Source organism: Scyliorhinus canicula, chromosome 15 (genome assembly GCF_902713615.1).
Source record: "Scyliorhinus canicula chromosome 15, sScyCan1.1, whole genome shotgun sequence".
Lineage (NCBI taxonomy): Eukaryota > Metazoa > Chordata > Chondrichthyes > Carcharhiniformes > Scyliorhinidae > Scyliorhinus > Scyliorhinus canicula.
This window is the reverse complement of record NC_052160.1, coordinates 117,873,659-118,117,451: the sequence shown is the minus strand read 5'-3', so window position 1 is coordinate 118,117,451 and position 243,793 is coordinate 117,873,659. Positions and strand designations below refer to the sequence as shown.

The window sequence follows — 243,793 nt, the reverse complement described above, 5'->3', positions numbered from 1 at the left end:
CTCCCCTGCTCTATCCCTGTAACCTCATACCCACATCATCTGCACGTCTTTGGACTGAGAAGAAATGGGAGCACCAGGAATAACCCCATGCAGACACAGGGAGAATGTGCAAACTCCACACAGTCACCCAAGGTCAGACTTGAACCTGGGTCCCTGGCGCTGTGAAGCATCAGTGCTAATAGCATTCTTTTTACACTAAAGTCAAAATTATCATCTTATTGCTTAGATTTAATTTTGTATTTTCATAAATGTATTTGTTAACAAGATAGGATTTAGTGGGATCTCTCAACAACTAGTTTGAATTGAAGAGAGTGAACTGTCATCCAAGAATAATTTATGTGTTCATCCCTCAACATAAGGCAATCATTACACACCGACAAGTGTTCAACTTGGAAGAGTGGGCTTAGCTGTGATGCCCAAGTTGATTCACATGGAGGTGGGGAAATCTGCAATTAAAATGATAGTATGACTGTAAGAGGGAGGTGTCATGTAAACTGAAATGATTAAAAACATGTAGTTAACTTAGGTCCGCGTATCTATGGGTCTAATACGATATAGATGCATTACAAGCTACATTTGGCTTGCCTACCTCTCCCTGCCGATCCTTACCTTTTCTTCCAGCCAGAAGTTTATAGCAGTCACTTCAATAACTAGTTGGTATAGAGTTGACAAAATGAGCAGATGGCAAGATGAACAGATGCCATCCTGTCTCCTTTCCCCATGAGTGAAATCTCTCATTATCATTAAAACCCGCTATATTTAACTTTGCTTGAGAAATAACTAAGTTCATGTGAACTAGACAATAAAGTTCTAATGTATGACAGTGCTTGGAATTAGGCACTCACTGGTGGAACCCCAAAAGGAACAGTAATTCTAGCTGAATTTATTAGTGACTGAAAATAAGGTGCAATTTGTTTGTAGCCAACTTTCTTTTGCATTACCCATATTAGTGAAAATAAACCATGAATATGTTTTTCCTTCAGACTTCACAATGTGAATGATAATTTTATAATTCACCTGCTAATAGATCAACATGACTCTCGCTCAACGTGCCAATCCTAGTTTATTGTAGATTGAATTTGCAGATGTTATAAGAACATAAGAACTAGGAGCCATCTGGCCCTTCGAGTCTGCTCCGCCATTCAATGAGATCATGACTGATCTTTTGTGGACTCGGCTCAACTTTCCTCAAGGAAACTTGAAGCAGCCTCAACTGCTTCACTGGGCAGGGAATTCCATAGATTCACAACCCTTTGGGGAAAGAGGTACCTCCTAAGATCAGTCCTAAATCTACTTCCCCTTATTTTAAGGCTATGCCCCCTAGTTCTGCTGATAAAGATTAGTTTAAGAATAGAAACAACTGCTATATTTTAGCCTGTTTGGATGGCGTTTTTGTGAAGGGCAACGGAAGGAGTCCACACTGAGCTGATTATCACAGAATTTACAGTGCAGAAGGAGGCCATTCGGCCCATTGAGTCTGCACCGGCTCCTGGAAAGAGGACCCTACCCAAGGTCAACACCTCCACCCTATCCCCATAACCCAGTAACCACACCCAACACTAAGGGCAATTTTGGACACTAAGGGCAATTTATCATGGCCAATCCACCTAACCTGCTCATCTTTGGACTGTGGGAGGAAACCGGAGCACCCGGAGGAAACCGGAGCACCCGGAGGAAACCCACGCACATACGGGGAGGATGTGCAGACTCCGCACAGTGACCCAAGCCGGAATCGAATCCGGGACCATGGAGCTGTGAAGCAATTGCGCTATCCACAATGCTATCATGCTGCCTGAGTTGTAGAAAGAAACAAAACTTACTTTATTTATCATGTCAACTATTGCTGGGTCTTCTCTAGCCGACTGTATTTATGCAAAGGCACATGAACTTTGTTAAGGGAACCCCGCCTGCCTATCGGGGGAGCTCGTATTCTTCAAGCTCCGCAAGGTAGCGGATCATCCCTACCCCGGACACCCCTACGGGTCGTAACAGACGCATTTGGTAAATTTAGTTCAGAGGTTAGTGTTTCACTTCAGGGACTCCGTCGATCCTGATATAAGCAGGAAGGGCATCTCTAAGTGGTTATGATCTATACCTTTAAATTACTTTGAATATTTTTATTCTTTACAATTTCAAATATGTTAAATTCTCCAGCATTAGGCTAAACTGGCAAGATGGCAACAATGATTTGACAAAGCAGTAAATCATGTGTCCTCCTATAAAACCTGGGCTGGGATTCTCCCCTCCCCGGCGGGGCGGGGGGTCCTGGCGTTGCGGAGTGGCGCACCTTTGGGGGCTAGGCCCGCGCCGGAGTGGTTGGCGCCACGCCGACTGGCGCCAAAGGCCTTTGACGCCCGCTGGCCGGAGTCGGGGCTGGCTGAACGGCCTTCGCCTGTTCGCGCATGTGCCGGTGCGTTAGCTGCCACTGACGTCACCACCGGCGCTTGTGCGGTACTGGGTTCTCTTCCGCCTCCGCGGTGGCCGTGGCGGAAGAAAAAGAGTGCCCCCCACGGCACTGGCCCGCCTGCCGATCGGTGGGCCCCGATCGCGAGCCTGGCCACCGTAGTGGCACCCCCCGGAGTCCGATCTCCCCGCACCCGCCCCAGGACCCTGGGGGCCCGCTCACACCGCCAATCCCGCCGCCACCAGAGGTGGTTGAAACCACGGCAGCGGGAGAGGCCTCTCCGTGGCGGGACTTTGGCCCATCGCAGGCCGGAGAATTTCGCCCCTGTAATGACTCAGGCCAGGCCTTTGAGATTGGCCACTTGGAATAAGAATTACTGGACCAATCAGAAAATCTCTTCTTTGTATATAACAGAGTGTGTCAGATCCTCTGCACTCCCAGTGTAGACGGCGAGCTGAATGCACATGGTCGTACTGCTGTTGGTTTTGTTAATAAAAGGTATTCTGGTGAAGGGACTTCTGCCTCAGTGGACTTATTCTAACCATTCTAAAATATTTCTAACATTTGGGAGGGGGCGGGTTAGTGCCTGATCCCATGCACAACATAACATGAAAATCATTATTTCAGTACTTTTTCCCTCAGCACATCAACATGATAAGTCCTAGTGCTCTTGAGATTAATTGGTCTTTAGTGCCCGAGTAATCTTAGAGTTTAAAAAATAAAGTTGTTTCAAAATAAACCATTTGCTATAAAAGAAATAATTTCAGTTTTCAGTTATTTTGTTCTTGACTTTAGTTTGTCTATTTAAAAAATATACTGAGCTATTTAAGCAGGAAAATTGCCAAGTGAATCATTTTGCTACGCTTTTGCGACACCTACCCAGAAAAAGTAAATACTTTTCTCCAAAATTTAAAACTTTCAAATAAAAATCTGAATATTTTGCAGGAAACGAAAAATGAAAATAAGGAAACATAGGCCGGGCTTTTGTGTTCTCTTTTGTGTCGGGCAAGTTTGGCGGCGACAGCGGAAATCATTGTGAGAAGACCAATGTCATGTTTCATTGGGACGTAAGAGCAGGAAGCGATCATCCCCTCCCCCTCCCCCCCCACCCCATCAGCAGTGGGTTGTGTTTCCCGCTAATTAACATTGGGAATCTCATTGGAATATATTATCATATCATTATTAGGCCAGAATCATGGGCAGGGTTCTCCAATCCACCGCTGGGTCGGAGAATCGCCGGAGCGAATCCCGCCCCCGCCAGATTCCCCAGCGCGGGGTTTTGGCGGGGATGGGAATCGCGTCGCCCGGTCAGGGGCCGTTGGCAGCGCCCCCCCCCCCCAGCGATTCTCTGGCCTGCAATGGGCCAAGTGGCCACCCGTTTTCAGCGGGTCCCACCGCCGTAAATCACAACAGGTCCTTACCGGTGGCACCCGGCTCCACGGGTGGTCTGCAGAGACCTCGGGGGGGGGGGGGGGGGGGGGGAGATCTGGCCCCGGGGGTTGCCCCCACGGTGGCCTGGCCAACGATCAGGGCCCACCGATCCACGGGCGGGCCTGCGCCGAGGGGGCACTCTTTCCCTCCATACCGGCCGCCGTCAACCTCCGCCATGGCCGGTGCGGAGAACCCCCCTGCTCATGCGCTGGGATGATGCCAGCACACGCTGGCGCTCCAGCTCATGCAGCTCACGCCATTCCTCGGTGCCGGAGTGGCCCGCCCCGCCGGTTCGCGGAGATTCCCGCCCCATATCCCTACTTCAAAAAATGCATCCACGGTGGTGTGCTGTCAGAATGGTGCAATGCACAACTGGTCTGAGAATGTGTACACCTGGTGATCTGTCCTCCGAGAGGATCACGGAGATAAGTGCAGTGCTTGGTGGGGATGTTATGTCAGCGTGATGCCAGTTGGAGTCACCTGGGTGAAGAATATTTCCTGATGTGCTCATTATTTGGCGGGGCAGCCTCTAAATATGGTGCCCGGATCAAAGAAGCGTTGAGTTAATGGCAGGGCAGGCGAATTAGAGGCAGTACGCCAGCGATATGGCATGGAACTCTTGCCTGCCTTCTTCTTTTTGCAAAGTGCCACGCTATAATAATAATGTTAGTGTCACAAGTAGGCTTACATTAACACTGCAATGACGTTACTGTGAAAATTCCCCAGTCGCCACACTCCGGCACCTGTTCGGGTACACTGAGGAAGAATTCAGAATGTCCAACTCACCGAACAAGCACGTCTTTCGGAACTTGTGGGAGGAAACTGGAGCACCCGGACGAAACCCAGTCAGACACAGGGAGAACTTGCAGACTCTGCACAGACAGTGGCCTAAGGTGGGAATCGAACCCGGGTCCCTGGCGCTGTTAAGTATGCTACCGTGACGTTGGTAATATGGTATAAAAAGCTGTCATTGGTGTGGGCGACTTCAACGCCACTTATCCCACCTGATGTCGGAGAAAATTCTATCCATAATAATTGACAATGGATCGTCACAAAAACAGGTGAAGTCTTGACACGATTTAATTTAAAAAATGTAGCATATGACTAGATTAGACAGATTTGTGATTTCATGAGTTGTCTTTCTAAACAGATCTTGGGGCTGGATTCTCTGCAGCACGCCGCTGGTAACAGAGTTCCCGATGCGGCAAAGAATCCAGTGTCATCTCCAGTCCCATGATGATGGCTGTATTCAGGTTTGAGCCCAGCACCAGCAGGATGACCCATTTGCACCAAGTAACCGTCTGGACCCTGGATTCTCCAAGCCTGCGTGATTCTCCGGTCCTCTGGGCCAGGATTCACGTGGACGAGAATTGGTGCAGGTATTTGCCACCATGGCCCTGCGTGCTGGACATCATGGTGGACCAAGGGGGTAACTCTTCAAAGGTGTTGCTCCCAACATCCATTGGAGGGCCCTCATCCCCACAAAATGCAAATCCTGCCCACCCACCAGACCCACCCAACATGAGATCCCATAAGAGAGCCCCCCCATGACAGACTCCCACCCGAGGCCCCCCCATAAGAGAGCCCTCACCAGGGAAACATGCGTTACAGAGACCCCCACCAGAGACTCCACATGAGGGCCCCCCACCAGAGACTCCCATTAGAGATCCCCACCCGAGAACCCTCATTACAGAGAACACGTCCTGACAACTAGAGAGCAGTTCAGAGAGAGTGAAGAAAAATCACTGCTTTAATCTCACCTGTGCCCTACACCTACTGCCTCAGGCAGAGAAAGCAGCAGCTGTAAATTGCTAGAAAGGGAAAATCACATCTCGAGGGCACCCATATGGCTGGTGTCACTCTTCAAATCCATGGGTCATGGTGGGCTGTCAGTGGGGTGCGCAATGATGGTCTGTGCCTGGACATCCTGGTCCCAGACTGGGGGCACACTCTGATACCATGGCTCTTCCCCTGGTCACCCCCTGCTATTCCCCCCACCCCGCCGGCCGTGGCAGGCACCCACCCCCCCATTCAGCCCTGCCCGCGGCAGGCCCGGACGCCCAGTGCAGGAAGAGGATACATGGGACTGGAGTCTCCGCCGTCGGGATGTTCCATTTTGCTGGCAGCCTGGGGGCTTCCTGAAGGCGTGGGGCTGCCCCACAATGGGAAACCCCATTGACCAGCCAGTGAAACGGAGGATCCTGCCAGCATGCTGAGCGAGATATCTGATTTGGCAAGACGGGGAATCCAGCCCAAGAACTCTGTTTTGCCAGAGTAAGTCACCCTTCTCATCTCTCTCAACTCACACACTCACAGACCCATCACAATCCACAGGGATCTCACTCACTCCCAGCTCAAGGTATACCACCACTCGTTCTCCCACACATGTCATCATCTCCCCTGAAGGCTGTGTCCTCATCACCTCTCTGGTCCCACTCACCATCCACATATGCCAGGCATTCTTATCATCTGCCCTGGCATGGATCTAGGTGTTCTAAGTTAAAGAGATCATTGCAGTTGCTAGATATAAAGTGGGACAGCAGAATGCAGAGGCAAATGGAACATTTATTGCCATTTTATTACAATCCGGGAACTGAGAGTTAAAGCAATGATGAACAGTGTGTACAGCAGTCAAAACATAAAAATCCGAATGGGGTTGGTGTAAATCTTGGACTAGATTGGAGCTTAGTTTAAAAGAGTCATTTGGGAAACCCGGACTGGATTTCGGAATGTGAAACACAAAGAAAAAGAATTATCATGAGAGAATATTTTAAAGTATGTTTTGGGGGAGTGGAGCTTAGAAACTCTCACGGGACAATCAATTTGGAGAATTTAGAGGAGAAAACTACAGACACAAACCTGGGCTCAGAGTAGAGTGTGCATTTGACCACAGCCAATCTGTGTGTTTAAAAGGGATTGTGTTAATTAGTCAATTGTAGTTTAAAATGTACTTTGTAATTTATGTTAGTCTTAAAATATGTGTATTTGTTAAGTTAAGGTGGGAGTAAGTTACAGTATAACAATCCAACTTTCCACGTTTAACATGTTTTTTCTTGTTAAAACTAATCAGCAGTAATGTTCCTTCACATTTTCTATAAAAAATATGATCTTTTGAACCATATTATATTCTGGGATCTTCCCATCCAGTTATAGCACCAATTGGGATTATAACACCCTCCAATCATTTATACTGATCCATGACTATCCCACCAACATCCTGACATGATCTGACTAACCACAGACTCAACTACCATCCTGATCTGACCGATCAACTCAACCCAACCAACACCCTTATCAAACCTCTGACCCAACTACCCTTAAAATCTGATCCAACTCCACTACCCCCACCGAACACACCCCTCAACCATAGCCCAACTCGACCTGACTACCCACCCAACACAACCCCTCCGATTGGTTCACCTCCTGACCACCTGACTATTCCTCACACTCGACTACCACACTAATCAGCAATCACCTCACCCACCCTATTAATGTATCCCCTCTGCCCATTTAACTACATCATTCACCTACCCATTCACTCATTTGCCATGCACTAACATTCAAATGGGACCTTTAAACTTACCATACGACCGCTATTCCAGCCTTCCCCTGACCCCTGCTCCAGAATTCCCAGAGAAAGGCTGTGCTATGAAAGCACATATATTTCTGTGAAAGCCGGGTTTGGAAGGCATGTGCAGCAGCGTCGTTTTGGGGAAATTTCTGATTGTCGCTACTGCTTGGAGGTCCAGGCCAATATGTTTCATATACTGGCATGTTATCTTTGATATTCACTGGTTGCACCCTGGCTGAACAATATACAAGCAGTTGAAAACAAGTCCTTAATTAACTGACAAATGTATGTCCTAAATTAATCTCAATTAGGAATTTGAAGGTGATCATACAATGTGGAATCTACTTCAGTTCCAATGCATTTTCTTTTCAAATTAATTGATGTTAATTGCTTCAATTAAAAACAGCTCTTGTGTGAAGTTAAATTACAGCCTCAGAAGATATTTGCTGTATTTGTGATGGGTAGCGATTTAAAAATTTGTAGCTGCATATTAACAAGGACATTTAACACGTTTTATTTCAGTTGTACAACAGTATTTACATTCAACAATTATGTGACATCTTAAATAAATCTTTTTACATTTATAACAGTTTATACATCTTACACTTCTAAAAGGTCTTAACATAATACTGAAACCTTTTTTTAAAGAAATGTACAGGCAAAGCAGAAGAATAATAAAGGCACTTAATATCTTCACAGTAGCATTAAGATTAACACTGTTTACAGTTTGTGCTCAACATTACTGACTATTTTTAAAATTAAAGAAACTCCTCTTGCCTGCAATGTGACCAACATGTCAAAATTGACAGGATCTTTGCCTCTTATGTGGTTCCATGGGAATATTACACACTTTTTAAAAAAAGTGTACATTTCCACTTGAGTTATGTGGAAATTTCAGAAGACAATTCAGCAAAACACAAAGAAAATGCTGACTATCAATGGCAGACACAACTTAAAAATGTTAGCTCCATTTCCCACAGGAATTGCAGTCTCGGGAGCTGTAAAGTATTTTGACAAAGTGAAGACTTTAGCAGTACGTTTTATAACATGTCATCTCAAGTCATTTTTTCTGTACAATCAAAACAATTGCATTTTTCTTACACCATGGGCAGCAGTAATTATCAAAATTCCACTGAATCGACTTGGAATCCTACAGGGCATAAATTCAGGTTTTCTCAATGCGCCAAGCAATTCCCAATTCCCTCCAAAGAAAAAATAATTTTGTGAAACTTTGGACCAAGTTCCTACAAACTGTTTTGGCAATAAAAACTATAGGCATTTTGAGCCTGCAAAATAAATTATCAAGGGAAGTACACAAAAATGTCCAAATTACAATGGCTACATTTACAACATTAGTTAGCCAAAGATAAAAGCAAATTACTGAAGATGTTGAAATCTGAAACAAAAACAGAAAATGCTGGACAATCTCTGCAGGTCTGACAGCATCTGTGCAGAGAGAAGGGAGCGAACGTTGAGTCTGGATGACTTTGACAAAGAGTCATCCAGACTCAAATCGTTAGCTCCTTTCTCTCTCCACATTAGTTAGCCAAATACTGGCATGTCATTATGTATTTGTCTAACCTTACCCTCCGCTCCAAATATTACTGAGTTGTCATAGGCTTGATGTCAATTCAAATAGTGCAATGCAACACGATATTAAAGAGATACTAGTTTAAAGAGTACCAGAAGAATTCAAGGAGGAATGGAACTGATACCAAAACGAATGACAAGGCAGCGAGAGATTTATTTATGGGCACTTTTTACATCTACTGTTGGCCCCAATTTTAATATTTATTTGCTAAATATAAACACTGCTGTATTGCAGCAAAGTATTACTTTTTCCATTTTCCAAATACCATTGTGACACCGAAAAGTACTATACTATATTTTTATTTACAGGCAATTCAAAACCCATGGAATTCGAAACCCAATTAACTTGAAACCCAATGAATTCAAAACCTAACTAATTCCAAATCTAACTAATTCCAAACCTAACTAATACCAAACCTAACTAATTCCAAACCTAACTAATTCAACACCTACTAGTTCGACACCTAACTAGTTCAAAACCAACCGACTTCTAAGATTTAAGCAAATGACACACAATTATACAATTAGATACATTTAAATGACCAATCCTTTTCAAATGGCTCAGTATTGCATTCTAAATATTATTACAGTGGTGTGTTGTTTAAAGAGAATTACAGATACTTAAAATTGTAAACATCAAAACACTTATACAATAAACCAAAGTTGCTGTCACCAGATATTTCCATTGCTCCCTAAAACATTTAGTAAGATGCTTTTTGCCTTGAGCTTTAGAGTTGGGGCTAGAAAATTGTCTTTATTTATATACACATATATATTAAAAAGAGGACCATTCAAAAACATTTTCTCTTAAATTAAAATGTTTGTTTTGATTGTGTATGCTTAAGATTAGTTCATTATATTACAAAAGCCACAGAAGGGTTTTCGCTGAACTTTAACTATTGCATGGAAAAAAAATTCCCCTGAAATTTACAAGGCAAAATTAGATGTTGTATCTAAAAAATAAACTGATTTTGCTATATTTGCAAAAGACACACGGATCCATAGGATACAAAGAAAAAAGTGAAATGACGATTTTGTTTATCCACAGCTTATTGAAGGAAACCTTAATTTTCACCTTAAAAAGGATAGTAAATTGCAAATCATGCCTTTATTCTGCCTCTAGCACAAAATACTGCTCAAGGAAACTGCTCAGACAAACAATTATAGACCACTGTAATACTCATCAGATACAGCATTTCCAACAAGCAGTAAAGAGAGTTAAGAAGCTAAGATGTTTTCCTAGAACTATTTGAGGTAGGAAGAGTGAGGATTCCTGTGAATTTTTACCTTTGATTTGCAAAGAGCAATGGTGAACTTTAAGCCGCTTTAAGAGGACCTCGAAGGATAAACCAATGCTGACTCTATCACAGAATAACTGCTTTGGAGGAACTCTGCACCTTTTAGATTCAGAGAATCAAAGACTGGGTACGCAAATTTAACTTTGTGTTTGTGAATGGGTTTTGCACAGGTTAGAATCAAGCACCAAAGATGCTGCTTGCAAGCTTAACTCCACTTGGTCAGTACAATCATGTGTAGTTGGATGGGAAGAAATACAAATGGATACCGAAGATGTGAGATGTAGCTGTTTAAAAAGAATGGAAGTCATTATACTTGGGCAAAGATGGCAGTGTAGTGGGAATGCCACTGGGGTAGTAATCCAGATGCCCTGGCTAGTGCGCTGGTGACGTTGGTTCAAATCCCACCATGGCAGCTTCAATTAAATCTGGAATTGAAAGCTAGTCTCAGTAATGGCGACCATGGAGCTACCACTGATTGTTGTAAAAACTCATCTAATTCACTGATGTCTTTTAAGGGTGGAAATCTGCCATTCTTCCATGTGATTCCACACCCACAACAATGTGGCTGACTCTTAACTGCCTCTGAAATGACTTAGCAACCCATTCAGTTCAAGGGCAATTAAGCATGGGTAACAAATGTTGGCTCTGCATCCACATGTCATTAAAAAAAAAACCTGCAATCATTGCTGGGAATATTCAATTTATGTTATTCAGATCAGTGAGGTTACCACAAATCTCAAGGTTGTAAGTCAATGTATCTGGAAGGCATTATCAAGCTTATGAGGTGTGGGCATTAACTTTCTATTGGCATTCTCTCAAGGTAAACCTTTATGCAAAGTACTTTAACACTTCAAAATCTCAGTGGTCCTATTGGTGATAAAAAGAAAATGTTACTTAGTGTACCGCTGCACTTTTAGTTCAATCCCAGAACCTCAATTCCAACATCATTGTTCAACCTTCCGAAGGCATTGGTGATTGAAGGCATTCAATGTGTTCAGGCGCATTGTGTTCTGGTCCAGATTTCACATGTAGCTAACAGATATATCAAGCACCAAGCACTGGCGAAATCTAGTTTACATCTTATGGCAATGAATATGACATCTGAGGGTTATTTTCCATATCCATTCCACTCAGTTGATGTGATGCTGGTCAATGCTAAGTAATCCTTTGTGACAGGATATGTAGATGGTGCATCCAAGACAAATTAAGAACTCAAATCTACCTTTCAGGTTTCTGAGAATGTTATTTGGTGACAAAAGCCACATTTTGTGGAAGGTTTTTTGAGCTGCAATGTCCTGTTTGCTTATCAATAATTTCGATAAGCAAAGTTATTCTGAAGCTCTGCCTTTCCAGGATACACAAATCAATTGCGTGTATTGATTTTATACATATTTCGAGTCAATACGTATGCCTGCATGGAATCACAGTGATGAGCTGCAATGTCTAATTAACACCAGCACAAGATGACAGCATTAACATGCAACCCTTGAACGGTTGTCTTCCTCTTATAACTGGTAGTCAAAACTGGTGAAGTCAAGGGCTAAGCTTTTCATGTTCTTCACATGTGCAGAATTTTTTTGATCCAAACTCAATACAACTATTACCCTTTGATGGAAGTTATTTTCTTCCATTTATACTGTTATGCTAAATTTAAGATGAATGGAATTGGAGGGATAGTTCAAGGGTAACATTGTGGGCAATAGTAACAATTTGCAGTACAATAAAAGCAGAAGAATGTTTCAAGAAATAATACCTGAATAAAAATTGACTCCACTCTTGAACCTACATTTGCTTTTGTCTGACTCACAAAGCTAGAGTGCAGTTCAATATTACAAGGACATCACAGTCAGTGGGATTGAGAATTACATTTGGAATAAGATACTTGCAGGATTATTGCTTGCAGTCTTGTCTTGCTGTGTCAGTTCACAATGGGGAGAAAAACAGCTTTTCTTCTTCAGCTCAGGAAGCCTTGATAGCATGGCTGTCATTTCATTCCAAACCATTATTATTATTCTTTAAATACAGTTTGTTTAATTCAATACAGTTAGATGCTGTCAGACAATTCCTGGCTAATATATCTAATGTCCAACATGTGTCCATTTGCTAATCCTTTTGAGTTCCAAGTTTTTACTGTGCAGTCACTGAAAGAAATAAGTTAAAGACACATTAAGACAATGCATTTTGACCAAGAATCTAGTTTTGACTTTGTGATGAGGTATTGCGACCCCATGAAAATATATTGTTAGAAAATAATTTAATGCATTTTGATTTTCTACTCATTGCCTTAAAACACAAAAACAGGCTGGACAGCCATGGAAATGTGAAATGGTTACAGTGCAGGAGGCCATTCGGCCTGCCGTGTCTGTACTGGTTCTCTGCAAGAGAAAATCAACTAGTCCCACTCCCTCGCTCTTTCCACGCAATCCTGCAATTTCTTTCTCCTCAGGTGCTTACCCAATTTGCTTTTGAAAGCCATGCTTGGAGGCAACCTCTACCACTCCCTCGGGCACTATATTCCAGGTACTCAATTAAAAAAGCATTTCCTCTCATCGTCTTTGGTTCTCTGGCAATCTCTTTAAATTTGGTGTCCTCTGGTTTTTAACTCTTCTGCCAATGTGAACACCCTCTCCCTCACCATTTGATTCCTTGTGGTTTTGAGCATCTCTATCCAATCACCTCTCAACATTCCCTATCTTCTCTTCTGTGGGCAGAACAACATCAGCCTTTCCAAACTATAATCCTTGTAAATCTTTTCTGGATTCCCTCCAAAGCGTTCACAACCTTCCTGAAATGTACTGCCCAGAATTGGAAATCATTTTCCAGTTGAGGCCAAGCCAGTGTTTTAGAAAGGTTTTTCATAATCTCCTTGCCTTTATACACTTTGCCTTTCTTAATGAAACCCAGGATCTCACAAGCCTATTTGACCAATTTGTCAAAATGCCCTGCTACCTTTAACTATTTGTGCAAATCTACCCCCGGGGACTAGATTTATTGCTGAAGGTGGGTTCCCCATAGCTCAGCATAAATATCAAGGGCAAGCCCACCTCAGGTTGACTGGCTCGCCCTGCCATTTTTTGTTAGACAGGGCTTCAATTGTTTTGAGACCTCTTGCCCTTTCCTGGAGGAAATCCCACCTGATTGAGATAGCGGCCAATCAGAAGCTAACATCTCTGTTGTACTGGCAATGCCAGGCAGCAGCAACTACTGCCGGCACTACACTGCAGGCATCGAGGAGTTGTTCAGCAATGAATCCGAACCTACAGGTAAGTCCCTGGTCTTACCGGAACCAGGGTGGCAAGCCCTGTGAAGGGGGTCGGTGAGTATGTTGGACAGGATGGGGAGGAAGGTCAATGCGAGGCAGGAAACTGAAGGAGAGGGGCCTCCAATTGTCACTGGAAGCTTGGGAAGCAGTATCCCTGTTCCACCCTTTGACTGGTCACAAATCTGCTGGGCAACATGTTCCCGCCACCTGTCAAATCAAAGTGGTGGAAAACTGAGGTGCTAAAATGGGTATTAATCACAACGTAAGTGCCTCAATTGTGTTCATAAAATTGTGATTGGGTGACAGGCAGGAAGATGATGGGCACATCACTAATTGCACCCTATTTGTGGGTTCACGTTCCAGTTTTCCTGCCACTGGTCTCTTTGTTCCTGTACCTCTTTTCTGTTTGCACCCATTATTTTATATTGTCTCTCTTTGTTTTTCCCACTTCACAATTCTTTGCATCTAATTTTATCTACCAGGTTTCCGCCCATTCCACCAGCCAGTCTACATTCTCTTTAAATTTAGCACTATCCTCCTGATGGTTCACAATACTTCCATGTTTTGTGCCATCTGCAAATTTTGAAATTGGGCATTGTATACACAAGTCATTAACATATATGAAGAAAACAAGTGGTCTTAGTCTGGGCTGCTATGAAATTCCGCTGTATAGGTTCTTCCAGTCTGCAAAAGAAGGCATTCAGCAGTTGCTCTCTGCTTCCTGTCAATTAACTTAGTTATCCTTGTCATCACTGGATTTCAATTTTATTTGCCTGCTACGTGGCACTGTATCAAACACATTTTGGAGGTTTATGTACAACACATCAACTGCATTCCCCTCATATACCTACTCTTGCCTCATCAAACAACTCAAATTTATTTAATGAAATGCGATTTTCCTTTCACAAATCCCTGCTAGCTTGCCTTAATTATTCGCCACGTTCATATTGTCTCAGATTTAAATCTTCAAAAACTTTTCCATCACCAAGGTCAGACTGATTGGCCTGAAGTTGCTGGGTTTATCTTAAGATCTTTTTTTGACATTTACAATGATCCAGCTCTCCGGTAACCCTCTCCCTTACCACCTTCCAATCTCCCCAACCCCATACTTAAGGAGGATTGGAAGATTACACCAAGTGCCTCTGCATTTTCCACCCTTACCTCAGCAGCTGAGGCATTGTCCCAAACGGTCCTGGTGAATTATTAACTTTAAGTAAAGGCTTTCTGATTTGTCGTCCATCCAGTATCTCAACTACCTACTCTTTTACCAAGACTTTTGCAGCATCTCCTTCCTTAGCAAATACAAAGTACTCATTGAGTACCTCACCCGTTCCCTCTGCCTCCATGCATTGATCCCCAATAGGGTCTAATCCTCCTCTTAATTGCATTTTACCTTTCATAGCTAACATAAGACTTTTAGATTCCCTTTTATGCTGGCTGCCAGTCTCTTCTCGTATTTTCTTTTTGCCTCTCATCTCCTTTTTCATTTCCCTCTGAACTTTCTTTATTCAGCCTGAATTATCAACCTGACATCTGTCACATACACCCCTTTTTCTGCTTGCTCTTACTCTCCTTCCCTTTTGTTGTCCAAAGAGCTCTGGCTGCCCTACCTTCCCCCCTTTTAGGAATGAAGTTTGACTGTAACTGAACCACCTCCTCTTTATATGCAGTGTTCATTTATAACACCATAAACATTCATTTATAGTTTTGACTGCCAATCTTTATTGATTCCAATTTATCTGGGACAGATTCTTTCTCAGTGCACTGAAATTGGCCTTCCTCCAATTAATTATTCTTGCACAGAATTTCTCCTTGTCCTTTTCCATAGCCGAAACATTTTCTGGTTTCCCTGACTGAGATTTGCCATCGATAAGGCACTTTCAGGTGAGGAGGTAGAGTCTTTAAGACACTGCACCTTTCTATGACTATCTCAATCCCATTCTGGTCTGCCACCAAGAGTTTATAGTATGGAACATGGATAGTCAATCATATCATTCACTTAAATGTATAATACTCTACTCTGTCCCTGCAACCCTTGGCTCTCTTGTCAATTTAAAAAAAAAATCTGTCTAACTCAGCCTTGAGTATATTCAATGACCCAACTTCCACTGCTCACAGGGACTCTATGAGGCACGGAAGCTATTAGTCTGGTTTAACAATTCATATCTACTTGCCAGTTTTAGTTTAGGAGAATGAGGGTGACCATATTGAAACATGCAAGATTTGGAGGTGGCTTGATAAGGCAAATGCTGAGAGGATGTTTCCTCATGTGGGGAACTAGGGCTACAATTTCAAAATAAGGAGCCTCCCATTGAAGACAGAATTCCTTCTCTCAGAGGACTGTTAATGTTTGGAATTCTCATCCCCTGTGAGCAGTGGAAGTTGGGTCATTGAATATACTCAAGGCTGAGTTAGGCAGATTTTTTTTTTTAATTGACAAGAGAGCCAAGGGTTGCAGGGACAGTTGGAAAAGTGGAGCTAAGGTCACAATCAATAGGCCACGATCTTATTGACTGGTGGAGGTGACACAAGGAGCTGAATGGCCCTACTACTGCTCCTATTTCTTAAGGTCTCACATTTATCCCTTTCTAGCACAAAACGCATTTGTATCCTGCCTTTTTATGCTCCACCACAAAAACCTGCAATTAGGTTTATTTAACTGAATTTAATTACATGTTAACAGCAAATTCTCATTTTGTCATAAAGATTTTGATTGAAATGTTGCTCCCCTCTCCATGGCTGTGAAGCATTTTTAACAGTCATTTACATTACTTCCAGACATTACAAAACAAGTACAGTGAAAGCCATGGATAACAATCAGTGCCAATCTATGTTTGTTCAACAGGAAGCACAAATTAGACATGTTTCTCTTCTCCTATCCTCTACTCAGTTCTCATCAGCCATTTTTAAAATTAAGTGCAGCTGAAAAGCATCAAGTCATCCAAAGGTCACTGGCAGAATCAACTATTAGGCTGCGAATGCTTGATTTATTTCAAAAGGATTTTTTTTAATGACACTGACAAAAGAAACATTTTGCGTAGGTAACTATCATCCTCGTATATTTATGGTAAATTAAAATAGAAATGTATTTGAATCCCAATAAACTGTTGTATATGCCATATTCTCCGCCCACTGGAGTCACAGAAGCTTAGACCTCTTGCCACCTCCTAATAATATAATTATACCCTTCACATAATTAGGTATCTGCTGTCAACAGTTTATAAAAGGACTAATTGTACACTGTAGTTCTAGGCAACTTATACCTTCACAGATTCTGTTCGGCCATTCAAAGCTCAAGAATTGCGTTGATTCACAGATGAAACAATCAGCATGAAGATGCATGGATGAAAAAAAAATGAAGACAAAACGAAAAGGGAATGCAAGGACAAATGCTTAAAATAAGTGTGCAGATTTTTCTTGGGTGTTAATATTATTCCCACACCTCAATGATTATAGAAGGGGTTTCATAGAAAAAGGGTAACTAAGCTGCACTTAACAGGTTCCTATTCGAAGGTGACATGATAAATGACTCAAAATAAATTTCATTTAGTGATTTATATTTCACACATTTCTGTGAAAAGGAGGTTTGAAAATTGGACACATTTTCCAGTGTGGGCAGCAGAGGTCGAAGAATGATTTTGCCTCGAGCCTATGACTGGGATTTTCCAGAGGGCAGGTAAAATTTAGCCCCATGTTTCAGCCCATTGAGTGGAAGTTCAGTGTTGCACTGGCAGAACTGGACTAATGCATAATTTACTCCTTAACATGATACTTCGCATTTATCATCATAAAAGGTTAAAAATGCTTGGAAAAGGGAGTAAATGCTTGAATCTAAGAAAAAAACTTGGCAATTTTAGCGAATGTGAAGAAATGGGTGACCAGAATAAACTAAAATTTTTCGTAATCAAAATGCATATCAGCTTTTTTAAAAAATAAAACCTTCTGGACCTAATTTTCAAGGTAGTGAAATCGATAGCTTTCACTTTTATTCAGAGAGGTTTATAAGACAAATCACCATACCAATGAGCAGCAAAGAAGAATCAAGTACGGAGCAGAGCAGAAATCAGGAGATTAAGGTATACTACTGGCACGGCTCTTAATGGCAAGGACACGTCGAGGCAAACAAGGAGTAAGGCCTGCTACATAATTCCACAGCTTCACCCGGCAATCGCTATAGCAGAAAGGAAAGAGAAAAAGAGAGATAAAGGGATATAACACAAGCTTGGAAGATGTGAAAGAGATAAAAAGGCCCAAAGATCAGTTGACGCCCCAGCATAGGACCTGCAAATGAAAGTTTCTCCTTTTTATCATCCAGTTAGTGAATGTTCATTAAGAGGCATATAGCCATGTCATGAAATTAGACTATCCTTCCCTACGCTCTCTAGCAAAAGCAGCAAACACACTCTGAGTTTAGATTAAGACACAATGATAGAAATGCAAAGCTTTTTTCAATAATCAAGAAAACCCCTGTAGGAGTGTGTAACCATTAAGCCAAACAGCTGTGCCCGCAATGTAGACTTTCAATTTTCTTGCCCTTAGCTCATTTACAAAAGTGTGACAGCAGTTATTCCTGGACAAGTCCAACTACAGATGGTGACGGTAAATATATTAAAATCACAAAACATTAATTTTTGAAGACTGTAAGTTACATATAATCCAGCAGCAGATATTCAGATTTGCCTCTGTTTATTAGAATTACATAGCAAATACAGGAAAAGGGCTGGGAGAAAAACTTAAATGAGGAAGCAAACCATTTTTCCATTGTGAGAAAGGGTGATGGCACTATTGTTCACAACTGGGGGAGAAGAATACATCGTTACTGTGGCATCATTACACGGAAACAATTCCACGTGATTGTGACTTGTATCATTGCATCCCAATATTAACACAATTTTAATGAAAATGTCCATCTGTGGGGAAGAATATTGACACATTATATATAGTATCTGTTTCTGGACTAGCTACGAACAATCTCCCATGTCCCTTTGGTTAGTGTTAGCCGTTTAGTCAGGTTCAAAATTCATTTATTTAGTCATGTTCGAAATTCAATTATTACAATATTAATATTTAAAATATTAGATATTAAATATTTCAAATCCCAGCATCTAACCTTCTCTCCAAACACATTATTTAAGATTTCTTTCCTTCAGTTTCACAGTTTATATTTTCTGAAAAAGTAATGGTGCAATCCCTTTTTATTTATTTAAAGGTTTAGTCTTAAATTCACCAATTTCTTTTTTAAACAAGCAATTTGAATAATCCATTTTTTAGTTTTCAGCCTTGATTAAAACTATTTTTGTTTCCACATCTGCACTTTGATGTCGTGAATTAAAAATTAAAATACACTTATACTGGAGTACAGTGGGCAAGATTTTGCATCCTATGTTCGCCAAAAATATAAGTGGCGTGCCAGTACAGAATCTCGGTGGAGTTAGGAAACAAGGGATTCTCTGTTTGTGGCACTATGTCCCCACGCCATTGTCAGAACTGTGGGCATTCACGCCAAAAAAATCTAGCTAGCAGGGACCTGGCGTAAATCTAGCAGCTTTTGCTGCAGGTACGGGCCCTTACACTTCCGGGTCGGAGGCCGCGCATGCTCCATGGCGGACTCAGATCGCGGAGCTGGACACTAAAAATAGAGCCCCCGATCAGCCGCGCGCCTGACCCCGCCTGCCCGCCCGAACATCTCCCGGCCAAGTATAAGGACCCCCCCCCCTCCGAACGGCTCGTCCCGACGAGGGCGGCCACGGGCTGAGTGCACAACTGCCACGCTAGTATCCCCACTGGCAGAACCATGTTCTTTTTTGTTATAAATTCAGAGTACCCAATCATTTTATCCAATTAAGGGGCAATTTAGCGTGGCCAACCCACCTAGCTTGCACATTTTTGGGTTGTGGGGGCGGAACCATCGCAAACACGGGGAGAATGTGCAAACTCCACACGGACAGTGACCCAGAGCCGGGATCAAACCTGGGACCTCGGCGGCGTGAGGCCACAGTGCTAACCCACTGTGTTGCCTCGGCAGGACCATGTTAGATCCACGCCGTTGGGACTTCGGGCGGTCGGGGGCAGAGAATGGTAGTGCGGACCTCCATCAATGTCCTCAGGTCGGTGTTTTGTGTCGCGGCATACTTTTCGGGGTTCTGAGAATCGGGGAACTGGCGTCGGTCCCGATTTTGTGCACCAAAATGGTCGGGGTGCGGAGAATCCAGCCAAAGATTCTTGCCAGCGAAATCTTGGGCGGAATTCTCCGCTCCCCACGCCGGGTGGGAGAATCGCGGGAGGGCTGGGCGACTCACGACACGCACCCCTGGCGCCCCCTGTGATTCTCCCACGCCCCCCCGCTCAGAAGAATCGGCAGTCGCCGTTTGTCACGGCGAGCGGCGATTCTCCGGCCAGGATGGGCCGAGCGGCCTGCCGTTCCCGACCGGTGCACGACGGCGGCAAACACACTAGGTCGCTGCTGTTGTGAACATGGCCGCCAAAGTGCCGTTTGAAGCTTGTGGGGGGCGTAGAGGGGAGCGAGCACCACAGCCGTGCTTGGGAGGGGACTGGCCCGCGATCGGTGCCCGCCGATCGTCGGGCCGGCGTCTCAAAGCGACGCACTCTTTCCCCTCCGCCGCCCCGCAAGATCAAGCCGCCACATCTTGTGGGGCAGCGGAGGGGAAGACGGCAACCGCGCATCTGCGGGTTGGAGCCGTCAGCCGTCGTGACGTCAGCCGCGCATGCGCGGGTTGGAGCCGGTCAAACTGCGCATGCGTGGCTGATGTCACATAAGTGCCGCCGTCGCGTGATTCTCGGCGCGCTGCCTTGACGAAGCGTCAAGGCCCGGCGGCCGAGAGTTACGGAGCGCCGCTCCTACCCCCCCGGGTGGGGGTGAATAAGGTGAGAGGAGCGGCCTCCGAAGCCGTCGTGAAACTCGGCCGAGTTCACGACGGCCTTCCCGAATTATCGCGGGAGCGGAGAATTCTGCCCCTTGTTTCCTGATGTCCACAAAGGGCGGAAACCTCATTTAAATGGATTTAAATATATTTTTATATTATTAATGGGCCTTCCCACCACAAGATCCAGCCTGTGGCAGAGGACAATGCCAGGGACGGGTCCTCTGTGAGTCCCATTTGGGGAGGGAGGGCTTCCTATTATGTGTCGTGAAGGACAGCCCCAGATCACTGTCCATGTGGAGTTTACACATTCTCCAGTGTCTGCGTGGAGCTCACCCCCACAGCCTAAAGATGTGCAGGGTAGGTGAACTGACCAAGCTAAATTGCCCCTTAATTGGAAAAAATAATTGGGTACTCTAAATTATTTTTTTTTAAATGTGTGGTGAGGGGGGTGGGGGTGCAAGGGCTGATGCCATTGAAAGCGGGGAAAAGGGCCGATGGGGGTGGGGGGGTGGATAAAGTGCCGAGGCAAAATCTAAGGCTACTGAGCAGGGGCAGGAGAGGGTGACCTGCCCATGAACAGGGAGAATACTGTAGCCACCTGGGTGGCCACGTCCCGATTCAAAATGGACACTCGCAAGGAGTGCAGGGAAAAACGGACAACAACAGAGAACACAAGCAAGTGCAAGGTTTCCTGTGTATTAAGATTTGCAGAACCCAGACAGAACTGAAACCAATAGCCATTAACATATTAATGAGCTATCTCCAGGGACAAAAAGAAACATTGAAACAATCGAGACCAAGACAGACTCCCCGGCGCCAGTGGGAGTTAAAACAAAGGCAGGCCAATGGCCACAAAGGGCCCGCCCAATGATCTGGGAACAGATAGGAAAGATTGGGACATGGTCCAATTAATTGGGACCAAGTCCGGGGTCCGCCCAGAAGGGCGCAAAACCCCATGGGACTATAAGATAGCGTTCCCAAGTTCAGTTCGCTCTCTTGGCCTTGGCTCTCAGGGAGGAGCGACCTGCCTAACAGCTGCATCAACCAAGTAAGTCTAAGGTCAACGCACGCTACGAGATACATGCTCCTAGCTACTATTCCGTACCAGTTCGAAGCCAGCAGTATCAGAACCGGACAACGGCCATTGTTCCTCTGACCTGGTGGGCCACTCGAAGCTAAGTAGCAGTTGTAGTTTAGCAAGTAGAGTTTATGCATGAGTAATAATTGACTGTGTGTGTAAATAAATGTGTATTGATTTCAAACTTACTAACTGGTGTATTGAGTTATTGATCAGTACTTGGCTTTGAGCCCTATGGTGGTATCAGAAAGATACCTGGCGACTCTTGAGCAAAGGTAATTAAAACAGAGCAAATTAAGGGAAAGCATAACAAGCAACAATACTGCCATGGCGGGTGGTGAGTGTGGAGATTCCCTGATATCTTTGTGGTCAGTGGAGAGGGGGGGTCCTTCATATCCATCGGGGAAGGGGAGGTCAAGTTAGACTTCAGTGTTGGTCGCGGTAGATTTTAAAGATGGTGCCCTCATCTCTATGGAGCAGACTTTGCCGGATCTATCAGACCCTGCCAGGTTGACTCTGGAAACTACGCACCCCAAAATTTATTTTTGCTCAGTGGCTGAAGATCAGGCCTCAAAACTCAACTGTGCATCTGGAGAGGTACACGCTGGTTTTCAGTCAGAAGGTGACTTTACAGTCACAGTGTATTGAATCCATCTTTTGGGAGATATTTTTAAGACATAAATTGTTACATTATTTTCTTCCTTATTAATGGAGTTTTGTATGGTATAATGCCTCAACATTTTAAATGACACTTCAAAGAATGGGGAATTCTTGACTCAAGCTGAAAGATTCAGGCATCCTAAAACAGTCATTTAACACTTACACTGCAAAGCAGAATAAAAGAACATTTTAACCCGTGTATCAGTGACCAGAACTAAGATCCTGTCCGCTTTCCAAAACTCTGCAGTGCTTTACCCCTCATTAAACAACCATGTGCTTTCTTGGCAGAGTCACTGGTTTGATTGATTCCTGCAAACCCGCACGAGTGCTCATGGCATACCTTGAAGCTGTGAATATCCGGCTAGTGTTTGTGCAGATGGCATTAATGGGGCTATCGTGGCCTCTGATCTCTCCCAATGGCGTAAAGTTGTCTATGTTCCAAACTTTAAGCATTCCTCCTCGGCAACCACTCAGTAATAGATCGCGACCGGGTACAAACGCCAGCGCACAAACCCAATCCTTGTGAGCATTGGGAATTTGCTGAGTAAAATTAAAATACACATATTAAGTACATGTATGAAAATGTAAGAAAACATGATTCACCTAAATTAACATATTTCGCAAATGCTGGTGATAACGAAGCACGATATATCTTCAAGTAGATGTTTGTTGTATAATTTTATAATTCTTAAAATAACTACTGGTGAAGAGTAAATTTGAAGAGAAAATATCTTCATTGAAACAGAAGGATGGACATTTCTATTTGTTATCCAAGCCCAACTTAAATTCCAGTGACAACTTTGATAATGGGGGAATGCTTTGCATCAAACATGCCTGATAGATGTCCCACCAATTACCTTTGAATGTCTGCCCATACATAGATGCGCATATTAAAAATATATTTGTGCCATAATATGTACATACGCACTCAAATTTATGAAATGGGTACTTTGTTGTAGAATTGGCAAGTTCAAAACTGGATCACCCTGATTTATAATTTTAGTGAAGTGCAGATACAATTAATAACAGCAGCCAAGATGAAAATAAAAATCGCTTATTGTCACGAGTAGGCTTCAATGAAGTTACTGTGAAAAGCCCCTAGTTGCCACATTCCGGCGCCTGTCCGGGGAGGCTGGTACGGGAATCGAACCGTGCTGCTGGCCTGCTTTAAAAGCCAGCGATTTAGCTCAGTGAGCTAAACCAGCCCCAGATGAGTGCGTCCAAAAACTGTTACAAATAAAGTAATAATAGGAATGTTTCTCCTGGATATGATAGCAAGCGATTAGATGTTTTCTATCTATTACATAAGAAGGAACAAGGAAAAGACAAATTTTAAAACTAAGTTTCAGCCTTTTGCTTCAAATGGAGAGGCGAGAGATTCGCTTGGGTACCTGTATTTGCTCCTGCCGTTCCAGGTCCCATTTTTTAATTCCGTTGTCTCTGGATCCACTAAATAGGATATCTGCATGGATTGCCAGAGACTCAATTCCGTCATAGTGTGGAGGCTCAAAATTATGAGTGGGCCCAACATTTCCGAGAGTACTTGCAGCAATTTCAAACTTCTATAGGGCAAATACATAGTTGTCAAAATTTGATCAATGAATATAAATTCAAACATTTTCAGAATGCAATTCAAAGGAACAGAAATTCAGGTTAAGCTCTGAAGGAACGCTGGGCTAGACTTCCACGGAATTGGGGAGACTCTGTGAAGGGGTGAAATTGGCAGCCGGGATCCAATTCTGGGATTCCGGATTCCATTCCCGGGGTTTCCGATTTTCAGGACTGCCTTTGACGGTTGTGGGTCGGTTCAGGTCTCAAGTCCACATACCTCACTCCCTGACCTGGCTGGCTCCATTGTGGGTCTTCTGCAATTTTCATGGAGTCAGTCGATCTTTCCAAAGAGTCGTGTTGAATGGGCTCATCAAAGGTGCTATGAACCATAGTCTGCATAAAGGAGCTTTTGATAGGTTTGTTCAAAAGGTCCTCTTCATGCCCCCCAGATCAAGGTATGCCCCTACCCACTGAAAAACAGGGTTCAATTGACAGGAGAGATCAGAGCACCACGGTTGTCAACGAAGCAATGTTTTACCTGGGGCTCAGTACTCGCTGATGTGGTTTAGCTGAGAGCCCATACATACAATAGAGCATTAAAACACCTGAATCTCAAGGAAAACACTGCTTGGCTCTTTGATCTCTTTTGACAATGTTACACAATGTTTATTTGTATAAGATAAAGAGGTTTCAAGTGCTTGCAGTTTCAAATATTGATGCTTGAAAGGATGCGGATGATAAATAAATAATTTTTATTAATGTCACAAGTAGGCTTACATTAACACTGCAATGAAGTTACTGTGAAAATCCCCGAGTCACCACATTCCGGTGCCTGTTCGGGTATACTGAGGGGGAATTTAGAATGCCCACTTCACCTAACAAGCATGTGCTTCGGGACTTGTGGGAGGAAACCAGAGCACCCGGAGGAAACCCACGGAGACATGGGGAGAATGTTCACACTCTGCACAGTGAACCAAGCCGGGAATTGAACCCGGGTCCCAGGCGCTGTGAAGCAGCAGTGCAAACCACTGTGCTACTGTGCGGCCCTTAAAAGGGCTGCCTTGTCTGAGGATTGAACTCAGGACCTTTAGATTATGAGTCTGACATACTGCCGACTGTGTCAAGAAGACTTCTTGGTGATTATTGACACCTTTATTGGCCCATAGTAAAATGGAATTATTAGCAAAGTGGAAAATTATTAAAGATTGTTTTTACACATCCTCGTGTTACCAATGTTTATTGGCTCTACATAATGTATAATGGGTAAATGAGAATGTTTCCTGAAACAGCCAGTAATCGTTTGATGTCATCACAGCTGGATCATCACAATAATTGTTGTAACAAATTTGTGCTTCAGTAGGTAATAAATCTGCTCCAGGATGAATTTCTACAATAAGGTTAAGCTCAATATCAATTAAAAAAGATACTGCCAGTTTCAATCTGAGCTGCTATTGTCTCGGCCGGAACATCACTAATTTTATTAACTTGATAAATAATCTATATTATAATTGACTGTAAATATGGTGCCAAAATATACTTAAAATACAGTTGATTTTTCATTACACCAGAAACTTAATGATGCAAATGACAAAAACCAAAAGGGTAAATTGTGACTCTCCATTTTAGACTTATAATAATCTTTATTGGTGTCACAAGTAGGCTTGCATTAACACTGCAATGAAGTTACTGTGAAAATCCCCCAGTCGCCACACTCTGGCGCCTGTTCGAGTACACAGAGGGAGAATTCAGAATGTCCAATTCACCTAACAAGCACGTCTTTTGGGACTTGTGGGAAGAAACTGGAGACTCGGAGGAAACCCACGCAGATACAGGGAGAAGATGCAGGCTCCACACAGTCAGTGACCCAAGCAGGAATTGAACCTGGGACCCTGGCGCTGTGCTAACCACTATGCTACCGTGCTGCCCTCTTTAGACTTTAGTCTAAACATAATGAAGAGTTGCTACTGGGAGTGTATGATGTGGCAGTTTATAATGCTGTGTTTAGATCACAAAGAACATTACCTTCACATAGTGATCTTTGGATCCAGTGATGACCAGGTCATGTTTTGTTGCCATTCTCTCCACTGTGAGGCACATCACTGGACCAATATGGCCTGTGAGTTTCCCCACAGGTTGAATTCTACAAGCAGACAAAGAAAATAAATGAATACTTGTGAGGGGCAAACAAGTGCGTGAGACAACTAGAATTTTGCATACTGAAGAAACCAGCGTTACCACTGCAAGGCAAAATTGTAAGAAAAAGTAACATTACTCCTTCACCCCAACCCCAAGTTTTGTCATCCATTGAAATAACTGATTTTTTAAGAATTAATTATCAGTTGTGAATTCACTATCAAGGCTGATATTTATTGACCATCGCTGTTATCCTTGAAGGTGCTGCCTTTTTGAACTTCTGCAGTCCATGTGGTAAAGGTGCTCCAATAATGCCATTAGGCAGGAGGTACTAATAGTTTGAACCAGCCATTATGAAGGAAGTGCATCCAATTCAGAATGGTATACACTTGGACAAGATCTTGGGAGACCATGGCAGTTCCATGCGCCTTGTGCAAATTGCTGTTATGCATTCTGTAGAATGCTGCACATTGCAGGCTGGTGGTGGGGGAGTTTGGTGTCGAGACTTGTGTATAAATTGCAGATTAAGTAGACTGCTCTGTTCTGGAAGTTGTTAAGATTCTGAGTATTGTTGCAGCTGTCTTCATCAGGTAAAGAGCAATCTGACTTTTGCCTTGTATATGCTTGAGAAGCTTTGGGAATCAGCAGGTGATTAATTTTTGAAGAACATCGCCTATTTCAAAGGTAATCATCTTTAATATTATTCTTAAATATATCAGGAAAAACAGTGATGACATGAAAACATCGAGGAAATCCGATAAATCGGAATGTTTTCTGCTAGTTGCATATTTTTAAAATACTATTGGAAAATGTAGGTAGCTTAAAGGCCAGGGATAGTTTGGTTGTGTTAATGAAATTGCGCTTTTGGTATGTAGATGAGCCTAGCAACACTGCAAACAGATGTTTACCCAAGGAAAGCTGGTAACAATAGGGAACAGAACATAAAGGTTTTGAATGAGGAGAAAAAATGAAATGAAATGAAATGAAAATCGCTTATTGTCACGAGTAGGCTTCAAATGAAGTTACTGCGAAAAGCCCCTAGTCGCCACATTCCGGCGCCTGTTCGAGGAGGCTGTTACGGGAATCGAAACGTGCTACTGGCCTGCTTGGTCTGCTTTCAAAGCCAGCGATTTAGCCCAGTGCTAAACAGCCCCTCCAGTGCTAAACAGCAAGGTGTGAACTTTGCGTTTACATTCAAAGGTGCTCACAACATGACTTCAGTTCAGATAAAGAAAGATCAAAAGGGAAAAACTGTATATCAGAAGCATTAAACTGATGCAAGAGTAGCTGTTTGAGACCTCAGGCAATAGCAGGAATGGCTGTTTTAACTCCCAGCAAGTCATGTCTGAGAAGAAAGCTTGCGGAGTGTGGTAACCATTACTGGATTAAAAAATGATTTAAATAACCTATAAGATGCTGTGGAGATTTAAGGAGGGTTAGCTCTGAAGGTGGTGAAAGGGTGTTTGAGACTTGGTAGAGGTGGCGTTAATGTTTATAGCCATTGTTTTAGTTGTACTTCTAGTTGACTTTATTGTTGTTTATTTCATTGTTAAGAAATATTTTTTTTTTAAATCATCAGAAAACGTCCAGAACATCATTTGCTGGTTTTCAAATCTTATCTCACATTATCAAACTGCAAAATGTAATTGAGGGCAGCTATTTCAGGTTTCCCTTTTGGGGTTTCAAATAACCTGACGTTTATCAGCCATGTTCAGAACTAATAAAAAGAATAATCAATTCATGATGAAGAATCAAAAAATATGTTACACATTGTATTTAAAAGCCTCCTATCTCATCAAATAAAGGGAGGTTAAAATTACTTGTACACAACGTAAAAAGAATACAACGAAACATGACCAAAAAAGGTGTCTTACTTCTTAAGATCCCAAATGCGAACAGAGTTGCCGGTAGCAGCATAGAGGAGTGTGCCAACAGGATTCAGTGCAATCTGATTGATCTGGTGCTCACCTTGTGCAATACTCAAAGTGCGATTGGCTGTGCTGGCACAAGCATCACCTGAAATCACCTGACCAGAGGAACTGATCATAGAAAAAAAGAGATTTGTCTTCAAATAGGTGCATGTTAACATCCTGAAATCTATTAATTATATTCATTCAGCTTCAACGACGCCATGGTGACTCGCTACATTCTGTAATATCACTTCAAGAGTGATGTCCCTTTAAGAAGCTCAACATGCAGATAAGCCAGGTGTCTGGATGTCATCCTGCGACCAAGAGCCGCCGTCTCTCTCCCTGCACTGTAGTATCCTAGATAGCAGGATTTGCCGAGATTTTGCTCGATTATTTGTACTGATCTTGTGGTAAACAAACCCCACCAGAGATCCTCAACTAAACAGAATCCGTGTACGTCATCACTACAGCTACTTACAAGCTGACCGTCCAATATCACCCTCCCCCTCAAAATATATGTGAGCTACTGTTGCAAGAGGAAGACATGGCAATAAATTGATATCAAATCTGAAATCAACCAGATGGCAGGAGTATTTCAGCCGTTCACGATGCCGGCATCGTCCGGTCCCGCCGATAGCATCCCCCTGCCATGCGTTTCCTGGCGAAGAACGGAGAACGGTGCATTCAGAATATGCCGCCGCAGGGCAGTGGCGGGCCACCTCCATCGCTATGAAATACGCGGCGGTTTGCATGGAAAATCCCGCCTGGTGTGTTCTTGCTCTCTCCACTCGCAACCAGCAACTGAGTTAAAAATAATTGGTAATTTTCACTTAAATGATCCAGTAAAATTATATGTAGCCCCGTCCTTTCCTTGGATTGTCATCTTCCCGTGGTGGAGAGGCTTGAACATTCCATTGATCCCGTTGCCAGGGCCACCCCAGTCGGTTAAGGTCAGGGGGGAACAGCCAGACAAAGCACAATCAAATACAAATCCTCACGGCGGATCAGGCAGAAGATACTTGTATTGTATCAATGGCTGCGATGGCGGATGAAGGCTGCAGCAGCAGGGAGATCCCCAGTCATCGAGGTTCCCTTGCTAATGGAACTGGACCTACCCTCTGTCAAGTACCGTGTGTCTGCTGATGTGCAACAGCATACCGACATTAAAGGATGTCCCACGCTAGATGTCTATCTGGAGGAAACCCGCACCCCACCCAACACAGACAAGCCCTGCGGCAATCAGAGAGAGGTGACAGGGACAGGACCATGAGATCTGGAAGTCCCTAGCTCTTGACTGGCACGGAAGTAGTGGAGTTTGAATCAGTCTTCTCGCTCTTGGAATAGGAATAGGAGGGTGTTTCGACAGCTTTCTTTACGACTGAACAACCCTCTTCACGATCCACTCTGTTCACCCCTCATGGGGAAAGGGCTAAACAAGGTGCCCTAAAAATAGTCTGTTCCATCCCAATCTGGCTGGAAAATCGCATCCAGCAGACTCATCTACCTGTGGTCACAAAATCAAAGTTAAACTGAATTTCGGAACCTGGAGTGTACAAACACTCATGGATAATGAGCAAGTCAATCGACTGAAATGAAAAACTGCCCTTGTTGCTCATCAGCTCAGGCACTTCAACAGCTGAGAGAAGATGGTAGTGGTTACACCGACCATGGTAGATGGTAGTGATTACACCTTCTTCTCAAGAGGAAAATCCGAGGATCAGCCCAGGACACATGGAATTGGATTTACCATCAACACCAAGTTCGTCAACTGATTCTCATGACCCTCAATCTACAACTTACCAAGAACCAGCAGACAACGGTTGTGAGTGCCTAGGCCACGAACCCTTGATGCCAATGATGAGTCCAAAGAAGGCTACTACTCCACCCTGAACACCATACTCTCCAATATTCCCAAGGAAGATAAGATCATCCTCCTTAGGGATTTCAACACCAGGGTTGGAAAGGACTCCCAAATCTGAAAATGAACCAATGGAAAAGTGTTTGGGAATTGCATCAATGGATTCTCCTGCTTGCCAAATGTGCAGAACACCAGCTTGTCATCATTATCATACTGTTCTGCCAAAAAGACAAGCTCAAGACTTCCTGGAGCTATCAATGATCAAAGCACTGGCACATGATTGACTTTGTCATTGTCCGATCTTGAGACCAAAAGGATGCCCAGTGCAGATGACTGCTGGCCAGACCACTGGCTCATCCACTCCTCTATGTTCATCAAACTGCACCAGAAACAGCAGAAGATGAAGAAAAAGTTGAGAAAAAAGATCCACATTGAGCGGCTTAAAGAGCCAAGCATGCTAGTGAACTTCCAACAAGGTCTTCTCCAAAATCTCCAAAGTGTCCGTTCTACTGCAGTGGAGGAAAACTGGAAAGAGCTGAAGTCAGCAATCATCCGAAGCTGTGAAGAAACCATAGTCTGCAAGACCAGAAAACACCATGACTGGTTCACCAAGAATGGCCACATCACCCAAGACCACATCGACAAGAAGAGGAAAGCTCTCCGCCCCTTGGAAAAGGCAAAGAGGAGATCTCATCAATTAGCCATGGCAGGGGTTACAAAGAAGAATGAGGGAAATATAGAACGAGGGAAATAAAGAACCAATGGTGGACTGAGAAAGCTAAAGAGCGGAAACCCCTCGCTGATCAGGGGCTTCTTCAGTGCCACCAAAGAACTGTATGGACTCAATACCCTGGGCCGCAAACCAGTGCAGGATAAGACAGAACCCTCTTCTTTTTTTAAAAAATAATTTTTATTCAAATTTCCATAATATATCAATAACAAAAAAAATATCAGGAAAAGAACAAACCCCCCCCCCCCCCCCCACCACCCATGTATACAAAAAAGAAAAATAAATTAACGCCCGTCATTAACAAAGAACAAATATACACGTCCCTTCAACCCAAAACAAAGAAAACATCCCCCCTCCCCCGCCGCTGCCTCCCCCTCCCCCCAAGACAGAACCCTCTTGAGAGACAAAGAAAACATTGACCTTTGATGAAGAGAAAACTTCAAAGAACTCCTAAACCATGATATAATCAGAGATGAGGACCTGCTTGAGGAAATTCCCCACCTTCCCATAAAAGATGATCTTGGACTCCCACCAAGCATGGACAAAGTCGAAACCGCCATCAAACACATGAAGAATAGAAAAGCCGCAGGAGTGGACGGAATCCCAGCAGAAATTTTCAAACTTGAAGAGATTAATTACCTGTCATCTCCATCAGCTGTTGTTGAAAATCTCAGACAGAGAAGAAAATCCTGCTGACCTCGGGGTCATTGCCACTATTTTCAAGAAAGGAGACAAAGTGGACTGTAGGAACTACCGAGGAATCTCCCTACTCTCTACCACTCAGAAGATCATCACCCAAATCCTTGCCAGTCACCTTCTCCCAGGCTCTGAAGAAATCCTTCCAGGATGCCATTGTGGCTTGCAACCAAACTGTGGAACACTGCTTGGCAACTTCAAGGAGGAATGCTAGGAGCATCATCAACCGCTCTTCATGGCTTCATTGATCTGACCAAGGCTTTTGACTCAGTCAAAGTGCTTTGGAAGACCCTGTCAAAGGCCGACTGACCAGAGAAGTACATTAACATCCTCTGACTCCTCCAGATAAGGTGTCTGTGGCGATCCTCACCAACCGGAAATTAGACAGAAACCTTTGAGGACAAGACTGGAGGCAACCAGGGATGTGTCATTACCCCCAATCTTTTCTCCATCCTCATCGCCACCATCCTTTACCTTGTAAAGAGCAAGCTTCCCAGTGAAGTGAACATCGACAACAGGAAAACTTTTTATTCTCAACGAGTTGAAATCCAAGAAGAAAACAACACTGTCATCGCTCATGGAACTTCAGCATGCAGATGACTTTGCCATCTCCACTCTCTCAGAAGAGAATCTCTAAGCCATGCTTGACACCTTCGCGGAAGCGTATCAAAGAATCGGTCTCAGCTTCAATCTCATGAGGACTCAAGTCTTTTACAAACCTACTCCACGGCAAGATCCGATCTCTCCCTCCAAGATTAATGGAGAAACCTGACCAAACGTAGGACATTTCCCATTCCTCGGGATCCACCTCTCCTCGAAAGCTGACATTGATGCAGAGATTCATATCCAAGCCATGCGTACCCCATTTGTTGTTTGAAAATCTTTTTATTTGCTTTTCTCATATTTATAAACAGTTGTTGCTGATAAACATTACATTTCTCTTGCCCACGCTAATTTACTTTATTTTACAGAGAGGTTTGCATTGTCCTTCATTTGATTAACTGTATGTACATTTTGCTGCCCTCTGGATCTGTCTATGATATCCCCCCTTCCTCCTCCTCCTACCCCCCACCCAACCATTGGTTTCAGTGCCCTTCCTCTTCTCCTGTGGTTTGGTTTACTCCTCGTTGCTGGCCTCAAACAGGTTTTGGAACAGGCCGACGAACTGCCCCCCAGTATCAGCCAGCCAGTCTGTAGCTTTGGGTGGTGCTGCCGATCGCCAGCCAAGCAGGATTCTCTGGCGTGCGATTAGAGGAGCGAAAGCAAGGGCATAGCCGCCTTCACCATGTGTAACTCTGGCTGCTCCGATGCCCCGAAGATTGTCACTATTGGGCATGGCTTCACCCTCACCCCCACAACCTTGGACATTGCCTCGGAGAAGGCTATCCAGAACCCAGCAAACTTGAGGCAAGCCCTAAACATGTGGGTGTAGTTGGCCTGGCCCCTCCGGCACCTCTCACATTTGTCCTCCACCTCGGGGAAGAACCTGCTCATTCGGGTTCTGGTCAGGTGCGCTCTGTGCACCACTTTGAGCTGCTTAGGCTTAACCTTACGCAGGATGAGGTGGAGCTCACTCTGCTCAGTGCTTTGCTCCAGAGTCCCCATCTTATCTCTGTCCCCAGTTCATCCTCCCATTTTTGTCTGGTCCCGTCCAGTGGTGTTCGGGCTCTATCCAGTAGCTGTCCGTATATTTTCCCACATAGCCTCCCTTCTCGCTGCTTGTGCCTATCAGTAGTAGTAGTGTGCTTTCTGGGGCCCCGGGGTACCCTACTGATGGAGGAAGTGCTTTATTTGGAGGTGTCTCAATTCCTGTCCTTTTGCTAGTTTCCACTTCCTCGTCTGTTCGTCCATTGTCGCCAGTCTGCACCCTACGCAGAAGTCCCCGATCGCCAGTGTGCCCCTGTCCCGCCTCCATATTTTGAAGGTGGCATCTAGCATGGCTGGGGAGAACCCTGATTGCCGCAGATGGGGGCCATCGGGGATATTTTGGTTATCCCGAAGTGCTGTCTCAACTGGGTCCACGTTTTCAGCGTGGCCGCCACCACTGGCCTCGTTGTGTACTTTGTTGAGGAGGATGGGAGTGCTGCTGTGGCCAGGGCCCAGAGGGTTGTTCCTTTACAAGATGCCTCCTCCATTTGTACCCAATCTGCGTCGGGTTCTTGTACCCATCCCCCCACTTTTTCTGCCGTTGCTGCCCAGTGGTAGTATTGTAGGTTCGGTAGAGGCAGGCCCTCTCGGACTTTCTCTCTTTGCAGCGTCGGTTTGGGAATTCTCAGGTTCTTACACCCCACAAAAACGGCATGATTAGCCTGTCTATGTTTTGGAAAAAGGCCTTGGGGATGAAAATCGGGATGGATCTAAACAGGAAGATGAACCTTGGCAGTACGTTCATCTTGATTGTCTGCACTCTTCCCGCCAGGGAGAGTGGGAGTAAGCCCCAACTTTGAAGTCTCTTCTTACTTCCTCCACCAGGCTGGTCAGATTCCACTTGTAGATCTGTGTCCAGTCTCTGGCTATTTGGATCTCCAGGTAACGGAATCTATTCTGGGCCGTTTTGAACGGGAGCCCCTTCAGCTCTGTCCCTCTCACTTTTGGGTTCACTGGGAATGTCTCACTTTTGCCCAGGTTAAGTTTGTAGCCCGAGAAGGTTCCAAACTCTTTCAGTATTTGCAGTATTGCCTTCAGGGGCTGGTTTAGCACACTGGGCTAAATCGCTGGCTTTTAAAGCAGACCAAGGCAGGCCAGCAGCACGGTTCAATTCCCGCACCAGCCTGCCCGAACAGGCACCGGAATGTGGCGACTTGGGGCTTTTCACAGTAACTTCATTGAAGCATCTTGAGACAATAAGCATTTTTCGTTCAGGGGCTGTTTAGCACAGGGCTAAATCGCTGGCTTGGAAAGCAGACCTAGCAGGCCAGCAGCACGGTTCGATTCCCGTAACAGCATCCCCGAACAGGTGCCGGAATGTGGCTTTTCATAGTAACTTCATTTGAAGCAGAGGGTTAGATAGGGTGGACAGTGAGAGTCTTTTTCCTCGGATGGTGATGACCAACACGAGGGGACATAGCTTTAAATTGAGGGGTGATAGATATAGGACAGATGTCAGAGGCAGTTTCTTTACTCAGAGAGTAGTAGGGGTGTGGAACGCCCTGCCTGCAACAGTAGTAGACTCACCAACTTTAAAGGGCATTTACGTGGTCACTGGATAGACATATGGATGAAAATGGAATAGTGTAGGTCAGATAGGCTTCAGATGGTTTCACAGGTCGGCGCAACATCGAGGGCCGAAGGGCCCGTACTGCGCTGTAGTGTTCTATGTTCTATGTAAGCCTACTCGTGACAATAAGCGATTTTCATTTCATTTTCATTTAATTTCAGTCCCTCCTGTGGCTTCGAGACATAGAGGAGCAGGTCATCTGCACAGAGTGAGACTCTGTTCTCTCTGTCTCCTCTCCGGATTCCGTTCCAGCTTTTTGCATCCCGCAGGGCGATCGCCAGGGGTTCGATCGCTAGCGCGAACAAAGAGTGGGGACAGGGGGCAGCCCTGTCTTGTTCTTCTATGAAGGTGGAAGTATTCAGAGCTGGTGGTGTTAGTTCGGACACTCGTTTTGGGAGCATTGTACTGGAGCCTCACTCAGGCAGTGAATCCCGCTCCCAGCCCAAACAGTTCCAGTACCGCGAGGAGGTAGCTCCATTCGACTCTGTCAAAGGCCTTTTCTGTGTCCAGGGAGACGACCACCTCTGGTGTTCTCTCCCCGGGGGGGGCTTCATTATCACATTCAGCAGCCGCCTGATTTTCGCTGTGAGCTGCCTACTCTTGACAAAGCCCGTTTGGTCCTCTGCGACTACCTCTGGTACGCAGCCCTCCAGTATTTTGGCCAGAACCTTTGCCAGTATTTTTGCATCCACATTCAGCAGTGAAATGGGTCTGTATGATCCACATTCCGTCAGGTCTTTATCTTTTTTGGGGAGTACCCCCTTCGTGTGTCTAAAGACGAGAGTCTTTGATGACCGCAATATCCATGCCGACATCGAGATCCTTGTGTACAAGGCGGCCATCCTCTCGACTCTTCTATATGGCTCAGAAACTAGGCATGGACGCCAACTCAAGGCCCTGGAGAGGTACCATCAATGTTGTCCGAGATGGATTCTCTGCATCAGCTGGAAGGACAGGTGTACTAACATTATTGTGCATGAAGGAGCCAAGAGCACCAGCATCGAGGCCATGATCATCCGAAACTAAATCCATTGGGCCGGCCACGTGCTTAGGATATCAGAGTCCTAACTGCCAAAGCAAATCTTCTTTGCCCAGCTCAAGGAAGGCTTCCGAACAAGAGGACAGAGGATGTGCTTCAAAGACACCCTGAAGGCTGACCTCAAGAAAGGCAACATCGATGTCAACGCCTGGGAGATCTTTGCTTACAGGAGACCTACTTGGAGGAACCTCCTGATTGAAGGCAAGTCATGTGCCTCTCTGCCAATTGGCTGAGGCTAGTCATGTGACTACCCGCCGATTGGCTGAGAGGTTGGTAGCTCCACCTACGAAGCGGGGTATAAGAACCCGTACCAGCTAGCAGTCAGCCTTTCTCTGTACGTGTACTGCCGGGCACACATCTAATGTATTAAAGCCTGTTGTTTGGAACTACTTCACGACCCGAGCCCAGTTGATGGTGCATCAACATCAAACTCACAAGACTGCATTTTCCTGGTTTTTCATTCCTTCGCTTCTTAAATAATGGAGTGAGATATGCAATTTTCTAATCCAAAGGCACAGTTACTGAATCTGGAGAGCACTGTGGATACCGCACACTCCAGACTGAATTGCATTTCTCACAAGAATTCTGGGTTTTTTAATGTTTAAAAATTTATCCAATCATGTTGTATTCTAGATTCCTGTGGGATTGGGTTTTTTTTTATTCAGAGGACTTTTGTGTAAATTTTGCCAAAAGCATACCGCAAATCCAAATCAACATTATTGTTTACTGCATTGACATCTTCTAAATTCAGCAAATACATTATGAAAGGTCTTCCACTTCCATACTCAAATTTTCTGTTTCCCATTATGTTAATTCCCATTTATGTTAATTGGGACTGCAATGATCTGCTTCAAGTTTGAGCAGTTTTTACATAGTGTCACAATGTGTGCTTGCATCCAGCCTTTTGGAATCCTCAATCAGGCTCAGTTGGCTGGACGGCTAGTTTGTGATGCAGAGCGAGGCCAACAGCGTGGGTTCAATTCCCGGGCCGGCTGAGGCTATTCATGAAGGCCCCACCTTCTCAAGCTTGCCCCTCACCTGAGGTGTGGTGACCCCCTGGTTAAATCACCAACAGTCAGCTCTTCCCCTCAAAGGGGAAAATAGCCTTTGGTCATCTGGGACTGTAGCGACTTTAAATGCCCAATAATTCCTACATTATTCCTCAATATTAATGGCCATTTCTCTACAACAGTCTACTTCACCATCCCAAGAAATAAGGGGCGCGATTCTCCGCAAATGCGGAGAGTCGTAAAGGCTGCCGTGAAACTGGCCGTGTTTCACGGCAGCCTCCGCGCCCCCTCCCGGGACCCGATTCTCCCCCCCCCCGGGCGGGGCTAGCAGCGCGGCCCCGCGAAGCACGGCATCACGGGCTTAGCGACCGTCGCCAAGCCCGCGCGCCAAGCGTCATGGCGGCTGACGCGCACGATGACGTCAGCCACTCATGTGCGGATTGGACGGCTCCAACCCGCGCATGCGCGGATGACATCATCACGCATATGTGTCAAACCCATGCATGCGCGGGCTGTCATGCCCCTCAGCCGCCCCGCGGACTGATCCTGCGAGGCGGCGGAGGAACAAAGAGTGCGCGGGTATCGGACCCGCTGCCCGCGATCGGTGGGCACCGATCGCGGGCCCATGCCACCCTTGGCACGGCCGTGGGGCGGCCGTGCCAATCGGTGCCATGGTTGTCCGGAACGGCACTTTGCGGCCGTTTTCACGAACGGTGAGAGCAGGTGTGTTTGTGTTCGTGAAAATGGCCGTAAAGGCCTGGGAACTCGGCTCATTGGCCAGGAGAGAATCGCTGTTCGCCGTAAAAAACGGCGAGCAGCGATTCGTGTCATGGGGTGGCCGTGGGGGGGGGAATAGCGGGAGGTCTGGAAAAATGTCGGGACGGCCCTCCCGCTATTCTCCGACCCGTCGTGGGCAGCGGAGAATCGCGCCCAAGGCCTATTGGACTTGTTAATCATGAGTTACCTTTAACATATGAGGCATCCCTGGCACATTTTAAAATCCTTTAAGATATGGAATGTTATAGTTGAATAGATTAATATTATGCTTGTTACTGAAATGTTCTTGAAAATATAGTTACGTTTTCAACATTTTTTGTCTTTTATAACTTCAGCATAATTTCTATACTTTAAACTTCTAACCAGTCATATTTATCCCATTTTGTGTTTTCATTTTACAAATCTAATATCCTTTTCCTATATTCACCTTGGAGTTCTCTCACTTCTTTTACCGTGTTAGCTTTCTATATTTCAGCAAGATATTCTAATCAAAGATTATATGTGATAGGAATATCTGTCAGCTGCTGACCTCAAGGAACTATCATTTGCAAAGAGAAATTAGCCAGATTTAAATGGGGTAAAGCTAGACAGTACTCCATTGTTCCAAAATCTTCAGCTTTTCAAGAACTTTCACTGAGAAGAATACAAAGTGGGGCACAGTTTATGATCAAGCAGATTACAAACATTCTGTGGAAGGACCAGATGGGCATTAAACTTCTCTTGTTCCATGTTTCTTACTTTTTTGTTAATAAAACTAAAATTCAAGTAGAATCAGTGATGCTGTTTAACATATATGTGATGGATGGTGTGTTCCATTAGACAATAATGCGAGTTTCTTACGTCAATGTCCTGATGCATTTGGGGCTCTCTCGGATGTCCCAAACTTTGATGTAGGACGTGGAGACAGTAAACACAAGGCTGGAGTAGCTGCAGTACTTGACAGAGACAACATTATTGGGATGTCCTTTCAGAGTACTGATTTCCTGTCCAGTGGCCAAATTCCAAACTTTACAAGTGCGATCTGAATGAATGACAAATTATAAAATTAAATAAGAAACAGAAAATTCATGAATCCAAAATTAAAAATTAAATTTTTATAGATACTCAAGGAAATATAAAAAACCCTATAATTTGACCTTGGATGTTAAGCTAGAATTGCATTATTAAACAGTCTCTCAATTATCAAGGAGAAACATACACCGACATTATCACACGAAAGTCTTCTTGAAAAAGAAAAAGAAACTACTTGCACATTTATCTTGGTCCCATACTGTCTTTTACGCTTTCAAAAATTGCGAGATAGAGGCAGCCTAGCAACAACAATTTTCTAGATTGCCTCCTCCTCAGTGACATATACAGCTTTGTACACAATCCAACAGGTCACCTATGGCATCACAAGGTTTGCACAACATAACCATCCTAGGTTGACTCAAGCCAATATTTAAAGCATATAGCTTTTCCATTTATATTAGATGTTGTTTTCTATATTTCTTGGTTATCACAGGAGTCTCCACTTGCTCCATTTTTTCTTTTTTTTCTCCCCAAACCTCAGAATTATCCTCATCTAAACGGTTGAGAATACCTATAATTTCACTGCCTTAACTTTCATATTTATTCGCCTGACATGTCGGCGCAACTTGACGTCCAACAGCGTGATAACGAAGAGGCTAACATTCGCAATTCCTCGCACAGGTGGTCTCAATCTCAACCAAATATTCCAGGAGATGGTGAAATGAGATGGAAAAGAGAATTAATCTGCATCACTCCCCACCTCTTTCAACCACCTGGTTACATTGTGGTATTGGCACAGCTCTGTGCACGTGACATATGATATGAGAGAGAAGCAAGTGACAAACCTGGAGAAGAAGTGTTTTTTTAACCTTCTTGCAGATATTGTATCTACGTCAACTGAAACAGATCTGCAGCTCTTCCTCAACTAGACATTGCTGGAACTGGAGATCATTTTTCCAATTAAATAATGCTGCACCGTTTGCAATTATGTGAGAAATACATTACTTATAATAATGCTAATGATTGCATCACAAATAGCAGATCATAAAAGGTTTGTATAATCAAATGAAGCATGGTTCCTTTCAATGTCAATATTTCTATAATCAATTTTCAGGCACTGACTGCGATTTGCAATCAAAAGACACCTGAAATAAACAACTTATTTTGAGCAGAAACAATTCTCATCACATGAATCTGATACGGTAATCTGCTGGTTCAATGTAATATGCAATCAAATGCAGGAAAAAAAAATCATGTGTCAGATCTGGAAATTGAAAGCAACTTGACAAGCATAATAAAATGTAATGGCAAAATGCCCCCAAAATCAGATTAAGTGGATTGAATATGCTTGAGAAATAATGGGAATCAAGTCTCTTAACAGTCAAGGAGTCAGATACTCCTTTTTGCTACAAGTCAGTGCCCACAGATTACATTAAATTTGCTTACTTATATCAAAGCAAAATAAAGTAATCACATTTTTAAACATTCACCTAAACATTTTAAAGGCAACAGACCTCTTGGGGGGCAAACCGAGACCTCTCATTTTGATAGTGTATTATTTTCTCAAATATAAGGGCAAAATTCACCGAGACTATGTGGAAGTTGGACATGGAACACCTTACCCCACTTCCAACAGGATGAGATGCTCCCAAGTCAGGGATGACACAGTTAAATGGAGAATAAAGTTCATTTAACTGTGTCCAAGAGCATTCATTCATCTCAGTCTCAGAATAGCACCTACTCGTGAGCGAGAAAGATGTTTTTATTTTCTTGGGCAAGGTTTTTCACTCAGTGCCCGCGTTTTTCGGTCAGTCTGCTTTTAGACTGGCCGGACCAATCTTACAGTAAACCCTTCCAGACAGGAACAAAGTTCACCACGTTGGTTGGGAAAGAACGCAGATGTGATCTCAGATGCAGAAGGTCAGCTTCAGCACCCATGTGTCAGGCCAGCCTCCACATCCGCATCCCCCCCCCCAACACCCCCTCCCCTCCCTGAGTTCTTACCTTTTGAGCCTGTGAATAGCAGGTCATTGGTTGCATCTAGACACAGCACGGGTTTCGAGTGCCCTTCAGCAACAGAAATGCATTGGAGTGGGGCAGTCCTGCTGCCCTTGGCACCACCAACTGGATTAATCACACCCCTGATAAAAGAACAGATGATCGATTAACAAACTCCTCTGAAAATAAGTGCCGTTCTCGAGATAGTTTATGAAAAGAAAAAAAAAAACCACATGGAGTGATTTCGATGAAAATATTATACTACGTTTCAAAATCAAGAAAATAAAATGTGATGTTGGTCAACCACTCAAACACCAACATTCCAGATCTGAACTACTGCACATTCAATATTTGTTTAATAAATCTTATTCAAATGTGATTTGAGATTTTACAACATTTAGAAGCACACAACATAAAATATGAACTATTTACAGAAAGTAAATGATGATTTTTTCTAGATTTGGTATATTTCCACCAGTTCTGTGACTATTGAATACGCATTCATACTAAGTAAAATTCGGCAATAAAAAATGCTGCACTTTTACAAATGTAAACACATTTGCTGCTGAACAGAGTGCTGTTAGTTCAGAGGGAGATAGAGCTTGCGAGTAGTGAAATTGAGACAGCTGATGTGATGCTTGCAATTTGTGGTATCCCTGATGTTATTCCTAAAATCTTCAACAATTGGGACTTCAAACTTTGAAATGGCTTTCTGGCCAAATACAGTCCCCGACGCCACCCACCCCAACCCCCAGCACCACCACACAGTAGCCACCAGCTTCATGGAGTCTCCTTTCTGCGGGCTTGGGCTCCATCAGAGAAGGGAGTTCTGTCTCTAGGGAGAGGGATGCACCTGCAGCCCAAAAGGGTTTCCTTCACAGTCCTTATGTATCAATAATTTTAACATATGCTTCAGAGGCACTTCCATTTTGAAGTGCCTTCGAGGTCCTTTATAGGACTGTGAGCATGGAGACAGATAATTAGGAGGAATATGGGGAAAATAGATCCCCCAGTCTGACTTCTGGCATGTGTAGGCTCAGGATCCCGATTTGGTCCCAGTGTTGAGATCTTGAAGCTGGCAGGAAAATCCTTCCCAAAGTAGCTATAGTGTGCACTACCCGCAGGTTGAAGTACAAGAAGTCACCAAAGCTTCTTCAATAGCACCTCCCAAAGGCACAATCTCTCTGAAGGACAGTTGGTGCAGATGCATTGGAGCTCCCAAACTTACAGTCAGCTCCAATACACATACCATTCAGACTTGGAGATATATCACTGGACAGCTGGTACCCTCTCCAGTCCTTTACAATGTGAGTAGCTAGTGTGACATTGACTATCTCAATATCTCTGTTCCCTCTCAACACACCCTCACTGATGTACCTCTGAATTCATGGTATTCCAGTCTCTCAGTTTTAACCCTGACCTAAACTTGCCACCATTGGTGATGCAGTTGTTGTTTGGCACACCGACCCAGAGGGAGAACACCAGCCTCCTCCTAGCTCCCGCTGGACCGTGAAACCACCACTGAGCATCCAGACATTGGGAGCAATGTAGCGAGCTTAAGAAAGGGGAAACCCAGACGGAAAGCTATAGGAGAGTCTAAGTGGATTAAAGTATAGGCTGGGGCAGATAAGGAAAGTAAAGGATGGAGTTGGGAGCCTGCTTGGAGACTCAGCATGGGTGAATAAGGCGTTTAAGGAGTTTTACAGTAGGCTGCATTGGTCGGAACCCCACCGGGGCCACAGGGGATGAAGCATTTCCTCGAGGGGCTGAATTTCCTGAAGGTAGACGGGGAGCTGGTAGAAGGGCTGGGGGCCCCGATCGGGATCGAAGAGATAGTGGAGGGTCTGAAGGCCATGCAGTCAGGTAAAGCCCCGGGGCCGGACCGGTACCCAGCAGAGTTCTACAAAAGGTTTTTTGGGATATTGGGGCCGTTTTTGATGAGGACATTCAATGAGGCAAGGGAGAGAGGGGTGCTTCCCCCAACGATGTCACAGGTCACAATCTCGCTGATTCCGAAGCTGAATAAGGATCCAGAGCTGTGTGGGTCCTACAGGCCGTAATCCCTATTGAATGTGGAATCCAAACTGCTGGCCAAAATTCTGTCCGCTAGGATTGAAGATTGTGTTCCGGACGTGATTGAGGAGGACCAGACGGGGTTCGTTAAGGCAATTGGGGTCCAATGTGAGAAAGTTGCTAAATGCGATCATGATGCCCACAGAAAGTAGGGAGGTGGAGGTAGTGGTTGCAATGGACGCAGGGAAGGCTTTTGATAGAGTAGAATGGGAATATTTGTGGGAGGTGCTGGGACAGTTCGGATTTGGACGGGGCTTTATTGACTGGGTCAGGTTGCTGTATCAGGCTCCTGTGGCGAACGTACGGACAAATAGGATGACATCGGACTATTTTAGGCTACACCGGGGGGGGGGGCGAGGCAGGGGTGCCCACTCTCCCCACTGTTGTTCGCGCTATCTATAGAGCCGCTGGCAATTGCGCTGAGAGCCTCAAGGGGCTGGAAGGGTTGGTCCGGGGGGGAGTGGAACACAGAGTCTCACTTTATGCAGACTACCTACTCCTGTATGTGTTGGACCCAGTGGGGTGGGGAGGGGGTGGGGGGGGATGGAAGACATCATGAGGATTCTGCGGAAATTTGGCCGGTTTTCGGGGTACAAGCTAAATATGGGGAAAAGCGAGATGTTCGCGATCCAGGCAAGGGGACAGGAGAGGCAAATGGGGGAACTGCCGTTTAGAGTGGTAAGGGGAAGTTTTAGGTTTCTAGGCCTCCAAGTAGCGTGGGAATGGGAACAGTTACACAAAGTTAATCTGGCCCGTTTGGTGGACCAAATGAAGGACGATTTTAGGAGTTGGGACACATTTCCGTTGTTACTAGCTGGGAGGGTCCAGACAGTGATGATGATGGTCCTTCCGAGATTCCTATTTTTGTTCCAGTGTCTCCCCATCTTTATTCCGCGCTCCTTCTTTAAACTGGTTAACAAAGTTATCACGGGCTTTGTATGGGCGGGCAAGACCCCACGAGTGAAAAAGGTGATGCTTGAGCGGAGATGGGGAAAGGGCGGGCTGGTGCTGCCAAACTTCAGTAACTATTATAGGGTAGGGTCAGCATGGGAGCGTATGGAGGCGGCTTCATGTAAGGGCACCAGTTTGAGGGCGCTGATAACGGCGCCTCTGCCGTTCCCGCCGGCACGGTACTCCACCAGCCCCGAGTGTCTGGAGGAAGCATGTGGGAGTGGAGGGAGCATCGGTCTGATCCCCAATTTGTAATAACCACCGGTTTGCCCTGGGAAAGATGGACGGGGGATTTTGGAGATGGCAGAGGGCAGGAATTGCGAGGATGGGGGATATGTTTATAGAAGGGAGCTTTCCATGCTTGAGGAAGCTGGAGGACAAATTTGGATTGGCAAGGGGAAACAAATTTAGGTACCTGTAGGTGCGGGACTTCCTATGTAGACAGGTCTCAACCCTCCCGCTCCTACCACCAAAGGGAATTCAGGATAGGGTAATTTCCAGAGTGAGGGTGGGAGAAGGGAAGGTCTCCGACATCTATAAGGAGCTCATGGGGACAGAGGACACACAGACCGAGGAGCTGAAGTGCTAATGGGAAGAGGAGGTAGGAGGAGAGATAAAGGATGGTCTCTGGGCGGATGAGTTGAGTAGAATCAATGCGTCCACAACATGTGCCAGGCTCAGCCTGATACAGTTTAAGGTCGTTCACCGGGCTCACATGACAGTGGCCTAGATGAGCAGGTTCTTCGGTGTAGAAGACAGGTGTGCAAGGTGTGCAGGGGGGCCAGGGACCATGTCCATATGTTCTGGGCATGCCCAGAGCTCAGGAGATTCTGGAAGGGGTTTGCAGACGTCATGTCCATGGTGTTAAAAGCAAGGGAGGCACCGAGTCCGGAGGTGGTGATTTTCGGGGTGTTGGAAGATCCGGGAATCCAGGAGGAGAAAGAGGCAGACTTTCTGGCTTTTGCTTCCCTGGTAGCCCAGAGACAGATGCTATTAGTTTGGAGGGACTCAAAGCTTAGTTTGGAGGAGACCTGACTTACTGACATGGATAGCTTTCTCTGTCTGGAAAAACTCAAGTTCGCATTGAGAGGGTCACTGTTAGGGTTCGGCTGGAGGTGGCAACCGTTTGTTGACTTCTTTGCAGAAAAATAATTGTCAGCAGAAGGGGGGAGGGGGGTTAGTTTAGTTTAGAGTAGGGGGTTAATGAAGATGGGACCTGCAAAGGAGGTAGCAGGCTTTTAAAAAAAATGTTTGCACTATGTTTATAGACTCATGTATATTGTTTATTTTGACGTTGTTGTAAAACCAAAATATACCTCAATAAAATGTTTATTAAAAAAGAAAGTATAAGCCGGGGCCACTCATGTTCTGGAAGTGGGAGGGCACCTGAGAAAACGTGCAATCGCTGCCGGCGACATGCTGTTTCCTGGTCAAGAAGGCCTACGGGACAGGAGAGATAATGATGGTCAGTAGCTGCGACATCAAACTGACTCTGTATTTTACTGTCTCATCCTTTGCAGGATTCCGAACATATTGGGGTGTAGCCAGTGGAGTTGGGCTATCTTACCAATCAATGTGCTGGAGGAGCACAGACTCGAGCAGCAATGTCTGCTGCTCCGAGGGAAGACCATGGGGCCGTGGGCAGGGGCCAGAGGCTGCACCAACCATGCAGGGGACATGAAGGTGTCGTTTGTGGAGCGGTCCAACACCATCTGCCTTACGAAGGAGACAGTGTGGCCCTTGTGCCATGTCCTTGCGGAATTGGCGCTGGTTTAGCTCACTGGGCTAAATCGCTGGCTTTTAAAGCAGACCAAGCAGGCCAGCAGCACGGTTCGATTCCCGTACCAGCCTCCCCGGACAGGCGCCGGAATGTGGCGACTAGGGGCTTTTCACAGTAACTTAATTGAAGCCTACTCATGACAATAAGCGATTTTCATTTTGCATTTCATTTCATGTGGCTGCAGAGGATACCCACTCTTGTAGCTATCAAGTCCATGTCAGCTGTCAGCTTCTATGCAACAGGGTCCTTCCAAGGTTCCATGAGGGAGCTCTGTGACATTCCATAGGCATCCATCCATAAATGCATCCGTGAGATCATGCATGCACTGTATGCAATACCTCTGGACTACATTCACTTTGATCTGGACCAGGCCGAGCAGGATGAGAGGGCTATGGGGCTTGGGCACATAGCTGTTCTGCCACAGGTGCATGGGGTGATAGACTGCACCAATGTCACTCTCGCTCCCCGTGGTGCCAGGGGATTCCCTTCATCAAGGAGAAAGGGTTCCACTCCCTCAATGTCCAGCTGGTGTATGGTGAACAAGTACATTCATGCTCGTGTGTGTCCGTTTTCCAGGAAATGTGCATGACAGCTGCATCCTCAGCCAGTCACAAGTCCTTGTACTCTTCGAAGAATACCCCAGGCTACAGGGGTGACTCCTTGGGGACAAGGGATATCCCTTCATGTCGTGGCTCACAACACCAGTGCCACCAGACTATTGCAGAGGCCAGGTACAATGAGGCCTGTTGAAGATGTGATTCTGCTGCCTTGACTGGTCTGGTGGGGCCCTACAATACTGCCCCCAGAGGGTCTCCCGCATTGTGTCTAGGCATTCCACAAACTGGCTCTTCAGAAGGTCAAGAAGCTTCTTGAGGATGACCCGAGGAGTGGCACATATGTCTGAATGAGGAGGACATGCCTGACGACAATGAGGGTGGGCCCACTGAGGAGCCTGAGAATGGAGGCCAGGTGGAGCTAGGGTGCAGATTGGGAGGAAGGTTAGCTATGACCTCATGGCCTCCCTCTTCATGGAGAAAGATGAGCTGGCTGCCCGAAATTGTGAACCCCCCCCCCCCAACCCAGGATGTCATTACCCCTATATGGCCAGAGAGTGAAGGTGACGGATATCGTTCATCAGGGTGTTGGGGTTGTGGAGTCGTTGAGTGCCTGCTGCCTTGTCAATGCAGGAGGGCGATAATGACTCGCAGTGGGGAATGGTCTGTAATGTTCCTCAGCTGCTGCTTATGTCTGACTCCTGTCTGTCTGCTGCCATCATGCTGACTCCATAGCTCATGTTTGAGTGAGGTGCAGCCCTACTTTTCTTAGTTCCTTTGCTCTAGAGGAGGATTAGGGTGATGGTCTATCGTTACTAAATCATGCCTCAGTCCTATCACTATGACTGAAACTTTTTGTTCTGAGAGGGCCTAACCATGGCTGGCACGGAGGTCCACTGAGAACAGTTGCGTCCTGATGGAGAGAAGCACAATGTTCCTGGGAGATAGGTTAAACATTCTGAGGTATCAAAGTGGTGAAGAACAATATTATTCAATGTAATGAGATATCAAAATGTGACAAGTGACAATGTCCCCAATTACTGCTGCCGAACTTTACCTGTGCACATGCTGTGCCCTTACACTTCCTTAATCTTGCAAACCTCGGTGTGTTCCTAGGATGCACATCAGAGGTGGAGGCAGGGCCGGCTCAAGGCACCGGCAACTCGGGCAGTCGCCCGGGGCGCCATGTGCTTGGGGGCGCCAGACTCGGGTCCCGCGCATGCGCAGTTGGGCCGGTGCTAACCAGCGCATGCGCGGTGGCCGCCCTCCCCCAGGGCCGCCCTCCCCCTGGGCTGGCCCCCCCTCTGTCCGCCCCCCAGCTCGGTCCGCTCCCCCCGCCCCCCCTCGGTCCGCCCCCCGCCCCCCCTCGGGTCCGCCCCCCCCTCGGGTCCGCCCCCCCTTGGCCTTGCCCCCCAGGGCGCCGAAGTTCAGCTTGCCCGGGGCGCCAGCAACCCTAGGGCCGGCGCTGGGTGGAGGCGGCCTGCTGCCTTCCACGCCCTGTTGCCGGAGATGCCCTTGGCGGATATCCTCCGGAGGCCGAGTCCTAGAGGGTTTATGCCGCCAGTCAGTGACACTATTCTGTCCGCTGTGCTTGAATAACGCCGGTCTCGGGAAGGGGGTATTCAGATTGGCTGTGCATCTCCCCAGGGCCCCTGGATGGAAGGCCCAGGACTGTGCTCCAGCAGATCCTTCTCCCTTTGGGTGCTCACAGGCCCCTCGGTTACTCCAGCTATACAAAGCCATAGTTCGACGAAACCTGGAGTAGCGTATGCCTTTCTGGGCACCACACCCGAGGAAGGATATACCGACTTTAGAGGGAATGCTGAACAGACTTGCCAGAATGATACCGGAGATCCCAAAACTTAAATGACAGGGAGAGGTTACGCTGGCGAGAGCTGTATTCCTTGGAATTTAGAAAGTTAGTGGTAATTTGATTGAAGCTTTCACAATGTTAAGGTCAACAGATGGGAAGATAGAAACTATTTTTCTGGTTTGCGCATCTAGGACTACGGGGCATAGTCTAAAGATTAGAGCTAAGCTTTACAGGAATGAAGTAAGTAAATACGTCTTCATGCAAAGGGTGTTAGATGTTTGGAACTGTTGAAAACGGTAATTGATGCCAGATCAATTGCCAATTTTAAAACAGATTTGCAGATTTCTGTTCAGCAAGGGTACGAAGAGATCTAGGGCGAAGGCAAGTATATAACAATAGGTTTCAGATCAGCCATAATGCCACTAAATGGCGGGACGGGTTCGAAGGGCAAAATAGTCGACTCCTGTTGCTATGGGCTCCAATGATTTCCTTGCCTCAACTTCTCTATCTGGAATGCTGTGCCATATGATGGTCAATCTTTGTGTGAAGAAGCTTTCTGTCCAATATTAACTTTTATTGGCCTGACCAACTCCCAAGATTTAATTTAGAAGTACTATTATAGAATCACAGAATTCCTGCAGTGCAAAAGAAGGCCATTCGGCCCATCGAGTCTGCACCAACCCTCTGAAAGTGCACCCTACCAAGGCCTACTCCCCCATCCTATCCCCATATCCCCACCTTACCTAAACACCTTTGGACACTCGGGGACAATTTAGCATGGCCAATCCATCTAACCTGCACTTTTTTGGACTGTGCGAGGAAACCGAAGCACCCGGAGGAAACCCACGGAGACACAGGGAGAAAGTGCAAACCTCACACCGGCAGTCACCCAAAGCTGGAATTGAACCCGGGTCTCTGGCGCTGTGCAGCAGCAGTGCTAATCACTGTGCTACTGTGCCGCCCTACTCCTTCAACAATCTTATAAACCTCTACAAGAACACTTCTAGTAAGCCTCCATTCTAGATCAAAAAGCCCAAGTGACTCCAGTAATCTAAACGCAGGATCAGCCACACAACTCTAGTGCTTGAAAATCTGTCTTGTTTCAGTATGATGTGAAGATGCCAGTGTTGGACTGGGGCGAGCACAGTAAGAAGTCTTACAACATCAGGTTAAAATCCAACAGGTTTGTTTCGAATCACTAGCTTTCGGAGCCAATGAAGAGGTAGATTCCAGAAACATATATATGGACAAAGTCAAAGATGCAAGACAATGCTCTGAATGCAAGCATTTGCAGGTAATTAAGTCTTTACAGATCCAGAAAGAGGGTAATCCTAGGTTAAAGAGGTGTGAATGGTCTCAAGCCAGGACAGTTGGTAGGATTTTGCAAGCCCAGGCCAGATGGTGGGGGGTGAATCTAATGTAACATGAATCCAAGGTCCGGGTTCAGGCCATACTCGTGTGTGCGGAACTTGGCTATACGTTTCTGTTCGACGATTCTGCGCTGTTGCGCGTCCTGAAGGCCGGCTTGGAGAATGTTTACCCGGAGATCAGAGGCTGAATGCCATTGACTGCTGAAGTGTTCCCTGACTGGAAGAAAACATTCCTGCCTGGCGATTGTCGCGCAATATCTGTTCATCCGTTGTCGCAGTGTCTGCATTGTCTCGCCAATGTACCACGCTTCGGGACATCCTTTCTTGAAGCGTATGAGATAGACAACGTTGGTCGAGTTGCACGAGTATGTACCGTGTACCTGGTGGGTGGCGTTCTCACGTGTAATGGTGGTACCCATGTCGATGATCTGGCGTGTCCTGCAGAGATTGCCATGTCAGGGGTGTCATGGTCGCTGTTCTGAAGGCTGGGTAGTTTGCTGCAAACAATGGTTTGTTTGAGGTTGCACGGTTGTTTGAAGCAAGTAGTGGGGTTGTGGGGATGACCTTGGCAAGATGTTCGTCTTCATCGATGACGTGTTGAAGGCTGCGAAAAAGATGTCGTAGTTTCTCCGCTCCGGGGAAATACTGGGCGATGAAGGGTACTCTGTCGGTTGTGTACCATGTTTGTCTTCTGAGGAGGTCAGTGCAGTTTTTTGCTGTGGCGCGTTGGAACTGTCGATCGATGAGTCGAGCGCCATATTCCATTCTTACAAGAGCATCGGTCAGCGTCAGTCGATGTCTGTTACGCTCCTCCTCGTCTGAGCAGATCCAGTGTATACGGTGGGCTTGTCCATAGAGGATGACTTCTTTAATGTGCTTAGGGTGGAAGCTGGAGAATTGTGAGGTTATCTGTGGGCTTGCGGTAAAGCAAAGTGCTGAGGTGATCGTCCTTGATGGAGGTGAGTGTGTCAAAGAATGCAACCGATTTGGGAGAGTAGTCCATGGCGAGTCTGGTGGTGGGATGGAACTTGATGTTATCCTGTAGTCGTTTCAGTGATTCTTCACCGTGGGTCCAAAGGAAAGAAATGTCATAGATATATCTGGTGTATAACATCAGTTGAAAGTCCTGTGCAGTGAGGTCGTCTTGTTCAAACTTGTGCATAAAGACGTTGGCATATTGAGGTGCGAATTTGGTCCCCACGGCTGTTCCATGTGTCTGGATGAAGAACTTGTTGCCGAAGGTAAAGACTATGTGATCCAGAATGAAGCGGATGAGTTGCAGAATTGCGTCTGGCGATTGGCAATTGTCGGTGTTGAGTACTGAGACTGTTGCAGCAATGCCGTCGTCATGGGGGATGCTGGTGTAGAGTGCCAAGACGTCCATTGTGACGAGGAATGTTCCTGGTTCAACTGGTTCATGGGTGCTGAGTTTCTGTAAGAAGTCCGTTGTGTCGCGACAGCAGCTGGGCGTTCCTTGTACGATGGGTTTCAAGATGCCCTCGATGTAGCCAGAGAGGTTCTCACATAGGGTCCCATTGCCTGATACGATAGGCTGGCCTGCTGTGTTGGCCTTGCGTATTTTCGGGAGGCAGTAGAGATCACCAACGCTGGGAGTACGTGGGATGAGAGCACGTAGGGTGCTCTGAAGGTCTGGATCCAAGGTCTTGATCAGTCTGTTGATTTGGCGGGTGTGTTCCTTGGTCGTATCTGCGGGTAACTGTCTGTAGTGTTCCTGGTTGTTGAGTTGTCGGTACACCCCTTTGCAGTAGTCCGTTCTGTGGCCCCTCCTTTTTCTGCTAGTTTGATGACGATGTTGCGGTTGGTCTTGAGAGCGCGAATGGTGTTGCGTTGTGCTTGGGAGACGTTCGGAGCTTGTCTTGTGAATGCGACTGATGAATCTGGCATTGGCGCGACTCCCGACGGCTTGAGCATACATGTCGAGTCTAGGGCAGCGGCCTTCCGGAGGGGTTCAATTCGACTCTTTCCTCTTCGGTTGCCGCACCGCAGATCGCTCAGTCTGTTGTTCCGGTTCATTGGCTGTCTCATTGGGTTCGCTATCGACCTCTTGTGGTCTGGGGAAGAACTCCCGGAGCCTCATTCGCCTGATGAATTCCTCCATGTCTGCCGTGAGACTGATGGGCTCCATTTTGGTGGTGGTGCAGAAATTGAGCCCTCTGCTGAGGACTTCGATTTTGTCTGGTTGAAGGGTGTTCCAGGGTGCTCTTGTTTCAGTGTGATCACAACTAAATGCAGTATTCAAGGTGTGGTCTGATTAACCACTGTGAAATTTAATGACTACCTCCTCTGTTTATATTCTGTTGTTTTGTTCAACAGTCTATTAATTACTTTTGTGTATTGGTTGGAAATATTTCCTCATGTGGAGATATACATTTTTACTCCATTTGCTTCTTATTTTCTGAGCTACCTCTTCAGATCTGGAAAGTCTCCTTGTTTATCAACAAATGAAAATCTGACCACTCTGAGTTTGTGGATCCAGGTAATTGACATTTAAAGTGAAAACAGTAGTGGTACTAATAGTGAGTCCAGAGTCACTTTACTCATTAATTCTTGAGTACTTGTTATTTCCTATCCTTCAACTGGATTCTGAGCTATTCCCAGGCTTTACACTAAATCTCTACAAATGTTGACCTCAATGAATGGTCTTTTTTGTGAAACTTTGTCAAAAGACTTTTAGAAGGTAAGGTGCAATCAATGGGCTTTCTACAATTCACTTTGCTGTCAATTCCTTGAACTCGTCAAGGAGGTTGGCCAGGTAGGGTCTTCTCCTTCTGACGCCATGTTAACTGCTAGTTACCAAAAAAGGTTATTGTACAAGTTTATTCCTGAGAATTTATTTTCACATGAAATGGAGTAAAGACTGATTGCTGTCGTTGCCTGTGTGTTATGCTACCTGTTTTTCATATGGGGACCACCTTGCCTGGTTCCAATAAGTATACTGGGACATCAGCAGTTCCAATAATGAACAAAGCATGACCAAAGCACTTGCATCGGACTTCAGTTAGAACTCACTTTTTGGAAGGGATAAAAAAATTGAACTCCAGGACTGTACTTAAATTGATAGCTCACTAGTGTCCACTGATTACCTCATAATGATGATCGATGCATGGTGTCACATTCTTACACAGAAAATGGGTCATCTCACTGGAGAGCTCATCAGCCACATTTTGGAAGATGGGGGAAATGGGGATTGAACATGTGCACTGAATTCAGTACACAGGATGAAGAGTTTAATTGCTTCACTTCCAAGGAAATACCATCATTTAACTAGATATTGATCCATAAAAGGAAAGCTCCTGATGATAGGATGCATGCGATCCACTATGTAAGTGGCCAAAAAGATGTCAATCTCAAAAGAGTACCTCTTGTGGCCCAAATGTGAGGCATTTTAGCATAATAACTGTGAGCTAGGTTTTCATTTAAGCGATCTGTGCTTAACACCAGTAAATCTAAAATACTGCTGTTAGTCATGACAAACAAAACAGCTCATTAGAATTTTTTTAATGGTTAATTTCAATTATTGTCATGTGTGAATTGATATGATGTCTGATGGTAAGGATGAGTTGTAAATGTGTTTATATGGAAGCTGCAGCTGTAACATTCAATATCACTAAACAGAGCAGTGTTGTAGACAAGAGCTATTTGGGAAAATATATTTTGAACAATTATAACATTGGTCTTTAAATCCTTACCTTCATTCTGAATTTGAAAACATTGATACTAACCCTGTGAGTGAATCCATAGAACCAAAACTTTATTATATCATGATGTGAAGATGCCGGCATTGGACTGGGGTGGACACAGTAAGAACTCTTACAACACCAGGTTAATGTCCAACAGGTTTGTTTCGAATCACTGGCTTTCAGAGCACAGCTCCTTCATCATTTATTATATCACACAGTTATTTAACCTCTTTGACCTGGATCCAATCATTCCATTCGTTCATGTTAGTCATTCCAATGAAAAATTACCAACACCCAATGATCCAACATAACAAACATGGACAGATAACTTCTATTTTGACTGTCTCAAAACCAAATTAAAGGTGCATGCATATCAGCCCAACCAAAAAATACATAAACCAAAAACCAGACAGAGAAATAAAACCATCCTTACATTAGAATGCTCCATCCAAAATATGCAATAATGTAGTCAACAACCAACCAACTAATGTGCCAAATAGTGTTGCGTTTTTGGTACAAGATGCAGTGCTGACCAGATGTAACACAAATAGTAACATGCAAACAGCAAAGCAATCAGCTGTGTGGCCCAGTCAGACCAGAAGCAAGAGGCCTGTGCAATGCAAGAGGTGACAAAAGAAACTTGTACCTGGGAACCTCCGAGAGAGAGGAGTCACTGTCATCAGACCTATGAACAAAACAGCAGCAGGATTATGGGGAAGAAAGATGGAAGAGCTCCAGTGTGTTGGGGTAGAGTAATTGATGGGAACAGGGCAGAGCAACAGTAGGTGTGCCAAGTCAAGCAATACTGAATGCCACAAAACATTGAAACTTACAATAGGAAAAAGGTTAATAATATTTTTGCTTTTGCCAAACCTGTTCATTACAGTCTTCTGAACAAGCTAGATTCGAAGAGATGATTACAGTCTGAAAATTGTGGACTGAAATTGTACAATGCCATTTTAATCAGAAACTATTTATTAGGTAAAAGAGACTCTATAAAGCATTGATTTAAGGGTGCAAGCGTGATGCCCTCTCTATGTTGGAGCTGTTTTCCTACTCAACACGTCTCAATCCAAAAATATAGTTAAGTAAGCAAATCTGAATTTCATCACTCCAATAGGTTCAGCCAATGTTTCATTCTCATTCAAAATAAAATCAATATTGCATTCAATAAATCACTTTGGGAATGCTCAGCTGTGTGGTAGTACAAAACACATAACCTCATGTCATAATGGTCTTTATTCTTGTCACAAGTAGGCTTACATTAACACTGCAATCAAGTTACTGTGAAAATCCCTTGGTCGCCACATTCTGGCGCCTGTTTGGGTACACTGAGGGAGATTTCAGGATGTCCAATTCACCTAGCAAGCACGTCTTTCAGAATTTGCGGAAGGAAACAGGAGAATCCGGAGAAAACCCATCCAGACATGGGGAGAACATGTAGACTCCACACAGAGAGTGACCCAAGCCGGGAATCGAACCCTATCCAAAAGTAAATCTTACTTATTGTTACCATAAAAAGTATAGTGTGTTTTCCTTTCTCAAGAAGTGAGTGATGAACAAGGAAAAACACAACAGAAGTGTGATGGGAATCCCTCAAGCCAATAACCCAAGTCGAAAGTATGCTCTAATTGAACACTTCCATTTAATGGTCTGAATTCCCAACCACCTTTATTTCCACCTAGTGGCTCAGATAAGGACTGCAAATAATTAACTCCCGAGTGTCATTTAGGAGTAGGTTTTCAAATTTCCGAGTCTGTGAACTGGGGCGCCAAGATTCCCTCAAACAGATTGGCTTAAATATTAATGGCGGAATTCACCCGAACGATTTCTAACTGTGGGCTCTGGTGGGAAACGAGGTATGGTTCCCACTGGGTGGATTGGTACGATCCAGATCGTAGTCCAACCACACTTACAGCAGTTTTTTGGAGGCAGGGGTGATATGCGCCGTGAGACCTGAAGAAGGCAGAAAGGCTGGATCATCAGAGATCAGGGTGCCAATTTTAAACGGCGCCCTGATCTCAGAGTAACACGACAGCATCCCACCCACAATCCCTGGTCAGGCCCCTCCCCAAATCACTGGCAAGATCCCCCCCTAATCACTGGTAAGGAACCCCCACGTGACACCGCATAATGGATTCGCTAAAGCCTCCTCTCCTTTCAGGTCCTACCCTTCCTCAGCTCACTCCCTCCCCCAGAACCTCAGGACCTGCCCCATGGCACTGCCAGGGTACCAGAGGGCAGCACTCAGACAGAGAACCTGGTCTTTCTAGGAAGGCATTCAGAACAGAGGAAACACAGCAGAAAAAAAACTTTGTTTAGAAAAAACACGAGGGGGTGGATTCTCCCATCTGCGACGCCAAAATCGTGTTCGGCAACGGGCGGAGAATCCCTGATGACCACAAAATCGGGGTGGTGGTGGTGGGGGGGGGGGGGGGGGGGCTTTTGGATTCGTGAACCTGATCATAGTACCAGCAGGGACGCTGAAGATCTCAAACTGAGATCTTGCTGGCGCAAATCCCGCCGCTCGCATGGTTAAGCAGCCATTATGGGTTTTGTGCCTGTGACCAACTGCTAAATGATGGCCAGTATGTTTAGCAATTTCTCCTGGTGGAATGCAAGCCTTAAAAAGTGATCACACTAATACTCACCGAATATTATCACTAAAGTAGGGGCTTCCAAGCATCTTTTTTATTCACAAAGAAGTTACCTGTTGAGTTCTGGTTGGTTCATATTCAGAGCCAATTATACATTAGGTCCCTGTACTGCTAATTCTTGCTCTTTTAATTCCGCATTGGACTCATAAAACATAGAATACCGACAGTGCAGAAGGAGGCCATTTGGTCCATTGAGTCTGCACCGACCCTCCAAAAGTGCACCCTACCGAGCCCACTCCCCCGCCCTATCCCTGTAATCCTGGAACCCCACCAAATCTGCTTATTTTTGGACTGTGGGAGGAAACCAGAGAACCCAGAGGAAACCCACAGACACACAGGGAAAATATGCAAACTTCAAATAGACAGTATTCCAAGGCTTGATCGAACCTGGGTTCCTGGCCCTGTGAGGCAAATGTGCTAACCACTGCGCCATCCAATGTTTTGTGGCCCTCTTTACTCTCCCAATGTGATATAAGATCCACATTTTGGAATAGCAATGATGAGACACTAGCTCACAGATCTCAACCATTACAAATCCAAAATAAAGAACCTCAAATGCACAAGTTCCTAAAGAAGAAAGTTACTACCCCCCAGCTTCACTGCTGCAAAGCTTGCAGCTCTAACATACTCATAGTGTATTTCTGTACAAAGTTGTACTTTTTTATCATCTTCAGAAGGAGGGGGGAAAGGGAAAGAACATGTAATTCTTGCAAATCTGGGAGAGTTAAAATTTCCTGGCTAAATGAGATGCAGTGCATGCCTACTACTGTATTATGTTAATGAACATTTACCTGAGGAACATTGACTCTCGGAGTGATCATTGGTCAACATATGTGGGGGAGTAGGTTAGCTCAGTTGGCTAGACAGCTAGAGTGTAGAATGACGCCAACGTCAGGGTTAATCCCTGTCCCAGCTGAGGTAGTTCAAGGACACCTGTTTCCTCGCCTTCGCCCATGCTTGTAGAGTGATTCCCCCCAGGCTATATAAAACTAACTGTGTCCCTCTGATGGAGAAAGATACCAGTGGTCCTTTGTGGCCTATGGTTAAGTACTGGGAAGAAAGCATGCATTAAAATAATGTATTGCTTGAGATATTGAGATTTCTAAGGAATCCAGCTGTATACCCTTACTGCACAGAGATACATGTCGAATCTTCTCTTCCAAACCACAGCCTGACTGCTCTACCTACAATTCTCAGGGTTTTTTAATTTTCATGGGGGAAAAGTGTGCATGGGCTGCACAATAAGAGCGCAACTAAAAATAGCAATGTCAAGAAACTGGTTATGTTCTAAAATTATATGATGCAATGTTAAACTCCAAAATATTTTCCAAAAATCATCAAATAGAACTGCAAGTAAACCAGTGTCAGGGTGCTTTATATTATGAACATATAGCAGAAGTAGCACTGTCTTCGCAGAGTAGCTCAATAAATATGTTTGTAACTAGATGTGTTGCAGTCTGTATGTACAGGACAGCCTTTACATTAACTTGGGTCAAATTGGTAGATTTGAATGAAAATACTAGAAACAAGACTTTGGCTGAGTAAAATCTTCTGCAATTTTATTCAACATACTAAAATAACAAAAGTATTTTAAGTTCCTCACCAGCTTTTATTTACTTCCTCTAAATATTCTCACTTAAGCCTTTTGTTTTAATATTAAAAGCATGTTCAGGAGGTATGTAATCCATCCTGGACTGTAAGCGGGTTACAGTCATGCAATGAAGAATAAAGTACCAAATGCAAGGCATAGTAATAGAATGTTACTTGGCATACCTACACATAGTATGGCGACTCAGACATGTGTACACACAGCCAACAATGTGAAAAAGACAAACTGTGTGACATAGACCAACAAAGTTAATGTTATTGGAACAGGGAAATATACAGAAAATGTGAACAAGAAACACAGGAGGGACTTGTCCATTCCATTTACCAACTGGAATGTTCATAGAAAGTTCATGAGTTCTGAGAGACAGGCAAACACATAGCATTGACAGCCCTCCTTACAACATGCTTCCTGGAGAGCCTTCTGAAACTGCACAAAGCACAATATGCATCCCAGAGTTATATTTTAAGTTATAGAGATTAATAACTTTCAAATAAATCTCATTTCGATCAAACCGTTTCTAGGACAGGGCCGGAAAAAGCGGCAAGCCATTCAAAGATCCACTGACTTTGATGGGGAAACATTACTGGAGGCAGCCATGACAATTCTGCCCGTGGTAATCTTTGAACGTATTCAAAGAGCCTCTACAGTCTCCAATGTGTGGAGGATGGAAAGATCCATCATTCCGAGTTGGATATGGAACATCTGATTAGACAGCCATAGTTTAATAGGTTTAAACAAAGGGGCAGGAGGTTGGCAACAGACTGAAATAAATCATCAAATAGTGCACCAGGGCACTGTGTTTACAAGGTTCACATGCATTACAGACCCCACGATGCAGAAAATCTATGTTTAAAACAGGCAATTACTTACCGTCTATCTTGCAAAAGGTGATAACCATGATCTACTTTCATTAATGCCAATTTCAAAGCTGCCAGTTATAGTATTTTATTGTGCTCAGCTAATTTAGGGCAGCAATAGCTGTGTTTACTCATGTCCTCGCCTTGTTGAATATATTCACAGAGCCTCCACAGCCTTGACTGAAGCACATTCTTTTTGAAAGATTTTTATTTTCATTCAACTAAAATTCTGACCATCATAACTTACACTACGTTGGTCATAAAATTCAGGAATGTTCAAGGTGTCACAAACAACTGTGTAGGTACAAAACAGTGCTGCTCATGGAACCATAGAATTCCTACAGTGCAGGAGGAAGCCATTTGGCCCATTGAGTCTGCACTGACCATCTGAAAGAGCACCTCACCCAGGCCCAATCCCTTGCCCTATTCCCACAAACCCCATAACCCCACCTAACCTGCACATCCTTGGACACTAAGGGGTAATTTAGCGCAGCAAATCTACCTAACATGCCCATCTTGCAAAGGCTGCACAACATGCATGAAATTACATTTGTTAAATTCGATCAGTTGGCTATTCTTTTGAAAAGTTTTCCAGAAGAAATATTTTAATCGCTTCAGTGGTTAATCATACTGAACAGGGGCGGGATTCTCCCCTACCCGGCGTGACGGAGGGTCCCGGCGTAGGGGAGTGGCGCCAACCACTCAGGGGTAGGGCCTCCCCAAAGGTGGGAATTCTCCCCACCTTTGGGGGCCAGCCCCGCGCCGGAGCGGTTGGCACCTGAAGACTGGCGCAAAAAAACGGCGCACCCGGCAGCGGGGCTGGCTGAAAGGCTTTCGCCGGTCGGCGCATGCGCCGGCGGTGACGTCAGTGGCCAGCTGCCGCTGACGTCACCACCGGCGCATGCGCGATGTGGGTTTCTCTTCCGCTTCCGCCATGGCGGACGTCGTGGCGGCCGCGGAAGAGAAATAGTGCACCCAGGGCACTGGTCCGGAGTCTGAGCGGGGGGCCCCGATCGCGGGCCTGGCCACCGTGGGGGGCACCCGCCGGGGCCCGATTGCCCCCTGCCCCCCCCAGGACCCCAGGGGCCCGCTCGTGCCGCTGATCCCGCCGTTACAGAGGTGGTTCAAACCTCGGCGGCGGGAGAGGCCTCCCAGCGGCGGGACTTCGGCCCATGCGGGCCGGAGAATCATAGCAGGGGCCTCGCCGATCGGAGTGGCGGGATTCCGCCGCCGCCACTTCCCGGGTGGCAGAGAATCTCTGCCACGGTGGGGGCCGGATTTTCGGCGGCCCCAGGCGATTCTCCGACCCTGCTGGGGGCCGGAGAATTTCGCCCCTGGTCTTTTTTAAGCTGGTTGTATAAGGATACAGAATTATTAATTATTGTATTAAATTTTGCCACTGTTTTGGGTAAATGATAATTTAAGTAAAGGAAGGGCTGTAATACAAATGTTGCCTCTGTTGTAAAGTATCAATGGGTGTGATTTTCCAGCCCTTCCTGTTAGCGGGATCTTCCGGTCCCTCCGATGGTGGACTGATTAATTCAGACAGGTAGACATTGCCAAGGACCATATTGCACGAGTAGAACTCTGATGATCATTTTTAGCTTATGGCCACTGACCGATTGATCACAGATTGGTGAATTGTTGTACCTGGTGGACATTAGCCCACACAGATTAGCTGGTTGAATTAATGTTTGCTTCTTTTTAAATGTATTGAACATTTGCCTAATTTAGATTGAAGAATCACTGAATGAGTGATTCCAAGGAAAAAAAACGTTGTGTCTGTGTTTCTATCAAACCAATTAAAAATTCTATTCCCCAACCCTTATCCAGTGCCAAAGACTAAAAACTCCAATTATCAAATGGGGAACGCAATTAATTTCCCTTTATCTCTTGAAGGCTGTTTTTCTGAAGTTATGTGGCAGAAACAATGTGCATAATAATCCATAGGGTGCACGGTAGTGTATAGGAAAGACAGTTGCTGAGATGCTGAACAGATTGTTTTGGGTTAACATGGTGCAATAGAGAGACAGCTTTTTACTACCTTATCATTAGAACATTGGAGATTATTAATCAAGGTCAGCGCTGGAATGAAGCCACTGTCATAATGTAAACATTATAAAGTTCTGGTTTCTCTTCAAAAATAATTAGAAACTCCATCTAACTTTAAAGAGAAAAGAAATTGCCACAGAAATGTAATTGAATAAGACAGTTCCTTGTGAAAATAATCGAATCCCCAAAAAGGAAATGACTTGGGAATGGAAGTGTTGCATTTTCAGAAAGTAGTTACTTCACTTTTGCAGTCTACAATGAAAATGTGTTAACAAGTAGGTTTACAAAGAATTTTTTTTCAATTCTAATATAAATGGAATACCAACAAGTATTTGCCCATTACAGAATGCGCTATTTTACTCTGAAGAGAAACTATCTCATGTTTATTATATGATTTTGATAAAACCAATGACTGTTTCTACTATATCCCCTATATGATCAAATCAATCCCTGCCTGGTACAAATGAATGGATAATTGAGGAACTTCTGGATTAACTGGGTAGCATTTTTGAAAATGTATAATCATCCTGAAAGTAAATAAACATAGTATTTTTTTCATATTAAACACAAGAGAATTTCACAAGAGGTTAGTATCGAGTCAAAAAGGGATGTCTAAAGTTTCAGAAATGACTGGGAGTCAACATATTTGAGCAAATTTTCATAATTGCACCAGTGTATTTATCAAAAAGAAGACAGGATAAATTCCTTCTGTTGTTCACTTACTTGTCATGTGCAGGAAAAGTCTGAAGTTGGGTACTGGTGAGTCGGGAGAACACGTTTCTGTCATTACGAGCTCGGGTAGGGGGAGAGGAAGGAGGAGTTATATTAATTTCAGAAGACCTCCAATCAGTCCTGTAAGGAGCAATAGATTTAGTCAAAGCTGAGCAATTGTTCAGCATGCAGCTAATACAATCTATTAAATATCAAGCCTACTTATTCCTTCTTCCAATTTATTTGTGGAGGCAGCAGTATTGTCAATGGACTAGTAATCCAGAGACCCAGGGTAATGCTCTGGGGTCCCAGGTTCAAATCCTACTATGGCAGGTGGTGAAATCTGAAAATAAAAGTCTGATGGTGGCCATGAACCAATGTAGATTGATGTAAGGACCCTACTGGTTCATTCATGTCTTTTAGGGAAGGAAATCCTTACCCGGGCTGGCCTACTTGTGACTCCGGACCCACAGCAATGAGGTTGGCTCATAAATTCCCTGTGAAATGGCCTAGTGAGTCACACAATTCAAGGACTTTTGGGAATGAGCAATAAATGCTGGCCAAGCCAGCGGCGCCCATATTCCATGAATGAATTTTTAACAAATTAACTTTTAGCCTTTTTCCCCCAGTAATGAAGATGAGGGAATACTTTGGACAACTTGAAAGGCAAATACAATAGGCTCAGAAGGAGAGACTAATCTACCTGAGCTGTATTCTGCACAAATTAGAAATCTGGTCGGAAACACATGAGCCTAGGATTTCCGATCATTAGACAGAACAGAAGGGTGACATTACAATCTGAAGTGAAAGTTCCATGGTATCGAGAGAGCCGTGAGTGTACCTAAAAATTTGGTCATTTTATATTTATTATACATTAAAATGTATCCAAAATGGCAGCTGAGCACTATGCTCGGTTATTAATTTTCTTTGGGTTTTCCATTGAAACTGGTTGAGAGATGTGATACACCATCTAATGGCTCAGAAGAGAACTACTGGAAATTGGTAACAACTGGCAGATTTGAATGCAATTCTATTCAACAACTAATTCAGGAAAATATGTGACAATGTGTTTACAAAACAACTGGAGCATTGATTCATTGCCTGACACTGCAACTGTCAAGCAAATGTTACCCAGAAGACTGTGTATGCAGCTGACCTGTCTCAAAGTGAATGAGGAATCCCTTGAACGTGTAATCTCACTTTGCTTTGAAATCAGTTTGGGGTTTGGAGTCTGATTCATCTTCCAATACCTGGAATTTCCTCAGGTTTTATCTTGAACTCCTGCCATAACTGGCAGAAACCTTTCAGAAATATAATGAATGGCTGTTTGTGTTGATTCTGTAGGGTTTTTGCCCGTTTTCTGCCAAAGTTATGATGGAGAATTGGGAAAACTAAATCTGTAGTGTGATTACATCATTAAATGGCAGTTTAACAATATTCAATTATGATAGACAAACAGACTCTCAGTTACTCATCGATTATATTAGAATACTCTATGAAAATGAGTAACTTAGCATTTTGCTACATGGGGCTGGCACAGTGGCTAGCACTGCTGCCTCACAGCCTCAGGGACCCGGGTTCAATTCCGGCCTTGGGTGACTGTTTGTCCTCCAGGTGCTCCGGTTTCCTCCCACAGTCCAAAGATGTGAAGGTTAGGTGGATTGGCCATGCTAAATTGTCCTTTAGTGTCCACAAGGTTAGGTCGGGTTACTGGGTTTACAGGGATAGGTTGGAGGCATGGGCTTAAGTCGGGTGCTCTTTCCAAGGGCCAGTGCAGACTCAATGGGCCGAATGGCCTCCTTCTGCACTGTAAATTCTAAGAAATAGAACAAAAGATATCTAAGGAATAGAAATAATGAATAGTAAATGAGTGAAATCTTGTCATCTAGATTTACAGTGATCAAAAATTCCATCCCTGTCAACATTTTTAGGAGAGATGCCAGGTTTCAGGATCTACTGACACTAATTGCGATATTTTTGGCACAGTTACTGATTGAGGAATAAGCACATGACTGGGCCCTTGGAAGTCATAATGCACAGTGTCATCTGATTCTCTAACCATCCAGCGTGTTGGTGTTCAAGGATGTTATCCAAAACATGGAGAAAAATGGAATTTCCTGACATGAGGTGGAGTCCAGTCAGAAGTAGACTATCCAACATGAAAGCTCGAAACATAACGACTGATAGCAACTGAATCCTGTGCTGGCAACTACTTTAAATATTTAGTGAATTGTTGAGATGTGAATTTTTGCCTGGTCGAGGCCTCCGAGTTTTAACTCTACGCCCAAATTCAGGAATAATGTAGTGATCATGATAATAATGTAGTCATCATGATCATAAAGATAAGGATCAGGATAAAACTTAGCTTCAAAGCACAGGAATTTCTATGTATTTACTTACTGGTGCCACATTTCATAACTGCATCTTTCTATTCCCTTACACCGTGAACTAATTTCACTCCATGTGTTGACACGCACACATCATGGCAAGTCTGATACTATATTTGTGTTTGGCGAACAAACGTATCAGAAATTAAAGTGGCTATATTTTACTTACGTATGTGTTAGGTGAACTTTTCATTGAAACATCTTAATTAAAGTAAATGTGCCTGTATTACAAATAGCAGTACTGCAGCATATGTCTGCATGGGTATGCTGTATATTAACCTGGATTTGTCAGTTGAGATCTGTACTTTCTCGTAGGACTTTCTCCTTGAGAGTGGTGAAGTGTCTTGCAGCTTCTTAACAGATTGCCTGGGACTATGGAGAAGAGAAAGATTATTAATGCGTTACTAATGGTTTTTTTGCAGATATCTATCTTCATATTATTTCAAAATTTCTCACCCACATGTGAAGTTGTTACATATAGTTTTTGGGTGAAGCAGGGAATAATTTGACCCAGGGCATGGAAGTGGATTTCAGCTCTTTTCGAAGACGTTTTAATGCTGGCAAGCTCAGATTAAGCATCAGTTTTTTCTTTATACAGTACAATGACAGCAGTTCTGGCATCTACAAGACGTACTGCATCAACTTGTCAAGGCATTTTGGCAGCACCTTCCAGACAGAAAACTTCTGGGAGAACATGGCAAGTCTGTACATAGGAAGCACCACCACCACCACTACCTGCAAACCCCTGTCCAAATCGCTCACCATCTTGACTTGGAACTATTTTGCCACCCATTCCTTTACTGTCTCTGGGTTCCCGCCCCCTTCCCCGGAATAGTACTCTGGGTGTACCTACACCACTTGGACTGCAGCCATTCAAGAAGCCGACTCTTCACCACCTCCTCAAGGACAATTAGGGATAGGCATATATGCTGTACTTGCCAGTGATGCCCAATAAACATGCAACATACGATAATTCCTTCAACTATCAAATAAAATACACGCAGTTTCAACAAGTCACATGAGAATTGTGGACAGACATATCTCTGCTACCAAGGGCCTTTTTTCGGAAAGTGGACACGATCTTTTCTGACTTTGTATGGACGGGGAAGGTGCTGAGGGTGGGGAGAACCCTGCTACAGAGGCAAACTTGCTTCATTATTATTGGGCGGCGAATGTGGACAAGGTGCAGCGGTGGCGGGAAGGGGTAGAGTGGGTTAGGATGGAGAAATATTGTAAGGATCTAGTTTGAGGGCTATGGTGACGGCAACGTGGCCAATGACTCCGAGTAGGTATCCAAGGAGCCTGGTGGAGCAGTCCACAGTGAAGAAATGGAATCAGTTGAGGAGTCAGTTGAGGGTGGAAGGGATGTCGGTGCTAACGCCGCTGTGCGAGAATCATGAGTTTACGCCGGGGGTGGGTGGATAGTGTGTACAGGAGGTGGAGGGAAGTGGGGCTGGTCAAGTTGAGGGATCTGTATTTGGAGGAAGAGTTTGCCAGTTTGGAGGAGCTAAGGGAGAGGGCAGAGCTGCCGAGGGGAAGTGAGTTCAAGTATCTGCAGGTTAGGGACTTTGCGCGCAAGGTCTGGAGGGGGTTCTCTAGGTTGCCGGGATACACCCTGCTGGAGCGACTGCTGCTCTCGGATATGGAAGGGGAGGGAAGAATTGGGGATATATACAAGTGGCTGGGGGAGCAGGAAGGCAATCGGGTGGTGAAGATCAAGGAGAAATGGGAAGCGGAGTTGGGAGGGGAGATCAATTGGGAAGCATGGAGTGAGGCACTGCATCGGGTAAACGGGACCTCATTTGCAAGGATAAGCCTGATACAGTTTAAGGTGGTGCACAGAGTGCATATGACTCAGGCGAGAATGAGTGGGTTCTTTCAGGGGGTAGCAGATGTGTGTGAGAGGTGTGGGCAGGGACCAGCGAATCACGCGCACATGTTTTGGGGTTGTGAAACACTGGGAAGATTCTGGGCGGGAGTATTCACAATCTTAGCCAGGATCGTGGAGGAGGTGGGCCCAGACCCTTTGGTGCCGATATTTGGGGTTTCAGAGAAGCCGGAGGTCATTTGAGGAGGAAGGCCAATGTCTTGGCCTTCACCTCTCTGATTGCATGGCGGCGAATTTTGCTGGGGTGGCGGTCGGCATTGCCACTGGGGGTAGCGGCTTGGTTGGGTGACCTGTACGACTTCCTTCGATTAGAGAAGATAAAGTATGAGTTCAGAGGCTCTTCGGGGGGTTTAAGGAAAGGTGTGGGATGTTTGTGACCGTGTTTGAGGGGCTGTTTGTCGCAGGGAAGGGGGTGTGTGAAAAAGAGGAAAAATCTGTACAGACTGTGTAGTTGATTGTAGGGAAGCATGTTTCCCGGGGTGTTTGTTCGCTGTAACCTGTTTTGATACATGTTTGTAATAAAATATATATTTTTTAAAAGACATATATATCTCTGCTGATCTGCACTGTCGTCACAGAGTCCCGCGTGAACAATCTACTTTATAGTCGACTGAGGAAATAACACCGCCCTCTGCAAAATATACAACTGAGTCTCTCACGTGCAACACAAAACACATGTTGCCATCGCGCAGGGTCCTCTTCAGTTCAAGCCTCCCATTCTTTCTTAGGTTTCTTTACAGGACACATCGTTCTGCTCAAGAAGGCTGCATTTTGTTCGCATTCTGAACAAATTAATGGCAGCTGCTCATCAGAATGTGGCTGAGAGTTGATCCGGATTCTACCTCGGAGTTTCAATCATTGTGCAAGAACTGGATGCACAGCTCCGCTGTGTCACTCTGTAGCCAGCAGACAGCATCAGAAGCACAGCACATTTGAATTTAATTGATATTTTTGAATAGATGGGACAAGTTGTAAATGCATTTACAAGGTAATTTTAGTAGACTTGACACTGAAGCGGGTCAGAAAACTGCATATACTGGAATGTGCCAGACTCAGATCAGATATACAATGTGGGTGATTTCTAGGCCATGTTAGCAGTTCACAGGAAATCCAGAGAGAATTGGAAAATGTGATTCTGTCTGGGGAGACTGCGCTTCCTGACTTTCCATGCCCCTTGCTGGTGACATCCTGTGTCACACCACAAAGGGCAAGAACCACACTTTAATGGTTTTGTATCCATTTGAATATAATTAGCTAGTTCCCCCACCATATGATTACCCCCTCACTGAATATTCATACCGTGCCTACATGATGTTACATCAGCAGGTTTACAACAGATATTGAAAAACGAGATTCAGTCCAGAGGGACCCCCCCCCCACCCCTCCCCCCCACCCCCCCCCCCTACCCCCCCTCCCTCCCACCCTCCAGGGGTGCAAAGTATAGCCCATGGGGGAAGAGAGACATGCCCTCGGCACAGGTTGGCACTGCCTGCAAAGGAGGGTGGGGATTAGAGGGGGTCACCCGAAGCCTGGGAAGAGGGGAAGGGAGCCCCACTGCTTAGGTTGTGGTGGGATGGGGGGAGGGGGGGGGGGCAGTCCCTAATGTTTAGCTGGGTTGAGGGGGGGGGGGGGGGGGGGGAACCAGTTTGTGCCCTTTAAAGATGGTGCCTCAATCTTTGTGGAGTCGGCCTTGCTGGCTCTATCAGGCCCCATCCTGCCAGTGATGGCGCAAACCACGGCGACTCATTTGTTTACTCAAGCAGCTCAAATTCTGGAGTGAAAACTGGTGGTGTAGCTGGAGAACTACCCACAGGTTTTAACTGAGTCTGACATTTTGAAAACATATGCTAAGATTCCGTCCACTGTCAATTATATTGTTGTTACAGTGGTTAATAGCAACAGTCTATGACTGAAGTCGCAAGACTTGGGAGTTAATAACTTTAAAAAGAAACGGTTTGTGTAATGGTATTCTGGTGCTCTACACTTGGAAAAGGGGGGGGGATCTTGTGGTAATCTCGAAATAGGTTGCAAAATTATTTTAGCATCGCAGTTGCATAATTTTTTGAAAAAGGCTTTGCTCAGCTAAATTTAGAAGTTTGTATGCGAACAACTGAGCCTCTTTGGCTTATTTCCATTTTCCATAAAACAGTTGGCAAGTTGAAGTTTTCCAAACTCACCAGTTTACAAGCTGTATCTGTAAGACATTTGTTATTTTGAAATAAAACAAGGCACACAATTGTCCACTGCAAGAATAGTAGTACATTGACTTACAAAGTGTTTCCAGATCTAGGTTGGAAAGTAATGGATTCTTTGTCCTTCGGAACTCGTAAGAGGACATCAACTGGCTTGATGCCATTCTCTTTTACATCAGCTGATCTTAATAAACTTGGAGTGGCTAGGTCCACGGCAGAGCCATATCCTTCCCAGTACTGAAGCTCTGTCTTTTGCTCAGTCTATGAATTAAAAATCAATATCATAATGTCACATCAAGTGTCAAAACTTAATATGTTACTTTTATAATAAACAATGTGGTGGTGGCAACAGTACAGATCTAATACTAGGACCAGGTTCTGTCCCAACCTCAACTAAGCAGAAACCAGAGCACAACATCCGAGAAAAACTTTGCAATCATTTATATAATCCTTTTATAACTTGAAGAGTTTTAAAAAAATATTAAGAGTGAGATAACTAACCTTTCTTGTGATTAATTAGCATCAAGGTTATAGTTTTGTGTGAAAATTGAAATTTTATTGGAGTCGTCAGTTCAAGTAAGAGCAGATATGACATGCATATGCTTTTTAAAACAATAAACCATCATCACAGTCAGAATACTCTAATTAGCAAGAAAATATAGGAGATCTCTTCATTTTAGGTCTATAATCACCACTGACTGAATTGACGACTAAAATGTTACAAATTAAAATCGTGATGCATGGACAATCGACTGCAAAAGGGCGAACTAAACAATAATGTTGGTGCGGTACATTTCAATTATGATCAATGTTAGGGTATACTAAACACATTAGGCTGCAGCACCGAGAAACATCCCACTATCCATTATTTTGGCCTTGGGAGTTTCTCCCCAGCTGAGGCCTCACCTAGAGGGATTTCCAGCTGGTGAGCTTCAAGGACTCCTTGCAGGTCAGGGTCCCATTTTGCGCAGCAGCCCGATTTCTCTCCCCCCCCCCCCCCTCCCCCTCGCCTTTTCAGGCTCCACCTCTTCTTTAACCCCCCACGCAACCTTGGAGCGGTCCCCAGGAGCCCCTCCTCATCCTTCCTCTAATTGGCAAGGTCCCCCCCCAGGACTGACGTCTAGCACTGCCAACCTGGCAACTGTGCACCTTGGCACTGCCAGTCTGGCACCCTGTATCAGGGTGCCTCCCTGTCCTGTATCAGACCACCTGGGGTCTCCAATGGTCTGGAATGGTCCATGTTTGTGTGGACCAGTACTAAACTGCGAGTTCTCCCAGGTGCGGTCAGTGAGTCCTGGGTGCTGGGTAAATCTGGAATCATCGCCTAGCGAGGGCGAGATACAGATTGTTCCAGGCGGAGTGAGTCGGGTGACTTGCGGTCGGCCCCGCGCGGAGCCTGATTTGGGGTTCTTGTGTGATTCACCTGTTGCGCCCACAGCGGGCGCAATGGGGTTGCTGAATTGCGCCTAATATCTGCAGGCATTAAAAATAAACTGAGGGTATATCAGTTGGTACAATAAGTGTATAAATGTAGCACGTCGTAATGTTAAAATAATAGTCATACCTTTATTCTAAAATCTCCCTGGCTTAGGGAACGCTTTGAGTAAGAACTGGATGTTAAACTGAAGAGAGAAAACATAAATGTTGTTGCAATAAACTTTTAAATGTACAGATTGAACATCTCAGGAAAAGGGCAGGTAAATGGTGTATAGACCTTAAAAACATAATCTATTATTTTCAATTTCAACAATCATACATTAACAATTAGCACATAAATATTTAATACATTAAAAATATAGTGTATGTAGTTTAAAAATATAACTGAATTTTCCCAATGATGGATAGTTCGTAGTGAATTCTACTTCACCCAGTGTAATCTTAAAAATACCTGGCCAGAGTCACAGCAATCATTTCAAAAGGCAAGTTCTTTTTATTTTCAATAGAAGTACAGTGAAAATATACAACAGGCTTCCATTGTGTAGTTGACAGATTAGTGCCATTAGTCCATTGGAGGAAAGTCCAATTTCCAACTTGACATGTCCCAAGACAGCAGCATTAGCAATCAAGGAGAAACATCAGGATGGGTTTGCGGTGGGCTAGGTCCCTGTTGGAGCCCTAATAATAACTTCTTACAATTAGCACTCAGCAGAGGAGAAATATGAAGCTGTTAGGAATAATTTATGGACCCATCAATAACAATAGTCTGCTTAATATTGAAATGCCTTCAGATCTACCAGCAGCATCCTCCAGGCGCGATTCTTTAGCCGCGTTGCGCTCGAGCGAGAGCACAACGCAGCTGGAGAATCCTGGGAGAGGCTTCCAGGGACCTCTCGACAGGCTCCATGCCTCTCGGGATTCACCGAAGTCCCGCGGGACATCGGAGTCGGAACTCTGCACAAAATGGGCAGGATCAAGTGATGCTCGCAGAAGTAGGTCTTAAACCTAATTATGACCTACTTGCCCGGGGTCCACACATCTCCGCCGATTCTCCAGCTTCTCTAGGGAGGTTGTAGCCTGGCACCGTATCAGTGCTGGTCCACACAAACGTGGACCAGGCGGAATGGCACCCGGGGGGGGGCATCGGAGACCCCTAGGTGGTCAGAGGGCTACTTGGCCGTCCCCCTGGAGCATGAACATCTTGGCACTGTCCAACTGTCACCTTGCCACTGCCACCCTGGTACTTCCAAGATGACCGGATGACACTGCCAAGCTAGCAGGAGCACTGCCTGAGTGCCAGGGTAGCAGTGCAAGGGTCGGGGGTCGAGGGGCGAGGAGGGCAATGCCCATGAAATGAGGCTGCGGGGGTTAAAAGGGTGGGAGAGTGCAGGGCAGGTAAATAGGGGTCTCCGTGTTTGGGGATGGGTGACGGGTGGGGTCCTGGAAGGGAAGACGTGCTTTCAGGGGGCTTGGGAGTGGCTGAAGAGGGGGGGACCTCCAGGGACCCCATAGCAGGTTGTCCTCACTTGGGGGTGTGGATTAGTGTTCATGTGTGTGGGGGGTGACATTGACCATGGGTGGGGTGTGTGGGGGACCTACAGGCTCATTTAGAGATTGGGACACCCTTTGAAATAGGCAGCTCAATGTCTTGAGTTCAGCACCCCAGTGGTCAAAACAAATTCGAAGTGTGTGCTAAACCGGTGAGAAAGTCCCCAGGGCTCAAAAAACTGATTAAGTGTCATTGAATAACGGTGGGGAACTTGCCGACGACTCCCTGAAAAACTTGCCGCAGAAATGTTTTGGGAGAATCGCACCCTCCAATACTGGTTGAAAACTATGTGAACTATTTTGCAAGCAAAAGGTGTCTCAAGATTTTGATAATATAAGCATGGAACTTAACGGAGGCAAGCATGCTGATTCAAATCCTTTATTATTTTACACAGATCAATTTTTAAAATTGTTTTCCTGTAGGAAGTACATCTCAGGTGCCAGCTGAATGGCCTCCTTCTGCACAGTAAATTCTAAATTCTAAATAATTTATACACTAAATAAAATATTGCTGAATTTCTGAATGAAGCATTTTAAGCCTTTTTTCCTTTTCCTCCTCACCATGTTGGAAATATGGTTCCATGGGCATATGGTCATTTACACCACATTCAAATGGCCATTCTTCGTTTGTGAGGTCTGGTGGAGTGTGTCAGCAGACTTGTTTAATGACAGTATCCAATCTTGTCCCCAACCTAAATACATGCACAACCATGCACACACCCATCAAATTAAAATTAGCTAGTTAGCAATAAGAGCTGGAACCTTGGATCATTTCCACACTCCATCCATCCCATAAGTGTTGAGGATAATTGCAATACCCATGCTGTTGCCATGGCTGAGTTGTAACCTGGGATCTTCCTGACCTGTAGCTAATTGCTGTCTTAATTACTGGGAGAGCTGAATATACTTTCTTAAGCTCGCTATTTGTAATGATAGTTCCAATACAATATTACCCATTGATTCTTGTTTGGTGCAGGCGATCGTGGATAGCAACATAATATTGTGAAGGTGCTTCAGATAAGTAATTTACCCATGAATAATAAAGTTTGCTGTGCGCACTTCTTGAAAGCTTACCTGCTATCTAGCCCTGAGCTGCACTCAGATATTTCCTCATCACTGCTGAGCTCTCCATTTTCTGAAAGTCACAAAGGTTAGATTATTAAGAAAAGCTGATTGTTCAATTTGACATACTTCAAAGTCTCTCGTTCAGACTCTGTACCATAATTCTCCCGTGTGCACAAGTATCGTTAGTTCTGTGATCTTTGTTGCTTAGTGCTTATGAACCAAAGCAGAACACTGCAGAACCTCAGGCTGTTTGCCTACTGAGAATTGAAATCAAGAAGGTTTTATGTTCAAAATGTGGAGAAAAGTATTTTCTTTTGAAATCTTTGGAGAACTATGACAACCCTCTGATTTAGATCCTATTAATTTGTAATTACATGTAAATGTTATTGGAATTTGCTGAGCACTCCTGCACACATTGCCGCTTACATGATTTGTACTGTCCAAAATGATCAATTCTCTGATCAACTGATTTCAAATTAATGCCACGTTTAAAATAAAATATTTTGTTTACCATGTTAACAGTGCACCATTCAGTCGTTACTGTTACTGCAGAAAATTTGAAACACCTTTTTTCAATTCAATCATGGATGCGAGTGTGGCTGGCAAGGCCAGCAATTGCTGCCCGTCCCTAATCGTTCTCGACTTGGTGGTGGTGAACCACCTTTTTGAAATGCTGTAGTGCAAGGGTGGGATTTTCCAGTTCCGCCCACCTTCAGACCAGAAATTCCCAACCGAGCTCAACGGACCTTCCAATGGTCCATCAAATTTTCCCTCCCTGCCCCGACAATCGCTGCCGCAGGTGGAACCAAAAGACGCAGACCCGCTGGATTGTAGGTGTACCAAACTGTTGTTAGGGAGGGAACTTTCAGACTTTTGACCAAATTATACCAAATTAACTTATATTTCCAAGTCAGGATAGTGTGAGACTTGGAGAGGAATTCACAGCATGGAAAGGTCCCATGCACCTGCTGACTATGTCCTGCTGGAATTGTAGAGATTGTGTGTTTGGAACGTGCAGTCAAATCAACCTTGGCAATTTGCTGCAGTGCTTCTTGTAAAAGGTACATGCTGTAGCCACTGTGTGCTGGTGGTGGAAGGAGTGATTGTTTAATATGGCAAATGAGGTGCTGATCAAGTGGGCTGCTTTGCCTTAGATGATCTTGAGTTTCTTCAGTGCTGTAAGAGCTGAGCTTTGCTGGGCAAGAGTATTCCATCACACTCCTGACTTGTGTCTTGGGGCCATTGGGGCTTTGAGGAGTCAGGTGCTAAGTCATTCGCTGCAGAATTCCCAGCCTCTGAGCTGCCCTTGTAGCCATTATTTATATGCATTGGTTCAGTTAAAATGATGGTCATTAATAACCCCCAGGATGATGACGGCAGGTATTCATCATTGGTAGCACAGTTGAACATCAAATGAGTGATGGCTAAATTCTATTTTGTTGGAGATGGTCATTGCTTGGCACTGACACAAAATTATTTGCCACCTATTAGCCCAAGTCTGAATTTTGTCCATGTTTTGCTGCATATGGAAATGGACAGCTTCAATAGCAGAGAAGTTTTAAATGGAACATATTGCAATCATCAGTGAATATCCCCATTTCTGACCTCATGTTGAAGGGATGGTCATCGATGAAGCAGCTGAAAACACCCTGTTGATCTTGTACAGCAATGTACTGGGAGATGATTGGTCTTCAACAACCACAAACTATCTTCCTTTGTGCTTGGTGATACCCCTGATTCCGGCCTTCAGTTTTGCTAGGGGTCCTTGAAGCTACACATGGTCAAATGTTGCCTAGATGTCAAAGACAGTCACTCTCACTACAGCTCTGGAATTCAGTTCATTTGTCCATACTTGGACCAAGGCGGTAATGAGGTTTGGAGTGGTAGCCCGGACAGAAGCCAAACTCAAGATTGGTGAGCAGTTTATTGCTGAATAAGTGCTGCTTGATATCACTGTTAAAGACACCTTCCATCACTTTGCTGATGATTGAGAGTAGACTGATGGGACGGTAATGGGCTAGATTGGATATATCCTGCATTTTGTGGACAGGATATACTGGAGTGATTTTCAACACTCTTGAGCTGATGCCAGTGTTATAGATTTACTGAAAAGCTTGGCACAACTAATTCTGGAGCACTTTCTTCAGTAGCACAGCCGGAATGCTGTCGGGGCCCATGGACTTTACTGCGTCCAATGCCATCAGCCATCAGCTGGCAAGTGAAATGGATTAAATTGGCTCAAGATGACATCTACAATGCTGGGTACCTCAAAAGGAAGCCATAATGGATTATGAATTCGGCATTTCTGGCTGAATATGGTTGAAAATACTTCAGCCTCTTCCAATTCAAACAGCTGTGATTAAAAATTAAATTAAGTGCGGAAGCATGGACAAAAGATGCCAAACCGTTAATCATGGGTTACTTCTGAATATTTCATTCTAAAACATACAAACCCCAAGAGATATTGTGATCAGCAGAGAGCTCATTACCTTGTGAGACACTTTGAAGGAATGTCTGTAGTTCAGGAATAGACTCAGCTTTTTCCCTTAACATGTTAATCAGCTGAGTTGGGACAGAATCTGTCACATCTATTTGCTTTAATCGACCTTCCAACAGCTTGATCTGGGCCTCTTTTTGAGCCACCTGCATGCCCTGTAGTTGAGAACAATGAAAGAGTACAAGTCAATATAAAAAATGCTGAACGTCTTTCAATAACCTGAATCTATCCCAGATCATTACTGTCAGGCTCTGCGGGAGTCATTAGGATGACTCCCTGCTCTGGCTTCCGGTGGCGGCGATGACGTAGGAAGCCGCACATTTGGGAGCTCCCGATTCAAACGGACGTTTCGGCTCTTTTTAGAGCCCAAAACGGAATTTTTTCGACGTCTGCCGGGGCGAGAAGATGTGGTGATCAACTTTCTCCACATTTCATGACTCGACCTCGGAGTGGAAAGCGGGAAAAAACGGCAGCAGCTCCCCAGAAAAAACGGGGGAAGGATTCCAAGATGGTGGCCGGCGGAGTACCAGAGGAGTGGAGGCTGTGGGCGCAGGAGAGCAGCGCTGTTTTGCAGATTTTAAGGCTGAGATGCTGAGCTCTCTGCAGGAAACAAATAAAAAGCTTTCGGAGATTCAGACGACCCAGGGTGCTGCCATCCAGGCGTTGCAGGCGCAGGCCGCTGAACGAGCGGAGGAGGCCGTGGTCCTCGTGAGTAAGGTGGAAGGGCACGAGGCACTCCATAAGAAGTGGCAAGACCGCTTCGAGGAGCTCGATCACCGCATGAGGCGGAAGAATCTGAGGATCTTGGGCCTTCCGGAGGGGCTGGAGGGGTCGGATCTGACAACCTACGTGGCCACGATGCTGAACTCACTAGTGGGAGCAGGATCTTTCCATCTGCCCCTGGAGCTGGAGGGAGCCCACAGAGTACTGGCCAGGAGGCCTAAGGAAAATGAACCCCAGCGTGCGGTGCTGGTGAGGTTCCACCGGTTCAGTGATCGGGAGTGTGTGCTGCGCTGGGCCAAGAGGGTGAAGAGCAGCAATTGGGAGAATGGGGTAGTACGGATCTACCAGGATTGGAGTGCGGAGGTGGCTAAGCGGCGGACCGGATTTAATCGGACGAAGGAGGTGCTCTATAAGAAAATAAAGTTTGGAATGTTGCAGCCTGCGTGCTTGCAGGTAACTTATTTGGAGCGGCATTATTATTTTGATTCCCCGGAGGACGCATGGGCCTTCGTGCGGACGGAGAAGCTGGACTCGAACTAGGGGTTGGGGGTTGCGGGGTCGGTTGTAATGCTTTATTGCTGGTTTCTGCTGTTGCTGTGTTTTTTCTGTACTTTTGTAATTTTGATATGGTTATTTATTGGGGTGTTATTCTGTTTTTTGTTGGGGGGCATTGTTTGAGTTTTGTATTTTGCCAGGGGGGGTTGGGGGGTTTGTTGTATTCTGTATAGGGTTGGGGGTATGGAATGGGACTGGTATTTGGGAGCTGCGTCAGAAGGGTGTGGTGGGGCAGTGCAAAAGCGCGGGCTTTCCTCTGGTTTCCCGCGTTGCGGGGCTGGGGGGTGGGATGATGATGGGGGGAGGGGGGGGCGTATCTGGTTCCTCCCCGCGCTGGAGCGGTGCCTTGAGGAGTGACAGGATGGGGGATGATCCCACTCTGGGAGGGGTCGGGCTTTTGGCGGGAGTTTCCGGGGTCAGCAGAAGTTAGCTGACCCACGGAAGAATAATGGAGGATGGTTCGCGGCTAGGAGGGTTCCTAGCCTTGGGGGGGGGGGGAGGAGGAGGAAGGGGAATACCGGGTTGCTGCTGGCAGGGTCAGAAAGGAGCTGGTGTGGGCCGGGGGGACAGAGGTGAGGTGTTGTCACCGTGGGGACTGGGTCGGGCGGGGGGTGCTGGCCTGGGGCAGGCAGTCGACGGGCTATGGCTAGTCGACGGGGGAGGGGGGCGGGACGCCCTCTGATCCGGTTGGTCACCTGGAATGCGAGAGGACTGAATGGGCCGGTGAAGCGGTCTAGGGTACTTGCTCATCTGAGGGGGCTAAAGGCAGATGTGGCAATGCTTCAGGAGACCCACCTGAAGGTGGCGGACCAGGTCCGTCTGAGGAAGGGGTGTGTGGGGCAGGTTTTCCACTCCGGGTTGGATGTGAAGAACCGGGGAGTGGCAATTCTGGTGGGGAAAAATGTGTCGTTTGAGGCATCTGAGGTGGTGGTGGATAAGGGGGGTAGGTTTGTTATGGTAAGGGGCAGGCTACAGGGAGAGAAGGTGGTACTTGCTAGTGTGTATGCCCCAAATTGGGATGATGCGGGCTTTATGAGGCGTATGCTGGGACGTGTCCCGGATCTAGAGGCGGGAGGTCTGATTATTGGGGGGGGGGGGGGGACTTCAATACGGTGTTGGATCCTTCACTGGATCGGTCCAGTTCAAGGACGGGTAGGAGGCCGGCGGCGGCCAAGTTACTGAGGTGGTTTATGGACCAGATGGGAGGGGTGGACCCATGGAGGTTTGTGAGGCAGAGGGCACGGGAGTACTCTTTCTTCTCCCATGTACATAGGGTTTATTCTCGGATAGACTTCTTCGTGGTGAGTAGGGGACTGATTCCGAGAGTGGAGGAGGCCGAATATTCGGCCATTGCAATCTCCGACCACGCTCCGCATTGGATGGAGTTGGAGATGGGAGAGGTGTGGGACCAGCGCCCATTGTGGCGGTTGGATGTGGGGTTGCTGGCAGAGGAGGAGATGTGCAGGAGGGTCCGGGCAAGTATTGAGGGGTACCTCGAGGTGAATGATACAGGGGAGGTCCGGGTGGGGATGGTCTGGAAAGCCTTGAAGGCAGTGATTCGTGGGGAGCTGATATCTGATATCCATCCGGGCACACAGGGAGAGGAGCGAGAGGAGTGAGAGGGATAGACTGGTGGGGAAGATGCTGGAGGTAGATAGGAGGTACGCGGAGGCACCAGAGGAGGGATTGTTGGGGGAGAGGCGAAGCCTACAGGCTAAATTCGATTTGCTGACCACTAGAAAGGCGGAGACACAGTGGAGGAAGGCACAAGGGGCAGTGTACGAACATGGTGAAAAGGCGAGTAGGATGCTGGCTCATCAGCTCCGCAAGCGGGATGCGGCTAAGGAAATTGATGGTGTTGAGGGATTCAGGGAGGTGATGGGGTTTGGTGCGGGGTGGGGAGGAACATAGGGTGTCGTTGTATGCCGATGACCTGCTACTGTATGTGGCAGACCCGGTGGGAGGGATGCCGGGGGTGATGGAGCTGCTAGCTGAGTTGGGACCTTTTCAGGCTATAAACTAAATCTAGGCAAGAGTGAGGTGTTTGTGGTGCACCCTGGGGACCAGGAGGAGGGAATTGGTAGGCTCCCGCTTAGGAGGGCAGGGGAGAGTTTTAGGTACCTGGGGGTGCAGGTGGCCAGGGACTGGGGGACTCTTCACAAGCATAATTTCACCAGGCTTGTGGATCAGATGGAGGAGGAGTTCAAGAGGTGGGACATGCTGCCATTGTCGTTGGCGGTGACGGTGCAGTCCTTCAAAATGACGGTGCTTCCGAGGTTCTTGTTCCTCTTTCAGTGCCTGCCCATCTTCATCCCCAGGGCCTTCTTTAGGAGGGTGACTAGCAGTATTTTGAGCTTCGTGTGGGCACATGGGACTCCGGGAGTGAAGAGGGTTTTCCTGGAGCGAGGGAGGGATAGAGGCGGGCTGGCGCTGCCCAACCTTTTGGGGCACTATTGGGCGGCCAATGTGTCAATGGTGCGTAAATGGGTGATGGAGGGGGGCGGCGTGGAAAAGAATGGAGATGGCGTCTTGTAGAGGTACGAGCCTGGGTGCCCTGGTAACGGTGCCGCTGCCGCTCTCTCCTAAGAGGTATACCACGAGCCCGGTGGTGGCGGCAACCCTAAGAATCTGGGGACGGTGGAGACGGCATAGGGGGAAACAAGGGGCTTGATGGAGGCTCCATTAGGTGGAAATCATCGGTTCATCCCAGGGAACAGGGATGGGGGATTTAGGGGATGGCAAAGGGTGGGCATCAGTAAATTGAGGGACCTGTTTATTGGCGGGAGGTTTGCGGGCCTGGGGGAACTGGAAGATAAATTTGGGCTCCCCCAAGGGAACATGTTCAGATACTTGCAGGTAAATGCGTTTGCTAGGCGACAGGTGGAGGAATTTCCTTTGCTGCCCTCGCGGGGGGTGATGGACAGAGTGCTTTCGGGGGTGTGGGTCGGAGAAGGGAAGGCGTCTGACATTTATAAGGTAATGCAGGAGGTGGAGGAGCCATCAGTGGAGGAGCTGAAGGCTAAATGGGAGGGGGAACTAGGGGAGCAGATAGAGGATGGGACTTGGGCGGATGCCTTGGAGAGAGTCAACTCTTCCTCTTCCTGTGCGAGGCTTAGTCTCATCCAATTTAAGGTGCTGCATCGGGCCTGTATGTCTATGACTCGGATGAGTAGGTTCTTTGGGGGTGAGGACAGGTGCACCATGTGTTTGGGGAGTCCAGCGAATCATGCCCATATGTTCTGGGCATGCCCGCACTGGAAGAATTCTGGAAGGGGGTGGCGGGGACGGGGACGGTGTCGAGGGTGGTTGGATCCAGGGTCAAACCAGGTTGGGGACTCGCGATTTTTGGAGTTGTGGCGGAGCCGGGAGTGCAGGAGGCGAAAGAGGCCGGTGTTCTGGCCTTTGCGTCCTTAGTAGCCCGGCGGAGGATAGATAGATAGATAGATAGATAGATAGATAGATAGATAGATAGATAGATAGATAGATAGATAGATAGATAGATAGATAGATAGATAGAACAGTACAGCACAGAACAGGCCCTTCGGCCCTCGATGTTGTGCCGGGCAATGATCACCCTACTCAAACCCACGTATCCACCCTATACCCATAACCCAACAACCCGCCCCTTAACCTTACTTTTTAGGACACCACGGGCAATTTAGCATGGCCAATCCACCTAACCCGCACATCTTTGGACCATGGGAGGAAACCGGAGCACCCGGAGGAAACCCACGCACACACGGGGAGGACGTGCAGACTCCGCACAGACAGTGACTCAGCCGGGAATCGAACCTGGGACCCTGTAGCTGTGAAGCATTTATACTAACCACCATGCTACCGTCCTGCCCCATCTTGATGCAGTGGAAAGATGCGAGGCCCCCAAGTGTGGAGACCTGGATCAGTGACATGGCGGGACTTATAAAACTGGAGAGGGTTAAATTTGCCCTGAGAGGATCAGTACAAGGGTTCCATAAACGGTGGCAGCCTTTTCTGGACTTTCTGGCTCAAAGATAGGTATCTTGGTCAATAGCAGCAGCAGCACCTGGGGGGGGGGGGGGGGGGGGGGGGGGTTCTTTACTGTTTCTATTTTTTTTTCTCTATGGTTATTTAACTTAATATTGTGTTAACTTAAGTTGTTGTTAATATGTTTTGTTGTTCATTAAGGATGGCCGAATGTTTATGACTGTTGTTATTGTTGGTATTTTATTGCGGTTTGTTGTTATATAAATACAAAATTTTTCAATAAAAATTATTTTTTAAAAAAGGATGACTCCCTGCTCTGACAGTACTTTACCAGTCCATATCTGCAACAATGCCGAGAACATTAGCGTTTTCTTTCATTAGAGTTGCTAAACATCTGTATCGATGAAAATTCCAATTTGAATTTTAGCCAGATTTCAGGGATTTCCATTATGTAATTTTATAGTGCTTTTTTACTTTCTTATGTTATTAATTAATATAAATCAAAATATATTTGAAGATTGAGTTGCCCAGCAAATTAGCATGCAATGTCACCCAGCAACCCATGATGTCCTTAATCAAGCTGATTCGCCAATAGGTTCCCACCATGAAGCAACAATCATAGTTGGGAAATCATGGGAGCGGTGCCCTTAATTTTCTACTTCTCACCGAAGAGTTGGGACATCAGGCATTGTAAATCCATAAATTCCTACCCAGTCCTCCCGGTAGAGCATTGCTCCATACTAGAAGTGCCTGATCAGGCTATCTGCCAATATAGAAACTGCTTGCAAAATAAAGTCATTCTTCCGGTCTTCAAATCGTATAAATGTTATTAATAATTCACTAAATGTAATGTTGAAATTCTACCTTGGGGAATGAATACTTCAGAAAGAGCCCATAAAAATCCAGAAGCCAAGTGATTTTTGTGCACAGTCCTATCCTTTTTTTTAGAAATGTGCTGTAATCCTTTCATCCATGAGAAGGGAGTGCATTTTCGGCACCTCTTATCTGATCTATATGTATCAGTGGGGTGATGGGTTGGTGATGGGTGTGGTGGTGGGAGGCAGGGTTAGATTAGTCCTTACTCGGATTGAGGATAGCCACCAGCTAGAGCTAATTGTATCGGGTTTTCATTTTGCATTTTTTTCGTTGTTGCTTTGGATTTTGAGAATCTGTGCTCGTCTCTTTCAATGATCCGCGCAGACCATGGGCGGGATTCTCCGACCCTCTGCGCCGGAATCTCCGACCCTCTGCGTCGGAATCGCGCCCTGCGCGGGGGCGGAGAATTGCCGTTCACACCGGAAAACCGGTGTGACGACGCCTCCGCAATTCTCCGCGGGTTAGGCGGCGCCAGTCGGGGGCCGTTGAAAGCGGCAGGACCACGTTGAAAGCGGTCCCCACGGCGATTCTCCGCGCTCGACGGGCCGAGTGCCGCGGGGCCGAGTCCCGCCGGCGTGGTTCACATGTGGTCCCACCCGGCAGGACCTCGACGTTCTGGCTGCGGGGGCCATTCTGTTGGGGGGAGGACAGGGGGATCACACTCCCGGGGGGGGGGCTCCACAGTGTCCAGGCCCGCGATCGGGGGCTACCGATCGGCGGCCGGGCTCTTTCAGGGGGTGGGGGCTCTGTTCCTCTGCGCCGGGCCCATGCAGGGTACCGCCATGTGCACGGGGGCCGGTGCGAAGACGGCTGCCACGCACATGTGCAGCCACTCGGGTGTTACTGCAGGGCCTCATCAATAGCCGGAGCTGCGGGATGCATGGTGGGGCCCTGCTAGCCCCCTTGAAAATGGAGAATCACCCTGGGCCTTCGAAGAAAATGTCTGGAGGGATTCTCACCCATTTTCCGGTGGGCGTGCGGGCTTGGTCCCCAGAGGGAGAATCCCGCCCCTGGTCTCCTGGGAGCCCTTCTTCGGTTTGGGGGTAGGCCTGATTGGGGGTGTAGGGGCCCTCCTCCGAGTGCTCTTATATATTGGTTTCCTTAATGTCCTCAAGTTTTTCCTACCAGTGGAAACATCATTTCCACGTCCACTCTCTCCAGCCCTCACAGTATCCTGTAAGCTTCAATAAGATCCCCCCTCATCCTTTTAAACTCCAACGAGTACAGACCCAGAGTCCTCAACTGCTCCTCCTATGACAAGCTCTTCATTCCAGGGAACATTCTTGTGACCCTCCTCTGGACCATTTCCAAGGCCGGCACATGCTTCCTTAGATACGGGGCCCAAAACTGCTTACAATCTTCCGAATGGGGTCTGACCAGAGCCTTATACAGCTTCAGAAGTACATCCTTGCTCTTGTATTCTAGCCCTCTCGACATAAATGCAAACATTATATTTATTTTCCTAACTGCCCACTGAACTGGCACGTTAACCTTAAGATCATCTTAAACAAGGACTCCGAATTCCCTTTGTACTTCTGATTTCCTAAGCATTTCCCCATTTAGAAAATAGCCTCCATTCCTCCTTCCAAAATGCATAACCTCACACTTTTCACAACTGTATTCCATCTGCCACCTCTTTACCCACTCTAAGGGCAGCATGGTAACATAGTGGTTAGCTCAGTTGCTTCATAACTCCAGGGTCCCATACCCGATTTCCGGCTTGGGTCACTGTCTGTGCGGAACCTGCACATTCTCCCCAGGCGCGATTCTTCGCTCCCCACGCCGGGTGGGAGAATCGCAGGAGGGCCGGGTGACTCACGACACGCCCCCCCCCCCCCCCTCCCCCCCCGGCACCCCCCACGATTCTCCCACCCTCCGCTCGGATGAATCGCCGCTTGCCGTTTTTCACGGCGACCGGCGATTCTCCGGCCCGGATGGGACAAGCGGCTTGACGTTCCCGACCGGTTCACGACGGCGGCAACCACACCTAGTTGCTGCCGTCGTGAACATGGCGCCAAATCTTTGTTTGTGGCTTGTGGGGGGGCGGAGAGGAGAGTGAGCACCACGGCCGTGCTCGGGAGGGGACTGGCCCGCGATCGGTGCCCACCGATCGTCGGGCCGGCGTCTCCAAGAGACGCACTCTTTCCCCTCCGCCGCCCCGCAAGATCAAGCCGCCACGTCTTGCGGGGCAGTGGAGGGAAGACGGTAACCGCGCATGCGCGGGTTGGAGCCGGCAGCCGTCGTGACGTCAGCCGCGCATGCGCGGGTTGGAGCCGGCCAACCTGCGCATGCGCGGCTGACGTCACTTAGGCGCCGCAGTCGCTTCATTCTCGTCACGTCATTCTTGGCGCGCCGCCTTGACGCAAGCGTCAAGGCCCGGCGGCCGAGATTTATGGAGCGCCGCTCCTAGCCCCCTCCGGGGGGGGGGGGGGGGAATGGGGGGGACTCAGCCGAGTTCACGACGGCCTTCCCGATGCTGTGCGGGAGCGGAGAATTCCGCCCCCCGTGTCTGCATGAGTTTCCTCCAGGTGCTCCTTGTTTTTGGGTTAGGTGGGGTGACTGGATTATGGGGATAGGGTGGAGGTATGGGCTTAGTTGGGGTGCTCTTTCCAGGGGCGGGTGCAGACTCGATGGGCTGAAATGGCCTCCTTCTGCACTGTAAATTCTATGATTCTTCTAGCCTGTCCAAGTCCCCCTGCTTCCTCAACTACCTGTCTCTCTGCATATCTTTGTATCATCTGCAAAAGTAGCACCAGTGCCTTCAGTTCCTTCTTCCAGATCGTTAATGTATGTTGTGAAAAGTTGTGGTCCCAGCACAGACCCCTGAGCCACACCACTCGTCACCGGCTGCCATCCTGAAAAAGAACCCTTTATCCCCACTCTCTGCCTTCTGCCAGTCAGCCAATCCTCTATCATGGCAGGATCTTACCCTTAACACCATGAGCTCTTAACTTGTGTAATGGTCTCTTATGCAGCACCTTGTCGAATGCCATCCGGAAATCTAAATAGATTGTGTCCACTGGTTCTCCTTTGCCTAACTTCCTTGTTACTTCCTCAAAGAACTCCAACTGATTTGTCAGTCATGACCTCCTCTTGACGAAGCCGTGCTGACTCAGTCCTATTTTATCATGCACTTCCAAATACTCTGCAAGCCCATCTTTAATAACGGGCTCTAAAATCTTACCAATGACCGAAGTCAGGCTAACCGGCCTATAATTTCCCATCTTTAGCCTCCCTCCTTTCTTAAACAGTGGTGTTGCAGTAGCCACTTTTCAGTCCTCTTTGTCGCTTCCTGCCTCCAGTGATTCCTGGAAGATCACCACCAATGCCTCCACAATCTCCTCAGCTATCTCTTTTAGAACCCTGGGGTGTAGTCCATCCGGTCGAAGTGATTTATCCACCTTCAGACCTTTCAGTTACCCCTGAAACCTTCTCCTTAGTGATGGCCACTACACTCACCTCTGGCCCCTGATTCTCTTGGAGCTCTGGTATACCACTGGTGTCTTCCATCGTGAAGACTGATGCAAAGTAACTATTCAGTGCCTCTTTTATATATTGAAAAAAACTTCCTACCTTCTTTTATATTACTCGCTAGCTTACCCTCATACTTCATCTTCTCCCCCCTTATTGCCTTTTTAGTTGCCCACTGATCACTTTTAAAGGCTTCCCAATCCTCTGGCTTCCCACAAATCCTCGCCATTTTGTAAGCTTTTTCTTTTGCCTTTATGCTGCCCTTGACTTCCCTCGTCAGCCATGGGTGGTGTCTCAGATCAAGGAGTGCGAGGAAAGATTGAAATTACCTGGTTACAATGCAAGTACTTCTGTTTTCTGCTGACTTTACAGTCCCTAGAAGACAATTAATCAGTGGTATCTCTACTTGACATATAAAATTAGGTTATTGATGTACCTCTCACCTTGTCAATAGACATTTTTAGAAAATGATCCAGCAGATGGCGTGCTTCAGCCAAGGAACATGAACTAATGACAACAGATGTGTCTGTTGAATTAATTTCATCCTGCAAAAAACAGTGAGAGAAGTCAAAATAAAACATATGGCCATTGATCGGGTACCGAGGAGCCAATGCACAAGAGCACCTTTTACTCAGGTCCAGTCCACTGCTTTTGTAACACTAGTGCTTTCCATTCAGAGCAGACTGGCTGGTAAACGTTACAGTTGCTCCTCACCAAAATGGCCATTTCACTGCAGAATTGTCACAACCAACCAGAACAAGACCTGGGACCTTTGCACTCACATCAATCCATAATTTACATTTCTCCCACTTCCTCAAATTATATTATTTCCCCTTCAGGATCATGCAGAAGTTCCCAACGATCAACCGACCCACCTTTGGGCATTTGCAGAGTGGCAAATTCCACAAACTAATTTTGGTGAAATTTTTCAGCAGCCCCAGCAAACCACAATCTGGAGTTTCCGACAGCATAACTTCAGAATTACATTTTTGGCTGTGAAACACTTTGGGGCATCCCGAGATCGCGAAAGATGCCATATGCCGGTAAATACAAATCTTCCTTTTCATTTCAGTTGATCACTACTTCCCTTAAAATAGATGGTACTAAAAATCAGTGAATTCTACAATTTTGATTGGGTTATTTGTTGCCATTTCCAGCACCCAGTTTAAAATTCAAGGGATCCTCAGAATTGCAACAACAAATACGAACAACAGGAGTTCTGCTGTCCTTCATTTCTGTTCAGTCATGCGTAATTCTTGGTTAGGTTGTTTGAGGTTAACATTCCTTCAAATTTTCTCTTTTATTCAGAATGTCATGATTGCTCTTTCATGTTGCACTCTGCTGAGCAAGCAGATCTCATGAAAATCAACAGGCCATTTGGAGCCTGCAGTAAATACTGGGTTTATTGCATCCGCCCCCCACCTTCCTACTTAATCATAAAATATTGAAAAGGTGAAGCTGTTAAGTGCAAGTTTTAGTAGGTAATTTGGTTTAATAACCAAAGTAATATTGGATCGATCCAAGCTAAGTTCCACGTGGTTTACAATACGGGAAAGGGGGTGGCTTAGTGGTATTGTCACTGGACTAGTAATCCAGAGACTCAGGGCCATGCTCTGGAGACCTGGGTTCGAATCCCGCCATGGCAGCTGGTGAAATTTGAACTAAATAAAAATTTGGAATTAAAAGTCTGATAATGACCATTGTCGATTGTTCCAAACACCCATTTGGTTCACTAATGTCCTGAAGGGAAGGAAATCTGCCATCCTTACCTGGTCTGGCCTACATGTGACTCCAGACCCACAACGCCCTCTGAAATACACTCAGTTCTAGGGCAATTAGGGACAGGCTGCTGGACAAGCCAGCGACAGCCACATCCCCTGAACGATTCCGCACAGGCTATTCAAATGATTACACTTTCCCACATTGAATCAGGTTCTGTTCCTTTCAGCTTTCTTTTAAAAATATAATTACACATGAGAAGCATGAGCGCAGGCCATTTTATCACTTTGTGATTTTCTAACAAACGTGTTCGAGCACGTTCAGGCTTCTGGCAGAATCTGCACTATATTAACCCAATTTTTCTCATCAGATTGCTGGACCCTCCTCTTTCACTTAACCAAATTCTCATGTGTCCATTTCAGTTCCGCTTTTCCCGTCCCCTTAGTTAATCACATTTTCCCAGAGAGGTTGCCAGAGAATCGCTTGCAATATCTTCTCTGGCTACTCCCACACCATTACTCTGGTGTCCACCCAAGGATAAATCCATTGCTGCCACCGATTTCAGATCTTTTTGCTTCCCATTGGCGATATCATCCGAAGGTACAATGTTAGTTTTCACATGTACATTGATGACGCCCAGACGTACCTCACCCCCACCTCTCTGACACCTCCATTGTTGCTAAATTATCAGATTGCTCATCGAACATCCAGTACAGGATGAGCAGAAATTTGTGACCCAGGGATGGGATCGAACCCGGGCCCTCGGCGCCGTGAGTCAGCAGTGCTAACCACTGCGCCACTGTGCCGCCCCTTTTTCCTCCCCCTTTCTTCTGCTCCCTCTCTATAGGCTGTTCATCTTTACGATTTCTAGTTCTGCCGAAGGATTAATCCTCAAATATCATTGATGCCGATTTACTTGCTGAGCGTTTCCAGAACTCTTAATTGTTGTTTTAGATTTTCAGTTATTTTCCTTTTTATTAATACAGATCTTCAATGCAGATATCTATTTCAGATACGAAACCGAATGACATTCGCCTACCCCACTCCTCAACACCCTAGCCTGAATACCTTGGTCTCCTCGATCTGCATTATGGTAGCTTGGCATTCAAAAATACTGTCATTAATATAGTCAATATTCGCATTTAAGGCTTCAAGTTCCTCATTTATTTCCTGGATGGATTTATCTTCTGGATTTTCCTTTTGACTCCGTTCCCTTTTCCCAAGTAGCATTTCCTGGAGGCTAATTAATTCCTCTCGTTTCTGCAAAGGAATAGCAGACATTAGTGGATTTGAATTCTCTGGCACTTGATAAAGGGTAAGCAAATTAGTTTTTTCACTATTTTCAGTTATTACAAAACTCATTTCTATCGGTTAATAAAGACATTCACGACAATAGAGAGGTCAAAGTGAAGGAATACATACAAGAAAACACAGAAGCCTATGTATTAATAATCTTAATTAGTGTCACAAGTAAGCTTACATTAACACTGCAGTGAAGTTATTGTGGAAATCCCCTAGTCGTCAGACTACGCCGACTGTTCGGGTACACGGAGGGAGAATTCAGAATGTCCAATGCACCTAACAAGCATGTCTTTCAGGATGTGTGGGAGGAAACCAGAGCACCCAGAGGAAACTCATGCAGACATGGGGAGAAAGTGTAGACACGGGGAGAGCGTGCAGACTCCGCACAGACAGTGACCAAGCCAGGAATCGAACCTTGGTCCCTGGCACTGTGAAGCAACATTGTTAACCACTGTGCTATCATGCAGCTCAAGTATGTGTGTTGCGGGTGCGGGGGAGGGGGGGGGGGTCCAGGACCATGAGAAGACAGTGAGAACAAGGTTAAACCTGGAAAACCAGTTGCAGTCAGCCTCAGGGGGCACTCCAAGAGAACAGGGGCACATTGTAGTAAAACTTACTAGAATTCTACAGATTTTATAATCTATAAGGATAGTTGCAAAACAGAAAAGGGGAAGATTAACTCAGAGATTCTCGTGTTGAAGTGTAGTTTTGTATTTTTGCACTCCTTAATTAATGTTCACTGTACCATAAAATCATCACAAATAGTCGGGGGTATAATTCCCTGATTTCTGAACCACTTCTCATACTATAGAAATTGCAAAAACCATTTTGGTGGCAGCAGCTGTTCCCAGTTTCCCATTTGGGATTTTGGCAGCTTGGCATTCACCATCAGCCGTGCCATAACAGTGTGTAACTGTGCATCTGTCCTCGTCTAAATTTGTTGTAGAATCTGTGCACAAGTAACAAAGAAAGCGTTATGACCCTAGATTTCCGTTACAGAAGCAGAGCATGGACACAAATGGAAAACAGTGGTGCAAAAGCCTGGAAAGTCAGTCAGCATGTTTGTGTAATAACTTAAATGTGAATACCCCGAGCAGGCGATTCATGTCTGCTTCCAGGTTGGAAATCGTCATCCTCTGCATCACAATGTCAGTTATTCTACACTCCAGTGCCTGCCATTTTAGCCGGGCTGTCTTTGAGAAGCCGTCACCAACTCCTTTTTTCTGGTACTTGATCTTTCTGCAGAATAAAAGCAAAAAAAGTTAATAAATTCAATTTTAAAAACCCTCAGTACATACAGTAAAAGGCTTACTGTGGGTTTAGGTTTTTGGTAGGTGTCTGGGATAGATGGACCATTGAATATTGTCACTATTTTAGTGAACTACTACTGTGTCATCAATGTACATATAATTTAATACACTATGATCGATTAGCAGTCAAATTAATGTAGTTAATGAATTGAGCTCTCCTCCCTGAAGGGATTTCTTTCCCATTTCCTGCACCTTCCCTTGATCCAGATGGTATATACATCACCAATGCTTAGGCGAGTAGAAAGATTTGCGTTAACTATGCATTTATTTCCAGCTATTAAATCCTCCAGAGCAAAACTAGGAAAGAAATAAATGGTTTAAAAAATGTTAAAATAATCCGTGCTCAAAGAAATTTAGCTCAAAACCGATAAAATGAGCAAGTTAAAATTGAAAGGGAGGCCACATCAGAGGACATGTGGAATGTCCAATTTATACCATTTGGTACAAGTGAATTGCGTAGCACAAATAGAATAAGCCTATTCACCATTCTAATTTTTAACAATTACAAATGCATTGCTTTTTCAACAGTTTCTGCCAAGTCAAGTTACCTACTTATCATGAGAAGTGACAGTTCATTATTATAAAATCCTCCAAACAGGATTGTACAGCACAGGGCTAAAGAGCTGGCTTTTAAAGCAGACCAAGGTAGGCCAGTAGCACGGTTCAATTCCCGTACCAGGCCTCTCCGAACAGGCGCCAGAATGTGGCGACTAGGGGCTTTTCACAGTAACTTCATTTGAAGCCTACTTGTGACAATAAGCGATTTTCATTTCATTTCATTTCGAATTCAAGCCATCTTGCAACTCAATTGTAAAGTTGTGAATATTTAGCTCTCTGATGCTATGTGTGAATATTCAACTTTCTGATCTATGTGAAGCCTCTAAAACAACACTTTTTAAAATGAATTTATGGGATGTGGGTGTCACTGGCTAAACTAGCATTTATTGCCCATCCTTAGTTATCCTTGCGATAGTGGTGGTGAGCGGCCTTCTTGAACTACTGCAGTCCCTGTAGTGTAGATACATCCACAATGTTGTTAGGGAGAGTTTAGACCCAGTGACAGTGCAGGAACAGTGATATATTTCCAAGTCAGGATGGTGAGTGATTTAGAAGGGAACTTCCAGGTGGTTCCAATGTGTCTTGTACTTCTCGAGGGTGATGGTTATGCGTATGGAAGTTGCTGCCCGAGAAGTCTTGATGGGTTCCTGCATTGCATCTTGTAGATGGTGCACACCTGCCGCTGTTCGTCGACAGTGTTGTGGATGGTGTCGAGCTTCTTCAGTATTGGAGCTGTACTCTTCCAGGCAAGTGGAGAGTATTCCATCACATTCCTGACTTGTGCCTTGTAGATGGTGGACAGGCTTTGGAGGGGGTGTCAGGAGGGTAGTTACCCGCCTCAAGTTCCTAGCATCTGACCTGCTCTGGTTGCCACAGTATTTATATGGCTGGGTCAAATTCAGCCTTAGATCAATGGTGACCCCCTCCCCAGGATGTTGATAATTGGATTCAGTGATGATGATGCTATTGAATGTCAAGAGGTGATGATTAGATGACCTCTTGTTGGAGATGGCCACTGCCTGCCATTTGTGTACCGTGAATGTTACTTGCGACTTGTCTGCCAAAACCTGGATATTGTCCAGGTCTTGCTGCATTTGGACATGGACTGCTTTAGTATCTGAGAAGTTGTGAATTTGCACAATCATCAACAATATCCCCACCTCTGATCTTATAATGGAAGGAAGGTCATTGAGGAAGCAGCTGAAGATCCTTGGGCCGAGGACACTATGCTGAGGAACTCCTGCAGTGATGTACTAGAACTGATAATTGGCCCCTACGACCACAACCATCTTCCTCTGTTCTAGGTATGACTCCAACCAATTATCCTCCTGATTTCTCTTGACTAAGGCTCCTTGAAGTCACATTTGGTTGACTGCTGCCTTAATGTCAAGAGCAGTCACTCTCTCCTCATCTCTGGCATTTAGCTCCTTTGAGAATATTTGAACAAAGGCCACAACGAGATCAGGAGCTAAATGACCCCGCCACATTAGAACTATTCATTTTTATGCCTGGGCTTGGTTTGAAAAGACATGTTTTACATTTCAGTGTTGCTCATCTTCAAATTTTGTCCTTTGCCACCAAATGTTTAAATAGGCCAGATGCACAGTGGCCAGAGGCACAGTAACGAGAGGGAAAGAATAATCTCAATCACTATTGTCAGATGTTTTTCATATCTGCTTGTTGTGGGATGCTGATTTTGTTGCATCTCCTAACATCAAAATATTTCTTACATTAATTAATTCCTGCCAATGTTGATTTATTTTTCACCTTTTAAGTCTTGTTACTGATTACATGATTACCTTGCTGCCCTTGTTCCATTTACTGCAGAAACTGTCTCGTTCCAGGCTGCATTTAACTTTCTATTCCACTGTTTAACAATGTTGGATACGGATTTCGAAGCAGATTCGGGTTCTGAGGATGTGGTACTGGCCGAAAGCTCCATTCCAGAGTCCAGAACATTCTGTTTCCGGCTTACACGGCCAGCGACTCGGTTGGACATTGGTTTGGCTAATCTTCGAAGGGCACTAACCTGAACAGAACAAAAGAAAACAGAATAATGACAACAATTATGTGCGATGCAATGAATCTTTTAAAAGAGGAATCTCTTTCTTCACTGATGCTTCCTAATTGAAGTATGTTCCTTTGAAAGGCATACTATATCTATCATCAATGCCATTTCAAAATTTATCTGAATGTTATCTGAATGAATGCCAGTGGCATAAAGGATCTAAATCTTAGGATCGAGTGCTCCAGAATGAGATGAAAAAATGTTTTAATTACGTTATAAAATCCCTGAAAACTATATGTTTTTATTTGTTCACGGGATGTGGGAAACCGGAGGGCTTTTAAGAGTCAACCACATTGCTGTGGATCTAGAGTCACATGTAGGCTCGACCAGGTAAGGACGACAGATGTCCTTCCCTAAAGGACATTAGTGAACCAGATGGGTTTTTATGGCAATCAACAATGGTTTCATGGTCATCTTTCCCGTAACAGTCTCCCGAACAGGCGCCGGAATGTGGCGACTAGGGGCTTTTCACAGTAACTTCATTTGAAGCCTACTTGTGACAATAAGCGATTTTCATTTCATTTAGACTTTTAATTCCAGATTCTTTTATTGAATGCAAATTTCACCATCTGCCTTGGTGGGATTTGAACCCGGGTCCCCAGAGAATGACTCTGGGTCTCTGGATTAATAAGTCCTGTGAGAATACCACTACGCCACTATACAGTAAGGGGGCGGGATTCTCTGACCCCCAGCCGGGTCGGAGAATCGCCGGGGGCCGGCGTGAATCCCGCCCCCGCCCTCTCCGGCACCAGAGATTCGACGGGGGCGGGAATCGCGCCGCGCCTGACGACGGGCCCGCCCCAGCAATTCTCGGCGTTCGCCATAGTCTTCACGATGGCGGGGGCAGAAGTGACCCCCTCCCTTGCGCATGCGCGGGGATGACGTCAGCAGCTGCTGACGCTCCGACGCATGCGCGGACTTCCGCTGGTTGGCAAAGTCCCTTGGGCCCCGTCTAGTGTGGCGCCAAAGGCCGTTCCCGCCGGCCGGCGAGGCACCAACCACTCCGGCGCGGGCCTAGCCCCTCAAGGTTAGGACTTGGCCCCTAAAGGTGCGGAGACACCGGAGTAGTTCACGCCACTCCATCCCGCCGGGACCCCCCGCCCCGCCGGGTAGGGGAGAATCCCGCCCAAGGTTTATTTTCTCTTCTTAAGAGTGTTTCACCAAAGCTTGAAGTGGCATCTTTCTGCCGGCTTCAGTTTCAAGGCACCCAGCTGCTGGAAGATATCATTATGCAACAAGTCAATAAATTTCATTGCAACATTTTTATAAACACTAATTTAAAAAAAATCTGAATTATTTGGTCAGGTAACAGCAAGAATAGTGGTATCTCTCTCAAAAAAGCTTGAGAATAGGTCAGAACGTTTATGCAACGAGGAGTACGCATAGACAATAAAACTGGATGAAACAAAAAGCGAAAATGTTGGACAAACTTAGCATTAGATAAACATCTTCAGGAGCGTCATACAGATTCAAAATGTTAACTCTGTTTCTCTCTCCACAGAATGCTGCCAGATCTGCCGAGCTCATCCAGTATGTTCTGTTTTTTATTTCAGAGTTCCTGCCTCTGCAGTATTTTGCTTTTATCAGTAAGGGATCCTTTGGCCATCTCACAATATAAATTGTGTCTGGTCCTTCCATAGTTACGCTCTGTAGCCATCTTATATAAAATGCTCAGTATATTTGTGTCAAATGCCTTTGTTTGCTATTTTACTTGAGTCACTGATCTGTTTGAATCATGTATGGGGGCTCAATTTAAGAACTGTTTTGATCAGTGAATTAAAACCGATACGAGGATTCAACACTCGAAAAGTATTTCTAACTTACCACAATGTTATGTCAATGAAATAACTTTAAAGTTAACCAAGTAAATTGAATAGCTGAAGAAAAAGAACAACACACATGGGCTTCTGCTTTACAATGTTCTAAAGCAACCAAGCAACTATTCTGAGACGCATTACATTCACATTGATTGAGCTGGTTATTTGCAATCTGGAATCATGAATTCACACCTCTTGTGTTTTTCTGCGTAGGACAATTTCTTGTTGCCGTTTTTGAGACTCCAAAGCCCGAATTTGGAACTGAAATAAAAAATGATAGAAACGCAGAGATTTAGGAATCCTCAGAACTAACTGAATAAACAGCAAACTTTGTTGGAAATGGTCTTAAAGGTAAATTTGACATACAATGGGAGATAACTGTATCCACCCATCTTCCCACTCCAACTTCAATCTGAATTCCGACAAATGGAGTGACACTAAACTGATCCACAGTTCTTATTTCGCAGAACAGCAATTTTGAAATATTAATAAAACTATAATTGCAACAGCTTTCAATTTATCTATGAACTTCTGTCAGGTCAATTTTCCTTATTCAACAAGGCAATTTACCTGAATTTCTACCAATGGATTTACTTGACTTTAGGTGAGTGCCATTCAATCCAAGGAATTGTTTTTCACTGTTCCTTAAGAAATATTTTGTAGCCATTTAGATGGAAAACATCAGTGTTGAGGATGGGTAATGTTTCCGCTAACGTGGGATTCTTCCTTGTTATATACCATCTCTGAGTAACAGGGTATTGTTGCCTTATCTTCTTTTGTCATAGAATCGCGACAGTGCAGAAGGAGAGTGTAGCCACCTAAAATGGACGCTGAGCTACAAAATAAGCCAAGCGCTAAGACTGCTGGGAAACAGACAGTTTAGCCAGACCAGCAGTCTGCAAAGAGAGCATTTTGCATTCTGCAAGTAGCAGAAACCAGTTTGGGCTCAGGTGAGAAGACCTTAGCTAGGTGCAAATGGCAAAACGCTTTGCATGCTAATGAGGCAATCAGACCTGAACACCCACACAATAGAAACATTTGATTCTGAATGGACACATTTGAATCAAGGCCCAGACATCGAGGCACCAGAAACCTCCAAACAAAAGGGCATAAGAAACGCCCCCCCCCCATCACGGAGACCCCCTCGCATTGGGGAATTAAAACAGTATCGATGAGGAATTGACCCAATAGATATCCAAAGGTTAAAGCCCGCCCAAGAAGAGGGAAGGACAATGGGATCCCTATAAAAGACAGGGACCTCGTGTTGTCCGGTCTGTTTTCTGTGCTCCGGCTTACCTTCGGTCAAGGTCTGTTATTCCGTGCTCCGGCCCTGACCAAGAACTTGAAGATCCACTCTGACTCCAGCCGTCGAGCACCAGCCGCCGAACCGTAAGTGCCAGTACGACGCTCGCTACGCGAACTAAGCCCGCTAGAACCCCCAGTGACCAGAACGCTTGCTGAAGGTTGCAGCCCAAGACCAGGACGAAGGCCTCGCTCCCTGACCTGGCCTGTTCCTGTTAGATAAGTATTCTGATTACTTTAGTTTAGTCATAGCTTAGTCTCTTAGTGTGTGCATGAGTATTTATTATAACTGTATAATAAATATTATCGTTTGGACCTTACTAATCGGTGTATCGTCTTTATTACTTTGAACTTGACCTTGGAATACTCGTGACGGTGTCTATACGGCACCTGGCGACTCCTAAGCTGAATAAATACATAGAACAGAGCCTAGTGGTGTTAAGCACTTGGAAGTTAATACACCCCAATAAACGCGTTTTGCGCCCATAGTAAAACGTGCAACATTTAGTGGCGACTCCGCCGGGACACGGTTGTAAGTGGAAACCCCACACCGTCCAGGACCCTGAAATTTGAATTGGAACTCCAAATTACAGAGAAAGTAAGAAAGTAAAGAAAATCACAAGTATTCAAGGTGTTCAAAGCAATAAGCGTAATTCGGAAGTGTGTTTAGTGCATGCGTACTAACAGGGCTGTAAGGTAAAACTGAAAGCATTTTTGTTGCGACAAACTTTCGGTAGTTTTGTGAACGGAACATAGCGTAAGCCGTACCCGTTTCTTGAAACACAACCCCAGCAACCCCCTGTTCCAAATTAACTAAAAGAGAGTCAGAGGAAATGGCCATGCAGGCAATGGAACGTCTGATGGATCCAGAAAGGTTTGTGGTCGCAGCGACCAGCAGCAGTAGCAGGGTAGGTCAGTGTCCCACGTGGGAGCTGGAACTCCGCAAATATCTGCAGGGAAAGGGATGGCCCCTTTGGAAAGAGTTTTGTTTGAATGAGGAGACAGGTCCCGGAAGTATAGGACATACTTGGTGGGAGAACCTCTCTCAAATTCACAAAAAGAACCTCAGTAAAGCACGTAAGCCGATGGCGATTGTGTCCTGTTTGGCACAATTGCGAGGCACAGAGGTCGTCAGGACGCTCCGGGCAGAATTAGAGGAAAGGAACCGAATGAGTAAGGTCGATGTCAGGGACATTGAGAAGGAAAATCTGGATCTAAGAGGGAAGTTGGTAGAGAAAGGTAGAGAGGTGGATGATGCCAAGAGGGCACATCAGTCTTGTCTAGCCCATCTCAGCAGTTCCCAGACCCAGTACGAAAAGGCTTATCAGGACGTGCAACGTGCCATTCTGATAAGAGAGGAATCAGACAAGCAGGTGGAGGCGTTGCAGAGGCAATGCTCTGATCTCAAAGCAGCTTTGAGAGCACTCCATGCTGCAACCACAGAGCAAAGGCAAAGTACTGTGGATCACGCGAAATGCAGGAAACAGATTGCAGAGCTGCAATCGCTGCTTTCGGTGCAAAATGGGTTCCAAAGCACCTTTGGAACCCAGTTAGATGGAGAAAATGCCCCAGATTGGCAAGAATTAAGTGAAACAGCGCAGCGATATGTTCAGGGAACATGTGCGCCAGCAGCGCAACAGAAAAGGCGAGCACCCCCACCCCCCACAGATCAGATCATAACCGCACCCATGAATCCAGTAACCACGCAGAGAAAAGCTATAGCAGAAGGCGCACCAGATATAACCTACACCACCCCCTTAACTGTAACCCAGCTCAGGGACGCATGTGAGAAGATCACTCCGTTCCTCCCCACCGCAGACCCCCACCAGTTCTTTGCTAAAGTAAAGCAGCAGGCTACAATGTACGGCCTGGATGAGAGAGAGCAGGTTAAGCTCACCGTGCTGAGCTTAGACCAGTCAGTAGTAGCAGCCCTCCCCGACCCACAGAACGTTGCCGGAGGCACCCTAGAGGAGATGCACACCTCCATTTTAGATGCCATAGGGTATAATCGAGGTGACCCCGTAGAAGGACTTAATAAGTGCCGACAGAAAAGATCCGAACACCCCACAGCATTCGCAGGAAGGCTGTGGATTCATTTCAACGCAGTTTTCGGCGAGTTAAATAGAGCGCATTTGAACCAGGAAAATATGGTCAAATGGACGCGCACCATAATCTCACACGCGACAGAGGCAGGACAGAGCGCTTGCAACAGTTATGACCCCTCAGAAGAGGCCCATAATGAGAAATGGGTCCTGAAAAGGTTGTCCCGCGCTTGGGAGCAATCAATTCAGGGAAAGAGTAAGGTTCAATCCCCAGAAGAGGCTCAGGCTGCAGCAGATATTCAGGCAGTGAGAGAGCATCAGAAACCCGCATGGGTAAACGAAGGGAAGAGCAGCCCACAGCAGAAAGGCCAGGAATGCTATAACTGTGGACAGTTAGGGCATTGGGCAAAAGAATGCAATGCACCCCAGCGATCTCAGAGAGGCCAGCAGACAGGCACTCTGAACCGCAGTAAGGCAAAACCCATCCACAATATAGCAGTACAGTCAGGACCCACCAATGTGGACGAGACGGACTGACGGTGTTCGGGCTCCCCCACTTGGGTCTGTGACACACTCTGGGATTCATCAGGGAGACCCGTAGTCACAGCCAGAGTGAAAGGGAAGCCCATAGAGTTACTTTGGGACACAGGAGGCTCCCGCACCACCATTAACTCTACGACCACGGCACACGCAGACACGTGGCCGACCACCTCCACCATTACACTTAGCGGGTTCACCGGACACTCGCAGCAGGGACATATCACAGCACCCGTAGCGATCCAGCTAGGGAACATCTCAACCAAACACCCCGTTGTATTAGTAAATCTTCCCCGGACAGCAGAACACATCCTGGGGATAGATTTTATGAACGCTCATAGCTTGTCGTTCGACCCAGTGAACCAGTGTGTCTGGCGAATGGCTAGATCAGACAGAGCACCAGCCACCCTCACAGTAGGAGACTACGCTAATCGGATTAGCGCAGTGGGAGAGTACTCATTTGACCTGACTACACTCCACACCGACAGACAAATAAAAGCCCTACTGAACAAACACAGGACAGCATTTGCAAGTCACCGTCATGACTGTGGCAGAATGACTGGACCAGTTCACGTTACCGGACAGGACCCCCGACCACAGAAACAGTATAGATTTCCCCTGGAAGCAGAGGTGGAAATAGAAAAGGTGATAGGAAGCTTATTGGAGCAAGGTGTGCTCAGAACGGTAGCCTCGACCAATAATGCCCCTATTTGGCCAGTGAGGAAGCCCGATGGATCATGGCGTCTGACCATCGATTATCGGGAACTCAACAAAGTAACCCCCGCAGTAGCCCCAACGGTAGCTACTAGTCCCGAGACCATGCTCAAGCAGGGACTCAACTCCAAATACTTCACGGTATTGGACATCAGTAACGGATTCTGGTCAATACCATTGGCAAAAGCGTGCCAGTACAAATTTGCCTTCACTTTCAAATCGCAGCAGTATAAGTGGACATGCCTCCCACAAGGATTCCACAATTCCCCCTCCATTTTCCACCGACAGTTGGCAAGTGGTTTAGAGAAATTCTCCCGCCCCGAATGTCTGGTACAGTATGTAGACGACCTACTACTGCAGACAGACACAAAGGCAGAGCACATTACGCTTCTGGCCGAACTCCTGGAACTGTTGACTTCAATTGGATGTAAAGTTAACCCAAGAAAGGCCCAGATTTTGGAAACTAAAGTGATGTATTTGGGAACAATCATCACACACGGCAAACGCGAGATCGAATTCAAAGGAATTGATTCGATTGTCAAATTGCCCCTTCCCCAAAATGTTTCGGCCCTCCGGTCGTTTTTAGGACTGGTTGGCTATTGTCGGAACCACATCGACGGATTTGCGACAAAAGCCGCCCCACTCTCAGACCTCCTTAAGAAAGGAGCCCCTTGGGAATGGCTTCCGCAGCATACAGAGGCTGTGGAGGAGTTAAAACGAGCCCTTAGCGCAGCACCCGCGCTGCTAGTCCCAGACCAACTTTCCCCCTATGCAATAGAGGTAGCGAGCACCGATCTGACCCTCTCGGCCGTGTTGCTTCAGGAACGACACGAGCAGCTAAGACCAGTGGCTTATGCCTCCCGACTGTTAGACCCGGTAGAACAAGGATTCTCTGCCTGTGAGAGGCACCTCCTTGCTGTCTTCTGGGCAGTACAATACTTCTCATACATTACCGGACTCAACCCCATTACTATTCTGACCGAACACACACCCACACAGTTACTCCTAGACGGTCGACTGAAGGACGGTTCAGTTAGCCAGATTAGGGCAGCTAGATGGACACTACTTCTACAAGGACGGGACATTACAGTAAAACGGACCCGCACACACACATATTTAGCAGACAACCTCCAATATCCAGGACAGCCCCATGACTGTGAAATTGTAGCTCCCCTGCATAACACAGGACCCTTTATCGCAAAAACACCCCCCAGGAAGATAGGGAACCCAAAACAAAGCCCCCAACCCACAGACACGTGTGGACCACTGAGGATTTATGTAGACGGTTCCTCCACAGTTTTAGAAGGTGAGCGTATCACAGGATGCGGCATCTATGTAGAGGACGCGCAGGGGCGCGCTCTCGAAGAAATCGCTTTAAAGTTACCAGGTCACTTAGGCGCGCAGGCAGCAGAGCTCGCGGCCATAGCGTATATAGTGGACCACCCCGCTTCTTTCCCCAGCCCAGCAGACATATATTCAGACAGCTTATATGTCTGTAACAGTTTAACCGATTTTCTGCCCCTGTGGAGGACACGAGGTTTTGTCTCCGCAGACGGGAAACCCCTTCCATCAGCCCCTCTACTCCAGCATATTTTAGAAAAAGCGAAGGACAGGACCTTCGGAATAATAAAGGTACGAAGTCACCATAGGTCATCACCCCCTGGGAATGTAAAAGCCGACGCATTGGCTAAGGCAGGTTCCAGGCGAGGACACTTATGGACCCCCCCAGCTAGCGCACCAGCTAGCGCCCCTGTGAGCGCAGTCCAAATCTCACAAACAGATATTAAAGATCTTGTAGCAGCACAGAAGCAGGATAGGGACCTCAGGGAGGTTTTTAAAGGCAACTTTGTGCCAGAGTACGAGAGATTTAAACACGCACTGACCACACATGAGGGTGTGATCATAAAGGAACAACTTTATGTGGTCCCGCAGCAGGACAGGAATGCAATGATTGCTTTATTCCATGATAACCACGGGCATCAGGGAATTGATGCAACAACGAGGCACCTCAGACAGCTCTGTTGGTGGCCTAATCTCAGGACTGATGTAACGCATTATATTGAGAATTGCCTTATTTGTGCACAGAATAACCCGGAGAGGTATTCTAAAAAGGCACAACTTCGGCATACTCGCCCAGTCAACGGCCCCTGGACAAACCTCCAGATCGATTTTATAGGACCATTGCCCCCTTGCAGGAATGGCTATAAATACGTTCTGGTGGTCATCGACACCTTTACCAAATGGGTAGAGGCATTCCCCTCTAGAACAAATACAGCTAAGACAGCTGCAAAGATCCTGACCCACCACATCTTCACGAGATGGGGTTTACCCCGAAGTATTGATTCGGACCAGGGATCTCACTTTACAGAACGGGTCATGAAGAACGTCCTGACGATATTTGGAATAAAACAAAATTTCCATATTGCGTATCATCCACAGTCCAGCGGGATTGTGGAGCGCATGAATCGGACTCTAAAAACTACCCTTAGAAAAATGGTTCAGGAGAATAACTCCACATGGGATTCAGTGCTCCCATTTGCACTCATGTTCATACGGAACACTGTTTCCACTTCCACAGGCTACACACCACACACACTCATGACCGGACGCCCTATGAAAGGTACAGAATTCCTTTTAGGACTGGACATGACCAGCCCCGAGGTGACAGCCCTCACACACGAAAAGACGGTTAGAGACTTGGTTGAGACTGTGAGGTCTGCACAGATTGCAGCCGCAGTTCAGCTAGGCAAACGCCGTCAACAACGCACAGCTTGTTTTAATAAGACCGTACACCCCACAGAATTCCAGGTTGGGCAACAGGTAATGTTATCTGTTTACAACCCCAGCAGTTTTTTGGCTCCAAAATATTCCGGCCCTTACTCAATTTCGGATAAAATTAGCCCCTCAGTTTACAGGGTAAAATATCCTAATGGGAAGACCGCGTGGTTCCATATTAACCAGCTTAAAGCATATGGAACACAGTCTAACCATGCTCATCATGTACTGCTAGATGCAGCAGAACACTTCACCCCGCCCACTAGAGACACTTTTCCACCATCCCCCTCACAGACCAGTCCATCATCGGACTCGCCCACGACTCCGCCCACAGACCACGACAGACCACGCCCCGAAACGCCCACAAGCTGCCACAGCAGAGACAGCAGGACAGACACTGACTCTGAGGACAGCGACAGCACACAGCCATACAGCCCACACTGCACCAACTACGACCCCGACTCCAGTGACCCCATGGAAGTCACTTACCTTAAAAACCCAGAACCACCACCCGACCCCGACTACCCCGACACCACACTTGACACAACACTATGGCACAGGGACAATTCATCCAGACTTGTCCGCAATGACGAAAGTGACCCCCGGTCACACAATTCAAAAATAGCATGCCTGATCCACACAAGGGTGTGGGATCCGGGAGAGCAAGACGACACGGTGTCTGAATCCCGATACGGCAACCCCTTTGTGACCCTGTTCACAGAGACAGAGGAAAAGTGAGGTGTCCAGATGATGTAAAATAGGAATCGTTTGAGGGAAACGATGTCCTTTCTGATGGAGCCTGCACGTATGTTTGTCTTCGTTTTATGTTTGTTTTGTTTCAGTACTGTAAATGGTTCAGTTGGAGGATGGACATCTTCTTTTCAGCTGAAAAGATTGTGACCACCTTACACGCACACTAGTTTCTCTGCCGAAACCTCTGAGAACTTCTATGGTGAGCAGCTCACCTTATCGGCTACAATGTCTGAAGCCCAGCTCATGCTTTCAGATGAAGGAGCATCTTGGCTCCTCCATTGTTTTTAGGTGCCCCTCTATTCGGGGAATAGAGGCTGCAAGTCACGGTTAACACATTCGTACCCGGTTTAATCCAGGTTACTCAGGCAGTGGACAAATGGCACTGAGGACCCGCCCTGTCTGAGAACCCACTTTGGTCAGCCAAGCTCGGGTATGGCACAGCACGCCCTACCCGGGGATCCCATCCAAATCGTACCCGTCGCGGCCCATACGCAACTCATTCGGACGTTTCTTTCAAAATTTTGTTTTCATTTTTTGTTAGGCAGCCCTTAGGCCGCCATCCCACATGCTATTTACATCCAGGAACATTCGGATGGTAAACTAGCAAAGCCTGCGAGACGGCTCGCAGGAGAAGGATTGTTAGGTGTCTTCTGGTCTTCAAATTCGCTTTTGAAAAAGAAAAAAAATGAGGGGAGTCACAGGGTGTGACTTGGCCAGTCATTTTTAAAGGGTCAATTGGAATTTAAAAGACAGATGCACTAACAGGTAAAGATCTTTAACTGTGTATTGACAGATACTGTGCTTGATCCCATAGCTTTCGAGGGAAGAGACAGGGATCGAAGCAAGGATTGCCCATACAGGAGGAAGAAAGAAGGAAAACCAAGTTGAAGATGATGGAAGCTCACCTACTGTTGTTAACTGTTATATTTGTATGTGTGGAAGCAAGACACGATTCCCCCACAACCCCCACAGTAAATGTTTCCCTTACAACCACTCCCCAGTGCTCAGCTCTGATCAGTGAGGTTCAGACCTGGTGCACTAAATTTATGACATGGTACTCCATGTCATACGTAATCGAATCACTACTGGTGATTGCGATCCTCGTTATCCTTGTACAGACCCTCAGGTTGAGGAAGTGGAAGAGGAGAGCCTCCCGTTCTTGCCCTTCCGTCTATGGAGTTCGATCTCCAATTTTTCGATTTCATCAATCCCCTTTGCCCCATGATGAATAAAGAACTGTGTAATGAATAAAAATTCGACCCTGTATTGTATTGTCCTATACTCGACTGCCGAGTTAGGAAATGTGATGTTGTGGTGTGAATGGTTAAGGTTTTAGAGTGTGAGGAAATGTTTAAGTAAGTTAAGGATAAGTGTGATAGGTAGAGGTTCCCAGTTTATGGTAATGCATGTCCCCTTTGACATAGAGCCAAGTAGAAATGTAAGGTAAAAATTTTCTTCCCATAGTTTAAGATAGAGTAGCCCAGGAACTGGCAAGAGGTCAGGGGACACAAAGAAGGCAACCCAGATGCACTCAAGGCGACGTACATACGTGATCCTTCACAATATTTTGATTGTGAGGATCGCAAGGAGGGAATGTAGCCACCTAAAATGGACGCTGAGCTACAAAATAAGCCAAGCGCTAAGACTGCTGGGAAACAGACAGTTTAGCCAGACCAGCAGTCTGCAAAGAGAGCATTTTGCATTCTGCAAGTAGCAGAAACCAGTTTGGGCTCAGGTGAGAAGACCTTAGCTAGGTGCAAATGGCAAAACGCTTTGCATGCTAATGAGGCAATCAGACCTGAACACCCACACAATAGAAACATTTGATTCTGAATGGACACATTTGAATCAAGGCCCAGACATCGAGGCACCAGAAACCTCCAAACAAAAGGGCATAAGAAACGCCCCCCCCATCACGGAGACCCCCTCGCAATGGGGAATTAAAACAGTATCGATGAGGAATTGACCCAATAGATATCCAAAGGTTAAAGCCCGCCCAAGAAGAGGGAAGGACAATGGGATCCCTATAAAAGACAGGGACCTCGTGTTGTCCGATCTGTTTTCTGTGCTCCGGCTTACCTTCGGTCAAGGTCTGTTATTCCGTGCTCCGGCCCTGACCAAGAACTTGAAGATCCACTCTGACTCCAGCCGTCGAGCACCAGCCGCCGAACCGTAAGTGCCAGTACGACGCTCGCTACGCGAACTAAGCCCGCTAGAACCCCCAGTGACCAGAACGCTTGCTGAAGGTTGCAGCCCAAGACCAGGACGAAGGCCTCGCTCCCTGACCTTGCCTGTTCCTGTTAGATAAGTATTCTGATTACTTTAGTTTAGTCATAGCTTAGTCTCTTAGTGTGTGCATGAGTATTTATTATAACTGTATAATAAATATTATCGTTTGGACCTTACTAATCGGTGTATCGTCTTTATTACTTTGAACTTGACCTTGGAATACTCGTGACGGTGTCTATACGGCACCTGGCGACTCCTAAGCTGAATAAATACATAGAACAGAGCCTAGTGGTGTTAAGCACTTGGAAGTTAATACACCCCAATAAACGCGTTTTACGCCCATAGTAAAACGTGCAACAGAGCATTCAGTCCATTGAGTCCATGCTGATTCACTCTGCCATAGACCCGTGACCTAACCTGAACATCCCTGGACACCAAGGGATAGTTTAGCATAGCCAATGCACCTAGCCCGGCTGAGGGAGGAAAACGGAGCATCCGGAGGAAACCCATGTATACATGGGGAGAATGTGGAAGCTCACACAGAGTCATCCAAGGCCGGAATTGAACTTGGGTTCCTCGCACTGTGAGGCAGCAATGCGAACCACTGTGTCGCTAAAACTAGTTGTGAAAGCATGAGGGAAAGTCATCTGCAGTGACAAAAATGCTGGTGATTTTCTTTTCCTCTCTGCGATGAAATGTTTTGCCCAATTTCCCTTTTCCTACCAATGTATAACCAGCAGCGATTCCCTATCTGCAGTTTCTAACCTGGTGGTAAAAATACTCCACGAGTTATAGAGTTCCACGGTTGTTACACTGGTCCAGCATGAAAACTCTGGCTGCCCACTGTCAGGATCAACTGTTCCTCAAGCAGATTATCCCCCAATAGTGATTCTTACTGAACCAATTGGGTCAAAATCCTGCAACTCCTGCCCAACAGCGTTGTCAGTGTACTTACACAGCACATGGACTGCAGCAGTTCAAGGCGACAGCTCACCACCAACCTCTCAAAAGGTAATAGGAATGGACAACAAATGCTGGGCTACTTAGTGGCACCCATATTCCATGAAAAATCTTTAAAAACAGATTTACATATTTGCCATTCTTATTGGTTGCGTGTGAGAGTCAGAAATTGTGAATGACTTAATGCAGTTTATCTACACATCCATCCATCTGAATCACTGATGAGATTAATTTGGTATGGAACCTTTTCATCTGACAGAAGTAAACATGTCATTCCATTGGGCTAAAATAAGTTCAAAACTGGTTCCACTGGTGGATGTTCAGTGTACTTTTCCAGTGTACTTATCTAGCCCACTATGGTCTGTCAGATGAATTAAACATTCATTCACCTTTTGACATGATGTTGATCGTTTAGATCAATGTTATACCAGAGGGCTGAGTAGCAACAACAATTTGCATTCATTTATTGTCTGAACTAGAAAAATGTCCTCGAGTGTTTTATCAAACAAATTTTGGCACCAACCACAAAAGGCAATCTTAGAACGAGTAGGCAAAAATTTGGTTAGAGGGGTAGGTTTTAAGAAGCATCTTATCGGAGTTTAGGGATGTAGAAAAGTTCAGAGGAGGGAATTGCAGAGTTTAGGACCTGGGGGCAGTTTGTAAGTCAGAACATCCCCTCAGCCAATAAGCCCAATTAATGCTGTTCATTTCTTCCCCGTGACTTGTTGAATGTAGATGCTGTTGCCAATCCTTAGTCATACTGTTGATTGTGTCCCTTTCATCAGTACTTACTTCTTGTCGCCTCTGTTCCTTTTTCAGCTGTGCAATCTCACGGTTTCTTTTGCTTTCAATCATCCTCATTCGCTGCTGATCCTCCCTCATCTGTTTCATTAGAGCCACCTGACCAAACAAGATTCCAGGAAAAATACTGAAATTTATTTCACTGTAATGGCTGAGCTTTTAAATAATTACATAAAAGGGGCGGAATTCTCGTCAATCACGCCCTGCCGTGTCCTGAATTCTCCGCCGCCCCGAGATTCGGCGGCGGCGGTGGGGGAATTGCGCTGCGCCAGTCGGCGGGCCCCCCACGGCGATTCTCCGGCCTGCGATGGGCCAAAGTCCCGCCGCTGACAGGTTTTTCCCGCCGGCGTGGTTTAAACCAGTTCTGGTACCAGCGAGATTGGCGGCGCGGGCAGGGTCCTGGGTGGGGGGGGCGCAGGGTGATCTGACCCTGGGGGTGCATCCACAGTGGCCTGGCCCGCGATCGGGGCCCACCGATCGGCCGGCGGGCCTGTGCCGTGGGGGCCCTCCCCTGCGCATTCGGCGGTATGACATCAGCAGCCGCTGACGCTCCGGCGCGTGCGCGGACTTCCACCAGGCGGCGAAGGCCTTTCGGCCCTGGCTGGTGGGGCGCCAAAGGCCGTTCGCGCCGGCCAGATGAGCGGGAACCACTCCGGCGCGGGCCTAGCGGCCGGGTAGGGGAGAATCCCGGCCAAAGATAGTAAGTCAGTGCAAACGTTTTTTACTGAGGCAATGGGTAGTTCATCTGCATAAAATGAGGTGTGACCAAATCTTCTAAACATCTTGTTTTCTGTCCAAAGCTAATGCTTTTTAACTGGAAACCAATAATGGCAGGAACTTTAGCTGCATGCTTTTGGTTTTTAACATCTGTGTGACCAGAAAAAGTATCACGGTTAAAGCAATTAAGAATCAAAACAGATTACAAGTATTCATCTCTAGATTATTACTTAATAAAGGAAAAAAGAACCCAAAACTAGAGTAAGTTGTAAAGTTGAGACACACCACAACAAAGGGTTCATTAATGCCAAGATTCTTTAGGGCAGATCAGATAATAATATTAATAACAATAATAATGATGATAATAGCAGGAAAGGGGTACGCACAGCCCCAAAACCTGGATGATCAAAGGACTTGTGGGAACATCCGCATGCAACTGGTAAAGTTTGTTCTTATTTTATGTCCAGATTTCTTGTCTCCAATTCGTATGTTCAAGTGTGATGTGTGCCCACATAAAGAGATTCTGCCTGTCTATTTAAAGGGGCAAGGTGCACGTAGACCTTGGAAGAGTCGGGGTGATTTCAGTAAAGAGGCAGAAATAAGAAACTGAAACAGTTGAGACAACTGAAATGAAATGCTGAGCTCCATTTCATGGATGCCCTACTCCATGTACTGTGAGATGCAGTGAGGGACAGAACAATGGCAAGACGAATCCTGCTGTCACCAAGCAGGCATGGTTAGATGCAGCTGAGGAGGTCAGCTGCAGGAAGATTGTGTACCAAGAGCCAGTGTGAGAAGTAGCTCCAGAAAGGTGAGCATAGCTGCAGGTTCATCTATCCTGTAATACACTCCTACTTTGTCTTTTCACACATATTCTTTCAGAGCACTCTACGCAGCTAATTAAGCTGAGACCAACCATTGTTTATGCTCTATAAAGGTCCTCATATCACCTATCTATTTACCACTGCCACCCACTCCAATCTTTGTGCAATGTGAATCCAGTCGGTCAGCTCAATCGATTCAATGCATGTCCTCAAATGCACGTCAGTAATGGATTGGTAGGCACCCTTACCAAATGCACTGCATCCAACAGTTAAACCTTTGCACCTGTATATTGGCATAGATAATCCTGGCATCTGAAGTAGCAATGTGAGTGTTGGTTTGACATTGGGTGCTCTGTCTTCATCTTCCTCTCTATTGAAATCCTCATATTATCAGTAATTAAAGTTTGTTTCTCCCCCACCTGTAATCATCATTACCACACCATGTTGTGCATAACACAGCACACAATGATTCATTGAGGGACCCTCACTGTGAAGTACTAATGAGCATCTCCAGACCCTTCCAGCAACCTGAAGCATATGTTATGCTGACAGCTTGATGAATGACATAACATGACCAGTCAAACGGCTATTATTAGCTTTAGGCACGCAGTGATCACCTTCCTCACGGATGTCATTTAGGTTTGAAGGAAGTACTGTTGCTTGGCCAGCATGGTTCCAGATACCAATGGTTGGGGTATTATGAAAGCATCATAGCAACTCCCATGGAATCCACTGCAGACCTGTATGAACCTTTCCTTGTGTTTGCACACTGGCTGGACAATGATCAAATGAAATAACTTGTAACAAATTCTCCTGGCTGATCTGGAGGTATTCAGATGAGTGCAGTCAATAGTGCCCTGTACCTGTAGGAAGCCAGGTAGAGATGTTGATCTGAGTGCCCACTCATTCCAGCTACTATCATCAAAGGAAAAGTTAACATACCTCCCATTCTTGGCAAACAATCCAATCAATATGCTGCTGGTAGCTCACTAGAAGGAACCTGAGGCAGAAATGTGGAGCGTGGTGGTGACATTCACAGCCACTGGTGAAGCATAGTTATCAGATCCAGCAGGGACATGGCTGGAACTATCTTCCACCACCTGACGTGGCAATCACGACCTCTGAAGTAGTGCTCTTGTTGGAAACCAAGGAAGGCGAGCCTTGTTTATGTACATTTGTTGAAAATTCATTTGGATGTCACTGGCAAGACCAGTATTTATTGCCTGTTGCTAATTGCCCTTGAGAAGTTGTTTCCATATTCTTGAACTGCTGTAGTCCAAGTTGTGCCTGTACTCCCATAGAGCTGTTTAGGAAGGGTCTCCCAGAACTTTGACCCATAGTACATTTGTTGTTTTTAATATTAATTCATGTGATGTGGGTGCCGCTGGTTTGGCCAATATTTATTTATTGTTTAAAATAATGTATTTTATTGCAAATATGTATCAAAACAGGTTTATCAAAACACCACCTCCACTATGCTATCACAGTAAGGAGTCTTACAACACCAGGTTAAAGTCCAACAGGATTGCTTCGAATCACTAGCTTTCGGAGCACTGCTCATTCCTCAGGTGGCATCTGAGGAAGGAGCAGTTCTCTGAATGCTAGTGATTCAAAAGAAACCTGTTGGACTTTAACCTGGTGTTGCAAAACTCCTTACTGTGCTCACCCCAGTCCAATGCCGGCATCTCCACATCATATGCTGGCTAAGTCCGCGAACACACCCGCCCAGAAGCTTCCCAATTTTTCACAACCCCAAAATATGTGCGCGTGATTCACTGGCCCCCACCCACACCTCTCACACTCATCTGCAACCCCCTGAAAGAGCCCACTCATTCTCGCACGAGTCATATGCAACTTGTGCATCACCTTAAACTAGATCAGGCTCATCCTTGCACAAGAGGAGATCCCGTTTACCCTACACAGTGCCTCACTCCATACTCCCCAATTGATCTGTCCTCCCAACTCCACCTGCCATTTCTCTTTGATCTTCACCACCCGCTTGCCTCCCTGGTTCCCAGCTATTTGTATATATCCCCAATTCTTCCCTCCCCTTCCACATCCGGAAGCAGCAGTTGCTCCAGCAGGATGTATCCCGTCAAACTAGGGAATCCCTTCCAGACCTTTCTTGCAAAGCCCCTAACCTGCAGATACCTCAACTCACACCCTCTCGGCAGCTCTACCCTCTCCCTTCGCTCCTCCAGACTGGCGAACCCTTCCTTCAAATACAGATCCCTCACCCTGACCAGCCCCACTTCCTCCACCTCCTGTATACACTATCCATCCCCCCCCCCCGGCTCAAAGCCAGCATTTATTGTCCATCCCTAATTACTCTTGAAGGGGAAGTTAAGGGGCACTCGAACACCCCTATCATAACCAGCATAACCTGCTCGTATTGTCCTCAGCACACACCCTTCTGCCTCTTCCAATGATCACCAACATACCCTCCACCCCTCACCTGCCAGATCCCATGATCGAAGGGGCCTTCATTTTCTTCCAAAAGAGTTGGGACACCCTGGATATTACACACATATTAGCAGATATCATCAAATCCAGTTTGGGCAATTAGAGTACAAGTATGTGTGTGCACGCACGCATGCATGTAGATTGCCAACGCTCATGCTCAAATATTCACCGTCTTGGCTTACACTAATAATGTTGAAAAGCATATCCCAGGGATCATTCCATGGCTGCAGCAGGAATATTAACGAAAGTGTGCAAGATTACCTTGGTTTTCCTCATTTCAGCCACTTCACTCTGCAGTTTTCTCAGCTCTCGCTCGTACCGAGTCTGATTCTTCAGTAGGCGGGCATGCTCTTTCTGTGCCACCTGCAGCTTCTGGAGCTCTCGATTCATTTCCTTCAGTTTCTTCTCATAATCTGCTTTAACCTTGCTTGCTTTCTCTTCTGTGTTGCACTCCATAGATCCTGAGCAAAGAATCACCAAATTAATTCAACCATTCACCAATTTAAGGTTCACCTGATAGCTGGAAGGCATGGCGCAATGGTGCACCTTGACGCCATAGTAGATGAGGGCATAGTAGAACTGCAGCACAGTAGCACAAGTGGATAGCACTGTGGCTTCACAGCACCAGGGTCCCAGGTTCGATTCCCCGCTGGGTCACTGTCTGCGTGTGGCGTCTGCATGTCCTCCCCGTGTCTGCGTGGGTTTCCTCCGGGTGCTCCGGTTTCCTCCCACAGTCCAAAGACATGCGGGTTAGGTGGCTTGGCCATGATAAATTGCCCTTAGTGCCCAAAAAGGTTAGGAGGGGTTATTGGGTTACGGGGATAGGGTGGAAGTGAGGGCTTAAGTGGGCCGGTGCAGACTCGATGGGCCGAATGGCCTCCTTCTGCTCTGTATGTTCTATGAGATTTCAGACAGTACAATTGCAGACAAATGTGGTGGAATCCGGTGCCCTTCCCAAATGGTGTGTTTGGTGGTGGAATGGCATTTAATCAGGCAGGAAAACGGCATGTGGACCCTGCCACCTCCCAACCTCCAACCTAAGTCCTTGGCGGTAAGTTCCATGAACGGCCCACCCTGTTATCTCTTAATGTGGCTCTTAATGGCCACTTAAGGTCCTCACCACGTCACCAGCTTATGGGCCTCGGGGGTGGTGCGAGGGAAGGACAGCTTCCAGCAGGCAAGTCTTTGGATTCCAAATTCCTTGATCGCAGGAAAGCGCCCGCTATTGGCCCAAGTGCCTGAGTGGACCAATATATGGCAGGCCTTCCCTGAAGGGGGCAACGTGGGGCTGTCGCTGGCTCTCCAGCCCTTAGCCAAGATTCACCTACACCAGATTCTGTCCAAGATTTCAGTTTGGTCATCATGTAGATACTGCAATATGGAGGAAATGGTGGAGAAGGACTGGAAATTAAAAAACATAGATAGAACAGTACAGCACAGAACAGGCCCTTCGGCCCTCGATGTTGTGCCGAGCAATGATCACCCTACTTAAACCCACGTAACCCAACAATCCCCCCATTAACCTTACACTACGGGCAATTTAGCATGGCCAATCCATCTAACCCGCACATCTTTGGACTGTGGGAGGAAACCGGAGCACCCGGAGGAAACCCACGCACACACGGGGAGGACGTGCAGACTCCACACAGACAGTGACCCAGCCGGGAATCGAACCTGGGACCCTGGAGCTGTGAAGCATTGATGCTAACCACCATGCTACCGTGAGGCCCGAATTAAAGAGCAAATCAGTCACTGTCACACCTCAGCAGGAATATTTAAATTTGTGAACTCAGCGAAGAAGCACCAAACTCAGGCACTGGACTGAACCACATTGTTACAAAGACAAAATGGGTGTCCTCCTCTTTTCGACTGCCATAGCAGTTATGACCAAGGAGAAGTGAATACTACCTCAACCCCCAAGAATCCTTAAAATCCATAGAATCCCTACAGTGCAAAAGGAGGCAATTCAACTCTTCAAGTCTGCATCGACCCTCTGAAAAAGCACTCGATCTAGGCCTACTCCCCAATCCTATCCCCGTAACATCACCTAATCTTCACATTTTTGGACTGAGAGGACACTGGAGCACCCGGAGGAAGCCCATGCAGAAATGGGTAAAACATGCAAACTCCACACAAGACAGTCACCAAGGCCGGAACTAAACCCTGGTCCTTGGCGCTATGAGGCAGCAGTGTTAACCAGTGTGTCACCATGCCTCCCTGAAGCCCAAGAGGCTTGCTATAATTCTTTGGTGGCCCATCTCAGAAGATCTGGTCACTTTCGAAGAACTCGAAGTGTGGGACTGAACAGGCATGCAAAAGGAAGTACCTGGGGAACCATAGTGGTCTCAAATAACAAGGACACATTTGTTCTATTGCCAATGAAGTGTACTTATTACTGGTGGGAATAATGCAGAATGATGTATGAGAAGGCGAGGGAATGCCAACTGTTAAGAAATAGGGAAAATTAAAATTAAAAGATGGAATTGGATAAAATAAACAGGGAGCTGATAGGAGCAGCTGTCTGAAGAGATTTTGAGGTGCAAATTATTTATCAGTGAAAAAAGCAGGTGTTTACCTATGTGACTAGAGGAAAACAATGAAGAGGTAACATCAAAGTGGATAGATAAGAAAGTTGACTCGTATATGCTAAAGTTGATTCGTAAAAGCCGACTCGATAGGGTGGATAACAACAAAGGGAAAGAATGATATTGCACAATAACTGGAGAAATGGAACACTATCACATCTACCAACACAGCCACACCCAGCTGCAGAAATAGTCTCCCAAAACAGGTTATTGCTGAACAGGCAGCCGATTAAAATCCAATACTCATACCAAGCAGATTTTACCTTCACTGACACTGAAGACAGTTTTCCCAATAATAATAATCTTTATTAGTGTCACAAGTAGGCTTACATTAACACTGCAATGAAGTTACTGTGAAAATCCCCTAGTCGCCACACTCTGGCGCCTGCTGGGTTACACTGAGGGAGAATTCAGAATGTCCAATTCACCGAACAAGCATGTCTTTTGGGACTTAGTGGGAAGAAACTGGAGCGCCCGGAGAATAAACGTGGCCAAATATCCCATGTGTGATAATTCTATAATGTTGAATATTGTTAGGGAGCAAAGGGGCATCACTGACTTCAGGAAAATGGGTAGTTTGGAACCAAGGGGTAATATCATGTAATATTGTGTGTGTATAGCCATCAGTGTAATGAAATGTTGTCATGTATTATAATCCTTCTTGTCTTTTTTTTTAAGTTAATAAATATTGTTGATCAATTGTTCCTCCCTAGTATGCATATTTTTCTCACAGTATACCAAATTGGAAACATACACCATTAAGAACTGATGTTCCAAGTTATCCTTCTGGATTTTGGGATACTCGCATTTAACATCAGTAATACATTATGTTGTATTATGTAATACAACATAAAAGGGAGCAGAATGATCTCTTAAGTGGCAGTCTTGGAATTCATGCAGGAGTGCTGCATGTCAGCATACAACTGAGTTATGTTTCTTGCCAAAAAGGGGACTATACTGATAGGAATAATTTGGCAATGGACTTTGAATTCTGCTGAAAGACTCCCTTTTGTGTTGTACCTACAACTCTACAGCAGATGGCACAACTCATTCTGCTTTGTGAGAGAAACGTAGCTCTTTTGAACATTGCTTTTGATTACAGTAATCCATTCAGCATCTGGAGCCAAGAAGGTGTGGATTACATCAGATCGGCACCAAAGATTAACTACAGTGACAGCTCTGCAATAGTCCTCCTGATTATCCTCCTCAAAGCACAAGAACAAAGGTAGGGAGACCACTGTTTTTTGAAGCGTAGTTTGAAACCATAAAAATTAAAAATTATTTTGTAATACTGTAGAAGAACTTTAACACTCTTCACCATTTACTTTAAAGAAACTTGAAGAAATCTATTTAAAAAATCTTAAATGCTAAGTATCCATGGAAGTTTCAGAGTTTGGTTGGAGGTCTAAAATGCTCCTGATCCTTCACAAGCAGATCTCGATACTTCTTTCCCGAGGTCATCTCTAATAATAATGTAATAATAATCTTTATTTGTGTCACAAATAGGCTGACACTTAACACTTTAACAAATTAACACTACAATTAAGTTACTGTGAAAATCCCTTAGTCGCCACACTCCGGCGCCTGTTCAGATACACCGAAGGGAGAATTCAGAATGTCCAAATTACCTAACAGCACATCTTTCGGGACCTGTGGGAGGAAACCGGAGCACCCGGAGGAAACCTGCGCAGACACAGGGAGAAGTGCAGAGACTGCACATACAGTGACCAAAGCCGGGAACCGAACCTGGGACCCTGCCGCTGTGACGCAACAGTGCTAACCACTGTGCTGCCGTGTCGCCAAGTAATGAAAATAGCCACAGGGTAATAAATGGGAGAAATGTAGTCTGGCACGTAAACCCACGTGTAGTGAGGTAAGGTGCTGCATTTGAAGATATCTACCTCTAAAAAGGAATATGATGTTGGGTTACTTCCGAGTCAAAGACTTTGATTGTGTTAATGAACCTAGGTCACAATTAATTGTGCATCTCTTCTGCCCTTAATTTGCTACCATGCGAGTATTTAAGGCATAAAAATGCCTGAATGTCAATAGAGAAATAACAAAGTACGTTCTCTACTCCTCCAGCTAAAATTAACTGTAACAGAGAGCGGGATGTCTTTTCATTTGACAGGGAGAGGTGGAGATGGGATGGTGGCATGTTGGGGATGGTTTAATTACCTGTTACTTCTGAATTAGTCTGTTGATGATAAGCTAAATAATAGATGTGAATCTGGAAATGTTGGGGCCAATGAATTATTAGAAGAAGTAAAATGATACACGAGTTCTGAAATAATTTTTCCGACAACCATGAAAATCGAATACCCTTTCATGTAAAAGGCAACAAAAGGTAACCCATACCAAGGTTCTTGAGAACACGGTCTCTCTCCAGCTGTGTATCCCGGATCTTATTCTGTAGCAGGATAAGTTTTTCCTCATATTGCTGCTTCAATATGTGCAATCGCCGCTGGCTATTCTCTAGTTCATCGATGAGTTTCTGTTTGATTTCAATCTCACAAGTAATGTCAGCAAGGTCAGCCTGATAATTAACTGAGAATGAAGTAAAGAGACAAGGAATGATCTATTAACATAAGTTATCAATAATTCATTTTTCAAGATGGCATTACAGGCTTAACTATGTTAAACCACTCTAATGCATTAAAGGCAATGAAATGTTGGTAGCTCACTAACAAATAGAGCAGCATATGTATGGGTGGCCGCTCCAACTAAACCTCAAACACATGTATGTGATTCCTCTGTACAACCAAGGGATGCAAATAAAACTAAATACCATAATGAAAAGCATACAACGGACATTTCAACCAGCCTGTGTAGCTTGGTTACACTCAATCCGTGTTTAACATGTAGAACACACATCAAAATGAAAATTAAGATTTGGATACAAAACATTGGCCCAGAACTTCTGGGGCGGGATTCTCCGTTGCCTGATGGTGAAATCAGGAACGGCAATCAGATGGAGAATGGCTCCCGATGCCAAAATCGCGGCAGGCACCGGTTTGATGGCAGGTCGTGATGCTCTGCCCCCTCCAAATCAGCATCATCAAGGCGCATGCCGCGTGTAGTCGCAACCCCTTTGGAATGTCATTAGCAGGCCCACCCACAATGCTTCGCCTCCGATGGGCTGAGTTCCCGACAGTGCGGGGCACGTGTGGTCTCAGCGATCGTGAGCCTGGTGCGGTGGCTGCGGAGAACGAGAGAGGGTGTGCGGATAGTGTTCAGCACCGCCACACTCGGCCGAGATCGGTGCCAGGGTGCTACTGCCAGGGCTGGGGGGAGTGGTGGGGGGTGACCAGGAGGTGGGCTGTGCAGTCATGGTGGGAGGGTATGCGGTCCAGCACAGCCGCGCCATCTTTTCTGTCACGATCGGTGCACGTGTGGGGTTGTGTAGGCATATGCACGGCTGCAGCTTGTCAGCTCTGCGCATGTGCAGTACAGAGCCGCCGATTCTCCAACGATTTCCCACCCATGTTTCACACGGCGCTGGTGCTAGCCCCTCACCCGTAGCAGAATCGATGAGGGTTTCGCACTGATTTTCCAGTGAAAAGGCACGGATCCTCTGTTGGCGTGGGCACGTATCCTCAGGAACAGTGAATCCAGCCCCTGATCTCCTGGGTGGCTGAGAGGTGGGGTCATACCCTTGAGATACCCCAAAAGGAGGAAGCCCCTGAAGGTCCCCACACAAGGACTGTTTGCCCTGGAAAAACTTCCAATGGGCAACCACTCTGCACTGGGAATGCTGGGAATGTAGCAAACAATTTAAATCAGAAACCTTGGATGGTTCTCACTCTCTCAGCAGAACTGCCACCTGGGAAAAGTTAGACGGAATAAAGCCACTTCGAACTCTTGGGTAACTGAACACTGAATCGAACTACCCCCTTAGCTCCCACCCCCAAGGGGACTGGAACGCAAAAGATCTGGTCCAATATCTTTCAAGAAGTGAACTAATCCAAGTTTGTAGTTCAGAAACTGCAATACTAATCTGTCAAATATTCAACAGAGAAAATGTGCTCTCAAAAAAAAATTGAAAGTGTGTGGGATATAAAGTTCAGTTTAGGACCAAAACCTCACAGACCTAGAATATATATCCTGGCAGGCAGCCAGGCTCCAGAATTCTCCGGGCTCCCGGGGATTCTGCGGCCTGCATGGGCTGAAGTCCTAACGGCGAGACCTGGGGTCATGCCGGCGCTGTTCTAACCTGCTAATAAAAATAGTCAGCCAGTCGTGCTGGCTGACGATACGGGAGCAGGAGGTGAGGGGCCGGCGTCAACACTGCCGCGGGATGAGAGAATCCCGTCCCTGATTTTTCTGATTCAGAAAGAAGCATAAGTGGAAAGGTCTTAGATATTATTTCAATCCTGATAAAGATGATAATCCCATGGATTAGCTAAACATTGTACTGAATCATCTAAACACACACTTAATCCAGAACATTTGAACCCTTTTAAAATTAGCCACTTATTCACTTCCTCTTTTCAGACGTCAATCAACTTTAATAAGAATTCAAACCACATATCTATTAACTTTAGAGGAAATGTTTTTCTTTAGTCTCATCTTGCCTGAGGCTCGTCAACATTACACCAATGTCTTCCTACCTTGTAATCCAACATTAAACTAAAGATATGCATCTACATTATTTGCAGAATTTAAGTTTGTTATAAAGACTCGGACCACTTGATGTTAATTTCTTCAGGCTGCACACAGAATATTTCAAGTTCTTTTATAATGCAACAAGATCCTCCAAAAGGGCCAATAAATTGGAAGTTGCTTAAATTGGTGCATTATCCAGTACAGTACACATTATAACTGCCCAATAGGTCTGGTGTCAGGAACACAGGCCTTTGATCCCATTATTATAGTGCTCTTCAGTTACTAGTGGTGTACCGCAAGGATCTGTTTTGGGGCCACTGCTGTTTGTCATTTTTATAAATGACCTGGAAGAGGGTGTAGAAGGATGGGTTAGTAAATTTGCCGATGACACGAAGGTCGGTGGAGTTGTGGATAGTGATGAAGGATGTTATAGGATACAGAGGGACATAGATAAGCTGCAGAGCTGGGCTGAGAGGTGGCAGATGGAGTTTAATGCGGAAAAGTGTGAGGTGGTTCACTTTGGAAGGAGTAACAGGAATGCAGAGTACTGGGCTAATGGCTAGATTCTTGGTAGTGTAGATGAACAGAGAGATCTCGGCATCCAGGTACATAAATCCCTGAAAGTTGCCACCCAGGTTAATAGGGCTGTTAAGAAGGCATATGGTGTGCTAGCCTTTATAAGCAGGGGGATTGAGTTTCGGAACCACAAGGTCATGCTGCAGCTGTACATAACTCTGGTGCGGCCGCACCTGGAGTACTGCGTGCAGTTCTGGTCACCACATTATAGGAAGGATGTGGAAGCTTTGGAAAGGGTTCAGAGGAGATTTACTAGGATGTTGCCTGGTATGGAGGGAAGGTCTTACGAGGAAAGGCTCAGGGAATTGAGGTTGTTTTCGTTAGAGAGGAGAAAGCTGAGAGGTGACTTAATAGAGACATATAAGATAGTCAGAGGGTTAGATATGGTGGACAGTGAGAGTATTTTTCCTCGGATGGTGATGACCAACACGAGGGGACATAGTTTTAAATTGAGGGGTGATAGATATAGGACAGATATCAGAGGCAGTTTCTTTACTCAGAGAGTAGTCGGGGTGTGGAACGCCCTGCCTGCAACAGTAGTAGACTCAACAACTTTAAGGGCATTTAAGTGGTCACTGGATAGACATATGGATGAAAATGGAATAGTGTAGGTCAGATAGGCTTCAGATGGTTTCACAGGTCGGCGCAACATCGAGGGCCGAAGGGCCCGTACTGCGCTGTAGTGTTCTATGTAGTGTTCTATGCTATGAGGATGCCAGCTATGGTCCTAGAAACAGCTTGCCAGTCACAAGGCAGGGCAACAGCAACTGACCAGGATGCCAGCCAAGAGCATCAAGTAAATTTGTGGATTAAGGGCATGTAGAAGTGTACAGCATTCTGCAGTTGTAACGAGACACTAAAAAAGTGCAGTCTGTTCCTCCTAGCTCCACATTAAGGTATACTGACCTCGATTTTCATAGGAACTGGGCCTCGTGCCACTTTTAGGGAGGTGTTCTGGACAACTAAAAGGTGGGTTACCCAATATGGAATGTCCACCTCCAATATAGAGTGAGCTACGTACACCAATGACATGTTGGGCCTTGTAGTGCCTGGTTTTCCCCAAAATATATTTCACTTATCAGCTGAAAAATGAATTATGAAGAGTATTTCCAACTTGTCCAAATGGTAAAGTTTCTTTTGACAGTATTTAACTTCAATAAATTAAAACGGTCACTGGGCAGGGTTTTCTTTCTGTGTTGATCAGGCACCATTTTTAAACGGCGCCCTGATATCTGTGGAGCCATCCTCACCAGTTCCATCAGGTCCCACCCTGCCACATTAATGGCGTACAAAATGCGCACAGATTTGTTTTCCCCAGTGGCTCAAAATCTGGACACAATCTTGGCGCCAGGCTTCAGTCAGAGTCTGACACCCTGGAAGAATATGGGAAAATCTCGCCCAGAATCTTTAAAGTTTTAATTTTCTTCTGTTTTCAATGCTACTTGAAGTCATTCTAAGGAGTTGAGCAAGTTCCACTACAGCTTATGATTATTACCTTTTTCTTCTGATTCTGTATCTGTTTCATCGAGGCTTCCATCACTGTCAAATTCTTCATCATCTCCACCTTCCTCTTCTTCACAGCAACTTTCTTCAATGTCCTCCTCCTCCTGAAATTATAGAAGGACACAATGTAGGTGACAGGACGGGTAAATAGTTTAAGAGGTTGCATAAAAAACAGCAAATATACACAAGCAATCATTTATATAGCACTTCAGATGCTCAGGATCTGCGCTGTGCAATATAGAAATACAAACCTCTGTCCTAAATGTCCGTACTCAAAGACTATAATGTTTATGATGTTCAAGCATCATGTTTAAACATGATATTTATGATTCTCCAGCCACAGGAAACATAGGGCTGGATTCTCCCCTGTCAGGATGCTAGGTTTTGCCTGCAGCCCGGGGGTTTCCCGATGGCATGGGGCGGCCCCACAACGGGAAATCCCATTAACCAGCCGGTGGAACAGAAAATCCCGCTGGCGTGCTGAACCAGAAATCTGGCGTGGCGGGACGGAGAAACCCGCCCATTTTCTCAATATCGAGTCCCTTAAGAATCTTATATGTCACAATGAAATCATTTCTCATTCATTGAATCACCAGGGAAAATGTCTAAACTACTCAGCCTCTCCTCAAAGAACAGTGCCCTCATCCCAGGAACCAGTCTAGTGAACTTTTGTTTGAAGAGGCATTAAAGTTAGTCAGGCCAAACACTAAGGGGGCAATGTGGAATTAGGGCTGTGTAGGAGTTGGGGGGGTGGGCAGACCAAGAGGAGCTGGACCCCTACAATGCTGCATGAAAACCTCACGAAAAAGAGGGTCAAAGTAATATCACATTGTTTACTAGAAGGGGGATCCACTCCAGATGCAGTGGGTAGAGGTCGCAGTGAGGCACGGGCAGCTCGCACGTGATGGACTCGGGGGGGAGAGCTATTGAATGAAGGAATGTGCTGGACTGGTATTTAAGTATGGTGCCAGGACCTTCCAAACCATTAGCTGAAGGGGTTGAATGAATCAGCTACCAGGAGGTTTGGAGGGGAACTCGCCTGTGTATAACTAATAAAGTTCCAAGCACAGAATCTGGCAAGGGAGCCTGCCATTTTGCACAGCAGGAAAGGTGCGTCCGGAGCTGTCTGCCACCACATTTTGTCTCAAAATGGGAAAATCCCACCCTTGTTTTCTCGAAGTATTAGGAGCCTCCGGATGTAATTATCGCCTGCAAAAGCAAGTATGAGGGTACAAGGGCCTCGAAAGCAGTCTGATCCATCTGGAATTCCATTGTCGGCCCTCTTATTCTTCTTGACAAAGATCAAAAAGGGAGATTCTCACTGAGTTTGGCACGAACAGTGGGGGACAGGATAAAAAATTAAAAGCTGACTCTGAATTATCAACAAAGGTGGATAACAACTCAGGGGTGAAATTCTCCGACCCCCCGCAGGGTCGGAGAATCGCCCGGGACCGGCAAAAATTCCACCCCGCCATGGCCGGAATTCTCCGCCACCCAGGAATTAGCGGGGGCGGGAATCTCGCCACGCCGATCGACGTGCCCTCCGCGCCTATCGGCGAGCCCCCTGCAGCGATTCTCCTGCCCGCGATGGGCCGAAGTCCCGCCGCTGAGAGGACTCTCCCGCCGCCGTGGTTTCAACCACCTCTGGTGGCGGCAGGGTTGGCGGTGCGAGCGGGCCCCCGGTGTCCTGGGGGGGGCGCGGGGCAATCGGACCCCGGGGGGTGCCCCCACAGTGGCCAGGCCCGCGATCGGGGCCCACCAATCGGCAGGCGGGCCAGTGCCGTGGGGGCACTCTTTTTCTTCAGCCGCCGCCAAGGCCTCCACCATAGCGGAGGCGGAAGAGAACCCCCCTACCGTGCATGCGCCAGTGGTGACGTCAGCGGCCGCTGATGCACCGGCGCATGCGCGAACCGGCGAAGGCCTTTCGGCCAGCCCAGATGCCGGCCGGTGGCGACAAAGGCTGTTGGCGCTGGTTTTGGCGCAAGCCGGCATGGCACCAACCACTCCGGTGCGAGCCTAGCCCCCAAAGGTGCTGAGAATTCCGCACCTTTGATGAAGCCCGACGCCGGAGTGGTTGGCGCCACTCCGCTACGCCGGGACCCCCCGCCCCGCCGGATCGGGGAGAATCCCGCCCCCGATTCCTGGGCTTCAGAGATCTCAGTTTGTAAAATAAATATTTTTGAGTTCTTTGTCTTTCCTTACCCCTTCCACTTCATTGTCATCCATCTCTTCCCAATTCTCTTGCTGTAGAACTCCTCTTCTTTTCTCCTTCACTGGGCTTTAAGAAAAAAATAAGTGAATACATATCACAGAAAAGTAAAGACAAAAATGGTGAAATGCTCTCCAACTTTTAATTTTTTTACAAAACCTTTAATTTTCTTCATTTCACTGATTCTATGTTTGTGAATGTGGCGTTTTGACATTTTTCTGCAACACATAGCTAATACAGCACCTTTTATTCTAAAAGGAATATAGCTGGGGTTAACGTGCTGGCTGTAATGTCCCGCACGCAACCTACGTGGTAAGAATGCTCGTCTTACCCATACTCCTTGCAGAGTACGCACTCCCCCACGAGGGGCTGGGTATCTCAATTAACCCCATGTACACAAGGTCGGCCACTAAGGCACCCACCTCCACAGGAATCCAGTAGTAATTTACCGGGTAGTGAACATATCGTTTGTGTAAATAAAACTTTGTTTCTTGTTTTACTCGATGCAAACTCCGTGTCCTTGTGAAACTGGCCATCGCCTTTCAGGTGGAGGTCAAGAATTAAAATTACGATACTAAATTTTAGTTCACTTGGCTACCTTTTTGTTTTAAACCTAACGTTACCATGTTAGAAAATAGGTTCTTGGGAAAAGTACAGAGGTGGTTTGCACAGGGCCATTTCTTCCAAAACATTTGGCAATAGAAAAATGATGCTAATAAGAAAAGCATCATTTATACTGTGCTTTTCGTGACTATAGGACATCTTATTAAGTTATTATTCACTTTTCAAGTGGAGTCACTGTTGTGATATCGGGAAATATGGCAGTCATTTGTGCATGGCAATGAGATAGAGGCTCAGATAATTTGTTTTAGTATAGTTGGTTCAGGGTTAAATGTTGAACAAGACAAGAGAACTTCCCTCTTCTTCGAATGGTGTCGGGGATTAGTAACATCAACTTGAGGAGCAAAATGTGGCCTTGATATAATGCATCATCCAGTGATTGCACTAGTAACAGTGCAGCACTCCTTCACTACTGCAGTGGTATCAGTCTACATTGTCTCTGGAGCACAGCTTGAACCCACAACGTTCCGAATCAGCCATACCTGACTCAGTAAATCAACAACTAGGACCGCAAAATTGAACATGACCTAAAAACAGGCATTGCAGTTAGGATTGCCCAGTGCCCATTGCTTCCAATTTACATAGTATGCAAAGTCCATGCTGTCTACTAATTTAAATGGTTGTTGCCTACAGCTAGTGCTAAGTGCAGGGGTGTGAAATAATGAGAGGTAAGTAGAGGCTTGGACTAACCTGTGTTAATTAAACCCAGCCAAGGCTGAACTGGTGGCTTTGGTGCAGGAGACTCGGAAAAGAAATGCTACACACCGACTGATATCAAATCTTCCCACTCCATTTACATCTAGCAGATCCTCCACACTAACACCCACTGTGACACCTGCTGCGGTTAGCACCAGAACTGTGTGCTCATAATGTGGAGATGCTGGCATTGGACTGGGGTGGGCACAGTAAGAAGTCTTACAAAACCAGGTTAAAGTCCAACAGGTTTGTTTGGATTCACTAGCTTTCGGAGCGCAGCTTTTGGAGTGGAGCAGATCGCAGCTCCTTCATCAGGTGAATCTATCTGATCAGGACTCACCTGAAAATGAAAATCGCTTACTGTCACAAGTCGGCTTCAAATGAAGTCCCTAGTCGCCACAATCCGGCGCCTGTTCGGGGAGGCTGGTACGGGATGAAGGAGCTGATGAAGGAGCTGCGCTCCGAATGCTAGTGAATCCAAACAAACCTGTTGGACTTTAACCTGGTGTTGTCAGACTTCTTACTGTATGTTCATACACAGTTGATGCCACTTTGCAGATACAACAGCAAAGAAACTGGACACTGTGGAGCAAAGTTTCACAGCCCAGAAATCAGAGGCATGCTGGCTTGAAATGTGATGGTTTCTGTTCTGCTAGAATTCCCCCCCAGTGTCCAGGAACCCAAGTTTGCAAGCCAGTAAAGCACAACATAATTTGTCTCCTCTGTACAGTCTTTTAGCTCATACTGCTGTGGAATTCACAATTTTATTACATGCACACATTATCTGTAGCAATTTACGCACACAATTACCTATTTCTTTTTCGTACCCTTTCCCTCTTCTTAAGCAGCTCTAAGTCTTTTTTTGCCATTTCAACAACTTCAGAAGTATCAGATTCCAGAGAAACGAACGGACTGGACATCGAAGAGCAAGGCATGGGAGACAGTCCCGCTGCATAAGGAGACCTGGAAGTCAGTCGAGAGACATTGCGCCGGAGAGACTCATTCATTGCTTCACTTTCCAACAGTTTGGTCCTGTAAAAAAGTAGCCTTTATTGATCAGGGGGCTTTGAGAAAGGATTGCACTTAAAAAGTAACTTCTGAAAAAACAGCACAGGCTAAGGCAATGGGAATTATCGTCGTTCAGATGAAAATAGAATTAAACATTTTCAATCCTTCAAAGGCTAAGACAGGAAATCTGTACACCTAGGTCAAACAAATATCTGAAAAGGTTTTCTGTTCCCAATTCACATCGCAAGATGAAATGGACCAGTGGATATAACTTGCATATAAAACTAATCCAAAACAGAGGTGTGCAAAAGACAAGTGGAATTTTGTTAAGTATGATCTTTCTGCTGGCCTCTCTGTTAAGGTGTGTATAAAATTAGTTCAATAATACCTGTAGTTGAGCATGAGTTAGTATTACTCAATACAATACACATGGGGTGGGATTCTTTCAGCCTGGGGCCGGGCCGGAGAATCCCGCGACCGGTGCAAATTGCACCACGCCGCTCCAACACTGGCATGTGGTGCCATTGGCACCTGCGTGGTTGACGTGGCGCCGGTCGGGGATGGCTCGAGCGGCAGTCGTAAAAACGCCGAATCCTGCCGGCGCCGTCCACACCTGCTCTCAGCTAGCGGGAACTCAGCGTGGAAGGGTCGGGGGGTGGTCTGTGGGGAGGAAGGGGGGGGGGGGTCAACCCTGGGGTGGGGGGCCTCCGATGTGGTCTGGCCCACGATCGGGCCCACCAATCGGCGGGTCGGCCTCTCTGGTTGGTGGCCTCCTTTCTGATGCGCCGCCCCCTGTAGTCCTGTGCCATGTTGCATCGGGGCCAACGCATTGAAGGAAGCCACTGCGCATGCGCGCATTGCCTCTGGTGCCACTGTGTATGTGCGCGTTGGCGCCGGTGCCACTGCGCATGCGCGGATCCCGCGGCGCTCAGTTCATGCCGGGATCAGCAGCTGGAGCGGCGTGAACCACTCCAGTGCCATGCTGGCCCCCTGTAGGGGCCAGAATAGCTGATCCTGAGGCTGCGTTGACGCCATCGAGAAACGCGATGGCGTTTTCGATGGCGTCAACACTTAGCCTCAGGATCACAGAATCCCGCCCACGGTGCCCACGTGAGAAGTGTTTATGAACATGAAAAATGACAGTATCCCTTTCAGCATTCTTACATTAAACATTTCAAAACATGCAAAACGTTTAATCTTCATTTCATGGGGTTTATTTTTGCAAATCTCGTGTCCGGAAGATGAATAGTAGTTTTGTTAAAATTAGTTAAACTCCATTCGGAGTGAGTTAATGAAGGACTTGTGATTAGTTTCTGTAGGCACACATCACAAGGACTAAATGCAGAACGGCCTGAATGATAATTTCACTTGGGCATCTAAACCAGTGTAAAGACTCGCATTCCATCAATCTGAGCTTGGTTTGAACAGAGGCGAAAGGACGGTGGACCAACATATTGCACTAGACAGATTCATCAAGTACATTTTGATTTTGGAGAAGTCCTAAAGTTAGACAAAACTCAGAATCACAAGTTATAATTTTGTTGGATCTCGAGCAGTAAAGTGGTGAACTGTGAGCGCAGCAGTGTATCTAAAGGAAGTCTTCCTGCTAGATATTTTCCCCCACTAAATTTTGGGAATAGAGTAGTGTGAGGGGAAATTACGGCAACATACATAATGTGCATGTTTAAAGATCATGGACCAACCTGAGATCCTGTATTTCCCGGATATAGTTTTGAATTAATGCACCTATTTCTTCATTGCTATCTCCTATAGAGAAAATAGAAAAGACAAAGTTAACCATTTTGACGGATAAAATGTTTCAAAATCTAAGTGGAAGAATTGGCAAAGATCTATGTACATGGCCAGGTCATTTACACAGCAGGATTATCTCGGATGGTGCAGTTGGCATAAAACATGATTTGAATCTCTTAAACTAGCATATTATCATAGAATCCTTACAGTGCAGAAGGAGGCCATTTGGCCCATCAGGTTTGCACCGACCCTTTCGAACGCCACCCTACCTAGGCCCAATCCCCCACCCTATTCCTGCAACCCAACTCTAAGGAGCAACCTGGCATGGCCAATTCATCTAAGCTGCACATCCCAGGACTGTGGGAGGAAACTGGAGCACCCGAAGGAAACCAACGCAGTCACGGGGAGAATGTGCAAACTCCGTACAGTCACCCAAGGTCGGAATCGAACCTGGGTTCCTGGCGCTGTGAGGCAGCACACAAACCACTGTGCCACCGTGTTGCCCATGGTACAATATTTTTTAAGTACTCAATTCAAATACACCTTAAATGCCTTAAGACCAAGTAATAGGCCAACCAATAAGTCCTTTTCTGAAGAACCAATTAATTCTTCCGATATTGGTAATCTGATTCATTGTATAGTGAATACAGGTAACAATCAATCACACCATGAGCAAAGTTTCACTCAGAAAGCTACTCAAAGATTACATAAAATTGGTGGAACAGAAGATGGGCAATCACAAAAGGCCATGATTTAATCATCACAATCAATTGGCCTGAATTGATTACTAATGATTTAACTCATCCGGTACAATGCACAATTCATTCAGCAAATTACTGTCGTGAAACATATTTACTGAAACCATTTGATTTGAATTGGTTAGGGACCATGGGTCTCGTGGCTTGTTTAAAAAAAACATTTTAAAGAATCCCATCATCGCATTGATCTTAGTTAGCAGCACTTATGATGACCTACTCATTTAAAAGTTGTTCACTCAACAGCCTTTAGCTCCTGAAGTATGGTGTTAGAAACAAATCAGGAGAACTTCTCACATCTGGTAACAGGATTATAATCTAAAATATTTACCTATTATGCTTTGTAAAATGAGGGTTCCAGTTGGGATAGAAGACACCACCTTCAATCCCACTGCCATGAAACTTGACACAAGTATGGTCACTTTGTAAAAAGGTAAAGTCGCCATAGTTCCAGATGACCATAGACAGCTTTCCTCTTTGAGGGGGACAGCTGAATGATGGTGATATAACCTGAGGATCACCACACCTCAGGTGAGGGGCAAGGGTGAGAAGTCAGGGCCTTAAAATCAGGAGATAAACAAATACAAAATACAAAAGGTATCAAACCTCCCAATAACACCACAACTGAGTGGCTGGAGAGTGACGAGAATTGCCTATTAAAAGAAAAATACCATGTTATCAGAAGGTTCAGCATGTATGACAGTTAACGAGTTACATTTTACCTGAGCTGGCTATTATCTGAGTGGCTTCATTACTCAAGAGCTGTGTTACCCTGTTATTCAGTGCGTCAATTGTTTCTTGCATGGCTTTTACTCTCATTCTCAGTGTGTCATTTTCTTTCTGTAGCATTACATTTTCTTGGCATAAGTCATTGTAACCTTCAGAACCATCTTCACCAATAACTCGTTTCCCCTTAAAAAGGCAAGCAGATACAAATTAATAATAGCATCTTCATTAACTCCTTTAAGCTGTGAAGATGATTAGAATCTTTAGATCACAAAGATTTTCACAGTATATGATAGTTTAAAATCTGGTCACTGTTTGACAAAATGCAAATAAGGTTGCCAATGAAACTGTCTTTTGGGAAAATATAACGATTTTTTTTCTTCAGATATTCCATATAAATGGCCATGCAGTTAATATGCATTGATTTTATAATAGTGTTTTGAAAGCAAATTTCTGTTGAACCACAGGTCATTTTCCAAAGTGTCTGTCCATGAATGTAAATAAACAGGTTCTACTACTTGAGTCCACTGAAAATAATGAAATAAATATTTAACCAATGTGATTTTTCAACGTATGCCTAGAACGCTATTACAAGTGCATGAAAATCCATAATGAAACACACATGTGCACCAATCGATCCCTAGTTTAGCCTGAATCCATGATGAAAAGGATTACAAGTTTTGTAGAATTCTGATTTGATTCTTTTTTGATGGAAGAGCCCAGGGCCACTGTTCCCTGGGGATCCACTGCCCACATTGCTTACCGTCTTGTACTCCATCAGCTCCATCTGAAGTCGAACAATCTCAGCTCGCAGGGCATTGATCTGCTGGCTGGTTTTGTCTTGATTAACCACAACTTTGTTCTTGATGTTTCGGGCTCGGTTTGCGTATTTGAGAGTGTTCAGAGTTTCCATGAAGTCACGATCTGATGGGCTTATGCAAGCAATCATGACAGTTCGACTGCAAGAAATACAGTAATTTTCAATCCTTTAAAGCACCTGTGTCATGGAACTTGCATCAAAGTAAGTAGTGAAGGACAATTTCTTCACATTTATCCTTACTGGTTCACAACTGAAAAAACAATTTTACAAGCTTGAAATGTCCAAATGATCAATTTAAGGAATTGAGCAGGAGTTCAATGGATGTACTGCTACCCAATTAGACTTGAGGTATTTCACGTAGGAGAAATAAAGATATAGTTGATGACTAATATTTTAACAAATTATGCTGGGTTCAATATTTACTTGAGTTTCCGATGTGGCGAAGAACCCAACGTCGAAAAAACGGGGTCGACACCCTCCGTTTCCAATGTTCCAGTCCCCTGTTGGCATCAGGGCCGAGGTTTGCGTCTCATGCCAGTGGGAGGATGCAAATGGATAAGATCTGTTTGGATCCTATTAATGGGCCGGGCACCATATTCTCTGGGCCCTCGTGATTCTCCGGTCCTCTGGGCTGGGAATCACGTGGGCGAGAATTGGTGCAGGTCTTGACAAGCATGTACTTGGTGCCGTGGAACTGGAGGTGGGCCAGTTGGGTAATTCTTTAAGGGAGTTTCTACCAAAGTCCATCAGAGGGCCACCCCCCCCCCCCCCCCCAAACAATGTGAGACCTGCCCACCCCACCTCGAGCAGACCTTCCCCGAACCGCTCCTCTAGTGACCACCTAATTAAAGAGCCCCCACCACCTCCTGAGACCCCTTAATTAAAGATCAAGCTTTGATTGGCAGCTCCTGAGAATTAAGTTCTTTGTTTCACTGCTGACTACTTCAAATCACTCAGGCGTGAAGGGAGAGGAATGGAACAATGCTAACAGCTGAGTTAATGTGGAACCTGTCAATCGCAGCCTAGTAAATCAATATCAAAGAGAAATGAATGAATGGCTTGCAAATCAAAGATCTGCAGTGGGGTTAAACCCAGCTGTCTGGTTTCCTCTTTCCAGGAATTGACAGGTGCTGCTTCCTCTGCCTGAACAGGTGTATTGCACAGGTGAGTTGTAAGGCAGTGATTTTTTTCACTGCCTGTGTCTGGACTGCTCTCCAGTTGCCCGCTCAAAATGGCAATCCTCACCATGAGCTGACTTTTAAAGCAGACCAAAGTAGGCCAACAGCAGAATTCAATTCCCGTACCAGCCTCCCCAAACAGGCGCCGGAATGTGGCGATTAGGGGCTTTTCACGGTAACTTCATGTGAAGCCTACTTGTGACAATAAGCGATTTTCATTTCATTTCAAAGGTTTGCATGGCTAAGGATTGGGAATTACTTCCTGGTTTGGGCTCCCAGAGTGAGCGCAAATCAGGTGCAATTCAGCTGCAGTGGGAGACTGTGTCCTATTCTCTGTTTCTAATCTTTGCCCCACCTTTCCTAAATCTGTTGAATAATCAAAACTTTCCTATTCCATATCGCCACATTATTTGCTGCCTCACAATTAAGACTGTCGCCATTCAATCAATTAACATTCTAGTGCTGCAAAGCCGTCTACCTCAGTGAATTCTCCTGACCTAGCTGTATTTTCCAGCACCTGCGCTGCCCAGGTGATGATATCGCTTGACACATCCAGGCTTGGCACATTCTTTGGCACCATCTCTTCCCTCAGGTATCTCTAACTCTTCCATCTGACCTGAACATCTTCTCAAACTTTTCAAACAAGACCTTCCTTCTTAGCCTTACTGATTTCAACAGATATATAAATTTCCCCAAGCTACTCTCCTCTGCTCAACATTTCTGTCTCTGAGTTGGCGCTCATCAGTAAGACTATTTTTCACCAGTTTGTCACCTTTCTCACCATCTACACCTCCTATTTTTTCTTCAGTTACTCCCACCCTCAACTTCTGGAAATGTTCCTTCCCATTGCTTCCTTGTCATTGTCTTCAACAACCTCATTCTAAACAAGTTAGTTCCTCACAATTTCCAACCTACAATATTTCCATAAATTTCTCATTAAAATATATGGTTGGTAATGAAACAATATTCATATGGTAGAAGATGTGCCAATCACCCTAATTTATACATTTCTTGGAAGATAGTTTTTAAGATAACTCATTGGCTATTTATTTGAAAAGTGGTGTTTTGAAACTGCTTTCAAGTTACCAACGCAAAGTAGGTACTGTTTTTTTTGTTCGTCTTATCTCTTAGATAATAGAAATAAACAGAACAAAGAACAAAGGCCTTTATTTTCTTTACAAATAGATCTCACGCTCTCTTTTACCTGTTTCCGCCCAGAGAATCTTGAAGAAGCCTGGTCAGCTTTGAATCTCTATATGGCACATGATGGCTCTTCTTGCTTTGGTCTCCCAATGCGCTGATGACATTTCCCAGTGACAGCTTCCGTCAAAAATCAAAGGGAGAAACAAGAGCCACATTAGTTGCAAAAGACAATTGCTTTTTATGCTCAGTTAATTGAAAACAATGATTTTATAAATTTCGTCAACTAAGATAGAAAACTACAGATTTATTAGATTCCTATGATGGAATGTTTTCTACAAACTGTATTCTAGTTTGAGGAGAACAATGTGCATTACTTCTTTCTTTTGTCATTTTGCTGTTGAAATGTACTGTCGTTAAATTGCATAATTACACTAAGTAACAATCAGAATAGGACTGCTTTAACAAAAAGTACCACTGGATGGTACTACAGTAGTCCCCCTTTATAACGCGGGTGTTGGGGTCCAAGACAGCCACCCGCGTTGCAACCGAGCCGCGGATATCCACGATGGGGGTTTTAAATTTATTTAAAAATCTATGCTAGCGCTTCCCATTGAGAGGCTACGGGGGGCGGGGGGAGAGGTCAGACCCCCGTAGACTCACAATGGGAAGCGCTGGCATAGATTTTTAAATAAATTTAAAACCCCCATCGTGGATCTAATTAAAACAGTGTCAATTTCAGCGGCCGGCTCACTTTGATCCGGAGAGGGAAGCTGCTCTCTCACTGAAACAATCAGCCGGCCGCTGAAATTGACACTGCCCGCTGCTCTCTCCCTCCAATCAGAAACATTAAAACTTAAAAGTTGGATTGGGGGGAGAGAGCAGCCGGCAGTGTCAATTTCAGCGGCCGGCTGATTGTTTCAGTGAGAGAGCAGCTTCCCTCTCTGGATCAAAGTGAGCCGGCCGCTGAAATTGACACAACTGACAGTTGGGGTCCATAAGCCCCCCTGCGGTATATCGCGAACCGCGGTATTGCGGAGCGCGGTATAACGGGGGACTACTGTATTCACAGCTGTTGAATGTTGCCCATGAATGACATTTGGGCAACTTGCGATACTCAATTTCTTAAGTACCAACATCATAGAATCATAGAAACTACAGGAGGTCATTTGGCCCATTGAGTCTGCACCGGCCTTTGGAAAGAGCACCCGAGGAGCAGTCTCTGGGTGAGTATACAGACCTAACGGTAACTTCCTGTTTTCCACTTTTTTTTTTCAAAAGTGACGTCAGAGGGAAGCTGTGATCTGATTGGTTGATAACCAATCTGCCCCAAATTTAAAACTCGTAAACTTAAATTAAACAAATTAATTAATTAGAGATGGCTGGTCAGGTGATGTGCTTAAGCTGCTTGATGTGGGAGCTGGCAGATCCCATTGCGAGCTGCAGCGACCACATCTGCAGTAAGTGTTGGCTGCTCGAAGAACTCCGGCTCAGAGTTGATGAGCTGGAGTCTGAGCTTCACACACTGAGGCACATCCGGGAGGGGGAGGCTTACCTGGACACTTTGTTTCAGGAGGCAGTCACACCTGTCAGAGTAAATAGTTTAAATCCTGCCAGTGGCCAGGGACAGCAGGGTGTGACTGCAAGTCAGGCAGGTAAAGGGAACCAGCAGTCAGGAACTCAGGAGCCTCAGCCCTTGACCCTGTCCAACAGGTACGAGGCACTTGCTCCCTGTGTGGATGGCGAACAGGGCTGCAGGAAGGATGAGTCAGCTGACCAAGGCACCATGGTTCAGCAGGCCATTCAAGGGGAGGAAGTAAATAGGCAAGTTGTAGTTGTAGGGGATTCTATTATCAGAGCGATAGATAGTATCCTTTGTGAGCAGGATCGAGGGTCCCGCATGGTATGTTGCCTGCCCGGTGCTAGGGTGCGGGACATCTCTGACCGGCTTGAAAGGATATTGGAGAGGGAGGGGGAGGATCCAGTTGTTGTGGTCCATGTCGGTACCAACAACTTAGGCAAGTCTAGGAAAGAGGACCTGTTTAGAGATTATAAAGAGTTAGGATTCAAATTAAAAAACAGGTCCTCAAGGGTCATAATCTCCGGATTACTGCCCGAGCCACGTGCAAATTGGCATAGGGAGGCAAGAACAAGGGAAGTTAACACGTGGCTGAAAGAGTGGTGTGGGAAAGAGGGGTTCCTTTTCATGGGACACTGGCATCAGTTTTGGGACAGGGGGGACCTATACCGTTGGGATGGTCTCCACCTGAACCGAGCTGGGACCAGTGTTCTGGCGAAAAGAGTAAATAGGGTGGTCAATAGGACTTTAAACTAGAGATTGGGGGGGAAGGGAAAGTCAGGGAACCAAGAGGTGAAGGAATCAGTGGGAAGCGTAGCTGCTTAGGATTACAAAAAATCACGAAAAGACAGAGCTCAGGAGAGGTTACGATAGTCCCCATCTCACAAAATATGACACAGTGTATGGAAAGGCTCAGTAAACCAAGGTCCACCACACTAAGAAAACAAAAAGGGACAGTCAATAGGGAATCAAAGGTGCTATATTTAAATGCCCGCAGTGTACGGAACAAGGTAGATGAGCTTGTGGCCCAGATTGTGACTGGCAGGTATGATGTGGTAGGCATCACAGAGACGTGGTTGCAGGGGGTTCAGGACTGGCAGTTAAACATCCAGGGATTTACAACCCATCGAAAAGACAGAGAGGTGGGTAGAGGGGGCGGGGTTGCCTTGTTAATTAGAAATGAAATTAAATCAATAGCACTAAACGACATAGGGTCAGACGATGTGGAGTCTGTGTGGGTAGAGTTGAGGAACCACAAAGGCAAAAAAACCATAATGGGAGTTATGTACAGGCCTCCTGACAGTGGTCAGGACCAGGGGCACAAAATGCACCACGAAATAGAAAGGGCATGTCAGAAAGGCAAGGTCACAGTGATCATGGGGGACTTCAATATGCAGGTGGACTGGGTAAATAATGTTGCCAGTGGACCCAAAGAAAGGGAATTCATTGAATGTTTACAGGATGGCTTTTTGGAACAGCTTGTGATGGAGCCCACGAGGGAACAGGCTATTCTGGACTTAGTGTTATGTAATGAGTCAGAATTGATAAAAGACCTTAAAGTAAGGGAACACTTAGGAAGCAGTGATCATAATATGGTAGAATTCAGTCTGCAATTTGAAAGAAAGAAGGTAGAATCAGATGTAAAGGTTTTACAGTTAAATAAAGGTAATTACAGGCGCATGAGGGAGGAACTGACGAAAATCGACTGGAAGCAGAGCCTAGTGGGAAAGACAGTAGAACAGCAATGGCAGGAGTTTCTGGGAGCAATTGAGGACACAGTGCAGAGGTTCATCCCAAAGAAAAGAAAGGTTCTCAGAGGGAGGATTAGGCAGCCATGGCTGACAAAGGAAGTCAGGGAATGCATCAAGGCAAAAGAGAGAGCCTATAATGTGGCAAAGAGTAGTGGGAAGTCAGAAGATTGGGAAGGCTACAAAAACAAACAGAGGATAACAAAGAGAGAAATAAGGAAGGAGAGGATCAAATATGAAGGTAGGCTAGCCAGTAACATTAGGAATGATAGTAAAAGTTTCTTTAAATACATTAAAAACAAACGGGAGGCAAAAGTAGACATTGGGCCGCTCCAAAATGACGCTGGTAATCTAGTGATGGGAGACAAGAAAATAGCTGAGGAACTTAATAAGTACTTTGCGTCAGTCTTCACAGTAGAAGACATGAGTAATATCCCAACAATTCAGGAAAGTCAGGGGGCAGAGTTGAATATGGTTGCCATCACAAAGGAGAAGGTGCTAGAGAAACTAAAAGGTCTGAAAATTGATAAATCTCCGGGCCCAGATGGGCTACATCCTAGAGTTCTAAAGGAGATAGCTGAAGAAATAGTGGAGGCGTTAGTTATGATCTTTCAAAAGTCACTGGAATCAGGGAAAGTCCCAGAGGATTGGAAAATCGCTTTTGTAACCCCCCTGTTCAAGAAGGGAACAAGAAAAAAGATGGAAAATTATAGGCCAATTAGCCTAACCTCGGTTGTTGGCAAAATTCTAGAATCCATCGTTAAGGATGAGATTTCTAAATTCTTGGAAGTGCAGGGTCGGATTAGGACAAGTCAGCATGGATTTAGTAAGGGGAGGTCGTGCCTGACAAACCTGTTAGAGTTCTTTGAAGAGATAACAAATAGGTTAGACCAAGGAGAGCCAATAGATGTTATCTATCTTGACTTCCAAAAGGCCTTTGACAAGGTGCCTCACGGGAGACTGCTGAGTAAAATAAGGGCCCATGGTATTCGAGGCAAGGTACTAACATGGATTGACGATTGGCTGTCAGACAGAAGGCAGAGAGTTGGGATAAAAGGTTCTTTTTCGGAATGGCAACCGGTGACAAGTGGTGTCCCGCAGGGTTCAGTGTTGGGGCCACAGCTGTTCTCTTTATATATTAACGATCTAGATGACGGGACTGGGGGCATTCTGGCCAAGTTTGCCGATGATACAAAGATAGGTGGAGGGGCAGGTAGTATTGAGGAGGTGGGGAGGCTGCAGAAAGATTTAGACAGTTTAGGAGAATGGTCCAAGAAGTGGCTGATGAAATTCAACGTGGGCAAGTGCGAGGTCTTGCACTTTGGAAAAAAGAATAGAGGCATGGACTATTTTCTAAACGGTGACAAAATTCATAATGCTAAAGTGCAAAGGGACTTGGGAGTCCTAGTCCAGGATTCTCTAAAGGTAAACTTGCAGGTTGAGTCCGTAATTAAGAAAGCAAATGTAATGTTGTCATTTATCTCAAGAGGCTTGGAATATAAAAGCAGGGATGTACTTCTGAGGCTTTATAAAGCATTAGTTAGGCCCCATTTAGAATACTGTGAGCAATTTTGGGCCCCATACCTCAAGAAGGACATACTGGCACTGGAGCGGGTCCAGCGGAGATTCACAAGGATGATCCCAGGAATGGTAGGCCTAACATACGATGAACGTCTGAGGATCGTGGGATTATATTCATTGGAGTTTAGGAGGTTGAGGGGAGATCTAATAGAAATGTACAAGATAATGAATGGCTTGGATAGGATGGACGTAGGGAAGTTGTTTCCATTAGCAGGGGAGACTAGGACGCGGGGGCACAGCCTTAGAATAAAAGGGAGTCACTTTAGAACAGAGATGAGGAGAAATTTCTTCAGCCAGAGAGTGGTAGGTCTGTGGAATTCATTGCCACAGAGGGCGGTGGAGGCCGGGACATTGAGTGTCTTTAAGACAGAAATTGATAAATTCTTGATTTCTCGAGGAATTAAGGGCTATGGGGAGAGAGCGGGTAAATGGAGTTGAAATCAACCATGATTGAATGGTGGAGTGGACTCGATGGGCCGAATGGCCTTACTTCCACTCCTATGTCTTATGGTCTTATGGTCTTATGGACTTAAGCCCATGCCTCCACCCTATCCCCGTAACCCAGAAACTCCACCTAACCTTTTGGACACTTAAGGGGCAACTTAGCATGGCCTATCCAGCTAATCTACACATCTTTGGACTGTGGAAGGAAACCGGTGCACCCCGGAGGAAATTCACGCAAACATGGGGAGAAAGTGCAAACTCCTCACAGTCACCCGAGGCCGAAATTGAACCCGGGCCCTGGAGCTGTGAGGCAGCAGTGCTAACCACTGCTCCACCGTGTTGCCCCATAAGTGAGAGACAAAGTCAAAATAGAAATTTGAGGATAAGGCATGATGTATGATTTGCAATCCATGAGGATATTACTTTGATAATAGACACGCTATTAAATGTTGGAAGCAAATCTAGCCCAGTAATGCCCATGTCATACAATGGACAGTCAGGTGACATTGTGTTTTCTCTTGCACCAGGAGCTTTTCTTGTTTGACAGAACATCACCCTGGATTTATTGTTGGTCTTCCTACACCACATGGGCTGCAGCGTCTCAAGAAGGCTATTCACCACAACCTTCTCAGGGGCAATTAGGGATGGGGAATAAATGCTGGCTCAGCCAGCAACACCCAAATCACGTGAACGAATGTTAAAAAAGCAAAAGTTAACATGTCACTGCAAGAATAATCTATTTTAGAGATTTCCTTAAGTTTCTTTAGTTTGACTTTTCACAAAAATAAAATGACTGGATCAGTCAAGAGTCGGATTTCTAACAATATATTTGAAATATAAGCCGTTTCATATTTGGAATTTAAACTAATGTAAAATCTGGGGGGAAAAAAATCATCTTTCCTTCAGATCATCAGGGTTCAATATTAATCCCCACCCTGCAACAATTGGCCTTTGTTGGCCTCCCCTGACTGTCCTTGAACTGAGTGGCTAGGCCATTTCACAGGGCAGTTAATAGTCAACAACATTGCTGTATTCCGGAGTCACACATAGTGCTGACCAGGTAAGGACAGCAGATTTCCTTCCCTGTCGAACATTAGTGAACCAGATGAGTCTTTACCACAATCGACAATGGGTCTTCATGACAGAGATCAGCTTTTAATTTCAGATTTATTAATTGAATTTTAATTCCACAAGCTGCCAGGGTGGTTTTGAACCCGTATCCTCATTAGTCTGGGCATCTTGATTACTAATCTAATGACATTACCACGATGCCACTACCACCATTTGTTGTCACGCTGCTTATTAAGCAATCAGAGTGTCTACCAAAGTGCAATTGGAGGCCCAGTTTAAATTTTGCGATTGCTGCTTGGGCTTTTCGTGATGTCAGGAAATGTGGCAGTGAAAGGGCGGGAGCTGCCAGATTCACAAGGTAAGCACCTCTTTCAACATTCCTTGTGGGCTAGGAAGAGCAGGAGTTTCCTCCCCAGTCTGCTCAAGATAGCCTTTAGCTTCGTCCAGCCCTGATTATCAGACCCCTGTACATTGCCACCCTCAATCTTGACTGCTGATCTATACACAGTCCGGATTGTTAATCTCCCCACCCAGCCCTCCCAATTTCAAGGGGCTGCCACCAAAAACCTCCAGCACCAGCATCTTGTAACTGGGATAACCTCACACACGTTAGTCAGGCTGTTCACTTGACCGACTGCTGAATGGGAAACTGAGGTAAAAGGATCTTCAAGAGGTTCTGCTTTGGATGTTTTTTGCCTCAATCACATAATCCTCGCCATTGTCTATACAATCAAGGTCATCTTTTCTATCGGTTCCAGGATTCCTATTCAAAACAGCATGAGATGGGGTTGATAAAATTGCAATGTTATCTTAAAAAATATCAGTGGGGCTTTTGCGCTGACGCAGAATTGTTTAATACAATTACACATTGTTCAGTGCATTTTTTGGGGTGATGTGTCTTCTCCCCCCTCCCACCCCCCGGCAAACAACAGGTCCCCATGACATCCTAATCTTCGGCCAGAATATTTCAGCCATTTCCGCTGGCAGGATCTTCTGGTTCCACCAACGGCGAGCCCCGCCGTGGGTTCCCCAGCGGTGTGGGGAGCATAAAATGGGAAACCCCATTGACAGCGGCGGGACCAGAAAATCCTGCCGCTGCCACAAAACACGCAGTGGCAGGCGCGGAAAATCCGGCCCCACATCAAGCTTTCTATAGGAAATAACTGCGGAATGATAACAATTTTCCTTTTGAAGTTATATAGTATTAATTCACTGCAAATCCATGATTCACTTTGATCAAGCATATATGGAGCTAATTATGAGTAGTGACAGGCTGGTTCAATGGCATTGGTAATGCCGACTGCATACCAATGTCTTTGCCCCACGGTGTAGTGAAACCTGTAAATTCGGGTCACCTAAGGAATTTGCATCCAGTGCCCTTCATTGTTCTTTATTGTCAAAACAGTGATTGCATGTACAGAAGGCAATGTGCCAAATATCAGAGGGATTGATTACATCTCCTAGAGAGTTCCTTCTTTTCTTCATTCTCACATGGGATGTGCCTAATTCTGGAGCCTTGCCAGCGGGATTTGATTTTGGTTCATTAGCTGTTCGTTGGATTTACCAGCTCAGTGGCATCATGGAGTCCTTTTTCACTGAGAGAGGGATGTCCTGATCCCTGGAATCTGTTAAGCTGGTATCCTGCACAGGCCGAGGTGGCTGCTGTCGGGCTGGGTGGTCCCAACCATATGGAGGATGGGGATAATGTCCTTCAGACTCATGTCTGGAAAACATTCACAACATACTGCAGCTGTTAATGTTTGAGGTGCTGGAGAATGGGTAGGGAGACCATTGGGTACATGCTCCCTACCCAGGCTGCTGAATCACCTGTGCTTAACCACTGACATACATTTGCAAATAAAGTCGTCAGCTAGGCTTTCTGGAGTTGAAACCAAACATGGGTTAGTTTTTATGGAACTAAAAGTCCACATGGATGAAGATATTAAAATACTTTAAAAGATAAACCGATGTCTGATCTTCACAACACGCATGTGCAGAATTGCATGTTAGAAAACAGGTAGTTACTTTCTTAGCCAAATCAAAGTTCAAGCAAAAAGGAGAAAATAGAGCGTTCACTGTTTTTCTCCATGGTGACATGGTGACCTTGAGGTTCCAAGTGTTGAAGTCTAGGTAAAAGTCCATGAAATTGGAGATCATTTATTTTTAAAAACATAATCTATCTTTTCCAGTCGTTGATGATTTTTGTAACCGAGGTTCGTTTTGATGGAAATTTGATGGGTGGGATTCACCACCCCTCTGGCAGTGGGATTCTCCGTCCCACCAGCCGGCAAATGAATCGGCAACGGTGAATCCCGACAGCGGAGAATCCAGCCTGATATTTCTGTGCTGGCTTTTTAAACTGTTTTTAAATTTGTACTGGCAAACTTTAGAAATAAGACATAGTTTTAAGTGGGTTTAATTTAACGTCTCTGTGCCTGGAAGGGTAACATCTACAATTAGGTTAATGCTGGAAAAACATGTGTGTGGACATTAGTTTCAATTCCAACTGTGTTTCTATGGTATTTAGAGAGGGTTACAGAGTGGAGAGTAAACTATAGAATCATAGAAAAGTTACAGCAGAGAAGGAGGTCATACCTTGTCCATGTCAGCCCAAGGACACCCAGGTGTCCATCCTAATCCCATCTTCCTGCACCCGGTCCATAGCCCTGTAGTTTACAACACTTAAGGTGCAGATCCAGGTATTTTTTAAAAAAGAGTTTAAGTTATCTGCCTCCACCACCAACTTGGGCAGTGGAATCCAGTCCCCCCCACTACCCTCTGTGTAAAAGAGTTTTCCCTCAAGTTTCCTTTACACCGTCTGCAACTTAACTTGAAACTATGTCCTCTGGTTCTAGAATTCTCCACCCAAGGGAAACAATTTCATCTTGTACACGCTATCTCTTCCCCTCATAATTTTGTACAACTCAATTAAATCAACCCTCAGCCTTCTTTGTTCCATGGAAAATAACTGCAATCTCTCTTCGTAGCTACACTTTAATAGCCCTGGCAATATTCTTATAAACCTCTTCTGCACTCTCTCCAAAGCAATTACTACCTGTCATGTGGTGACCAGAACTGCACACAATACTCCAGTACTTCCTCCCTGCACTCCTTATACTCATCTAGGCTATCTGCAGTGCTCAGTTCTTTGTGCCAATCATATGCTTTCTTTTTCTGTGTGATCTTCTGCTGTATTCCTCCAGACAACCAGGGGGGGTCTAGATTTGGCAGTACCACTCTTATTCTTGTAAGGGACATGTCTACTTTGCACATTTAGGATCTCGCTTGCCAGTGCTCCCCGCTGGTCTTCCACTGATTTATCCTCTAGCACTGCTGGCCAGTCCACCTCAGCCAAGTCCCTTCTCATTTGCAAAATTTGCTGATCCAGTTCAAGATTTTTACTCCTGCTTTATTTCTGTCCTTTTCCATGGTAATACTGAATCGAATTGTGATCACCTATCCCCGACATGGTCACTTCACCCACTTCCCCGTCTTCGTTCCCCAAGACTAGGTTTAGAATTGCATCTCCTTTTGTTGGGTTTGTCACTAATTGGCCAAAACATTTTTCCTGGAAACACTGCATGAATTTTTCACCCTCAGTACCCCCTTTATTGTTTGAATCACAGTTGATATTGGGACAGTTAAAGTCTCCGACTACACAGAGGCAAAGATTTACCTACATATTTGATGAAACAGGCCTCCAGAAATAGCAGTGGTTGCTTAGTAACTGGGGCAGCAAGATGTTATTGTGTTTAGATTTAGCTGGATATATTGCAGTTGAAGATAATATACCGGGGAGTGAACATCTCTCAACTCTGCCAGAAGCTGGACAGGACAAGCGAGTTGCAAAAAGGCAGGCTTCCCAAAGAACCAGATACACTCCAGTTAATTTGGGGTCGTTGGGACAGAAAGAATGCCTGAAGAATACCAAAGTTAAGAGACCAAGGTATTGCTCAGAAGAGAATTCATAGGGAGAAGCAGACAACATGTTGTGAGTGAAATAGACAGCTTCAGTAACCAGAATTCAAGGGCGAAAACAGACTTTAGAGGTAAATCAAAAGTTTGATGCCATTTTAATTGAGTTAAAGCAATTATGAACAGTTTGTGCAGAAGTTAAGACAAATGCATTCTAAACGGGATGTTGAAAATCCTGGATACTGGATTTGTTGTTAAAAGTGGAGTGGTACAAAACAAAAACAAAAAAGTGGAGTGGTAGCTTTGTTTAAAAGAGTAACTTGGAAAACCTGAAATGGATTTCAGAACGCAAACCACTGATGGAAAGCAGTGTTGAGAAAGAATATTTTAAAGCCTGCTTTTGGAAGTGGACTTTTGAAACTCTCACATGAGAATCATCTGGGGGATTCTGAGAAGACATCCACTGACATTCACTTTGGTTCAGAACAGGGAGTGTGTGTGTTGACACAGCCCGTCTGTGTGTTCATAGGGACTTTGTGCGACTGAGACCACTGTATCTTAAAATATACATTACGCTGTAATCCGTGTTAATATGTGTGTATTTGAGTAAAGGAGTATTATATCGGCATTCATTTTTTATGTTTAATAAAACATTTTTTACTTTTGCTAAAACTAATTGGTGGTCCTGTGATTCCGTTTCTCCATGTTCAAAAAAAAGTAAAAGTTACAGTCTTTTGAGCCAGGGTTCCATTCTGGGATATTCCTATCGAGTTATAACATCAACTGGGATCATAACAAAAGGGGTCTTTGAAATTACGAAAGGTTTTGATAGAGTAGGCACAGAGACAATGACTTGAATCTTTCAAACCCCAATATTTAATTTTAATTTTGTAAGACTGTGAGGACAGGACACTTCATTCACGAGTGATTTCATGAAGAAATAGGGATTATGCTATATTAAAGCAAATTTTATTACTAGTACACTATTAAAATCTTTAACATCACAGAAGGAAATTACCCCTTAAAGAATACTACTCAATACAGTGAATACAATACCCTTAATTGCTATCTTTACCCCCACTTAAACAACAAGAAAATAAACTATCTCAGCTCTCAATCCACCTTAAATACAAATGGCACAGAGGAATACATGCTTTACAGAAATATTCTTTGAGAAAGAGAGATCTCTTGGCATTGCTTTACAGAAAAGATCTAACTCTGGTCAGACCCATGAAGAAACTTTCGCTGTATGTCTGTAAAAGCTGTTTCAACTGGCTTGTTTCAGCTTCCCCCTTGTCCTCTAACAGGTCTGCACTGCTTTAACAACTGTTAATCCCTTTTTAACTAAACTGCAGAGAGCAAAATTTGACTTGTGGTTCCAGCTTCATCCAGAACAGAACTGAACTGAAAATGCTTTCTCAAAAAGCCTGATGCCTTTGCTCCACCCAGCAATGACATCATTTCACCACTCTGAAAACTAGTTAACTCCCCAGGGAACCCCCTTAATCAAAACAAAACTGCATTAGCCCAAACTTTTACGATGGCTAATTGCACCCCTTGCTCCTAAAATATGCTTCACTTCAAACTAGGATTTTTCTTTTAAATATGACTGCAGCAGTCAAACACACTCTAACCCAGGCTTTTAACCCTTACTGCACCAAACACCTATAATACAATACATCTGAAATTACAACATTCACTGCATTGTCAAATATTATTTTAGATTTCTACCAGTATCAACCACAACAATACCTAATGAGTCAACCATATGAGAGTGCATTGTCTTTCATCAGAATGAATTAATTGTGATAATGATTTCAAACACAACCCAGATGTACATAGAAATAACAAAAACATTGCATGCATTGGGATAGAATATGCAATGGTAAATTTTATTGAGGGAGTGAAATAGTTTTGTTTTCCTCCTTACCAGACCACAGTTGATAGAAATGCCTTCTTTGGCCCTCTCTCCTGTTGCTCCAGTGCGTTTGAGCCTTTCTGAACCAGCAAGGTCAACAAAATGGAATTTGGCCATGAGTGTTTCATACTCATTCACTGGTTGCGTTTCAAGTGCCACTCCATTCACCTCGCCATTTACCTGAAGGGTAGATGAGAAAATCAAGCTTTATTAGAGTCAGAGATAGGAAAAAAGTGGAAAGCCAACGTGGATTATTTGGACTCTTGGATTATTCTGGATTCACCAGGATTTTGCTGGATCGAACATTTGTGTGATGAAGAGAGGTTGGATAGGCTTGGGTTGCTTTCATTGGAGTAGAGAAGACTGAGGGGCGACCTGATCGAGGTGTGCAGGTTTATGAGGGCAATGGACATAGTGGATAGGGAGAAGCTGTTCCCCTGAGTTGAAGGGTCAGTCACGAGGGGACACACGTTGAAGGTGAGAGGAAGAAGGTTTAGGGGGGGTGGGGGGGAAAACCTTTTTTTACCCAGAGGGTGGTGACAGTCTGGAATGGACTGTCTGAGAGGGTGGTGGAAACGGGTTGTCTCACATCCTTTAAAAAATACCTGGATGAGGCACTTGGCACATGATAACTTTCAAGGCCAGGTGCCAAGTGCTGGAAAATGGGATCGGATATACAGGTCAGATATTTTTCATGTGTCAGTGCAGACTCAATGGGTCCAAGGGTCTTTTCTGCACTATATTTCCTGTGATTCTGTGACCCACTTTAACATATATATATATATATATATATAAGATAATCACAGAATATCAGAGGGCCATTTCTATTCAAATTAAGATACATGAATCGCAAAGGTATAACTTATTAGATGACATACAGACCCGGGGCGCGAATCACCAGCTGTGCTGGGCTCTCGCTTGAGCCCTATGTGACCAGAGAATGTCGTGAAAGGCCTCCAGTGAGCCTCCCAACAGGCTTCACGCCTCCCACGATTCTCTGACGTTGGAGTCGGAACCCCGCCCCAAATGGGCAGGACCGAATGATGGTCACGGAACTAGGTCGTAAACCTATTTACGACCTAACTGCGCGGGATCCAGCGACCTCCCTCGATTCTTCAACTTCCCCAGGTGGGCTGAAGCCAGGCACCGATCAGTGATGGTCCAAACAAACATGGACCAGGCGCAAAAACACCCAGGGGTCTCCCAGGCCACTGGAGACCCCAGGGGATTAGGACAAGTGAAGGGTGGCTCCCTGGCCCTCCCCCCAGAACACGGGTACCTTGGCACTGCCCAGCTGGTTCCTTGGCACTGACACTCTGGCACTGCCAAGGTGCCCGGATGGCATTGCCAAGCCAGTAGGAGCACTGGGGGAGGGGGTGTAGGGTAGTGTCTATCTGTGGGGAGTGACATTGCCCATGGGTAGGGGTGTGGGGGACCCAAAAGCTCATTTAGAGATCAGGGCACTCTTTCAAAATGGCGGGCCGATCTCGGAGTTCAGCTCCCCAGTGCTAAAAAAAAATTCAAAGTGTGGGCTAAACCGGTGAGAAACTCTCCAGGCCCCAAAAAAGTGCCGAAGGGCTGGATTCTCCCACAAGAATGTCACGGGCGAGACACCAACAATGGAAAAATCCATTGACCTCGGAAAGTATTCTCCCGTCGGCAGGTGAACGCGGCCCGAGAATCCCGCCCTTAGTGCCATTGAATAATGATGGGGAACTTAAACTCCCTGAAAAACCCGTCACAAATTAACTTTAAAATTTTGAGGGAGAATCAGGCCCCCGGAATAATTACTCCAATTTGCACTCAACTGACTGGCAGAAGTTGCTAATAATTTAATTTTACCCCACTCAGTGTAGTTCCACTTCTTCGACAAAATGAAATTAAAATAAATGCCAAAAGTAAATATATTAGTTCCAAGAAGAATCAGTCAGGACCCAAGCATCATGTATTTATGCTCAATTACTGTGATTGTTACCACTTTATTGAGTGGCGGTAATAGATCTTCTCCTTTAAGTGCTGCAATCTTGGCAGGCTCTGTAGCAGTTTGGTACAGCTGAGTAGTTTGCTGGGCACTTGAGAGAGCAGTTAAGAGTTAAGTATATTATTGTGGAACTGGAGCCACATAAAGACAAGAGCAGCAGCTTCCTTCCGCAAAGGACAGCAATGAATCAGCTGAGTTCCTGAGATAATCCCGCAGTTTCGTGATCATTTTTACCAATAATGAGCTTTTTGTTTCTCTGTAATTTAATAAGTCTTAAACACTGGCCTTAGATTGCTTAAAATGCAAGAGACCTGAACGGCAAACATGGGCATTTGGGTGATTATACTGAATAAAAAGAGAACCAACTCAGAGAATGCATAAATGAGCACTGATGATCTATAAAAGTAAATGCACTGTTCTGGTTTGGTGTCAAGTCCACAGAACCAAAATATTTCACTTTGTGACCCAAAATCTGCAATAAAATAACGGTTCATGGTGAGGGAAGCAGCAGTGTTGTTACAACTAACTGCAGCAAATTCAACCTATATTGTGCTGGAGTAATGCAAAAGAAAGCAGCCACAGCCTCGGTTTCTGATTCTTGTATTAGATCTGACTGTATTGTTCACACAGTCACAGATATTTCAGCACGCACTGCTTAGGCTGACACAGAGAATCGTAGAAGTTACAGTGCAGAACGAGGACCATTGAGTTCGAAAGAGCATCTACCCAAGCCTACACTTCCACCCTATCCCCGTAATCCAATAACCCCACCCAACCTTTTTGGACACTAAAGGTAATTTATCGTGGCCAATCCACCTAACCTGCACATCTTTGGACTGTAGGAGGAAACCGGAGCACCCGGAAGAAACCTACGCAGACACGGGGAGGATGTGTAGACTCCGCACAGACAGTGACCCAAGCTAGGAATCGAACCTGGCACCCTAGAGCTGTGAAGCAACTGTGCTAACCACTGTGCTACCGTGCTGCTCACGGTATGAAAAACCATGGTATATGAAAAACAGTCACTTGATTGAGCACAAACATTTTACCAGTCCCAGCACAGGTCCGCCGTGAGTCACCACCTTCAGAAGAGCAGAGTTTCATAAAGTGAGGCAACAATTAAAAAGAAGTTTTATTTCATTTCGTTTCTGTGAGCTGTCTCACCTAAATTAATTTGCAAACATTGTGATGCTTAATGATTTCCAACTCGCTGGAGGGAACAAGATTTTAAAAATGTCCCGAGTGTAGTTAACATAAAAAGACATGGGCCGGGATTCTCCCCTACCCGGCGGGGCGGGGGGTCCCGGCGTGTTGGAGTGGCGTGAACCACTCCAGCGTCGGGCCGCCCCAAATGTGCAGAAGTCTCCGCACCTTTATGGGCCAAGCCCTCACATTGAGGGGCTAGGCCCACGCCAGAGTGGTTCCCGCTCCGCCGGCTGGCGTGAACGGCCTTTGGCGCCACGCCAGCCGGGCCGAAAGGACTTCGCCGGCCAGCGTAAGTCCGCGCATGCGCCAGAGCGTCAGCGGCTGCTGTCGTCATCCGGGCGCAAGCGCTGGGGAGGGGGTCTCTTCCGCCTCCGCCATGGTGAAGACCATGGCAAAGGCAGAAAAAGAAGAGTGCCCCCACGGCCCAGGCCCGCCCGCTGATTAATGGGCCCCGATCGAGGGCCAGGCCACCATGGCGGCACCCCCCGGGGCCAGATCACTCTGCGCCCCCCCCCCCCCCCCCCCCCCCAGGACCCCGGCGCCCGCCCGCGCCGCCAGTCCCACCGGTCAGGTAGGTGTTTTGATTCCCGCCGGCGGGAGAGGCTTGACAGCGGCGGGACTTCGGCCCACCGCGGGCCGGAGAATCGCCACGGGGTGCTCGCCGACCAGCGTGGCGCGATTCCCGCCCCCGCCGAATCTCTGGTGGCAGAGAATTCAGGACACAGCGGGGGCGGGATTGATGCCGGCCCCGGGCGATTCTCCGACCCGGCGGGGGGGTCGGAGAATCCCGCCCATGATGCTCATCAATGCCCACTCTGCTTATTCAGATATTCTCAGAATGGGATAAAATTCTTGTTTGAATAGTTACTGTGCCTATTAATAGCATTTTCTCACAAATCCTTCACATTCACATGATCTCATAGCAGTTTTGAGAAACAAGCTAAGTGATAAAGCTTAATGCTATCCTCGTACAAGTTGCTTCAACCTAAATGCTGGGTTGTGGTAGCTAAAGTACATGTGAAGGAGCAAAAAAAGATTAAACCAGGAAAAGACAAATGCTACCAATAAAATGGAGATACTAAATTACAGATGAAAGGGATTCAGTGAAACAGAGATTTTGGGGATCTCAATGTTTATTGCTACTTTGGGGTGTTCATTTTCCATTGTCCCTATTTGGAAAGAGAGATGTCTGCGCATTATTCCTTTTTACATCCCGCTTGCCCTCCAGTCCCAGTGGGTGCCACTATGTAACTGGCAGATCAAATTGCCGAAAATAATGCAAGCGTAATAATCTGCTCCATATGTTCCTTTTCATTTGATGTTGGTCATCATTTATTTTAAAATTCATAATACAGTCAGATCATTAAACTTCAGAGATTTTATACACAGCAGTCTTGCCAGCAGAAGGAGCCCTGTATAGCTTTCATAGGCTGCATTTTTATAATGCAGGTTTTCATTGAACTGTAAAATCCCCTTTCTATTTTAGACCGGAATTACTATTCAGCACTAACTGTGTCCAGGATACATACCATATCTTGCCTGGAGCAGACCCTCATTTGGCAGATGTGGACTGTAAATATAGCATGGGAACGGGAACTCTCCGCATTCATCTGCGTGCTTGCAGTGGTGCGAGCAAGAGCACCGAGCTTCAAACATTTTATCATCTGCAAAACAAAAGTTAAGAGGAGTAATAATCCTTTCACCAGCTTTGTGCCAACTTGAATCAAGGCATAAAGCAAATCACCACCTAACTGGGTATTCCCAATTGGGGCTGTCAAAAAAGGAAGACGCAGGGGAAGGGGTGGTCCTGTTAATTGCTCGCTGCAGTTCGAAAAAGATGTCATATTCATGACAATATAATTGTATAAATTCTATTGTATACATAACGGACTTAACTCTCTTACAATTATTAACTTTTGCCAAGCTAAGGTTATTGGTAAATATCTGTTTTAATTGCCTTTTCTGGTATTTTGGTCTCAAAACATTTATCTGCTTTCTTCAAATTATTTAAATTCACTGGAGTTATCTTCCTCAAATGGGCATCTGAACTTCACAATAAGTATCGAAGCTGAAATATCAACTAATTTAAAGCAGACTCAAAAAGATTTTAAATTAAGCTCGCCAGTAAGGCAATTTGTTCTATTAAAGCTAAAAGTGCCAACGAGATGGGAGTCCAACAGGAACAACTAATCCTTAGTGAATTTTATTTTCAGATTGACTTATAGATTTGTATAAGGAAACAGAAAATAAATACATAAGCCAATATCATGGGCGTGATCCACTGGCCGTATTGCCCTCTCGCTCGAGTGGTTTACGGCCAGTGAACACCGAGAGACCCCTCTTGTGGGCTTCCATGAAGTCTTTACGCCTCAAATACATGATTACATTTTTTTTTGTAATTACGAATGAGGGGGGGGGGGGAAAGAGAGAGAGAGAGAGAGAGAGAGAAAGAGAGAGAGAGAGAGAGAGAAATAGAGTGTTTCCACCCCCAATTTCGGGGGATTTGAATGGCCAAGGGGACGGAGAATCGAGCAGATGACCTAAAGCGGCTTCCTCAACACTTTGGAAAAAAAAAAATCAGAAAATTCCATTGAACGTTTTTAAAGTCTGGAGGGATGAAAAAGTCATATGAATTTTCAGTTCTACAGTTCTGTACAGTATCTATCCCCTGCTTGAAAACGTGCACTTGTGGCCATTGGGAGAACAGAGGGTCAGGTTCAACAGCTATGCTTTGCATTGTTGAATAATATGGCAAAACTCACTGAAGAATGGACACTTGAGTAAGCTACTTGATGCTGGCTGCAGTGGAACCAAACTCCAGCAAAATTCTATGCCTTCTGGCAGGGAGGGAAAAAGTGTCTGTGTAATGGGAAGGGGGAAGGATAATGACAATCATGATGTGCAAGAGAACAGATATTAACAAATTTAGCAACTAATAAAATGTATTATGGTGCACATATCTATTTTTTCAGAAGAAACATTTATTAAAAATAATAGTTAAACACTAATCTATTTTCCTCACATGGACATACAAATCAGTACTATCAAAAATTTAAGAAAATTATATTTTATCACATAAACATTAAAGTTTTAATCTATATATGGATGTTCTGTCTCAAGATACATCATAGAACCGAGTGTGGTGGATGCTGGGACAGTGAGTAAATTTAAGAAGGAGTTAGTCAGATTTTTAATTGGTCAAGGGTTGAAGGGGTATGAAGAAGTGGCAGGAGTGGTGGAGTTAAGGCCATGATCGAATGGTGGAGCAGGCTCGATGGGCAAAATGGCCTAATTGTACTCCTATGGGCAGGATTTTCCGGCTGTGCCCGCCTGGCGATGGAAGAATCCCGCCCGTCAGTGGACTTTTCCATTGTCCAGGTCTCGCCTGCGGTGATCTTGTGGTGGGTGGGGCGGAATAATCCAGCCCTGGATCTTATTCAAAAAATGTAATAGAGCATCTACCCATCCAACCCATACATAAACACAGTCAATTGTAGCTTTAGAACAGCCCTGTTAAGTCTCTTGCATCTCCAACTCACCATGCTGAACTGCAAGTATCATAGGTTAAATATAAAAATAATCTGAGTCATGAGGAAGACTGAGTGAATATGAAAGGTTCTGGTTCCTACTGACAGGACAAGCTAACTTTCATTAATCCCATGGCTGATCGCAATTCATTCACTGCTGCCAACCTCCTGTGAAGAAACCCCATTATCTGTTCTCTCCCACAGCATGATTACCACTGTCCTTCCCCCTCCCCAATACACACATACATCACAACATTCTAAATAGCTGCTGATAAAGTAGCACACAGGAACCAGAACTGGGCAGGCACATTTGTTTTGAACTATTGAGAGTCATGATTGATCTAAAAAATAAACCTTTAAAATGGTCCATCAGTAAAAATACATGAACTACAATATGCCCAGTTGGTTTTGCACTGACCTCTTGTTCTGAATTAACAACACGTGAGACAACCCCGCTGGTGTAAATTGTTCCATTGGCACCTTCGTGAATTTTTATGTTAGATTTCCTGTGCCGTGAATCCAGATCACGTGTGCTGTCAAATAGATCCAATATCTCTTCATTGTAAAGCTGCAAACACATTTATGATATCTTTAAACAAAGGTCTGAAGGCAAGAGGCCAACCTGAACCCCCTCCACCACCTTGAACATTCACTCCCTCCACCACCGACATACAGAGGTATCAGTGCCTACCGTATACAAGATGCACTGTAGTAACTCAATAAGACTCCTTTGACAGCATCTTCCAAACCCGCTGCCTCCACCATCTAGAAAGACATAGACAGCAGAGGCATAGGAATTCCACTGCCTAGAAGTCATACACCATCCCAACTTGGAACTATATCTCGTTCCTTCATTATCATGGGCTCAAATTCTGGAATTCCCTTCCCAGCACCACTGCGGGTGTAACTGAACCAGGCGGACAACAGCAGTTCAAGGGAACTCACCACCATCTTCTCAAACGATGTGCCACAAATGCTGTCCTTGCCAGTGACACCCATGTCCCAGGAAAGACTAAAAAACACTATCATTTTTTTAATATCTCAATTCGAGTGCTCATATTTATTTATAACATTTTGTGACATACATATTATCAGTCCCATTCTGCTGCCATAATGATGGCAGAGAAGGATTCACACCCGGTTGCTGCTCAGGAAGCCTGATGACTGGAGCTTCTCGGTCTGGCATTTAGTGTAATACAACCCTAGATACGCCTATCTGTATGTCAGCATAACTTGAGTGGTCAAGTGGAGCAGAAGTGGTGGGGTGGGGGAGGAAGCAGAAAAATGAAAATTACTGATCAACTGCTATTGGGAGGGGACAGGACATCCAGCTACAGCATCTGAATAAAGTGGATCTTTCCAAGAGGCCCAATTACGCTGGGCTAGAACCTTTTCTATAAACCATGCTTCTAGCCCACAACGCATTTGTGAGCTCCTTTACACCTTGGAGCAGAGTGGGAATGAGATCATCCAATTTGTCTCATATCTGTTTGGCTTTCAAGGGACAACAACTCACCCACACTCCCTCATAATTATCTTCAGAGCAAAGATCCAGTGTTACTGTACCCTTCTCATTTCCAATCCACACTTGTTCTTGTGCCCCCAGGCTACATCCGAGATGCAGAGAAAATTCAAGGTCAATGTTATTTTATTTAGCTTTGAGAATTTAATAAAATATTGGAAAAGGTTGGTTTTTGTACTTTTGCTTTTATTTAACTTGCATTCTTCTGTAGGTTTATTTTGCTTCTGTAGACATGCAGAAGAGCTCTTTACACCTGTTTCTTCGACAATGAGAGATATAGCATGTACCCACTGTGAAGCAATAATGATCATCAGGGATTCAGCCACATGAATGAGACTGAGCTCCAGTCCCTGGGAATTTAATTAAATCTGCATTCAACCAAGAATACCACTGAACAGAAATAATCCAAATCCTTTAGGAATAGAGTGAACCCAAGCTGAAATGTTAGCTTTTAATACGAGTCACTGGGTGGAATTTTCCCATATTTTGTCAGAATATCAGGCTCTGACTGAAACCCAACATGTAGCTCTCCAGCTGTACAGTCGGGTTTTTAACCCAGATTTCATGCCTCTCTGGAAAAATAACAGTAAGAAGCCTGACACCGCCAGGTTAAAGTCCAACATGTTTGTTTCAAACACTAGCTTTCGGAGTACTGTTCCTTCCTCAGGTGAACCACAATTTCATCTGAGGAAGGAGCAGTGCTCCGAAAGCTAGTGTTTGACACGAACATGTTGGACTTTAACCTGGTGTTGTAAGACTTCTTACCATGCTCACCCCAGTCCAACACCGAAAAAATTCAGGGGCGTGGTTTAAAAAGGGCACTCCAATCAGCAAAGTAATTCCCTCCTCCCCTTCACAGACATGGGACCCTCCTCCTCCCTCCCTCCCCCCCCCCCCCCCTCCCCACAACCAGCACCGAAGGGGGGGTCCACCCCTACCCCACCCACCATTAGCAGGGCTCTCACCCACCCGACCCACCACCATTGGGGGAAACCTGCCGGCGCCAACCTGTGCCAGGGCAGTGCCAGGGGGCAATGCAAGGCATGCCCCACTCTCCCGGGATAATATAATTATCTTTGCACCCCTGGGTAGCCCCCAACAGACTCACGGGGTGGGATTCTCTGCCCCACCGCGCCACATTTGTGCCCCAACCGGCCGGCCGGATTCTCCATTACGCTGGCCGGTCAGTGGGGTTTCCCATTATGGGGCAGCCCCACGCCGTCGTGAAACCTTCGAGCGCCAGCATAACGGAGAATCACCCCAGCGGAGAATCTCGGCCACAGTTTTCAAAACCTTTTGTAAACCTTGCGTGTGAATATTCAGTTCGGGGGGGGGGGGGGGGTGTGGTGGTGTGGAGCAGCTCAGTTATTGTATTAAAATATATTTAAATGAAGTTCCTGCGCTTTCTGGCCATGAACCTCGCTACGTCACCGGTAAGGGGCACGGGAAGTCAGAAAACGTGATTTCCCCAGTGAATGCGGGTTGAAAATCACCCCACTCACTCCACTAAAATTGTATTTAATTAAATTAGTAGATGTTGATCTCTACCAATGCATTTAGGCCACTGAAACTGTATGTAAAATGCGATGAATCAGTTGACAAACCTCCAGAAACTGAGCCGTCACTTTAAACTCCGGTGCCTGTTTTCCTTGCTCCTGAGCCGCTCGCTTTCGCTCTGCAATTCCTTCAAAAAGATGACTGACCGCACGTGGTATTATTCCTTGCTCTTCCACTGTTAGATTCACATCAAACCCTGTGCCCATGCTGTAGGTCTTCCCAGAACCAGTCTAGAAAGGGAAGAAAAACGGCCAAGATGAAAAAATCATGAAACAATTCAAAATAGAATACTGATACTTTGCAAGTGGTGGCACAAACATTAACATGGTTTCCAATACAGAAAGGAGGCAAACCCCATCTGTTCAAACTGTTGAGAAACACCCACCCCAGGATAAATCACACAGGATGCACATTGGGCTGGATTCTCCCGGCGGCGGGATCCTCCGCTTCGCCGGCAGCGCACTCACCCCCGCGGATTTCCCGACGGCGTGGGGTTGCCCACAACGGGAAACCCCATTGGTCAGCTGCTGGGGCGGAGGATCCTGATGCTGCCAGGGGCGCGGGCGGGACGGAGAATCTCTCCCATAGACTTTGACTAAAGGAAGCAGTCAGAACAGACAACACCACATCATTTAGCACCAAGATTTTTAGCAGTGGTAATTCTCCTTTTACATGTAATTGATGGCAAGTGGGAAGGCAAATGGAATGTTGCTGTTTATTGCAAGTGAAATGGAACTTAAAAGTGTGAATGTTTTGCTACAGTTGTGCAGGGCATTGGTAAGGTGGCATCTACTGCACTGTGTACAGTTCTGGGCTCCTTATTTAAGAAGGGATATAAATGCATTAGAAGCAGTTCGGAGAAGGTTCACTCAACTGATATTTGGGATGGTGGGGTTATCTTACAAGGAAAGGCTGGACAGGCTGGACCTGTATCTATTGAAGTTTAGAAGACTTTTATTGAAACAGAAAAGGTCCTGTGGGAACTTGACAAGAGTGGACACGTAAAAGGATATTTCTCCTTGTGGGAGTGACAAGAACTGGAGGACACAGTTTAAAAATAAGGGGTCTCCCATTGAAGACAGAGACGCAAAGAAACATTTTCTTTCAGCCGGTCATGAATCTTTGGAACTCTTCCACCGAGAGCAGTGGAGACAAGATCAGTGAATATTTTTAAGGCAAACGTAGGTAGATTCCTGATTATCAAGGGAGTCGAAGGTTATCAGGAGTTGGCAGAATGTGGAGTTGAGGCCACAATTAGATCAGCCATGATCTCATGAAATGGCGGAGCACGCTTGAGGGACTGAATGGTTCACTCCAGCTCTTAATTCGTCTGTTCATAGGTATGATGATATTTTCATTTTCGATCACTTAATTGTAATTATTGAATCTTTTGAAAAATGTCAGATTTCAGTGTCACAACACAATTTTTTTCTTGACAAAGCATCATGATCTTGTCAAAAATGCTACTCCTAACCATCTTATTTTCATTATATAATTACAACACACAAAGGAAATTTGTACGGCATAGTCAGTTCAACTACTGGCGGGCATATTCTGGAGTTTATTCATGATAATATCTACACTGATGGGTTCTTCCCCATGCACCAACCAGTATCCCGATCAAGTATTTATGAGGTTACAGGCACCCTTGAGTGAATTACAGCCTTGTAACACATTGCCTGGTCTTTATTAAAAAATCTTGCAAAATGTAATAACCATAATTCATCACCCCACTGTCATTTTCTAGCACGCTATTCCTCTTTCTGGCATTGTGAGCGTTTAACTCTTACCTGCCCATAAGCAAACACTGTTGCATTATAACCTTCAAAGCACCCTTCCACAAGTTTATGCACACAAGATTTATAGATCTCATCTTGTCTGGCATCTATATCAAACATAAAGTCAAACGTGAAAGCCTTGTCTTTTCCCAGCATGACTTGTGGCTCCCCAGGTGTAACCAACGTACAGATGTGGCATCCCTCGATCTTCTCTTTGGCTGACTGTGGACGGATTCTGTGGGAGGAAAATACAAAATGACACTGGCAACTTTTCAAATACATTGGTGACCAACTAAACATTTTCATTTGGGATAGAAGATTTCAAAGAATAAAAAGAAAATCACTTTTAAAAGAATGAAATCTTTCAAGGTAGAAACACTGGAAATGGACACATGGAAAGTACAAATTGTCTGATAGAGAATTTTTCTCCCTTTAATCCTGACTTCACTTTAAGACTGTTCAGCACATCATAACTTCCGCGAGACGTGCACTGTTTCAGCCTCATTACAACACAACATCTGCAAAACCCTCTGGGCAAATTTCCCAGTTTTAAACCTCAAAAGAAGTATTAGAGAGAGGGTCCAGTACGCTAATGGACTACTCGTTTCAGCTAAGGAAAATATTTTACAATGAGTGCCTCATAGGAAATCAACCACTTCCTGTACCTGGAAACATCTGAATCGTGGAATCTGATAACACAGGACTAATTTTAAAACAAAACCTCCTGTACCTCAGTTAGTGATCCAATGACATACAGAAGTCCAACACATTACAGAAGGATGCTAAAATGAAGCCACGCAAAGTTGAAATACACTGGGGGGTTTTTTTCTATGCAAAACTAGAAATTACCAATGCTGCTTAGAAGCCTAATATTCATACAAAACATTCACTCTTGTGTGAGACATACAAAAAGGAATATATGGGAAATTAAGAGAAAAATATTCAGGAAAATCATCAAACTTGTTAGTATTTTGAAAGCTTAATCCATAGAATCCACACATAGAATCCCTGCAATGCAGCAGGAGACCATTCGGCCCATCGAGCCTGCACCAACCCTCTGAAAGAGCACCCTAACTAGGGCCCCGCCCTATACCCGCAACCATGTAACCCTACCTAATTTACACATCTTTGGGCAATCTGGCATGGCCAATACACCCAACCTGCACATCTTTGGACTGTGAGAGGAAACCGGAGCATCCAAAGGAATCTTATGCAGGCACAGGGAGAACGTGCAAACTCCACACAGTCACCCAAGGCCGGAATTGAGCCTGGGTCCCTGGAAATGTGAGGCAACAACATTAACCACTGTGCCACCGTTCCGCCTCTAGGCCCAAGCTATCTGGCCCCACTCTTAATTGCCACACAACTCTGAAGGTGCACCTGTTCCATACTACTTTGAACAACAACAGTAGCCTCTCAGTTAAACAGGGAGTTTCCTCTTATTTACCTGCCATCATTCATAATACCACACTTGTACTGCTTGGTACTATGGTACTGCCCTCTTATCAGATCCCTCACAGCAAACTGCATGGAAACCTCGGACTTCCGCCTGGGGGGCTATCACCAGCTAAACCGTAGCCCAGAATCACAAACATTTTCCCCAGTGACTGAATCTTCACATAAAAATATGGACCATCATCATGAAAACAGTTGCTGACACACATAACTTAAAAATCTCCCACTTTTCATTTGAAGCTGCAAGTCCGAAATCCTCACCTCAATCAATATTAAAGATTAGAGTAAATGTTCTCGTCCAGATACAGGTTGTGCATATGTGGATATTTCATATTTCAGTTTTCTGCATTACAATTCCAAATAAAGTCACATCTTTGTTATGGTTAGAAAATGACAAAGTGCACATTGAAACCAGAAAAATTGATCCATGTTGAGGAACTTTCTACTATCTTACTTGTGCAAACACTTCATTCCAGGAAAGATAAGAATCCTAACCAAATATGTGGCTGCTATTGTTGCCCAAACACAATAGGATTCGCCGGTCTCCTAGCCACGTTTTTCTTGGCGGGTCACCTTGCTGGTGGTGGGATTCTATCTTCCCACTGCTTGTCAATGGGATTTTCCATTGTAACCACCCACGTCAGCAGAAAACCTAAGGGTAGGGGCGCGCGGAGGAAATAAACTATTTATTGTCACCTAAAATACTTGAATAATGTGCTTCTTAATTATGAAGCCAAAAACAAAGCCAGGTAGATCAAAGATAATAGCAGTATCAATTGGAGAACTTTACAACAATTTTAAATAAATTGCCCCAGATAAATTCCTGATTTGTGTCTGGGCTGTAAATTGATTTTTTTTAAAAAACTATTTCTTCCCATATCTGAACAGAAGGTGAAAAATCACGTCTTGGGATGATGTATGTGGATTGTCTCCATGATGTTAAGCAGAAACTACACATGTTGAATGTGTTATGCTGAGGTCGTTGTTGTGATGTGCATGCATCTCTGAACCCGAATTTCAGCAGGAAGAAATACAAAGACTGCTCGACTTCAAATTGTATTGAAGGCAACTTGGAACTCCTTTCTGTAGCATTGGCGAAGAATCCATTCATCGTGTTATGGCAAACTTCAGTTTCTTTTTAAAATAATCAGATACTAAAAAAGACTAATAGTGTTGTAAAGTCTGAGGTCAATCAAAGGTAGACGTAAGAATCACAGGGGTTTGAAATTGGCCTTGGGCTGCAGCACAAAACAGGACATAACAAATTAGCAGCCTGCTTTTCTTCTCCACTGATAGGGTGTAAATCAGGAAGGATGTAAAATGGGATGTCGATCCATTATTTTCCCTTTCATGCTAATGACCAAGACCAACTGTTTCTAGTCTTCAATAATTTTCAATATCCTCCCGGCAAAGACGCAGCGAATTAGTTGGAGCCATAACAAATGTAAATTCTTCAATATTATTTTAGGTTTAAAAAAAAAACTATCCATGATGGCATGGTCCTTTAAAATGGAGTAAATAATTGTGAATTGCCATTTAACTTGAATGTACATTTCAGCCCTTTGTCTGTTTTCTTTAGTGATGTTCAGAGTAAAAATTATTTTTCTATTAACATACCCAGGTTTTGTAGCTTTCCTATCATTTTCTCCGTTTCTCAACTCCATAATAAAATCAAAAATACAAAGACAAATTCTGGAATTTAACTTGGCAGATGGGTGACATGTTTATAATATTTTACAAACTAAAATGTTTTTATCAATACCGCAAACACGGTGCGGCATGTGGTGCAGTGGTTAGCACTTGGACTGCGTCGCTGAGGAATCCCGGCCTTGGGTCACTGTCTGTGTGGAGTTTGCACATTCTCGCCATGTCTGCGTGGGTTTCACCCCCTCAACACAAAGATGTACAGGTTAGGTGGGTTGGTCACACTAAATTGCCCCCTAATTGGAAAAAAATAATTGGGTACTCCAAATTTTTTTTTTTGAATACCGCAAACACTCAGAAGGGTTCAGCCACTCCTATTTCCCTGGAATTTGGCAACCGCCAATCTTGGCCGAGAAAAATGGCAGTGAAGCCACCGAAAGAAATGGAGGCTTCCTCCATCGCAGCGGCCCGACCTTAGCGTGAAAACATGATGGGATGGGTCCTATGACATAATGCTGGCTAGGATGCCTCTGATTGAGCCAGCCCCGCCTGCAACTTGGCTCCTCAAAGATCAAGATGCCATTGTTAAAGGCCGCCCCAGCACAAAACTGTTCATTTGGAAGGCCCCCAACCTCCCACAACAGGGTCATATAGTAGCATCATCAGCACCCATGAATTCATCTGCAACAGTTCAGTGGATTTAGGTCTAGGTGGGAGGGAAGCTGGGGGTGGGGCAGTGGGGGACACTTGTATTGGGTAAAAGGAATTAAATAAAACTTTAAAAAGGGCATAATGGACAAGATGGTTCTAAGCTACACAGAAACATAATGTTGATAAGAAATAACTTGGCCCATCGTGCTGTACTTCCTTTTTGAAAGTGCTATCTAATTTGTCCCACACCCTGCAGATGTTTCCTCATTGGAAACATTTGACTAAACTGTCTTCTTACACTATACAGTGGAACAGGTAAGTCCCACAGCTCAGAAGAAATCATCCATGGCTGAATCCACTCTCCATATACTTTAAAATATATTTTCTTTCTGAGAATATCATGCACAACATGGAAATACAGGGTTTCAGCTCATGGTTGGATAAACGTATCACTAAGCCACTGTATAATGATTTGGCTAGGAACTTCGTAGAAGAGGTTTGAATTGAGGAATAGAAAGACAGGAGGAGCGATTTTCAGCCTATACTCGCTGCCTGGGAGAAAATTAGCGCAACATTAGCGTGTCATTAGCGGGCATTCTCTCCAGACATTCATCCCTCGCGGAATACTTACTGGGCGCAATGTTATGCCAGCATCATTTACAGCAGGTCTACAAAAGACTGAACCTGGCAGCCTCACCTTTGAGCGGAGATAACGGAGGTCAGCACTCAGGCCGCCATGATTCTCCAGGGGCTTCACTGTTTAGGTTGCACCAGAGAGGACTTGGGGGACACAGATAAGTTCAACTCGAGACCAGAGCTGGAGTTCAGTGACTCAATCTTGCCGGGGAGGGGGTCACTAGCAGACCTTATCTTCCATTCACTTTGGGGTGCGCCGTGCTTTAAGGGGGTCTGGAGGCTGACATGCAGGCATCACTTACTGTGTCCTCCTTGCTTGGCTTGTGGTTAAATCACCGCTGATGGAGTGCCGTCCTTAGTGGGAGCTGGAAAGTTGGTGGGAGGAGGGGAACACTGAGCGTCAGCACTACATGTGACTGTGAGGTTCCTCGGTGGAGTCCCATGGGAGGTCAGACTGCAAGGGCAGAGTGGAGTCTCAAGAATGGTTGCATTCCTGCCTCGTGAGAAATGAAGACCCTCTCACTTCAGGAAGTACAAATGAACAATGAGAAGAACTCCACACTTACGCAGAACTTTGATGACCAAGGGGTTATGCTCTATTGAATATCAATTCCGATCGTCGAGGATGTTTGTCTCTCAGGAATACGTGTGTAGGACTGTGAACTCGGAGAAAGAGGATGCCCTCTAGATATGTGCATACCATGCTAATTGCAAGCTTCGGTGCCTCGTCTGTCACAAGAGGCATTAATTTGCTTGATATGCAATTTCACCCTTCACTGCCAAGTCAATTGAGTCAATGAAATTTGCAGAGCTAAAGTTCACTGGCATTGAGTGGCATCGCAGGCATTGAACCCCAATGCTCATACAGGAGTGTACATCACACAATGATGTGGTGAAGCCTATCATCACTCAGCCTGTAAGAGGTCATGACAGGGGAACATGGGTTTCCTGTGAGGAAGCAGATGCCTGTCATGTACACCCACTCAATAGTCAGTAACCGAACACAAGTTTGGGGGGGGGGGGGGGGGAGAAAGATTGGGGAATAGCCAGGAGAAATGTGCCAGTGAGAGTGTCCAGGTGTGTCATCTTGATGGAGTTGAGAAGGATAGGAGCAGGGATATGCAAGTGTGAGTGGGGAGGGTGTGAGGCTTAGTGAAAAGGGGGAAGCACATGGGTGGAGGTCCCAGAGGAGTAGGTGGTGGAGGGCAGGGCTTTCTCAGAAATCCTCACCACTCATTTTGGTTTTCTTCTCTTTTCAGTGCACGTTTCTGGAGAATCATGTCGAGTTGCCGTTTCTACTACTTGCAGCAGTAGTGGCAGAGATGTGCCGTACTGAGGAGGAACAGCCCCGTTTGAGACTGCACCGGCAAAGGGTCTTCTGATGTCAGACTTTCTATCCACAGATGTCAGAACCACATTTCTGGAGAAAACTGTGCCTGTCCCGGGTGAAAGTGGACTACATATCCTGGAACAGCTGGCCTCAATCAACATCCTGGGGTTAACACTGATCCGAAACTGAACTGAACTAACCATATTAATACTGTGGCTACGAGAGCAGGTCAAAGGTTAGAATCCTACAGCGTATAACTCTCCTCCTGACCCCCAAACCCGGTCCACCACCTACAAGGCACAAGTTAGGAGTGCAATGGAATACTCTCCACTTGCTTGGATAAGCGCATCTCCAACAACGCTCGAGAAGCTTGACACAATCTAGGACAAAGCAGCTTGCTTGGTTGTTCCAAACATTGGGAGCAATGGGAGCCCCCATGATAGTTACACCTTTGGGTGCTCGCAAATCCCATATGTGTTTGTGGGAGAGCAGCGACTGGAGGAATGGTTGGACAAGGGTACCCAATAAGGAGGTGGCTGATGATGCCAGTGCCGAGGCCACAAACTTAGGTGGATACTTGCTACAATGAAGCTCATATTTCAATAAACACACTGATCGAGCAGGCAATTGGCCAGCTGAAGATACAGTGCCGTTGCCTGGACCGGTCGGGGCTGGAGGGGGGAGGCCTCCAATACAGCCCCCAGAGGATGTTTCCCATAACAAAAGTCTTCTGCACTCTCCACAACTTGGCATTGCAAAGAGGAGGCAACCCACAACAGGAGAAGATGGGAGAGCGCCACATCTCCTCAGATGAGGAGGAGGTTGAGGAGGGTGACAGGAGCAACCCACGGAGGAAGGGGACTTCGGGCCATGGCTAGGGCCAACTTGGGCCGTTGGGTTAGGGACACCCTCATAGCCTCTAGGTTTGGGGACAAACAGGACCAGGGGTGAAGAAATCTCCAGCCATGGGGCCTCTGATCTCAGTGTTGGGCAGCAATAAGTTTCCATGATGGTCCCCAACTCCATGGGCAGGACACTAAAATTATTGGCTGGACTCTGCAGGAGAATGATGACTTGCAGGGGTTAGCAGAGCATGGTGCCTTGAACTGTCAGAGAGGAGGATCTGCTGGTCAATATATTGATGTTTATTTTCATGTGCCTTTTTTACAGTGGTGATCAATCTTAACTCGTGCCTCTGCTGATCCATGCCCACTAGGTGCCTTACTCTTCCTCACCTTCCCACCACATCCAAGTGTTTTCTCATGATCCACAGCTGAAGTTGAGGCAGCCTAATGCCTTCCATGGCCTATTGTCCGAGATGGCTTTGACAGGCATCCTCTGGGGGGCCTGGACCTTGAGGGTCCAGGTGTACATTTGGGCAGCGCGAGTGTTGCAGTGCTACCCACCTCGGTGTTCGGGCTGGAGGTGCGTTGTTCGCCTGGAGGCCGGTGTCAGATGGGCTGGACACCCTGGTGTCCCATGGTGGAGAGCCCTGGGCTGTGCCCCTGCTGATCCTCTTCCCTTCGAGTGCCTGGGGGACCCTGTTCTACTTCATGAGACAGAGGGTCAGATGGAGTGAGATCCAGAAGTCCCACCGTCCTTTGGTGCAGACACTTGTGGATTCCCACCAGTGCCTGCACCATACAGTTAAAGCCCTCAGCCATTGAACTCATTTTCCTGCCATGGAGGTCATCCTCTCAGTCAAGGAGGTCAAGCTGTCAGTCATAGACCATGAGCTGCGCACTGGAGCAGACATGCCCCTCTATGGAATGTACGTCCTGCGTCAAGGTCTCCACTGCAGATGCCACCCACGTAATGTTGACCCTATTGCATTGCATTCACGGCACCATATCCTCGGTCAGAAGGTGATTGAATTTCTCCAGTCAACCTTGCTGTGCGAGAATGGAGGTTCTCATCCCTTCCTGATTCTCGTGGCTCTGCCTTTGCAGTTATATCAGCTCGGGAACGACTGGACCCAGAGACAGGTCATCGGCCAGCGGTTCAGCAGTGTCCTGGACTCCAGCACGGTAGCATTGTGGATAGCACAAATGTTTCACAGCTCCAGGGTCCGAGGTTCAAATCCTGGCTTGGGTCACTGTGTGTGTGGAGTCTGCACATTCTCCCCGTGTGTGCGTGCGTTTCCTCCGGGTGCTCCAGTTTCCTCCCACAGTCCAAAGATGTGCAGGTTAGGTGGATTGGCCATGCTAAATTGCCCTTCGGGTCCAAATTGCCCTTAGTGTTGGGTGGGGTTACTGGGTTATTGGGATAGGGTGGAGGTGTTGAACTTGGGTAGGGTGCTCTTTCCAAGAGCCGGTGCAGACACGATGGGCCGAATGGCCTCCTTCTGCACTGTAAATTCTATGATGATCTAAATCGATGTCACTCACCTTACACTATACCAAAAGTTAAATTACTCACAAGGCGGGGGGGGGGTTTCCGGGGAACCCGCGGTGTGTTTCTCTGCGCCAGGAGGCAATCCGCCCGTGGCCAGATCTTCTGGTCCCGTCGCTGTCAATTAAATTTTCCATTGAATCCATTCTCGCCACCGGGAAACCCACGGCAGGGTTTTGCTGTGGGTGGGAACAGAAGATCCCACTGGCGAGAACAGCTGGAAAATCCACCCCCTCCCTCCCGAAACGTGTCTAACTGAGCAGTGTAGCCCGTGTGTTGGTGGAGTTTGTCGCACATTCCTAATGGTATCAGAGTGGATCCTTGCTGCGTGTCACTCAAGACACAAATGTAAAGGATCTAGAAAGTGAAAATAATCCAGGTAATTTACTGGACTATACTGCACCTGGGAAGCATATGGCCTTAACTACAGTCCGAGCCACGACTTTAGTTCTCAAAAAGCTTCCTCACATCCCTAATGAAATTTTTTTTCCCGCATTGACGAACTGCATATCCTGCAAAATTTATGAAGGAAAAACATTAAGCCAATTGTATTCTTCAAAGACACTTATGAAACATTGACAATCAATAAAATGCCTTTTATGTAATACTGGGCTGGCTTTTTAAAAGCATGACATCAATTCCATTAATGAGTTGGCAAGGTTAATTTCCTGGTCAATTGTCTTTACATTCCGAATGATTACAATGGTACAGCATCCAATGAGCAAGGATAACTTGCATGCTGATGCACTGCTGACTGGGCAAAGAGCAGTGCAGCTCAGTGCTTCATTATCCTCAAGAGATGAAGGTCATTCACTTGCCAGGAAGTTCCTAATGTCACTGCAAGCTTCAGCTGCAGTACTGTAATAAAACCCAATAAAGGAAACAGCGGCAGTGTTTGCAAAACTGGATCGCATATTGTGTTCACAATTCTTTTAACTCACTGACACAACGCTCCTTTAAAAAAAGACAATTTTAGAACAGGGAAGAATGGATGAGACAACAAATGTACACATATTCAAGAATACAAATATCTAACAATTGGATATAGGCCTGTGTGGTCAGGGTGAAATTAATGGTAAAATGTGTTTATTTTTCACTTTGCAATGTGTTTTCTGAGGAAATACTCTTGTCCACTACAAATATTGAGGAGGGAGGCTGGGAGTGAAAAGATATTGGGCAGGATTCTCCGATCCCCCGCCGGGTCGGAGAATCACTGGGGGGCGGCGTGAATCCCGCCCACACCGAATTCTCCGGCGCCGGAGATTTGGCGGGGGCGGGAATCGCGCCGCACCGGTCGGCGGCCGCTCGCAGCTGCACCCTCCGGCGATTCTCCGGCTCGCAATGGGCCGAAGTCCCACCCATTCTATGCAGGTCCCGCCGGCGTAGATTCGAGTAGGTCCCTTACCGGCGGGACCTGGCGGTGCGGGCAGGCTCCGAGGTCCTCGGGGGGGCACGGGGCGATCTGGCCCCGGGGGGTGCCCCCACGGTGGCCTGGCCCGTGATCGGGGCCCACCGATCCGCGGGCGGGCCTGTGCCATGGGGGCACTCGATTCCTCCGTGTTGGTCGTGTAAGCCTCCGCGATGGCCGGCGCCAAGGTGAACCACCGCCTGCGCATGCGCGGGGATGATGTCAGCAGCCGCTGATGCTCCCGCGCATGAGCGGACCTGCGCCCCGGCCACCGGAGTCCCTTCGGTCCCGGCGCCAAAGGCCTTCCACGCCGGCCACTTTTGGGGCGGCCCGCACCAGGATGGTTCCCGCCACTCCACTGCACCGTTTCTGCCCGCCCCGCCGATTCCCGGAGAATCCTGCCCATTGTGACAATATAATATGCTTCCTGGGATGTTTTATGATGTTTAAGATGGGAGCAGGTACGATAGCGGCATTTAAGGAGCATATAAGGGGCATCTAGACAAATATATGAATAGGGTGGGAATGTAAGGATACGGACTCAGTGAGTGCATACGGTTTTAGTATAGGCAGGTACCATGGTCAGTGCAGGCTTGGAGGGCAGAAGGGCCTGTTCCTGTGCTGTATTGTACTTTATGTGTGATGGACTGCACCATAGGGGCACCATAGGGGGGGGGGGGGGGGGGGGAGGAGAGAGGAGAGACGTGGATTTGAGTAGGGTGAGCAACGTGGATTTGAGTAGGGTGAGCATTGCTCGGCACAACATTGAGGGCCGAAGGGCCTGTTCTGTGCTGTACTGTTCTATGTTCTATAGTATTTTACCAGCAGGTGAAAACACTATAATTTACGAATGCCATCCATATGACATATTCTATGCTCAACACTTATGACATGTGTTCAATAAAACACATCTGGGATTTGCGTAAACTGATTAATAAAATCTCAGTTTAAGAATTTTTAATTTTAAAACATAACTATGCCATTATTTATTTTGTCCCAAGTATAGAAAGGAAATTATTATTCATAAATTGCTTTAAAAAAAAACCTGAAAAAATTGCCTTAATTTCTCATGCTTCTGCACACCACCAACACCACACCTCAGAAGCCACCCCCCACCCCCCCCCCCCCCCCCCCCCCCCCAAACCCGTGTAGTGATTAGGAAAGGGTTAAAATATAGAATTTGTGACTCTGCCCCAAATCGACCTGAATGTTAATGGTGGTGATTGACGTCACCATGCAAAGGCAAGCCAATGTCTACTTGGCATGTGCCGGAACATTGTGTGGGATTTAACTAAACGGGAGCAAAGTCCCATAGCAAGCATGTTTAGCCGCTTGCAGTGACAAGACAAACAACGCTATTGAATGGCACACTGGTTAGATGGGGGCCTCAGTGGGAAACTCTGCAAGACCGCACATTGCCCCGTTTTCTGTAGAGGAGTTCTGTTCACCAGAACTCCTCAGTGTAGCGAGAGATTGGGATGACATTTTTAAATTGCGTCTCGATGTCTGGAGCCCCCAAAGCAAACCCCAAGCTCCAATGTAGTATGGGAGGGTACCTGGGCCCCCCTGCATCTCACCCAAGACCCGCCCAGGGAACCCCAGACCCAGTTGCCACCACGCAAAAAATGCCAGCCTGGCATTGTGCCAGCTCAGAGTGCTGCTTGGGCACCTTGGCAATGCTAAGATGGCACTCAGGTGGCACCAACAGTGCCAGAGTACCACCCTGCCCAGAGGGAAAGCACCTGGGGGCCTCCATTCCCCTGGGAGACCACCACATGTGCCGTTCCTTCTGGTCCCTGTTTGTGGGTCTCCAGTACTGAACAGCGCTCGTCCAAGGTCTCCGAGGCAAAGGAGATAGATCCCAATGCCTCTGATGCCTCAGGAAACTGCATATTAAAGTGAGACTAGCTGTCTCACTTTAATATGCAGATTAGTCAAAAAATGATCCCACCCACAATGGGCAGCATTTACATCGCAACGTCTCTCGTGGTCTTGCATGATCTCACGTGGCGTTGTGAGCCGGGTAGATCCCAGGAGCGGGATTTCCCATCTTCTATTGGCCACGCTGCTTTTCGGGCGCAGCTTGGCCGTTCAATCGTACCCATTAACTCCATGGATGGCCAGGCAGAACCCTGTACCGCCTACTGCTCAACAGCAGAGCCACAATGGGAAGAATCGACTGGCAAGAAAAGGCCAAGCCAAATTTAAGAGATTTCCCTTTGTTTGAACACCTTCCGTTCACTCACAGTCTATTCAGATCCTCTTGCATTGCTGATACATGCAAATACAATGCCTCCTGTGATTAAGCCTATTAATTTCACTTGAGACGATTGTACCGAAAATCTTGCTGAGTTTATATTTTTTTTTGTACATTTTACATTCTCTGCTGGAACAGAACACTTAATGTTTCAAGATCAAATGCAGTGTCACAGTTGCAGTCGGTGTTTTAGTGACTCTTGTGTATCTTATGGCTTCCACTTTCTGCCAACCAGCTAAAAAGGTGCAGCTATCCTTTAGTTCACTCTTTAACTCACTGAATACTACGTAACCTATTGATTTACATCTTACATCAAACTGGGCCTTTTTTTGTTGGCCTCGGAGATCTCTCGCTACAACGGGGAGTACCGGAGAGCGGAGCTCCCCATTGTAAAAAACGGGGCTATGTACGGCCTCGGCCACAGGTTCCCCGTTTCAGCCCCTTATTCAAAGCGAGCCATGTGTTTCTCACCACTACGAATGCTGGGTAACACGCAGCAGACGCGCTCGCTCGGGGGCTTTATTCCCTTTTGAGAAGATCGTGTCCATAGTCTCTCAAACGGACAATTCCACCCATAATATTTATTCTTGCACACTAAAGTAATCTTCAGCGAAGCATCCTCAATTTCTGATTGGCTTGTGCTTTTGGATTTTGATCAATGAAAGAAGAAACAATAATCTTAAAAATAAAGGTGTTCTCACTGCAGTTTTGTCTTGTTTCACTCGTGACGTGGGGTGAATGGCTGTTTTTAAATAGTGAAATGGCCCTGGGGCACGACAATGAAACAGACACTGCTACTAAGAGGTTAGCTTAACAACAATCATATGGCTGAGCAGGCATATTATTATCTTCAAATATTACGTTGATTTGCTCACACATTGTAATGCTGCAAGTGTTCTACAAAGCAGCACTTTTGTAAAGTTTTTGATTTTTAAAAATTAAAGCGCAGTTCTTAACTAGGAAACCGAGTGTTTTTGCCATGCAATAACTATGCCAAAACTTTTCACTTCATCTTAAATTGAACTATTCGCTTCATTTAAAATCTCACGAAAAACTGAACATACCTTGGGCACGGACTGTTGTTCAACTGGTTTTATGGTGATCAAACCAAATATCATATTTCACCTGACACAGGCAGTTGTGAGACAAATATAGGCGCTGTCATTGGGAAGCAAGTGAAGCAAGCAGTCCTTGTACTGTGTCAGCATTTTAGCCACTGAATCCACTTTTCACAACAGAGGACTTGGCTGCTGCCACCATTCCGCTTCAGTTTTATCAATTCATTTGATCATCATTCCACAAAATCCAATAATTTTGCTGCGCAGAGGGATTGAAGGGATTTGTTGCCATTACAAAAGGAGAACACTATAGAGAACTGTCAGGAGTTTACGAATAGGTGACCGAGTGAGAGTGATTGACTAATGGTGCAGCCTGGTAACAAACATCATTTCAATGATCGCAAGCAGGGACATAAATACATTACTGAAGCTTTCTGGAATTAAAGACTTCATTACCTCAGCACCAAGCATTTATTCTTGCACTGCAGATAATAAACAAATACTATATGCAAATTACGGAACGGGGGTGGGGACAATTTATGTTACTAAAATCACCATTCCATTATCTGTACTGCGGAGACGTGGTCATAGAATCCATTGAATTCTTATAGTGCAGAAGGAGGCAATTCAGCCCATTGAGTTTGCACTGACCCTCTGAAAAAGCACCCCACCTCATCAGACTGCCTGCTCTATTCCCGTAATCCCACCTAACCTCCACATGTGGATAAGCAAATGGCCTTATGGATATACAAAAACACGGCCGTTTTGGCGCCGGCTGTTTTGGCGCCGGACGTTTTGGCCATAATAACATTTCTTTATTTGTAAATTAGCCTCAGTTGAGTTGGCTGCTGGTGCGGGTCCGCTGTCACAAGTGTTTCGTTCTATCACCATCTTTTTATATATTTTTTAACTAAACCAATTCGCATACCCATATGATGGCTGAGGAAGTATCAACGAAACGTGGTAAAGAAAAATTTGTTCATAACGGATTCCTTTACGTCTTTGACAAAACAAGCAAAGGTGACAGCGAAGTGAAATTTTGGCGTTGTGAGCAAAAAAACCGGTGCAAAGCACGGCTCCATACTAAAGCTGCAAACGTGGTGAGGCAGCTGAACAGCCATTCGCATGATGCTTCTGCTGGTAGATGTTGCACTCGTGAAAACTAAAATAAAAAAGAGAGCACAGGAAACCCTTGAGGCACCGACTGTAGTTGTTAATGAATGTTTGACAGACATATCCCAAGCTAGTCTACCAGCAATTCCTAATATACCTGCTTTGAGGAGAATGATAAGCAGAAAGTGTAATTATGTATTGAACGCCCCCACCAATCCAAGTGATTACAACAACTGATTGTGCCAGAATGCTACAGGATATATGTCCCTCAACCAGGAGTGGAAGAAAATTTTTTACTTTGTGATAGCGGACCAGGTCACGACCAGATATTAATCTTCGGAAGACAGAGCTGACTACAGCACTTATTGACATCTGATATGTGGTTTGCAGATGGCACATTCAGTATTGCTCCCAGCCTCTTTTCTCAGATTTATGTAATTATGGTAAAAAAACACGGAGGAGTTACTCCTACGATTTATGCTCTTTTGCCCAACAAGCAACGCACAACATATGCGAGAATGTTTGCATTATTGAAAGAAATCGAACCCAACTTGAAACCCAGTTCAATCGTCTGTGATTATGAACAAGCTGCGCACAGTGCTATGAAAGACATATTCCCTGATGTTCAAATAAAAGGATGTTTTTTTTATTTAGCTCAAAATATGCAAAAACATCTAGCTAATATGGGGTTCCGTAGTTTGTTTAACACTGATCCAGATTTTGGGTTAAAAGCTAAAATGATTATTGCCATTGCCTTTGTACCTTTGAACAAAATCGATGAATATCTGGATGCTTTAGCGACCCAACTGCCGCAAGAACTTCAAGATTTACTCAACTGGTTTGAAGATACATATGTTGGTCGTCTGAACAGACGAGGAAATGGTAGACGAACAATTTACTAGCCACAGAAACGAAAAAAATTCCTGTCGTCTGCGCCCAAACGGCCGCGCCAAATTGGCTGGGCCCAATTTTCCCATGGTGCCCAAACGGCTGCGTCCAAACGGCCGCGCCAAAACGGCCGCGCCCAATTGTCCCATACCGAGGTTTCAGAGTGGTGTTGCGGGGGGGGGGGGGGGGGGGGGGGGGGGGGGACAAGTGTATACTTGTTCTTGTACTTGTTCTGCTGGCGAGGGGGGACTTCAGTTGACGGACAGAGAGGAGGTCGGTGGCGGGGGCTGCCGGAGGAGGCGCGGCACATGGGCTGGAGGCGGCGCGGTGCACGGGCTGGAGACGGGCTCAAGAAAGGGGATGGCTGATCGGCAGAGGGGCGGCACTTTGCCCTCCAACTAGACTGATCACCTGGAATGTTCGAGGGTTGAATGGGCCAGTTAAGAGGGCGCGTGTGTTCGCGCACCTGAGGGGACTGAAGGCGGACGTGGTAAAGCTGCAGGAGATGTACCTTAGAGTGGTGGACCAGGTTAGATTGAAGAAAGGCTGGGTCAGTCAGGTCTTCCATTTGGGGCTGGATACAAAAACTAGAGGTGTTGCGATCTTGATTAATAAGCAGGTGATATTTGAGGTGGGTAGAATGGTTTTGGATGTGGGGGTCGATATATTATGATTAGTGGTAAGCTGGAGGGGATGAAGTTAGTACTGGTTAATGTATATGCGCCAAATTGGGATGACATGGAATTTATAAAGAGGGTATTGGTGAAGATACCGGACCTGGACTCGCACAAGCTGATCATGGGAGGGGACTTTAATACAGTTATTGATCCCGGCCTGGATCAGTCATGCTCAAAAACAGGCAGGGTGCCAGAAATGGCAAAGAAACTGAAAGGGTTCTTGGAGCAGATGGGGCGGGCGGGGGGGGGGGGGGGGGAGAGAGAGAGAGAGAGAGAGAGAGAGAGAGAGAGAGAGAGAGAGAGAGATCCATGGAGATTTAGGCAGCCGAGGGTGAAGGAGTTCTCCTTCTACTCCCATGTGCATAAGGTTTACTCTCAGATCGATTTCTTTGTTTTGGGTAGGGCCTTGCTGGCAGGGGTGGTGGGCACATAGTACTCGGCGGTCACAATCTCGGACCATGCTCCACACTGGGTTGACCTGCAGGTTAGTAAAGATAGCAATCAGCGCCCGCAATGGAGGTTAGATGTCGGGCTATTGACGGACGAAGCGGTGAGCGAGAGGCTGAGGAAATGCATACAAAATTACCTGCAGGTAAATGATACAGGGGGTGGTCTCAGCAGCGGTGGTCTGGGAAGCACAGAAGGCAGTGGTGAGAGGAGAGCTGATCTCGATCCGGGCTCACAGGGACAGGACGGACAGGGCAGAGACGGACCGACTGGTAAAGGAGATTCTGCAAGTCAACAGGAGGTAGACGGAGTCTCCAGAGATAGGACTTTTAAGGGAACAGCGGAGGCTACAGGTGGAGTTCGGCTTCTGGGAGGGCAGTGGAACAGCTCAGAAAGGCGTAGGGGATGATCTCCGAGCATGGTGAGAAGGCCAGCAGAATGCTTGCACAGCAGCTCAGAAAGAGGGAGGCAGCTGGAGAAATAGGGAAAGTTATTGACGGGGATGGGAACTTAGTTGGGGACTCGGCAGGGGTGAGCAAGGCATTCAGGGATTTCTACAGCAGGTGGTACAGGTCAGAACCCCCTGCGGGGCCGGAGGGGATGAGGCACTTCCTGGAGGGGCTTACTTTCCCGAAGGTGGACGGGGAGCTGGTAGAAGGACTAGGGGTCCCAATCGGGTTGGAAGATATGGTGGAGGGCTTGAAAGCCATGCAGTCGGGTAAGGCCCCGGGACCGGACGGGTACCCAGTGGAGTTCTACAAAACGTTCTCTGGGAAGGTATTGCTGGAGCGGAGTCGGGGAGAGCGAGTGCTGGCGCTGCCGAACTTTAGCAATTATTACTGGGCGGCTAACATGGCCATGATTAGGAAGTGGCTGGTGGGGGGTGGGGGAGTTCCGGCACGGGTGCGCATGGAGGCGGCTTCTTGCAAGGGCACAAGTTTGGGGGCGCTGGTAACTGTGCCTCTGCCGTTCCCACCAGCGCAGTACTCCACCAGTCTCGTGGTGGTGGCGGCCTTGAGAATCTGGGGGCAATGGAGGAGATATGTGGGAGCATCGGTCTGATCCCCAATCTGCGATAATCACTGGTTTGCCCCGCCCATCCTCCAGTTTGCCATCCACTGGAGGATGGGCGGGGGGTTCCGAATATGGCGCAGAGCGGGGATTGAGAGGATGGGGACTTGATTATAGAGGGGAGCTTTCAGAATATGAGGGCACTGGAGGAGACGTTTGTTTTGGCGGGGGGAAACAAATTTCGATATCTGCAGGTGCGGGACTTTCTGCTTAGACAGGTACCAACCTTCCCACTCCTGCCGCTAAGGGGGATTCAGGACAGGGTTGTTTCCAGAGGATGGATAGGTGAGGGTAGCGTTTCTGACATTTATAAGGAACTTATGGGATCAGAGGAGACGCAGACAGAGGAGTTGAAGCGAAAGTGAGAGGAGGAGCTGGGGGGAGAGATAGTGGGGGGGCCTTTGGGCGGTCGCGTTCACTCTACTCAAAGCGTCCGCAACTTGTGCCAGACTCAGCCTGATTCAATTCAAGGTCGTTCACCGGGCTCACATGACAGTAGCCCGGGTGAGCAGATTCTTTGGGGTGGAAGATAGGTGCACAAAATATGCGAGAGGACCAGCGAATCATGTCCACATGTTCTGGGCATGTCCAAAGCTGAGGGGATTTTGGCAGGGGTTTGCTGACGTCATGTCCAAGGTATTAAAAACAAGGGTGGCATTGAGTCCAGAGGTGGCGATTTTCGGGGTGTCGCAGGATCCGGGAATCCAGGAGGAGTAAGAGGCAGACGTTCTGGCCTTTGCTTCCCTGGGAGCCCGGACCCAAAGCCCCCGAAGTCGGAGACATGGCTATCGGACGTGGCTAGCTTTCTCTGTCTGGAGAAAATTAAGTTCGCCTTGAGAGGGTCACTGTTGGGGTTCGCCCGGAGGTGGCAACCGTTCATCGACTTCTTCACGGAGAATTAATCGTCAGCAGAGGTGGGGGGGGGTTAGGTTAGTATAGATTAAGGAGTTAATTAATCGTGGGACCTGTTGGGGAGGGAGGTGGTATTTGCACTATGTTTATATTTTTATGTACATTGTTTATATTGCTGCTGTTACAATGCCAAAAAATACCTCAATAAAATGTTTATTAAAAAAAAGGGAGGTGGCACGAGGAAGTTTGAACAAGGGCAAGTTGATTCCATTTAACAAATGGCTGCACTTACACTGAGCATCAACTGCACTCCAGTGAAGGGTGAACCTGTTTGCTATTTTCCTATAGCTTGGGGCATGATGTCAGTGAGAGCCACACGCAGTTGTTAAGCCTCGAGTTACAATGGCAGAGGTTACCAGACTGGAGCTCGAGTTGGGTTCAAGCCGGAATGTGTTGATCCCTCATCTCCCCTCTTCATGCCAGAAGCGTAACAGCAGCAACACTGACCAAGAAGTCACAAACCAAGGCACGTGCACCAGGAAGCCTGGGATCTTGCAAAAGCTGCCAGGAAAGCACATTTTCGGTGTGTGTACTTGCTAGTGTTTCCTGGTCTCGACAAACTCTTGCTATCGCAGCTGGTGGTTGGACCGACTTAGCAGTGGGACGGTTTCAATCCGCCAGGTAATAATACAAATAAAAATCTCAGACAGAGTTAGATCCAGGACCTAGATTCCAGACTGACTTATGTATTCTTTTATTGCAGGAAATGTTTTTTTCAATGTAATCAATAATGCCCAATTTATTGTTGTATAACAACAACGCCACAGATTGAGCCTTGCCAGGCCCTATAGTTATACTATGGTTACTAGTTTGACACTGGTACCCTCATAAGGTATGTTATGATAGCCAAATAAATAACGTTCTATGCAAAATTCTATGCAAACATATGACCAGGAACTTTCATCTTTAGTAGAAGTGGAAAATGGCAGCCGTGGGTCAGTTATGCACCGATTTTCCTTTCCATGGAAGTTAGTGAAAACAAAAAGTAGGCGTGACGAGCAGCTGAACCATTGCAGCCCACTTCAGAATACTGGAGAAAGAAAAAATAAATTTACATTTATATAGCATTTTTGACCACAGGATACCTTAGCTCTTCAGAGCCAATGAAGTACTTCTGAAGTGTAGTCACTACTGTAGTGTAGGAAATACAGAAGTAAATTTGTGCGCAGTAAGCTGCAAGAAACAATAATGTGATAATGGCCAGATAATCTATTTTTGTGATGTTGATTGAGGGATAAATATTGGCCAGAATATCGTGGATAACTTTTCTGTTCTACTTTGAAGTAAATTTGAAGCAGTGGAATAGTAGTAATTTGAAAATGTTATTTGAAATGATGCCATGGGATATTTTGTGTTCACCTGTGAGGCCAGAAGGGGCCTTGGTTTAACTTCTCATCTGAAAGAAAGCGCCACTATCAGTGCAGCACGGGAATGTTAGCCTGGATTTTAATCCTCAAGTCGGACTTGAACTCCCAACCTTCTGACTCGCAAGCAAGAGTGCTACCAACTGGATCATGGTTGACACAGAAGAAGGTAATTTAAACCATTGAATCTGTGCCAACAAACTCAAATGGAATGCTGGCCTTTATTGCAGGGAGATGGAGTATTAAAATGGGGAAGTCTTGTTGAAAATCTCCAGGGAATTGGTGAGACCACACCAAAAATATTGTGTACTATTTTGGTCTCTTTATTTCAGAAGGCTTGCACTTCAGAGAAGGGTCTGTAGGCGCATTCCTGGAATGAAGTGGTTGTCTTGTAGAGTCATTGCAGTCCGCAACAAAGTTCCTTCTGCCCACCACGTCTGCGCCGGTCAAAACAACCAAGTACTCTAATCCCAATTTCCAAAACTTGGTCCATAGCTTTGCATGCCTTGGCATCGCAAGTGCACATCTAAATACTTCTTAAATTTTATAAGGGTCTCTTTCTCCATCATCCTTTCAGGCCATGAGCTCCAGGCTCCCACCACCCTCTGGGTAAAAAAGATTTTCCTCACAACCTCTCTAAACCTCCTGCCCCTTAACTTAAATCTATGCCTCTGGTCATTGATCCCTCCGCCAAGGAGGAAAGTTTCTTCCTTTACTACTCTTTCTATGATCCTCATCATTTTATACAGCTCGGTCAAGGTCTCTCTCTTCCCCCCCCCCACACACACACACACACACACACACACACACACACACACACACACACACACACAGTATCCACTGCTATAAGAAAAACAACCCCAGTCTATCCAAACTCTCTTCATAACTAAAATTCTCCAACCCAGGCAACATCCTGGTAAACCTCCTTTGCACCCTTTCCAGTGCTATCGCATCCATCGTCTATTGTGGATTCCAGAACTGCACACAATACTCCAGCTGTGGCCTAAGCAGCATTTTATACAGTTCCAGCATAACCTCCCTGCCCGTAACTCAATGCCACAGCTAATACAGACAAGCTACCAAATGCCTTCTTTACCACTTTGTCCACATGCCCTGCTGCCTTAAGGGACCAGTGTACATGCACACCAAGATCTCTGATCCTCTATACTTCCTGAGGTCCTGCCGTCCATCATGTATTCCCTTGCCTTGTTTGTCCTACACAATTGCATCACATCACACTTATCTAGATTGAATTCCATTCACCACTGATCAGCCCATGAGACCAGCCTGTCTATATCCTACTGTAATCTAAGGCTATCCTCCTCACTATTTACACCCCACCAATTTTCATATCATCCACAAACTTACTGATCAACCCTCCTACATTCAAGTCTAAATCATTTATGTCAACCACAAACAGCAAACAAGGGCTCCAACACTGATGCCTGCAGGACCCCACTGGATTCAGGCTTCCAGTCAGAAAAACACTGCTTGGCATTCACCTTCTTATTCCTGCCACTCAGTCAATTCTAGATCCAATTTGCCAAATTTCCTTGGATCCCGTGAGCTCTTATCTTCGTTATCCGTCTCCCAAGTAGGACCTCATCAAAAGTCTTGCTGAAGTCCAAGTAGACTACATCAAATGCATTGCCCTCATCTACACATCTGGTCACCTCTTTGGAAAATTCAATCAATTTGGTCAGACATTTTTTTTTTTTTTTTTTTTTTAATTTAGATTACCCAATTATTTTTTCCAATTAAGGGGCAATTTAGCGTGGCCAATCCACCTACTCTGCACATTTTTGGGTTGTGGGGGCGAAACCCACGCAGACACGGGGAGAATGTGCAAACTCCACACGGACAGTGACCCAGAGCCGGGATCGAACCTGGGACCTCAGCGCCGTGAGGCGGTTGTGCTAACCACTAGGCCACCGTGCTGCCCTAATTTGGTCAGACATGACCTCCCCTTAATTTAACTATGCTGACTGTTCTTGATTAATCCCTGCCTCTACAAATGCAGATTAATTCTGTCCCTCAGAATAGCTTCCAATTGTTTCCCCACTACTCAGATTAGACCGACTGGCCTGCAGTTTCCTGGTTTATCCCTTGCTCCTTTCTTGAATAATGGCACCACAACACGGTAGCACAGTGGTTAGCACTGAGGCCTCACAGTGTTAATGACCCAGGTTTAATTCCGATCTTGGGTGACTATCTGTGTGGAATTTGCACTTTGTCCCAGTGTCTGCGTGGGTTTGATCCGGGTGCATGGGTTTCCTCTCACAATCCAAAGATGTGCAGATTAGCCATACTAAATTTCCCCTTAGTGCCCAAAGATGTGCAGGTTAGATTATGGGGCCGTAGGATGGGCTAGGTAGGGTGTTCTTTCGGAGGGCCAGTGCGGACTCGATGGGTCGAATGGCTTCCTTCTGCACTGCATTCTATGATTGGCTATCCTCCTGTCCTCTGGCACCTCTCCTGTGGCCAGAGAGGATCTGAAAATTGCCAGCGCTTCAACTATTTCCTCCCTTGCCTCACTCAACTGCTCAGGATACATTTCTGGCCCTGGAGATTGACCTACTTTTAAACCGGAGGAAAGTTAATGGGTCAATACCCATTGGAGTTGAGAACAATGGCAGGTCATCTTTTTGAAAAATAAGTTTCTAAGGGGTTTGACAGGGTAGATGCCGAGAGGACGTTGCTCCCCATGGGGAATCTAGAACTCGGGGGACGCATTTTCAAAGGGGTCTCCCATTTAAGATGAGATTAGGAAGATTTTCTTGTCTCCGAGGGTCTTTGGAATTCAATACCGCAAATTGAAGTGGAGGCTGGGTCATTGAATGAATTCAAAGCTGAGTTAGACAGATTTTGGTCCGCATGTGATTCAAGTGAGAAAGTGGAGTTAAGGTCACAGTAAATTCAACCAGTGAAGATTTGAATAGGGACCAAATAGCCTACTCCTGCCCCAAAGTCTTAGGGCAAAATTCTCCCCCCCCCCACGACGGGTGGGAGAATAGCGGGAGGGCCTTCCCGACTTTTTTGACGCCCTCCCGCTATTCTCCCCCCCCCCCGCCGAAATCCCGACACGAATCGCTGCCGCCGTTTTTTTACGGCCGGCAGCGATTCACAGCTGTTAGAAGGGCCGAAGTCCCAGCCCTTTACGACCTTTTTACGAACGGCAAACACACCTGGTCCTGCCGTTCGTAAAAACGTCGTGACCACCTGGAAAAAAATAGCCATGGCACCGATTGGCACGGCAGTACCACGGCCGTGCCAAGGGTGCCATGGGCCCGCGATCGGTGCCCACCGATCGCGGGCAGCGGGCCCGATGCCCGCGCACTATTTGTCCTTCCGCCGCCCCGCAGTATCAATACGCGGGGCGGCTGAGGGGCAACCCGGACCGCGCATGCGCGGGTTTCGCGCAAAAACGCAATGACGTCACCCGCGCATGCGCGGGTGGAGTCTTCCCACCTGCGCATGCGCGGCTGACGTCATATGACGCGTCAGCCGGCGCTAAGTCCGACAAGCGGGCTTAACGATTTTCGTTAAGCCCGACTTGTCGGAGCCTCCGACGTCGGGCTGCTAGCCCCGACGGGGGACCAGAATCGGTCCCCCGTCGGGAAGGGGCGCGATGCCGTAAAACCCGCCCGGGTTTTACGGCAGTTTGACGATTTCTCCCGTTTTGGGAGAATTTCGCCCTTAATGTTTTGTTTAGAGAGAGGAAGGCACAGAACACAAATTCTGATGGTAAGCACAGCAAAAAAAAGGAAGAGTTTAATATCAGAATTTGATTTTCAAAAGGTCAATAATGCATTGACTACATGACGGCAATGCCTCAGTTTGAATTTCTACATCCCATTTGGCAATGTTTGCAGTGGAACTGTTAATGTTGCCTTTATACCATTAATCAGCATATTTTTTTATGACAAAGAATCCATTACCCTCCTTACCCCTAATAGCACACTGGGCTAAATCGCTGGCTTTTAAAGCAGACCAAGGCAGGCCAGCAGCATGGTTCAATTCCCGTATCAGCCTTCCCAGACAGGCGCCGGAATATGGCGACTAGGGGCTTTTCACAGTAACTTCATTGAAGCCTACTCGTGACAATAAGCGATTTTCATTTCATTTCATAATAGTCTCCCTTCTCTTCAGTGGTGTATGCTGCTAGGTTACAGTTCTATGGGTGCTTGTAGCTCTTCAGTACCTTATTCAAGTGGCCATCCATTACATGACTCTATACAGTAAGCACTGGTAGACCACTGAAATTTATCGAGCTGGGATGTCTAAACCTGTTGGTTCCTGCACTACAACACTAACAACACCTCAAACGTACTTTATTGGTTATAAAGCACTGTGAGATGCATAATGGTTGTGAAAGTATAATAAAATACGAATGCACGTCTTTCGTTCATTTCATGGGTTACATCAGTACATACAGTGGGAGTTTCATATTGAATTTAAATCCACATTCGACTTTAATTTGCCTCAAGATGCTGACACCAACAGGTTTTAGTACACGGATTTAAGATTTATCTATGAATTAGATAAAAGCTTCAATCTCCATGCCCACACAATTTAACATCAGCACAGACTAGCAAATGAGAAAAATAAGCAGTGTTGTAGTGTCACTATGATTGCAAGGGCGTCAAAACTGTGGTTCATAAGCCATTATTTGGAGACCCAGTGATTTAAGTTATCACAGCTGTAGAATCCAATGAAGAGCACACAGGAGCGCACAGCAGGATAAAATGAACTCCCCGGTTTATTTAGGTACACGCTACTAACTCTCCTCAACCAAAAGGGTCTCTCTCCCCAACCTGCACCCAGGTCAGGGTTTTTCTATAGTGAGCTTCCCTCTAGTTAAGGGGAAAACCCACCCCATTTTAACCGGGGAGTTCATACTCAGTGGTTCTCACAGGAAACCGCATAGTCCTTGGCCTCCGATGGGGTCGTAACAATAATGGAGGTAGATCCTGTTCTCGTTCAGCATACCGTCCATAACCCAGAGACAACATGACCAAGTGAGCATACTACCATTTCCACAACTTAAGTCAACTGGTTCAACGCTGATGAGGTATAAAACTTGAGATCTTCCTTTTCTGTACGACTCAATACCACAGAGTATTCATATTGTCTCAATGATGAGAAGTTATGTCTTTGAGAGTAGTATGAAGGAAAGGCACAATTTGGTTATTTTATCAAGGTTAACATCGTTGCCCCTGTCTCAGCTCATCTGTTCCTGAAATCCTCAACTATGACTTGATCAACTCCAAGTTTGATTATTCCAATGCGTTTCTGGTTAACTCCCACGTTCAACTCTCCATAAACTTGAGGTTGACCAAAACTCCAGTGTGCTCATTCATACCAAAATGCCATTAGACATAGAACAGTACAGCACAGAACAGGCCCTTCGGCCCTCGATGTTGTGCCGAACAATGATCACCCCACTTAAACCCACGTAACCCGTATACCCGTAACCCAACAATCCCCCCATTAACCTTACACTACGGGCAATTTAGCATGGCCAATCCACCTAACCCGCACATCTTTGGACTGTGGGAGGAAACCGGAGCACCCGGAGGAAACCCACGCACACAGGGGGAGGACGTGCAGACTCCACACAGACAGTGACCCAGCCGGGAATCGAACCTGGGACCCTGGAGCTGTGAAGCATTGATGCTAACCACCATGCTACCGTGAGGCCCCCATTCACTCACTGTCTATGTGCTCGCTGAACTACTCTAGTCTTCCAGTTAAATTGTGCCTTGATTCCAAGTCATCTTTGATTATAAGTCCCTTTAAGGCCCGTCTCCTCTCTTCCTCTGTTATCTCCTCCAGCCCCAGAATCCTTCAATGCATCTGCTCGCCTTTACGCCAGCCTCTTGAACATTCCCGATTTTAACTACTGCACCATTGGTGGTTGTTCCTTTAATTGCATCAGCCCTAAGGTCTGGAATTTCCTCCCATTTTACAAAACTTCCGTCCTTTCTGATTCTATCTTTTCGACCAAGCTTTTGGTCATCTATCCTATATCTGCTTAAGTCATTCAATATGATATTTTTTTTCATGATGACTCTATGAATCACCTTGGAATGTTTTATTGAATTAAAAGGTGCTATATAAATACAACCTGGTGTTGTACGGGGACAAAGCAAACGGCTGTTTCGCAATTCCTGAATTACTTTCACAGGAAGCGTGCAGCAGATTAACATATATAATTGACTCTTGTCTCTTGACTCAGTGAATTATTAAGCATATCACTGAAATGTGATGACAGATGGGCCTTTTGGTATTGTACTTTTGACTTGATCCAATTTTGATTCAAGACATGAGTAACAAGTACTCAAGGGAATTATGCTTAAACTAGTCGGCTCGTACAAACTGTTTCCACACATAGTCAGATCACAGCTATAGTGGTAAAACAGTAAAATATTCAGTTCCCACTGTTATCTGATGAATGTGATTGATGAGATGGGTGACATTTACCAATTTGAAGCTTGCAGTTTACAAAAGGAACCAGAACGAAAGAAAATACTTGTATTTCTTATTGGCCATTTTATGACCCAACATGTCCGAAAACGAATTACTACCAATAAAATACTTTTGTAATGTCAGTGAAGCAGACAGCATGGTTCCACAAACAGCAATGACATACTGATCAGATAATCTACTTCAGTGATAACAGCTGGGAGAATAAATATTGGCCAGGACACCAAGGACCTGGCTCTATTTCAGACAGTACAACAGGAAATTTTATGTCCGCCGAATAGGGCAGATATTGGTTCAACATCGCATCAAGAGGATAGTACCCAGACAGTGGGTGGCATTTTTCCCAAAAAATGGGAAAGTGTTAGGTTCAGTTAGAAAACAAGAACGTTTCTCTCCAGAGAAACAGGCAGGTTTCCCAACAAGACCTTCCCCCTCTTTGCCATTTGTTTTGAAGGAGGACATGTTTTGCACCGTCATTGTAACAGGCAAGGCCTAAACAAGTCCAATTTTACCTTGAACTCAAAATTTCAGGCCTCTCCTGGAATTTTGCCAATATAGTGGGCCGCAACCCGGCCGGAAAATCACCCCCATTGCAGCAATCCCTCACTCCTGCCCTGAATGGACTGCAATGGATCTGTACTCGAGCCTCTGGAGGAGAACCCAAACCCATGACCTCGGACTCAAAAGGGTGAGAGTGGCACAGCTGGAAAATGCAGTGAAGAGTTGTCAATACTTTGGTACATTTAGCGAAAGTTGAATATTTAAAAAGAGGTCAGATAGGATGTTTACCATAACTCTTTTCTTTATTCAAAATGTGTTTACAACATGTTCGGAACTCACAATAATGGTGTATTTTATTATAGATGCTCGCTCACCCCACCACTCGGTCTCCTATGCAGGCAATGGTGTACAGTGTTCTATCACAAGCAGCAGTTTACGCTCTTCCACTGTAAAGATCACAATTACTATGCTTGTCCTGTTAATGCTGGTTTTTACATCTCTAGATGGTTCTTCAAAATGCTTCCCCAATAGTATAGAGAACACAGATCAGGGTTTGTTATGGAAAGAGCAGCCGGCAGACGGATAAAGATTTCTTAGCTGCCAAAAGATCACCGCATTTAAAAACAGTCAAGACTTTATTTCCTGTGCAACCCAACAAACTGAGGCACTTGCTTGTTAAATAGATTAAAATCAGCAAAATTAATTTCCTTCGAATTGTAATATTAAACACTGCATAGTTAAATTTGAGCAGATTGCCTAACTTGCCCTCCTTAATCATTACAATGTGTACCAGCTTCAAGGCTGGATATGCAATGAGCCAGATATGAGAGTGAGAGAAGGGAGGGTGAGAGAGAGAGGGGCGAAGGAAGAACCTATGGGGCTGTTAACCAAAGAGATATATAGGAATGCTTTGGGTGCTATAAGCACACATACATTTCCTTTACAGTATGAGATATTTGATATAGGTTCTTTGTTCATGAGCAAAAAATCTATGTCAACACTAAGATTTTAAGTCCCTGTGTTTCAGTTCCAATTCTCCAGAGAAAACAATGAATATAACAGTCTTCTACTTGAAGCATCCAATTATTTCTCCAGCAAAGTTGCTGAACAAATTCTATCAATGGTAATCATCGTATGTCTGAGACAAGTATCCAAAACAATTAAAAGAGAAAAAGGTCCTCTGTTAATAAACATCCCCAATTGAGAAGTATAAATGTTAAACATCTGCCTTCTTTGACTGCACTCACGTATTTGGAACAGGGTTTATTCGGTTAACAAAAAGTCACACTTTGTAACAAGCAGACACGCTGGAGTTAAAACCAGAGTTAAAACTCCTGCTTCCTTCCAAGGTACAATAGCTTAAAACCGGTTCAGGGATTTGAGCTCAGGGTCTCTACTCCGAAGACAGTTGGACTGTCTCTCAACATTTTAGAGTTGCGGGAATGGCTACCAAGATTTATTCATAATTTTTTTTAAATTCCTAATGTGCGTAGTATTTGGATAAGTTCAAGGTCACGTTTTAGGTGTAACATTTAATCAGACCTGGAGCACAGTAATACACAAAACGTTACTGTGTTGATCACTTCTGAATGCTGACCAAATATCTGTGCATTTCCAGAATTTTCAATTTTTAAGGGCCTTTGATATCAATCATGTCTTAGCTTTGTAGCCACCTAAGATGGACACTGGGCTACAAAAATGGAGAACTGCTAAGGCTGCAGGGAGAAAACAGTCAAGGACAAGCAGTTTGCAGAAGGCTAATTAGCATTCTGCACGTACAGAAACCAGTTTATGGCCAGGTGCAGAATCTCAGCTAAAGGTGTAAATGGCAACAACAATTTGCATAGTAATGAGGTGATCCAGATCTAGGCCCACACAATAGAAACATTTAGGTTTGAATGGATACTTTGAGTGGACGCCCAGACGAAACGACACCATAAGTATCCATCACAAAGCACCATAGAGACCGCCCTACCCATCGAGAAGCGACCCTCAGATTGGGGGGTTTGGAAAATATCGATTGGGAGAAGACCCAATCGATATACAGCAGGTAGAGACCGCCCCGAAGAGGCACGGACTTTGGGGGGGACCTATAAAAGTAGACCCCGCACATGGTCCGTTCTGTTGTTTTGGCTCCGGCTCTCTGCTGTCTTCATCGCTTGCTGATACATCGCATCCTGACTCCAGTTCCATCACCAGCCGTTGAGCCACCAGCCATCGAACTGTAAGTTTCACCACGACGCTCGCTACGTGAACCAGACTTGCTAGACCCTGACGACCTCTAACTTTCTGAGAGTTGCAGACCAAGAACGGGACGAAGGCCTCGCTCCCTGACCTTGCCTGTTCCTGTTTAGATAAGTATTTTAGTTGTTTAGTTTAGAAGTAGCTTAGTCTTTAGCGTATGCATGTGTATTTATTATATTTGTTATAATAAATATCAATCGTTTAAACTTACTAATCGGTGTACAGATTTATTACTTTGAACCTGACCTTGATATACTTGTGAGGTGTCTAAATACGGCACCTGGCGACTCCGAGCAGAATTACATACACAGAGCTGCAGTAGTGTTAAGCACACGGCCTTTAAACGGAGGCGTGTTAATACACTCCAATAAAACGCGTAATACACTCAAGTAAAACGTGCAACAGCTTGGATGCCAGGCATTTTAGTTTACCATTGATCTAAAAAATCCAAGTCACTATTGTTGGGCATCACGGATCCAAATCAAAAGATCAATATAATAGTGGCTTTCATTTCTGACTTCTGACATTCACTGTTTTCTGTTCATCTCCAATGCATTTGTTAGTAGGCATTTGTCTGCTGGAACTTGTCATTACTCCTGCTGGGTTTTAATAAATTAAGTATGCATTGCATCAAGACAGGTAATCCTGAACATAATCTAATTCTAAAAGGTGCTAATGAAATTGTCTGGAGGCAAATTGGTATTCATTATATTGTTGGCTGACAAATGTATCTCCTCAAGTTGTGTCACTGTTAGGATGACTCTACAATATTGGACACATTTTATGAATGCACAAATTATGCCAAATGAAGTGATTGTTGTCTGCAGTTCAAAGATGTGTGGCTGTAGTCAGAATTCTATTTTCCGATGCAAGATATCTGCAGATTGTAAAGACATGCCCAGCTCCATCAGGTGATCTGGTTTTCTGTGGGGACTTGTACTCATACTCGAAGACAGATCAGAAGATGAAGCATAGCTCACCAACAATTTGCTGAAATGTGTTGAGTGGATAAGGCAGCTACACTAAATGAGGCCACACATTAAAAAATATAAGTACTTCCTTTGGTGCTACAGGCATGCAATAGGCGTACAAGACAGGATTGCACTCATGGTGTCTTTAAAATGTCACTAAGAGTATAGTTCATTTTATAGGCAGTTAATTGTACCATTTACAAAATAGATTTCAAAATTTAGTTTCCATCTGATCTTTATCACCATTTAGGTCTTGTCAAGAGATTAACAACCACAGGTCAGTAATCAGTGTAAATCATGTAACAGCTACAGATCAGCAAGCAGTGTAAGATCATCAGATGTAATACATTCATGCATTTATGATTCAGCTCTTACACTGTTCTGTTTATAATTCACCTGGATGGGTTCTACAAGACCAAGTATGGTATATTTTGAAATTAAATTTCACATATGAGAATAATTATACAGCATTGTCCCCAACTCCCCCCACCCCACCCTCACTAATCAAGTGGACTGAAGGAACATTTTGTTTTCTATATCTGTGAATCCATTAACTGTTCCTTAAACATTTAAACTGACTTTCTCTTATTCCTGCCTTTGTGGGTACTTTTCTGGCTTGCTTAATGAGACACTTCATCCAATTAACTTATCCAGGATGTTGCCAGGGTTTCGCACATTGAGCTAATAGCCAAAATCTGTCACAATGGAAGTATTGATTTTCCATTTCTATGAATGAAGCCAAGATTGGACAATCACCAACCCCCCCCCCCCCCCCGTCCCGTCCCGTCCCCAACATCAGGGCAGGAACAATTAAGTCAGAGGCATCACTCCATGCTTTAATATAATGTCAACAATGTCTTCACTTAGCTGAACAGTTGGTGTATTTTCAAGATTTAAGGAAATATCCCCAAAAATCTAATTTAACAATTCGCGGTAAAGTTAGCAACATGAACTGGGGAGATGGGTGGCACAATGGCAATGCTATTGGACTAATAATCCAGAGACCCAGCTTAATACTCCCAGGACAGGGGTTCAAATTTCACTGTGGCAGCTGGGGAAATTTAAACTCAATTTAAGAAATCTGGAATTAAAAGCTAGTCTCAGTAATGGTGACCATTAAACCACTGCTGATTGTCGTTAAAAACCCAACCAAGTCCCCTCATGTCCTCCAGGGAAAGAAATCTGCCGTCCTTACCTTCTCTGTCGGACATGCGACTCTAGACCCACAACAACGTGGTCGACCCTCGGAGATAGCCAAGCAAGTCATTTAGCTGAAGGGCAATTAGGGATGGGCAACAAATGCTGGCCTTGCCAGTGCCACCCACATACCATAAAATAATTTTTAAACAACTATACATTGCCATTTCTAACTAATAAACCCTGTACACTCTAGTTAATAAGCCTTAATAAACAGCTGATGAACCTTTTTCATTCTAGATTCAAGAATGTCAAATGCATAATAATAGAGCTGGTAACAGATCGCTGTCATTATCTGAAATTTATCTATTGCAGAGCATTTATTTTTATCATGAATAGTAGTATGTTGAGCAATAGCTCCCAGTTATTTTTTAAAATATTTTTATTGAAGTTTTTATTTTATAAAACACTAAATAAACACATCCATACAAATGAAATACCATTTACAAACCCCTTCCCTTGAAGAGAAACAAAAACAACCCTGGACACCCCCTCGCGACCCAGTTCTTGAAAAAATGTACACCTATGTCAAGATTGACGAATGCTTGTCAGCTATTTCTTATTCCTTTCCTCAAAGCTTGGTGATTAAATTGCCATTTTCTCATCTCTCTACACAGGATTATGACTGTCAAAGGGTTCAATGGTTGTAGTTCCGGCTTTAAAGTTCATCGACTGTCAAAATCACTCAAACACTTTTCATGGTATGGTGGATTTACCCATTATAGACCTGGATTTTGCTCTCTGTGGCGAGGGTACAGTGCAACCATTCATTACCCTTGCTGACAACCTATTCATGAGACTTTTCACTGAGACCCACTGTAAATTGGAGAGACAAAGCAGCACATTACCCTCTATAGGATCTGTGTGAACAAGGCAAACAACTGTGCATCTCCTTAACCAATCAGATTGAAGAATTGTGTAAGCAACACAGAGTGTAAACCAGGAAGCATCAGTTAGAATATTTAATTCAAGGTACTGGATGAACAGACATTTCTTTCAACCTATTTAGAACACCACCACTGCTTTTGGTCCCTGCCACAAACCATTCCCTGGGCCCCAACTCCATCCCTCTCCCTGGCAACAGTCTGATGCTACATCAGATTGTCTGCAAACTTGGTGTCATACTTGACCCCATGATGAGCTTCCAACCACACATCCTTGTCATCACGAAAACCATTTATTTCCACATCCATAACTTTACCCAACACCATCCTGCCTCAACTCAGCTGCTGCAGAAACCTTTATCCACGTCTGTTACCTCCATTCTTGACTATTCCATCATACTTCTGACTGGCTGCCCACGTGTATCTCATCTAAACTTGACGTCATCCTAAACTCTGCTGCTTGTGTCTGTGATTGCAGCAAATCTTAAATCCTCTACGGCCTCAACCCTCCGCAGCTCTGTAACATTCTCCAGCACCAAATCCTCCAAGGTATCTGTGTTCCTCTAGTTCTGGTCTCTTGCGCTTCTCAATTGGTAGCTGTGTCCATGTCTGCAGTCGTTACCAACTGACCTAAATGTGCCTCCAGGCTCAGTGATGTAGTTTATTCTTAATTGCCTCCAAACCATCTAATGATATTCATGAAAGTGGCTCAGCTGTGAAAGAAAATTGCAGAAGTTAGGGGCCAGATTTTTGCAGATTTTCCCTGACTACAGGGACCTTTTAAAAAAAAAGAAATTTAGAGTCGCCAATTATTTTTCTTTTCCAATTAAGGGGCAATTTAGCATTAGGCTGTCAGCCACCCAGTGTCGGGAGGGCAGGGTGCACAGGACGCTTAGTAGCAGGGTGCGGGTCTCACTCGTGCCTGACACTGTGTTGCCCCTCAACCCCTTGGGGGGGACTCCGGAATCTGGTTCATCATAATTGAAGGTTCTTTTGTTTTACGGCCTCTGTAGATAGTTCAGGCAGTTCCCTATTTGCATCCCCAATTCACCAACACTCCGACTCCCTCCCTCCCTCCCCACCACCCTCCTTTCCCCTCTCTCCCCACCATCCCCCTTCCTTTCTCTTCTGTTCGTACAGAGGCGAGGGTATCTGGGGCGCAATTCTCAACAATGGAGGCTAAGTGTTTGCGTGGTCAGGTTGTGTCAATAAACATTGTGCAACAGACTGAATAGATCAGAGAGAAAAAGCAATGTTTTCCCATGAGCACATCTGTTTCAACAAACCAATGGATGTCTGGGCTTTCATTATGTATTCTTGACTTATTGCCAAGGCATCCTTTAGCTTGTTCAAACAGCTGCACACAAGGAAGACATTATGTGGTTGGCAGTTTTTGCTCTCTGATCAACTCTATCAACACTTTGAAGGTCTGAAGTCAAAGTAAAAGCACATTTTTAAAGAAAAAAGAAATTTATGAATGGATTTCTTTTTAAAGCTTTTCCACATATCCATTTGTTGCTGTATGGTCCACTGGTTCTGGGATGAAGTACCAATCTACCAAGGTGGGCCTCAAAACCAGCCTAGCGTGGAAACCAAAAGTCCCTGTGGATGCTTCTGAATTCTTTCTGGGGGCCAGGTAATCCCACCCACTAGTCCCACCCCGGCAAAAAACAAAAAAGGACCTGCCTTTGCAGACATTCCTTGTCCATCATCACCACGCCCCTGCCACCATCAACACCCCTCCCCCCACCATCTCCCCTCCCCGCCACCTCCCCTCCCCCCACCACCCCTCCGCTACCATCATCACCCCTCCGCCATTATCACCACCCCTCAGCCCTGCCACCACCATCTCACCTCCGCCGCCACCACCACCACCCATTCCATCTTCTGTGTCCCTTTGCAACTTTCTCTTCCTCTCCTCAAAATTTACTCTACTTCCCAACATAGGATCAACGTCAAACTATCTATTCCTTTATATAATCATTAACATATATGGTGAAAAGGTAACGGGTTGGGTTTGCCGGCCATTCACACAGGCGGGAAATTTTGGTCCCACGCCGGGGCACAGGATTCTCGACAATGAGGACAATTTTCCCGTTGACAATGGCGGGATGGGTAGATCCCACTAGCGGGCCGCCTTTGCCTCCGAAAAACATCCCACCCAACATCTCAGTGCAGATTTCTGGGAAATCACATCCCAACAATTCAATAACAAGCCCTTACCTCCCAAGTAATTAGAAGTCCGTGTTACAAGGTTCTTATTTATTCACCATGTATGAGGACACCGTTGTTAGGACTGGTGTTTATCGTCCATACCTCTCATTACCCACGTTGATGAGGTAATTTTGTGAATACGGTTTGCTGAGTGATCTTTGAGGGTGGTTGTGATTCAACCACATCTGGTCATATATAGTCAAGAAGCTAAAGTGTTCCTTCTCAAAAAGCACATTAGTGAATCAGATTAATTTTTTTTAAAACAGCAATCCAATAGTTTGTGTGCATATTTCAGTTTCTGAAATTAATTATCTATGAGCTGGATTGTCACTATTGAAGCAGGTATCTCGGGTCAGGAAAATGTCTGACTCAGCAGAAAGTGCCCCTTGGGATCCAGTTTGTGCTTCAAGGGGACAGAACAGGGTGTAGTCGGGCCTGGCCCACGCAGACGCAGATTGGAGGTGGCCAAACGCGTGACCGAGTGTGAAGGCAGGCTGGTTAAAACCCCACCTTATTTCTCTGGCATTTCCTCCCAGTTGACAGCTTATGTTTTAGGCCTTTTTGACCTCAACTCCTGACACCAATCTCCCCCCGCCCCCCCCCATGCCACGTAAATACCAACTCATGACACCCTCAACCCATCCCCAATTGCTCTCAAACCCTCCATGCCAACTCACAGCAGTCCCATGCCCATTCAGCCAGCATACACACTGTGCGGAACCCTATTATAACAATGGCATGTTGGAACTACATGAAAAACATCCATTTAATGCTACTGCAACAAACTGATAAAAATCTCATCTGCCAAACCTTTAAAGTATTGATAACGGAAATCGTAAGCACTTGAAACCTTTCAGTTTGTGCAAATAAACAAGGGCCATTAATAAAAAGGGCCAATTAAACAGTGAACTAAGGCAGGCCTTTGAACCTACCAGCCTATTTTCGTTGCTGCCAAGATCCTGCCGAGTGAGGCAGCAGAGCCAGACTTTGCCCATCAATGTCTCACAGAGACAAAACATTTGTTGGACGTGAAAGGATGTAATGGTTGCAAGTTTACAAAGTCAAGAACTGCGTGGTTCCCAAACCCATGGGGAAGATCCAAGGAAATGATTCCTTACATACTCGGCCATCCCTATTTTCACTGCTGGAGGGAGAGGGGGTGGGGAGAGGCGGTCCTCAAAGGGAGATGGAATTCAAGTCCCTGTTACAAATACCACACATCTGCAAAGTTCAGAAAAGAGACACAGTCAAAGTATTTGTTCAATCAAATTTCTGGTTTAAAAGCCACGCGTTCTTAATGCATAGCATTTACATGTACGCAAGCAAACAGTCATCTAGGAATATTCTTCTGTGCTCAGCAAAATTTGTCTCCATTTCAATCACCATTGAAGCTATATTGGCATGAATACTTTTATCTATAATTCAATTTCCCTGGCTAAATGTATTCTGGCAGCACTTATTAACCTCCCCAGAACATGGCAGGACACAAACCAGAGATTTGTCATATTCATAATTCTGTCAGTAATTCTCTCAGTTAAACATGTGAACTGCAATAAAGATTACCGCAGATGAGATTTATTAGCAATCCTGCTACTTTTCATCTTCCTTCTTTTCTACCAAACCTCATCACTACTCAAGGTGGTAAACTCTTGCTGGGCTACTGGAGAAGTTTAGAGAAATAGGAAGGAGTGACACAATAAAGAATTTAAAAAGGGTGATGAGAACCTGACAAACACAGTGGAAATCTGGAGGCAAAATAGGGCAGCAAAGACAGAGAGAAGGATAGAACTGATGGCAAAGATACAGGCTGGGAATCTCAGATATGGAGCCAAAGTGTTTGCGCCAGCAGAGAATCGGGTCTGGTCTCTGCTGGCGCTGGAAGCGGCTGGTTTAGCACAGGGCTAAATAGCTGGCTTTTAAAGCAGAACAATGCAGCCAGCAGCATGGGTTCAGTTCCTGTACCAGCCTCCCCAAACAGGTGCCAGAATGTGGTGACTAGGGGTTTTTCACATTAACTTCATTTGAAGCCTACTTGTGACAATAAGCAATTTTCATTTTCAAGCGGGGCCAGGTGCAAGTCTCTCTCCTTAGCCATGCAAATATATCAATTGGAGAGAGCATGCCAGATTCCGTCGAATCCCAGTATCGAGCCACCATTTTGAACGGGCGGCCCGATCCCGAGGTCCTGCGGCAGGCCTCTCTTCCCCTCCTCTCACAGCGCTAATCCTGCCTCTCCCACACTACTGACAAGAAGGGACATCTACTCCTGCCCCACCATGGCAGGACAGCTTCTCCCCACATCAAAAGAAACAAAGTGGTTTCACTTTGTCTTTTTCAAAGCAGAAACCACTTAGCTGCATTTGTGGTGGTGAGGAGCTGTCAATCAAAGCAAGAGTGTTTATAAACATGGTGGTTAGGGTCAAAACAGGGTACTCTAGAGGCATTCAAGCATGAAGGAAAAGATAAATAAACAATCTATCAAGAACCTTTGCCTGGACCACTAAAACTGTCAGCCACTTGCGACTGAAACATATTGTTGTGAAATTGAATGGAAGGCTTCTGTCTGAGGCAGCTGATGTTAGCAAAGGGTAAGTGAAAATGCAGCGATTTTTCATTGTACCATCTGGACTGTCCTTCAGATGTCAGGCGGGATTGACGGATGGGGTCACTGATCGGGGAGCGGGTGGCTCTGATCGGGGAGGGCCTCCGATTGGGGGGTGGCCTCTGATCGGGGGCTGCGCCTGATCAGGGCTTGCGTCTGATCAAGGGGTGCGCCTGATCAAGTGGTGCGCCTGATCAAGGGGGGGGGGATATCTGATGGGGGGGCGATCTGATGGGAGGTCTGAAGGGGAACCCAACCCTCTGGACCCTCAGGGGAATCCCCAGCCTTTGTAGCCTGGCAGCAACAGAGTAGCACCCTGACCCCCTTGACCTCCATTCAGGTTCCACCGAGGCAGGGCTGCACTTGGTCAATATCACTCAAAACCCCTCCCTGTGGAGTTCCCAATGAGAGGGTGCATGCTTTACTGTAGTTTACATGTTCCTGCCGGCGCAGGTCAGTAGCGCACGACTGTCGCCGGTGGGGAAATCGGAGTATCAGGTTTGGCACCTGCTGCCGACCCAGTTTTCTAGGTGATCCACCATTCTCCGCCGTTCGGGAATCCTGATACCAGGCTACAGCAAAGTTCTGAAGGACAAGGAGGGAAAATGCACCATGGTCACAGGAAAATGTCATTGACTAGGCCCTTGGTGTTCAGGAAACTTGAAAATCTAGTTGGAGGAATTCAATAGGGAGCAGTGGGAGAGCGGAGCATGGATCTGGGAAACAATAATACCTTATAGTAAGAGACAACAGAATGGATTGTACCAGCATTGCAAGGCAATGTCACTGAATTAATCTACATCAGATGCCAAATTCAGTGCTTCAGACAAGTTGACAGCCTTTCATTATTGATTTGGCAGTTTAATATTGTCAACTGAGATGCATCATGATGATGGCACCAAGGTAAAAGATGCCAACAAAAACAAACATTGTTCCTTGGTCTATATGTTGGCAAGTGAAATGGGTTAGTTCTTTCTTTGTCACACAAACTTACAACTTGCTGCAGCATTGGAAGCAAAACCAAATGGAAATACTTTAGCCCCCATCATCAAATTCATCCCAGTTATAGAGATTACTGCAAAACTATCTTAAAGGTTGATCCTTCCTCCCACCCAGAATCCCTATTCCTCCCCGCCCCCAACGAGCCACCATTGTTGATTCCCTTATTCTCAGCCTGGATTCTGCCTAGTACATGGTGGCCATGGGAAGGCACCAACCATGGGCACCACACTTTCGTGATTCTCTCCCTGGAGAGATGCATCCGGGCTGTCTGATCCTCTGGTGCTGCAGGCCGGGGATTCTCAGTTAGGCGATCGGGGACCGTGAAGTTCCTACCATCATATCTCGCCATCAGGAAACCAGTTTTCTCAACCCCACCTGCTTGGATTCCACCAATGTCGGGGTGGGGTGGGGGGGGGGGGGGGGGGGGGAAGAGAGAGATTCCGCCCATAGTTTCAGCTCATACATAAAAATACTTCATTTTCCCAATTAAACAGTCTGCCTTCCAGTATATGCTTCAGAAATAACACAGGAAGTCAATCCAAACTAACCCCACACTTATCTCAAAGTATTTATTTCAGCCTGTTATGATCCAGTCACACCCAGATGTTTGGTCACACCACATAGGCTAAGGTCAAGAAAAATATTTTCTTAAGCATGGAGAAGCTGGTGAAAACAGGATTTTATGACATCCTCAAACTTTTTTTTTTCATTTAAACAATAGACCTTCCAAGAAAATGGGCAAAGAAGTAAGGCCGGTCAATCTTTGTCCATAGTTCTTGTAATTAAATAACTTTTAATACCTCATGTTTCTACTCTCCAGCTTTTGCTGCTCAGTTTCTTGTGAAGGGGATGTTTTATCAAGAAACTACAATAAAGCATTCTGCCTGGACAAGCCTCAATCTAGAAAATGTGACAACTTGATAAAATTAAGATAACATCTCATGTTTACATCATTCATTCACACAAGAGATAGCTTGTGCTCTATTTTCAATGTGCTGCTGGAGAAATTCCCAACATTTATTTCTCTATATTTCCCGGCAGGAAGTAAGCCAATCCAAAACTGCCCCAATATTGCAATAACGCCCCCAAACAGCTGGTTATCAAAAGGCAAAATGGCCATACATCTATTTTATTTTCCAAATACTGCACCACAGTTCAACTAACATGTAGCAGAAGGCCAACGAATGACAATCCTAATATATGTTCTCTGTAACGAATTGCCCAAACAATCAATTCTTATTGGAGTCCGCGGACACCCCTATAGTGAGTTGGGGATTCGGGGGTCGCGTCGGGGGCTCCAAATGCTCGCTACACTGAGTGGAGGTCCTCAGTGCAGAAAAAGGGGCTATGTCCAGCATTGGCTGCGTATTCCCCGCTGAGGCCCCACCCCAGCTACCCAAATGGACGACGTTCTCTTTCTCGGTGCTCCGAGTGCCCATTTGTCCCCATTTGGCTAGATCGCACCAATAGTCAATGGTAATAAGCAGTTTGCGCTCAATGTGTTCCGTGGCCCTTTCTCCCTGAATCGTAAATTAAGAAATAGCTAGATAAAATCAGCGGTATTTCTTTCTGCAGAGTCGCTGACCTCTGGAACATGTTGCCAGCTGATGTAATGATTGAACTTCCACTATGAGAGTTGGCCATGTTTCTGAGTGTGACCAACATAAACGGAAATTTTTAAAAAAGGACTGGTACAGGAGAAGGCATCTCCCAGATACTGTGTTCACCTGGAATCTTTCTAACCTTTGGAGGCCAGAGGTGAATTTCTCAGAATACATTTGCCGGGGCCAGCTTACTAGGATCAATATATTCCTTCTTGCACTGGGTGAGATCTTCCGGCTGTTCACACTGGTGGTATCTTCCAGTCTCGCCGAGGCGCACCCCGGCTACATGGGGCAGATTAATTCGGAAATCCCACCTACAACAGCCGGACCAAAAGACCCAGCTGCTGGCCAATGGTGGACCACTTCCCGCCGCTGCGGGGAGGCCAGAGAATTTTGCCCATTATATCCATCTGTCCACTCCAATCGCAAACCAATTTTGCAACCAATTCTGTAATCCTAGCCAGTCAATCCAGCAGTATATTTCTGGCATCCCGTTAGTGTTAAAATTAAATGAAATGAAAATCGCTTAATGTCACGAGTAGGCTTCAAATGAAGTTACTGTGAAAAGCCACTAGTCACCACATTCCGGTGCCTGTTCGAGGAGGCTGGTACGGGAATTGAACCTTGCTGCTGGCCTGCCTTGGTGTGCTTTCAAAGCCAGCGATTTAACCGTGTGCTATACCAGCCCCCATCTGCAATTTGCTAAATACAACTATCTGCACAACTTTGCGCTAGCTCTTCAGAATCGCCAAAGTTAATCAAGGTGAAACGTTGGCAGCAGTGGAATTCGAGTACACATCACAGTCTGTTAGCATACACATCTAGATTGATTGGTTTAAAAAGCTGAGAGGTGAGAAATCTCAACTAACAATTGTATAAACTAAATTCAATTACACAAATTTCAGGAGTTAAGATTGAGGAATGCCTAACTGTGTTATATTGTAAGAAGTCTTACAAGACCAGGTTAAAGTCCAACAGATGATTTGTTTGGAGTCACTGGGCGCGATTCTCCGCAAATGCGGAGAGTCGTGAAGGCTGTCGTGAAACCGGCCGTGTCTCACGGCAGCCTCCGCGCCCCCTCCCGGGACCCGATTCTGCTCCCCGGTCGGGGCTAGCAGCGGGGCCCCGTGAACTTCGGCATCGCGGACTTAGCGAATTTCGCTAAGCCCGCGCGCCAAAGTTAGCGACGGCTGACGCATATGATGACGTCAGCCGCGCATGCGCGGATTGGACGGCTCCAACCCACACATGCGCAAATGACGTCATCACGCATATGCGTGAAACCCGCGCATGCGCGGGCCGGTATGCCCCTCAGCCGCCCCACGGACTGATCCAGCGGGGCGGCGGAGGAACAAAGAGTGCGCAGGGTTCGTACCCGCTGCCCGCGATCGGTGCCCACCGATCGCGGGCCCATGGCACCCTTGCCGTGCGGCCGTGCCAATGGTGCGGCCGTGCCAATCGGTGCCATGGTTCCCCAGAACGGCACTTTGCGGCCGTTTTCACGAACTGTGAGAGCAGGTGTGTTGCAATTCGTGAAAACGGCCGTAAAGGCCTGGGAAATCGGCCCATCGGCTAGGGGAGAATCGCTGCTCGCCGTAAAAAAACGGCGAGCAGCGATTCGTGTCAGGGGGTGGCCGTGGAGGGGGGAGAATAGCGGGAGTTCGGGAAAAATGTCGGGAAGGCCCTCCCGCTATTCTCCGACCCGTCGTGGGGGGCGGACAATCGCACCCACTAGCTTTCGGAGCGCAGCTCCACTGACCTGATGAAGGAGCTGTGCTCCAAAAGCTAGTGACTCCAAACAAACCTATTGGATTTTAACCCGGTGTTGTAAGACTTTTTACTGTGCCCACCCCAGTCCTACCCTGGCATCTCCACATCGGTTATATTGAGTAAACGTGGTCAAACTACCGAAAAAGAAAATAACTTGTATGGCATCATACTAACTTTGGGCCACCTCACGCTTCCATGAAACATGCCGCAGAGGGAATGGAAAATCCCCCCCCCTGCCAAAGCACCAAATGTTATTTTCAACAGACAACTAACTTTTAACATAAAGTTATAATTTCCTGGCTCCCTAGCGTCAGATTTGGGAGGTACCCCAAAGATGTGCTGGGGAACCCTTCTTGGAAGTTCCCAGGTAAGCATTTACATGCCAATTGTTCAGAAGCACTACCAGTTTCCGCTAGGCAATTGTGCTGCGCAATGAACCGTCCAAAAAAGTGGTATAAATCACGTGATGGTTCCGCCAGCGTTCAGACGGTTACTGAGGAAAAGTTAAAAGTTAAAAGAAATAAAACCTTTTCTACGTTCTTCAAAGTCAAAGAACTGATCCCCGCAGGAGACATTCCCCACACCCCTGACCACCCAGGGGACTCCACACCCACCCCACTGGACTAACCACCCCTCCCCGCCACAATATTCCCCAACCTCCCATGGGATTTATAGAATCATAGAATTTACAGAACCGAAGGATGCCATTCAGCCCATCGAGTCTGCACCAGCCACTTGAAATAGCAACCTATCCCCATAACCCAGTAACCGCAACTAACCTTTTGAACACGAAGGGGTAATTTAGCATGACCAATCCACCTAACCTGCACATCTTTGGACTGTGGAAGGAAACCGGAGCACCCGGAGGAAACCCATGCAGACACGGTGAGAAATTGCAAAATCCACACAGACAGCCACACGAGGCCGGATATGAACCCCGGACCCTGGAGCTGTGAGGCAGCAGTGCTAACCACTGTGCCACCATGCCGTCCTTCCCACACACCCTGACTCCTCATCCACACTGGACTCCTGTACCCCCACCCTGCAGGCCTGCCTCTGAACTCCAACCAACCCCCCTATTTGGCTGGATAACACCCCTCTAATCCCCCACCCAATTCCATCCCCCACATCCAACATCTGACCCCACCCCCGCCTAAGACTGCCAACTCTCGCGACCACACAATCCTATCCACTTACCTTTAGGCCCCTACCTTCTTCCTAACCTCCCAATTTTACTGGGCCCATTAACATACATGCTTTACAGCAGTTAATGCAGTAAAAACGGGCCGTGTTCTCACAGAATTCAATGCTGCTTGACTACACTGGGACCTAAGAGTACTCTTTCGAGGCAGGCTCCAAGTAGCTCCGGCCATCAGAAGTTTCAGTGCAATTTGCAAGAGCAGGTAAGTGAGCCCTCAGCTCTTGTAATTCCAGTGGGGCATCACTTTCCGACGCTAATTGTAAATTATGGTCCAGAATGAATCTTTCATTCCTCTACTTCAGCACATTTAAAAAAGTACAGCCTCAATGGTATCGGGGAGACCCAGTGGATTAATTCCCAGTACAGACTCAAAAACAGGCGTCTACACTTTAAGTGATATGATCAAGATTTATGAGATGATTATGGAAATAGATTGTGCTCCTGTAGATAATTTGTTTTAACTAACTAGATTAGGAAAGACCAGGAATCACAATTTCCACATTTTGTAAGACTAAAACTAGGGAAGGTATGAGAAAGTAATTCTTCGTGGAACCTGAAGTCGGTTTTTGCTGTGGGCAAAAAAGGGACACTGCTTTAGGGCTTTTTCCCAGCAGCAATCTTTCTACTCAAAGAGGGCTCAATAAGATCCAGACTTCCTTTGATCATGAGGAACCACTTATTCATACGATGTCTGAAATATAATTATATCATGTTTGTAAAAGAAGTGTAGTAGCATGACTAAAAATTCAAATATATCGAAATACGATTTGCTAGCATGGTTTTTCATGGGAGTCGGGAAGGTTCCCAGGTCAGCCCATCCGCCTTCAGAGGAAGTAACTGCAAAAGCAGATTTTCAGTACCTGGCAGAAAGCGTTATCTGACCCGAGAAGAAGTTTGGAGACAGCCACAGTGGTTTCTGGGCACAGAGGCAGGCTCTTTAAAAGGACTGTTGCAGTGCTGTGGGATTTTGTCCCAGTGTGATGATATGATCTGCATACTCGTCTGCCATTGGGCCAGAACGTCGGCTTACCATTGGCCCTGGTCGGTCATGTGCCTCTCGACCGATTGGCCGAGAGGCTGAGTTAACCACGCCTCTATCAACGAGGTATAAATGCTCAGAAGCCTGACGATCGGCCTTTTCCACTGTAGACGATCGCCAGGCTGTGTTCTAGTTAATTAAAGCCTGACATTGGTAAATCACTCGCCTCGCGTGCAATTGATGGTGCATCAATTTAATTAACTAGAACACAGCCTGGCGATCGTCTACAGTGGAAAAGGCCGATCGATCCGCCACCGTAAAATCTTGTCATTTTTGATCTTGCCCCTTTGTGCATTATCAAACATGAAGGCTACTGACCGTTGGTCTGTGAGGAGGGTAAACCTCCTGCCGGCCAAATAGTGCCTCCTGATGCCCTGTCCCGCGGTACCTGCGCCAGCACGCAGATAGACCGCCTCCGCTCCCTCCACGCAGACCTCTGCCATCCAGGGGTGACCCGCCTACACCACTTCATTAAGGCCCGCAACCTGCCCTACTCTATCGAGGAAGTCAGGACAGTAACCCGTGACTGCCACATCTGCGCCGAGTGCAAACCGCACTTCTACCGCCCCGAGCGCGCACACCTGATCAAAGCATCCCGCCCCTTTGAACGTCTCAGCATTGACTTCAAGGGGCCCCTTCCCTCTAACAACCGCAACATTTACTTCCTGGCGGTTATCGACGAACACTCCCGCTTCCCCTTCGCCATTCCCTGTCCCGACATGACCACATCGACCGTCATTAAGGCCCTACTCTCCATCTTCTCACTGTTCGGCTACCCCGCGTACATTCACAGCGATCGGGGGTCCTCATTTATGAGCGACGAGCTGCGTCAATTCCTGCTTGACAGGGGCATCGCCTCTAGCAGGACGACCAGCTATAACCCCCGGGGTAACGGACAGGTCGAGCGGGAGAATGGTACCATCTGGAAGACCATACTACTAGCCCTCCGGTCTAGAAATCTCCCTATTTCCCGATGGCAAGAGGTGCTCCCCGATGCACTGCACTCTATCCGCTCACTCCTCTGTACTGCAACTAATCAGACACCTCATGAGCGTCTTCTTGTTTTCCCCAGGAAGTCGTCCTCTGGATCCCCTCTCCCGACGTGGCTGGTCACCCCCGGACCCATCTTGCTCCGGAAGCATGTGCGGGTGCACAAGTCCGATCCGTTGGTGGAGCATGTCCAGTTACTCCACGCTAACCCGCAGTATGCGTATGTGGAGTACCCCGACGGTCGGCAGGACACGGTCTCCCTCCGGGACCTGGCACCCGCCGGCGTGCAGCCCCCCCCCACCACAGACCCCCCCTCCCCTTTTTCACCCCAGCACCCCACTCAGCTTCCCCATCCCTCATCCATGGCGTCTCCACGGCCAGCTCAGGTGACGGAGACTACTCGAGGTCTATCGCTCCCGGACTCCAGGACATCAGCAGGACCATCAGCCGATCCGACGACTCCTCCTCCACTACGGCGCTCGGCCAGGACGTCAAGGACCACCAAACGACTGATCGAATCCATCTAGAGTTCTACGGTCCCATGGACTTCCTTTTGTAAATATTGTTATGTCTGGGCCAGTGGCAAGCCCCCAAATTCGACAAGGGTACGGAGAGAAAATTATTCTCCCGACGGCTACTCATATCATCAGTTCTTCCCCCCCCCCACCCCGGGTCTCGTTCACACCCCCCCCCCCCGCCTTCCTTCTCCGTAAGGGGTGAATGTGATGATATGATCTGCATACTCGTCTGCCATTGGGCCAGAACGTCGGCTTACCATTGGCCCTGGTCGGTCATGTGCCTCTCGACCGATTGGCCGAGAGGCTGAGTTAACCACGCCTCTATCAACGAGGTATAAATGCTCAGAAGCCTGACGATCGGCCTTTTCCACTGTAGACGATCGCCAGGCTGTGTTCTAGTTAATTAAAGCCTGACATTGGTAAATCACTCGCCTCGCGTGCAATTGATGGTGCATCACCCAGTTAAAATAAAAACTCAAAGGCCCTCCAGCCCTCACCCTTCAAACCTACTCGCCCTCCAAATACTACATATGACCCCTCCGTGCCCCTGCAGCCCACCCACTCTCCAGGGCCCTTCATATCCCTAGGCCAGGCTCTGCCCTTCCCTCCCCCTCCCCCATTGCCCTTCATGCCCTTATGAAAAGCTCCACACCTCTCCCCAACCACTCTGCCCTCCCATGCCAAGCTATGGCATTTCCATGTCGACTCATCCCCTCTACACTGTCTATAACCAAAGAACTCTGCAGTGACAACAGATTTGTAAAAAGAAAAGCTTTGAAAAAAGTAATTAATTCATAACTTTCTCCTATGTTGAAAACCATAATTTCATTGCAAGCTAATAAAAGTGCCAATCATCCAGACCCTTTCAAATATTAGTAAAAACTCAAACCCCTGAAACCGCTTCATGGTGTGTACATAGGCAATGTAAAATTGACAGGAGAAATCATTGAGCTGTCAATCAATATTTGCTCTGGGGCAGAGGTGCTTCAATAAGCTTAATGGGTTTCTCAACTCTCCTGTAGGTTGGATGAAGGGCAATACATGGCATATCAGACACGAGGAGTACCTTTCCAATTTACCCTTCAAAAGGTCCCCTCATGCTGACTAGGGTTCACGATTCCTGTTGGCGGCTGTGAACCATGACTCTTTAACAACCTGGCCCAACTCCATGAAAATTGCAGAGTTGGACATTAATTAAAATCAGGCACTTCCAGACACTAGATCGGTATCAAAATTCATTAATGTACGAAGACTGCAATTTTCTAGGACATTTGTAATGACTATGACAAACTCACGTTGATTCAGTATACAGACAACAATTAAAGATATATTACAAGAAGTTTATGCTAAAAACATATTATATTCTAACCAAGCATCAAGCACATGGAGACGCTAAGTTGTTTCTCATTAGCTGAGAGCTTTTAAGAGCTGGATATAAAATGGTATCCAGGGACACATTGATGATTTAATTTTGCTAACACTATTAACCTTTTATCTCAACACATGTTGGGAAAGGTTTATCATCAGGATCCCCCAAGTTACTTAATAAATATTTACACTCAGTCCCTGTCATGCATTCCTTTGCACAGTCCTTCATGGAAATCCACACCCAACACCATCCCCAACACCTGCAAAACTCTAAGAATTATTGGAGGTCACCCTGAGAAATGTTTGTTCTAAAATTATTCACATTCCATCTTGTGCAAACGGTATCTTTAAAATTACCCCACCACAATTATGCAATACAAACAGTATCTCAGGTCTTACTGGCATACTTATAAATGGACACATCGGTTTTGCTCTACAAGTACCTACATGCCCATGGCATCAATGAATAGTGCAAGGCTTCCTGGTGCTTTTTAACAGTAATCTGAGAACAGGGTGCTCCAGGGTAATTATTTTCTACCTCTCTCCATTTTTCTCTAGCTCTCCTGAAGGCATTATCTCATAGCGGTGCCTCACCCAAATAAATCATGGTTCTCAGGTCCCAAGTACATTATGGTTCTGTGGGGTATCTTGTTCAAGTGGCCATTCCTCATGAGAGAGCCCATACAGAGAATGTAGTCAGACTATTCCACCTTTAATGTAAAATTTCAATCAGCAAAGTGCCATTGCGGACTGAAATCAGGAAGCAGATTTTCACACGATTGCCCCACAAGTCAGCGGATGCTGGGTCCACTGAAATGTTGAGTTCGATTGGTGCGTAAGGATATCATAACAAAAACATTTTTAATATAAACTTAGAGTACCCAATTATTTTTTTCCAATTAAGGGGCAATTTAGCGTGACTAATCCACCTACCCTGCACATTTTGTTGGGTTGTGGGGGCGAAACCCACGCATACACGGGGAGAATGTGAAAACTCCACATGGACCCAGAGCCGGGATCGAACCTGGGACCTCGACACCATGAGGCAGCAGTGCTAACCACTGTGCCACCGTGCTGTCCTGGGATATCATAAAATGAGGGGAAAAGGCAAGTAGTTGGAATTAATACACTAATCAGCCATGACCAATCTTCCCTCTAATTTTCCATCACTGCGTATAGCCCATTTGCCACATTGTACAATTCTTTTGAGATTGCCATGCAGTTACTCATGTTTGTATCTTAAAGAGGACTGCGGCTTATGCGTAGTTGGTTTGTCCCTTGTGGCACACTACCGGCTGCTGTGCCAAGCACTCCATGCAGCTTGGAGGAAACAGTACGTATGGCCTGGTTGAATGATTGAATGGGCTCCAAGTGCAGAATGGCTTACTCTTGCTACGACCTCATACAGATTTGAATGTTTGAATACACAAGGTACAACTATTAATTTAATTCAACAGACAAATTTAACACAAGCATTCAATGCCAATTTAACAGCATGTTCTCTATACACATGTGACTATTACATTCTGACTCAACTGAAAAGATATGCTGAAAATATAAAAGACTTTCCTTTCTCTAAACATTACATAACTATGTTGGTCAAAAAACAAGTAATTCCTGTATCGGAACAGTTATTAAACTGCAGCTGTACACAATTATTTGTTGTTCAGTGGTTGAATTCTTATGTTGTTTAACTCTCCCCATTAATTTGGAATCTTCAAGCTGTGTTACTGTAGTTAACCATAAGCGAAACCCTGACCTAACCATGCAGCACATAGTAATATCTTGCATGCGACTCAGGTTTGAGGGTGACGTCCTGAAGTTACACTTTCCCACCAGCTGGGCATTGGAGTGGTTAATGAACTTGACATCAAGGTAAAGTTGCCATAGTCCCAGGTGACCATAGGCTGCTTTCCCCTTTTATGGGGGGAGAGAGAGAGAGGGGGAGGGGGAGAGAGAGAGAGAGAGAGAGAGAGAGAGAGAGAGAGAGAGAGAGAGAGCTGGCTGATGGTCATTTAACCTGAGGATGTTAAATCCTCAGGCGAGTGGTAAGGTTGAGAACCTCAACCGGTTCGGGAACTGAACCCATGCTGCTGGCCTCGCTCTACGAACCAGTTGTCCAGCCAACTGAGCTAAACCGAGACATTAAAACCGTGAAGACAGCTTCTGCTCCTCAAGCCACACGAAACAAAGCACCCATAATCAAAGTCTTGCAATTCGACTTAAATGTTCATTTCAAGTGATTTCACACTTCATGGATATTTTGACATGAAGATGATTTAGAGTATATCATTGTTAAACCATTTCTTTTTAAACGGAACTGCTCCCATTTCAAACTCCGGCCCAGCACCATTGCACATTCAAGAAAGAAGGAGGAAGAAGGAACAGCCTTCTGCTCTTGTTAAGAGTCATGTCACAGGTTCTCAGGCATCCACCTGAACAGGCAAACGGACTTCGGTTTAACAATTCATCCAAAGGACTGCACTTCAAACTGTGCAACAGAATTGCATTTGATTATCAGTTTAGTTTACATAGTCAAATCATGATTACGTAAATGAAAACATATATTGTGACACTAAGTTAGTACCACCTGAACACAAGTTAGCATATCCGCACCAACTCTTGAATCATCTTAGAGGTGGCATGGGGGCAGTGGTTAGCAATGCTGCCTCACAGCACCAGGGACCCGGGTTCGATTCCGGCCTTGGACGACTGTGTGGAGTTTGCACATTCGCCCATGTCTGCGTTAGTTTCCGCCGGGTGCTCCGGTTTTCTCCCACAGTCCAAAGACATGTAGGCTAGGCGGACTGGCCATCATTAATCCGTGGGGTTACAGGGTAGGGTGCGTGAGTGGGTCCAGGTGGAGTGCTCTTTTGGAGGGTGGATGCTTGGAGACTTGATGGGCCTAATGGCTTTCTTCTGCACTGTAGAGATTCTATGGAACTTAAAAAGAACAGATGCCCCTATTGTTTTCTCAAGCGTAAGTGCCACCTTGGCGTCAAACACTTTGACATTAATCAAACACACTCGTCGCTATTATTTATCAAGTTTGCCTCGGCAACTGGTACATCTAAAGTACCAGAACGAAGAACAAATCCGCTCATAGAATCTCTAGATTGCAGAAAGGAGGCCATTCAGCCCATCGAGTCTACACCAACCTTCTGAAAGAGCACCATACCTATGCCCACTCCCGGGCCCTATCCCTGTAACCCACCTAACTCTACCTAATAATTTAGGCACCCTTTGGACACTAAGGGCAATTTAGCATGGCTAGCCCACCTAACATGCATATCTTTGGACTGTGAGAGGAAACCAGAGCACCCGGAGGAAACCCACACAGGCACAAAGAGAATGTGTTGTGGCATTTAATGCAAATTCAGGAGAGAATTAACCTCCACCTTCACGGAATGCCTTTGGTAGAGTCATAAACTTAAATAGCCCGGTTTGCCTCTAAGACAAAAGAAAAAGTTGTGCATACATGTGATGTTCTAGAGTGTGATAACATACAACGGTGACAACAAAATAAAAATAATAAATTTCAGCAGGTAGAACAACAGAAATCCAGTCGGTCACGTCATTAAGAGTCCACAGCGTCCACAATCAAAGGAAAGCCCATGGGTTGACATTCCTCTCTAAAATTTTGAATGAAAAATTCAATATTTCTTTTTGTTTTTAAATTTAGAGTACCCAATTCATTTTTACAATTAAGGGGTAATTTAGCGTAGCCAATCCACCTAGCTTTGGGTTGTGGGGGCGAAACCCACACAAACACAGGTAGAATGTGCAAACTCCACACGGACAGTGACCCAGAGCCGGGATCGAACCTGGGACCTCGGCGCCGTGAGGCCGCAGTGCTGCCCACTGCACCACCGTGCTGCGCCATAATTCAATATTTCTAAGCAGTACGTTGAACCCAAAGGTGACCGCGCTTGAAGAGTTCTAGCCATCAGCTTCAACTGTATACACCCAATGTGCTTCCTCTGCTAATTCCTCTGCCCCTCCCCCACCCCCCAAAGAATAATTAAGGACTGGAACAATTTTCTAAAAACCTTAATCTATGTGCCCTCTGAGGATTCATTGAAGGGAAATCTATTGAGTTTTTTTAATTAATGAGACTATCGACAGCACTCACTGGGATTGTACCCACTTTGAAAATTCTCTGATGGAAGGCGATGGAGGGGAAAGCTTAAGAAACAGAAGATGTAGAATGCACCCTTGACAGATATTGCAAATATTCAGAAACAATGCAAGCATTTTTGTGCCTTTTTCTAACTCAAAACATCTGAATGTGTATCTAATGTATTCACTGAGTTTTCACCAACTCGAAACTTCACATGCTATGTGGCATGAATACATTTTTCACGTGGTTTCTGGGTTATTGGCTCAAAAAGCTCATACCGGATGGGTAGGGAAATTAGAAGAGATGGAAAAAAACCTTTAGGATAAAATACTTCCTCAGATTGTGGGAAAAGAATACCAAATCTGTTTAAAATAAATTTATCATTTCCTTCTTTCTCACCAGCAGCCTGCTGCAAGTTCATATCTGCGAGGCAGAAATAACTCAATCAGCGACAAACGACACAACGTTAAAAACACGATGAGCTATTTAGATTATTCATTTTGATAAAGAAAACTTTTTCCCACTTCACACATCTGTGGCCGGACTTGAGTCATCTTCAACCATTCGCAGCAATGAGGGTAATTCTAGAATTGAAGTCATCCAACCATGTTTTTACTCAGATCTCTCTCAATTTCACCTACACGAGCCATCTGCTGTTGATATTCCATCACTTGAGGTGCAACTCTGCTTTCATACAAGGTTAAATATTATGTGCTGTATGAATCATAGAATTTACAGTGCAGAAGGCCATTCGGCCCATCGAATCTGCACTGGCCCTTGGAAAGAGCATCCTACTTGAGCCTGAGCCTTCACCCTATCCCCGTAACCCAGTAAGCCCACCTAACGTTTTGGACATCAAGGACAATTTAGCAGGCCAATGCACCTAATCTGCACATCTTTGGACTGTGGGAGGAAACCGGAGCACCCAGAATAACGTGCAAACTCAACACGGACAGTCACCCGAGAAACTTAGGTGCTAAATTGACGTGATGCAGACGATCGATGATTGTGGCAACTGCCACAAGAAATAGTGTGACTGTGTTATTGGGGAAAACCTTGCATGAACAAAAATGCTGCATCACTTGGACAAATCTGATGGATGCGAGAATATGAAATAACATTTTATCTTCACTATATACATCACATCGCCCAGAAGAAACTTGCTTGAATTCTTTGAAATAAATTTAGAGGACCCAATTCTTTTTTTTTTCAAATTAAGGGGCAATTTAGCGTGGCCAATCTACCTACCCTGCACATCTTTGGGCTTTGGGTTGAGGGGGTGAGACCCACGCAGACACGGGGAGAATGTGCAAACTCCACATGGACAGTGACCCGGGGCCGGAATTTGCTTGCAATTTAAATGAGATTGATCGCAACAATTCCTCCAATCTGTGACCAGTGGAAGAACAGAGTTTGCTGATCACTGTATGAAGGGGTACAATCCCAGAGAACTCCAGCTTTTTGGATGCTCGAAGGAACTATTCTTTTTTAAATAACGGGAGGCTGCTGCCAGCCAGCAAGGCTGTTAAGTAGCACTCCTCCAGCTCTGCTCTCTATCATACATCCTCCTGGGAGACAATACACTAGCAACAGCTGGCAACTGGCTGATCCAGAAGTGGGATTGTTTTAAACCTTAATTCAACAAGGTTAAATTCAAGCCCTTGGGATGGACACCAGATTCCAAAGACACACAATAATGTGTTGTACAACATTCAACAAATGAAGGCTTGTTAAACCTACAGTCCCCCGAGTGAAAAACAATCTATAGTCTTGTTTACTGTGGCAATTTTCAGGACCAGCACTGAATAATATAACCCAACATATGTCAATTTGAAGAAAATAAATCTTAATTTGTAAACGGCCGGATAATGACAAATACAAATCATTATCGTGGATGCAGAGACACTGCGCGTTACCATTGTTCCCAATGTTTTGGAATTTTTTGATTATTGTCCCAAGTCTGGGAATGAACAGTTCCCTCATTAGTTTGATCAATTTCAGTTCAGTTTCTACAAGCTTAGTCCATAGCACTGAAAGATCCAGACTTCATTACTTTTAGTTGGTAAAGATGTAAGCTTACATCATGTAATTTCACTCTATATCCAGTTGCATTATACCAGATTTGTGAGGTTCACAACTGATACTGGGTTCTAAAATTAGTTAATCTCCAGTACAAAGACTCTTCATCCAGATCAGCCAAAAAAAAGTGTAAATAGAAAAAAATCTCATGTGGGACTTCAGTACAACACAATATGCAAATTCACTAGATTTGAGAAAAGAGACCAATAAGGCCCCACTCAACCCAGTGAAATTCGTGCGTCAGAAACCCGGGGCAGGATTCTCCAATAATGGGGCTACGTCCCCACTCCAGCGTCAAAATGCGGATGAATCACTCTGGACTTTCCTGAAGAAAGTCCAGAGTGATTCTCTTCTCTGAAGGGGGCCAGCAGATCTTCACAGCTCTGGCTGCCGTTACGGGGCCCTGCACTTCTGGTCGGGGGTCCGCGCATGCGCATAACAGCGGCCTGAGTCGGCCATTCCGTGCAATGTGGCGGACCCACACCATGGATCGGCACCAAAAAGATATCAGCCCCTCCCCTCCCGAGACCGCGTGCGCCCGCGGATCGGTGGCCCCCGATCGATAGCTTGGCCATCTGCAAGACCACCCCCGGTGAAGGGAGCAGCGTTGCGCCAGATTTCGGGTTTGAAGCTCATTTTCCGCCCCCTTGCTGATCGCGATTTTGGCACAGAGGCTCGGAGAATCCTGCCCCTGGACTGTGTGAGAAGCTGTCAATCATCTGCCATTCTCCCCTAACTGGCTAATTAGTGGCCAGAGTCAGCCTGCCATCCATTTAAGGCCAGCGAACAGGCTCTTGGAACTGGAGGGCCAACAGGAGATTTTGCAGCTGAAAGCAGCAACATGCTGCCCATGGTGGATAAGTGAAGAAAAGGGTGCCTGAAAAATTGCCGTGCCGTCTTTCCAACGTCCTTGAATTTTAAGTGACCTTTGCAATCAGACCACCTCTGTGGAGAGGAGGAAAGGGAATGAGGGTAGAGGGGCAATCCCAGGGAGAAACAGAGGATCTCTTGGCCCATCAGCAGGAAGAGCCCCACACAGCTACACTGTCGTCCACCATCTGAGGGAACCTGGAGGTCGACTGGAAAATCCCAGTGAACATGTGCTTCAAGAGACCTGACACCAGGCCAGGGCAGCAGTAGCATAGCGGTATTGTCACTGGACTAGTAATCCAGAGATCCAGGGTAACAATCTGGGGACCAGGTTCGAATCCAGCTACGGCAGGTGGTGGAATTTAGAAACTCAAAAAATATATATCTAGAATTAAAAGTCGATTGTTATGAAATCCCATCTAGTTCACTAATGCCCTTTGGGGAAGAAAATCTGCAATCCTTACCTGGTCTGGCCTACATTTGACTCCAGCAATGTGGTTGACTTTTAAATGCCCTAAAGAATGACCTAGCAGCCCACTCAATAGTATTCAACCGCTACAAAAAAAAACACTAAAAAAGGAATTAAACCAGATGGACCACCCAGCATCAACCCAGGCACCGGTAATGACAACGGCATACTCAGCCTCGTCAATCCTGCAAAGTTGTCCTTGCTAACATCTGGAAGCTTGTGCCAAAGTTGGGAGAGCTGTCTCACAGACAAGTCAAGCAACAGCCTGTCTTTTTGATTTTCAAGCTTCTCTTTTTGGAAATCAGGGTGAAAAATTGGGTGATTATATATCAGCAAAGATTTGGGGCGCGATTCTCCGCAAATGCGGAGAGTCATAAAGGCTGCCTTGAAGCTGGCCGTGTTTCACGGCAGCCTCCGCGCCCCCTCCCGGGACCAGATTCTCCCCCCCGGGCGGGGCTAGCAGCGGGGCCCCGTGAAGCACGGCATCGCGGGCTTAGCGACCGTCGCTAAGTCCGCGCGCCAAGTGTCACGCCGGCGGACGCGCACGATGACGTCAGCCGCGCATGCGCGGGTTGGACGGCTCCAACCCACGCATGCGTGGATGACATCATCACGCAGACGCGTCAAACCCACGCATGCGCGGGCCGTCATGCCCCTCAGCCGCCCCGCTGACTGATCCTGCGGGGCGACGGAAGAACAAATAGTGCGCGGGTATCGGACCCGCTGCCCGCGATCGGTGCCCACCGTGGTGCGGCCGTGCCAATCGGTGCCATGGTTGTCCGGGACGGGCACTTTGCGGCCGTTTTCACGAACGCTGAAAGCAGGTGTGATCGCGGCCGTGAAAACGGCCGTAAACTCAGCGGTATTCGGCCCATCGGCCTGCGGAGAATCGCTGTTCGCCGTAAAAAACGGCGAGCAGCGATTCGTGTTGGGGGGCAGAGGAGAATAGCGGGAGGCCGGGAAAATTGTCGGGAAGGCCCTCCCGCTATTCTCCGACCCGTCGTGGGCAGCGGAGAATTGCGCCCGTGGTATTTCCAAAAATATAATTAATTAGAAACTTTAGGTTTAATAATCAGCAGAACTTTGTAGAAGCAACTATAAATCAGTTAATGGTTTCACAAAGTACAACACTGAACTATGCATCATTGTTCATTGGTACACTTGAATCATAGAATTCCTACAATGCAGAAGGGGGCCATTCAGCCCATCAAGTCTGCACCGGCCCTTGGAAAGAGCCACCTACTTAAGCCCACCCTATCCCCATAACCCAGTAACCCTAGCTAACCTTTTGGAAAATTTACCGTGGCCAATTCACCTATCTTACCCCATCACTCTGGATTCCCCCACCAGGAGGAAACAGGCCTGTACCCTACCTTATTGAATCTTACTGTAATTTTAGACACCTCAGTTAGAACACCTCAATCTTCTGATCTCAAGGGAATACAAATCATATTTACACAAGGTATCCAAATAACTTATGTCTTCGTTCATTACCCCATACTTAATAAAACTTCCTTCATATGATGCAGACAATGCACTCTGTATTGACACTGAATTAATAAACCATGAAAGCACAGTACTAAACAAGGGTAATGGATAGATGCCACTCATGAATCGCAATACATGAACACTGATCCTTCAAAGGGTTATCAAGTTTAAGTAAATTTCAGAATTCATCTTTCAGTGAATAATTATCCATTTTGATTAAAGACTTGATTAAGACTGATGATTATGTTTTCCTTAAAAACCCTACTGGTTTACATTTCTGGACTTCACTAAGGTCTCTGAACATAATAGTATCCCACCATTGCCTTCAGGGTATGTGCCTCTGAATGTACACTTGTCCTATGTTGCCTTTTTAACCTCTCATATTAATCAAGTCACCAATCTGCCCATTATTCTGTCAAATTCACTCTGTAATTTCCGAGTTCCTTCCTCTGACTTCACATTCATCATTAGTTTGTTATCATCAGCAAGTTTGACCAATTTACATTCAGTGTTTGCATCTAGAGCATTTATGTGTAAGCGCAACAGTGGTGGCCTCAACACTGAGCCCTCAGTACATTATCACCATCCCCCACCAACCCAGTCCAACCTACAGAGTAATCACTGTTTGCTATCCTTCAACTTTTTCTTTTCCATTTTTGAATCCATTGCGTGAATCATCACTTATCATTCCTCACCTCGGACTTTGTCAAATTGATTTTGGAGAAATATTATGTCATAGGGCTTCCTACCATTACATTTCAGATGTCACCTTGTTCAAAAGAAGCCAAGACGGATACTCAAGCAAGAGTTTTCTGAATTGAAACCAAGTTAGGACTCGGAACCATTAAAAAATGTCACCTAAATGTGTGTAATTAACTGTCATTGATGTATTGTCCGTTAAAATGGAAGACTTTTTCCGCAGTCAGTGCTAAAATTCAAAACTAACATCATAAGATCCAGAACTGCTCTATCAACAGAATTTCTTTCAATTTATCTCAATACTAAAGGAGAGCCATGCTTCCTATTTATTACCAGTTATGGAGGATCTGATTATCCTATCACAGGCCAAAACAAGATATATTCGGCAATGTCAGAGCATACTACCCCCTTGAAAAGTGGAGTTCAGAAACTGATAAAAAATTCCTGCTAGGGCGTGACTGTCTATGCTGAAAAGTTTACGCTCTGTCCCTGTATTGCCAGATAATGCAAATCTAATTTGAATGGAACCTTTTGAAGATGATTTTTTTTTGGCAATGTAAACATGAAATTTTGCTGCTGCCAATGTTGCACTATGCATAAATTAGCATCAATCTGTGAATCACAATCTTTAATAGCTGGAGAAGTTAACAGCAACAAACAGCATTTGATTTTTAGCCTATGTCTGTAAGCAGACTTTTGAACATGGGTTGACAGAGAAACAAGCTTTATCTTGCTTTTCATCCACAATCAAGTCACCAGGACTTAAGAATTCTCTATCTCCCATTCATTCGCTCATATTCCCATCATAATGGTTCAGTTCAGCTCGTTCTTTTAAAAAGAACAGGTTGTCAAGTCAACTGATACATTTGTACAGATTTTCAAAACATGTGCTAGCAAAATGCTACATTTTCAAACAAAGGTAAATTATCCAAGTAATATCGTTAATTGTGAAATATATAATTGTAAACCAGCACGGTAGCAGAGTGGTTATCAGTGTGGTTTCACAGCGCCAGAGTCCCAGGTTTGATTCCCTGCTGGGTCACTGTCTGTGCAGAGTCTGCACGTTCTCCCCGTGTTTGTGCGGGTTTCCTCTGGGCACTCCGGTTTCCTCCCACAGTCCAAAGACATGCAGGTTAGGTGGATTGGCCACGCTAAATTGCCCTCAGCGTCCAAAAAGGTTTGGAGGGGTTATTGGGTTGGGGGATAGGGTGGAAGTGAGGGCTTAAGTGGGTCGGTGCAGACTCGATGGGCTGAATGGCCTCCTTCTGCACTATGTTCTATGTTCTAGTTTAGCATAGGGCTAAATAGCTGGCTTTTAAAGCAGACCAAGGCAGGCCAGCAGCACGGGTTCAATTCCCGTACTAGCCTCCCCGAACAGGCGCCGGAGTGGAGAATAGGGGCTTTTCACAGTAACTTCATTCAAAGTCTACTTGTGACAATAAGCGATTTTCATTTCATTTTTTTTCATTTCAGTGGTGGGCAACCTGCGGCCATCTGGGTTCTGAATGAGAAACATTTTGTTGCCCACTGCCCACATGCAGGGTCGCCACATTCCACTGATTTATTTCCGTGTAGTTTTTTTTTCTCTAACCGGTATGACTGAAGTGATTCGCACATACAGGAATGGCGAATGAAATGAGGTACGTGCCGATTGCTCACGACATTGGCTGAGAGAGCCGTGCGCTCCCTCGGCTCCCAAAGTGTAAACATTTATTTTGTTTTCACCATTTGAAGTTGATGACAGTTCCATCAATAGCTAAACGATTACACATTTTTCTATTACTCGTTTTGAAATATTTGTTCATGGTTAGTGAACAAAACGGATTTCAATCTTCTGGCCCACTGAGATGAAGGAGGGCCACTCAGGAGACCCGCTTACTAGCCTATGTTGCTCATCGTTGCTCTAAAATCGAGCTTAAAGCTGGGACAATAGTTCTTAAAAACAAGCATTTTGTGCTTTTACATCTTAGGTCGTTTCCATGGTTATGAGTCCTCACTTCATCAGCACTGTGATGTGTCAATGTGCTTCAAGGCTTTTCAAGTCACTAATCCATTTCCATGGAAAGCAATTCTCCCTGAAATGTATTAGTTAATTTTGATGTGACACTTCTTGTAAAATAACAAAATGTGAGCTGAGCATTCTCAGAAATACAAATACTCTGAAAGCTCAGGAGCTTTTAAAATGTATTGTCTCCACTAGTTTTTAAAATATTAGTCACTGTTGTGAATTGCCATTTAAAGATTTTGCATTGTTGGCGTTGGAGCTTCTAATACTCAGATCCACATAAAGAAATTTTGCACATGCTACTAAAAAAAAGTAATTGGGATTTTTGTCTGAGAAGTGATTTATTAGAATATTTGTCTCATCTGTTTTACGTAGTATACCCAGCTTCAAATAGTTGTATACCCAGCTTCAAATAGTTTTCCCCAAAAGGTATGTACTGTGTGTGGATGCTGGAAAAATTGAAATAGCAGGAAAAAGTTGGAAACACTCAGCAGGTCAGGCAGCAATTGAGGAGAGAAAAACAAGTGTTTACTCTGAATTTTCAATGGTCCGTGGAGAGGCATCTGGAGGAAAGGGAGCAGGGCCCAAAAATGTAAGCGAAATCCCATCAGACAGGCACCATGACACATTTAAGGGCAGCACGGTAGCATTGTGGATAGCACAATTGCTTCACAGCTCCAGGGTCCCAGGTTCGATTCCGGCTTGGGTCACTGTCTGTGCGAAGTCTGCACATCCTCCCAGTGTGTGCGTGGGTTTCCTCCGGGTACTCCGGTTTCCTCCCACAGTCCAAAGATGTGCAGGTTGGGTGGATTGGTCATGATAAATTGCCCTTAGTGTCCAAAATTCTATGATTAACCTAGGACAAAAGTTTGGCACAACATCGTGTGCCGAAGGGCCTGTTCTGTGCTGTATTTCTCTATCTATCTATTTCCACCTCCACAAGATTATGCAGGAGTTGGAATGATGGTGGGAATGGTGACCTGCCGGCCGCATCAAGTAAACAATTATTAAGCCCCTTCAATACATAATTAAGGGCACTCTTCCGAAACTGTCTACATTTTCCAGCCAACATATGGGCCGGCGGACGGCTGTCCATGAAGACTCCGTGTGCTGGACCAGGCAGATGTTAGAGCCAGGAAGTTTCACTAAATGTAGAAGACATCATTCCAAAAATCAGGCACAATCATAGCAGTGCTCGCTACCGTACTGTGATGGGGGAGGCATAGTGACATTCCTTCTCATGTTTGAAAGCACCAACACGTTTGGTCATCTTCTTTATCCATTTGTGGCTGATGTCCAAAAATTCAAGTGCTCTTTTACCTTCCCCCATACTTCAGTAGCAACTACCTCTGACTGTGGGGCTTCAAATTTATGGCTGCCAAATGGGCCTCCCATTGACGCAGCAGAGTCAAGAGCCCATCCATCACCCTCAATTGGACTGGACTCCCAGAGGGGGTCTTTTTCATTGGCCACCGACTCCTAAATTGACCTCTGGAAACCGCTAACCATCATTTCCGGGGCTCCCGACCCACGTTTCATCCAATGATAGGTGTGAGGCCCAGGAATGAAAATCCTGCCCAGTGTTGGAAGATGAAATGTTGCTGGGCTTTTCATCAGCATTCCAATGTAATATCATTCACCACAACATTAACCCTGTAGAAGATGGTCTGATGAGTAGCTGCAGTGCATCTTGTATATGGTAACATTGGTGCCACTGTGCACTGGTTGTGGAGGGAGTGAATGTTTAAGCTGATTGATGGGGTGCCATTAAAGTGGCTACTGCTGAGCATCTGGAGTGTTATTGGAGCTGCAAGTCATCCAGGCAGGTTGGGAGTATTCCTCCTGACTTGTTGGATTGGATTTGTTTATTGTCACGTGTACCGAGGTACAGTGAAAAGTATTTTTCTGCGAGCAGCTCAACAGATCATTAAGTACATGGGAAGAAAAGGGAATAAAAGAAAATACATAATTGGGCAACACAAGATATACAATGTAACTACATAAGCACTGGCATCGGATGAAGCAGACAGGGTGTAGTGTTAATGAGGTCAGTCCATAAGCACTACACCCTGTATGCTTCATCCGATGCCAGTGCTTATGTAGTTACATTGTGCCTTGGTGGACAAGATTTGGGGAGTCAGGAGGCGGATTCAGCACCGCAGAATTCTCAGCTCCTGACCTGCACAGCATGTATGTCCCTCCAGGATGTTAATGGTGATGGTTCAGCGATGGTAATGTAGCTGAATCCCAAGACAGATGATTAAATTCTCCCTTACTGAAGATGGCCTTTGCCCGCCACATACGTAGCACGAAGGTTACTTGCCACGTATCAGCCCAAGTCTGAATGTTACCCAGGTCTTGCTGCTTGCAGGCACGATCTTTATAAATCGGAGGAGTTCTGAATGGTACTGAGCACCGTGTAACCATCAGCAAACACCCCAGGCAGGATTCTCCCATACCCCACGGGCGAGCCATACCGGCTCCGAGGAGTGGCGTGAACCACTCCGGCGTCAGACTGCCCCGAAGGTGTGGAATCGGTTGGCGCTGTGCCAGCCGGCCTGGAAGGGCTTGGCACCACGCCAACCAGTGCCGAAGGGCCTCTGCCGGCCGGCGTGAGTTGCCGCATGCGCGGGAGCGCCGGCATGTGCTGGCGTCATCCCAGTGCATGCGCAGTGGGGTTCTTCTCCGCGCCAGCCATGACGGAGGTTGACAGCAGCCGGCACGGAAGGAAAGAGTGCCCCCACGGCACAGGCCCGCCCGCGGATCAGTGGGCCCTGATTGCGGGCCAAGCCATCGTGGGGGCACCCCCCGGGACCAGATCCCCACGCCAACCACCCCCCCCCCCCCCCCCCCCCCACCCACCCACCCCAAGAGCACTCTGCAGGCCGCCTGCCTATACGGACCTGGTTTGATTTACGTCAAACGGGCGGCTCCTCAGCCCATCGCGGGCCGGAGAATCGCCGGGGGGGGCCGCTGCCAGCGGCCGCCGACCGGCGCGATTCCCGCCCCCATTAAAACCCCGACGCCGGAGAATTCGGCAGCCAGCGTCAGGGCAGGGTTCACACTGCCCCCCGCCGATTCTACGACCTGGCGGGGGCCTGGAGAATCCCGCCCTCCATTTCTGACCTTATGATGGAGGGAAGGTGATTAATGAAGCAGCTGAGATGACAGGGCCTGGGACACGACCCTGAGGGACTCCCAAGGTTTTGCTGACCTGACCTGACAGGAATTACTTCTAACAACCACAGCCATCTTGCTTTATGCTGGGTATGACTCCAACCAATGCAGAACTGCCCCCCACCAGATTCCCATTAATTTCAATTTTGCGAAGGTTGCTGATACAACACTCAGTCAAATGTTTGATGTCAAAGGCATTCACTCTCAGCTCCCTTTTAGAATTCAGCTCTTTTGTCCACGTTTGGGTCAAGGCTAGAATGAGGTCTGGAGCCAAGTATCCCTGGCTGAATCCATCCGAACATCTCTGACAAAATTACATTTTAGTAGCATCCAATTCAATTTTTAAACAAGCCTTTTAAAGCATCTCTGCTTCTCAATGCTCTGCAGCTGATGTGCTACTTTAAACAAAATTAACAGTCAATATTGAGGAACAGAAATAATCATTCACAAATACAATGAGTGTATTATACTCCTAAAATAACTTGACTGCATTTTTTGATCAAAACTTTAGTTGCATGTCAGATAGTTCAATGAAAGCACGACAGTTTGCTAGTCAGAGGGACGACTGAAAGTTTTGAGTGCATTTCTTTGGTTCAAAATGTCCCCAACACGTGGGTGCAATCGGGAACCGAAATTGGTTAAAAAGACTTACTATCACGAAATAGAATGCGCTGGCACTTCTAGTACTATTGACTGTCAGCTTGCCCAATGGGGGGGCAAAAACATTTGTTCTGCTGTTTAAAGGCAGCTTGCACCTCTCAAATAGGAATATATGATATGATGGGTGCACTCAACAGAAACTTTGGACAGGAGCCAACGGCCATGCTGCGCCCAAAAAGCAGCTCGTTGTGGCGCAGCGTGGCCGTGACACCTCGCTCCCAGGATCTACCTGGCTCGCAAGGCCTCTGGAGATTCAACACGATCTCGCAAGGCGTTGCGAAGTGAATCCCACCCACAGTGGGCGGGATCACTTTTTAGCAAATCTGCATGATTTATGTGCAGATTCCGAGGTACTTGAGGCTTTGGGGTTCAACCCCTTTGTCTCAAAAGAACTTGGGCGAGCGCTGTTTGGTACTGGCCCCCACAAATGGGGACCAGACGGAATGCCACTCGTGGGGGTCTCCAAGGGGATTGGAGGGCACAAGTTTCATGCCCTTTGGGCAGGGTGGTGCCCTGGCAGTGCCAGCCTGGCATTTTAGCAGTGCCAAGGTGGCCATGTGGCACTGCCAGCTGACTTGGGCACTGCTAGGGTGCCAAGCTGCGATTTTGGGGAGGAGCGGTCAGCAAATCCAGGGCCGGGACCCTCCCATATTGCGTTCGGGCTGGGGGGAAGTCGGGGGTTGTTTCGGGGGCCTTGGAGATCAGGACACCACCCATCTGTCACTACAATAGGGAGTTCAGGCGACCAGAGCTCCCCGCTGTAAAACACGGGGCTAAGTACAGCTTGCACAAATCCAGTCAAGCCAATTTCTGTCCCTGGAAAAGTATTGCTGTGTTCAGTGGCTGGACTACCATATTTGGGCCTCTTCCACCATTTTTCACAAAGATAGTGGGGCTCTCCGAAAATCGAAGCCTAAACAATCATCTTTCCCTCTCTTCCATTTCAGGTAGAGTGAATATTTCTAGATTCCTCAGCCAGGCAGAAGAAACAAATCCCTTCAAGGAAATATTAAGCAGTATGCAGTTTTATTTATTTTTTTAAATGATCAAATAACACTGACAGAATCCATTTGCTCCTAAACATTTATTTCACAGATCATTCTCTCATACAGTAAAAGTAAGTTCATATGTCGATTAAAGCAAATATAGCAGCCTGATGTTGAAGAGATGAAAATGGGTGCATTAACCCACAGAATCACGTAATATTGAGCTAATATAATTCGGTTAGTTTCAAAGAGTGTACTTGGACGAACCTCAATTTGTGAAACAGAATCTCACTACAACGCACTGGAGAGGTAACTTGTAATTGTTAGTTGAACATTTTAAAAACGTTACTTCACTTGAAGATTGCAGAAACACAACTCGATCTTTTGCGCGATTTCAATGCAAGTTGATGTATTAATTGCACACCGGAGATTTCATCAGCTCTGCATGACTGTGATCAGACACCATCTGGCATTTTCCTAGGACTGGGCACTGCAAAAGGTGCCACACTGCTGATGAATTAGAGGAACATGTGTGGGCCAAATGGTGGTTAATGACACAAAAGCAGCCCGTGACCCAATTCACCTTCTAGAACCCGAGCTTTAACAAAATGCTGCACTGCAGTACCTGCTGTGCACTTTTAATTCAGGCTTCTTTTGTTCCCTGCTTACGTCCTCTGACACAGCATCACAACTCAATCCCTCTGAACTGTTACAGATAGACACTCAAATCTTGAAAAACCGCCTCACCCCACATTCTCTTAACTTATAACCCAGTGAGAAAAGTTTTTTTTCTGAATGATGTTTTATTAACTTATACTCAAGTTAATTTTCTGAATAAAAACCATATGTGAAAGCTATATTCCTTAAATTAAAGATTGAAATTTGTTGAAAACTTGAAGGGAGCAAGATATTTTCCAGGAGCAGTTATCCTCCTTGACTTCAATTATGTGGTGGTAAAAATTAAATGATGCACTTCAAACTATATAAAACTTCTCACTGATTTCAACAAAATAACAAAGAGAATGTGGTTTTATTGTTTCAAATAAAAACAAATAACACTGGCAGAAACCGCATGCCCCTAATGATCACTCTCATCCAGAAAAAGTTAGGTTTCTATGCCTATTATTCAGGCCAGTTAACTGAATTTATTAAAAGAAATAACCTTAGGCGGGATTCTCCAAGCCCCGCGCCAGAGAATCGCCACAACCGCGCCACGCCGCCCCGACGCCGGCACGCAATTGTTCAAGGATTGGAGAATCGCTGCCATTTGCGCCGGCGCGTTTGGCGTGTTGCCGGTCGCGGGCCACTGTCCGTGTCCGTGTCGTCGATTCTCCAGCTTTGCTAGGCCGATCGCCCGCGTGGAAACGGCAGAGTCCCGCCAGCGCCGTCCACACCTACCCGCAGCCGTCGGGAACTCTGCGCGCAGGATTGGGGGGCGGCCTGTGGAGGTGGGGTGGGGATCCTTCATCTGGGGGGGGGGGGGGGGGCACCGATGGGGACTGGCCCCCAATCGTGGCCCACAAATCGGTGGGCCATCCTCTCCAGCCCCGGCCCTATTTTGTTACGCGGCCAGCCTCGAACACCCGCGCCATGTTGCGTGAGGGCCGGCATGTTGAGGAAGTCCCCCACGCATGCACGGGTTGGCACGGCACCCAGTTGGCGCTGGGAAGGGAGGCTGGAGCGGCGTGAACAGCTCCAGCGGCTTGCAGGGGGCCAGAATTGATAGTGCGCGGGTTTCGCACCATCGTGAAACGCGACGGCACGGACACTCTGCCTCCATTTCGGAGAATCCCGCCCCTTGTATTTACTCAAGAACATAAGAAACAGGAACAAGCGAAGGCCATATGGCCACTGAGCCTGTTCCGCCATTCGATAGGATTATGGCTGATCTTGGGCCTCAACTCCACTCTCCTGTCTTTTCCCTATATCTCTTGATTCCATGAGACACCCAAAATCTGCCTATCCCGATCTTAAAGGTCAGGGTGTGGTGGGGGAGGAGGGGGTGGGAGGCATGAGCATTACTGGGGGATGGGGTAGCGAAATGCAGCAAAATCCAAACGTTTACATCGGAGTGAAAAGACTTCTCACTATCTCCAGTCCTAAATGATTGTACGCTTATCCTGAAATTGCTCCCCATTGTTCTAGATTCCCCGCCAGAGGAAAGAAGCTCAGACCTTTCGGTCAGCGTCAAAAAAAGTTTGCCCGACGCTGACTGCGATTGAACTACCTACCCACTTACAATTTTACACTGGAGTCTTTGCTCATTCTGGACTTGGCTCCAGGTTGAATCCCCCATCCTGAACAATGCTCAATCCCTGTCCCCGGCACACCCCTAAAATACTAACTCTTCCCACACCGGCTAACAGGCAAATCTTTGGGATCACATTGAAGGAACTTGCATTCTCCTCTTCAAGTGGCACCATGGAATCTTTTACCTGCACCTGAACAGGCAAAGAGGACATTAGTTCAAGAAAGCTGCTCTGACAATGCAACACACCCCAGTATTTCACTTAAGTGCCACTGGGGCAGCACGGTAGCATTGTGGATAGCACAATCGCTTCACAGCTCCAGGGTCCCAGGTTTGATTCTGGCTTGGGTCACTGTCTGTGCGGAGTCTGCACATCCTCCCCGTGTGTGCGTGGGTTTCCTCCAGGTGCTCCGGTTTCCTCCCACAGTCCAAAGATGTGCGGGTTAGGTGGATTGGCCACGATAAATTGCCCTTAGTGTCCAAAATTGCCCTTAGTGTTGTGTGGGGTTACTGGGTTATGGGGATAGGGTGGAGGTGTTGACGTTGGGTAGGGCGTAGGGTGCTCTTTCCAAGAGCCGGTGCAGACTCGATGGGCCGATTGGCCTCCTTCTTCACTGTAAATTCTATGATGATCTCTAAGATGATTCTCTCAGCCCGGGACCGGGCCAGAGAATCCCCGCGACTAGCGCGAATCGTGCCACGCCGCCCTGACGTGGGTCTCTGCCGGTCGGGGGCTGCTCGACGCAGCTGGCCCGCCAATTCTCGGCCCAGGATGTGCCGAGGGGCCGTCGTGGGAATACCGAGTCCCACCGGCACCGTCCACACCCGCTCGCAGCCGACGGGAACTCGGAGTTGAAGGGTCGGGTGGCGGCCTGTGGGAGGGGGGGGTGCCCCCAATGTGGCCTGGCCCGCACTCGGGACCCACCGATCAGCGGGCCAGCCTCTGTCTCCCGGCCTCCTTTCTTCCGCACCGGCACCTGTACTCCTGCGCCATGTTGGGTCGGGGCCGGCGAGGGCAAGGAGACTCCGCGCATGGGCAGAAATCGCGGCGGTGGGGCTGTGCATGCGCGGGTTCGTGCCGAACCGACTACGCATGCGCGCATCCCCCGGCACCCAGCTGATGCCGGGATCAGCAGCTTGAGCGGCATGAACTGCTCCAGCAGGGGCCAGAATTGCTGATCCTGGGGCCGTCTTGACGCCATCGAGAAACACGACAGCGTTTCTGACGGCGTCAACACTTAGCCTCAGGATTCAGAAAATCCCGCCCCATGTGCTTAAATTCTGGGGTGGGTCACAAACACTCAACTTTGATTCAGGAGGTGCCAGTGTTATTGACGAAGCCAAACCAACATTTCATCTACACGTACCGCTCCTGACCATTAACCCATTCTCTGGTCCGACACTTCAGAACTGGGAGTATTGTATTGTCAAAGATGCCATCTTTTAGATTAATGTTGAATTTACACAAACCATGGACAGTATTTATACCTCAACTAGCTGCACCCCAATCAACTGTTCATTCATCTCTGTTGTTTGTGGAACTTTGCCGTGCACAAATCTGCTCCTGTGTTTGCGAACACGACAACAGGGGCTACACTTGCATGTATTGGATCTGAAGCTGGTGGAATGTCATGAGAAGCTTTATAAATGCCTGTTCTTCCTTTTTTATTCAGAGTCATATTAAAAATAATCTGCTCGGCAAACAGCAGATGCAAAATCAAAAGTGTAATTTTGGATTGGTAATGTCAGTTCGGTTACTGTTTCCATAGATGCTGCCAGGTTCTTCATGCTTTTCATGTTTTTATTGCCGAAACCTTGGGCTGGTTCCTGGTACTGCCACATATTACAATGTGACGGTTGAGGGGGGGGATTGGGTCCAAGAGTTTGCGCCGTCGTGAACGCCGTTGCATTTCACGACAGCGCGATCCGGGCCCGGTTACGTACGATTCTGGCCCCCACATGGGCCAGCACAGCGCTGGAGCGGTTCATGCCGCTCCAGCTTCCTTACACGGCGCCAAATGGGCGCCGCGCCAACCCGTGCATGCGCAGTTGGCCGCACCAACATGTGCATGCGCGGGAGACTTCTTTTGCGCGCTTGCACCAACCAACATGGGATCAGTGTTCAGGGGCCGGCCGCGCCAGGAAGTAGGCCCCGGGGAGGCAAGGGGAGGGGGGGGGGGGGGGGGGGAGTTGGCCCGCCAATCGGTCGGCCCCGATCACAGGACAGACACCATCGGAGGCCCCCCCCCCCCCCCAGTGACGAATCCCCCCTCTTCTCCCCCCCGCACAGGCTACCCCCCCCAACTGTACCCGCAGAGTTCCCGCCGGCAGCGACCGGGGGAACGGCGCCAGCGGGACGCTGTCATATTGGAGCGGCCGCTCGACCCATCCGGGCCGGAGAATCGCTGGCCCCGCCGATTCTAGTGCCGTGCTAAACGTGCGGACGCAAATGGCACCGATTCTCTGCACCTCGGAGAATCGTGTGCCGGCGTTGGGGCGTGGTTGCGGCGATTCTCCGGCCTGGCGCGGGGCTCAGAGAATCGCCCCCGAGATGTTGGAGGTGTGACCTTCAATGTGCCAAATGCATAGAATCCCGACAGTGCCTTTCTGTGCCGAAGAAAGGAGGCCTTTCGGACCATTGGTCTGCACCAGCCTTCCGAAAGAACAGCCCATCTCAGCCCACTCCCTCACCCCAGCCCCATAATCCAATCTAACCTGCCCATATTTGAACTGCGGGAGGAAAGCGGGATCCCACGCAGACACGGGAGAACGTGCGAATTCCACACAGGCAGTCACCCAATGCTGGAATTGAACCTGGGTCCCTGGCATTGTGAGGCAGCAATGCTAACCACTGTGCCACAGGAGCATTGCATGCCCTTCTCATGTTCTTACATCCAGTAATTGCATATTTGTAACAGCAATAAATAATGAAAATGAAACAAGTATGCCTGACCCAAGGATGGCAGTGAAACTGAAGACTTCTTTCACCCATCCTTGTTCCCATGGCTTATGCTTTAAATCACTGATCTAAAATATCTCAAACAGTAGATGATTCTGTGCAGTCTTTCCTCGCAGCAGCATGAATCCTGAATGGTGACCAAATGGAGACAATGGTCTGTGGGCAGAAAAACCGGACAATTTAAGTTTGCTTCAATAAATGCTGTATTCATCAAATGAAGTTTCTGCACTTGCCAATTTTGGTCTGTGACTTAATTTGTGATTGCTCAGTCTAACTTTAGAATCCTTACATACGTTAGAAATTGTCCAGTTCATCAGCTTAGGTGGAATTAAACGGCAAATGGTGTCATGACAGTATTGTAACCAACATTTAACTTAAATCTTCAGTACAGCAGAATCTTATTGCATCATTGGTCAGCAGTTTTAAAACCATAAAATCTGGCAACAAACAGAAACTCACAGGTTTTTCCTTGTGTCAATTCAGATTACACAGCCAGACTAACGCAATTTATTCTTTAAATAATGCCTTGCATTTCAGTGAAGAAGAAATACTTGTATTTATACAGTGCCTGCCACAATCTCCCGACATCCCAAAGTGTTAGTCAATGGAGTACTTTGAGCTGATGGTAATGTTGGAAATGCAGCGACCAACTTGTGCACAGCAAGGTTCCACAAACAAAGATGAGATCATCTATTTTCACGGACTGAAGGTTGGGAAGTAAATATTATCCAGGATACTAGGGAGAACTTCTTTGTACTCTTCTTTGAACCCACAATCTGAAAACTCAGAGGTGAAACTAATACCTACACAATCCAGAACGTTGCTGAGCTACCCCAGTAAAAATATTCACTTTACAGTATTCAGCTCATCATATTTATTTCCATGAGCTGCAAATTACATAACCTGTGCCATTCTATATATTGATCAGGATTCCATTGACTGGGAATTACTCATTTAGATTTTAAAAGAGTCCATTCTCCATCACTCCATTTTCTCACCAGTCCCCGGACCACACAACACAGGACACTGCCGACCACGCTATGAACTGACAGATGGGAGGTCACTACTCTGACATCAAGGTAGTTCCAGAGATCGCGTCCGCCTGTCTTCACATCCCTACATAGCCAAACTGAAATTAATACTGCAGTTGCAGGTAAACTCACATTTTAGTCAGCCCTGCATTGACCATCCCATCTTCATCATTAAGAGCCTAACAGACCTTTTCCCCGCACCAAGCTTTCTTTCATTTTATCTTAAGTATTTAAAGACACCTATTAAATTGAGAACTACATCTTCAGTAATTGGATACCATCATTGTACTAATGTGATCTAATAATGAAAATGGTGTCATAGTGGTAACGCTTCCAGATGAGTAATTCAGAGGGTCAGGTTGCTGCACTGGGGGACATGATTTCAAATCCCACCACAGATTTAAGTGGGCAGCACGGGGCACAGTGGTTAGCATTACTGCCTCACAGCGCCTGGGACTCAGGTTCAATTCCAACCTTGGGTGACTTTCTGTCTGGAGTTTGCACCTCCTCCCCATGTCTGCGTGGGTTTCCTCCGGGTGCTCCAGTTTCCTTCCACAGTCCAAGGATATGCAGGCTAGGTGGACTGGCCATGCTAAACTGTCCCTTAATGTCCAAAAAGGTAGGTGGGGTCGCAGGGATAGGGCGGGGAGGTGGGCCTAGCTAGGTGCTTTTTCAGAGGGTCGGTGTAGACTCGATGGGCCAAATGGCCTCTTTCTGCACTGTAGTGATTCTAGGATTCTATGAAATGCACAAACATTAAAGCAAATCTGTCCCTGTGTAAACGGAGTGTATATTTGTTTTGTAAACATTGGGGGATTTCTTTTGCAATCACTCCACTCCCAAGCCGACACAGATAAACTTTATCACATACCATGACAGTACAAAAATCTGGTTTGAAGTCAACAAAAGGCCTATATCCTTCCTGAAACTGTATTACTGACACTTCCTGATTCTTCGTTCCGCAGCTTTGAACAGCGGTGGTAGGAAGTAATGCCCTTGCATTGAATTCATTAAGGTTAAAGTATGAAAAAAAAAGTACTTCTACCAGTTACCAGTCCTGCATCTGAGAAATTAATTTCACTGCAGAAATCAATGAATTTGATTCAAGCCAGTTGAATGAAATTGAGTTTTGTTCAGTTTTTGTCCTGATTCGCTCACAACTCCCCTAACTTTAACCATCACTCTTTCCATTGACTACCTTTTTTGCTACGAAACATCTACAAATAGAAGTAGATGAATGTGGTGAATTATATAACTCGTTAATTCACACTGTATTGCCTTACATGTATTGTGTCCTTGTGGGCTCTGTATACGAGCAGTTGCGCGGCTCTGCCCATAGGGGGAGATGAGTTTGTACTGGGCTCCACCCTTGGCTCGCCCATGGCTCCGCAGATGGCTCCTCCCACTAACCAGAAGTATAAAGCACTGCAGTCGTAAGCCTGCTCTCAGTTCATCTCGTCGCAGGCAGGCTCAGTTGTAAGACTATTAAAACCACTGTTCACTTCCAATCACGTGTCTTGTGAATTGATGGTCTCATCAATCTAATAATCTTAGGAAACTTGAAGAAAACTACTATGGAATCAGCCCTCAAACCTGACCGACTAGAACTCGACCCGCAGGCTACAGAGGCGAAATAAATCTTTCTACACTGGCTCAGATGTTTCAAGGCCTACCTGGCTGAATCAAGCACTTCAGAAACTACGGAGGAGCAGAAACTCAGCCTACTGCACGCAAGGGTGAGCCATCGTATCTCTACGCAACTTAACTGTGCTACCTCGTATACAGAGGCCCTGGCCATGCTCAATCGAATGTACGTGCCGCCCATCAACGAGGTCTACACACGCCACATTTTTACGACCCGCCGCCAACGTCCCGCGGAGTTGCTGGAAGAATTCCTGCGCAATTTAAAAGCCTTAGCTCGGGACTGCAATTATCAGGCTGTAACAGCTGCCCAACATATGGAGCTCGCTGTCCGGGACGTGGCAGGGCTCAGGTCCAACTATGTGCGCCAACGGTTGCTTGAGAAAGGGGCCCAGAACTTGGAGGACACTGTAGAGTTAGCTACAACCATGGAGGTCTTGTTCCGCAGCCTCACCTCGTTCCCCGCGGACCAAGCGACCCCATCATGGGCCCCCGACCAGCGACTGCCCCAGGCCTGCGCCGGGCGGCCACACACCCACTATGCAGCTCCAGCTTGCCATTTTTGTGGGCAGCCCCAACACCCACGGCAGCACTGCCCGGCCCACAACGCAACCTGCAGCAGCTGCGGTTGCAAAGGACACTATGCCCGATCAGCCTAGCCCAGAGCACTCGCTTCCCAAACTCACAGGCCCGCAGGCCCCGTAATGCTGCAGCCTGTATTCTGACTCCGCCCCCACCCGACATGTGCGACTCATGGGGACCGCCATCTTGGCAATCCTCCTCCACGCGGCCGGCCACGTGCGACTCATGGGGGCCGCCATCTTCCTCGCCGCCCGCCACTTGCAATCCACGGGGGCGGCCATCTTGGGCACTATCCTCTCCAGTCTCTGAACCTCATCTCAATGACTACGACCTCAAGCGGACAGTCATCACGGGGCCACTCCAGCACAGCTGATCGAGCCGACGACTACCCGCAACTCAGCGCGGTCACGTTGGACCAGTCACGTCAGAAACACCTCCACAACTCTATGATGACCGTTAAAAGCAACGGGTACAGTACACCGTGCCTCTTCGACTCCGGGAGCACCGAGAGCTTCGTACACCCTCATCTGGTAGGACGCTGTTCGCTCCCTATCTCCCTCGCCTCGGGCTCACACACTGTTCACATCCAAGGGTGCACCGTCGCAACCCTAACGATTCAGGGCGCCAGCTACTCGAACTTCCAGCTGTACGTACTCCCCGAACTTTGCGCTCCACGCTTACTGGGACTCGACTTCCAGTGTAACCTCAAAAGCCTCACACTCAGCTTCGGCGGACCCCTACCTCCACTCACTATCTGCAGTCTAGCGACGCTAAAATTCGACCCCCCTCCACTCTTTGCCAATCTCACTCCAGACTGCAAACCTGTAGCCACTCGCACCAGGCGGTATAGCCTGCATGACAGGGTGTTTATCAGAACCGAGGTCCAGAGGCTCCTACGTGAGGGGGTCATAGAGGCCAGTAACAGCCCCTGGCGAGCTCAGGTGGTGGTTGTCAAGACCGGGGAAAAATTCCAAATGGTAATAGACTATAGCCAAACCATTAATCGGTTCACGCTCCTCGATACGTACCCCCTTCCCAGGATTGCAGTCATGGTGAATCAGATCGCCCAGTACCGCATCTTCTCCACGGTGGATCTGAAGTCTGCATACCACCAGCTCCCAATCCTCTCGGAGGACCGCCACTACACGGCATTCGAGGCAGCTGGCCACCTCTTCCATTTCCTCCGGGTTCCCTTTGGCGTCACAAATGGGGTCTCGGTGTTCCAACGAGCAATGGACCGAATGGTGGACCAGTACAGACTGCGGGCCACGTTTCCGTACTTGGATAACGTCACCATCTGCGGCCATGATCAGCAGGACCACGTCGCCAACCTCCATCGATTTCTCCAAACTGCCCAGAAACTTAACCTTACGTATAACACGGAGAAATGCGTTTTCCGCACGACCAGGCTAGCCATCCTCGGCTATGTCGTGGAAAATGGAGTCCTGGGCCCCGACCCGGACCGCATGGGCCCCCTCTTACAACTCCCTCATTGTCCCTAGGATTCTTCTCGTATTATGCCCAGTGGGCCCCTCAGTATGCGGACAAAGCCCGCCCACTATTTAAGGCCATACTCTTTCTTCTGTCAGCTGAGGCCCCACAGGCCTTCAACTGTATCAAGGAGGACATCGCCAAAGCGGCCATGCGGGCGGTGGATGAATCCGTCCCCTTCCAGGTGGAGAGCCGTCGCTCTCGCAGATACTCTGAATCAGGCAAGGAGACCAGTCGCATTTTTCTCCTGAACCCTCTCCGCTTCGGAACTTCGACACCCCTCAGTCGAAAAGGAAGCACAAGCCATCGTGAAGCTATACGACACTGGAGGCACTACCTCGCAGGTAAGAGGTTTACCCTCATCACCGACCAAAGATCGATTGCCTTCATGTTTGACAACTCACAAAGGGGCAAAATTAAAAATGATAAAATCCTGCGGTGGAGGATCGAACTCTCCACCTACAAGTATATTATGTATCGACCGGGGAAGTTCAACGAGCCCCCAGATGCCGTGTCCCGCGGCACGTGCGCCAGCGCGCAAGACGACCGCCTGAAAGCTGTCCACAATGACCTCTGCCACCCGGGGGTCACCCGGCTCGCCCACTACATCAAAGCCCAAAATCTGCCCTTCTCCACCGAGGAGGTAAAAGCCATCACCACAGATTGCCCGATCTGCGCGGAGTGCAAACCGCACTTCTATAGACCAGACAGGGCCCACCTGGTAAAGGCATCCCGGCCCTTTGAACGCTTGAGCATCGATTTCAAAGGGTCACTCCCCTTGACCAATCGAAATGTGTACTTTCTGAACGTCATCGATGAGTTTTCCTGCTTCCCGTTTGCCATCCCGTGCCCCGATATGACATCCCACACAGTCATCAGAGCTCTGCACAGAATCTTCACCCTGTCCGGGTTCCCCAGCTACGTATATAGAGCCAGGGGTTCTTCCTTTATGAGCAACGAGCTGTGTCAGTACCTGCTCGACAAGAGCATCGCCTCGAGCAGGACTAGCAGCTACAACCCCAGGGGGAACGGGCAGGTGGAGAGGGAGAACGCGACGGTCTGGAAGACCGTCCTACTGACCCTCCGGTCCAGGAATCTCCCGACCTCCCATTGGCAGGAGGTCCTCCCCGACGCGGTCCATGCTATTAGGTCCCTCCTATGTACAGCCACCAACCAGACCCCTCACGAACGGTTATTTGTTTTTTCTAGGGGCACTACCCCGGGGGTTTCGCTCCCAGCTTGGTTGAAGACACCGGGCCCGGTTCTCCTCCGGAAGCACGTCCGGGCACACAAAACTGATCCACTCATAGAAAGAGTGCTCCTACTCCACTCGAACCCCCAATACGCTTTCATCGAATACCCTGACGGCCGTCAGGACACTGTTTCCCTCCGGGACCTGGCGCCTGCAGGATCCAACTCCCAGGCAGGCTCAGTTGTAAGACTATTAAAACCACTGTTCACTTTCAATCACGTGTCTTGTGAATTGATGGTCATTTGGAAGACATTTTGTTGCACAGTTTTGTGATTACTTTCAGGTGTATGTATACTATTGCTTCAGGTTAATTTGCTTCAAGAAGACATTTCTTAACTACTACCTCCTCAATACTTGTACCATCTATTTTAAAGAATGAATTAAGATTGTCAGTAATCACAATTCCACATTTTCTCTGCATTACATTCTGCTGTTATCAAACAACATCTGACAAACTGAATATTATTTTGTTATTCGAGTCAGATATAAAATAAGAAACAACAAATTATATTTAATTCCATGTCCACAAATCCCAAGAGGAAAAACTACATGAATTGGAAAGCATTTTTCTCTAACTAAAACTCGATCTTCAGCGAGTCCAACGTTTTATTCGGAAATCAGGAATCTTGTACTATCTACTTACTATTGGGAGGAATCATTCATTTGAATGTGATTACACTGCTGAGGCTTAAGTACGGATACCCTTTTAACATCAAGGAGGAGGTTAATTTTTTTCCAATAACCAACTGGGATCAAAATTAGAAAAAGCTTTATTAACTTTTTCCCAAGGTCGAAGCTTGTGCCCAGGGTTTCCGATCAAATTTATTTTGGTGACACCAAACAAATAACAGTTATTTACGGACATGAAAATCAACTGAATATTTTTTGATCCTTACAATCATGATCCATACTTGATTGAATCTTTTAGAAAAGTCTTATTCTTTTGTGATAACTCTGCTCGAGGTCAAACCAAGAATTTAAAAAATATTAATAAAACAGCTTGTGACACGCACGCTGAAGCTGATTTACCATTATGTGACATGAATTATATTTTCCATTTATCTGTGGTGACAGGTGACTTGTAAATTGCCCATTCAGTGCACAAGATCAAATTTAAAATCATTTTGTGAAATGTTTGAATGAGCTTCACAATTGGGAGAGAAGCAAAGTCAATGGCCATTGAACAAATTACATACTGTGGATTTCACTGACTGTCATTGCACCTTATTGTCTCATCACCCACTTTAATTTGGTCTCTAGTCTCATTCATATCTTTTGTATGTAACAGAACTTTAATCGACTCTTTCCCGATCAAAATGTCCCAGCCCATTCGCACACTCTTTGTTCTCATTCCCCATCAGTCTCACAGACGATTTAATGGTTTCTTTAAAATTATCGCTTTAAATCAGAATATATTAAAAAGGAGCAACATAATGGTCATTGTGCAACATCAAGAACATATTTCAAATACATTTATTTCGAAACGATTCTTTGCTGGTAATTGTAAAACTGTCATTGTTACCATTTTGGAGGAAGGTGATGGTGGTGGTGGGGGGGAAAGATAGGAGAAAGGTGACAAAAAATATCATTGTATTGTGCTGCTGACATTACATTTTCCTAATTTGGTTAGCAAAACACCCTTTACAGCTCACTCAAGTCAGTTACGATCTTATAGCTATGAAAGTAAAACAGCAATGAATTTTTCTTCCCATACCGTTTCCCTGCCCATGCAATAATTCCAATCCCTCACCATTTTACCCCCGCATCAACAGAACCCACTTTGATGAACAAAGACTGAACAGTGGAGCGGAGGTAAAATGATCTGTGCAGAAGTGTACACTTTGGAAAGAATGTGATGTCAAACATGCCACAATAACATGGGTGGTGACATTTATTGCACTTCCCCCAAAGACCGAAAAAGAAAGCTTATTTGTGGTTCCTCTTCCACCAGTCGGTATTTTGCTAAAAGTCCATTGTCCCCCAAATATCAAGTAAAGCACAAAAGCCAACCAAATGGGGAAAAAACAAATAATTGCCAACATGAAGCAATAACTGAATACCAGTCAACATTAATCTGTTTGCTTTGAAGTCAAAATGCAGTCAGTGACAAGAGTGAGGATTCAGTTCATTTTAAAATCCAAAATCAATTGAGTTTCCATCACCTATTCAAGCAAGCTACACCACTACACAAGAGCGCCCACACAATGGCTTCCCAGGCGCTTTAACTGCCCCGCTCCACTATCCTGGCACCGACACAAACCCCGGTCATAAATAAGAAGCTGTCTTACCTTAAAGCCACTTTGACACTACAACCGTCTTGATTAGTCGCCATTATTTTTGTGCAGCCTGCGCTATCCAACCTTCTTCATTCAATGGAAGGACAAATCGCGCTGACCTACTGAGGCGGCAGTGTGTTTGAAGGTGTCAGTAAACACGCGAGGGTATCGCTCTTCACAGGACCTGAAGCGTGTCATCCCACAGTGGACGGCATCGAGACGGTAGCGACATGTTTGCATTTGCAACATCCTGTTACATTGTAGCCGCTGCAAATCCGCAATGCAACATCTAAAGTCAGCCTCCAGCAAGCAGCAGCGCTCAGAGTGCTGATTGCCAGGCAACCCAACCTGCTCAGTGGGCGGGATCCAGACATGACTGACGTCTCTACCCGCCAATCATATGCCGGAGATCTGCGAGTAGGCGGGGCGCAAAGAGAAAACAGACCAATCAGCAAAGAGGGAAATGAAAGGCTGAAGCATCAAGATAGTTTGACTCCCTCCACCCCCCCGCCACCACCACCAAGTTGTCAGCTCACAAACCCTGCAGCTTCATTTTAGAGGACTCTAATCAATATATTTTCTGTTAGTTTTCCTTCTCCAGCAACTTATGGGTCACATTTGAAACAACAACTTGCTTCATAAAGGCCAAGAAGCAAATGCATGATCCAAAACAGGGTAATTGTCGAAGGGATCACTGCCAAGAAATCACTACTAATTCATTCTTTTGTAACTGGGGACCAGAAATGTCTCCCAGGCACGTATACATTTGAGTTCTGGATGCCGGAAAGTAAACTGCAATTTCTCATGGCACTAATAAAACTAAAAGAAAAAAAAATAGGAGACAATTTATGTGGGCATACCACATAAAGTGCATTTAGTTTTTTTTAGAGCTTTTAATCTAGTCCTTCATGGTGAGAGACATGGTTAGGGGCCTCACGGTAGCATGGTGGTTAGCATCAATGCTTCACAGCTCCAGGGTCCCAGGTTCGATTCCCGGCTGGGTCACTGTCTGTGTGGAGTCTGCACGTCCTCCCCGTGTGTGCGTGGGTTTCCTCCGGGTGCTCCGGTTTCCTCCCACAGTCCAAAGATGTGCGGGTTAGGTGGATTGGCCATGCTAAATTGCCCGTAGTGTAAGGTTAATGGGGGGATTGTTGGGTTATGGGTCTACGGGTTACGTGGGTTTAAGTAGGGTGATTATTGTTCGGCACAACATTGAGGGCTGAAGGGCCTGTGCTGTACTGTTCTATGTTCTAGAAGTGTGAAAAGTGCACAATTCACTAAAAGCTGGGCCACAGGTACAAAACATCATCACGGCAGCAAAGTAGCATTGTGGATAGCACAATTGCTTCACAGCTCCAGGGTCCCAGGTTCGATTCCGGCTTGGGTCACTGTCTGTGCGGAGTCTGCACATCCTCCCCGTGTGTGCGTGGGTTTCCTCCGGGTGCTCCAGTTTCCTCCCACAGTCCAAAGATGTGCAGGTTAGGTGGATTGGCCATGATAAATTGCCCTGAGTGTCCAAAATTCCCTTGGTGTTGGGTGGGGTTACTGGGTTATGGGGATAGGGTGGAGGTGTTCACCTTGGGTAGGGTGCTCTTTCCAAGAGCCGGTGCAGACTCGATGGGCCGAATGGCCTCCTTCTGCACTGTAAATTCTGTGATAATCAATCAGTCTTGTGATCTTTTAACTCAAGCTACAGAAAATACTGGACAATCTCAGCAGGTCTGATAGCACATGCGGAGATAGAAGGGAGCTAACTTCTCTCTCCACAGATGATGTCAGACTTGCTGAGATCGTCCAATATTTTCTGTTTTTTTGTTTCAGATTCCAGCATCCGCAGTAATTTGCTTTTATTTTAACTCAAGCTGATTGGAACAGAAAAGTGAGGAAGGGATGCTTCAATTATGCTGAGTTTTAAGAACGAATCTCGAGTCTTCTTTCAGCTTCTATTTTTCTTGGCGTTGCCACAATGCTCGTTGATCATCCTTCGCCATGTCTTTCTATCAATCACCCATTCTTTTTCTAATCTGCACCGGATGGTAACCTCGCCCATTGCTCACAGAGTTCCAACAGATTTCAAGCGCCAGGGTCCCTGGTTCGATTCCCGGCTGTGCAGAGTTTGCATGTTCTCCCCGTGTCTGCATGGGTTTCCTCCGGGTGCTCCGGTTTCCTTCCACAAGTCCTGAAAGACATGCACAAGGCACAAGACAGGAGTGTGATGGAGTACTCCCCACTGCTTGGATGATTGCAGCTCAAACAACACTCAAGAAGCTCAGTACCATCCAGGACAAAGCAGCCTACTTGATTGCCACCCCTTCCACAAACATTCACTCCCTCCACCACCGACAGTCAATGGCTACCGTGTGCACCATCTACAAGATGCACTGCTGGACTCGACCAAGGCTTCTTATTTCCCAAACCCTCCCAAACTCCTGACCACTACCATCTAGAAGGACAAGAGCAGCAGATTCCTGGGAACACCATCATCCTGACTTGGAAATATATCACTCTTCCTTCACTGTTGCTGGGCAAAATCCTGGAATTCCCTCCCTAACAGCACTCTGGGTATGCCTCAGGGGCTGCAGCGGTTCAAGAAGGCAGCTCACCATCACCTTCTGAAGGGCAATTAGGAATGAGCGATAAATGCTGGCCTCGCCAGCAAATTTCACAACATGTAAATTAATTTTTAAAAGCCTGCTCTGCTATTCAATGATATCATGGCTGATCGATTCAACATTACTTCCTTGCACTATCCCTCAATCCATTGATGTAGAAATCTATCAATCTCAGCCTTAAACATAATCAACAACTGAGACTTCCAAGGCCTCTGGGGCAGAGAATTCCAAATATACTAAAGTTAAGCTCCAGCAATACCTTGTAATATTGGTTCTTGTAAGAGTTTGTGCTCCTTAAGATTTGGATGGGAACTGCTCGGCAACTTTCTCAGTTATTTAGGAGGGCACTCGTAGCATAATGATGAGTTTCTTCACGTGTCAAATTCCAGGTGGTTAACAATGTTGAAGTGGGTAGTGCACAGTGACATTACAGACAAGACAAGTAACAGATCTGTTTGAATGTAATTGACACCACCATGCAAGTGTGTAAACACTTCATTATGAAGACGATGCTCATTTAACTTAGCCATTTGTTTATATGTTCAATTGGATTGTATGTTTCAAAGATGAAAACAGTTGTGCACAGGAACATTTCCAGCAGTTTTTAATAATAGGAATTAAGTCAATATCAGCAGGCTAAGCATCCAACCCCAGTTCAAGAGAATAGTAAAGAATGGCTGAGATTACCTAACCATCATGAGCCAAAGCAGTTACATAGTTAGCAAAACATGTGCGTGAGTAAAAAAAAAATTTATAGAAAAGCTTTGTAACATTTGTTTTGAACTGATTTTTCATTCATTTCCATTTATGGATTCGGGCTTATTAAAGTAATAATCAGGGCTTGCTTTATCTGTGTGATTTAATATGTAAAATATTTTGGTCGATTTTCCTTTTTTTTGAGGCTAGAGAGCAGGAATTTTTCAGATAGCTCATTTACTCTGAATTCTGAACATTTTTTTTTGTCCTGTGCTCCCCGAAAGCTATGGTAATTGTAAATTGCAAACAGTTTTTAAAGTATACCGTATCATAAAAATTAGCATACATCTTCATAAATTTTCTACAGAATTGGACTCAGACAATTGATTCTAACTAAACAGTACTGACATCCACTGTGTTGCACTTTTTCTTATTGGTTGTGCCTCAGCTGAGTAGTTTAACTCCAGCCAGGAAATATATGATTTGAGACAGTCTCTTTTGTGACAAAAGCTGCATTGTAACTTCAGCATTGCTGCCAATTTGTGCTCTTATCTTTTCCAGGTCAGTCGCTTACATACCTGTTAAGTGTTTAAATATATAATTCCACAAATGCCAACATTCCTGCATCTATATTTCTTTGAAATCAATGCGAGATGCATTAAGATAAGGGTAATTCTCTGATGCATATACTTTTTCTGTCCAAAATCCCAATTATCACCATTGCCAATGCTAATCTGTCCATTGTTCATCGAATTACTGGAATCTAGTAAGCATAAATATATGCAAAGCTCTTTAAGCATTCATAAACTCTCCTACTGATGTTCCACAAAGAGATTTGTTTTACAGTTTGTAAAATTATGTGTATGCTTTCTTAAAGCTGCAGTTAAACATCTCTGAAAATCAATATGATCTCAAGAAGCCCGTCCAAGAAGCATTGCCTTCAAATCAAAATTATTTTATAAGTGTTTTTAAAACTTTTTTTTCCACAGCGACCGATACAAGGCACAAATAGTTTGTCTAGAGATGCTGGTGATATCTGGCCACGGGGTTAGTAAATTTGGAAGAATGATGAAAAAAAGATTACGGTTGTTTATTAATCAATACCAACTCTGATTATAGAAGGATTTTGAATGTTTTTAAATGCAATTAAGTTGAGAATGGCCTGACCTTTTAAAACAGGCTTCAGTTGATGTTACTTGCATATGGAAAACATTTAATTATAGAATTCCGAAGGATTAGGCCAGTATCCCTCAGTATTCGAGATCAATGGGCAGCACAGTGGCACTGTGGTTAACATTGCAGATTCTACCCTGATCTCTGTGACTGTCAGTGTGGAGTTTGCACATTTTCCCCATGTCTGTGTGTGTTTCCTCCTAGTGCTTCAGTTTCCTCCTACAGTCCAATGATGTGCAGGCTAGGTAGTTTGGCCATGATAAATTGCCCCTTATGGAGGGGTTGCAGGAATAGGGCGGGGGATTGGGCCTGGGTAGGATGGTCTTTCGAAGGGTCGGTGCAGACGCGATGAGCCAAATGGTATCCTTCTGCACTGTAGGGATTCTATGATTCTATGAGTAAGTAGACCAGTGCCTCCCATGGAGAGGCCTGGCGTTATGTACTCTCTTGTCAGTTTGGTGTCTGTTTCTGATTTGTAATGCTAAACAACTGCAAATGGTACTTTCACTTCCTTGTTGTAATTCCACCACCATCCTGTTATCCACTATAATGTCTATTTCGCAAACTGAGGTCAGCACCAGAGACATGAGCCTGTTAACCCGGTCACTATGTCCGCACATTACTCAGCTATTGTGACAGCAGATCTGCAGCTGCAACTCCTCACCGCCATGATTGGATTGGCAAAATTTATTGTGCTAAAAAAATGCACTGAAGCACACCAAGGAAAATCTGATAATCACTGACTAATAAAAATCAGGAGTGCAGCATTGACACCTTTTAGTCGCACAAAGAAGGAGATAAATGAAAATCAGCTTTTAAAATTCAGTCTTGGGATATGGGTGTCTCTAACAAATCCAGTATTTATTGCTCATCCCTCACTGCCCCTGAGAAGGTGGTGGTAAGCCTCTTTCCTTAGCACACTACAAACTTAACACAAATTCATGCAGTTCTCCCTGAATAGGATCTTTTCCAAATCAGATTATGGTAGAGCCAGGGATCAAGGCCCTGCAAGTGTGTGCAGGTAACGCTGGAGTTTAACCAGCGAAAGGGTCATATTTTAACAAAACAGGACACTTGTAAGCTTCCGACTGTTTATTACTTGGGGTCTTAGATGAGTTGGTTATCATGATATGAAAACATGCAACCAATGAACACTCAGAATAGGACACAACCAATGGGCAGTCAGGACACTCAGAGGTGGCATCACCACAAGGGGGCATGACATAATCACTATAAAAGGGATGAGGCACTCAAACCCTGCCTCTTTCCGCAGACAGACATCTAGAGAGTTAGAAAGGTTTGATCAGCAGCATTACCCCCCAGCACGTGGCTTAGAGCAAGCTGGTACAGTTAGACTGAGTTACTACAGTTAGATTAGCAGAGAGTCAAACACATTTGAGAACTGTATTAATAGTTCAATAAACACGTTGAATTCATTTCAGAGTCTGGAGCATCCTTTAGTTAAGACTGCATCAAGTAGCAGCCTGTGTTACCGAAGCAGAAGAACACAACATTGGTTATCTGAAGTGAAGTGAAGCGAAAAGAATTCCAGTCCCCGGTGAGGGGTCAACCCTTCCTGGTTTCATTACGAGCTAAACTGGCTGATCAACTGAGCGCTGTAATGGAGCACTGCAAACCTGCCTTGGTCATGGACCAGAATAGCAGTTTCAGCACTTTTTGCAAATTGAATTAGAAATATTACTTTACCTCTTATCAGCAAGATGTACAATATTTTCCACCCAAGGTCGCCAGCATCACAAAGCAGCCAATTCGATTCACTCCACTTAATATCAAAAAAAGGCTGAAAGCACTGTTTTCGAGCAAAGGCCATGGGTCCTGACAACATCCTGGCTTTAAGCCATCTGGCTTAGACTCCAGAATTAGTCATGCCCCGAACCAAGTTGCTCAATACAGCTACGATGCTGATATTTACCTGACAGCAAATAAAATACTGCTTGACGGTTTCATCGAATCCCTACAGTGCAGAAGGAGCCCATTTGGCCCATCGAATCTCCATCGGCCTTTCAAAAGACCACTCTACCCTATTCCACACCCTAATCCCACACACCCCCCTAAGGGGCAATATTTTGCAGGGCCAATCCTCCTAACCAGCACATCTTTGGACTGTGGGAGGAAACCGGAGCACCCAGAGGAAACCCATGCAGACACGGGAGAATGTGCAAATTCCACACAGACAGTTGCCCAAGGTCGGAATCAAATCTAGGTCCCTGCGCTGTGAGGCAGCAGTGCTAACCACTATGGCACTGTGCTGTCCAGCATGCTAAGTGGATCGTTCTCATGGACAATATGGAAAATGTCGTAGGTATGACCGGTCAACAAAAAGTATGGTAAATCCATTCCAGCAAATTATGGCCTCATTGATCATAATTTTCAGCAAAGTGATGAAATGTGCATGTATTTTGCAATACTGCTATCAAGTATCACTTCCTCATCAATAACATGCTTCTCCAATGCTCAGTTTGGATTCTGCAAGGGCCACTGGGCTACAGACTTCATTACATAGACAAAAGAGCTGAATTCCAGAGGTGGGGTAAGAGTGACTGTCCAGCATTTGACTGAGTGTGACATCAAGAAGCCTTGGCAGAGCTGAGGTTAATGGGAATCAGGGGCAAACTCTCCACTGGTTGGGAGCCATTGATAGCATGGTGTGATTGTTGGATTATCTCAGCACCAGGCCATCACTGCATAAATTCTTTGTGTCCTAGGCCTAATCTTCAGCTGCTTCATTAATGATCTCACCATCATAAAAGATGAAGTGGCGATTTTCGCTGATTATTGCACAATGTTCAGTATCATTTATGACACCTCAGATATCGAAGCAACCTGTGCCCACATGTAGTTAGACCACAGTCAAGTTTGGCTGATAAGTGCCAAGTAAAATACCCACTACAAAAGTGCCAGGCAATGATGATCTCCAACGAGAGAGAATCTATCTGTCTCCCCTTGACATCCAATGGCATTACCATCACTGAATGCTCCACTATTGTTCTATTGTTACGATACCCTGGGCTAGTACACAGTCAATTCCAGCCCCACTTGACCCAGAGTCGCAAAACAATTGCAGTTAATAAATATTTCTTAGAAAAATACCCAAAGCCTCTGGCCCTTAGCTGTCCAGTAACTATAGTCACGAGTTTTAAAAATGTAAACACAATTAAGTTTATAAATTTATAAGTTTAGAAACTCTAGTTAAATATGCAGAAAACACAACAGGTTAACTATAATCAAATTCCTAACCCCGCCCCCACTTAAACTCTCCCCTCCCTCTACAAACACACAACACACACATACAAGACAGGCAAACACAGAGGAGAAAAGAGGGGTGTAAAATGATAAGTAAAGTAAAAAGATAAGAGTCATTATTTCCGGCAAACTTTCCTTCAAGGCTTTCAGTTTGGGATTTCTGTTTCCAGTCTGTAATGATTTTCATTGTAGATTCATTCAGTTGTCTGCAGTTTCTGAAATACAGCAGCTTTTCTGGAGAAAACACGAGGTGGAGAGAGAGAGAGAGTGGGAGAGCAAGAGCAGGTCCTTTTCTCTGTGTCCAGGCCTCCAACTGTGTTTCCTTGACTCTCTTAAAACCACCCCACTCAGACAGGACCCCATCACTGCCTGTTACCAGGCAATCAAACCAAGTCCTACTGACCTCCAGGTGCTGAAAAGTCTGAGTTTTGCGTTCCAAATCTAGTATAATTTCACACGTTGTAATTTTCAAGTTACTAATTTCCCCTGTTTGACTCAAAGATATATGCCTATTAAGCATCCATGGATGAAAATGATAACAGAAAATATAAAGGAAGGAGGAAAAGGGGAATCAAAAAGAAGGGCCCTTATACTCTCAACAACCTAGGAGTTACCATTGACCAGAAAACTAACTGGACCAGCCAATTAAACACTGTGGTAACAAGAGCAGGTCAGAGGCTAGGAATTTTGCAGGCAGTAACTCACTTCCTGACTTTCCAAAGCCTGTCCACCATCTAAAAGGCAGAAGTCAGGATTAAATACTATCCACTTGCCTGGATGAGTACGGATCCAACAACACTCAAAGCTCAACACTACACAGGACAGAGTCCACCTGATTGTTGCGCAGTCCACCACCTTAGACATTCATTTCCCCACCACTGACCCACAGTGGGAACAGCGTTTGCCATGATGCTCTGCAATAACTCATCAAGTCTCTTTCAACAACTTCCAAACCTGTGACCTCTACTAAACAGGACAAGGACAGCGGATACAGGGGAATACCATGACCTGCAAGTTCTCCTGCAAGTCACAGACCATTCTGACTCAGAAATATGGCATTTGTTTCACTGTTGCTGAATCAAAAACCTGAAAGTCCTGCTCTGACAGCACTATAGGTGTACCTACACTACATCAACTGGTTTAAGAAGGCTGCTCACCATCACCTTCTCAAGGACAATTAGAAATGGACAACCAACACTGTCCTTGTTAGTGCTGTTCATATCCCATGAATGAATAAAATAAAAACAAATATGCTGGCCATTTAGATACTCTTTCTGTAGATGTTATGGAAATGATTTAGACTCAGGAATCAGAGGTACAATTTGATAATTTTGAATGACACCAAATTGGGAAATACGTTTAATACCAAGAAACACTGCAGCAAAATACATGAAACTTGGATGAAAGGATGAGTATATGCCAAATGAATGTCAATGTAGATAAGCTTATGGTGGCGCATTTTAGTACGGATAATAAGATGGGGGAGGGGCCACATAATCCTGGGAAAACAAGACCTAAATTTAAACTGTTCCACCACTGTCATTGGGGTTGCTCGGCAGCATGTCTGGGGGACCCAGAAGTTTCAGCAGTGTATTTGTCAGTGGCTTTTCAACATAGATTTTGCATTTGCATCTCACTTCCTGCTTTCATGCCAAATTGGTGCAAGTGGCTGAGACGACGACTCACAGGAACTGTTTTCAGCTGAAATAGAGGTGCATTTTAAATTGTGGGGGATTGCTTTGTTGGAGCACTAAGTGGGTTCGGCATTTGGCTGTGTGGTGGGTTCGCTGTTTCAGTCTAACTGAAGCATTGCAGAATAAGACATGATACCTGGATCGTATCGCAGCTGTTGCTGGTGGTCTTACCACAACAAGTCCCTCTTCTTCCTGTTCTTCATGTTGTTGCTGATCCTCCTCCTTCATTGGAATGCAACACACTCAGCACCTTCTTCCTCCTGAAGCTTCAGTTCTTACTGTTTCACTCTGTCGTGAAAAATATAGCTACAGCATACCACTATTATCTTCGAAGGATTGGTTGACCACTTGTAGTCAAGGGATGATTTAACCTCAACAAAAACATTCCAACTGAACAGGCAGACTGAGGTCAGGGAGAAAAAGCAATCATTGATTTGGGGTGACAGGCAGAACCATATCCCAGAAACGACAGACTCAATGGAGAAAGTTAAGTTTAAGGAGAGAGGTGGACAGACAAAAACAGGAGAGGCAGGAAGAGTGTGAAAATTGTCCTGCCAAAAAGGCTGAATGCTGTTTTTGCAGAAGGAAATGTCACTTTCAGGACATGTGCCACAGCAAGAAGCCTGTGAAGTAGTATCAATGATACTGAGGTACCTCTCCAGGAACAAAGCGGAAGTTACTGGAGTGCTGATACCCTAGCCGATGGAAATAAGACACTCATTAAGTTAGACACAGGTGCAGTAGTTTCGGTTCTTTTTCATGCTGAACCATGGTTGGAGCCATCATGAAAAAAACTATTTGGCCCACGAGGTATAGAACTGAAGGTCAGAGGACAATTAAATGCAATCCTTCGATATGGAGAGAGAAAATTCACATTATACGTGATCCTGAACCAATATTGTTTACTCATAAGCAGGAAAACCTGTACATCTTATATCTGATTTTCAGAGTAGAATAACTGGAAAGCCAAGAAGATAAGCCTAAAAACTTCAGAGCTGAATTTCCACAGCAGTTCACAGCATTCGAGAAGCTGAAGCCAGCACACACATCACTCTACATCCTGAAACAACGGGCACGATTGAATGGGGCAAAAAATCAGTCTGTTTTTGGGCACGTTTAGCATGGGTGTTTGTCAACAACTGCAGTGCCAAGAAACAACCCTCTATTCAATGGCACTTTGCTGTTTTTGTTGGCCTTGGCAGGGAAAGCTCTGCTGACGCCCCACTTACATCATTTCCCTCACTGACAAGCTCAGCTCCCTCATGCATTAAGAGTACTCGCGGACCTGGGCGCCATTTTTAAAGGCAGCCCCAATCCTTTGACCCCCCTCAGCATCCCCACCTTGGCCTCTGGAGCCCACCTCCTCCTCCTACTGCACCCAATGTACCTCTTCCAGGGTCCCCGAACCCCCGGAGCCCCACCTCTTAAGGGCAAGGCACCCGACCCCTGGCACCAGTAACGTGCACTCAGGCAGCTTGGCACTGCCAGCCTGGCACTCTGGCAGTCCCCCTGCCAGCCTGGCAGTGCCACCCAGGCACCTTGACAGTGACAAGGTGGTACTGCCAAGGTGCCCGAGTGGCAGTGCCAAAGTGACAGACTAGTAGTGCCTGGGTATCTAGCTGCTAGCGGGAGCACCAGGGTATCACCCTGCCCAGAGCCCGACCACCTGGTGCGTGGACCAGTATGAAATGCCACCCGGTCCAGGCTCGCTGGGGAAGCTGTTAGTTCTCTGGTCCCAGGAGAATACTGTGTAGATATATTTAATTTCGCCAAACAGCTCATTTAAATATGCTAATCTGGATCACGCCCAGTGAGGGCGAGATCCAGATTGCGACGTCCAGCGAGGTTTGGTTGAACCTCGCAAAACGCCTCAAGCATCGCAAATCTCACGACAGGCCTCTTGTGAGATTAATGACCTCGTCGTGACACCAAGTTGGGCACAAAAAGCCAGAAAATATTGCCCAAAGTCAGTGGTTCCAGTGTGAAAATCCAACAGATCTATCAGAAATTACATATACTTCCCCAGATGAAAAAAGCAGTTGAATGTGAAGTTTATCTTATGTTGTCTCTGGACGAAAGCTTAGCAAAATTATTAAAGAGTTCAATCTTCACAAAGCTAGATGCTATTATGATTCCGGACCAGACCCCAACAGTGGCTAGGGTACGGGACAGAAATCCCAATATTTAACTTTATTTATAAGACAGTGAGGAAAGAATACCTCGCTCCAGGAGTGATTTCATGGAAATAGGGATGTGGTATATTGATACAAATCTTATTACCAACACAGTATTAAAATATCTTTAACATTACACAAGAAAATACCTTACAATTACCCCTTCAACGATGTTAATCAATAAAGTGGCACAATAAAACCCAACTGCTATCTGTATTCCCACTCCAACAACAACAAAGAAATCTCAGCTCTCAATCCACTTTCAGATACAATTAGCACTCAGGAAAACTGCTACACAGAAATGTCTGGATACTCTACTTTGAGAAAGAGAGATCTTTTGACACTTCTTTAAAGAAAAGACCAAATTCCTATCAGAAACATGCAGAAATGCTGGCTGTATTTCTTCAGAAGCTACTTCTCAGCTTGTTCCAGCTCACCTTCCAATCACACAATTCTTAACTGCTTGGAAAAATACTGCTAATCTGTACACAGACATATCTTTCACTGAACTGCAGTGAGAGCAGATGCTTGATGTCTACTTACATCTCAAACTCAACTAAACGTTTCTGAAAAATACATTAGCTCTTCCTGTTAAGTACATCAGTTTATCAAGCAGAAACACAATTCATCTAACTCCACATCTAACTCCTTAATGCCAACAAACCTCCATGAGCCCAAGCTTTTACAGTGCCCTAATTCCACCACTGGATCCTCGAACCTTTCAAACCAGGATTCATAAAAACACGACTGCAGCAGTCATACACATGCTATCCCAGGCTTTTAACTCTTACTGTACCAAATACCTATAATGCAATATATCAGAAATTCTTACATTTATCACAGATGCAAATTGAGGTTTTTGGCAACTACCCTGTGATGAACAGTCGAAGTTTCTCACAACCTTTATTGCAGTGTATGGGAGGTTTTATTTCAACAGATTACTGTTTAGCATCACATCAGTGCCAGAAATCTTTCAGAGGACAATGTGAAGTATTCTAGAAGGATTGGATGGAGTTGTCACATAGATGATATCCTGATCCATGGATCCACTCAGATGGAACATGACATTAGAGTGCGAGTTGTACAACACTTACCTGAAGCATAACTAACACGCAACAACAAGCTGAATTACCTCAGTCGACTGTTAAGTTCCTTGGGCATATTCTGGATGCATCTGGTGTCAGAGTGGATTGCCAGAGGACAAGAGCAATCAAAGAGCTTACGATTCCTCAAAAGCGTGACGGAGTTCGAGATTCATGGGTGTAGTAATCAAGTGGGAAAGTTCTTACCCAACACAGCTGTTGTCAATTAGGCACAACATCAGCTGTTAAGCCAAGACAATACATCGTGCAGGGGGGAAATACAATAGAGATCTTTTGAGAAAATCAAAGAGATGCAGATATCAGCTGTCATTCTAGCTCACTATGACCACAAGTATCCACTATTATTGCTGCAGATGCAGGTCCTACAGGATTGGAGGCTTTCAGATATAACTGGATGGAAAGTATAGACTAATTTACCAAGCATCACATACACCTCAGCTACTAAACAGAGATATGCAGTGATAGAGAAAGAAGCATTAGCTGCCAGGTGGACTTGTGAAACAAGTACAAATTATTTTCTTGGTCCCTACTTCAAGATTGAGCCAGATTACAAACCCTTAGTGATACTAATGAGTTAGCAAAAATGCCCCCTGCCCCCGAGTACAACAATTCAGACTAAAGTTTTTTTTCCAATATTTTTATCCTCCTCCTTTTTCACATTTTCATCAAATATACACCCACCAACAAATAGCCAAAAATGGCAAATACAATGGCAATCCCTTGGCAAACAACCCCTTTATCCTACCCACCCCCAAACAACCCACAACATTTTAAATACAGAACAAGAAAGAAAAAGGAATCAAGAATCCACAATCATCCTGGACATAATCACCAATAGCCTATACATTCCAACCGCCTCCAACTCCCCCCCCCCCCCACCCCCCCCCCCCCCCCCCCCCCCGCCCCCTGATGTTCAATGCCATCCAATTCTTGAAAATGCATGATAAACAAAGATCATGATTTGCAGAACCTTTCCATCCATCCCCTCAACTTGACCTTCATTTTCTTGAGCATTAAAAATTCCAGCAGGTCCCCCCCGCCAAGTCGAGGCAAAGGGCGAAGAAGCTGACCTCCACCCCAATGTGACCCGCCTTCGGGTGATCAGTGAGGTGAAGGTTAAGACATCTGCCTCCACACCAGCCTCCAACCCCGGCTGATCCGACACCCCGAATATGGCTTCCAGGGGCCCTGGTTTCAGCCTGATTCAGCCTAAAGTTGATGAGATTTGCTTCAAACGCAGAGAATATTCCAGGAAAATAGCAGACTACAGTAGGTGCTCTGTCCTGTATCCCTGTGGAAAGGCATGAACAAGGTAGTGTAGTCCTTGTTGAAGAGGGAGAAACCTTTGTACTGTAGCCACCTGAGATGGCCACTAACGAACACAAAATGGAAGACTGCAAAGAATGCAGGGAAAACAAACATGTTGAAAAGCAAACAGCTTGCAGAGCAATTATGTATTGGGACAACTGCAGAAACCGGTTTCTGACGGCTGCAGAGACCAGGCAGCACTGTGAAAGAGAAGTCGTTAGTATACTAATGAGGTGATACCGGGCAAGTCCCAGATACAATGGACACAAATTAAGTATTAATCGATACATTCAATAGGAGACCAGACCCAGTGGCGCCAGAGAAGCCCAGGACAATAAGTCCTAAGAACCGCCCCAGCAACCAAGGAACGGCCCTATGATTGGGGGATTCAAAACATATCGATTGGGAAGAGGCCCAATCGATCCCAAGCAGGTGAGGGAGTCCGCCCAAAGGGGCGCGGACACCCTGGGACCTATAAAAGAAAGGTCCCACACATGGTTCTGTCTCCTGTCTCCGGCCTCCGGCTCCAGCCTCCAGACCCTTGTCTTCTACACCAGCCGTTGAGCAGCAGCCACCAAAACGTAAGTGCCTAAACGACGACCGCTACCTGAAACCGGCATTACTGACACCCTTGCCAACTGATAGCGATCCGAAGCCTGCAGACCAGAACAGAACAAAAACCTTGTTCCCTGACCTCGCAGTTCCTTCCTAGCTATGTATTAGTTGTTTAGTGGTAGAAGTAAGTTTAATCTTTAGCGTGTGCATGAGTGTTATTATAATTGTGTTATAATAAGCTCTAATTGTTTTGGTCTTACTAATTGGTGTACAGCTTTATTGCTTTGAACTTCACCTTGAAACCTGTGGCGGTGTCTTTACGTCACCTGGCGACTCCAGAGCTTAGAACGAGAAACAGAACCAAGTGAGTGTTAAGCACACTCACCCAGAACGACCAACAGTACCGACAACAATCACAGCTGTCCCAACAACCCTGCACCTACATTAAATCAGAGGTGCACAGACATCTGTTGAAGGATATACTTAAGTAAGAGAATTGCACCAAAGGACACCAGCCTACATGCCACACCAATCCCATTCTCAGACAGCACTATGAGCAAAGAGAACATCTCACTGTAGTTTATGATTTACTCATCTATGATGAGAGGTTGGTCATTTCCAGAGAGCTGAGAATCGATACACTGCACCGAATTTGGGCAGCACGGTAGCACAGTGGATAGCACTGTGGCTTCACAGCGCCAGGGTCCCAGGTTCGATTCCCTGCTGGGTCACTGTCTGTGCAGAGTCTGCACGTTCTCCCCATGTCTGCGTCGGTTTCCTCCGGGTGCTCCAGTTTCCTCCCACAGTCCAAAGACGTGCAGGTTAGGTGGATTGGCCATGATAAATTGCCCTTAGTGGGAAAAAAGGTTAGGAGGGGTTATTGGGTTACGGGGATAGGGTGGAAGTGAGGGCTTAAGTGGGTCGGTGCAGACTCGATGGGCAGAATAGCCTCCTTCTGCACTGTATGTTCTATGTTCTATGTCTATGTTCTATGAATTCACTGAAGGGGCGGGATTCTCTCGAATCCCCCGATGGCCCGACGCCGGGGCCGAATCCCCTTGCGCTCCCCCGAGGACCACACCAGCCGGCCTGCCAGCCAGATCCCACCATGTGGGTCCAAGTCCATTCCACGCCAGCGGGACTGGCCAGAAACTGACAGTCGCTAAGCCCATCGGGCCTGGAGAATTGCCGGGGGGCCCGCTGCCAATGGCCCCCGACCGGCACGGCGTGATCCCTGCCCCCGCCCAAAAACCAGCATTGGAGGATACAGCAGCCAGCGTTTGAGCGGCGGGGCAGGATTCACGCCGCCCCCCGGGGATTCTCCGACCGGTCGGAGAACCCCGCCCAAGATGTTTAGCCATCAAAAAATGTCAAGGATAAAGGCCTTGGGCGGGATTCTCCCAAATCCCCCGATGGCCCGACGGCAGCGTAAAAGAATGGCGCGAACCACTCCGGCGTCGGGCCAACTGGAAGTTGCGGAATAATCCGCACTTCCGGGGGCTAGGCCGGCGGTGGAGGGGTTGGCACCGTGCCAACCGGCAGCGAAGGGCGGCGCGAG

General features: G+C 45.9%; 1 protein-coding gene across 3 annotated transcripts; it reads right to left on the bottom strand.

The window, feature by feature from the left end:
- Positions 1 to 7,896: 7,896 nt before the first annotated feature.
- On the bottom strand, positions 7,897 to 228,004 carry kif21b (kinesin family member 21B). Of its 3 annotated transcripts, XR_005463373.1 has the most exons (36): positions 227,669 to 228,004; positions 151,743 to 151,965; positions 150,000 to 150,182; positions 147,292 to 147,441; positions 144,876 to 145,010; positions 140,172 to 140,339; positions 127,968 to 128,083; positions 125,529 to 125,724; positions 124,762 to 124,951; positions 123,236 to 123,299; positions 121,335 to 121,556; positions 119,201 to 119,276; positions 116,991 to 117,102; positions 112,673 to 112,861; positions 107,991 to 108,190; positions 103,717 to 103,824; positions 91,805 to 91,873; positions 89,527 to 89,756; positions 86,948 to 87,098; positions 85,626 to 85,817; positions 83,282 to 83,383; positions 73,243 to 73,405; positions 70,763 to 70,823; positions 68,268 to 68,325; positions 66,783 to 66,964; positions 62,903 to 62,995; positions 60,249 to 60,377; positions 52,997 to 53,035; positions 40,115 to 40,251; positions 37,940 to 38,120; positions 27,737 to 27,901; positions 25,752 to 25,869; positions 23,570 to 23,740; positions 22,519 to 22,718; positions 17,577 to 17,727; positions 12,304 to 12,435 (listed from the first exon to the last, which is right to left on the bottom strand). XR_005463373.1 is itself a non-coding variant. In XM_038819459.1 (35 exons), exons 1-35 carry the CDS (start codon positions 227,710 to 227,712, stop codon positions 12,339 to 12,341), a joined length of 4,914 nt encoding a protein of 1,637 aa, XP_038675387.1. In that variant the 5' UTR covers positions 227,713 to 228,004; the 3' UTR covers positions 7,897 to 12,338. The 3 variants fall into 3 exon arrangements, 1 of the variants encoding a protein (XP_038675387.1); XM_038819459.1 differs by lacking the exon at positions 17,577 to 17,727 and having other exon boundaries at positions 7,897 to 12,435; XR_005463374.1 differs by lacking the exon at positions 52,997 to 53,035.
- Positions 228,005 to 243,793: the final 15,789 nt, after the last annotated feature.

Excerpts from the sequence above, each read along its gene's own strand:
- kif21b (XM_038819459.1), bottom strand. The coding sequence starts at position 227,712 with ATGGCGACTAATCAAGACGGTTGTAGTGTCAAAGTGGCTTTAAG. Across the intron at positions 147,442-149,999 it reads TGACGGCTCAGTTTCTGGAG|CTTTACAATGAAGAGATATT; the intron begins GTTTGTCAACTG and ends ATGTGTTTGCAG. Across the intron at positions 89,757-91,804 it reads TACGCAGAAAAACACAAGAG|GTTAGTGCCCTTCGAAGATT; the intron begins GTGTGAATTCAT and ends TGTTCTGTTCAG.